This window comes from Microtus oregoni, unplaced genomic scaffold (genome assembly GCF_018167655.1).
Source record: "Microtus oregoni isolate MIOR12 unplaced genomic scaffold, Mior012 000006F_ref0000085, whole genome shotgun sequence".
Classification (NCBI taxonomy): domain Eukaryota; kingdom Metazoa; phylum Chordata; class Mammalia; order Rodentia; family Cricetidae; genus Microtus; species Microtus oregoni.
In genome coordinates this window covers 27,873,892-28,162,249 of record NW_024543065.1, presented here as the reverse complement: position 1 = coordinate 28,162,249, position 288,358 = coordinate 27,873,892, and the positions used below count along the sequence as shown (strand labels likewise).

Here is a 288,358-nt window from a genome sequence, read left to right as displayed (position 1 = left end):
GAGAAGTCCAAGGAAGGACAGCCACAGGAGGGGCAGGGAGGAGCTGGAGAGATGGTAACCCTTAGAAGGTGGCGACCAACTGAGCACACGTGCCCTGTGGAGGCCATGGGGATTGGCATTGCCAGGAAGAACTACAGAGATGGGGCAGGCAAAGGGATGTGGTGCTGCCCACGGGGCCATTTCTCCTTCCTCTCAGTGCAATGCTTGTTTGGTTTTTGTTTTCTTGGGATACCCTCATGTTTTATAAGGAGTATGACCTAAACTGACCTTCCTGTCTGCACTTCCCAAATGCTGGGATTACAGGTATGCACCAGTACACCCAGTTTGGGGAGAGTCCCGAGATCGTGGCCTGAGCTTCTGGGAAGGTCCTCCCACAGGGCACTGTCCCGTTCAGCGTCTTGCCCGTAGCTGACCATGACCTCGGTCAGGGTGGACCTGCAGCGGCTGCTGTCTGGACCTGTGAAGCAGACCAGCTGCTCTGAGATGTAATCCAGCGTCCAAGAGCCTAAGCCACTTAGCTCCAGGTCTGGCAACTGAGAGGGGGCATGTCATGGGATGGACAAAGGGTCCAGCAAGAACCTGGCCTTTCCACTTAGTTAGAGGTCAGAGAAAGGAGGCTCCAACAGTTGGGGGGAAGGTGAGCTGCAGCCCCTGACTGGAGAGGGGCAGGACCCCAAGGGAGTCACCATTCCTGCACTAACTATGCAAGGATACCAAGAGATCCTTTTCAAAGTTTGAGCTCTCAACATCAAAACAAAAGCAGAGACAACTTTCTGTTTCCTTTCCTGACCTAATAAAATGTGACAGAACCACTATCCATTTTAGCAACCTCCAAGTGTGTGGGGGGCGGGGGAGGTGCCTAGAAAGCATCGGCTCCCTGAATGACTCTGTGCTGAAATTCACTTTCCCTCTGCAGTTGGGGCCAGACAATTGGCTCTCGAGGCTCCGAGAGAAACTGTTTTCTTCACACCCCGTCGCGAATAGGCGTCCTGTTTCTTTCTGTGATGATTGCGCTGTGTCTGCATCACAACTTCGCTGACACGGGAAGTGAGACAGGCTTATTTTAAACTTTGTATTTTGAGATCGCGGTAGACTCCCGTTCAGTTGTAAGAAATAACAGACAGAGGTCCCTAGAGGCCCCATCCTCCATTTGTCTGGTTCCCCGATGGCGAAGGCTTACAGGGCTCCGATGCACTCACAGCCGGCAGCGTATCGATTCCTCGCCAGATCTGGGGTTTCTCTGTTTCGTGCGCCTTAAGTGTGTGTTTAGTTCTGTGGACACGAGCCGCTCTGCGCTCTGCTGAAGAGAAAGTCCTCTGCCAATCACTTCAGTGCTGATGGAGAGGGGCTGCTATTTGTGTCTTCTTGTAGATACGATGCCCTATTTAGCTATTATCTATTATTCAAATAATACAAAATATTACATGGTTCTTATGTCTTTGAAGATGTGTTTAGTAGCTTTACATCTCTGACCCGGGATCTACTAAGATCGCCTACACCTCCAGCTGGACTACAATGTCCAGTGCTAACAGTTAAATACAATCTTCCTTTTCTGGAGCTAATGCACCCTCTTGCCATGTTGTTGAGACATTCTTAGGTGTTCTGGTTTGCTTTTCTGCTCTGTGATAAACACTCTGAGCCACACAATTGGGTGGGGTGATCGTTTACCTGAGGCGTCTAGGCGATACTCTGTCACCGAGGGGAGTCAGGTTAGGAACTTCAGCAGCAACTGAAGCAGAAACCAGGGAGGAGCCCTGGTCCCTGCCTTGCTTCCTCCTGCTTAGGCTCAGTTGTCTCCTCCCACAACCCAGGGCCAACTGCTCAGGGTAGGCTGTGCTCTCCCCATATCCATCAGCTAACAAGAAAATGTCTCACAGACAGACCCACAAGCTGATCTGATCAAGGCCGTTCTCAGCGAGTTTCCTTCTTCCCTCTCACCTGTGTCATTTGACAGCTGGAACACACTAGGACACTGGGATGAATGTGATCATGCCAAGCAGAGGCAAAGTGTCCTTGGTAACCTCTAAACTATGGGCGCAGTCTTCTTTGGGAGTCTTTCTAGGGGCAGTATGACTGTCTTCACTCAAGAGTACCAGTGGACACGTCTTCTCTGCAGCTTCAAGCCCGGGGGCTGCTTCTTCTGTACTGCCAAGTACTAGAGGTAGTTCCCACAGGTCATTCTGCACACTGGCGCCATTTACACAGCACAGGGGCTTCCGTCTTCCAATGTAGCCCGATGGTCAAGCTTTCCCTCCTCCTGTTCCCTCTTGTTTGGTCCCTCTTCTGGCCTCATTAAGCCACTATGTTTTCCAGGGGAGGATCTGGCCAGTCTACACTTCTGAACTTACGATCTGGTTCCCACATCTGACCCATCTCCAAATCTAGTAGCCTTCAAGCCCCGCTCCAACTTACAACCCCCTCCAGTCAGATCCCAGCGCTCAGCCACACTGTGCTGGCCACTTAGTTCAACCTCCAGATCTCATCGTAGCTGCAGCTGCTATGAGCTCTCAAGCATAAGCCCATGGGCTGCACTGGACTCAAGGTCTCCTGCCTCCCAGCCCATGACGCTTTCCACTGACCACACCTGGTTCTTCCCTTGTCAACTCAGCTCTGTGCCCTTGTACAGCCTCCTCCAGCCTCCTTTAGCCCCCTCCAGCCTCCTTCAGCCCCTCCAGCCTTCCCCAGCCCCTCCAGCCTCCTCCGGGCCCCTCCATCCTCTAGCCTTCCCAGCCCCCTCCAGACCCCTCCAGCCCCCTCCAGAACCCCCCAGCCTCCTTCAGCCTCCTCCAGCCTCCTCCAGCCCCCCCCCAGCCTCCTCCAGCCTCCTCCAGCCCCCTCCAGTCTCCAGGCCACCCTGCTTCTCACGTTACTTCTCCTTCTAACCCAGCCCAGTGGCTTATATGTTCAGATTATCTTTGGCCGTTGCCAGACCCCCTCACCCTCTATGACTTCTGTTCTCTGGATCCAGGAAACCACAGAAAGCAGACGTGGGGTGGACCAACCAGGTGCAGTGGGAAATCGGAGGCAGCTCAGAACGTGGCTGACACTACACTTTCTCCTTCCTGCAGGCTAGCTGGGGTAAGTTCCTTCCTGACACCCTACCAAATGGCCAATGGCAAGCCAACGCCCTGAGTTCCCTGAGTACAGGATCACCCAAAACCCTGGCACGCAGTTGGGGGGATGCAGGGAGGGGTCAGAGAATGGCAGTGGCCTCCTTTGGGCAAACTTCATGCTCCTAGGATCATAGCATCACTAAGCCAGACATGAAGCCCGGGTCTGCTACTTTTCCCACGTGTGGGGCCAACAAATGAAGAAACTAAATCTGCTTCTAGGCACATGAAATGGCAATAGTGGTAGTTTAGGGTTGGAAAAATTACTGATTGAAAGTAAACAAAAGTCTTACCATGTGGCCTATTGCATACAAGTCCCCAAGAAACATTTGTTATTATAATAAGATGGAAATGTAGGCTGTCATGCCAACTTTGAGGACAAGGAGTCAGAGATTTGATTGGGTGCTCAAAGGTCAACACTGAGCACTCTTGGGAAAGGTGTGGAGAACTGGGCACAGGCTGGCTTTGGAGAGGGAGGGCAGAGGAAAGAGATGGCTGGGGTAGGCTGTTCACCAAGGATTGCACCACAACCCTAAAATGGGGCCTTCGTTCCCGAGTCTTGCAAAATTGAGTCCCTCTCTGTTCCCGCTGCTCTGGTTCTCTCAACAGCTCTGCTTTAAAAGGCTCGGGATCCCAGGGTTCTTCTTGTAGGCTGTTTCCTCAGCAGCTCTAGAAAAAAGCCACGCCCTCCATCTTGTTCCTTCCCCCCTCTCAGCAACTAAATCAGAACGTCAGGGTGGGTACTGCACACAGGTGGGTTTTGGAGTTCTGCAGATGTTTCCACAGCAGCCAGTGCTGGATGTCGGGAGACCAGTGACCATGGTGTCTCCTCTGGAGTCAGAGTTAGACCGGAGAGCCATGGCTTGCCACGGTGCCTTTTAAAGGTCTGTTCCCATTAGAACAAGCCCCCCCCCCCCCCCGTTGGAATCTCTAAGAGAACTGGAGGCTCTCTTCAGTTCACTCAGACCACGGTCACCGTCATTGCCGTCCATCTCACACCTGGCACCCCGTTGTCACACTGAAGAGATCTCCAGCCTGCCATAGGATACAGCAGCAGGATGCAATGGAATTGTGGCCTCTTCTCTCAAAACCCAGGACTGGGGGCTGGAGCAGTGGCTCAGTTGGCCGAATGCTTGCCTAGCACAGAGCAGCCCTGCGTCCTTTTCCCAACACATATGAACAACATGGGTGTTAGCCCAGCACTAGGCAGTTGGAGGCAGAAGGATCAGGAGTTCCAGGTCATCCTTAGCTATGTAGTTCAGAGTCAGCCTGGGATAACATGAGACTGTCTCAAAAACCAAATATACAAAAACTAAGGACCTTGACTGCCATAGTTTAAATCTTGAATGTCCCCCAAGGGTCTGTGCTGATGTTGGATGGAAGTGGGACCTAGAGGACAGAAGTTATGTTAAGTAGGGTCTGTACTCTTGAAAGGGATATCAGGACCCTCTCTTCATCCCGGTCCCCTTTGTTTCCTGGCCATCACGGGGTGAACAGGTCTCCTTTGCCACGAATTCCCATCTTCCCGTCTCTCTCTGTTGCCTCCTGGCCATCACAGGGTGAGCAGACCTCCTCTGCCACGAGTCCCCATCTTCCCATCTCTCTCCACCTCCTGGCCATCACAGGGTGAGCAGGCCTCCTCTGCCATGTGCTCCCGCCATGATGCACCATGCAAGCCCAAAGCCACAAGGCCAAGTGATCATGGAACCTGTCAGTCTTAAAAAAAAATACAAAACCTTTCCCTCCAAGTTGTCTCAGTTATCCGTCAGTGTCAGAAAGATAATGCAATCATCATAAGAAATCAGTCTTATAAACAGAAACCTCATTAATGTGTGCCAGAGGCTGGCATGGGGGCATGTGACTCTGGCCGATGAAAGACGAGAATAGTGCTGAGGGGAGCTTCCGGGAAGGTATGCGTGCGTGTGTGCGTGCGTGCATGTGTGTGTGTGTACACATGCGTGTATGTGTGTGCGTTCATGCATGTATGTGTGTGTGCGAATGTGCATGTATGTATGTGCATGTGCGTGTGTATTGCTGGGGACTGAATGAATTCAGGGTCTTATGCCCTGTAGGAAAGTGCTCCTTCAGCTCCATGGGATGTTTCCCTTCCTATTGTCCTGATGTAGATGAAGAGGGTCCATCTACTTCTCTTCCCCGATTCTGGATACTAAAGATTGAGAGTGTACAGCTCAGTGATGCCACAGCCACCTGTGACCGTGTAGAGAGTTGTGAGGGACACGTGCTGATCTCTGAGCTGCAGGACCCACACTGAACCCGTCCGCTTCCACATTCCTGCTAAGGGATTAGTACACCATGGGCTTGGTGGTTAAGCTCCTTTGAGTAGAACTGTGTTTTATTTGCAGGTGGACACTTTGAAAAGATCCAGACATCGGCAGTAATGTCTCGCAGGGGAGTTGAACAGACTGCTGTCTTCTGCTTGTCTTCAAAGGCTTCTTTTAACCTGGCTGAGGCTCTGCAGCCGGCGCATAGGATGAAGCTTTTCATGGAGTCCTCCCGACTCCCCAAACATTGGGACTCCCTCCAATGAAACACGGATTAGTTACATCCTTTGGACTCACGTGGCCACGGAATGGACCCTTCCTCATTAGTATTGTTGCCAACTGTTGGCGCTCTGTGTGCATGTGGTCAGGGCTGGCCGAGGCAACGTGCTACGGTGGAAAACTGAAGTGATTCTCGGATGCACCAGCAAACGCTGAGCCCCATTAAATAGAGATTTGTCCTGTAATTGTTGGAGCGGATGCTTTCGGTCAGCTCTAGCTTTCTGTCCATCAAGCTCCATGGACTCATGTTTCACCGCACTGTCCAGTTCTATCCAAGTTCATTTAAATGCGTTTGCGCTCTTGAGTTTGTATGCGAGGATTGTGCGGGCTATCAGTTTGATGAATTCTTTACGGGGACTGTGTGATAAATAAAATTAAAAGACTGAACATCTTGAAGCGAGTACTAGAATTCTAAGTTGGCAGTCTTTGTTTCTTGCCAGACATTTCGTTCCTGAGAGTCCCATCTCTTCTGAAGTCATAAAAGTATGGCAAGGAAGGAATTGGAATGTTAGTGAACTATTTATTCAATTTATGTCTTTTCAAGGATGTGCCTACTAGATAAGTCAGAATAAGAACTAGGTATTAAGTACCAGGTATGTGTGGTGTAAACTCTAAGCTGTAAAATCTCATTAGCATCTGTAGACAGACTTTCAGGTCTCCCCCAATCAATGATTGGTACTAACTTTGAAGAGAACCGTATCTCCTTGTTTCTTGTGGAAACAAAGGCATAACTTGTCCCCAACGCAATGTGTTTTCTGACTTCCATTTTGAAGTGGTTTAATTCAGCAGTTTCCCCCTGCTATCCAGTGTCTCTCTGCAGGCTATTGTTTTTTGTTCATTAGCATTTAAAAATTTCAAAGTCAACAAAGAGGATTCAGACGATCCAGACACTCCGTGTCTTTCCCACCTTTATGAGGGTTTTTTCTTTACATTATTCTACTCTCTCTTTAAAGACTTTATTATTTTTAAACTATTTTTCTTTGACTGTCTATACCTCTTTCTAGTTATTGGCCATTCAGCTTTTTATTGCACGAATCACAACAATACAGTTCCACACAGTGTACAAATTTTCCCATAACAAGTCTCTGCACATAAAAGCCACCCACAAGTTTATATTCTTTTGCAGTGTGTGTGTGTGTGTGCGTGCGCGAGTCCACATGCCTGTTCCCTGGAACTGGAGTTTGCAGGTGGTTGTGAGCCGTTCTATGTGGGTACTGGGGACCAAACGCTGACGCTCTGCAAGAGCATCAAGCACTCTTAACTGCTGAGCATCTCTCCAGCCCTCCTCTCATTTTCATATCAGAGACATCACAATAGTACATTAATTTACCACCTACATAATCCTTTTGGTAACTCAAATTCCAGACGCCAGGGGAGCATTTCCAGGTGAAGATTCTAAAGTTCCTTTTGATGCCCAGAGCCCACCACACCTACCTAGGGAGGATCTCCTATTTCTGTGGAGGAGAGGTGCTGGCCTCAAAGCTTACATTCATGTCTGTACCATGACAGCACAGCTGACTGGACTCTGACACCAAGAACACCAGATCGCATGCCCTTACCTCACCTTCTGAAGCTCCGATTTCGAATGCAAATGATGACCCTTGGATTAACCTTTCAGGATTATCGTAAACTCTGGATGAGATGACAGAATGAAATGTTCCAATGGAAATCAATTTAGAAACTATAAAGTATTCTATAAATGTCATATACTTATAATTAATCATTTCTCTTTAAGGGCTATAAAACATACTGGTAGCTGTGTAGACTCCCGTTAAACAGCCACCAGATACCTGGAGGAGCAGCTACATCCGCCACACAGGCCTCTGCTGCGGCAGCCTAAATATTTTCCCATACACTGTTTTACAGGAAAGAAAGCTATATGGAATTATTTCTCCAAGTAAATGTTCCTATAATTCTGCCTTTGTCATTTTTTTATATTTATTTATTTATTATGTATACAATATTCTGTCTGTGTGTATGTCTGCAGGCCAGAAGAGGGCACCAGACCTCATTACAGATGGTTGTGAGCCACCATGTGGTTTCCGGGAATTGAACTCAGGACCTTTGGAAGAGCAGGCAATGCTCTTAACCACTGAGCCATCTCTACAGCCCCATGCCTTTGTCATTCTTTCAGTTATTCTAACTCATTTGACTGACACCTGGCCTGCTGGGTTGACCAGCTTCATATTTCAATGGTATGCCTACACAGTCTAGTTTGGACCACCATCCTAGACACAAGACCAGAGCTAAGTGATATAACCAGCTTGCTGTTGTTGATTTATTTGTTTTGTCTTTTGAGGAAAGGTCTCTCCCTCTGTAGTCCAGGTTAGTCTTTCTTGAACTTGTGGTAATCCTCCTGCCTAAGCTTTCCAAGTGCCGGTCTGTGTCTAGTTTACAGATTTTTAAGATAATGTTACAATGGATACGATAATTTTGTTTGTTTTTGTTTTTCAAGACAAAATTTATCTGCATAGCTCTAGCTGTCCTGGAACTTGCTCTGTAGACCAGGCTAGCCTCAAACTCAGAGATCTGCTTGCTTTTGCCTCCTGAGTGCTGAGATCAAAGGTGTGTGCCACCACTGCCTGGCATAGAAATGGTAACTTTATAGTTAGTCAGCTTACTGCAACTTTTGGGAAGGCCATAGTAAACCCCAAATCTGAGGTCAGGGTTAGGGAGATGAAAAGCTGTAACACCGGATTTTGTGTTACACCCTCGGTACAGTTTGCGCGTCATTGTACTGTACGCGAGTCGGGCAAGGGCCTGGAGATTGAAAGAACACACAAGGAGACCAGGGTCATTCGAAAGAAGACCAGCCAAATGCCAGTTTATTTAGATTTGGGGAAGTCCTGAAGTACCTAACTGCTGCACAAGGATCTCCGCCCAGGCAGGTGGGAAATTACCATATTAACAATGGAGTCGATGCCCTACAGCTAATCACCAGGCAGGCCAGGGAGAACACAGGAACAAACAGAATGCTTAGTTAGCTGACCAGAAACTGTCCTCGCAAAAGCACCCCAGGAACAAGGGCAAACCCGGGCCCTACAAAAAGCAGTTTGATACATTTGAAGTTTTCACCTGACATCATCTAGAGAGACGTTGAGGTTGAGTTACTATCAGATTACCAGTCATTTAACAGCAGAAAAGTCAGAACCCCTACTTCTCTCCACCTAGGGTCAGCTAAACAGCACTGTATTTTAAAAGGCCACCAAGAGACCCAAATGGAGCTATATTTTACCACATCTCACAAACTGTGAAGTCGAAACACTAGTTGAGGCTTCCTATGCAGCAGGCGATGTCCCTTCCCGTGTCAGAGTCTGGTGACTAGTAAACAGGACTTCATAGGACAGGCCCTGTTGAATCGCTAATGGGGACTTCAATCCCAAAGAACATGAATGTTTCGTTTGGGGTCCTAAATTTTATCACCAACTGAGTTTTCATTGTCCGTGGCGTGGGAAATCTTATTCAGCTCTTGGCAAACATTTTTTCTTTAGTTCCAGGTGTCATTTCTCATCACGTGTGCTATGTTTGCAGAATAGATGCAATCTTGTCATTCTTTACAAGTCACTCGGCACCACGGAATAAGGCAGTTTCCCAGTGTGGACAACACTTGCTCTGATAATCCCTGTATTTAAAACCATTGTGTAAACCTAGAGTTTATGCCTCGTTTGTATTTCACAAGATCACCTAATGATAGGAGAAAACAGAATTTCAACTAAAAACATAAACATGGGACTCTTTTACCCCCCTTCCCCTTAGGGCCTGGGCCGTAGTGATTGGCCCCAGGAACCCTAGATTTTAATCGTTCTGGCGCTCACCTGATCTGACCTCGGATCCCTAATTGCTCTGTTGTGCGCTTGCTCTGTAAACTGTTGAGTGCTGCACAAATGCATGGAGTTAAAAATATCCAACAGGTTAGTACTCATTGCTACAGCGCTTTATATTTATTTTGTCACAGCCCAAGCTTCAGCCAAACACAGGATAGCACCCCTCCCCCCGACACACACACTTATGTATAATGGAGGGAAGGGTAAGGAACCGGGACCAGGAGGATATTGACATCCATAACCAGAAACCGACTCTTTCCGCCAAACATTAAATTGAAATTGTTCCTCTGCCTGTTGATAATAAAGGTTCGGGAATCACGCGTGTAGAAGGAAACTGGTTGAATACATTGTTAAAGTCAAAGAAGACTCCCCCTTTCCTACCCTCGCCTTTTCCCTGTGGGTACCGTCCCGCGGGTACGCCCGCACCCGCCTTCAGCTCGCCAGGCACTGCTACGCATGCGCAGCGGGATTGGCGCAGGCTCAGTGGTGGAGAGTGGGGCAGAGCCACCCCGCCCCTCCCTGCCTCTGTCGCCACTGCCCTGCAGATGCAGAAGGACCAGCTGATCTCCCTCGGCCGCTGTCTGTTTCCAGCTCTGGGCTTAGATGCTTTGAGTGAATCTTGGAGTTCCCTTCTCAGCACCAACTCCAGCGTGTTCCACATCTCTCCGCGCGCTGACTGCCCCGCCTGCAGCACAAGGTGGTTTGTGTACGGTTACCATGGAGACGCTAGCCTGCCTGGCAAAGGCAGTGCGCGGGAGGGCAGGAGGGTGAGGTGAGGATGCTGCGGCGCTCGGCCCTAACCTGGACCGATGGAGGAGCGGGCTTTGCCCGGAGTGAGAGAGCCGCTGTGCTAGCGGGAGGTGAGGAGTCCCCCGCAGGTTCACCAGGGACCCCTCCTGCTGTTGTTTTGTCTTCTCTCTCCCGATAGGGTCGAGTGGTGCTGCTGCATACTCTCAGGTTCGCACAAATGTCTCCTTCTGTAATACTTAGCAGTCGCCTGGGACCTAATAACAGGAGTTCAGTAACACCGGAACACCGGCTGAATGAGAAGAGAGTGGTAGACTAAGGGGTTTTGTGTAGGCAGGAGACGTAGCCAAGGTCACACAGAGCAAACGTGGACTTTTCTAGGTAACGGGTGTGTCCTCAAGAAAGTGGAACAATATTAATTACATCCTATGTGTACAGAATGCCTCTTGCGACCCATGCCACGAATACTACAGCATGTCCTTCCATCCCATCCCGACTTCAAATTCTTTTAACTTGGTATAAAAGCAAGTCACACCATTTGCATCCCATTTTGTGAATCTCTAAGGTTCTGACTCACAGTTGGTGTTGATTTGGTATATCTGACATTCAGTAAAGCCATTAGTAGAAGCTGTCTGTTTTTATCAAGGGCAGTACTCTCTACTTGAAAATTTAAATTTATGATATACATAAAAACACTGAGCAAATGCCATTCTATTTGGGGGTTTCTCTTACTAGTGAATATTTTCACTCACAAGGAAGTTTTCCTGGCTCCTCTCTATCACATAGCCCCTGGACAGTAGTTCTTAACTTTTCCAAGGGCTAAACACTGTGCTAAAGCATATGGGCCATCTCACGCGACGCTAAAAACCACATTAAGAGGCAGTCACTGTGGTTTTTACAGACAAAAACACAAGTGTAAAGATGCTCAATACCTTGCCCAAGGTCACAGCACTGTGGATCGTCAGAGGACTTAAACACTTGCCCTGACATCTAAGTGCTTTTCTCACACCTATTTGGATAAGCATGTTAACACCAAAGTAATTTCATCATGGAAAGGGTCCTGTGTGTTTGATTTGCTGGGGAAAGGGAGTGAACCCATCCACACTGATTTTGGCAATGTTGATAGGATATTGCCACGCTTAGCATGAAATATCTGGTTTAGGTGCTAGTAGTAGCAAAAATAAAGATAGGGTTTTAATTCTTGTTTTATATGCATGAGTGTTTGCCTGTATGTATGTATGTGCACTGTGTGCATGCAGTGCCCTCTGAAGTCAGGAGAGGGCATCAGATTCCCTGGAACTGGAATTGCTGCCATGTAAGTTTTTATAATTTAGGTATAAAATTATGTAAATAATGATTTTGAATTTCTTTCACATCAATAAGAAATATTTTGTTTTTAAAAAATAACACACGGGCTGGTTAAGAGCACTGGTTGCTCTTTCTGAGGACCAGGGTTTGCTCACCAGCATCTATATGGTGGCTCACATCCACTTGTAAATCGAGTTCCAAGGAATTCAGTGTTCTCTTCTGGCTTCTGTGGGCACTGTGTGCATGGGGTGTACTGACATAATCACAGGTAACCTACCCATACACATTGAAACAATAGCAACAACCAGTTCCTATTTCAGTTTTCCTTCTGTAGATGGGATCCTTTCGGGATCCCATTGGATACCACAGACTGAAGACAGCGTGATGTGAGACAGAACTTAGCTTCCCTCTTCTCCCCTGGCTTCTTCTGGAAGGGCTCCTGGGCTCTCTCTGACCCCTGTAGGTCTGCCTAATCCATGTTGCCTTTGGTCTCTTCCTGTTTTCTCACGTACCTACTCCTTCTGTTCTCAGTGCCCATTACTGTTCTCACCTTGAAGTCACTGCTACTCCTGAATCTCAGACTTCCATACAGGGCTCATTGACTGTAGCATTTGTCCAGTCCCGTTCTTTAGGGCAACTGGAAAGAGAGAAGAAGCTATATTTGAACTTACGTTGCCACAGAGCCTCACAAATCAGATGCCAGTGTGAACACTAATATACCTTTATCATCTACCACAGTGGATATCTCCGATTAAAGAAGCCCTGTAACCTTCACTCTGGGAGTTTTTCGTTGAGGTGTGCATAGTCTTCAGTTGTGCTACTCTGGAGGGTTGGAGTTCAGGGTCCCAGGGTAGGGAACAACCCCAGGTGATGAGCAGTTAGTTCCATCACTGGAAATACATAAGACAGAGACAGTTAGGGACCCTATGGAGTCTGTATAAAGGCCACTAAACTCAGCCTAAAAGTGTGGGAAAGGCATGCCCAGGAAGGGTTCTTGAGGAAGTGATTCTCAGGTAGCATGGGAGGAGTAAGAACTGCCCAGTTTTTCTCTTCTCCCTTTTCTCCTTCCTGCCCACCCTTGCCAAGTCACAAGTCACACCAACCTTCAAGATCTTCAGTCCAGGCATCAGCTTGTGCCTTGTTTCTCCCTGCCATGTTGCTCTCCCTCTGGTCCCCATCCAGGCTTCATCCTTGGAGCCCTGCTGGGCCGTACACAGCCACACATGCTCCGGATGCTCTTTCTTGGCTTACTCACAATTCTCTCCTCTGAGGCCACTGTCACCTGCTCAAAGTCAGCCCATTTTCCAGACCTTAGCTCAAGCGCTTCCTCCTTCATAAGCTGCTAGGTGCTCTCTCCTAATTGGAACATTTCATTTCCTGTTGAGTAATTGCATGGCCATTTGTGTCAGTTTTCATTGTCCCCTCAATTTCTTCTTTATAATGAAATCATTTGGATACAAAAAAAGGCTGATACTTGGTACATACTGAGAAGGCTTCCCTTGTAGGGAAAACATCTCGAGTGTTTTTATACCAATAGGCAAGTATTGCAACCCCCAGCCTCCAGACATGGCCTCCCAACCACCCATCGAAGTCTAGAATAGCTTGACCAACAGTCCTGGGCATGTAGCATAGCTTTGCCTTCACTATTGCTTTGAGTTTATCTATCTCACAGGAGAGTCTCAGGATCTGGGGAGGCGATGTACTCAAGAGGACTTGGCCCACTATTTAGTATTAAATTCTTCCCTGACATTAGCGGTCCAGCTGGCTTAGCAGAAAGGCAGAGTTTTATTGTTCTTTGTGGTCCCAGGGATCTAGGAGGAGGCCTTTACTTGTAGCAAACATACTGCCTTTGTTCAGTTGGTCACTCTAGTAGAACGAACCTGCTCCATTGCCAGAAAGGCTGTGCAAAATGAAGATTTCTGTAGTGTGATTATGTTATGGCCTGGCATGCTTTGTTGTAAAATAGATGTTCACACTCTTTGTAACTATTTTTCACATTGACTAAGCCCACTGATAATTTACAACTTAATAGATCACAACTTGTAACTCAACCACTGTAAGAAACCCAAAACAAAACATCATCTTTATCAAAAAGAAACATAACTGTCACCAGTTTTGTCATACTAGTAAACGTTTCTAAGTTTGATTTAGCTAATAATTTGTTAGCATTGATATAATAACCAGAGATAAATGGTACAGATCGTATTATAGTAGCACTTGGGAGGAGATGGAGAAAGCTGTGAACATTTATACACGGTTTTAAAATTATTATTTTCATGTGCATGGATGTTTTGCCTGCATGTGTATCTGTCCACGGTGTGCGTGCAGTACCCAAGCAGGCCAGAAGATGGCTTTGGATAACTTGGGACTAGCATCGCAGACATTTGTGATATATCCTGTGGGTGCTGGGACCCAAACACAGGTCTTCTGGAAGAGCCGCCAGTGCTCTTAACTGCTGAACAGCCCCCTCACACTTTTTTTTAAAAAAATCTTTTACCTACATTTATTTTCCCACAGATATTTGTTCAGTCTAATTACCTGTGGATCCAAATATTTTACAGAACTCTTAGAAAACCGCCTGAGTCGGGCGTTGGTGGTGCACGCCTTTAATCCCAGCACTCGGGAGGCAGAGGCAGGCAGATCTCTGTGAGTTTGGGTCTACAGAGCTAGTTCCAAGACAGGCTCCAAAGCCGCAGAGAAACCCTGTCTCGAAAAAACCAAAAAAAAGAGAAAAAAAAAAAGAAAACCGCCTGAGTTCTTGCTCCGTTGTGCTGTGTACTTTTGGATGCTAAAACTGAAAACTAGCCGAGAGGAGTGTGGGTCAGGAACAAGATGCCTTTTTACTTCCCAGAGCTCTCTGTTGAGTCTGTATTCGTTTTGCCCGACTCCCTTTGGACATTGCAGGACTCGCTAGTGCTATGCGAGGCCGAAAGCCTAGACAACTTGACTTAGTGTCTAGAAAGAAGCCTTTTTATTGTATAGAAACTTCTAAATCACACGATTTCAAGTCACCGTAGCCTTTTGCTTCCTTTTGTGGTGGTGAGGGTCAGAATCGGGGCCTTCCATGGTCTAAGTGCACAATCCACCACTGTACCACACTCCAGGCCTTTCAAGGAGTCTTTCTAAATCCAGCCAACTGCCATGACCATGTCTGTTGTGAGGCTGAATTTATAGATCAAAACTATACATTAATATATATGAAATAAAACAGTATGCAGGTGTATGTGCACCTAAGGCATTTTATATATTTTGAAACAAATCTCATTGGAAGTTATTGATAATCTAACCTCGTCAGAAGTGTTAGAAGTAAGATGTCTTAGGCCTGCCATAGTTTTTGGTAGTTTTGTTAATATATATACATACACATGCACACATGCATATACACACATAATTCTGGAGTCCTTGTTTAAACTCAAAATCCTGACTAGGAGAGCCTCTGGAGAACTGCTCAGACGGTGGCTGCCTCTTCAGTGAGGTGCCTGCTGCTGTGTATGTGCAGAATGACATTGTCTTTTCAGAAACTTGGGGGTGGAGCCGAGTAGAGCTAACCGAATGTTCCTGTCTGTTTCTGTGCTCAACGAGAAGGGTCACACGTAGCAAATTTCTCTGTCTAAGGAATCAGTTGCTTATGGAAACAGGATCTTTTCTGTCTCCTTGCACGGGTCTCAAAACATTCTCTTTTTAGAAGAAGCCGTTCTGAGGTTGGATGCTGAGGCCTGAATAATGGATAGGCCTGTGTCTCTGAAAGCACATTTGTGTAAGGTTGGTTTTTTTATTTTTTTAGGATTGGGGTTAGTTTTTACTTTTTTATTTTTTAGGATGAAAAGTTTTGCTAAAATAATGAATATGTTGATACCATATATTACTTAGAATATATTTTTAAAAACCTGGACCATTGTTAGGTTTGCCTGGACTCTGTAGGTAACATTGGACCTTTATTGAGGTAGGCTGGTCTCTATGGACCATATTGGACCATTGTTGAGTTACATTGGTCTCTGTGGGCACACTGGACCATTGTTGGGTTAGGGTGGTCTCTGTGGGTCACACTGTATCATTGTTGGGTTATATAGGTCTCTATGGGCCATGTTGTGCCATTGTTAGGTTGGGTTGGTCTCTGTGGGCCACATTGGAACATTGTTGTGCTAGGTTGGTCTCTGTGGGCCACAATGGGCCATTGTTGGGTTAGGCTGATCACTGTTAGTCACATTGCCCTTTGAGAAGGATCCACTGTCTCATGGCCCTGCTGCATGGCTGTAAGTATTTGATAGGCTGGGAAAAGAATACTAGATATTAATGTTTGGTATTTATCCACCATGGACAATATCATAATTGAAGATGATGTGAATTGATTCATTAGGAAAAAAATTAGACAGTATGGGAATGAGCCATTCTTGAGGGTTTGTTGGGAAAACAAATGCTGTTTGGAAGGATGCCCCCAGGCTCCAGTTTAACCTATATAAGCCCTTTGTGTAGGGGTGGTAGGGAAGGGGACAAAAACTTAATTAAAACTTAATAGAACTCTCAGTGCTTTCAGGTAGGTTTATGGATATGAGATGAAGTCTGGGGCTGGGGCTGGGGTTGGCCTGGGGTGGGGAAGGGACAAGGTTGGGGCAGGCCTGGGGCAGGGTCCAGTCTTAGTAGAGGAACATTTGCCTGGCAGCAGTAGGCCCTGGATTCTTTGGCTCTTTCGTGTGTGTGTGTGTGTGTGTGTGTGTGCGCACATGTGCACACGCTACATGTATAGATGCACATGCGTGTGCAGGTACACTTACATGTGGGGCATGTGTGAACCAGGGAGTTGACATGAAAATATCAATCATTTCTGCACCCTCTTTTTTGAGATCGGGTCTCTCACTGAGCCTAGAGGCTGCTGTTTGGGGGAGTCTGGCTGGCTGGAGAGTTGGGGTTGGCTGGCCTCTGCCTTCCAGCGCGCTGGAGCAACAGGCGCAGCTGCATTCCCAGCTTTTTAAGTCGGTCCTGGGGATCTGAACTTGGTTCCCCCTGCTTGCTCAGCCAGCACGTAATTCACCGACACCTCCCCAGGCCCTGTTCGTGTTTATTTTCAGGCGTGTATAGAGGAATAGCTTAGTATATGGATGGGTGCCTTTCTGTCTAAAGTACCAGGTTAAGAAAATAATGCGTGTTTCTTGTATCATATATCTGCAGGGCGTGTGTCTGAAGACCGTTTTCATTTGAAAGGAAAGATGTTGTCATCCAGTGATCAGAAGTTAGAGAAGCTGGATCCCTTTCATCGACCTTTGATGTCCAGGCAGAAGACCAGCGCGGAAATCATAAGTGAAGCGCGGAATGCCTTAAGAGCAGTTAGAACCCAAAGGCCCTTCACACCCCGGGAAGACCAGAGGAAGCTGTTTGGGCCTGCCTCATCCAGGACCCCGGAAAACAGACCTCCCTCCTCCTTCAGGTACTGATGCTTGGCTTTGGTGGGCACACAAATATTTAGGCCACCAGATTAGTTCTCTCTGTCCTTCTCCCCCTTAACGCCTGCCAGTCCTTGATCATCTTGCTGTCTCTAAAGTCCTATGTTCCCCAGGACGTCATATAGCAGGCATCATGCCCATGAGAGCCCTTTCTAATTGGCTGCTCTCACTGAGGAATTTGAATGTATTCTTCCTCAATGGTCTTTCATGGCCCAGAAGCTCATTTCTCTTTAGCACCCAATAAAGTTGCATCATCTGATTGCACCATAGTCGCGCCCTTGAGTTTCTTCCGATGGAAATTCTGTTCCCACATTCCATGTCCATCAACGCTCTAACTCCCCATGTGCATGCTTTTGGGGAGGTACAAGTTCGCAGATTCTTTGGGTAGTTGCCAAGGACCCCATGGCAGGGGCAGATGGTGAGAATATGTTTGGTCTTATAAGAAATCACCAACCCACCTTCCACAGCGGCTCTCTACTGTGCGTTTCCACGAGCATTAAGTGAGCATTGCCAGTCTGCTGCCTTCCCCACTACCTGGTCCCTGACTCCTCGGGAGGTGATTTGCATCTTTTCCCGGTGACGTGATGCAGAGCATCTTTTCATGCGCTTGCTCGCCATCTGTGTGTCTTCTTTGGTCAGGCATCTGTTCAAGCCTGTGGCCCAGTTTCTAAATTGGGTTGTTTGTGTTCTTGTTGAGATTTAAGCATTCTTTGAGTAGCCTGGATAGCAAACTCTTATGTTATCCATCTTTTGCAAGTCTTTTTTCCTACCAGACTTGGGCTTCTTATGCTCTTGAGTGCCTTCTGTGAGCAGATGTTTTTAATTTTAGCATAGTTTGGCCGATCAGCTTTCCGTCCTGGGGCTTGACGTCACTGCTGCATAGAAAAGTCGTCACCTGACCCAAGTTTAGCCTGACTCTCTTCTGTCATATCTTGTAGAGGTTTTATCGTTTTGAGCCTTATATTTGGCTCTCAAATTGAGTTTGAGCTCATTTCTGAGGTGGATGTGAAGTCGTGCGTGTGTGTGTGTGCGTGTGTGTGTGTGTGTGTGTGTTGGAACGATTATCTCTCTGCCCTGCACAAAGTCACTAACTTACAATGATTCAGTGTATAAAGTTCCATTTTATGACATGGAAGTGCTGGGTACTCAGGAGAAACTAGACTTTGACTTTTGATATTCTCCTGGGCTCGCCAGTGCAGCCAGATGCACTCTTATGGTGCTGGGCAACAGTAGCAAGCTGCAGCTTCAGATGGGTCAGCAGGTCCTGAGAGTAAACAACTCAGTCTGTAGTGTGCTGCGCTGCCTTGATGAGCTCTGATATCCGTAGGTTAGATGAGCTAAGTACATCTGACTAAACAAACTTTTCAACTTAGGAGGTTTATAGGTCTCTCCCTCCTCTCAAACCAGAGAGTACCTGCATCCTTTGCTCCGCTGATGGCCACCCATTTAGCCGTATGCTTGCAGGTCTGTTCCTGATGATGCTTCTAACAGCGCCCTGTTGCTGGCATTATGGTGTGCTTTGAAGCCCAACAGTGTCCCTTCTACCTTCGCTCTCTATTACTGTTACTACTGATTATTCTGGGTCTTTTACCTCTGCATAAACACTTCCGGTTCAATTTGTTGATACAAAATAACAACTGGGACTTTAAGATTGCATTGATTCTGTGTGTAAGTTGAAAGTTGGAAGCAACACTTTAAAAACTTCATTATAAATAATGTTGCAAAAAAGGTAACAATGCAACAATATTATGTGTTCTGTGGGCAAGAATGGTCTGTCTTTCCAGCTAGTTGGTGCTCCTTTAGTTACTTTCTTTGAGTTTCCGTTTTCCTCACAGACAATGTATGCTTCTCTAGGCTTAGAATCAAGCACCACTTGTATTGCATTTTCATCTCGGTTGCCACCTGTCTACCATGTAGGAAAACTGACTGTATTAATCTTGAATGCTGCAACCCTTTATTCCAGGGAGGCCGGATCTTGTCAGTTCTGTATTCCTTCTTGCAGAGAAGATAATGCTTTCAGCAAACAAAGTTGTTTTTTTTGTTTGTTTGTTTTTTGTTTTTTGGTTTCTTCATTCCCGGTCTATCTGCCATCTATTTCCTTTTCCTGCCTTTCTGAAGTAACTGTGACTTCTGGACATGGTTGAAAAGCAGCTGTGAGTGGGAATGTTTGTGGATACTCCTTATCAAGGTAGAAAATTCCCCTTCTTTTCTAGGTGTTGTTATGTGTGTGTGTTTAATGATAGAATCAGAGGATTTTTCTTCAACTTGTTAATATGATAGATTATATTTATCGATTTTTCAAGACAATTTTTTTGAGTTTGATTTTTGACCAAGATTCCTAAAGATAATTTTAGACACCGAGTAAAGAAACTTACTTTGAAATGAAATAGTTAATAGTGACTGTCATATAAAGTTTATAAAGTTACAACAAAAAGGCTTTAAAGTATATCTATTTCAATTATTATTATTATTATTTGGACAAAGCATGAGGTGACCCTGCTGACCTATAACTTGCAGTGTAATCAAGAGTGATTTTGAACTAATGATCCTCCTGCCTCAACTTTCTGAGTGCTGGGATTACAAGTGTCTCCATACATTCAGTTTTAGGCAGTGCTGGAACTGAACCCAAGGATTTGGCAGGCCAAACAAGCACTCTATATAACTGAGCACTGAGTACACTGAGCACTATACATGCTGAGTATTCTACACACTGAGCACTCTACACACTGAGCACTCTACATACTGAGCACTCTACACACTGAGCACTCTACACACTGAGCACTCTACATACTGAGCACTCTACACACTGAGCACTCTACACACTGAGCACTCTACACACTGAGCACTCTACACACTGAGCACTATACATGCTGAGCACTCTACACACTGAGCACGCTGAGCACTATACATGCTGAGCACTCTGCACACTGAGCACTCTACACGCTGAGCACTCTGCACACTGAGCATGCTGAGCACTATACATGCTGAGCACTCTGCACACTGAGCATGCTGAGCACTCTGCACACTGAGCACTCTACGTGTTGAGCATTCTGCACTGGAGCACTCTACACGCTGAGCACTCTACACACTGAGCACTCTACACACTGAGCACTCTATGCACTGAGCACTCTATACACTGAGCACTCTACACACTGAGCACTCTACACACTGAGCACTCTACGCACTGAGCACTCTACGCACTGAGCACTCTACGCACTGAGCACTCTACACACTGAGCACTCTACACGCTGAGCACTCTACACGCTGAGAACTCTACACACTGAGCACTCTACACGCTGAGCACTCTATACGCTGAGCACTCTACACACTGAGCACTCTACGCACTGAGCACTCTATGCACTGAGCACTCTACACACTGAGCACTCTACACGCTGAGCACTCTACACGCTGAGCACTCTACACGCTGAGCACTCTACACGCTGAGCACTCTACACGCTGAGCACTCTACACACTGAGCACTCTACACACTGAGCACTCTATGCACTGAGCACTCTACACACTGAGCACTCTACACGCTGAGCACTCTATACGCTGAGCACTCTACACACTGAGCACTCTATGCACTGAGCACTCTGCACACTGAGCACGCTGCACACTGAGCACTCTACACACTGAGCACTCTACAGAGTTGCATTCCTGTCGTTTGTAAGACCATGTCTTATCATATACCTCAGGCTAGACTTGTGCTCATTATCCTGCTTCCGTGTTCTGAGTACTGGGTTACACACATGTGCCACCATGTCTGACTCATTATTCAGTGGTTTAAGTCTTCCTAAAAGTAGTAGGAAAGTGGTTAACAGTTTTGAGTGTTAGAACCCACTTAAATTGCCTTTTCTCAACGTGCCTGCATTGTTTTCTACCTAGAGTGTACTAGCGTAGACTAGAAGCAGAAGTCCTTCACAGACTAACCCTCTCCACCATCTCTTCTGTAGCCTTCATGCCTCCAGCTTTGAGTCAGCGGATTCCAGGCCTATCTCCGGCACCCGTCTCAGTCCCCTCGAGCTGGTGAGTACCTTCTGTCACCACCGCCATTAGGACATAAACTTGGCCACAAATACTAGGAGTCAGCACTTGTGTCCCTAAGGATATTATCATGTAGACCCAAGTGTACTAACAATTTAATGTGTCTGCTGATGCCTTTACATTTTTAAATATAATGCTTAATATCTAATGAAATGCCCCTGTAGCGTACCTGTAATTTTGTAGTAAAGAAGAACTAAAGTCATTTGCTAGACAATATTTCATATTTTTGTTGTTTAAAAAGTTGTTATTTTATCTTAATAATTATCTATAACAAAATTGTATATTTATGTTTTAAATATATATGTACTTTATATAGCCATACACACATGTGTGGGTACTTTAAAAATGTAAATTATACATATAAATGTATATATATTTTAAGAAAGGGAGAGAGAGAGAGATGGAGACCAAAAAACCAAACAGAAGTCACTAAAAATAGTGTCTTTTCCTTCCCCTATTCTTCATTGTCCTTGGCCCCGTGGGTTTCTTATGGCGCTTCCTAGACGGCTTCGTCTGCTGCTCTTAGGGAGAACTTCCCAAGACGCCTCAAGCGGTTTGTGCTTCTGCCACCATTCATCAGACGCACCCCTCTTCCTGCCCTACTACTGTTCTCACACAGATGCACTGTGGGTTTGCTTAGTCCAGCTTTCAACCCATTCACAGCTGACCCTTGAGTCAATAAGGGCTCAGAAGCTGACCTTGAGCTAATAGTTAATAAGTTAACTGATGATACTCGCTTCATCTCGCCTGTATCAGTTTGTGCTCCCTTCTTGATATCAGCTACCTTGTGTCTTTAGTTTTGGATTCGTTCTATTTCAACCTCAAACTGCCCTCCACTCATCCAAATCATCTTTTTGTGTTTGGGGACATGGGCATCATATCAAGTCATCTCACTGGGAGAGCTCTCCAAATGTGCTGTCTCCTCCCTCACTCTGGGTACCTGGTCCTGCTCTCCAGGTGTGCTGTCTCCTCCCTCGCTCTGGGTGCCTGGTCCTGCTCTCCAGGTGTGCTGTCTCCTCCCTCGCTCTGGGTGCCTGGTCCTGCTCTCCAGGTGTGCTGTCTCCTCCCTCGCTCTGGGTGCCTGGTCCTGCTCTCCAGGTGTGCTGTCTCCTCCCTCGCTCTGGGTGCCTGGTCCTGCTCTCCAGGTGTGCTGTCTCCTCCCTCGCTCTGGGTGCCTGGTCCTGCTCTCCAGGTGTGCTGTCTCCTCCCTCGCTCTGGGTGCCTGGTCCTGCTCTCCAGGTGTGCTGTCTCCTCCCTCGCTCTGGGTGCCTGGTCCTGCTCTCCAGGTGTGCTGTCTCCTCCCTCGCTCTGGGTGCCTGGTCCTGCTCTCCAGGTGTGCTGTCTCCTCCCTCGCTCTGGGTGCCTGGTCCTGCTCTCCAGGTGTGCTGTCTCCTCCCTCGCTCTGGGTGCCTGGTCCTGCTCTCCAGATGTGCTGTCCTCTCCCCAGCTCTCGGTGCCTGGCCCTGCTCTCCTTCACCATCATCTTGGGAGGCACCTCCTCCCTCTGCGGGAGCTCTCCTGTCTCCTGCATCCCTTCTCTGTGGTGTGGGCCCTGCTCTGGGCCGAGCATTTTTCCCATAGAAAGGGTGTGTGGGGAGTAAATGACACGACACTTGATTCCTGGTTTTCTTTTTTGAAAATTGGTAGGATTTTCCTCCTTGTCCCCAGTTTTTCTGATTTGCTTTTTATTGCTATGATAAAGCCCTGCTTAGGGAAGAAAGGGTTAATTTAGCTTATAAGTTATGTCATTAGAGGAAGCCAAGGCAGGAACCTGGAAGCAGGAACTGAAGCAGAGAGCCTGAGGAATGACGCTCGCCGGCCTGCTTGCTCTCTATGGCCTCGTCCACTCTCTCTCTCTCTCTCTCTCTCTCTCTCTCTCTCTCTCTCTCAGCCTGTTGTGGGCAGGCTTGTGGTTATCTCTGTCCCCCCAAGGTGCTCTGGGGTGAATCCGTAGCTGTGCTCAGTGTGCCCGGGCCTCGTGCTGCTGCGTGCTGGTAGTTTATAACCCACTTACTGGGTTCTTTTCATTTCTGTTTTCCTATATTTAATTTCCAAAAGCTCACTTCCCACAACCTTTAATTTGTATTTTTAGGTAGTATTCTGTTGTTTCATGGGTGTAGAACTTTAGATATAATTTGGTGGTCTTCAACTCGGCTCTCCCTGTATAGCCCCTGCAGAAAGTCTAGTTTGTTTTGGTCTCTGGCTTTCATGTTAGAAACCCTTCTGGGACCTGGTACTGGGTTTTGGCATATGGCTAGAATTGGGTCTACAGGTGGTATTAGCCAACCCTGCCACTAAGGCAGTCTGGCTGGGTCATGTTGTTGATTAGGCCCAGCTCTTCACCAGGCTCTGTTTGAGATGGCAAAGTCTGGTTGTTGATGCTCAGAGGCCAGCGGAGAAAGAAGGTAGGGACTCTGAGCATTTAGTATGTTGATACTCAGTTAATAGTCGTGCCTGTGGGGCGTGGCAGTCCAGTCCTGGAATCCCAGGGTTTGGGAGGTAAAAGCAGGAGGCTTCTAAGTTCATCCCAGTACATACATAGCACACTGGAGATTAGCCTGTTCAACATAGACAGTGCTTCAAAAACACATAAATAAAAAAGGAAAACTCAGTTTATAGTAAGTTCCTGATACTTATCAATCAGGGCCTATTTTAGAGGACCCTTACTTACTGACCCAGTTGGAGAGGCCAAGTTTCACCCTCTCTAGTCAGTAAGCCTACCTCCTGAATGCTTGACAGCATTGGCAGGGCAGGGAGAGGGTGTTACAGAAAACCTCAACCAATTCCGTCTTTCAGGCACCTTTCCCACAGACCTCTGCCAGCGTCTTAGACTTTCATGGAGATGGGGCCTTGGTCAAATTGCTTCTCAGTTTCTATCACTCTGTGCATGTGTGCATGTGTGTCTGCTTGTGGGTGTATTTGTGTTGATGGACTGTTAGAAAGGAAGGTGCAGCCATCGTGATGCTTCATCCATAGAGATGCACGTGGGTGCGCATCTGGTGAAAATCCTAGGCAGTCTCCTTTCTGTGAACTGACACCACAGCTCAGAAAACACATCATTCCTCCACTGTATCACCAGCCTGTCTCCAAATGGCCCCAGTTGTCTCCAAATATTTTTTAAATACAAATTGGAATATCCGTGAGGAAGATCATAGTTTCCTTATGTTGCAGAGGATAAAACAGGATCTCAGAAATTATTTGCCAACTGCTGTTGACACATGACTCTGATGCCTGCGGTCTTGGAAGGCAGTTGGACATATTACTGCTGACTTGGAGAAGTCACTCAATTGGGGTACGCTTGCTCCTAAATGTCTCTTGAACATGGTACTTTTTACACGGGCACTATCGCAGGGCTCCAGGATGAAGAGACTAGATGAGATTGGTTCTCTCTCTGCTCTGGGTCTGTGAAACCCATTTCGTTTTTCAGAATGCTTGAGTATGATGTTCAAAGGAAAAATAGTCTAAGAAATTTTATATGAAGGTTGTTTTCAGCTTAAACCGTAACGAAAATTTGAAGTTGCCGGTCAGAACATCCTGAAATGACCTTGCGCTCCCTACCCTCTGCCTCCTTTCTCTGCGTCACTGCACCTTTTCAAAAGAACATTTGCCTGTAGTAACCACTCCAGTGACAAGGACAGGAGTACATTGAAAAATCAGAGTGGCAGGAGACAGCATGGGGAGGAAGAAACTCCTGGCGAGAGGGGGGAGGAGAAAGGAGAGCACCCCATAGCTAAGGAGCATCTTTGCTGAAAGTATCTGGAAAGAATGAAACAACCCCCTTCTGGGTTTGGAGACTTTCTCAAACGCTCTGCCGTTTAATGCTTCTTTAAAAAATACCTAGCAGACGGCGAGGAGAGACTGAGAAGCCAGCTGCTTGAGCTCCTGCACTGACCACATCACCAAAGCTCTTGAACCCCCTATTTCTTCTCTCCTGGCTGGCCTATGCCCCTACCATACCCTCCAGAAAGCCAGGGGATGCTCAGAATTGAAACAGCCCGGGCTCTGGGAATGACCTAAGCCGGCATTGTTGGGCCGGGGTGCCCAGGCTTTGGCACTGACCTGACTGGCTCGGGAGGGTTCCCGTCAGCACCTGTAATCTTCTAGGACAGGGAAAACACTATAATTTGTTGCAGCTTCCATTAATGGTCACACCTGCCTGCTGTGTCGAAACCCGGCTCCATCTTTCTCCTGGCTCAGCAGCTCCCTGCTTCTGCAGCAGCCCTGGGGAAACTGGGGGGTATTTCTTCCTCTTCTTATTCTTCTCCAGTCATTGGCTTTCCAGTTTGCACACACAGAAGTAAGTGCTCGCTCAGTGGATTGAACAAAGCCAGCGGAGGCATGATCGTATGAAAAACGGTGCCCCTAACATCATCACCATCGTAGCCAGTGTCCTTCTACCTCCTAAATGTACAAAACCCAGTCATTTCAGCTCCAAGTATTCCTAATCAGCTTTGTATTGACACAGAGAAAAGGCAGACATCGTGGAAGCGCAGCTAATACACTTTACACTAATTAGCTCTCAGCAGCCAGACATCTAAAGGATGGAGCAGACACTACTAACACCATCAAAGGCAGTGCATGGTCAGGAACCCCAGCCACTGCCCTCACCCCCGGGGCAGCACCATGCTGACTCCTACCAGCATAGATGACTTTGTCTTCAGTGTTTGACAAGAACCAAGGTCCATGTGTTAGGCGAGCGAAACAAAACTTCAATGTATTTAAAAAGACAGGACTCCAGTGTGCCCTGGGAAAGAGACAATCCAGGACCGGGAACGTGCAGTGGGTATGTCACACAGTCTTTCTCTTTCACCACTTCTGAAATGCACAGTAACGTTCTAGTCACGGTCACAGTGTGTCGAGTGACAGGAGAGTCCCAGGAACCTGTGGGGAAAGTTACAGGGGCGAACATGCACACAAGGCCATCACATCTCAAGGAAGGTGGGGACTTAGAGAAAGAATGGCTTTCTAGTTTTCAAAGGTCTTGTAGTGTGTATGCATACGTGTGTGTGTGAGTGTGTGTGTTCATGCCTTACAAGTTCCTTCATGAAAAACTTTCTGAAGTGGGATCTCACCGACCTCTTTCCTGTCTTCATGTAAGGGAGGGCAGACCCTGCCTTCTGTCTGGGGATCTGAGAAGTCAGGGCAGAAGTTGGTCTGGAAGATGAGGCTAGGGTGAGTGATGGCCAGCCAGAACCCTTAGATGCTCTGCTGACTGTGTCTCCTATAGCTCTTGGGTTGTTCAGGGGAATTAGTTTGTGAGCCCTCATTCAGAGGACTGAATCATCCAGAGCTGTTTTAGTTAGGGTTTCTGTTCCTGTGAAGAGACTCCATGACCACAGCAAGTCTTATAAAGGAAAACATTTAACTGGGGCTGGCTTACAGTTCAGACGTTTAGCCCATTATCATCATGGTGGACGGACATGGTGCCCTGAAGGCAGACGTGGTGCTGAGAAGGAGCTGAGAGTTCTCCATCTTGCACAGGCAACAGGAAGTAGAACTGAGATACTGGGTGTGGCTTGAGCATATATGAGACTTCAAAGCCCTCCTCCACAATGACACAACAAGGCCATGCCCGGTTTGAGCCTCAAGGGTTAGGCAGTTATCAGTTGCCATTGCAAAATCTCCAAGCAACACAGCTAAAGAGAGAGTTTCTTTCAGCTCACAGTTTCTGAGTTCTCAGTCCACAGTCACTTGGCTCTATTGCGTCTGGGCCAGGCTGAAGCCGAACATCCCGACGGGAGGTACACAGCAGAGGAACGTGCTCTCTTCATTGCCAACAAGAGACTGAGAAAGAGCCCACCTGTGCTAGCCTGGGCCCCTGGCCTGTGGGGTGGTGCCTCCCACATTCAGGACAGGTTTTCCAGTCTCACAGACACAGCCAGGGGGTCGCCCTGTTCAGTGCTTTTCAGTCCAGTGAAGTCAGCAGGCAGGTTGACCACGCCTCCAGCAGGTGTCAGGGTCTTTTGAGACAAAAAGACTGCATACTGACCTTCAGCACCGAATTATGCCTGCATCTTTTGTCTTTCCTGTTTATACGTGGAGCGTTCATTTCCTGAATTCATCTCTTTACTCATACCACCAGCTTCCTGCACAAGTCACATGCTTAGTATTATTTTGCAATGGACTGGCGATACTAAAACGTAAAGGGGCAGCGCTTTACACGGGTCGGCACTATCAGTGTGGATGAACGAGTGAGAGGCCGAGTCTTTGCTCAGGCTAGACCTTGATTAAGAGCAAATGGGAGCTAGTGCGGTATTAGGCAGGGGCAGCGCACAAGGAAGGGAGTAGCCTTACTGAGCCTTTAACTCCTGTTAGGGAGCTAAGGGTTTGTGTGTAGGGTAGGCTCCTGCTGAGTCACAGCTGAACAAACTCAGAGGTAATGGCCTCCCAGGTCACAAAGCCACGGAAGACACCCTGTTCCCTGACTGGCCTTGTCCACCATGCTGAATATCTTATTTACCCTTCTCCCTGCCTTTAAAATAGTTCCTTTTCTGAAATCATTTGACTCATTTTTACTTTGCTCTGGTTTGTAAACCAATTCTGGATGCAAAGGGACAAGAGGATAAATAGGAAACATTTTAACGAATATCATCATTTTGATTTTTTTTTATTTGTTTTGTTTCATTTGGTTCCTTTTCAGCACAGGGTTTCTCTGTGTAGCCCTGACTGTCCTGGAACTCTCTCTGTAGATCAGGCTGGTCTCAAACTCACAGAGATCTACCTGCCTCTGCCTCCTGAGTGCTGGGATTAAAGGCATGCGCCACCACTGCCCAGCTTCATGTTGAAATACATTCTTAGCAGAACTCATACTGTGAGAGTTCCTATGCTCTGTATGAGTATTTGCGATGATTGTGACCTCAACCATCATCACCCCCAAATTATCTGATAAGGATTTCCCACTGGGTTTTTAAAAGATTTGCTGATTAACTTCTTGGGTAGAAGTTTTTCTTTCATGTCTTGCAGAAGTGACTGAGTGCTCTCCCTCCAGTGTGTCTGGCTGTTGTTTAGAGGCCCTTGCTGCTGCATGGCTGTTCTTCCTAGGCAGATAACATTGGAAGCAGGGTCAACAGGGCAACCAGGCCACATTGACACTGGGAACTTCCTGCTTTAGATGGAAACCACAGACCTGTGGGAGTTTGCCTGCAGGGAGCTGTGACTGTCAGAGCTTGATAAAAACATATCTTAAAGATATTTAAAAAGAAGTAGAGCAGGAGGAGGGATGCATGCCTGTAAGCCCAGCACTTGGCCCATGGAGCAGAAGGAGAATTTGTGAAATGCTGTCTTGAAAAAAAAAAATAATAGGGCACAGAAGAGCTGGGAAGATGGGCAAATGGATAGAACGCTGCTGCACGAGTGTGAAGATGTGTGTCCTGATCTCTAGCCCCATGTAAAGCCAGGCTTGGTATCCCCTGCTGTAGCCCCAGCTCTGTGGGGCAGAGATAGGCAGATCTCCAGGGCTTGCTCAACAGCCAGCCTAGCTAAATTGAGCTCCAGCGTCAGTAAGATTCCCTGTCTCAAAAAAATAATGTGGAAAACTGAGTGTGTAGGCAGAAGTTTCTGTCCCACCCAGCCCCATTGCCATACAGCCCCAAAGAAACACACAGAGGCATATATATTAATGATAAATTGTTTGGCCTGTTAGCTCAGGCTTATTACTAACTAGTTCTTACTACTTAAATTCACCCATAATTCTTGTCTATGTCTAGACACATGGCTTGGTGCCTTGTCTCAGTAAGGCGTTCGCATCTTGCTTCCTCTGTATCTAGCTTGTGACTATATCTGGCTTGTGACTCTGTCTTGCCTCTACCCAGAATTCTCTTAGTCTTAATCCCTGTCTATACTTCCTGCCTGGCTACTGGCTAATCAGAGTTTTATTAAACTAATATGAGTGATAAATCTTTACAGTGTACGAGAGCATATCCCTCAGCAACTGAGGAAGACACCTTGAGCTTGACCTCTGACCTCCTTGTGTCCTCACATGGGTGAATGTCCTCAGGCACACATATGTGCTCACACACACACACACACACACACACACAAGCGCACACACATGCACACACACACACACACACACACACACACACACGGAGACAAGCAAAAACTCCTTAAAGGGGTTGGAATTTTGACAATACTGTTAATTTTCTGGAGGGTATCTGCATCAGAATTCTTGAGACATAAAAGGAAGCATTTTTATATAAGAAGTATAATATAAATTTTTTATGCTTTGTCATTCTTTAAAAATGAATCAAAAATTTAGGTATCCTTACAACATGCTTTTGTGGAGTCCATGGTGTGTTCAGTGCTTAGAGTACGCATCAGTGCCCAATAAATGCCAATAAATGTTTTTCTTTTTGTTTTCTTTTATAAAAAGGGTTTTTCTCTGTAGCTCGGGCTGTGTCCAAACTTGAATCCTCCTGCCTCAGTGTCCCAAGTGCTCATTAACAGAGCTGAGTTTCCACATGTAGTCCAACAAGCATTTTCTGAACTAAACTGCCCACAACCCTGTTGTGGGATCTCTACACATTGCACTAAGATACATTCACTGTGATTGGTGTAAGAAAAGCTGAACGGCTAATAGGTAGGCAGGAGGTATAGGTGGGATTTCCAGGAGAGAAAAGAAGAGGAGGAGAATCTAGGTTCACAGGAGACACCAGGGGATGTGGAGAGGAAACAGGAGGTGCAAGATGGAAGAGAGAACACTATGTGATAGAACATAGATTAATATAAACGGGTTAATTTAAGTTGTAAGAGCTAGTTAGGAACAAGCCTAAGCTATAGGCCAAACTTTCATAATTAATAATAATAAGTATCTGTGTTGTTATTTGGGAGATGGCTGGCAGGACAGAAAAAGATTCGTTGCACAACACATTGCAAAGCATGCTGAATGCATTGTATTTACCATTACAGTCTCTTGCACAGATAGCTGTTTGCTAGAACAGGTAACTTGGATTTTATAAATCAAATATGTTAAGCTGTGTAGCAGTACTGTCCATAGGATACACTGGTAAAACCAAAAAGTGTATGTGTGTGTGTATTTATGTGTGTATCTGTGTATGTGTGAGTGTATCTGTATGTATATGTCTGTTTATATGTGTGTACATGTGTGTGCATGTCTGCATGCATGTATGTGTGTACTCGTGTGTGTATGTGTGTGGATGTCTATTTATATACATATGTATATGTAAGTCCAAGTGTGTGTATGTGTGCGTGTATGTTTGTGTACATATGATGTTAAGTAAGATGGGCCAATGAGATGGTAGACCCAGAGGCTACAGTGCAGTCAAGCACTGGCTAGCAGAGGCAGGGTCAGCTCCAGGGTGGCGATGGTAAGTCTTATTTGAGACACAGAGACTCATGCCAGTGTTCAAAACTCTCTTTGCAGAAGCCCAGAGCTCCAGCATCTCCCGCCACAGAGGAGGATGCCCGCCTCTCCTTCCCTAAACCTCCACCGGACCCCGCCAAGATAAGAAGAATAAGCGGTGCACGCGCACGCTTCTACAGGGCTGCGTCCCAGGGAACGCTCCTGCCTGACAGAGCCCATGCTGTCGCCCACTGTAAGGCTGTGTGACATCCTGCAGACTCAGACAGGCATCCTGCTTGAATTTGCACAGAAAAGCTATTTTTTTATATAATTTTTCCTGACTTTGTTAATATTGGCCACATAGTAGCTAAGAAAATGATTTATGTATTTCTCTCCGGTGATGTGTAAAGAATATCTAAATTCACTACGTTGAAACACAAACATTACTCTCGTAAGAAGAGAATATTAGAGTAGGTGTTTTCAAATGAATGGCTGACATAGAAAAAAGAAATAATTTTTAGGGTAGAGTTTTTGTTTTATTTTGGTTTGGTTTTGGGTTTGGGTTTTCAAGACAGAATTTCTTTGTGTAGCTTTGGAGCCTGACCTAGAATTCGTTCTGTAAACCAGGCTGGCCTTACAGAGATCCTCCTCCCTCTGCCTCTGAAGGACTGGGATTAAAGATATGCACCACCTCCATCTGGCCTAGGGTAGAGTTTTTAAAACGTTGTTCATTTCATTAGAAATTAATGTGAATTGGGCACTGAAGTGGCTCAGTGGGTAAAAGTCCCTCCCACCTAGCCTGTCAACCTGGGTCTGATCCCCGGAACCCAAGTGGTGACAGGAGAGAACCGACTCCCGATGGTTGTCCTCTGACCTCCACACCTGTGCCCTGACCCCCTGAGTGTGTGCACGCACCGTAAATACATCAAAATATAAAAAAATAGTTCAAAGAAATGAGTGAGGATTGTGAGTCTCGTGCTGCTCGCCAGCGCCAGCTTTAATTGCTTTCTGGTCCTTGTGAAGATGTGGGCTTGAGTTGAATGGGACTTTTGTTCTTGCTATACCAGCGCTGGCTGTGTGTCGAGACCCGCAAGTGGAGGACAAAGATGCCACCATGTAAGGAGTGTAGCAGGTGGATCAGACTCTCCCCAGGCACACTGCAGGCTCCCAAGGGCAGGGATGGGAGGAAGGATTGGTGGGATGGCAAGAAATCTGGTAGATAACTCTAACATTGAAAGAAGGAAGTAGAACAGAAGAAGTAATGAGAGCCCTCAGGATCTGCAGGGTGCAGGCCAAGGACTGGGTCAAAAGATTCCAGCTGTTGAGTGAGTGCAGTCTGCTGTAAGCTGTTTCTTATGGCCCCTGCTCAGCAGGGTAGAGAGCTGTTTCATCCTAAGTGGATTGAACCGGGCCTTCCTCGTTAGGGACCCATAAAGAGGGGTTGGACCACCATGATCCAGGTGGTCAAAAGCATCCATCTGCGCTACACACTTCCATCTGAGCATCCGATTTGTTTGGATTGGAATCTTTTCTTTTCATTGCCAACATGTAGATGGTAGCAGGATGGAGGAGGAGGAGCCAGGTTTATGTCTTCCTGTAAAAAAAAAAAAAAAAAAAAAAAAAAAAACCAGATCTGGAGGAACTATGTCTTCCGTAGGAGAATGGTTGGAGCTCAGTGGTGTCGAGATAGCCTGGGATAAGATCAGCAGGTCCCATGTGACCCCGGCTCATGTCAGATATTTCCCCATTGGTGGTGGTTATAGAGGGAGAGGTAAAATCTGTGAGGAAGGGTGGGGGCGGGCATCATACCAGGGTGCCATAACCAAGTAGATCATGTATTTGGCAGCTTGATGTCCCCCTTTGTCTCTGTTCTGAGACAGTCACTCAGTCTGTTACTGCTTGAGCTTCTTACGGAGTGCAGTGTACCGTTCTAGGCCAGCAAGGCCTGTCCTCAGAGCATCCTCAGTTAGGGATGGTAGAGGAATGATGTTAGAACAAAGGAGTGAGACCGAGCAGTCCTCCCAGACTGCGAGGAGGATAAAAGCATAGCAGGGAAGGGAGTGACTGCACTTTCTTCAGCTCAGGGGCTGGGTGAAGGTGCCTTGAATGGCACTGAGGCAGCCATGAGCAAGCTGTGGTCAGAGTGTCCATGGTGAAAGGACAGGCAGACAGAGAGGCCCTATCCGGGGGTGAGCTCAGGAGCAGAAGATGGTCAGCCATGGGGAAGGTGGGGGAGCTGGGGATGGAGGGCCATGAAGATCCTGGGAATGATGACAGTGGCCCTGACTTGATTTTGCCTGCCTCAAATGGTCAGGACAACAATCAGGACAGCGACAACACGGCCTCTGGTTTTAGCTGAACAGCGCATCTCAGCTGTAGCTGCATGAAAGCATCAACTGGGTGGGGAACTTGAGGCTAAAGTATAGAAATGATCCCCAAAATATAGTCTTTCCGGGCACTCGTCCCGTCATCCTGCTTCTTGGGTCCAGGGTCAGGTCGTCAGACCAGAAGGGATGGGTAACAGCAAAAGGAAATGCCTTGCCAAGATGAGAAGGGTCTCGGGAGCTCGGGGTGTCTTCCAAATGAACATGTCTGCACCTGAGTTCACTGCTCACGTCTTCCTGCTGGTGTGAAGGGGACCAGGGAGAGAAGCCTTCCCACTGTCCTTGTCCTCAGTGCTTTCCCCTCCCTGCTTCCTGCCCCGCCCTGCTCTGCATCCCAGGCCCTGGCTTGAAGGCCTCAGTGGCCCAGTCCCTGGCTGGAAGCCAGCGCCTCCCAACACACTGCGGTGGGTCTTCCTTCCAGCTCTTTACCTGTTCTGTTTGGCCGCAGCCCATATCTTTGACTTCTGTATCTACACTCAGGAAATAATGACAATAAGAAGCCATTGTCATTTAAAAGCGCATATCAATTTTTAAAAATGAACTGGAACTGCCCCAGCCTGGAATCCCTGTCATTTATGCAGGAGCAATATTCTCTATTGTCTAGAAAAGGTGCTTTGTAGGGTCCCTGAGGCCCCAAAGCCATCTGAGCCTGGAGACCTCAGGTGTGCCTTTCCCTGGGTGTGAAGTCTTTCGTAACTGACACCCCATGGGTGGAGCTTGGGTGTGATGACTTAGAATTCTTGGGTTGAGCCTAGGGAAGGGACAGCGTCTTATGTGGTCACCCTCATAGGTACACTTAGTGTAGAAGGCAGGTTTGACTCTAGAAGTGGTGAACAATAGCTGACTCCTCCCATCCCCCACCCCCAGTTATCCAAACCAGAGGCCCCAGGGCAGACGCCACTGTATCCCAGTCCCTGTCACATTTTCCATCACCAAGCCCATGGACCGAGTCTGTATCCTTCTTTTCTGCCACTCCCAAAACCTTTTCCACCTCTTGCCTCACCCCTGCCCCTCTCCCTTTAGATTTGTCCTTAGCCCTTCAGGGGGTTGCAGGATTTCAACACAAGATCTTGGGAAGTGTCAGCAGGGCGGGGAGATGCCAAGATCCTCGTGACTGGTGCTGCCAGCAGACACCCTACCCCTTTAAGCCCGAGGACCATGAGACTTGTGCAGAGTCTGTGTCCCATTGAGCATTAAGAGGCTCCGAAGGGAACACATCAGATAGCATCACCCCTGGTTCAAATCCTTCAGAGGACCTCTGTGCCTCCAAGAACGATGATCACACTGAGTTCCAGAAAATTCCAGAGGATGCTGCTGGTGAAGCTTTAATAGCAGTTCCATGGAAAAGTTCCAGAGTTCAGGCAAGTCAGGGAGGCACTGCGCATCCTGCTGCTGTGTTTTCTAGAGTGGGGAGAGAGCTATTCTGGACAGGACAGAAAGCCAGACGTGGCCCATTCACTCTGTGTTCCTCCACTTGACCAGGCCGTGGAACCTCTCAAGAACTCAGCTGGGCAAATACTAGCTGTTCTAGAAGGCAGAAACCCTTTTTCATAAAGGCCTGGACAGTAAATATTTTAGGTCCTGATGGTCCATTTCATCTCTGTCCAATATATTCAACTCTGCCACTATAGTGTGGAAGTAGCCATTGCTGATTTATGACTACTGATTTTCATACCTTAATACATCATTGTTCCCTCGGTTTCCCCCCCACCCCACCCATCCAAAATTATAAAATACCATCTTTATTTAGCAAGGTATTATAATACACGAGACGGAGCATATTTCCTGGCTTCTGCTTAAGGGACTGGAGTCCCAATTCCTTTGCAAGCACAGCTGTTGTGATCTGGCTCTCGCCTAATACATCCCAGGCCCTTGCCTGTCTTCCTGCATCCTAGGAGCTACGAACCTCGAAGCCTGTCCACCAGAAACCCACATCTCTCTGCTAGGCCCGGCCCGCTCAGAGTTTCCACAGCTTCCTTAAGCAGTATCGCCAGCACCCCTTCCAGCCCCAACAGTGCACCCCAGGAGCCAAGCGTTCATTCAGGAACCCCTTCCAGCCCCAACAGTGCACCTCAGGAGGTGCCATTGTATTATTTGCTGGACTCAGTGCAAAAGACAAATTTGGAGAACTTTGTTTAAAAATCAACAGTTTCAAGGTGACAACAGCAGAACACAATACTGTTGTGGTCTCCTCTGGACGATCAGTGACCGTAGGTCACGTGGGCAGCACCTGCCACGTAGTGTTCCTTCATAGGTATATTAGTGAGTGAAGAAAATGCAGGAGCAAGAGTGAGGGACTGAAGTGGTTGATAATCTAAACCGTGTGCCTGGTAAATTGGAAGCACGGCTGGTTACGTTGGTGTAGTAGATAGGCACAGGCCAGAGGATGGGCTCTTGGCTTCCGGGAGTAGCACTGCCCTCAAGTTCTGAGTGAGCCAACACCATACGCGTCACAGTACAGAGCCCTACCAATTCATTCTTACCCTGTGCCTGATATGGAGGTGGCTGGAGAAGGTGGGGGAATTGAGAGAGATGAACACCACTCAGCAGATGCTCAGGTGGTTGCCCTTGAACCGAGTCCAATGGACTTGAAGTCAAAGCCCTGAGTCAGGGAGCTGTAGCTGGTGCCCTGGAGGCTCCATTCTGGCTCTGATGCCCATGGGTCACTTAACATCAGTTTTCAGGTCTTCATTTCCTCGTTTCAACCAACCTTTGCCGCTCCTATGACTTCCAATGGCGATGTTGGAAAGCAGGGGCAGGTGGAGAGGGGCTTCGGTCGTCATTCACTTGCCTTGTTTGCTGATTTCTAAGTAAGTACAGAAAAACTCGGAAGTGTTTTCCTACGTGAAGCTCGCTTCTTCCCAACCCTCACCCACTCAGGGAGATTTATCCTCGCCTCCCTTTTGACATGGACTCGGCTGGGGCAGGTGGATGACAAGCTACTCCTGACGTCTGGTTGCTGATAGGGAAGTTACGTTTTTGGTATAAGATTCTGTGTTCCTAGGCTCGGCATGTGTTCCGTCTTGGAGGTGGGCTGAGATTTTGCTAGCCTATCTGACCCTCTTCAGGAAGCCTTCTCAGTGGGTCATGTTTGCACCGCCCTGGGACCTGGGACCCTGGGACCTGGGACCTGGGACCTGGGACCCTGGGACCCTGAGGCTGGCCCTCCTCCTCCAGGCTTGTCTACAGTTCTTCTTCCACCACCCTGGGCACTCCCATGCCTCCGAGCCCCTGCACAAGCTGGTCACCCTGCTCCAAACTCTCATGGGTGTTCTCTCATGGGTGTGGGTGTTCACCTTCCTTCCCTAACACTCTCCATCCCCCATTAAAGCTGCTTTCGGTCTCCTTCTCTGTCCCCTTCGGCCATTTCCACTTCTCTTCTGCTTGTCGCTTGCCCTTATTAAACACACTGTGCACTCTGTGACTGTGTGCTCCTTATAAAAAGGCCCAAGTGAGTCCTGTGCATAAAGAAGCCTCCACCGCTGATGTACCGCTTGCCTTGGTACGCTATTAATTATATTAGTGATTTTGTTGTTTGGTTGTTTGCTTGGTTTTATTTGGTTTTTTGAGATAGAGTTTCTCTGTGTAACAGCTCTGGCTGTATTTTGGGTTTTTTGACACTAAATCTCTTGTAAGCTAGGCTGGCCTAGAACTTACTATGTTGTAAAGGCTTTGGACTTCTTAACTTCTTCCCTCTCCCTCCCGATTGGCTGAGATTACAGGTGTCTGGGAGTCATAAACTTAAGTGCCTATGTTTTCTTTCAAGTAGACATCAAGCCAGTAGAGTTAATATCCTGTTCATATCTTATCCACAGAAACGATGGTGCCAAGACTAAAATTGTAGTAGAGTATTTATTATGTTCAGAGAGCTCTTGACCATAAAATCTCCAGACTTGATTACAAGTCATGGGTAACTTTTATACAAATCCATAGACTACAAAAAAAAAAAAAAGCATTAGAAGGCAGCAATTCCTGAAGTAAGAAATGTGCTGAGAAAACATCTCCTTGCTATTTCAGCAGAGACCACGGAGGAATCCAAGGAGACTGTTACCGTGGGGACGTCTACATCAAAAATAAATGGGACCTATTTAACGGCGTCACATTCCACGGGCCATTTAGAGAGTCGTCCAGTCCAACTTACTTATGACCAAGGTTTCAGAGAAACCAAAGAGCAAGAAGCGTTCGAGAAACCATGTCCACCGTCTTACCTCCAAAGCCGAGGGTCAGTATTCTCTGCTGTGGATTTTAGGGGGAGGGTAGCTGTTGTCAGTCAACTGGCTCTGTCTGGTGCAGACTGATTTGTTTTAGCCCTCTTCTATAGGCGTGGTTTTTAGTTAATGCATGATAGGAGTGGGCTTTTTCACCTCATGGTTGAATAGGGTTGGCTTTCCCTTATTCCCAGTTCATCCTTGAAACCCTGCTATGTGTAGCAGCTGGGATGCTGCACCCTAGGGCTGTCAGATGAAGGTGAAGTTGGATGGTTTCAGCTAGTCCCCGAGTGACAGATGAGCAAGAAAGGTTTCTGTCTCTGTAGTATTTGGGGTTCTTGCTGGGCCTGGGGTCCCCCCTGACCACCTTTTGCTTTAGTCCACTGCTGTAAATTCCACAAGAGCAGGCACTTGTGTTACTCTCCAGTGGACACTGGTTTAAATATATTTATTGTACTAACTAGTGGCTAACACAGGAACACCCCGAGGGATGGGTTTTCCCCTCATACTTGAACGTTGTGAAGTGGATTTTATGTATCATTCTTAGATAGGGCTTCCCAGAAGCTCTTTTCTACCACACTGAGGGGTAGTGGAGGGAGAAGCCTTGTGTGGGCTTCATGCCCATTCCTTCCACGGTGATTTACTAAAACCTTAGGTCTAGAGGTCGGAGGAGCAGAGAGAACAGAGGACAGGCCGTGTCCCAGCCCTGGTCAGTACTGATACTAAGATAAGCAGGCTTACTCAGTTAAAGATCCCCCCCCCTTTTTTTTTTCTAGAACTTTCCATTGGATCATCATGGACAAATGCCCAGTTCAAATTTGTTTAACAAGATTAAATTCCACTGGCCGTTTTAGGCCCCGAGTCCTTGTTCCTCTCATTTTAGATTCTGGATCTGATGCTGGCTCTTCCACACAGACCACCCCACCCCCACCCCCGAAGTGGCCACTGGCAGCTTGTTAGTGTAGCTGAGCTGACCTTGTCAGGCTGACAGAGCCTAAAGAGTGTCGCACAGAGAATTTATAGTAGGCAACCTAGAGGTCCTTGTGATGTTGCTTGGCGTTCAGGACATCTTTCAAATTAGGGGAAAGATGACATATTGCCATAAGTGGAAGAGAACAACTTCAAATTAGGACTCTGGGAGCCGATCAGGAGGCATCAAACGAGCCCTCACAGGCAGGCAGTTCCTTTCCCAGTGGTGACATGCAGGCTGTGGAACTCTGTGTCACCCCGGCAGGAGAAGCAGCAGGGCTTGTGCCCCACAGGAAGAGAGCATCTCTCCCCTTCACCCATCCTTACAGTAATGCAAATTGACTAGAGACAGGCAGACAAGAGCGAAGCCATTTGTTTGTTTATTGCCATGAAACTTCAGATGTTGTGAAACAATCAGACATGCCAGGGTTCGCTATGCCTTGTCTTTCTGGAACAGCAGGGGCATTTTAGTGACATACTTTATCCCACAAACAGCAAAGGACAAAGCCATTAGGGACCTGTGCAGGCCCTTCCTCCTGTCTGTTCAAAATGCCCAGGCGCTGGCAGCATCGCTAATCATCCTCCCTTTGTCTCATGGGATGGTGGTGTGGAGTTTGGAGTTTGCCTGAATCAGCCTCTGCCTCCGTCTGGCACTGGGTGGAATTTTCTGAAGAAATGCCAACAGAAAAGTTTATATAGTGGGGTGAAAGCAAACAAGAAAATGGAAACTCTTAGCAATTCTCTCATTAATTACGCTTGTGAATCAGCCCGGGACATTCAATAATTGTTTCTTGTAAACATTTGAGTGACTGTAATTCCAAGAAACGGCCTCCACTGAGCAGTGGAGTATTCCCATGTTTGCCGGGTGCGTCCTCTCCTTAGTTAGCATGGTTTTTGTTTCGTTTTGATCCTAATCCTGAGACTGTAAAGTAGAAAAAGAGAAAAAGAGCCTCGTCGGTGAGATGCACTGGCAGGAGCTGGTAGATGGGGGTGGGGGGTGAAGAGTGGGCAGGGAGTGGGAGAGAAGGGGAGTGGGGGGAGTAGGGAGAGGGGGAGGGGGTAACTGGGGGCTGGCGCTGAGTGTGGGCTGAGGAGCAATGGGAGCTCATGGAAGGACCTAGCAAAGGAGGACTTGCTGGCTCCCCACTTGGGATCCTCCAAGCTTCTCTGGTTCAGGCGAGGAAAGAACCGTTTATTTCAGCAAACTCGCATTGATTTGTGTGCCTTGGAGTTTAACTTTATACTTATTATGGGGTAGGGGGGTAACCCATTTGCTCAGCAAGGTAGCATCAGAAAGGAAGTGACGAAACCCTGACAGAGAAGCCGCTCACACACACTCAGGAGGCTGTTGTTGTCATCTGTGTGTGCCGGTTGCTACAGTCTGCACGTGCCCCTTAGACATTCTGTGGAGGTTTAGAGGGCTGTTCTCACCCACACCCCATGATCTCCTACTCTGTCACCACAGGGATTGAGCTCAGGAGAGCTGGCATTTTGTCAAAGTGTGCTGCCTGTCTCCACCCATCCATCCTTCCACCCACCTATGGGTGCAGCCATGAGCCCCTTTATGTAACGCATAAGTACTTAAGTGTGTAAGTGTGTTCCAGTTGGCGTGGTTTGGGAACAAGGGCAGCTACATGGATGTCATACCCTGGGTGGTGGATGGCTGTGACCAGTGCTGGCTGTCACTGGGAGCCAAGTTCCAGGGTCTCTCCATGACTCGATTTAGCTGTACATCCTTGGCAAGTCACCAGACACTCCCAAGGGCTCTGTTTTGTATTTGATGGAAATGACTGCCCCCTTCTCCCTTCTCCTTCAGGCCTCCGCTGCAGGCTGTGGAATGGTGACTAAGGCTTGAAAGCCTTACTTGTAAGATGTCAAGGGCCTTTGGTGTGGTGGGAATGCAGCAAACACTGCTTTTAGGGAAATAGAAGCAGGAGGCCTGGGAGCATGGCTAATCTCCCTTGTCTGTCAAGCTGGAGGTCATCCCAGGCCATTTTAAACCCTGTCTCCAAAAGCAGTGAAAGGGAGAAAGAACAAAGGAAGGGAAAGAGAACGAAATAAAAGGAAGGAAGGAGAGGCGCCTGGTTAAAACAAACAAAGCATGCAAAAAAAAAAAAAAGTAACAGCAGCAAAGATTTAAAATGTCAGTGAAGCAATAATGGACCCAACCCCGAACTATTAAACATGAACTTCAGCTTCCCTACGGGGAACTAGCCTGCTTCCTTTGTAGATGGTACATGCTCTGGCTTTGTTTGAGTGAAGGCTGCCCATTCCTCTCTGACCTGCCTTTCCAGGGCCAGCTAGTAGGGTCCGCCAGTGCCCAGCTAGCGCAGTGATTCAGAACCGAGCACACAGTCTAAGTAATCCATGTTTTCCAGACTCCCTGGGCTACACCAAGGCTTTTGAGGAGAGTGGCCTCTCTCCAGGCCCTCAAGTTGGGAAGATCATGTGCCCCACAGCTTAAGATGACCCTTTCACAACCATGGAAAGGGAAGTCCTACAGGAGCAAACAGAGCCAAGGATGGAGACAGCCGTCAAGTTCAGTGACTGTGAAACTTCTAGACCCAGCTCTACCACAGAGCTGTTGTCACTGCCAAGATGTCCTTTTTCCTCTTTTTACCTTCCTTCTTTTCTTGGGTCTGTGGTGAGGGGCCGTTTACATATCCCAGACTAGGTTTTCACCTGGAACATAACAGTCTGAAATTTCCAGACTGTATGGAAGCTAGATGAAAGCAAAAAGATTGAGGGGCGCAACACACCTCCTCAGCCTCTGAGAACGTTTCCTTAGAAGTCAGTCTGTGTCTTCACCGAGGTGCTGGTGATGAGATGTAAGGATGAGATGTGGGCGGCCTCAAGATAAGTGAAAAATGCCCCCGTGGGAGACTCCACTCAAGATACAGATCATGAAATGACCGGAGGGTGGGGTAGATCTCAGGGTGACATACTCTTTTCATCGCAGAGTGGGAAGGGGAGAGGGAGTGGGCGGATGGGGATCAAGGATCAAGGCTGGTCTCTCTTGTATGCCAAGCTGCTTTAACAAATTAGAATGCAAAGACGCTGTCTATCATGTAAGAGGACTCGCATGCGCATCAGTGGTTGTTCTGAACACACCAGGGGAGTAGACCTTTCCAAGTCTGCAAAGGAATGGACCGGCTGTTTAGGGTTTCAGCTCTCGACCTCTCTGGATTCTATTCAGCCTCAACAAGTAAAGACATATCATAATATAAGGATACTTATAATAATATAAGATAAATAATATAAGGATAAGAAGTCTCCTAGGACTCGAGCGTCGTCAGGAACATAACAAAGAGAGAGGAAGAAAATGCATCCCGGAAGAAAGGCACCCGAGAGTCTCAAGTGTTCACGGGAAGTATGGATGGCTGGATTGTTCTCTCTTTAGGAAGGTGTTGGGCTCTGTGGGGTGCAGAAAATCAAATTGGAGCTTATAAACCCTCAAGATCAAAAAACAAACAAACAACAACAACAACAAAAGGCAGTGCTCAAAAAAGAAGTGAAAGAAATGTATGAACAGGGAGAGGAAAGACACTTAACAATTAGAGTAAAAGAAATTAAAGAGAAATGTATGAACAGGTAGAGGAAAGACACTTAATTAGAATAGAAGGAGCTAGAAGTGTGAGCTGTTCTGAGGCAGCCCAGAAGAAATCACAGAAAGAAATCGGAAAGGGTAAAGCTGAGAGAATGAGTGGGGAGACTGAGGAGTGAGGTAGAAGGAGGAAACTTGTGTTTTGGAAGAGAACCCCCATCTCCTCTCGGTCCCTTCCTAGCACGGACTCACTTGGAACTGGGGACCAGGCATTCTTCCAAGTTATCTACGTATTTCCTCAAAGTTTGCAACAACCCATGAAAAGTCAGAGCTGATAAACAAAAGAAACGAAAAATCAAGATATATTAAAACGTAACTTTCTACAGTAAAGACTTAAACACAAATAGACAATTGGCGTCCCAACAGAATCTGCTATGGAAAAATTGACAATGCGACATTTCGAGCTCACACTGGATACACTCTGTAGTTCTTGGTTGGGTGAAGAAAGCATCCGGTGACCACTCAGGCCCAACCAGCAAGCCACAGGAAAGGAGAGAAGGGCAAACTGCGCTCCGGCTTTAGCTGAGCATCTCTCGGTGCCAGGAGAGAGAGGAGAGTAAAGAGAGAGACTAGAATTGTATCGGCAGTCATCTGTCCTTTGTTCAAAGGACAGCAAGCTGGGAAGAGTATTCATGCACTTTCTAGAAAATTCTTAGACAATGGAATGATGAGTCAGAACTCAAGACTTCACATTGAAAAGGATTTGGTAAAAGCATCCGTGGTAAGTTTATTTTCGCATTATGAAGACGGAACAAACCTTGATGGTTTCAGAGCAGAAACCTTAGCAGTGTGGTCAAATACGAGTACCCAAACCCCCGTGTGGGAGGAAGTGTGACTGCGAATCTCGCCACTCGGGTGAGAAGCAGGTTTCTCAGACTGACATTGAAATAGTTTCACGGTGATGCTTTCAGCGTCCTAATGCTCTTCGTTATTTTTTTTTTCTTAACTTTAGAGAGATCTCTTAAAAACTAACATCTCTTGGGAAGATTCGTTTTCTCGGGAGCTCTGCAGTTCCTACAGTTTCACATGAATTTCTGTCTTCTCTGTTTAGACTTTCTCATTAGAATAATATATATGGTATTATTGTATCTACCCACCTACCCTCCCTTCTGGGTACACTTCTGTTCTCTCCTTCATGTGTGTGCACGTGCATGTAAAATGTACCTGGAACAATATTTACCATATAATAATGATTTATTTCTGGCTAGTGGGATCTGGGAGGATTTTTTTAAAGACTTCTTTGTACTTTGGATTATTATTGAACCTTTTCAAATAATAGATGTTATTTTATTTATATCACACACAAAAAAGAAATGAAGTCGTTATTCTTTGAAGAAAGAAGGGTAATGTGACTGAAATGGCTGAAGAAGTTTCCACGGAGGGAAGACAGGCATGGGGCATAATGGTTCTGCAGCTGCCCTGCATGTCACTTCCCACGTGCTATGTGAGGGTCCTGAGGTGACAAGCCTGACCTTGAGGCCCCTCCAGGTGTGTCTCCACACTGGCTGCTTAGGTGTGGCCCTGGGTGCACAAAGAAGCCCAGCCCCCCAGGCCCAGACCCACCCCCTCTCACTGAGTTTGAGTCAGAAGAGGAAGGGACTAGCACCCCCTGATGGCGACATTCCAGATTGCAGTCAAAGTGTCAAGACGGCAAGGTTTAGCAGTCGTAAGCCAAAGCCCAAGTCTTGCTTTTGAGGGTGAGGTTTGTTGGAACTCAGCTGGACTCTTGCATTTGCAGACTCTCTGTGGCTGGAGCAGCAGCAGGGCAGACTCTCTGTGGCTGACAAAATCTAGACATTTGCCACCTGATTTCATTCAGTATCCTCTTGGAGCCAGTATTAAAAATGAAATGTCCTTTTCTTAAGACAAAGAAAACTTCTGTTCATAGTTTGCACATTTGCCTTTTCTTCTAATCATTCTTTAAATTTCCCCTTTCACTTTCTATAGATGTAACTTTTCCTAAAATGGACTTTTTCTTAATTCTAAATCTAATTAGTAGCCTGGCAGTGGTGGCTCATGTCATTAGTCCCAGCACTCAGGAGGCAGAGGCAGGCAGATCTCTGAGTTGAGGCCAGCCTGGTCTACAGAGCAACAGCTTTGGCTACATGAAGAATCCCTGTCTTGACAAAGCAAAACAAAAATCAAAAACAAAAGCAACCAAATCTAACTAGTTATTATTACCCATATTATTTTATTACTGGTACAGCCAAGGAGTCAAACCTGTTTGTCTATATGCTTTAAATTATTTTTACAGTCCTTGAGTTAAAAATGGTTTAAATATTTAAAAAATTTTTAAATATTAAAGGATCATATGTACATATATATACACACACGTGTATAATTTATCCTTGACTTTATCACTTAGCCTCCAAATTATAAATGTATAAAATACTAGCTGTCCCTTTAAGAAAACATTTGCTGATCCTTAATTGAAGAACTGTCATCATAACTAGAAGAACGGTCATGAATTATAGCAAAATCTATACTTTTGAAATATTTTAAAGAGCTATTATTTTATTTCCTTGGGGTATTTATGGTCCCGCAGTGGATGTGGTCGGGATGATTGATTGTGCCATTCACCATGGGCTGCAGGAACGCCGTCAGTTTTGTATAGCATTGCCTGCGACAGTTGGTTCTAATAGTCCAAGTGAAACGTAAGACTTTTGTCAATGACAGGGGCCAGGAGACTTTACATCCTGAAACACCGGCGGCTGTAGAGGAGAAGCCCCTAGAAAACCACGTGGAAATTTCTCTTTTCTCCACAACTTTAACCTATAGCCAGGGCAGAAGCTGAGATTATTGCTGAGTCGGACAGCCCAAACCTTGATGACACCTTCCGTAAAGCCCCCACTGCGGAGTCACGTTAGGTGGTGTGCGCCAGTGAGGGCCACCGATTCACTTTCCACTTGTAGACGGATGTCCCAACTAATGAAATGTGGCTTTCTTTCTCTGAAAAGAATGTCATAGAAGAGCCCAGTGACTAATTTCCAGAATTGTTTTATTTGGGCACATCAAAAAAAAATCATTGTGAAAAATTTAATGATGCTGTTTAATAACACAGAGCAGGAAGCTGGGAAGAACGGTTACTCTGCATGACTGAGTGCGGACATAAAGACATCTGATAGGCAGGAAGTCACTGCCGATACGAGGGTGGAATTTACTAATGTGCAGAGGTCGGAACTGCATGGGGACGTCTGCCTTGGCCGCACATGTAGCCAGAGGAGTTGTCTGATCTACCGGTGGGATGCGACCAACAAGGCTGCTGTTGTGGTGTCAGGCACTGAAATAGCTGCTCAGAGCGAGGGTCCCTTTCCAAGGGATATAAACAGCAGACTGTAAACAAATGGTAGAGCAAAGGTGTGAAGATCGACCCGGGGGGGGGGGGGGGGGGGGGGGAGCAGCATTTGAAGGGCTTAGGACTGAAGAGTGAGCAGTTAACTAGCACAGATCATTCCGTCCTCCCGCAGCCTCCTGGTGGGGGCACCATGATTGCTCCCCCCCCCCCCCTTCTGTACAGATGAGGAATCCTACTTGTAGCAAAAACTCACTGACAGCCGCACAGCTTTGAGGGGGTGTAAGCCACAGGGACTAGGGTAACAGCTCCAGATTTTTCAAGTATTTAAAGGGTTTCTTGAGGGGAAAGATACAAGTTTGTTTCCGTCAGCAGTGCATGTTTTGTGGTACAGGCAGGGTCATCTGCTCCTCCTCAGTGAAGGAGGGGTGTTCCTTCCCCCACTCTCTCCCTCTCTGTGAGACAGGAAACACAGCTCACCTTGAACTCACCAACACCCTGATGCCAACTCCTAAGCCGTCCAGCCCATGCAGCTCTGACTTTCCCTTGGTATCTGTCTTTCTTGCTCACGCCTGTGCAGAACTTTAGCAGATGCGGACACAGAGCTGTTTGCCTTGGCCAGACAGCACCTCTTTCCTTGGTCCCCAGTGATTGTGACCCCATCCTCCGTTAGGTCCTCTTTCCAGGAATGGACCAACTGCACCAACGTCCATTTCTTCCCTCCTCCTGATGCCTGTGTCCTTGCAGGGAGCATCCTGGAGGCCTGGGTCTCCGGCTCACAGCTACTCTTCCAGGACTCTGGTCCTGTGTGCCACTTGGAACCCTTTCTGATGCCACGTCTTTGGCCCACCTGGCATCAGACACTGATTGTTCCTCTAGGTGCCTGTAGACTCAAAGAAAAACAAAAATAGTACAGACAACCTGCTAAGTTCCCTCAGTGTGACACCTGGCATCCTAAGCAGAAGTCTTGCCTTTGTATGAGGTCGGGGAGCCCTGAGCCAAGTAGGTTTCCAAGGTCATGAGACTGTGGCTGTTGACCCAGGATGTGAACTTAAGCTGGGGGAGGTGTCCGTCCTCTCAGTGTCCACCCACAGTGATGACCATATATGGTGGTGGTGAGTCCAATGCCTCTCTCTTTGTGGGAGCTGGGGACAGTACTGCCAAACATGTGCACATACGGGGTTTCCTCATGCCTAAGAGTGAGGCTGCACAGTTGAGGTGTCATGGAACCAACCTCACCCCAGGCCATGAGTCGGAGAGACTGGACAGGTACTCAGGGGCAGTGCTGTAAGCTGCAAACTGTCTTGATAATTTCAGTGTGTGTTCAGAACACACACACATACACAAATACATATGCAAACACTTGTATACACACATACATCATATATGTGAAACTCTTGATATTGAAACTTCAGGCTATAGCTAGAAATGAAAAATACAGTAAATCCCTTGGTTTTCCATCCCATTGAAGGTTTTTTTTTTAATTTTAAGGTTTTATGCATTATAATGGGTGTGAGCGTACATCGTAGCACACATGTGGAGACCAGAGGGTAAACTGTGGAGTTGGGTCTTTCCTTCCACCTCTACATAGACTCGGGGAATCAAGCCTAGGTCACCCGACTTGCGGGGCAAGCACCGTTTCCCTTTAAGCCATCTCACCAGCCCTGTTTTTATTTGCATATATTAATTATAGATAATAATGGGTTCCATGGCCCTGATAGCTGTATCTGATGTACTTTTGTCGTCTCACCTCCTTCGCCCTCTCTTGCCCCCCTCCCACACCTTATACAGATATAGAAAAAGATAATGCCCTCAAGTCAACTATAGCTGAGAAAAGTTGCAGCTGGGTAAGCACACACAAAGTCAGGCACCTCCATGACAAGCCAGGCCCACTCTTGCTTGGAACTCAAGATGCTTCTCATCTAGGGATTGCCTAAATATACTTTCTCATTTGTTTTAACCTTTAAAATATTTCTATGAATATTTTTAGAAAATATTAATTGAATTAAGTTTTAAAGTGGGACTGGGATATACCATGATGCAATGGGAGGAGCAGTGGGTTGAAAATTAGAAGCTCTGCATTCCAGAGCTGACCCTGTTGTGTGACCTTGGGCACATTAGGCTGGCTTCAGTTTTCTAACGCGGTTTCGTGTTGTAACAGCGCCCTCTTGTGGTCTATATCCTTAACCATTTTTCCCCAGTCAACTTTGGATTTATTATTAATATCATTATCATTATTATTATTATTATCGTCGTCATCATCATCATTATTATTATTTTGTTCCGTCTAGTGTTATATTTCATACTGTTAAGTCAATAGACTTGTGCTCTTGCAGATAAATGTTAGAAGGCAAGGTAGATTAAAGCAGACAATTAAACACCATCTCAAACTATTGCAGTTTATAAAAATAGAAATACCATTCTGTTTCATTCATTCCTCCTAGGGACCAGGGGAAGCGGCGTGCCAGGGCCTCCTCATGTCCTAGCAGCTCAGACCTGAGCAGGCGGGAAACCAGATCAGGTAAGATACTTGTATGCTTGGCCCTCAACATCCTTTACCCTCAGCATCCTTCATCTTCAGCATCCTTCACCCTCAACATCCTTCACCCTCAACATCCTTCACCCTCAACATCCTTCACCCTCAGCATCCTTCACTCTCAGCATCCTTCACTCTCAACATCCTTCATCCTCAGCATCCTTCACCCTCTGCATCCTTCACCCTCAACATCCTTCACCCTCAGCATCCTTCACCCTCAGCATCCTTCACTCTCAGCATCCTTCACTCTCAACATCCTTCACCCTCAACATCCTTCACTCTCAACATCCTTCACCCTCAACATCCTTCACCCTCAACATCCTTCACCCTCTGCATCCTTCACCCTCAACATCCTTCACTCTCAACATCCTTCACCCTCTGCATCCTTCACCCTCTGCATCCTTCACCCTCAATATCCTTCATCCTTAGCATCCTTCACCCTCGGCATCCTTCACCCTCAACATCTCCATGTTGTTAAGGCAATGGGACTTGTTTTTCAAAGACAAATGTCAGGTGGAAGTCATAGGCTGTTTAGGGGGGTCTAGAGTACCATACTATGTCCTGATTAACAATTCTCTGTTCATCAACTTCAAAACTAGAACCAACTTGTTCAGAAACCAACATTTATTTCCTAAGTTTTTATTATCTCTCTTTGGTCTTACCAGTACCCAAATCTGATGCCTTCAATGTGGATAGATGCTCACAGGAATTCCAGAGTGAAAATATCTGGAGGATGGCCAAACTTGACATTGGTGGAACTCAAGTTCAAAAACACTGCCCATTTATTTAAGTGAAACTATAACATTTTACTATGAAAGTCCTTTGGGAGCTTGAGGAAATAGACCAAGGGCTAGAAATGGAACAAACTGTGGTAGTGAGAAGTGAACCAGTGGGCATTTGTAACATTGACTGGAGTCAATACAGGCAGCGGATGAAATGTTAGTTATGGGAACAAGAATTAGGGATCTCTGTGCCACGTCTGGCAAGACGAAGTTTCGCCACACCCATTTTGATGGCTAGTGACCCCCAAGTGGAAGAATATGGACAAGGTAGGCATAAAGAAGGCTTCAATGCTACAAGGTTTTAAGTCCTTAAAATAAAGAAAAAGATTTATATGTGGCACAATGTCAATATTGGACCAAGCTGGTCAGGGCTGCACAGGTGCTTGCTACGTTCTTTATTTTTTTGTTCATTCATACAAAAGTTTATGTCTGGATGGATGATTATACATCTATAATCTGGACATTTTGGAATCAGAGGCAGGAGGATTATGAATTGCAGCTGGGTTGAGCAACACAGTAAGACTTTGTCTCAACAAAAATAAAAATGACAATAAAACTAGCACTGGGTGAAGTGTTCTCTTCAAATTAGCTTCTCCTCAGGAGGGAGGCTCTTCATGGTCACAGGGAGTGAGTGTATCCAGAGCTCAGAAGAATCTAAGCCCTTCCTATTCCCAAGACAGCTGTTGCCAGGGGCTTTGCATCTGCACGCTAAAAATAGCAGCCCATCCTAACATTGTGTCGAGCTGTGTCCAGAACTCAAAGCTGCGGTTAGCAACTGTAACCACTGAGACAGCAGAATCTTCAAAACAGGCAGTACTTCTGCCTGACTTACCCAATTTCCTGTTGAATCGTAATTTTTATATTTAGCAAACTGTGAGCCTAGATGAAAGTGTTTTTTTTTTTAATTTTCAAGTTGTTCCCTAAGACTGAGACAAAGTGTGTGAGAATGCATGTGCATGTGTGCATGCTTGTGTGTGCGTGTGTATGTGCGTGTGTGTGTGTGTGTGCGTGTGTGTGCGTGCGTGCACATGCTTCTGTTTCTAGAATTAACTGGGAATAATGTCTAGAATGGAGGTGGTGGGGCAATGAGGACAGCATGGGGATAAAGAAGTGACAAAACCATAGCCAGACGCGACCACATAATTGGGGATTCCTGAAAAAAGACCACATAGTGTGGCGACTTCTCAAATGAGTCTGGATGGTTCTGGAAGGGTCCTAAGGAGGTAGCTAGCCTTTTGTGATTTCTGACTCACCTTGAGAATCCCTCTCTTTCTGGGTAAATGTGTTGTCTGATCTCTCTCTTCCTAAGGAACTAGTTGCTAACTGTGCTTTCTTGTAACTGCACACGGAAGAGCACACCACACAGGTGTTTGTTTGTTGGGTTTTTGTGGTTGTTGTTTTGTTTTTGAAGACCATACAGATTTAAAGCCTGACTTTCTAGTCATTTTTGGGTTTTGGCGTGTGGGAGTAGGTTCATGCTCTCATAGATGTCACAAGTCCATGTCGCGTGTCTTTTTCTGTCACTCTGCACCTTATTTTTTGAGGCAGAGTCTCTCACTGTACCTGGAGCTCACATTTTGGTTACACTGAACTGATCAGGAAGCTCCCAGGAACTGCCTGTCTCTGGGTTATGGTGTACAACACCATGTCTGACTTCTTATCAGTGTTGGGGATCCAAACTCAGGTGCTAGGCTTGCAATCATAAGTACTTTACCCACCAAGCCAGCCCCAGCCCCCCTAGTAGATTTAAGTGTTTCATAAATATGTCAAGGACATTATTAATACTGACTTATCTATCAACTTCTGGGTTGTCATTTGCATTTGTAAATGCTGATTTTGTTTATATACTCTGACCTTTAAATACCTTAGTTTACCTAGGATTATGAGCAGCTATAGTTTTAGATTGCTTGAATATTCATATTCACTTCAGAATCATATACATGTGTTTTATTCAGTTCAGGCATATTCAAAAATCCAAAAGGCTAAGGTGGTGATCTACAGCCTTTTAGCTCCCGTTCTGAAAACTTCAATGTTCTGAAACTTGGAATATCTCTCAAACACAGGTAGCGGCAATGGCAGACCTGACCAGAGCTGCAGTGTGAGTCCTGTTAGTGGGAGTGTTCATGACGGTGCTGTAGGGACTGCTCCAGTGTTAGTGTTCATGGACAGTGCTGTAGGGGACTGCTCCAGTGTTAGTGTTAGTGTTAGTGTTCATGGACAGTGCTGTAGGGACTGCTCCAGTGTTAGTGTTCATGACGGTGCTGTAGGGGACTGCTCCAGTGTTAGTGTTCATGGACGGTGCTGTAGGGGACTGCTCCAGTGTTAGTGTTCATGGACGGCGCTGTAGGGGACTGCTCCAGTGTTAGTGTTCATGACGGTGCTGTAGGGGACTGCTCCAGTGTTAGTGTTCATGACGGCGCTGTAGGGGACTGCTCCAGTGTTAGTGTTAGTGTTCATGACGGTGCTGTAGGGGACTGCTCCAGTGTTAGTGTTAGTGTTCATGACGGTGCTGTAGGGGACTGCTCCAGTGTTAGTGTTCATGGACGGTGCTGTAGGGGACTGCTCCAGTGTTAGTGTTCATGGACGGCGCTGTAGGGGACTGCTCCAGTGTTAGTGTTCATGGACGGTGCTGTAGGGGACTGCTCCAGTGTTAGTGTTAGTGTTCATGGACGGTGCTGTAGGGGACTGCTCCAGTGTTAGTGTTAGTGTTCATGACGGTGCTGTAGGGGACTGCTCCAGTGTTAGTGTTAGTGTTAGTGTTCATGGACGGCGCTGTAGGGGACTGCTCCAGTGTTAGTGTTCATGACGGTGCTGTAGGGGACTGCTCCAGTGTTAGTGTTAGTGTTAGTGTTCATGGACGGTGCTGTAGGGGACTGCTCCAGTGATAGTGTTCATGGACGGTGCTGTAGGGGACTGCTCAAGGAAAGGCCTATTGTGAACACTGCTCCCTTTCTGAAATTCAGGCTTTTCTGAATCCTGCCCCACACCTGGCCCCTAACAACAATTCAGTTTTGCTTTATAAAGTCTTGCTTATGGGTTGGATAGCTTAGCCAAGTCTTCCTGTTTCGACTACATTGTATCTTTACCATTTAACCACCGTCTAGTTGTCAAGAATTCCCCGTTTGCTTTAGTGCTCCAGGGTTTTCCCATGCTCAGCTTGCCCAGCCTACCTGGACATGAGCAAGGTTTGATTTAAAAAAAAAAAAAGCCAGCACACTTGCTGCAGAGAGTAGACATTCCCAGAATGCACTGGAAGGGTTGGGGCATGGGCCCTGGAAGGCAGGAGTTAATTGTACAGCTTCCCTTCTTTCCTGGGAGATATCAGTGCTTGTGTGTGGGGGTTTCCTGTTTGGTGGCTTGAAGATTCATTTCAAACACTGCTTAATTCAAATTAAAATTTAAACGCAAGCCACTGTGGGTTTTATCCACAGAGTTTTCTATGCTCTATACAGGCGATTGAGAAGAGTTCAGTGGTTTTCTTTTATTTTAAGACTTACTTTTATTTCTGTGTTTAAGTATGTATCTGTGTATGGGGATGCCTATATGTAAGTGCTGAAGTCCAGAGGAAGATGCAGCTCTATGAAGTATTCTAATCCCACTTGTAAGTTCTGTTTTTATGAATTAAATCATTCAAGTTTTCTTTGGGGTACTTTGATGAGAAGACCCATGCTTCCCCTTAGAGTTGGGGCTTAGGGTGAAGTGAGATTTGATTCGGTTCTTAATTCATCTCAGCGACGCAGAAGAGCGGCCTCTGAGTGTGCCCTGTCACGAGTCCCTTTTCACAATGCTCTTTCCTTCTCCGGATTCCTTTGCAGCCTCAAGAGCCAGCTTACAGGAACAGGAGACAGAAATAGAAGTAGATGAAGTCTTTTGGAAAACACGGATCGAACCGATTCTGCGTGAATTAGAAGAGGGTAAAACAACAGTTCTTGTTTTAAATCAAAACTTTGCATTTACTTGCTACTCCCCATCGCCCTGATCTTTTCAGTGCACTTTGACGATTGTTTCTGTGGCTATGTTGAGAACATGCTGTGTGTTTGCGTGCCCTGTAAATCTGTATAGTAAATACTATGCAAACCATAGTATGTTAGTGAGTAAAACTATCCTCGGAATATGCTGGGAGAGCCAGCTTCCAAAACTCCCCAGTTGAGCAGGTCATGCATCTCCTCTCCCTGAAGAAGCGCTGTCTGTGTCTGCCTCTTCAGGGAGACTGTCGCATTCTAGAAGGTCAGGAAAAGCAGATCTCTTGAACTGAGTGGGCCACACAACCTGGACAGCAAGAGCTGTGTGCGTGGTTTTGTTGATTCTACTCCTGAGGCTAAGTCCCTCTGTCAGGGAGGCCACTCACACAGCTCAAGAAGTGGCCTGGGATGTGTCCTGTCCAACACTCCAGAGGGCCACAATGAGGCATTCCTGGGAGGTTATGGGGAGCTGCCGAGAGGATGCTGCCCGACTTTTTCAGAATTCCATTTAGAAAGGTGAACTAGAATCCTCTGGATTCTTGGTCAGAGCCACAGAGCAATCCCCATGCTTAGTACCGTGTGCACGGTGGTTCTGGCTAGGCTGTGCTCTCCATGGGTGAGTTCTCAGGGCAGGTTTCCTGGTCTCAGTGCTCTCAGCAGGTGCTTGGTGCTACATGTAAACTCTGGAATAAAAGATGAATGAAGCCATATCACCTCCAGAGCCCTATGCCATTCCAAACCTTGGCGGCGGGGGGGGGGGGGGGGGTGAACGTAACAGCATTTCCCCACTAGAGTTGCTATTTTCACCTTCCTGTTAGCCTGGCCTGTGAAGTCTGGGCCGTTGCTTCAGGAAAGGAGTGCAGATCAAGTGAGGAGGGTTGGAAACCCCATCAGAGGCCTTCAGGTTGCAGGCCTGCCTGGAGGGCAGATCTTCCCTCGGTGGGGTCATCAGTAGACACCCAGTGCTCTGCCCACCAGTTACAATCGAGCAAACTCAGGACCTTGCTGAGATTTAGGGTGTGAGATAGCAGGCCTCTGGGAAGCTGTGCTTCATAGCTGGATTTCAGCCTGGGCTCCACAGCAAGAGCCTATGTCAAAAACAGAACCCGCAAGCAAAGCAAAGAAATATCACATCTTTGTCCCTAGACAAATCTAAAACCAGCAAGCGTCATGAAGCCCAGTTTCCCTGACACTGTGCGGTTTCTTTAATTCACTAAGTGGTTAGTGGTTAATAGATTAGTTAAAATAGTTAATAGAAGAATTAAAACTCCCGTCTGCCCTCTCCCATTTTCCCCAGTACTGGCACTCCGCACTGCCTTATGGACTCTCCCTGTGTTTCTTTTTCTCTGCCCCTAGTCACCCTGGTTTTTTCTTTTTTCTTTCTAGAACTTTTTGAGAACACATTGCTAACATTTTCAGGGTCAGCCTCCACTACATAATGAGACTTTGTCTCAAACTGAAACAAAATAAAAACAAAGAACCCCAAATCTTAGCTACTTCGGCCTTCGATTTTCTGTCTGTTAGCGTTAGAAGCAGGGTGTTCTCTTCCACATCTGACCATACAACACCTTACAAATCCCGCCTAGGAGCAGGGTGTTCTTATCCACATCTGACCACACAACACCTTACAAATCCCGCCTAGGAGCAGGGTGTTCTCTTCCACATCTGACCATACAACACCTTACAAATCCCGCCTAGGAGCAGGGTGTTCTTATCCACATCTGACCACACAACACCTTACAAATCCCGCCTAGGAGCAGGGTGTTCTTATCCACATCTGGCATACACATCTTCCTGCATGCTGCTTATTGTCCCATGATTTCCTCTCTAGAAAAAGAAAGCCCTTGGATCATACGTTTCAGTCACCGGTCACAGCCCTTTCAGAATCCTGAGACAAGTGAGAAAACGCGGCCATTTATTATAGAGAACATCCCACCCATCCGTTTTCCTCCTCTTTTCTCATGCTGAGACCCAGCTCGGGCCTTTGGGGCAGCAATAGCCATACACTTACGCTGCATCTTCCTCGTGTACCATGGCAGGAGGCCCATGTGCTGACCTTTCCCTTAGTGGAAATGTGAATTTTGATCATTTGGGTCAGGTGGTGTCTGCTGGGCTCTGGCTCTGTGTAGCTGCTGGGCTTCCCTTTGTGGTTAAGCAGTGACTTGGGAGGCAAAGTTACTTGGTGACCCTGTTACTGTCTCACCTGGAAACTCTTAACCAGCTACAGAAACATCTTCTGAGGCCTCGTGCCTTTCTGTTTTGTTTTGCTTTGGCTTCTTGAAACATGCTCCGTAAGTGGCCCAGGCTGACCTTGAACTTGGCCATCCTCCTGCCTCAGCCTGTGGAGTGCAGTACTCCAGGTGTCTTTTAGAACTATTACAGCCAGTTGACTGAGCGACACAGCTTACTTGAGCAGTAGCTGGAACTCTGGCCCTTGAGCCTTTCTTCCCGATTCCTTTGTAAGCTACAACAGCCTTGAGTAGAGCCCAGGCAGCTGAGAGCAGCTCGAAGCCCTGGCTAGTGAGAAGGCAGCCAGCCAGAGGAGAGAACCGCAGCATCACAACAGAGGTGCTTCCCACAGTAGAGCCCGGGTCCCTCTGTGTCTCAGCTCGGGCTAGATCATTTCCCACCGGCTCTCTATTCAAGAGCATGCCCTAGAGGCTTTGCGGGGTACTCAGCTATTGAGGTATAAGCTTTTTTTTTTCTTAGACGTTATTGTTGAAAAGGGCTAAAAATGGCCTGAGTCACTTCCTCTTGCTGGTGCACACTTCCTCCATGTCAGCGTCTGAGCTCACATTATGGTATTTATTTAAGATCGGCTTCCCACTTTTAAGTTTTATGATGGGGTCTATCAGAGGCCATACTTAACAACAGAACAAGCTATACCTTGAGCTCTTTTCTTTCCCCTTGTGCTCCCTTCCAGCGCGGGGTTTCTTTCCCGGTTAAACTGCTCTCAAAAATCACTGCCTTCAGAATTGCAGCTCCAAAACCAAATGTTCTCCTCTCCCTCTTTTCTAACTAACATCTTTTTAAAAGTCCCATCTTTGATGCTAATGGTGGATGCCATTACATCTCTTCCCCGAGACGACAGTCATTTTGAAAGGAATATACCGTTGTTTATTATCAACAGATATATTAGGAGGCAAGCTCGTTTGAAGTGAAGTTGTACATGTTGTTCTTGCTCTGCCATGCAGGGGTGCCCATCAGGCACACTTACAGCCTTTCTTCCCTATCTGTGTATAGCACAAAACACCTACCTATTCACAGGTGAGAAATCATTAGCCCTGCAGGGCAGTATTTATTCCTTTGGAGTCAAGCAACTTGTTTGAAGAAGTGGAGGCAGGAATGCAAATGGCGTGCCTCAGTGAGACCGAAGAAAGTCCAGGTGGCGGGCACTTTGGAAGGAGGCCAAAGACAGGCTTTGGAAGGCGCTTGTTCTAGATAAGCCAATTGACTGTTGAGTAACTACGTTAACCTAGGGGATGGAGCGGAGAGATGAAAACGGTCAAGTAGGCGGGAGTGATAGGAGGAAGGAGACTGGCTTCTGGGAACCTGGAGATGTCTAGGGGATGTGTGTCCGGCATATCTGAGAATGCATTCTCTTTGCTCTGACAGAAGACGACGTTGAAGCAACGTGTGCTGCTTGCACGCAGCTCCATCACACCTTGGAGGAAGGGCGCTTGCTGGGAAAGAAGTTCAGGGGAAGAAGTGTCCTGCTGAAAACGCTGTATAAGCTAGTGGATGCTGGTTCAGACCCGCTCAGCCTTAAACTTGCAAAACTCATCCTAGCAGTAAGTTTGTCTTTCTCTTGTTCTAGCAGACTGCATCCCATCGGTGCTCTGCCAGATGTTGTGTTTGTAACATATTGAAAAATGATGAAAATGCATTGTGTCTGTTTAGACACAATTAAGACAGTAAACTCACACCCCAGAACTGGACGAAAAAGTGATTCCTTAGGAATAAAGCCAAGCACATAGGGACGATCCCAACAAGCTTGCGTCCGCACTGTGCCTAGAATTTACTTTTAAAGGAAGATAGAGAAAAGGAAAGTCCAGAGAGGGAAAAAAATTTACAACAGCAAACATTTCCAGTTCAATTGTTCAAACAACTAGATCGGGCAGTTCGGGACAGTGCAGGCTGTTGTTTTTGCCCTGTGGTCTCTGCTGGGAGCCCAGCATTGTCTCATGATTTAAAATAAAGGCAAAGGCCAGGTGCTTTGTGAACCAGTGTGAAAGAGGAAACCAGCTGCGTGTGGTCACAGGAAGGTCCCTCGGTGGCCATAGAAATTCTCTGCAAAGTGTTTGGAGGAAAGGCCAAATCCAAATAAAAGCCCGTGGCAGCTCTGTCCAGCGCACAGCCGGATAGGTAGCTGTGTTGTCATGGCCACAAGTGTCAGAACCAAAAGATAAGCCATAGCTGTCCTGGAATGTTCTAAGAAAGCGTCAACAACAAATGGATAACAACAGAAAATGCCCCTGTTCACCTGTCAGTGGTGCAGAGGAAGATGGGAAAACGGACTGAGTGGAGGGAAAGCCCAGTGTCCTAATAGTGTAGTGAGCATGTCCATTTCATCTTGATAATAGAGTCTTTCATATGCAGAATATTGAGCCACATTTTCTGTGTAATTTTGGGTAGGGACTACACCCTTACTGAGCTGTCATAGGCTATCCGTTCTCACCTCAGAGGTAGGAACGCGTGACTCAGCGCATGTGCCCTTGAAAGAGAATTTCCATTCTAGGGCCCTGAGAAGGGAGCTGTCCCAGGGAGGATCCAGGTTGCCAGCACTCAGGGACTGGCTTTACCTTTTCACCTGGATTTTAGATGTTTGTTTTGTAATTTACCAAAAAAAGGGGTAAAAAGGAAGAAAGAAAAGAGGAGACAGAATGAACCCCAGAACTATTCATGTTTGCAGCGAAAATGTTAGCACTGTTATGGTGATGTTGGGCAAATCAGGTGTGTGTGTGTGTGTGTGTGTGTGTGTGTGTGTATATGTGTGTATGTATGTGTGTATATGTGTATATGTGTGTGTATGTATGTGTGTATGTGTGTGTATGTGTGTATGTATGTGTGTATGTGTGTATATGTGTGTATGTATGTGTGTATGTGTGTGTATGTGTGTATGTATGTGTGTATGTGTGTATGTGTGTATGTGTGTATGTGTGTGTATGTGTATGTGTGTGTATGTGTGTGTATGTATGTGTGTGTATATGTGTGTGTATGTGTGTGTATGTGTGTATGTATGTGTGTATGTGTGTGTGTATCACAGTTTAACTGAATTAGGCCTTATGAACTGGATGTTAAGTGAATAAACTTCAGTAGGTTAAACAATACTGCATGCCCCAAAGAATCTAGGTGCAGTTAAGTTCTGATGCAGCGTTAAGTGGGTTGGTGCCGCTTTCTTCTTTTAATTATTTTATGTTTCTGAGTGTTGCCCCTGCATGTGTGCATGTATGTGCCTTGTCCCGTGGAGGCCAGAAGAGGGAATCAGATTCCCTGGAACTGCAGTTACTGGTGGTTGGGAGCCATCATGTAAGTGCTGGGAACTGAACCTCCACAAAAGCAGCCAGTATTCGTAACCACTGAACCATCCCCTCTAGTGCCAGGCTGGTGCCTTCTTATCCACGATAGAGCCACTAGGTCAGAAGGGAGCGTCAAAGCAATGCTATGCAATTTCCTATTGGCTGCTGGGATCTCCTGTAACATCCCAGGGGTGATCAGTTTGGACGAGGCTTTAGGATATAGTTCTGTATATTCTCAAGACACCGTATCCTAAGAACTGTGGAGGAAAATGAACAAAGGCTAAAGATATGCAGAGCCCCAAGTTCTACACTGGATTTCCTCTTGCAGTTACTTTTTTGCCCACCAGTTTGATGTTACAGTTCAAACATTTAACAGTATTTATTTAAAAACGCGCAATAATCATGTGAGTTGTTCCAGTTTCTTGAATTGTTTGGCTCAATAGAGATCTGCCAGGCAGCCATTTTAAGTTTAACCCCTGTTTATAAAATCTCTTATGAAAATATATCAGTTTGTAATAAGTGTTCAAAGAACACAAACATATTCAGTAGGAGTGCAACTATATTCTGGAAGTATAAAAAATCTAGCACCCTTTGTAGAGGGATAAGAATCAGAAAGAAATGCCCGATTTGTTATTTGGGATTAGATATAGTGGGAAGAACAGAAATGATTTCAAACTTCTTAAGTTAAAGGAAAACAAAACAAAAGCATCATTTTTAATTTAAGAAGAAAACTACCCTACCTAGAAACCCTGCACCCTAGGAATTCAGCATAGCCCTAGGAACAGCAGCCAGACCCTCAGGAGGAGACAGGGCCTCAGCCAGCACCTCTGACCTCCGCAGTGCTGGCCACAGTGCTCCTCACTGGCGATACTTGGTTTTTTGTTGGTTGATTTTGTTTTTGTTCCTTCCTCCTTTTTACTGCAAATGGAAGCTGGAAGACAGGGTGAGAGCTGCATTCGATTCATTTCTTGGGGCATTTTGCCGGGTGTAGAGCGCAGGCTACCTGACCACACTAGGAAGATGAGCTGGTGAGAGATTTCAGCCTCCCAGTGGAGTCTGCCAGCACATCTGCCCTGGCCCAGATGTGGGAAGAGGTTTCTGTTTGCCTCAGCTCATTTGCTGGGGTATAAAGCCGTGTTGTAATCACTGTCTTAGTTTTGAAGTTCCCGTCTCTGTTTTCTTTCTGAGCGGGGAAGGAATCTTCACTATGTCCTGTGAATGCTTTGACAACTGGTTAGCATGTGGGTTCTGACCGGAGTGCTGTTGGGGGTGGGACTTGGTGGTCCCCCAACCCTCGTTGGGTCTGCAGAGCAGGGGTGATACCTGATGGGCAGGTTCTCAGATCATTGTGCACAAGCCCAGAGCAGAAGCAGGAGGTGAGGATGCTCATCTGTGTGCCTCCCTCCACCTCCCTCCATCTCCCTCTGCCTCACCAGCCACAGACAGCAGGTCCAGCGCTGTCTCCCTTAGGGAGCAGCTCAAACCATGAACAGTGCTCAGCGCAATTGTGGGTCTAACACATAACTCGGGCATACTCTATTATCTTTTTTAAATGAACTGAAAACTCAATAAAAATATTAGAGATAACTTTTTAAATAGGAAAATAATGACCCTTGTGCCATCATTTGCATACTGAGTCTTTATTTGTTCAGAGGACCCCATTCCTACAGACAGTCTTTCACACCGCTGCCGAGGGCACCCCATACCTGACCCAGAAATTAAAGATGTTTTGTTTTTTTGGTTTTTTTTAAGCCTGATAGGTTGGGTTTGAGCCTCAGAATCCATGTGAGAGAAAGAGGAGCCAACTTCTACAAGTTGTCTTCTGGCTTCTACATACACACTCTCTCTCTTTCTTTCTCTGTCTGTCTCTCTCTCACACACATACACACAAACACACTGTCACACGCATACACTTCTATCACACACCTACATACACACAAATAAACAATATAATAATAATGATGATAATAATAATGAAAATAAAAGAGTATTGTGTGGGCCCGGTGGCACATGTCTTTAATGCCAGCACTCAGGAAGCAGTGCAAGTGAATCTTTGTAAATTCAAGGCCATCCTGGCCTATACAGTGAGACCCTGCCTCAGCAAAGCAAAAACAAAGAGAATACCAGTAGTAATCTTTTATGGAGTGCTTACTTAATTTAATAGTTTTGTCCCCTCGAAGTTTGTTAGACTGTCCCCATTGCTGGCCATTCTTTACACTTTAGGTAAAAGTGTGGCTAGGGTAGACCTTGGTTCTGCTAGCCACTCTGTTTTTATAAAAGAAAGCGCACTTGGAAGTGCCTTGTGTTTAATTGACTTAGTTTCGTTGTGCGGTTGAGAGAGTAATTTCAGCTTCAAACAATGATTACCTCAGAGCATTCAGAAATAGCCCTACGAATAAGCACAGCACAGTCTAATCCAAAGTATTGGTTTGAATTCTTTGATGCAAATGGCCGAGGGGAACGGGTTTCCTCTGTGTTTCCTTTCCCTTGCTCCTCAATGGATGTTATTCTAGATCAGTTTAATCTTGACTTTGGTACCCTTCATCCTTCACTGTTGTATTCTAAATCAATTTCTCTGTTTACTGACACACTCTTTAAAAAACATCTAATCGTTTACATATCAGTGCGAAATGTTCCACAGTGAGAAACAAACTCTTGTTATTAAAGAGTTCATGTTTCTGGAACCGCGTTAGATATTATAGCTGACACAGCATGGCCCCAACTCTTCTAGGTTCTTCCCTGGATCATTTTTTAGGTCCCAAAACCTCTCCCTGCTCTGAGTGTGGAGGTTTTGGCTGTGTTGAGCCTGCCTTTACCCCTGCCCTAGAAATGCAAGCGTGTTCTTTCCCTGCAGCTTAAAGTGAGCAGAAAGAACCTCCTGAATGTCTGCAAACTGGTATTTAAGATCAGCAGGAGCGAGGAGAACGACGCCCTGATGCAGACTGACAACATCCTGGGTGAGTCTCGTTCAGCACTCTGAGGCGAGGACGCTGCACCCGAGCGCAGATGCCAAGTCCATAGTGGGAAAGGAGAGAGAAGGGTAGCGAGACATTTGGGTTTCTAGGGAAATGCAGAGGTGTGGCGGCTGTCTTTCTCTGCTTCCCACGCTGGCTTTAAAGCAGCATTTAGAGTCTACTGTGACAGACTGGGTTTTGGTTTTCCTCCTTCGATGTGTGTAGGGATGTTGTATGACTTGAGGAAATACTGTGTAAAAAAAGTCATTTCCTAGGTCTGGAGTTTACTGTTACAGTGAACACACCTAGAAGTTTTTGACATAATCAAAAATTCTAGTCTCTTAGAAATAAGCGGGGGGCAGGGATTGGAAAGATGGTTGTGACTTTTACAGAATGCTGGTGTGGACGTGGTTCACTGTGGAGCAACAGACATTTTACCTACGTTCGCAGCCTAGCTAATGATGCCCAATTCCCGTGTCCCTAAATAATTAAGTAGACAGAGTTACCGTGATGAGAAGCCTGGAGGAGCTGTGCTGTTCCCGCAGAAGAGGCAGCTGTGGAAAGCAATGTGGTCCTTTCTTGGGTAACAGGGGACAAAGAGCTCAGCACACAGGGACAAAACCAAGGTTGAGAGAAAGAATGTCCAACATCAGATGGCTTAACTGGGAGTTACAGATCAGAACACAGAATCTAATGTTCTCTTTGGCATTCTTACACTTGAACACATTGTCTCCATCTGACCTTGCTCAAATCAGCTGGAATCTGGGCCAGGCAGCGGGGTTTTGTTGTTAAGGTTTCTTTGTTTGTTTATTTGGAACAGTAGTGGGAATTGAATTTAGGACAAAGCTTGTGAGCCCTCTACCTACCACGAGCTTCAGCCTGTTTGTTTACAGAGACAGAGCCTCACTCTAAGCATAGCACAGGTTAGACTCAAATTTGCTGCCATCCTCCTGCCTCGGATTCCCTAACGCTGAGAATATAGATGTTGTCACCACGCTTAGGGAGAGAGGCATTCTTAAACCTCTGGGAAGGGGTGAGCACTACACCCAAAAGATCCTTTCAGTAACAGACTGCTATTAAAGTTCCCATGAAATCTGTGTCCCATTAGGAGAAGCAACAAGTGCCTTCTCGCGATCTGTAGACATTTAATTCTTAGATTGCCTTTGTTACTGGTATTAGACAATAACTTGGCATTTTTGTCACTTAAAAATAAGCCCTGGGCCGGGCGGTGGTGGCGCACGCCTTTAATCCCAGCACTCGGGAGGCAGAGGCAGGCGGATCTCTGTGAGTTCGAGGCCAGCCTGGTCTACAAGAGCTAGTTCCAGGACAGGCTCCAAAACCACAGAGAAACACTGTCTCGAAAAACCAAAAAAAAAAAAAAAAAAATAAGCCCTGGTAAATATTACTAAGAACCAAGGAATGGCGTTTAGATAAAAGAAGGCTTTCTTGTTTGCATATGAACAGCCTCTCCTTCTGCTCTCCTGGCTAATGTGAAGTTTTGACATAGTTGAGACTTCACTGTTAGAGGAGGAGCAGGGAGCATCTGCATGTAGCTTCTGATAAATATATTTTACAAACTGTGTGCCAACATCTACTTTGCTGTTGTCCTTAGATGTTCATAGAAATTTGTCTCTTTGGCAGAGTCATTATTGGAGGTGCTGAGGGCCGAAGACCTGCAAAGTAACCCCGAAGCCTTCTTATACTGCATGGGGGCTCTGAAGTTCATTTCTGGGAGTCCAGGGTTCCTCGCTGAGATGGTCGGCAAAGGTGCGGTGGAAATACTGACAAGGCTGATAAAGCAAACCAATGAGGACATGAAGTACGGTGCATGCCTGCCCAACTGGGGCAACTTCTTAGTCCAGGTAAGGGTTTATCTGAAGAGGTTAGAGGTGCAAACGGTGATAGCTTAAAGGAGCAGGAGGGGATCCAGGGTCTCAGAGATCCAGCGTGGTGACCACTGGCCAGTCAGTGTGTGCCCTGCTGAGACGATGCCAGGGAGGTGAGTGGAGAAGACCGAGGAGGCAGTCAGTGGAAAAGGCTGAGGAGGTCAGTGGAGAAGACCAAGGAGGTCAGTGGAGAAGGCCCCTCATGCTCAAGACCCTAGTTTCCATCATCGGCACAGGAAATAAAATTAACGGAGACGTCGGTGTGGGGGATGGAACGCATATACTCTTTGCGTATCAGTTTGTGCGATGCTGAGAATTTCTAGAACAGATGCTAAGATTGTTTGTGACTGATAGCCGCAGCCACATTTCCAGCTTGCAGTGACAAGGGAGTTAATGATATCGGGTGGAGGTCTGTCATAGGCTCTGCAGATGCCACAGCTCTGGGGACCACAGGAAAGCAGGTAATAAAACCACGTATAATTCATCTAGCCAGGGCAGGAAGAAAAATTTTCCTCTGAGTTATAGAGTTTTATTATGGCTCTTGTGACAGATTAAATTTCACAGTTAAATTATTTCCACCAAAACTTGTCTAGCTCTCATTTTCTTTTGTAGATGAGATTTTTACCCTTAATAGCATTTATATATCAAATAATAGCATCTTTGATGTAATAACTCATGGGATCTGAAGTGTGCTTGTCAATTAACAAGGATGGATTGAACCTTTAGAGTACTCTAACCCATTTGGAGAGCATGTTAAAAATTAGATTTACACCCCGACTTCACGATTCTTGAAATATTTATGGTGATTATTAATTTTAGATTTTGGTCCTCCATTTTGAAAAAGACTGTAAAAAGAAACACTCCTTTGATCATAAACAAGGCAAAAACCCACTGGCATGCTGCACTTTGGTGAGGTGGGCTTATGAAACATACTTTTCTTTTTTAAGATTTATTTTATTTATTATCTAGACAGTGTTCTGCCTGCCTGATTGCCCGCAGGCCAGAAGAGGGCATCAGATCTCAGTGTAGATGGTTGTGAGCCACCATGTGGATGCTGGGAATTGAACTCAGGACCTCTGGAAGAGCAGTCAGTGCTCTTAACCACCGACCCGTCTCTCTAGCCCATAAGGCATTCTTTTCATGTTGACAGTATTTTGGAATATTTGTTTTTTTCTCTTTCGAACTTAGTTATTTCTGATTATACAGTCATGGTCATTTTTGTTAAAATGTGAGGAGAGGTATAATCATCTGCATACAAATATTAAATCACCTGAACTAGGTGTGGTGCACAACTGTAGTCCCCACACTTGGGAGGCCGAGGCAGGCCTAGTGCCCCTCTCTCTCCGCCTGCTGCCTGTGGATCAGGACGTGAAGCTCTCAGCTACTGCTGCAGCAGCATGCCTGTCTGTGTCCTGCCAACATGACCGTGGACTAACCCTCTAACCTGTAAGCGAGCCCCCAATAAGTGCTTTGGTCATGGTGTCTCTTCACAGCAATAGAACAGTGACCAAGACAACCTCAAATTCTCAACCATGCTTATCTTGAGAGTCTTACGACATTTTCACTTGGGTAGGAGGAGGTTTTGAGACAGAGTGTCTCTGTATAGTTTAGGCCTGCCTCAAGATCTTGGGTTTTTTCTTCAGCCTTCTGAGGGCTGGGGTTGTAGACATCTGAGTGCTGGGGTTGTAGACATCTGAGTGCTGGGGTTGTAGACATCTGAGTGCTGGGGTTGTAGACATCTGAGTGCTGGGGTTGTAGACATCTGAGTGCTGGGGTTGTAGACCTCAGTACCCTTCTAACTTTTCAGTGTCGCAGCAGCTTGGGCATTCTTGTCTCGTTGAGGAAACTTTTTCCAATCTGTTATATGTATGTGATATAATTTTATATCATAAGAATAAAATCCGTTGATATAAAGGAACAGTTAGTGCTGATGTCATAAAGGAAATGGTGGCACTAGGTAGGTGTGGTTGTCAGGACCTAACGTCAGCCCTCACGAGTTTAAAGCCAGAAGAGTTCAAGTTCAAGGCCAGCCTGAGCTATGTAACAGGGTGTTGTCTCAAAAAATAAATTCATAAACATACCCCTACCCCTCCCTCCAAACAGGAAGAAATCAGATCTCTGCTGTGCCATTTAGCTCAGAGCTTTGCTGCCTCTGTTCTTGTTTTTATTTCTCTTTTCTGGGATTAGCCATGGACTCACTGCGTCAGCCCTTCCATTCATCTTCCTCCAGGGGGCGCAGGAGAGCAGCATGCTGCCCACCACCTCCACATCATGGCTGCTTAGTCATGACTAAGTCATTGTCTCCAGCACCTTTCTGTGAACCTGCCTAAGATCTGGTACTGACAGAGATGCCTTGGGGACCGTGGTTTGCACCCCAGTCCCTTACAGCTGGAGAAAGTGAAGCCCACAGTGACCCGTGCTGGGCACACCAGTTGCCCCATGCCAGCTGTCACATGGTGGCATGTGTTCATAGATCTGAGCAGGAAGGGGATTGGCTTTACAGCTTGTCATTTGCAGGATGCCCCAAACTGCACAGTCCTTCATGTTTAATTAAAGGAAAGAGGTTGGGCTCCACCATTTGAGAGACCAAAGCAAGAGATTCATGAATTCAAGGCCAGCCTAGATATTTAATAAGACCCCTCCCCCAAAAATAATCTTTAGTCAAAAAATAAAACAGACAAGAAACGGCTTTCTGTCCTTCACCAACCCCGCAACTGACAAAGGTCCGATCTCCAAAATATATAAAGAACTCAAGAAACTAGACCGTAAAAGGCTAATCAACCCAATTATAAAATGGGGCACTGAGCTGAACAGAGAATTCTCAACAGAAGAAGTTCAAATGGCCAAAAGACACTTAAGATCATGCTCAACTTCCTTAGCGATCAGGGAAATGCAAATCAAGACAACTTTAAGATACCATCTTACACCTGTCAGAATGGCTAAAATAAAAAACTCCAATGATAGCCTTTGCTGGAAAGGTTGTGGAGGAAGGGGTACCCTCATTCATTGCTGGTAGGAATGCAAACTTGTGCAACCACTTTAGAAAGCAGTGTGGCGGTTTCTCAGGAAATTCAGGATCAACCTACCCCTGGACCTAGCAATACCACTCTTGGGAATATACCCAAGAGATACCCTATCATACAACAAAAGTATATGCTCAACTATGTTCATAGCAGCATTGTTTGTAATAGCCAGAACCTGGAAACAACCTAGATGCCTTTCAATGGAAGAATGGATGAAGAAAGTATGGAATATATACATATTAGAGTACTACTCAGCAGTAAAAAACAATGACTTCTTGAATTTTGCATGCAAATTGATGGAAATAGAAAACACTATCCTGAGTGAGGTAAGCCAGACCCAAAAAGAGGAACATGGGATGTACTCACTCATAATTGGTTTCTAGCCATAAATAAAGGACATTGAGCCTATAATTCGTGATCCTAGAGAAGCTAAATAAGAAGGTGAACCCAAAGAAAAACATATAGGCATCTTCCTGAATATTAATCTTCATCAGGAGATAAAAGGAGACAGAGACAGAGACCCATATTGGAGCACTGGACTGAAATCTCAAGGTCCAAATCAGGAGCAGAAGGAGAGAGAGCACGAGCAAGGAACTCAGGACCGCGAGGGGTGCACCCACACACTGAGACAATGGGGATGTTCTATAGGGAACTCATCAAGGCCAGCTGGCCTGGGTCTGAAAAAGCATGGGATAAAACTGGACTCGCTGAACATAGTGGACAATGAGGACTACTGAGAACTCAAGAACAATGGCAATGGGTATTTTTATCCTACTGCACGTACTGGCTTTGGGGGAGTTTAGGCAGTTTGGATGCTCACCTTACTAGACCTGGATAGAGGTGGGTGGTCCTTGGACTTCCCACAGGGCAGGGAACCCTGATTGCTCTTCAGGCTGAGGAGGGAGGGGAACTTGATCGGGGGAGGGGTAGGGAAATGGGAGGTGGTGGCAGGGAAGAGACAGAAATCTTTAATAAATAAATAAATAAAAGAAAAAAGAAAAGAAAAACAAAAAAACAGACAAGAAACGGCTTTCTGTCCTATGGATAATAAAATGTAAGCAACATGACGTCATCACAAGATGATGCACATGCAAACACATGTGCACAGATCTGTGCTCACACATAGGGAGCAGCTCAGAGACCTGTGCCCTGGATGGCCTCAAAGCACCCTCAGTCCATCTGCTGGGACAGAGGCTGCCTTCACACCAGCCTTCATCTCCACTACATCACCTGAGCATCTTACCTGTGTCTGTGTCTCTTAACTGAGGCTGCTGTGTCTGGACGTCACCACGCTAGCTGTGGGGGTACCACGGCCGCAGTCTTCCACCACTGCCCTGCTCTGTGGTATGGATGCTCAGTGTCCTGCAGGACATTCGCCGTCCTGCCTCTCTCATTCCCAGGCTGTGACCTCCTCTGTTCCTTCTGCCCCCGGGCCACTCTCCACAGTCCAACCCAGGAGACACTCTGCCCCACGACAGGAGACACACTCTGCCCCACGAATCTAACCTCCCAAGACTCACCCACAGAATCTTACTGCCCCCTCCCAGACAGAATTCCCCAAGTACCTTACTTATTTCCAATTTGAATAGTTAGCATCCTTTTCTCTTGACACCAGTTTCCCCAATCCTCCGGAACCTCAGGGTCCAGGAACAGATGGTCTCTTTCCATGTGCTGGGCTCCAACAAGGCATTTTTAGGGAAGCAGGACAGGTTAGGCCTGTCCAGAGCCTTCCGTGTATATATCTGATAAAGAGGCCCTGGAAGAGCATCAAGGCTCCTGAGGCTCCCAAGGTTGTGAGCGGCACAGACACTGTCCAGTGGTGCCCACTGGTGTCACACCCCTTTCCTCTCCTGTTGTTGTTATCAGAGCTCAAGTGATATATTTTCCAATATATACAACAAAACTGTTTTTCAAAATGCCTTGTTCTGGAGTCAGCTGGTTCTGAAGTCTGGTACGAGCAGCTGGTTCTGAAGTCTGATGTGAACTGTTTGCTCTTGACCAAAGCCAAGGGGCAATCATTTTCCAAGTGTTTGTGTGACTTCTCCACACCACGTTTGGATGGTGAGGTGACTGTGGTCAACAGGACAGCTGCCAGCGGGGACAACTCTTCAGTGATCCCTACAACCAGAAAACATCACCCAAGACCTATAAGCTTCCACACGGCCAGTGTTCCATTTGTTCTGTGTAGCAGACAGACACACATCATATAATTTTGGCATTTTGACAATGTGAGATGCTCTGAGGACTGGGTCCACCCGTGCTCTGGAGACGGCAGTCGTGTGAGATGCTCTGAGGACTGGGCTCCTGTGCTCTGGAGACGGCATTCGTGTGAGGTGCTCTGAGGACTGAATCACCCATGCTCTGACGGCAGTCGTGTGAGATGCTCTGAGAACTGGGCCCACCTGTGCTCTGGAGACGAAAGTCGGTGAAAGCACAGATGAAGCTGCAAACTGTTAAACTCCGAAGCACACGGAGGAAGAGAAACATAGGCTAGCTGTAAGGTCGGGTCCCTTAAAGCCCATAATAAATTACCTGCCCAAACGGAGCAGTGGAGACAGAAACAGATTAGGCAGTGTTGATCAGCAGTGGCTATCACGAGGTATTGGGCTTTATCCTTATCTGTAAAGGATAATCTTTGGGAGGCATAGCCTTAGAACTGAGAGAGTCCCTGGAGTGGCCTCTGTCAGAAAGACTGACCTGTAGCTGGGTGTGGAGAGGCTGATGTGTGCATTATCTCTTCCTGTGGGAGGTACGACAGGAGAAATGTGAGTTTGAAAGGTGAAAAATAAGTAAAACTCTCTTTTCCTTTCCTTTTCTTTTTTTTTTTTTGGATTTTGAGTTTTGGTTTTTTGAGGCAGGTTGCTCTGTAGATCAGGCTGTCCCTGAATTCACAGAGATCCACCTGCCTCTGCCTCCCCAGTGCTGGGATTAAAGGCACACACCACCACCAGGCAGCTAAAACTTGTAAAAATTGCATAGTGAGGTCCCACTGCCCAGGTTCTTTAGTGATGACATTTATCTAACAGGACCTTGTCAAAAGCTGAAGTGATGAGGGCACAGCACACCTGGCTACAGCTGTGTCTCTGCATGTTTTGCTTAGCACAATGTCCCTAAAGTAACTAAACTTTGGGGATCATAACCCAGGGGGTTGATTCCTAGACGTTCTAATTTTTTGATGATATGCAAATTGTAATGACTTAGTTGTTCGTTGAAATGGGACAGCTGTCTTTCATTTAGGAACTTCCCTATTCCTGGACAGGAATACCTTATCCCCCAGGTCACTCACTCCATTGACATGAGGGAACAGGCATGCAGAGTCCAGGCCCGCCCTTCTCTCTCCTCTGCCCTTTCTTGGGAAGCAGCTTCCCAGGGGTGACTCACACTTGCTTCTGATTCTCTGAGGAAAGCAGGTTGGAAGATGTGGGGAGACTTGGCTCTCTCGATCATGTGATACCTTGGGTTCTGAACTATGGAAGGGTCGGACCCATCAGCATGGTTAGAAAATGAATTTTATAGCTAAGTCCTCCAATGCCTTTTACCTGTCCAGCCACAGGCTCTGTCTATCCCTGGGCTTCAGAAGATATGATGTTGTAATGGCAGCTTACTTTACAAGAGGAAAGGAGAAGCAGGGCCAGGACAGGCCTGGACAGAGCCCCACCGGTCAGGAAGGAGGTTGGGCACAGACTGCCCAGGAAGATGAGGGCAGGGATACAGGGTCCATGCTCACAGTGTGCAGAGAGCCCTTTGCTTGCCATGACGTTATCATGTTTGTTCAGCCCGGCCTCTTCCCTGTAAATATATTCACTATGGCGATGAAGAAATGTCACCAGGCTTTAACACGAGACTGTGAAACCCAGTGTTACCACTTCCTCCCTTAGCAGTTTTTAGCTTCTGAGATAGGATCTCTGGAACTCCTGATGATGCTCCTGCCTCTGCCTCCCTGCTGCTAGAGTTACAGCTGCACACCATACCCGTTATTTTGTTTGTTTGTTTTTGAGACAGGATTTCTCTGTGTAGCCCTGGCTGTCCTGTAGACCAGGCTGGCCTCGAATTCACAGCCCTCCTGAGGACTGGGATTAAAGGCTTGCTCCACTACCACCCAGCATCATGACCATGTAGTGGCATTTCATTTGTATTTTAATAAATAAAGCTTGCCTGAAGATCAGAGAGTAAAGCAGCCTCTTTGGCCAGCCTTACAGACCAGGCAGTGATGACACACACCTTTAATCCCAGTAGCCACACTAGTTGTCATAGAAACCGGGCGGTGCATGCCTTTAATCCCAGGGGCACACACCTTTAATCCCAGCCCTAGAGATGATTATAAAACAGGAGGAGACAGCTCTAAATCCCAGACTCATTCCGAGATTCCTGAAGGCAGGATCATCATTTTCCTACTGAGGTAGAGGTAAGAGCCAGTGGCTTCTCTAACCTTCAGGGTGGACCCTAATTTCTGTCTCTGAGTTTTTTATTCATCATGCTTCACGCCCATTCCATCTCAGTAGCTATTAATGCATCTTCTCCAGACCCCCTTCCCTCATGCTGATGCACTGACATTCTGTGTAATTTATCCAACTTCCAGATTCCCTCTTAATGATGTTTGATTATTAAAACTAAAAGGATCGGCCAATATTCATTTTTCCCAAGGCAAAAAGACCTCCAGGTAGTAAAGAGATGCCCAATAATGGACACCGGCATGGGCTAGAGCCTCAAAATAGGGCATTGTGGGTGGGAAGGATGAGGTACTTCTTGCTGGCTGGGGAGGAAGGGGCCCTTGCTGCTGTAGTCAAAGACCCCTGGCAGGAGATGTGGGGGGCAGACCTCAGCAGCCTTAAGAATGAACAACTTTCCTCTCCATCTGTCTTTGTGGACTCCCGGGAGATTCTTGGAAAACTCTGACTCTGACAGTTGGGTGTGCACAGTGACACAGTGTGGTTGGTGTCTTGTATTTCCGCCAGACTGTCTTCACCCTATGTGAGACAATGTGAAACCCCGTGGGTTACCGCAGAGGCTTGGATTCGGGCACATATGTGGTCTCCGTTGGGCAGAAGTCCAAAGCCTGAGTGTGCTCTCATTAGTGGGGGGAGGGGGGTTCAGCTGAGGTTAGCAACAGCGCAGTCTTGGCGGTTCAGCCATGTGGCCTCGTTTGTGGTCTCCGGTGACTGTGTTTATCTTTTCATGGCATCAGTGGGAAGCGAATCATCCTCCAGTTGGCAGTTGAAATACAACTTGGTGGACTTGGGGTATGGATATTCTAGACAATTGAGGGATGAAATACATGTGTCTCAAGACAAATGCCAAATAGGATGGGGGAAGCAATGGACAAGGAGTCTGAAGCCCAGGACTCGGGGCTACCTGGACACTTGCATGTGTCCTGCACCGGTTTCACCATCTCAAGAAGGAGGACTGCGTTTTTCCTGCCTGCTCCACCGCTTGTTCCAGGCAGCACATGAGATGATGCAGGCCAGCAGCTTTGTCTCCCATGGAGTAGCTTGTCGGATCGTCTACATAACACCTTTCTCAACCCCAAAGGATAAAATGGAATCTTGATGCTGGCTGTGGTTGAGGAGGCATGGTAGTTTCCAAACGTTTCTCTGACAGATTCTTTTTAGGTTGGGAAAATGGGTCTCCCCTGGTAGTGTCCTGAACGAGGGCCAAGTTCCTGGGGTCCTCACCAGCGTGCTGAACCTCGAGCCCTAAGGGAGAGTTCTGAGACGGGATGTTAGGGCCATTCAGCTATGTGGCACCCGATATTCCCGAATGGTAGCTGCTGCTTTTACACTAGCAGGGAGGCAGGCGGTGGTGGTACACACCTCACATCCCAGCACTCAGGAGGCAAGGACAGGCGAATCTCAGTGAGTTTGGGGCCTGCCTGGTCTACAGAGTGAGTTCCAGGACAGCCAGAGGTATACAGAGAATCCTTGTCTCGAAAACCAAAAACCAAACCAAACCAAAACAAAACAAAAATTCCTGTTTACTGAGTTGCTCTCTGTTTCCTGGAACTTGACTACCAGGGAGACACTCTGGAAGGAGACAGTTGGGGTACTGGGCGAGAAGTGGGACTCATGCCCACCACATAGGTTTGTTTTTTTTTTGCACCCCACTGAAGCAGAGAATGACAACAAGGGGGACCCAGCTGCTGGGCCTATGCTGTGGCCGAAACCAGGGTTCTCAGAGTCTAAGACAAAGTTTTCTCTGGTTTGTTAAAGCCTTTCCGGTTCATTGCTCATCAAAAATACAATTTAAAATTGATAATTATATACCAATAGTCAATTTGAAAAAAAAAGTATATTAAGCTTTAGGGGTTCTGGATATATATACATATATATAGAGATATATATTGCATTTAAAAAGCTATCTGAGCCTTTATAAATTATCTAATCTCTTCTTAACGTAGTTTTCTCCATTAAAATGGGCTCCCTAGGGTTGAGGGTTTAGTTTCATAATTGAGTGCTTGCCTAGAAAGTACAAGGCCCACGGTTCAGTCCCCAGCACCAAACTGTAATGTAAAATAAGAATCGGTCTCCCCATGGTGACTGTACAGTGAGACTTCAAGACTCAGCAAGCTCACTGCAAGACAGGCAGCTTTGCATCTTGGGGTGCATCAGAGAAGCGAGCATAGAGATGCAGCTGATAAGTGGCCATGGCCAAGATGGAATGTTTCTCCCTTGGTAAACGACAAACATTTAGAGCCCCTTTGTTCTATCACCGACTAACAAAAGCAGACAGTGAACTCTTCTTCCTCTCCCTCTTCTACTTCTCATCCTCCTCTTTCCCCTCTCTTCTTCCCTATAGACAGCCAGCTGCCTCCTGGCTCTGCCTACCCCCCCCCCCCCCCCCCCCCCCGGCCCCTTGCTGCAGATGAAGTACGGCAGCTCCTGCTTTCTGCTTTGTTTCCTGGTGAAATGGCAATTGGGAGTTGTGAATGGGTGTCTCCCCAAGCCCTTTAGAAGCTAAATGGGCATCATTTGACCTCTGCTTTCCCTAGAGAAAGGATTTGAAATGGTTCAAGAGATTATGTACAAGAAATAACAATAACTAAGGAGAATGGGGAAGTGTCAGAGAGCGTAAGGGGAGAGCAAACACATCTCCGAGTGAAGTGTGGACTCCCTCAGCTCCAGTCTACAGGCAGGCTGGGTGGGCTGCCCTGGGCAGATAAACCACCCACAGAGCTCGGGTCTGGAGCCTTCCTGGCTCAGCTCCATGCCTTACTAGTCAACTGTGAGTTTTTCATGGATTTAAGTTTCCCTTCCATGGAAGGAGCTCAAGAGTTGGAGTGAAGTTCAGAGTTAGGAGTGGAACTCTCCCTTCTAAACACTGCAGCCCCTCCCCCAGCGGCCCACTTTAAACCTCTCCTTTATGAAGTCTCTTAACCGGGGTGGGGGATGGGGGGCACAGGACTTTGACTCCCTTACTCCTTCATTCCCTTTTCCCTCCGGGTCTCATCCTCCCAGCTGCCGACCACTAAACACCGAAAAGCTTTAAGAAATGGATTATGGGATTGGAGAGATGTCTCAGAAGTTAAAAAAACGCTTGCCGCACTTGTAGAAGACCCAGGTTTGCTTCCCAGCACCCATGTGAGGGTTTATAACAGCCTGTAACTCTAGTTCCAGGGACCCCCAATGCCCCTCTGGCCTCTGTGGGCACCAGGAACTTACATGGTGTACATGCATACATGCACACAAACACTCAAACACATAAAAGGTAAATAAACCCTAGGAAGAAAGGGAGGGAAGGAGGGAGGGAGGGATTGTATACCAGAGTGGGAAGATGTGCACAAAAGCAATGATTTTGTGTGTGTGTGTGTGTATGTATGATATATACATGTATATATATAATTTATATATGTTATATATTTATATATTATAATATATATACACACACACACACACACACACACACACACACACACACATATAAAAAGGTTGTGGAGGAACAGGCTTGCAAGGTGGTGTTGCCACAGAAAAGAGGCACTGAATAGTCACCGTGCCATCTGGGCAAAGAAGTGGAGCTAGCTGGACCCTACAGGTGAGCAGGGGTAGTTGAGGAAGACATGCTGAGGGAGGACAAATGTTGGAATGCAGGAGTCAGGAGGGGGTGAGCATGGTACATGGAGGGGAGGGAAAGAGGCAGGTACCCGAGGTGAATCTAGAGGCACAGAAGATGTGGATGTTGTCCCTTGGCTTTGGGAGGTCCCCTCACCACAGTGGCCTGAGGGAGAGCAAACAGAGCGGTGGCAGATGGCGTCTACTCAGGGGGCTTTAGAGATTGGCAGGAGATGAAGTTGTGGGAGAGATGGTGGAAGCCAGAGCAGGCGCTGAGCAGAGGAGCTTTCTTTTGTATGTGTTCACACCAGCCTTGAACCTGGGGGCTCAGTGGCAAAAAGACAAACACAACACCTGTCCCCCTGAAGCTCCTGGCTCAGAGTAGACAGGCAGCGAGAGTTTAGAGTTGAGTTCTTGTGGGGTCTGTGGCAGGAGGTGACGTTTGAGTGATTGGGAACAACCAGATCTCGAGGTCATGGTCGGGCCGCCAAGTCTTATCCTGAGACGAACGGACACAGTCACCAGGGCTTCAGGTGATAGAGAGCAGAAAGCAGGGGGACCTTTGTGGACCCGGGCACCCAGACTGATGGCATCACATGCTGAGGCGTTACTAGGTGGTTTTCACGCAGGTATATAAGCTTAACACAGTTTTTCCTGCCAGCACCACAGTTGACAAATGTGGAAATGCTTAAGATATCATACATTACCCCTCTAATGTGTGCACACCCTGCAATACAGCATGTGCAGACAGGGACTTAAGTCCTATGACATAGGATGTATTCAGGTGTGCCTCCACTCCTGTTGTGGGCCTTTTGGGGAGTAGGGGATAGGATCTCACTCCAGGCTGGCTCTAACTTATTATGTAGCCCAGTTTGGTATCAACTCACAATCCCCCTGACTCAGCCTTTAGAATGTTGGGATTACAGGTGTGAGCCATTATGTCCAGCCACTGGGTCTGGGAGGCTGCTTGTTTGTCCAGGCTGCCCAGAACCAAAATAACCACACAGAAACTAAATTAATTAAAACACTGCTTGGCCCATTAGCTCTAGCCTCTTATTGGCTAACTTTTACATCTTAATTTAACCCTTTTCTATTAGTCTGTGTATCACCACAAGGTCGTGGCCTACCAGCAAAGTTTCAGCATGTATATCTCTGGTGACAGCTCCATGGCATCTCTCCAACTCCGCCCTTCTTCCTCCCAGCATTCAGCTTAGTTTTTCCTGCCTGCCTAAGTTCTGCCTTTCCAATAGGTCCATAGCAGTTTCTTTATTAATGGTAATCACAGCACACAGAGGGGTCTTTTATGAAACAGGAACCCCGAAGGACCATCTCACCTTTCGGCAAATTTAGCAGTCATCTCTCTGTGGGTCCTACATGTTCATCAAGCAGTCCAGGCAAGAGCAGTTTCTTGCCCAAATGGCTAGCAAACTCCATAAGGAGCCTCTTTGATGCCCATCTTCCTCTTGAAGTAGCTGGTGCTGCCAGGAGCAGATGTGTCTCATTGTCATGAAAAGTCTAATTTCTTAAAACATTTAAATGTCATATTCTGAAAGTCTCTGAGAGATTTGAAGAATAACCTATTTGTCTGAAATACATCTCTGTACATCTAGAAAATCTAACATGACTAGAAGCTTGACTATTATAAATGATTCTCTATTAACGTAAATTTCTTCATTATACATTACATTTTTAAATTTTCTGTACAAACACAATATCTTAATCAAGAGCAGAAATATACATATAACAAAATTGACCTTAAATTTTAATCAATAAACCAAGTCCATACCAATGCAAATTATTCATATTTATATTACTGTGTCACTTACAAAGAGTGTGTGTTTGGCGCAGAAGAACTGTAACTTTTTCTAATGAGATGAGAAAAGGGAGTGGGGAGGGATAAATTAGAGTTTGAGTAAGAACTAATAGTTCCCATGGAAACTGTGATCCCTTTGGAGCCTAAAGTTTGGGAGGTTGATGAGGGGGCATAGTAACTGAGCATCATGTAATACCCCCCTCCCCGGTTCCTCAGCCTTGGCAGACAGAGAACAGAGAAAAGAAATTGTCCTCATAGCATGGTTGGCATGCTTGTTCCTGGTTCCCTTATGCTCTGCCTGCCCTGGGGAAAGACAGGAATCACTGGGGCACTGGTTCTCCAGTCTCGGGGTGGGGGGGGGGGGGGAGGTATCGGAGTGACTGAACTATTCTTTAGACCAGAGGTCCCCAACTGCTGGGTCATGACCCCTCAGACAACCCTTTCCCAGGAGTTGCCCCAGACCATCAGAAAACACCGGTATTTACACTCTGATTAGCAGCAGCAAAATTGCGGTTTTGAAGTCACAACAAAAATAATTTTATGGTTGGGGTCACCACGCCGTGAGGAGCTGTAGGAAGGCTGAGAACCACTTTTAGGCTATTGAAATAGCCCAGGTGTCTGTCTATTTATGTGTGTGGGGGGGTGTGGGAGGGGCTTCACTTCATTGATACAAGGAAAGCCAAGCAAGGGCACTTGTCATTACAGTTTTTGTTGTTTACTTGGTTTGGATTTTTTGTTGTTGTTGTTGTTGTGGTTTTGGTTTTGTTTTGAGACATGATCTCCTAGACCAGGCAAGACTTAAACCCTTTCTGTAGTCAAGGCTTTGAGCCACTGATCAGCCGCAAGCACTGAGATTCCAGGTGCACACCCGAGTGTGTGAGTTTGTTGGGTTTGTCGACTTTCTTTAGAAGTGTACTGTTCCAACAGCGATGTCTTCTTTCCACATAGAGCCTTACAGTATACACAAACCATTCCTACATCTCCTACAGTCCATCCCCACCACCACCCAGAAAGTGATCAGGAGAAGCCCATTCCGCTTCCCACAGACGAGGATGTAAGAGGTTGAGGAATGAGCCACGATCCTGATCACACCACAGTGAGGAGAGTCAGTTTCGGCTCTCAGGCCCACGCTCCCCCCCCACCTCTGGGAGAAGCTCTCCAGTAAGGGGACAGAGCCACCCTGTGCAGTGGGCACCAGCAACGACACGCACACATCCCATTCCTCATCTTATCTCGCACTGGCCAGACAGCCTGTTGGTGCCAGCCACCACGGTGCTGTGGGAGAGCAAGGAAGCAAGCCAGGCTGGACTTGGGGACTGAGCGACTCACTAGTGTATACTGGGCCATGGATCCCGTGGGGAAAGCTCACACTGAGATGAAAATTGCTAGACAACAAAATCACTGTCACAGATTTACCAGCTTGCTTTCTTCTTGACCCTCAGACCAAAGCCCAAAGCAAAAAGTTTTCTTGAAAAAAGCTTTTCACGAAATGTCCTAAATTTGTCAGAACTCAGTATTTGCCTCTTTGAATAAAATGAGCCTGAAAGTCTTCCATAACGATTGGCTTCATCATTCAGTGCTCCTCAGAAGACTTTAGAGTGGGAAACAGGGTGTAGGAACACATGCCTGGAATCTCAGCCTTGGGGAGGTAGAGGCAGGGGGATCAGACGCTAAGGTCAGTCACAGCTACATAGCAAGTATGAGGCCAGCCTGGGCTACACGGGATCCTATCTCAAAAACAACAGCAGCAATAACAGAGAATGTGGGGGCTGCTGAGATGGCTTAGTTTGTAAAGGCACTTGTGCCACCAATCCCCATGACCTAAACCTGACCCCCGGAACACACATGGTAGGAACAGAGAAGAGTTGTTCTTGACTTCTGCATGAGTGCCACAGCATGTGGGTACCCCTCCCCACAGGGTGCGCGCACACACACATGCAATAAATAAATAAATAAATAAATAAATGTAATAAAAATCGAAAAAACATATTTGGAATAGGAAGGTTCTAATATGCAGAATATGGAGTATTCTCATGTCTGTGACAGAGTCAGTCAAAGACAAGATGGTGATTGTTTAACACGAGGGTTTGGTAAACGGTTTACTTAAAAATATTAATATTCCATCTACATGATTTTGTATTTGTTTGTTTGAACTTGTAACCATCGTGTCTCAACTTCCTTGTGCGTGCTGAGACTATAGTCACATGCATCCACACCAGCGGTCTCCCATTCTTCACAACTGCACATGCTACCCGTGCCCAGCACCACCACTCCCCCACCCCACGCCCCCAGGGGCACTCCCAGGAGGCGTGGGTTTCCTTGTGGTTGCCCTGGTTTTAAGTTTTAATAAAATGACAACTCACGTTCTCCTAGACAACTGCCACGCTGAGAAACCTGGCCGACTCGCCTCTGACGAGAAGCAAGCTCCTGAGCCTCGGGGCTTTCCCCCAGCTCTGCACAGTGCTGGAACACTACATGGATGACAAAGATGTCTGTACCAACATCGCCAGAATATTCAGGTAGGTAGACCAAGACAGCGAAGACCCCTCATTAAAAATGCTGCACGGGTTAGTCTTTGTGACCCGGGTATGAAGTCAGGTCAGCAGGAAAGAAGAAACCTCAGCTGAGGAATGGCCGCCAGCAGATGGGCCAGTGGGTATGCCCGCTTGCATTGCTTGATTAATGTGGGGTGGCCCAGCGCTGTGGGAAGCACATCTGGACAGGTGGACCTGGGCTATCTAGAAGGTTGGCGGAGCAAGCTGTGGGAGGCAAGCCCTGGACTGCATTCTCCATGGCCCCAGATTCAGTTCCTGCTTCAATGTCCACCCTTACTTGCCTTCCTTCGGTAATGGCCTGTGACAGGGCCATCAAACAAGCCCTTTCCTACCCCGAGTTGGTCTGAGTCAGTCACTGTTTTATCACGGCAAAGAGAAGCCAGCTGGAGCAAGCGTGAACATGCATCTTGAGTTCCCTCTAGTGTGTGTGTGTGTAACTAGGAAGGAGCCCCCCCTCCCCGTTGTGCTCATCTACAGACAACATTGTGAAGGTAATTTAAAATGCCCAATTGAGGCTGACCTCTTGTGTGAGAGTAATGTCACTCTCTGCTTGCCGCCAGTCTCTCCCTTAGGAAGGCTCTGCTAGCCTCATGGGTGTGTTACTTTGCTTGGATGCCTTTGTCGCCCCTTGGAATAAAGAACGATGTACCACAAAACACATCACAATTTTTGGCATACTGGAAATAACACTCAAGGGCTTTATCTCAAAAAGGAGATTGCGGATTCAGATGTGATCTGGTTTAATTTGTAATAGTTGTTTTTGTAAGGTCTCTGGTGGGCCCAAGAAGGGCCCTGAGACAGACTGCTGGAGTGTGGAGTCTTTAGGATATTAATGCCTCGGGAAGGCAGACAGATAGGTAGATGTAGTTGGATTTTTTTTTAACTTTTGGGGACCTGCCACCCAGCTCCCAAATAAATACTTGGAGACTTATTATTACTTATGAATTCCCAGCCTTAACTTGGCTTGTTTCTAACCAGCTTTTCTAAATAAATTATCCGGTTTCTCTTTCACTATGTTTTGCCTCTGGGCTTTTTAACCTTTCTCTATTCTCTATATCTTTCTTTTCTCCTTGCTCTGTGACTGGCTGTTCTGGCCCCTGGCCTCCTTCTCCTCTCTTCTATAGGTTTCTCCTCCTATTTATTCTCCCTGCTGGCCAACCCCACCTATCCTTTCTCCTGCCTAGCCATTGGCCATTCAGCTCTTTATTAGACCAATCAGGTGTTTTAGGCAGGCAAAGTAACATAGCTTTTCAGAGTTAACCAAATGCAACATAAAAGAATACAACACATCTTTGCATCAATAAACAAATATTCTACAGTGTGAATGAATTGAACACATCTTAAACTAATAGTCCACAGCAGGTGGGGCCTCAGAAGAGAGAACTAAGAGCCGGCATGGCAGAAGTGGTGACTTTTGTTTTACCATTCTGAGGCTGAGGGCATTTTCACAGCACATACCTGTAGCCAGGTGCTCTGGTTCTCGGGCGGGAAGCAGGAAGGGTGCAGGGGGCAGGATAAATGTCCGGCACCCCTTTTGATATAAACTACTTCTCCAGGTGACACCTGCAAGTCTGTAAGGTAGAGACTTACAGGCAGGCAGTGCTCCGTGGGAGTTGTGGGTGTCTGCCAGAGGGCAGGGCTGCTGCATGGACTGTGGCCTGGGCAGCTCGATTCTCACATCATATCCTTAGAATTTCGTGTCAGTCGTTTGGACTCGGACTCACACATCACATCACATCCACATCACATCACATCCACATCATATCACACATCACATCACACATCACATCACATCACACATAACATAACATCACATCACACATCACACATCACATCATATCACACATCACACATCACACATCACACATCACACATCACATCATATCACACATCACATCACACATCACATCACATCACACATCACATCACACATCACACATCACACATCACATCACACATCACATCATATCATACATCACATCACACATCACACATCACATCACATCACATCACACATCACACATCACATCACACATCACACATCACATCACACATCACACATCACATCACATCACATCACACATCACATCACACATCACACATCACATCACACATCACACATCACATCACACATCACACATCACATCACACATCACACATCACATCACACATCACATCACACATCACATCACACATCACACATCACATCACACATCACACATCACATCACACATCACATCACACAGCACATCACACATCACATCACATCACATCACACATCACATCACACATCACACATCACACAGCACATCACACATCACAACACACATCACATCACATCACACATCACACCTTTGCACTTGCTCTGCCCCTCACTTGATAATCACTGAATCTAGGTCGTTCAGCAGTAACCAGGTGGTGATCAATTTCAGAAAAGCCTTAAGTTATGCATTTACGTTTTCCTTCTATGAGCATGGCCAACAGTCTTACAAGATGATACCCCCCCCCGTCTCTGCTCTCTCTCCCTCCCCCCTCCCCACAGTGGTAGTGGTTCAAAGTCCTGTCCTCTTACCTCAGCCTCCTAAGAGTTAAGATGTCCTTTAATACAAGTTAGTAAATATTCCTATAAAGACTTCTCATCCTTTCCAGATTTATTCCTAGGTCCTTATGGAAAAGTCACTACCTCAGAGGCTATGCTGATGATTGTAAATAGAATCAATATTTACTTATTAATTTTATATTCAGGTATCTGGTGAGCATTATGTCTAAGAGTTTGTCTATAGATTCTCTTGTAAATTGCCTGCAAATGAGAATGATTATTTTGCTTTTGTCAAAATATTGCAACTTTTCTCCACCTCTTTTTAAAATTTTAATTAATAAATTAATACAGTGAGATAGTCTCACCCCATAGTCCAGGCTGGCCATGAACTCCTGGCAATCCTGCCTCAGCCTCCTCTCCCCCATTGAGAGATGATTTCTCTGTCTAGTACTGACCGTAGTAGAACTCATTCAATAAACCAGACTGGCCTTGAACTCAGATATCTGCCAGCCTCTGCCTCCCGAGTGCTGGAATTAAAGGGGTGTACCACTACCGGCCCGGCTAGAATTCACATGTGGCCTCTTGGTTATTAAAATTGCTTTTCATGTTTAGCTTGATGTTTAGTTTGATGCTTTATGGTTTTTTTAAATTATTTCTTTGATCCATCTTGCGAATAGTTTGACTGTCATTAGTTTTTTATTTTTGTAAAGATTTATTTTATGTATACTGTGAATGCCTGCATGTATGTATGTACACCACGTGTGTGTCTGGTGACCTCAGAGGTTGGAAGAGGCTGCTTCCTCTACTGGAGCTGGAATTACAGGCTGAGCCACTTTGTGGGCACCGGAAACTGAGCCTGCATCTGTGTAAGAGCAGTCAGTGCCCTTAACAGTTGAGCCGCCTCTCCAGCCCCCAATCATTAACCCTCCACTCTCCAAGTCGCTCTTGGTCGTGGTGTTCATCACAGCAATAGAAAGTAAAGTCGGACACTATGCTGCCATCTCCAGGGCTCTGCCCCTCTTGGGAACAAAACCCAGAGGCTGATGCTTGCTAGACAAGTGTTTACCACAGAGCTAGGTCCTCAGCCCCCTAACGAAAGACTTTTAAAAGTTCCCTCTGTCCCCACAGTGTAGCACAGATAGCAAGTCTCTCTGTGTTTCCTCTGGACTTTGTAAACTAAACTTTATCTTTGTAATCTAACTGACATCTTTGGACAGTGAATCACTCCATTTCTCTGGACTGAGACATTTCTGTACTTGTTTTCATGAGCTGGCATGGTCTACATTTAGAGTTTTACTATGTGCACTTGAATGAAAGAAGATAGAATTTACTCTTTTCCCCTTTGTCCTTACCCGCAGCAAACTGACCTCTTACCGTGACTGTTGTGCAGCCCTGGCCAGCTATTCCAGATGCTACGCTTTGTTTCTGAGTCTGTTGAACAAATACCAGGAGAAACAGGTCAGTCGTGCGTTTCTTTCCTCGGTGTCCTCAATGCCTGTGCACTGGTGTACTTGTGGAAGCCCATGCTACGTGAGTTTATGCTTTTAACATGCTGGTTCCTGCCAGAAGCTTCCATGAGTGGTACAGTAGCCCCAGGAGGCAGTGGATACGTGTGAGGATAAAACACAGAGTGATCCAAGGCAGAAGCTGCCTCCCTGAGATGTGGTTGTTATGGGCAGCTCCCAATTTAGGGTGTGGACAGCAGGACACAGTGCCTGCATGAGCTGACCTGGTGTGGGCATGAAGTGCGCTGGCTATTTCAGTAGAAGGATGGGCAGAAGTCCTGCCCATCAGCATTTTTACAAGAACCACAAGGGATTTAACAAGCAGGCACAAGCTTGGGATCCTCTACATGGGAGGTACTTTGAATATTGTTTTAGCCTTTAAATTCACTAATTCTTTGATCCTATTGTATTTTACAATGTGGAATTTCAAGATAAAGCAATTGAAGATTTATGTATTTATGTGTACATATGTGGGCCTGAGTGTGTGTCTGCGTACCACATGCATACAGGGACCCTAGGAAGCCAGAAGAGGGTGTTGGGTCCCCCGGAAGTGGAGTTATAGGTAGTTGTAGACACCTGATGGGGGTCCTGGGGACTGAACCTGGGTCAGCGCAGCAAGTGCTTTAGTGAATCAGGAAAGGTGTGTAATATGTTTTTTACATTCCAAACTTACATTTGTCCATTTAATTATTTGTTACACACACACACACACACACACACACACACACACACACACACAATGTGTGGAGCTGAGAGGACAATTTGCACTAGTTGCTTCTCTCTCTCTACCAGATGGGACCAGGGATTGAGATCAGATCATGTTAGACAACAAGTTCCTTGCCCCAGTGAGTCTTTAGGTTCCATAACCCAATGAGGATTCTTGCTGACTGTATAGTTGTTTTCAGTGATGCATTTAGCCAGATGTGGTGGCACACATCTGTGATCCCGTACTTGAGAGGTGAGGGAGGAATATAAGTAGTTCAGAGGCAAACCTGGGTTACATGTGAGACCGCCTTAACATAACAAACCTCACAGATGACTTCTCTCGTATACTCGGTACAAATACTAACATTTCGACTATGTGTTAAGTAGAGCCTTCTTTTATTTACCTTTGTAAATGACTAAAGAGACGTTTTAAACATAAACTCAAATATATTTATTTTTATTTATAGCAAGTTCTTAAAGTTGCTTAAGGTGCAGCAGCTTCAGGCTGCTGAAGTCACATGTCGACCAGGGTGACATTCATCCAAAACTTTGTCTTTATGTCAGGCCCAAACACCTTAAAACATACACCCTATTGCCACCAAATGGAACTGAATTTGAATTTTCCAGCCAAGTACTTCTGCTGAAAAGGACTACGTTTGTCGGCTTACAATATTTTAGCCACTTACTGTGTTTTTAGTGATATAGAAATTTCTGTCATTGCTTCAATTTAAAGATAAGACCTTGCTGAGAGTCCTGGTAAGTTCTTAAGTCAAAAAACGATTTGCAAATATTTATTTGTGTATGTACACATATAAGAGACATGGGGCGGAAGTCAGCGGGACAGGAAATAGACAGCAGAGGGCAGACAGCAGAGGCAGGCAGAGCCTTGCTGAGTAGCCCAGGCTGGCCTGGCCTCACTTCGGAATCAAGGCTGACCTGTCCTTGAGATTCTCCTGCCTCAGCCCCCTAAGTGCTGGAATTACAGGCATGTGCCACAATACTCTGCACCGCACGTGAGTTTCCCTCTGAGTATTTGGGCTGCAAGCCCTTCACATGAGTGTGAAGTCCTACAAACTGTGTCCTTTTAAAGACTTCAAGATGAGAGAATTTCTCATGTCAGACAATAAGTGAACTTGCTTAGTCTACTTTAAAGTGTTCACAGCATGCTGTTCACTTGTCCACCAAGCACTTCTTTTTCCCTCCCTTACTTCCTCCCTCCCTCCCTCCCTTTCTTTTTCTTTTTTTGTTGTTTGTTTGGTTTTTTGGACACAGGTTTCTCTGTGTAGGCCTGGCTGTCCTGGAACTCACTTTGTAGATCAGGCTGGCCTCAAACTCACAGAGATCCACCTGCTTCTGCCTCCCAAGTTCTGGAATTAAATGTGTGCACCACCACTGCCCAGCATCAAGCATTTCTTAATTTAGATTTTGTAAATGAAACTATCTTTGTAATCTGACTGTAATCTTTTGACAATGAATTAATTCAAAAATAAACCTTGTTATTTTGGACTTTTTTCTTTTGCATTTGGGGGAGTCTGCGGGGGCTGTGTTTTGGGGAGTGAACAGTGCACTCCCGCATATGTCCCTCTGTAGGCCAAAGGTCAGGGTTGGGCATCCTCCTCTCCTGCTGTCCTCCTTACCTTTTGAGACAGGAGCATTCACAGAAGCTGGAGCTCACTGACTGTCCAGGCTGGTTGCCAGCATGGCACCACCCAGATCTCTGCAGTGCTGGGATTACAAGCGTGTGCCACCTCGTGCAGCTGTTCATGTGTGTGCTGGGAATCTGAATTTAGGGAACCTGAAATCATTCTTGCACAGTGAGCAGGTTAGCCACGGAACCATCTTCTAAGCCCCAGGATTTTCTTTTTTTAAGGAAAAAGAAAAGAGAAAATATGTTTTTTTTTTATAGTCTGGAAAGAAATTTTTTAGGTGTTATAGTTAGAAGAGACTTCTACACTTTGTCTTGTGATTGAATTTTGTGGTCTTTGTAATTTTATTCCTCCATCATTGTTGTCGTTACTGCGGAGGTTTTGTCTGGGTGGCCTAGATGACTTAGCTGGAGAAGTTCTCTTTTTGCCTTGCGTTAAGGTTTTCACGGGCTGGGGACATGATGGCTTATAAGAGAATGAGTTTGCTGCACAAGCGCCAGAACTGGGGCTCCTCCAGTACCTATGTAAAAGCCAGCCGGTGGCATGGTGGCCCCCGCAGTTCCAGTACAGAAGTCCCTGAGGTGAATCTGGTTACCTGGACTAGCCACATTGGTGACCTCTGAGTCCAAGTGAGAGACCCTGCCTCAGTATATAAGGTGGAGAGTCATTAAGGAATATGGTGGATGTCACCCTCTAGCCTTCACATGTCCTGTACATATGCACACACTTGTGCCTGTGCATACACACACACTCACCACCATACCACACACACAAATGCACACATTCTCTCACAGACATACATATATACATACACCATATACATATACTACAGACTCACACACGCACATTCATATACACAGACCACATACATTCACACACATTCCACACACACTCATACACACCCATATTCATACATATATACTACACACACATTCTCTCACAGACACACATACATACCACACACACTCACACCCACCACATAAACTCACACAAATACCACATACACACTCATACACACACCTACCACACACTCACAAACATACACCACACACACACACACACATATATATACCCACAACCCTGACCTATATCCATATTGTGGGTTGTGCCATGTTCAGCTGTCATATATCCGGAGCCACATTTTTGGGGTGACTCCTAGTCCTGGCCACGGGGGATTCATATGTTCCAAGGCAGGGGCCTGAGGATTAGAAACGTTAGATAGGAGGAGCAGAGATAAGAAAGAAACACAGAGACAGGATATACCGGGAGGGCAACTTAGTGGATATTAAATACTGAATTTGAGTTTTGAATTCTGAGTCCGTCAGTATTTAATTTTGCATGCACTTTTATAATCCAATACAAAAGGCGAGAAAAAAGTAAAAGCCTGCTTTAACATGATCCAAAGAACAACCAGAACAGTTACTTGCTCCAGTACTTGGGACATCAAGCTTTTAGCTCCTGAGAAGAACAGTTGATGTCTGGGGCACTGAACCCACCCTAGACCAAGTATCCTGAAGGCAGCCACTCCCTACGTCAAACCTCCTATTTCAAAAAAAAGGAGCAGAAGTAAGCTTGAATTCTCTGACCTTGTGGTCAGAGTGAAGAATCTACCTCTAAGGGCCATCCTAATGTCCAAAACACCAAGTAACCACACCCTAGGCCAGGATACCTTGTTTTGTGCCACACCACACCTTTGGTCAAGAACTTTGGAAGAGCGAAAATCAGCTCAAACTCTCTGACCTTCAGACAAGGTGGAACAGGAACTGAACAACAAAGGGAAGACCGAACAGTGACATAGTGATAATGGAAGCCCGGAAGCAGTACCCCCTGTGCTCCCACTGACAGAGACCTGTGAAGACAACAGCTGCAGGCCTGTTGCCCTGTGCCTCACCCCCGGGCATGGTTTTCCCTTCACTACCCACCTTAAGCCAAAGAAATGCCTTCCCAGAGTTCAGTGAAACTCCACCGTGTGCAATGCTTCGATGCTTGTGTATTGCTCCATGGGTGAACTCGTCTTACCTCAGGAAAAGTGAAAGTATTCAAAGCTCACCAATAAGGTGTGAGGGGAGAAAGCATGGCTTGACAATGGCCTCAGTCTTTAGCGGAGTGGTCTCACTTTAAATTGGCTGTTGACTGATTGAAGCCTAGCCATTGTGAAGTTGCACCTAACTTGTAGGTGTTAGATGGTAGATAGGGTCACTGCAACAGTTACGGGTCCATTACCCTATAAGCTGTTTTTCTGGTGTATTTCAGTTACTTTCTAAGGCAACATATAAAAGAAAGCATTTAATTTGGGCTTCCAGTTTCAGAGGGTTAGACTCTATTATGGCAGACCGAAGTATGGTGGCAGGACCAGCTAAAGACCTCACATTTTAATCTATAAGCAGGGAGGCAGAGAGAGGCACAAACCTCAAAGCCCAACCCTAGTAACATTCTTTTCTAACAAGGCCATGCCTCCTACTCCTTCTGTCTTAGTTAGGGTTTCTATTACTGCAGAAGCACCATGATCACAGCAACTCTTTTAAGGGAAAACATTTAATTGGGGCCGGCTCACAGTTTCAGAGGTTTAGTCCATTATCTTCATGGTGGGACTTGGTGACATGCAGGCAGACATGGTGCTGGAGAAGGAGCTGAGAGTTTCACATCTTCATCCAAAGGCAGTAGAAGTAACTCTGTGTCCCATTGAGCATAGCTTGACCATGGGACACATCAAAGCCCGTTGTTGGAGGCCACTTGTTTGTTTCCCAGCCACCTAGACTCCTGAAATAATCACTCAGAAACAGTATTATTTAAATCACTGCTTGACCAATCACTTAAGTGTATTCCTAGCTAGCTCTTATATCTTTGGTTAACCTATTTCTATTATTTTATATTTTACCATAAAGCTTGTGGCCTACCAGCAAGGTTCTAGCTAACAGCTTGTGTCTTTCTCCTCTGGAGGCTCTATGGCGTCTTCCTGACTCGACCTGTTCTCAGTATATATCTTTTCCAGCCTGGCTATATTCTGTTAAGCCATTGGGCAAAAGATTCTTTATTCATTAACCAATAAAAGCAACACATATACAGAAGGACTTCCCACACCAAAAGCTCACCCCCACAGTGACATACTTCCTCCAACAAGGCCATGACTACTCCAACAAAGCCATACTTCCTTATAGCCTGGTCTTTCTTTGAACCACCAGCTCCCAAATAATAACACAGAGACTTCTTATTAATTATGAAAGATTGGCCTTAGCTTAGGCTTGGTCCCAACTAGGTCTTTTAATTTTTTAAAGTAAACCATTTATATTAATCTACATTCTGCCACATGGCTTGTTACCTCCTCTATACTGTATGCCTGGCTCCCTCCATGTCTCATTCATTGGCGAATCCCATGCCTCAGATTCTTCCCAGAGTTCCTATCTCCACCCAGAAGTCCTGTTTATCCTCACCTGCCTAGCTATTGGCTGTTTGGCTCTTTATTAAACCAATCAAAAGATGCCTAGGCAGGCAAGGTGAAACAGCAACATATTTACACACAGTGTGATCAAATATTCCATAATACCTCTTAATAGTTACTTTCTATGAGGCTATTTTCTTTCAAACTACCACACCTTCCCCAAAATTCTTTCATGTGGGGACTAAGTGTTTAAAATATACATGTATCGTGGTTATTCTCATTCAAACCACCATAGTTTCTAGCCCCAAAATCTTATTGTAATATTCTTGCTTTGTTTTGTTTGTTTGTTTGTTTGTTGTTTGTAAACAGAGATTACTTGTTTGTTTCCCCGGCTCTCTAGACCCAAATAATCACACAGAAACTATATTAATTACAACACTGGCCAATGGTTCAGATGTATTTCTAGTTAGCTCTTACATATTTAATTAACTCATTTCTATTAATCTATGTATTACCATAAAGTTGTAAGGTTCTGGCATCGTCCTCCTTCAGCAAATACATGGCATCTGCCTGACTCTGCCTTCTCTTTCCCTGCATTCAGTTTAGTTTTTCTGCTTAACTCTATTCTGCCCTGCTATAGGCCAAAGCAGCTTCTTTATTAACCAGTGGTAATAAAACATATTCATAGCATACAGAGGGGAATCCCACATCATCTCCCCCTTTCTGTCTAAATAAAAAGGAAAGTTTTAACTTTAAGATAATAAAATTACATAAAGCAAAACAGATATATAATCTATTTGTATCTGAAAATTATAACTATAACTATTTGTTTTCAACTTTATCAAAGACTCCAGAATGATATAATTACCTAAGAAAACAGGAAGTACATTGTAAGCAACTTCTAAAAGTCTATAATTGACAGAGACATCTTGATGCCTGGACAATCACCCAAAGTTCTTCTGTAACATTGGGGCATCCATCTTCAGCCTACAGGCCCATAGTATCTGGCAGATTTTTCCATGAAGAAGGAAATTTGAAGGACTGTTTTGCCTATATTGGCAATTTGTCAGGCACTTTCTTCTGTGTCCTGAAAAATGTCTGGCAGACTCTTTCATAAAGCAGAAGGACTGTCCCACCTTCATTAGGCAAGTTCAGCAGTCATTTTTCTGTAGGTCCTGCATGTCCAGTTCATACAGCATACTGTCAAGCAGTCCAGGCAAAAACAGTTTCTTGCCCAAATGTGTAGCCTTGTCACATTAAAGGCAAATTTCATAGCAAGTTACTTTGATGCCCATCAACCTCTTTGGTGTAATTGGTACTGCCAGAAGTGGATATGTCTCACTGTTGAGAAAAGTCTAAGTTCTTAAAACATTTTAATGCTATATTCTATAGGCTTTTGAAGTATTGAAGATTATCTAACTGAAATATCTCTCTATATATCTAGAAAACCTAACTAACATGACTATAAGTTTGACTATTATAAATGACTATCTATTAATTTGTAATTTTTAATTATACATTTTAAATGAGCTGCACAAACACAATACCTTAAACAAGAGCAAAAAGACATGAACACAGTGTAACAAAATCAACCTAAATTTGCATCAATAGATCAGAATCCATACCAATTTAAAGTATTCATTTCTATATCATATCCTCCTTATTTCCATTAGCCATTTTTAACCAACCTTTTTAAAATGAAAATAAACATTTATAAACAATCATTTTGGGAATTTGGGCATTGTTTTCTCCAAACTGCTTTATGATGTTTGTTGGGTGAAGTATTTTTATGGTTCATAGAGACCTTTTGAGGGGGTCTTATTCTATCAAACCACAACAGCCAGGAAGGAATCCATAAGTTTTCATCTTCTATGGAAACAAAAGCAGAACCTCTTTTCCATAACATATTCCTAAACTCAAATTTTGAAGTCAAGATACCTTTAAAATATATATGTTGGTTTGGTTTAGCATTCCCCAGAATCAAATGCCTCTCTGGAATAAAAAATTCAAAGAAAACACAATAATATGCATAATCCAAACTCTCTGGGTATATTCTATCTTTACATGGCTTATTTTTTTCTATTAGTTTTTAATATTTATTTTATTATCTTTGCTCCTTTAATCTATGACTGTCTGTACTCTTTCATATTACTTTTCCATCTCTTTAAAGACTGTTTTATTTTTAAACGATTTTTTTTATAACTGTCTATACTTTTTTTCCCTCTCCTCCTAAGCCTACATACATTTTGAAAAACACACTGTGTCTCATTTAGAAGTCTTTTATGTCTAAATTTGTCCTATTATGTATGTGAAATCTTTTTCTGGCAATCATTTCTTTTAAAATGGTAAGCAGTGTGGTCATCGCAGCCCTGAATGCTGGCTCCTTCTCTCTTGGCCTTTTACCATGGTGGAGGTACATTCACCACCAGCTCTGGGACCATTGGGTGGGAGCTGTGCTCATCACCTCAACTCTGGGAAGCAGTTGGCCCATGCTGCCACCAAATAACTAGAAGCACGCTTTCCACAATCCCCATTCAAGTGGTCCAAAGACCCCCCCCAAAGGGCCAGAACCATTTGCATCAGCAGCATGAATCAGGAAGCCGTCTCTTAAAGGAGCTGCACAGTTTTTGCTCTTAACACTGAGTCAGGAATCCTTCTCTTAAAGGAATCATGCTCCTGCTTGCCTTTCTAGCAAACAAATCCTACCCGAGAAAATACTGCTACCAAAAAGCCATGCTTAACTCTGTTCTTTTGTGTCTAGAATTGTTTCCCAAGCTCTCTCAAGGTTTTATGTGGATGTAGTTGTCCCGTGTTAGCATCATTTGTAAATGGAGACTGCTCGTTTGTTTTCCAGCTGCCCAGATCCAAATAATCTCACAGAAACTGTATTAATTGCCATTTTTTTTTTGTAATTACACTGTTTGGTCAATGGCTCAGATGTATTTCTAGTTAACTCTTACATGTTAAATTAACCCATTTCTATTAATCTATGTATCACCATGAGACTGTGGCCTACTGGTAAGGTTCCGGCATCTTTCTCCTTCAGCAGCTACATGGCAACTGCCTGACTCTGCCTTCTTTCTCCCAGCATTCAGTTTAATTTTCCCACCTACTTCTATCCTGTCCTTCCATAAGCCAAAGCAACTTCTTTATTAACCAATGGTAATATTCACAGCCTACAGAGGAGAATTATACATCAGCTGTTGTTGTTTTGAGATAGGACCTCAGTAGCCCAGGCTGCCCTTGAACTTGCTGTACTCCTGAGTGCTGGAACTAGAAGTGTGCTACCATGATTAACACTCATATCTTTTTAAATGCTTATAAATGCTCAGTTCTTCATTATCATATTGGCTTCCTCATTAGTGAGATAAATAATGTGTGTGTGTGGGGGGGGGTAGGGCAGAGCTTAAGGTCTCATATAGCTCAGGCTGGCCTTCAGCTTGCTAGGCAGCCAGGATTACCTGAAGCTCCTGATCATTCTGTCTCCACATACGGGTGTACTCCATCACACTCAGCTGAGAAATAATTTTTAAACTGTTAATTTTTATGTTATGTTTTTAACTTTTGAAAATGTATCTGTGGGACTAGAGAGATGACTCAGTTGTTAAGAGTACCTGTTCTTACAGAAAACCCAGGTTTGATTTCCAGTCCTCACATGGTGGCTCACAACCATCTATAGCTCCAGTTCCAGGAGATCCCATGCTTCTTTCTGACCTCCTCAGGCACCAAACACATATATGGTGACATATGTGTGAGCTAAACACAGATACACATACAATGAAATAAATAAATATGAGAATGAAATTTATTTTTTCACAGGTATCCCTTATTATATCTTTTACTTGAGTATTGCAATGTTACAGTTTTGAGCTTTTTTTTCTGGTAAGAAAAATACCTAATTTATACTTTCCTCCAAGCCAAAATATTTTACAAGAGCAGGGAGAGTAGTCAGGCTACAAGGAAGTAATTATGTGTCTCAATTGCTTCCTCAAGTCATTAACCAAAGCGCCCATAATTCTCGTACCAAGAATGTTACTTATGCAGATGCCTTGCCAACTGCCAGGAGCTCCCCAGGGGACACAGGCCATGATGTGGTGAGTGTCTATGTGTGTGGTGTCTGTGTGTCTATGTGTCTGTGTCTATGTGTGTGGTATCTGTGTGTGTGTCTCTCTGTGTGTAGTGTGTGTCTGTGTGTATGTATCTCTGTGTGTGGCATATATGTGTGTGTGGTATGTCTGTGTGTATCTATGTGTGTGGTGTTTGTGGTATGTGTGTGTGTCTGTGTGTATGTGTATGGTGTATGTGTGTGATGTGTGTATGTATGTGTGTGTCTGTGTATTATGTGTCTCTTGTGTGGTATGTGTGTATCTGTGTATGTGTGTGTCTCTGTGTTTCTGTGTGTGTGTGTGTGTGTGAGAGAGAGAGAGAGAGAGAGAGAGAGAGAGAGAGAGAGAGAGAGAGAGAGAGGCTCACATCGGTGACTCTGGGTGTGGAAAGAATGAATTTGGAATCTGTGAGACGTGTTGGAACCTGTAAAGTATTACAGAATATGTTTTCCTAATACTCCAGTATCTCCCTAAATATTTATGTTCTCCTGGTTTGGAGGAGACGTACTAATAACTACCCCCTTCTTCTCATACTGGTGGATGCCATAAAAACAGCAAAACAGAAAGGGTCGATTTAAAGTTACTTCAGATCAGCACAGGCCCCAGGGAACAGCCCAGACCAAATTCCCACCCCACCCCTGATAAATAAAGCCAGTTTCTAGAGAGTCTAAACTTCAAAATGGAACTCAGCCCCATGGCAACTTAAGCAGAATTATTATTGATTGTGATTATAGTGTTGTATGAGCTGTTTCTGCAAGATTAACCTGGGTTGTAGAAATATATTTGAAAGTGTTGTGGTCTCTTAGTGTACAGAGATGGTAGCAAGGGCTTTGCCATCGGGAATGGTCTGCTACACCTTAAAGTTTTGTTTCTTTCTAAGTCAGGTGCCCCCACTAGACATTCCCAAGAAATTGACCTAATTAACCTTCAGAGGGTTCTAGAAACTCACACTTCATATTTCAACTATGCCTGATCTTGTCTCTCTCAGAAGCTAAGCACTATTAGTTCCTCTTAATTAGTGTTTGGATAGGAGACCCTCATTTCTTTACAGGGCCCTGGGTGATGCTTGGTTCTGATGGAGACTGTGGTTAGTGCAGAGTGAGTTCCAGGACTGCCAGGGTTACACAGAGAAACTCTGTCATGAAAAACCAAAAAACCAACCAACCAAACAAAAAACCCCTGTGGTTTGGAAAAGCAGTTTTGACCTTCATTGGGACAGAACACCTATATAATAGACTAAAATGAAAAGTCAGCTAACTGAATGAGAGATTGCTTTCTCAGTAGACACCCAAGTACAATGTGGTCCAGAAGATGAAATGGTGCATATGCCACTGTAGCCATTAAGTGTGCTGAGTCAAACGCTGACAGCAGTAAGTAGTAACGGGGCAAATAAATACAAATGAATTCAGTCCCTAAACCCTGGGTTCCAGTGACCATCACAAACCCCAGCCTGGGAGCGTTCTGATGACTCTGGCCTATACTGTAGGCTACTGTACTCAACTACAAGAGGCTGAGCAAGGAGAATTGCAAGTTCAAGGCCTGCCTGGGCCACAGCAGAGTGCTTTCAACTTTGTGAGACCCCCTCTCAAGAAAATATTTAGAAGAGGACTGGAAATGGGCAGGGCCATGTGGTAGAGCTCTCGCCTGCTGTGGGAAAGGCCCCAAGTGTCTGTCCCCAGCAACACAAATAAAATGTAATAAAACCTGTGGGAGACTCTTGTGTTGCACATCCAAGTTTTATTTTTATACGGTATTTCGGTCATGTGATATTCACATGCATTTGTAAACATTGCTTTTTAGGTTGAAACAGTTAAATCATAAAACTTTATAGTTTAAAACTTTAAAGTTTCCTGAACTCATTGCCAGTAAGTTGGAGCAAACCACGACCTCGCATGTTCTCATGTCTTCGCTAGGGTTTAAGTGAGGGTAACTTGCCGTTGCTGTGATGAAAGACCATGACCAAAAGCAACCTGGGGAGGAGAGGATTTATGTCACTCACAGTTCTATATAGCATTTCATCATCTAAAGCAGTGAGGGCAGGAACTCAAGCAGAGACCATGGAGGCAGGTTGCTGGGTTCAAGTCCAGCCCAGTCTTCAGAGAGAGAGCTCCAGATAGCCAGGGCTACACAGAGAAACCCTGTCTAAATAACTGTCTTGAAAAACAAAATAGAAAAAAATATTAATTTAACCTATGAAGAATTCTAATCCAAGTTTGTGAAGACATCAAGGGAAAAGGGATTTATGAGAAATTAGGCGCGGTCTTCATTTCCTTCAGGATGGATCTTCATGCTGTCCCAACAGCATGTATTTAGACAACTTAAAAGTTAGCATTGATTGGCCCAATATAACTAGGAATATCTTGCATATTGAAAACCTAATGTTGAGGGTCTGAAGAGATGGCTCCGTGGTTCCAAGCACTGACTGCTCTTGCAGAGGACCTGGGTTGGATCCCAGCACTCACCTAGTGACTCATAAGTGTCTGTAAGCTCCGGGTTCAGGGGATTTGATGCCTGCCCTCTCCTGGCCTTTACAGACACCTGGCTCACACCCATGCAGTCAGAACACCCATACGCACAAAATAAAAGTAATTTAAAAATTAACGTTGAATAAAATTAAGGAAGGGACCCCCAGTGGGCCTGGGGGGGGTAACACAGGGAAGAGGGGCTGTCCAGTGTGTGAACGGTGCTGGGTCAGTCCTGCCCTCAGAAGCAGCAGGGAGAACCAGAGACAGCCAAGCTCCACAGAGCCTTTTTGTCCGTGTCCATTTCTTATTTGCACCCCTCATCTGACTGGAACTGGACTGTATTCTCTGTGACACACACAGTTAGCTAATCTTTGGTAGCTGCTCTGAGAACGCCCTGCGTGCCTGTCCCCTGTGCTTCCGAAGCACTCTGCACTTCTGACTACGACATGGCTTGTTGCCAAGAGCCATGCTAAAATGGAATCAAGATAACTTCTATAGCTGTGTGTGTTTTTAAATCTTTTTTCTTTTTCTTTTCTTTCTTTTTTTGTTTATTTGTTTATTTACTTATTTATTTTTTGCTATTGTTTGAGACAGGGTTTCTCTGGCTGTTCTAGAACTGTTTCTACCGACCAAGTTGGCCTGCCTCTGCCTCCTGAGTGCTCAGGATCAAAAACATGGGCCACCACCACATGGCTTGAATCTTTTTTTTCCCTTTTCTGATATGTGATCTTTCTATGTAGCCTCGAGAGCATGGAACCCACCAGGCTGGCATTGAGTAGGCAATCTTCTGTCTCTCCCTCCAGAGTGTTGGAATTACAAGTGTGTGTTAGGATTTCAAAGACCTTACAATCTGAAATCCAAAACACACACCTCTAGTCCTAGCACTAGGGAAAGTAAGGTAGGAGGACCATGAGTTAGATACTAGCCTGAGCTACAGAGTGAGTCCCCTGGACAACCCCCCCCACCACCACCAAAAAAAAAAAACAAAAAAGCTTCATACTGACGAATGTCACCTGCACACACAGGGTTGGGGGGACGAGGGGGCAGGGAGTGGTGCTGGAAGCTGCGGCCAGCCGCTTCCACAGCACGCTGAGAGGGAAATCCTGCTTAGAACTGGGGCTCACTTCTGTTGGGAGATCTAAAATACTTCTTCCCCATCTCCTGCTGTTCTGGTTAAAGGGAAAAAAAGAGAAATTATATGAGAACGTCCCCAAAGCAAGCGTTTGCCCGATTGCTAAGTCTGATCTCATCCTTTAGAACAGGTTCTAAGTGTACTGCGAGTTAAAGAAGAGGTAGGATTTCATGTTTTGTTTTGTTTTGTTTACTCAGAGATCTGCCTGCCTCCGCCTCCGCCTCTGGAGTACTGGGATTGAAGGCCTGCGCCACCACGGCCCAGCTGATTTCACTTGTAATTCCTATACGTCTGTGCTGTGAGAATGACTTAATAGGCGTGTGAATGTGTGTGTTTTCATAAAGCCATGCTGTAGGGGTTAAAGCTGAGAAGTATTCAGTGGTTCCTCAGCTTAATCCCAGGCTCCAGGCTTGCTTTATCCTTGGCATGGCTCTCTTGGGGAGCTTTGGAAATGCAGGTTTCTGGGTCCCACCCTGGGTAGTTCTGATTGAGGTCTGAGGGGACACAAGTGCCCATTTCTAAGGAACTCCTGCAGGGGCTTGGAGGATGTACAACACGAATGGTTGGGGGGGGTCACCCCCTACCACACATCCTTCAGTGGGTGCACAGAGACTTTTAGGTAGACCTCCAGAGGTCTGCAAACGCTTCCTCAGATCATCCTGGCATAGCATGAGTGTGTCACAGCAGAAGCAAGTGGCGAGCCTGCCAAGTGAGCATCTCCGGAAAATGGTGAGATTGTCTCATTTGCCTTTGCATGGGCAGCCGACAGTTTCTGGTCTGTTGGCTCCCTGTGTGTATACTGGGGGAGGGGGCACGTTAAACAAGTGCCTCAGCACGGAGCTTCTCCCCAGCTAGAGACATTTTCTTCAGGAAAACAAGATGCTATGTTATATTGTGTTATGCTAGACTCTTCTAATTTCCTCTACCAGACTTTTGTCAAAACAAGTTGTCCTGGGACCAGCTGCCATCCTTGGCAGGCATGCAGTACCAATCAGAGTAGCCCACTCATGAGGGATGAGACGAGGGCTCTTGGGACCCTGAGAATGACCGGCCCAGGGGAGGGTACGTGGAGTCAGCCAGACAGCCTCCAGTTGTTGACTTGTGTTGTTGACTACTGTCATTAAAACAATCCAGTGTTCACGTCGATTTTCCCTTTTGGGAGAGCACAGTATAGGCCCATCTGAACTTTGTGAGTTTGCAGCAGACCTGTGTGAGGGTTGTGTTCTATCCCTGTTGATGGCACATCTTAAGCCCAGCCTTGGGGGAAGCGGGCGTGGTCTGCAGTTGATGGTTGTGGTCTACCCCTGGGGGCATCTGGTTCAACCATCTCTACAAAAGCTCTCCCCCCCAGCCTTCAGCATGGATGTCCACCTGGACAACAAGGGAAGTACTTCAACTTAGAGATGTGTAACTAACCTGTTCAAGCTCCTAGACACCATCAGGTCTCAGTGGCAAGACAGACAGAGTTGCCATCAGTCAGATTGAAAGCCACGCTTTCCAGTTAGGTAAGAATTCCTATCAAGGTCCAGTTAAAGGACAAATCTCCCTTAAGAAATAGGCACACATTGTCTGCTTTCTGGTGTAAATTGCATTTGGTACAAACCAAATGTGCAAACAGATGGGCTTAATAAAGGAAAAAGGAGCAAGCCGTGTTGCTGAAGCAGGCCTGGTTTCCCAGGCGCCTCTGATGTCAGTGCTACTACATTTAGAAGCTCAGTAAAATATGCGTGGGTTTGATTTTTGGAAGAACATGAAGGGATTTTCCCCATTTCTTCTGTAAATATCTGCTGGGCAGGAGATCTGGTAAAACGCCTGGAGTAAGACTTACATAAGGGTGACAGCCTTTGACAAAGGTCATCCGCAGTTCCGAGAGAATAGCCCTCATCTACATTAGTATTCAGTCACCTTAACCCACTATCCCTCTGGCTCTTTGTACTTTTAAATGGGGTGACTTTCTTTTTTCTTTTTTAAGCAGAACTAGCAGATGCAGGATCACCAATGGAGTTCTGCAAACTCTGTTGGGAATCACCAGACTGGTCGTTGTTTGAGCTGTGTTTAAAATCAGCCTCTTGTTCCATGTAGGTCCATTTAGACCCCTAAGAGGTCCCTCCAATCAGGCACGCAGGGTGAGCCCTGATTTGGACAGTGTGGGCATCGTGTTGTGGGAAGAGAGGCCTGAAATGGCAGGAGGTGGAGTCTGGAAGCCAAAGCCTTCCCACTTATCCAGCTCCATTGCTACCCAGGCTTTCAGCAGTAAAGAGATAGCCCCCCCACACCCACCCCCAGCCTCTTCGCAGCTCTGGAGGATTGGTTAGGAAGGTGCCTCCACCCCTTCCCCTGGTGTCTTTGTGTGGCAACTTGCTCCCCCTGGCTCTCTGCCTCCTCCCTGGCAGGAGTGTGCCCTTTGGCTGCCTTCCCAGCCTCTCTGCAGGCGCATTTCCAGCATTTCCAGTGGGGGCCGGGAGAGCATTTGGCTGAGCTTGCTCCTTGTTCAGCCTGGCCCTTGTTCTGCACCCTGACCCGGCAAGCACAGTGGGCCTGAGCTTGCTCAGTCCTTCCAACTCTTGCTGCCCATCCTTGTGGGACCAGCTCTTCCCCGACTCAGCACAGAACCCAAACGCCTTCAGGTCTGCGGCTCACCAAGGAGCCCAGCACAGCGAAATTCAGCTGTGGCCCTGGGAGTTTTGAGTGGCAGCCACATTCATAGGCATAGGGTATGGGGGCTGATAGGGTGGGCGGGTGGGTGGCCAGCTCTGCCTTAACAATGATCTCCCTAGGTCCTTGGTTTTGAGGCTGTGGTGTCTCGGATTGTGCTGCTGTACCCATTTGTTAACGGCCCGGGTCAGCTGGCATCCACCTCCGGTGCTGATGGGTTAGTGAGCATCTCCCCAGTAGAGTACAGCTTGTCTTCTGCCACCTGTAAACTCACAGAATGGGTAGGCTTTATTTCAAGGTGGAAAGCAAACGGGAGATCCTGACTGGACTCTAAGATGCAGGAAATTTTACCTGGAGTTTAAAAACATGGCCAAAACAGGGCATTTATACCCTCCTTTAAGTTTAACCCTGTTTTTTGTTTGTTTGGTTTTGGTTTATTGTTTTGTTTTTCTCTCTCTCTCTCTTTTTTTTCTTCGGTATGGTTTCTTTGTGTATGTAAGTAGCTTTGGCTGCCCTGGAATTCACTCTGTAGACCAAACTGACTTCTAATGGACAGAGATTCCCCCATCTCTGCCGGGATTAAAGGTGTGTACAACCCCCTCCTGGCTAAAGTTAACCCATTATTGAAGATCTTTCCAAACTGTTTTCCTAGGCTGAGTCGTCTTCTAGGTAGGCGGAGTCTATGGAACACAGCTTGCTAGCGGTCCTTCTCCTGTGGTCAGCAGCGTGCACAGGAGCTATTTTAGGGTGCCGAGGGGAGGGTGCGAGAATCATCTGCTCACTCCTGCTGCCAGTGGGAGCACTGTGAGGTGAAGCCCCGCTGGTCATGCCGGGCAGTTGGTACATGGATGCCCCACTTCACGGTGAGATAACAGGCAGTGGATGTTTTTGAGCAGAGAAGTGTTCTGCTCCCTCCTAAGAGGGAGAAGTGGTTCCAAGCCTTGCTGTGCACAGACAGGTCACCAGGGGCACCTTTCATAGGAGAAGAGAGATTGTGAGCTGCTGTGGTTGGTGAAGGATTCAAGATGCCTCAGGGGCCAAGTGTGGTGGCGCGTGCCTTTAAATCCCAGTACTCAGAAGGCAGAAGCAGGCAGATCTCTGTTTGAGTTTGAGCTTGTCTTTATGGTGAGTTCCAGGACAGCCAAGGCTACGCTGAGAGATCCTGTCTTGAATCCCCTCCCCTAAACACAATGCCTCAGGGCTGAGTGATTGGGATTTGAGGACAGTCCCGAATGAGGTATTGGAGTGCTCCGAGTTCTGGCTCTGTCTTGTCCCTCACCAGTGGGATCTCTGGAAGCCCCAGTTTCCGTGCCCCGAGTAAGGGTGAAAAGGGCCACAAGCACCTGTTGGCTTTAGGCCACGATCTCTCACATGGAAGGGAACTCCCACAGTAGCCGCTGCTCGGGCTGGAGCTGGTCACAGACCATTAGCAGTGCTCTCGTCTGTGTTCCGTCCCAGCTAAAGTCATTTATTTACAATTCACGGGGCCTGAGCGTTAGGGCATGCCATGCTGGCCTGAAGAAGACTGGCCCAGGAGGTTTGAAGAGGATCAGGGCCTCTCATGGTCGCTGCAACCACTTGTCTGTGCACTGGGTGGCTGTACCTGTTGATAATTCTATTTTCAGCAAACTTGGAAAGCCCGTGTGAACTGGCTATACTATCTGCCTTCTCCATGGGTGAAAGCCTCGCCTGATTCACCTTCATTTTGCCGTCTCAGAACCACGCAATCACGGTCTGGGCGTGCTGTCCTCAGAGACCCTGAAAGAGCGAAGTGGTGGAGAGCAGAGTGTTGATGGGGATCGTCTTCTGTTGTGAAATTGGTGGTCTCTGAGCTGACTTGGCATTCTTGGCATACTTTCTATAAGTGTTTATTGGTTTTTTGTTTGTTTGCTCATTTAGCTAAGAAGTACTTTATGTAACTTCAGGTGGGTTGGTCTGGGAAGTAGTGGGTAACCTCTGTGCAGGTCTGGTTTTGGGGGTGGGGATACTTTTCTAGGCTGGAATGAGGAGAGCCCTGGCTACTTACAGCAAGGCCACGACCTTGCAGAAACCTTTGCTCAGCTTCCAGTCTCAGGACTGAAGAGGAGCCACACAAGCTGTGTGTGTGTGTGTGTGTGTGTGTGTGTGTGTGTGTGTGTGTGTGTCAGGGGGAACAGCCTTCTAGGAGACTACTTCTGTTTTGGCCTCTTTTGTGCTCCTGGCTTCTTGGAAAACATATTTGAGAAAGGTGGGAAGAAAAGACGCCTCAGTCAAAGGACAGAAACAGCGAGGGAGTCGTTGGTGGAAGCTGGGTGCTGCAAACAGCACAATCTGTCTCCCGCATTTGCTGATCTTGCATACCATCCTTCAGTTGGCACCGCCATTGCCAGGAACCACCCCCTCCCTGTTCCATCTGAAGACAGGGAGACAGGCGCCGTGACGGTATTAACCCTTCCCGTCCTACGACCACTTTGAACTGCATCATCCACACCGTGCCACGACCCACACGGATGATAGAATAACAAATACTTAGACGTGGCAAGAGCCCAGGGGCAATTTTAGGAAAAGTCATCCTTGGTCTGTCCAGGTGAATTCACTGGCTCTGGAATCAATGCTTCTGGCATCTGAGCAGGGATGGGTGGCGGAAGTACCTGGGCCAGAGGAGCCCAGGGAGAGGGGGAAGGAAGAAGAGAAAGAAGCACACATAGAATTCTTCCCAATGCAGCAGCTGACATTTACAGAGTAAATGGATTAGTCCTGACAATGATTTAGCAAGATGAAAAGCTGTGTGCTAAAATCCCCAGACGACATTTTAAATCACTCATGAGACCTTTGCTGCCTCTTTGAACGGTCCCTTGTGGGGATGGACCAACACCACAGGGGAAAACTAAAGCCACTGTTGGGAAACGGGGGAGGAGCTTGCTATCTGGGCTAAGATGCTGGGAACAGCTTTGTTCAGATGGCAAAGATCATGGCCAGTGAGTAACGTGGTGCATGTGTGTCGATTAAGCCGTGTTTGAAGATGAGTTTTGTTGTTTTGTCAACTGGACACAAGCTACGGTCATCTGGCAAGAGAGAACCTCAGTTAGAAAAAAAAAAACAGGCTTCCATCAGATTGGGCTGTAGGCAAGCCTGTGGGGGCATTTTCTGAATTGGTAATTGATTCGGGAGGGTCCAGTCTACTGTGGGTGGTGCCACTCCCGGGCTGGTGGTCCTAGGAGGTGTAAGAAAAGCGGCTGGGTGTGGAGCTGAGAGCAAGCCAGAGAGCCGCAGCTTGGCCTGCCTCAGGGTCCTGCCCCAGGGTCCTGCCCTGACTTCCCTCCGCCAGAGACTGGACTTGGAAGCATAAGCCAAGTAAAGCCTTTCTTTCTCAAGTCCCTTTGGGTCATGGTGTTTATCAGAGCAGAGAGGGACCCGGCCAGCACATCTGGAGGCCAGTGTGTTGATGGCTTACACTCCTGCTATGGTCAGTATTCATCGTTACAGAAGGCAGAGCTTCTGTAAAGTCAGAAAGCAAATCGGAGCCTCCACAGCAGTTCTGCTCACAGTCATGGGCTTGGGAAATAGGAAGCAGAGTTTTCTCTCAAGGAACTTAGTGCTTGGCAATGCCCTCGGCCCTTGCTTCTCTAGGGCACCTGGCCTGGGTGCTGGGAATGCTGTCTCCAGAGCCCAGGGCCTTTGGCATGGGGAATTGCTGAAGGAATGTGTAGTGGGATTCAGGTCCTGGTGAAATCTTGTGCTCGTGGTAGATTTAAAGCCCGCAGGCATCAGCTCCTTTACGGAATAGGAATGGCCAAGCAAGGATGACTTCACCCCAGTCTCCATGAGATTGTCCCACAGAGACCTTTTAAAGATTACCTCCCCCAGCCCTGTGCACACAGCAGACGACACAGCCAGTGTCCGTGGCATTTCAATGTCCATCTCACGTTTCTTTGTGATATATATTTTTTTAATTTTTCGAGATAGGGTTTCTCTGTCTAACAGTCCTAGCTGTCCTGGAACTACATCTTGTAGACCATGTTGGCTTTGAACTCACAGAGCTTCGCCTGCCTCTGCCTCTGCCTCTGCCTCCCTAGTGCTGGGGTTAAAGACATGCGCCGCCACCACCCAGCCCTCTGTGATAATTCCACTGCTCAGGGGCTCCATTCTTTCCCCACCTTTCTTCCTCTTTTGTTTTCTCAAAAATTGTGTGTGTGTGTGTGTGTGTGTGTGTGTGTGTGTGTGTTCAAGCACGGGTGCAGGCACAGGCATGCCATGGCACACATGTGGAGGTCAGAAGCTAACTCTGGGGAGTAGCTTCTTTTCACCTACTCTGTGGGTTCCAGGGATTGAACTCGGGTCCTCAAGCTTGGCAGCCAGTGCCTTTATCCCCGAATCATCTCACCTACCTCTTTTTTCCTCTGTCTCTCCATTCATCTCCCCCATTCTTTCTTTTCTCTCTCCCTCCCTCCCTCCCCCTTCCTTTTTCTCCCCTCTCTCCATCTGTCCCCTATTTTCTTCCTCTCCCTTTCCCTCCCCCACTCCCTGCATTTTAGAGGCTGGCTTTGAACCCACAGTCCTTGCAGGTGCCAGGATTCCAGGTATACACTCCTACTCCCAGCTTTAAGCATCCTTTTTTTTTTTTGCACTCCTGAACGTTGCCATCATGTCTCCGTGTGCGCACCCCCAGCACCCCACTCCATCTTAGGAGCAGTTGAGAATGAATTTTTTCTTTCCAGGGGTAGAGCAGAAGCAGGGTCTCAGGTGACTGCTGCCTGCAGGGAGGTGAACAGTCTCTGAAAATGACTGCCCCCTCCTGGACAGGTTCCAGTCCTTGCCACAGCATTTGGCTCTACCCCTTCTTCACGATGGCAAGTAGCTGACAGCTGCACCAGCCAGCGGCAGCCCTGCTGCTACTCTGCCAACGTCAGGGACATTTCATCCAGAACAAGCAGGCAGATTTGTCAAAAAGTGTCCTTTGCCCTCGGTCTTCCCAGCTCTTCGCCACACCCAGCCCCTATGCTGGGCCTCAGGATGCCATCTCTTAACCTTTGTGCCTGGCCCTTGGCCCCGCCCCCTCCCTTAAGGCTGATGTAGCCACTAATCTGATCAGTGAAGCCAGAATTGTGGAAATCCCCCTGGCTGGTAGCCTAAGTCCTTAACTGTCTGCAAAGCCTGCAGGGCAGAGGAGGGAAACCTCCCTGCGTGGGAGGATCACAGAGTCCAGGATCTGAGCCACTTTGATAGCCGTGGCCCTATCCCACGTGCAGTACCCGGTGTGAAAGGGCTCGGTGGCCGGTACCCTAAGTACCACACCCAGCCCATTGATGGCCCTTAGCAAGGATTCCTTTATCATTTCCTTCCATGTGACCTTATCCACTCATTCTCCTCCTCCTCCTCCTCCTCCTCCTCCTCCTTCTTCTTCTCTTCCTCCTCCTCCTCCTCCTTCTTCTTCTTCTCCTCCTTCTTCTTCCTCCCTCCCTCTCTTCCTCTCTCTCTCTCTCTCTCTCTCTCTCTCTCTCTCTCTCTGATGTGGGATTCCCCTCTGTATGTTGTGAATATCATTGGTTAGTAAAGGAACTGTTTTGGGCCTGTAGCAGAGCTATAGGGGAATGGAGCTAAGGGGGGAAACTAAAATGAGTGCTGGGAGAAAGGAGGCAGAGTCAGGGAGAAGCCATGGAGCCGCAGCTGGAGACAGATGTGCTGAAACTGCTGACAGGCCACAGCCTCGTGGTGATTCTCAGATTAATGGAGATGGGTTAGCCAATAAGAGGCCAGAGCTAATGGGCCAAGCTGTAATTTAATTAATTTGGCTTCTGTGATAAATGCTTGCCTATTATATACAAAGCTCTGTGTCCAGTTCCCACTACCAGATAAACTGGGTTTGGTTCTACAGACCTGCAGTCCCAGCATCGAAAGGTGGGGGCAAAGGGCCAGGAGTTTAAGGCCATCCTTGGCTACATAGTAAGCTTAAGGCCAGTCTGGGATACATGAGACCATATCTCAAGAAAAGCCAATAAATAAAAGCATATGTATAGAAAACTACATTTATATCTATGTATAAACTAGCAAACAATTTTTTAAAAGTTGTAGTCATCATTGTTTGAATATGGGGTCCCTCTGTAGCACAGGCATGGGCTACATGGGGAGACCCATCTGAGACAGACAGACTATCAGACTCCCCTTGCTGCAAGTGTCAACAGTGTGGAAATCAAGAAGCCCTGCTGTGACCCATTCCTCTGTTAGGTGCTTGATTGTTGAGGACAGTGCTCCAGTGGGGAGAAGGGGTGTTGAGGAGGGGAGGGGATTTCGTGGTTTTGGGTTTTTTTTGTTTTTGGTTTTTGGTTTTTGGTTTTTTTTGTTTTGTTTTGTTTTTTTGTTTTTTGGGAAGGATTTGAATGCTCAAGAAATCTGAGCTTCATTGATTGACATGACATACAAAGCTCACTCAACTAATTGTTCTCAGGGAACTTCTTAAAAGACCACCCAGATTTTGAGATGAAGGCCCCCATCAGCCCCTTTTATTCCTCCAGGGCCACCAAGCACTTCTAATCTCTTCTGTCACTTTGCACCCGTCTTGGGACCCACATGCTGCAAGACTTTTGCCGAAGCCAGATGTGATCCATTTGACTATTAGTTAAGTTGTGAATAAATTAAATAAGACCGCATTCTTGCCAACAACTGTTCCAGCTCTTTTATGCTTGTAACACTCCGTCTTTTGTTTATTGCAGGATTTAGTAATTCGCATTGTTTTTATCCTTGGCAACCTGACAGCAAAAAATAACCAGGCCCGGGAACTTTTCTCCAGAGAGCGAGGGAGCATCGAGACTCTGCTCATGCTGTTCCAGAACTTCTACCAACTTGACCAGCAGTCCCCAGGGTCGGGGCTCTCAGGAGCCAGGCCGCCAGCAGAGACTGAGGATGTGCTGGTCAAGCTGACCCGCGTCCTGGCCAACATAGCCATTCACCCACGCATCGGCCCAGTGCTGGCCGCCAACCCTCGGGTGGTGGGTCTCTTGCTGACCACGCTGGGTGAGAACCACAGCCTTGGGTCAATTCCTGGGGAGGGCTGTGGTGAGGGTTTTGGCTCACTCGAAGGAACCTTCTTAGCTGTGGAAAGGAAAAACGCTTTGGGAGATTTGGCTCAGTTGGTAGTGCTTAACTGACAGACACACACCCTGGGGTTCAACCTCCAGCACTGTTTATATTGTGTGGGGTGGCACATGCCTGTGATCCCAACTCTCAGGAAGTGGAGGCAGGGAAGTTAAAGGCCAGCCTGGGCTACATGAGACAAAACCAAACCAGCCACCACAAAACCTTTCTCCTGGAGGTGCCTTAATGCACCCCAGATTTCAAAACAGGAAGACTGGTAATGACACAGATCTTTCCCAAAAAACACAGCCACCGACACAGCCTTTTAAACGGGTGGATTTGGGGCTGCTGTGGTGGCTCTCCAGGTCAAGGTGCTTGGAGCCAGCCATGACAACTGGGTTCTAGCCCAGGAAAGAAAGAATCAACTTTCACCTTATGACTTCTACACATGCACGCTGGGCTGTGGCACACAGTAAGGAGATATTTATAAATAAGTAAAACATTAAAGGTTAAGTTTTATGGCTGATGAATCATATCACAGTTTAAAACAATTATCAATCCAAAGAGCAAAAGCTGGCCAGAAGTTTAAAAGTCCACGCTTTTCCAGGAGCAGTCCCCACGAAGAAAGTTCATTTCCTTTTCCAGTTCTGTGTTACCTGTCATTGTGTCCCCCTTCTTCACGGCCCACCTTCCTAGTTTACTCTGCCACAACAAATCGCTGTTGGTCTGTGTGTGCATGTGCTGTGATTGTATATCTCATGTACAGCTGCTCACGGAGGCCAGGAGAGGGCGGCAGAGCCCCCAGATCTGGAGTTACACAAGGCGAGCTGCCAGATATGGGTGTTGGGATCTTAACTCTGGTCCTCTGGAAGAGCAGCAAACTCTCTCTGTTGCTCAGTCACCTCTCCAGGCTCCTACGGAGGAAATTTATTTCTCACACTTCTGGAGGCTGAGGTTCACGGTCAGTGGTGCAGCCGATCCTGCCCCCAGAGAGAGCAAGCCAGTACCTTCTCATTGCTTGGTCTTTCTTTAGTGGGAGCTATTGTTGAGATGGGCCTGTCTATCTCTCTTTTTCTATTTTTGGGGTCAAAAAAAGAGAAGAGGGGGGGTCCAAAAGTCTTGATACCCTTTCTAAGGGCATGTCCTAATGACATAAATTTCTCCCATTAGACTCTGCCTCTCACTGTTGGCCACCACAGTCTGGCAACAAAATGATGAACACAAGGGCCTTGAGAAGACACATCCAAGATACAACAGTCACTTGCCAACTCTGAAAGCCCCAAACTGAGGGTCACTCAGAGTTTTCCTTCTCCTTCATAATGACACGCAGTCTCCAAGTACATTGGTCTCCACCTCGTGCCCCTGGGGTGTCATTCTGTCAGGAGCCCCCAACCGCTCCATGCCTGCCTCTGTCCTCCTCTGCATGGTGACCATAGCATCAAGAGTTGAGTCTGGTGGTGGAGTGAGAGAGAGGGATGGGACAGAAACTCACAGACGGTCCCCTTATGCATTAAGCTGAAAATCTGTTCATTTGTTTTCATACTCACCAAGTGTTTGGTTTTTTTTTTCTCATTCTTTCTTTTCATATAGCCCAGGCTGGGCTATCTAAGGATGTGTCTAAAGATGACCTTGAACTCCTGACCTTCCTGCCTCTACCACATGAATAAGTGTACACCACTGTCCCCAGTTTATGCAGGGCTGGGAATGCCACCAGGGCTCTATGCATGCTGGGCAAGCCTTTGCCAATGGAGCTGCATCTCCAGCCTGTGAAAATTTACTCAGAGCCCCAGTAAATACTTAAAAGTTCAAGTACTAGGTTCAAAAAAATACTGGGCATGGTGGGTGTACCTGTAAGTCTGGCACCCAGGAGGGGGAGGCAGGAAGGGAGCCAGTTTGGGGGTGACAGAGGAAGCAGGAAGTCATCTGTTGTGTTTGGAAGACAGAGCCAATGGCAAGGGCTAGTTAATGACCTGAGGACCTCTCATTTGAGAGGCAGGATGTAGGAACTAGAGTAAGCTACCCAGGTTGGGTCCCTAAGACCACAGCATGGATCAGGGACATCTCAGGCCACTGCAGACCAAGGGCCCCACCTGACTTTTCTGGATCTGGCTGTGGGAAATGGGGTAGTATGGCCTACTTTGCTGCGTCTCCCGGCAGGCCACCACGTCACAGGAAGTAAAGCTTTCTCAAGCAGCACCTCTTTAGCTCCGACAGCCAGCTTGTTCCCCAGCCCCAACCGCTGTCGCTGTGCATATGGCATCCCTGGATCTGCAGGGCCAAGCGTATCTGACTCCCCCATCCCTTGGTTTCAGAATCCAAGTCACTGGGCGACTGCGAGGAGCTGGTGATCAACACCACAGCGGCCATCAACAACCTGTCCTTCTATCAAGTGAAGAGCTCTGTCCTGCAACACAGAAAGTTGTATGTTGCTGAACGTAAGGCTCGGTTGGGCATGGTTTCACCAACACTCAGCTAAGGTCTTGGTTTTAGTAGCTAGAACACACCTGGAGGTGTTACCGTGAGAGCTGAGAACATTGCCCATGTGAACGACGTGTTTCTTAGTGCTTATTGAAATGCCCCGCAGTTTGTATTGTAGCACCATGAACAAATGCTGAGTTCTCTGTGAGTGCTAGGAGATTAGTTTTCATTCACCTTTAAATACGGTCATAGATGTAGAGAATAATGTCACCAGTGTCAGTTTAAAGTTGTGCAAAACACCCAGCTCCAGAAACAGAGACAGGTGGATCTCGGTGAGGTTAGGGCCAGCCTGGTCTACATAGTGAGTTCTAGGACAGCCAGGGATGCGCCAAACAAAGCTCAACACAAGCCCACATAAGCAGAACTCATATACACAATATTGCTCTGTTATTGCTTAAGTATATACATTTATGTAGTAACGGAGGAGAGTATATATGGTCTTTGGATTTTTTTAAAATTTACTCATTTCCTCTCTCTGGTTGCCACATCCAGTGCTCTTAAAGCTCCTGGTGAGTGACAACATGGATGGCATCCTGGAGGCCGTGCGCGTCTTCGGAAACCTCTCCCAGGACCATGACGTCTGCAATTTCCTCATGCAGAAAAACGGTGGGTTCATGACAGTTGAGATCCTGAGCACATGGTTCTTGCCATTAGTCAGCTAAGTGACTTGGAGCTTAGACAGTTAAGCGTGGTGTTTGTTTCTGTTTTGAGATGAACTATACTTTACATTTGTCCTATATGGGGGACAGCTCAGAATACAGAACAGACCACGGCTGCGTTCTCGCTCTCCAAGCCTCTTAGGTGGTAGGGTAAGGCAGTATGTGCGTGGGTACGTGTGTACATGCGTGTGTATGTGTGTGTGTCTGTGTGTGTGTGTGTGTGTGTGTGTGTGTTTAATGGAATCTGCACTCATTTTGTCTACCCCTGGAGATAGACTGGAGATCTTTCTCATTCACATACTAGAATACGTTAAAATTTGATTGTGATAGCACAAACTGAGTGTCCAACAGTCAAAAGGACAGCTACAATAAATAGAATATATTATAGTTTGTGAATATTATTAGGTTTTTCTGTCACTCCCCCACCCCCATAACATTTCTCTGCTGATGCAGTAAGCCAGATCAAGCCGAATTGAAAAAGAATAACAACAGATTTATTGAGCAAAGCAACTCCTGGGCGAGTTCTCCAGTCCCAGAGATCAAGGCCAGAGAAGTCACACACCCAGGCCAGGGCAGGAAAGTTTTATAGGTTGTAGGTGAGGGGTGATGACGTGTCTGCTACAAGCTGGGCTTGTGCCCAAGTATGGTCAAAAGCTGAGCACTTAGGTGGGGACTTGGGTGACTGGCAACTTTAGGGAAGAAGCTGCAGTGGTCTCCAGGAATGCAGCACTGGGCATTTAGATGCCTTTCCTTTGTTCAGAGACTCTCTTGAGAGGGTGGGGTTTGGAAGAGGCAGGGGACAGGGCTTCCAGGACCATGCAGGGACAACCTGGAGGCTCCAACCAAACAAATATGCATGTTCATACGACAAAATGTTCTACAACAATTAAAATAAATTATAGACATTCATGGATAAGGTTACACAAAGAGACCCTGTCGAGAGAGAGAGAGAGAGAGAGAGAGAGAGAGAGAGAGAGAGAGAAAAGCAAAACCCCAAAGCAAAAACCTTTAAGGTCACCTCAGCTATATAGCAAGTTTGGAGCCAGCTCTGGTGTCTTAGGGTTACTAGTGCTGTGATTAAACACCAAGATCAAAAGCAACTTGGAGAGGAAAGGGTTGATTCGGTTTCCATATCCTGAATTACAATCTGTTGAGGGAAGCCAATGCTGAAGAAGCTGATGTAGAGGCCAGCTTGCTTGGCCTGCTTCTGTTTCCTTATAGTACCCAGGACCAAGGACCAGCTCAGGGGTGGACCCACCTACAAGATGCTGGGTCCTCCTTTATCACTAATTAAGAAAATGCCCTACAGGCTTATCTACAGCAAGATCTTATGGAAGTAGTTTCTCAGTTGATGTCCTCCCCCGCCCCTTCGGTTTGTGTTGAGCTGAGCTGTAAAACTATCCAGCACACTGGAATACTCGAGACCCTTTCTCAAACAAAGCAAGCCAGCCTCACAAACAACCAAAACGCCTAAGCATGTTGGTGATAGTAAACCTAGATATGCAAATACAGCTGCAGCATCAGCAAGATGCAACCCCTTATCCCCATGCCCCGAGAGAGCTAGCATTTGGGGGTGCATTGTCAAGCTCACTATACAACCCAGTCAACAGGCCCGCATGGACAACAGGGTGTTCACCACTCAGGTGCTTCGTAAACGGAGCCTGGTGGTGGTCACATCTCATCCACTCCCTGACCCCTCCAGTGGGTGTCTGCTCGGGGACGAGAAAGCAGGACTCTCGGTCTCTCGTTCCACCTCCTGGAGTAAGGGGGAACGATTGGCCCACCCAGCTTGCACAGTCCCTGCGCTAGCAGTCCTGGGCTGTGCAGGCCATTTCCCAACATCCTAAGCATCTCTCTGTTCTGGAAGCTTCAGAAAGAGCTCGTCAGGACCTGACACTGCTGCCCCAGGCTGTGCAGTAGAGTTACAACTGGAGGTCTTTGAGAGCAACCAGAAGTAGGGAGAAATGTCGCCAGTGGGGACTCCCCGGAGAGGGGTCTGCTCTTGGGTCAGTGATAGCAGTAATAGGGCCAGAGGCTGTGGGAGGCAGAAATGAGCTCTAAGAGCGGTGGGCATTACTGGGTCCACAGTGGGAGTGAGATAAAACTTAGGAATGAGTTCAGCACACCAGCCAAGGTTCCGCTGCTGCAAGCCACATCTTCCCACTTTTCCACCCCTGCTTTGTCCCCCATCCCCCCCAAACCCCACCCCATTTGCAAAACAATCTGCGGCTGGGATGCAGGCTTTGACCAGTCTGCTCATTTCTCTGCTCTCCCAGTACACAAGTTCCTGATTGCCCTGCTGGAAGCCAGGCACCAGGACATTTGCTTCTCGGCCTGTGGGGTTCTCCTAAACCTCACCGTGGATAAAGACAAGCGGGCAATTCTGAAGGAAGGTGGAGGCATTAAAAAGTAAGTAAGGCCTGGACTCCCAGCTCTCAGAATCCTGGGGACATGTTTGTCTTGGGAGGTCGGGCCCTTGGACCATTCCACTAGAGCAGTGGGGGTCCAGAGAGGGCTGAGAATCTACTGGGCACTTACCACAAATCAGAAGTGCACGGGTGGAAACTTTGTAGCCAGTGAAATTTGGAGATAAGAACTTAAAGGTAATTCTATGGAATCCAGAAGGTTAGCTGTCATACCAACCATGCAAAACTGCAAGCCAAATTCTGATCCACGGACGGCTCAGTGTGACCTCCCTCCCTCAGGCTAGTGGATTGCTTAAGAGAGTTTGGTCCTGGCGACTGGCAGCTGGCCTGCTTGGTGTGCAAGACCTTGTGGAACTTCAGTGAAAACATCACAAGTGCAGCATCGTGCTTTGGAGATGAAGACACCAACACTCTCCTTGTCCTCTTGTCATCGTTTTTAGGTAAGGGCCCTTGCTGCGGATCGGTGACCTTTACCACACAGGTGAGAAAATAGATAGCGTTCTCCGACCTGACCTGGCGGGGTAGCGATGGGTACGCAGCCGCAGAATGTGAACTCTTGCAGATAGTCTCTGGGAGAGACGGAGAGCTAGTTCCAGTTCGTGCAGACGGGTTCCTAACTGCCTGGAACTGGAGCTGTCAGTTTCTTCCATGGCTTCCCCTTCATCTCCTTAGATTGCACAAGTATGAGCAGCCTTGTGCCTCTGCTGTTTAAAGCGTATAGACTCTGTCATAACTAAGGAAACATGGTTAAAAGCTATTTTGAATTGGCATGTTCTCAGTTATGAAACCGTGTGACATTACGGTGGGCTCCTGTGCTTGGAAGGTAGAAAGCACAGACACTGAAGAGCGTTTACTACTTGGACTTTTTTTTCTATTTTTAGAATTTTTCCAATCTGGTTTTGGTCTAAAATAAACAGTAATTGAGATCAGTTAATGAGTGACTGATTTTTACAAATTCTATTCCCTACTTAGAGGTGAGGGCCCGTGATGATCCAGTTATGATGGGCAATGCGGAGAGAGAGGCCCAGAAGACTCAGAAGCCATAGACTGAATTCCTCCAGATTGGGTTTGGGGTGTTATTTAAATAGTGTATCTCTCTCTTTTATCGCCTGCCTTCCTAGCTCTAAAATGCGAGTGACGAACCCTGTGCAGTCCCAGACAGTTGATTGTGAGGCTCGGACAGGCATCACACAGAAACGTAGAAGAGCCACAGTCTTCCAGACAAAAGGCTCCAAATTTCTGCCCTCGCTTTATCCTTTATAAGTTTTTAAACTTAGCCTCTTGTCTCCGTCACCAGACAGTTGCTGTGAAGACATATGAAATTATTTAATTGGGGCTGGCTTACAGTTTCAGAGGCTTAGTCAGGGAGCATGGCAGCAGGCAGGTGTGGTCCTGGAGAAGAAGCTGAGGGTTCTATGTGCAGATCCTCAGGCAGCAGGAAGAGAGAGAGACTGGGTCTGGCAGAGACTTTTGAAACCTCAAAGCCCACCCCCATGACACACTTCCTCCTACAAGGCCACGCCTCCTAATCCCTGTCAAGTAGTTTCCACTCCCTGAGCATTCAACTATGTGAGCCTGTGGGGGCCTTTCCTGTTCAAACCACACTCCTCTTTCAGCTCTATTGTTATCCCCTCTAAGTCTAGGAGATTGATGCCTTCTCTTCAGGGTGTCTAGGAATAAGTGTGCACTTACACCGAGAGTTTAGTACTGTGCCTGATGCCAGGCAAGACCTCAAGGAAGGCTGATACGTTTTCTGAATGCTAAGGGTTGTGGCAGGATATTATTGGACAGGAAAAGAGGCTCGGGAATCACTTGAAAGAATCCGATCTGCTTGGCCATTACGGAGTTTGTCATGAGGACATATGCAGTTTTGTGCGTACACATGTTAAAATTCAGACTATGGAAAAGAACGGGCCTAGCTGTAAATGATTCAAGTTCTAAGTGTCCTTGTGTGTGGTTTCTCTGGTAGCAGGAAGCAGGGATGCCTGCACAGGTTGCCTGAGTTCAGTTCCCACGGGGCCTGAGCTCAGACATCAGCTGTGGAGTTAAGACAGCTGGCCTGGCGCAGCCTCGGCAGTTCTCAGTTCCAGGGCCCAGCCTGGGAATCCATGAGCCTGAGGTACGGAGCCAGAGCTGGGACCTCTGCTCCAGCTCATGAAGATGATTCAGGGAGGGATGTAGAGGAAGGAGGAAGCCAGGAAACCAGGTAGTGCAGTGTCCCGGGGGCTGGAGGAGTCCTGGCTGGCTTAGGGAGCCACTCACCAGGAGTCTGAAGTTTTGGTGTGTCTAAAAGACTGTCATTGTTGTCTAAGCTTGGGACAATCAGCTCTAAATAGCAAGGGGTCAGGGGCCACACAGCCTGTAAGGACATCCAGAAAAGCTGTGGGCAGGGTAGAATCCCCAGAAGGCATTTGGTTGTCGTTGGTCTATTGCCTACTACTCCTTTCCCAAGTTTCACAGGGCTCCTCCAGCCTTCGGCGCCCACACCTGCTGTATACCCCCTTGCAGGTTTCATGGCTTCTGAGTGCCCACAGTCATGGTCTCATCATAGGGACCCTCGGCTGCTAACATAGCAGTCAGTCATAGTGCATGACCAGTGATTTCGCCGTCCTGATGGCTTTGTACGCTTTACTTCTTCGCTACCAGAGTCCCTGGAAGGAAATGGCATAATTAGGTGCTTGGTGAAAGCTGTGGATTGGCGAGGTGCTGGCTACCTTAGGTTAAGAGTACTGCTACGCACTTTTCATTGAAGTTCGTTTCTTTCGGCTGGTGTAGCGACAGGCCATCTAGTTGTCCAGGCTAACCGCAAATCTGCCATCCTCCAACCACAGCCCGGCGTGTCAGCGTGTCTGTACTGTATTATTGTTTTTGTAACACCCTACACTCCCAGGGTGTTTTTGAGGTCATTAGCTGAGTGCTGTCACTTAGGAGAAAGTGAGTCTGGAAAGGTTATATGACTTCCCAAAGGTGATACTACAGCAAAAGATGGGACTGTGTTTTCCTCTGTTGTGTGCCCAGCACATGTGACTCTAGCAATCTCCAGAGGAACACTGTGGTGTGAGGAGCTAACTAGCTCGGTTTGACCAAGCAGCCAGCTCACAGAACAAACCACACAGGTTTCTACGTGAGTGTGAGCGCACATACACCTGTGTGTGTGTGTGTGTGTGTGTGTGTGTGTGTGTGTATGTGTGTGTATGTGTGTGTGCTCGAAGGCCCAAAGGTCAGGTCACCTCACCCGCCAGCATCCTCCGAGGATGCCCCGGTTGAGTCTCTCGGGGCTCGGATACTGGTGAGCTGGCATGGACCGTGTTCAGGTTCTGAGAATCTAAGGGACCACTGAGCCAACGCCCCAGCCCTCCTTGTGAATCCCAAGGCCTGGGGGCTGCAGGCTGTGTAGCCTGGACTGCAGCTTGATCTGTCTCACTACTGTGGCTCTCAGAACTCAGGCAGGGCCATGCCTGTGCTGTGCCAGACTGTACCACATGGGCATGTGGGACAGGGCACTTGAATTTCAGTTCTTTTAAAAGGACCTAAAGAGACCGACTGTGTTAAAAACAGAACACGCCGTTAAATCACAGAAGCCTGTTTCAAGACATAATGTTGGTTTTGAGAATATATGTAATAAAAGTAGAACACTGAAAGTTACCTAAGTAAAATAAAACCCAGAAAGTGATGATCTTCCGCATAACCATATAGTCTGAAATTCCCTGGTACCATGTCTTTTCCCCCAAAGATAAACACACACATACTTCATTCACACACACACACACACACATACACACACACACATGTGTATGTGTATAATATATATGCGACACACACGCATATATATTATACACATACACATGTGTGTGTGTGTATGTGTGTGTGTGTGTGTGTGTGTGTGAGAGAGAGAGAGAGAGAGAGAGAGAGAGAGAGAGAGAGAGAGAGAGAGAGAGACATGTGCAGATCACACAGAAACCAGAAGAGGATGCTGGATCCCGTGGAGCTGGAGTTAAGGTGCCTGGCAGCTGCCTGATTTGAGTGCTAGGAACTGACCTCAGGCCCTCTGCATTTTCAACCACTGGGCCATCTCTCCAGTGGTTGAAATCACTTCTTACAAACTTCTTATTGAAGTGCTTATCTTGGGGTCCACCAATTAGAGACAACTAGTTGTGTGTGTAGTTTATTGTTGTGAATTTTAAGAATACCACTAGGTTGGAGTTGTTGTCGGTGGTGGTGGTGATGGTGGTTGTGTGTGTGTGTACATAAGTGTGTGTGCACTTGAGCATGTCATGGTACCTGGGTGATGATTAGAAGACAACGGTGGGGAGGGCAGTTCTTTCCTTCCTTCACGTGAGTTCTGGGGATCACACTCAGGTTGCCAGGCTTGGCGGCAGGAGCCTTAAACCTGCCAGGCCATCCTGCTTGTCCTAATTTCAATTACTGTGCGCTCACCCTGAGGTACTTGTGTCCTGGCATCAGGTTTTGTGACAAGGGTACAGTGGGACCTGGCATTCCAGTGGGAGAATCACAACATGTGGACAATACCAAAGTGCCACCAGGCATGATGGCCCTGGAGCACCGCTTCGCTGCGCACAGTGGCACGGGAGCACCGCTTCGCTGCGCACAGTGGCACGGGAGCACCCCTTCACTGAACACGGTGGCCCTGGAGCACCGCTTCGCTGCGCACAGGGGCACGGGAGCACCGCTTCGCTGCGCACAGGGGCACGGGAGCACCCCTTCACTGAACACGGTGGCCCTGGAGCACCGCTTCACTGGGCACAGTGGCCCTGGAGCACTGATTGCTTTAAGTCATTCAATTCTTTGTAATACTTCACCCTACGTTTTAGCATTTGGAAGTGTGCAGTGCACAGAGAGAACAGAATGACTGGTTATCAAGATCAGTGCTGTTTACACTGTGGCTATTGCCATCAGTTGAGTGGATTAGAACCAACATGTTTAAAAACTGAAGTGGTAAAGAAGATGCCAGATAGATCACTGCGCACAGAAAAGGTAGCATTTGCTTGTTATTTATATAAATAAGCACGTAGAGAGTCATGGAACAAAAAATACTGCTTCCTGCAGGCCGCAGGACATTTGATGGAGCTGCCTTTAAGTGGATCAGCCTCTGCCGCTCCTTGCAGCACACGCTCAGAACTCTAACCCTAATGTAACGTACCACTTTTTAGTGCACTTTTTATTTCTGCATTTTACTTACTGGTAGCTTTTTAACTATCTTTATCTTGTCTCTCCTGACTTAGAGCTAATATGGTCTGGCTACTGATGAACTGATTTCCATATAGGCTGGGAGTCAAGGCCAACAGAGTGCTAACATTAGATTAAAAACCAAAAACATACCAGGCAGTGGTGGCACATGTCACTCCCAGCACTCGGGAGGCAGAGGCAGACGGATCTCTGTGAGTTTGAGGCCAGCCTGGTCTACAGAGTGAGTTCCAGGGCATCCAGGGATACACAGAGATACCCTGTCTTGAAAAACCAAATCAACCAAACAAACAACCCCTCCCCCAACAGAGAATATGCCGAAGCACCAAATTTATCCATGGCTCTAGCAGAGAAGGGAGTCATAAAGGGTCCCACCACTAGGAACTACACACCTTAGGAAAGCACAGAAAACAGACTTTGCCAGCAAATGTTTAGTGCTCAGAAAGATCTAGAAAAGAGCAAACAGGAAGATGGTCTAGAAATCTGGAGTCACTCAGTCTAACAGGCTCTTCTTGTCCAAACAGGAAGGCCTTTGAAGGCATGGGACACAAGCAGTGCCCTCCCGGCTCGAGGCCTGGGTTATCTCACCAGTGGAGAGGGCCAGCTTTGCTTACAAGGTCTCCATGGAGGCCTGGCTGGAGTGTTTGTGTCTGTATAGAACTTATCTCAGAGCCGCATAACTCTGCCTTGTCCCGAGGAGGAGAGGGGACAGTCCAAACGGGGATCCTACCCTCCTTATCTAGTGCTGGGCCACTGAGACCCTCGGTGCAAAGTACACCCTGCACAGACAGATGTCTGCTGCAGCAAGCCCTGTATAAGGGCTCAATTGCTCCTGTACTGTGTTTGCACATCGTGTAAGTAGCAGGATTTGTGGTCGTCTTGGGACTCAGTGATCACTATGTAAGTTCTCTACCCTAGGCCAGAGAGCTAGGAATGGCAGAGCCAGCGCACGCACATTCCTGAAGTCTGTTGCCTCGGGGGTGAGGTGAGGCCAATGGGAACAGCAAAGAGGCGGTGTCTAGTGAGGACTGTGGGGTGGGGGATACTTAATAAGTGTGTTCACAGAATAATTCAGTGTGCTCTATGTTAAACAAATGAAACTTTTATTTTTCATCTTATCTTGACAAGTGCTTTCTGCATTTTTTGTGTTCTCTTTGGAGACTCAGATAGTCCTTAAGATTCTCCACATCCCCAAGTTTTTTTATAGGAAGTGTGGAGTGGGGAGTGCCTTTTGTGTCGAATTGGCCCACTTTCCCAAGAGATTCCTATCTTTCCATCATTGGAGTAATTAACCTTTCTAAAGCACATATAATGAAATCATCTATTCCCCACTTATTCTGAGAAGTTGTCATTGTCTTTTGGATGCAAACAGATGTGTGAAATTTAGGAAATTATTGGAAGAAAAGCTCACTTCAATCTAAGAGGATTTTTTAAAAAACAATAACAACAACAAATTATTGTTCTTTAAAATTGAGACACTAAAATATACTTGTTTTGCAGGAGCATGCTAGTGCATGCTAGCTTGCAGGGGTGTGTTGGTGCATGCTGGCTTGCAGGGGTGGGCTAACGCATGCTTGATGGAGGAGGGTCTATGTGTTACTTTCATTGGTTAATAAAGAAACTACCTTGGCCCTTTTGATAGGACAGCAGCTTAGATAGGCAGAGTAGACAGAACAGAATGCTGGGAGAAAGAAAGCCGAGTCAGGCAGTCGCCATAGCTCTCCTCTCCAAGATGGATGCAGGTTAAGACCCTTCCTGGTAAGGCACCACCTCATGGTGCTATACAGATTATTAGAAATGGGTTAAGATGTGAGAGTTAGCCAGTAAGAGGCTGAAACTAATGGTCCAAGCAGTGTTTAAAAGAATACAATTTGTGTGTTGTTATATCGGGTATAAAGCTGGCCGTGCAGGAGCCGGGTGGTAGGAATGCAGCCGCTGCTATTTCAACACATGCTGGCTTACAAGAATGTGCTGGTGCATGCTTGCTTGCAGGGGCATACTGGCACATGCTAGCTTGCAGGGGTAGGCTGGTGCATACTGGCTTACAGAGACATGCTGGTGCATGCTGGCTTGCTGGGGTGGTCTGGTACATGCTGGTTTGCAGGGGTAGTCTGGTTCATGCTGGCTTGCAGGGATGGTCTGGTGCATGCTGGCTTGCAGGGACCTGTGGGTGCATGCTAGCAGTCCCAGCACTTAGCACTCCAGAGGCTGAATGCTGAGGTTCTGAAATTCTAAGACACTGTCCTGATTCCCAGCACCCAGAATCAGTTCCAGGGGATCCAGTCTCCTCTTCTGACCTCCACAGACACCACACATGTGCATGGTACACAGGCTTACAATCAGGGAACACCCAGAGATATTAATAATGATAATAATAAAATAATATAAAAATAACCAAAACAGACCCAAGTAAATTAAACACACACACACACAGAGTTCTCAACCATTTGTGAAGTTCAAAAGAATGCCCATTAAAATAGCTTTCTTTCTCAGAGTACAGTGGTATGAGCTTGTGGTCTCCTCTGCTGGGAAATTTAAAACAGGAGAATCATATGGGTTCAGGAGTTACAGATTAGTATAAGCCTAGGCAACATAGGAGCCCCTATCTCAAAAACACACAGAATAAATAAATAAATAAGTACACACGTCTTTTAGTCCCAGACCACATCATATGTCACCAAGTCATGTCAGTCATGGTGTATTTAAGATAACCCGGAGTGAAAAGCCTGCCACCCCCATCTCTCTACCCCACCCCCCCTCCACTCCCACTCTGGTGGGAAACGCTCTATTCAGTGTGATCACACTCCACGTAACTGCTCTCATTTTGATTTTCTTTTCTGATACAGATGAAGAATTAGCCCTGGCTGGCAGTTTTGACCAGGACCTAAAAAGCTATCATCGACTCCACTGGGAAACAGAGTTCAAACCTGTGGCACAGCAGCTTCTGAAGCGAATTCAGAGTCACCACACGGCCCTGGAGCCCCTGCCCATCCCTTCTTTCTAACATGACAGAGGCTAAAGGCAGAACTGGGAAGTCAGGCCTCCCTCATTCTTGGGAAGTGGTAAAAGCATGACTGTTCCTCAGTACTAACACATGTGGAGAATTTGAGAATACTGATTTTAGTGAATAGCCTACGTATTTTGAAAGAAATAAGCATTTCTTCTTTTACTAGGAAAAATGAATATATATATATTTTCTGCTATGAGAGATGTGAGATGGAAATATACACATTTTTAAGACTTCTCTTTCTATTTGCCTTTAAATCGCTTAGAAATATCCTTAAACATCCCAATATGACCACTTTGGAATGAACGCACTTGCCCGTTCACTAGTGAAGAACTGGGCAATGGAGACTTAGTTTGTGCACGGGAGGAATGGTCTACAGGAAGGCACGCGACTGTGTGAGCATCTTTCCCACCTCCTGCTACTTCTAAAAATAAGTTCCGTGCCTCAGATTAGTATTTCCTTGTTCTCAAAGTAAGAGAAGGACTAAGCAGGAGAGAGAACACTGCGGGGAAGGCTGGGGATGGAGCTCAGAGATAGAGTACTTGATTGCTAGGTTCCGGGCCCTGGGTTTGATCCCAGCATGGGAGTAGGAGGAAATATTGCTTTAGGTCACCTATTTTAGTTTAATTTTTTTTTAGTTTTTAGATTTTTAGTTTAATTTTTTTCTTCTGTTTGTATGGATGTTTGGCCTGCATGTTATCTGTGCACCCTGTGCATGCAATACCTCTGGGGACCAGAAGAGGGCGTCGGATCTGAGACTGGAGTTCTAAATGGTTGTGAGCTGTCTTGTGGGTGCTGGGAATCAAACTCAGGTCGTCTGCCAAGAGCAGCCAGTGCTCTTAACCACTGAACCATCTCTCCAGATCCTACTCTCTTTTTTATTAGATTTAAATTTTTTTATTTATGTGGATGTATGTTTCTGTGTGTGTGGATTCCTCTGAATTAAGAAGAGGGTGTCAAATCCCCTGGAACTGGACTTACACACGGTTTTGAGCTTCTGTATGGAGATGCTGGGAGCCAAACTCAGGTCCTCTGCAAGAGCAGCCAGTGCTCTTAACCACTGCGCCATCTCTCCAGCTCCATCTACCTATTTCTTGAATTAAGTAAAACAGATGAAAAAGAGTACTTTTCCTTGCTTTTCTTTCGCAATACACTGACCGGATTAGATGTTCTTTTCTCGTTAGACTGTGTCTAAGAGGGACGATGTGACAGATTAGAAAATGCATGCTTAGCTGTGCGGCATTCCTGGTTGACTCCTAGCTTGCTTCTAGCTGGGGGGGGGGCTTAGACAGTGAACCAAATTTTTGAGCTCATACAACAAAATTATTTTAGTGTATTCCCGAGTCAGGGTTCTTAGAGGAGCAGAATCAATAGGATGAATATAAATATATGATCAAAGGAGATTTCTTATGTTGGCTTACTGGTTGGGAACTCCAACAATGGTTGTCTGCATTTTGGACACTGTGGTCGGTACCCAGAAGACTGAAGGCTTGAGGATTCCTGGAGGGCGTCTGGTCTTCAATCCGTACTGGAGACCGAAGAAGCTGAAGTCCTATGGCAATGGAAGACAGCAGCAATGAAAGCAGAAGCCTGTGTTTCCCTCAGATCTCTTTGTGTCTGGGCAGCCTGGTGGAGAATGGCTGACCTCTGTGAGGGAAGGTTTACCTCCCTCAGTTGAGCTTTCCAGGAAATGCCCGGCAGGCAACTTGCACAGCATGTCTCTTAGTTGATTCCAGATTGACTACATTATTAACACACAGTGTAGTTTTGAATAAAGCATCCAGTCAGTGGGTTTTAAAGGCTCTCTGTAATTATTATGAGAGGGTCTGTTTGCTCCCCTGGGGGGGTGTCAAGTTTGACTTTGAATAAATTTTGACTTTAAAAAGACAAAGCAATGTGACTGTAATTGTCAGCCTAAAGTAGTCAAATGGAGAAGTGCAGTTCTGCTTGGAGAAAGAAGGTACAGAAAGTTTATTTTAACCCCAAATGTTACCTTGGGATTAAGGTAGGCACCCCAGACTGAAGGGGTTGCTGAAGGCTCCTTGGAATGTTTCCAGAGGCGGGGCCAGTCTTAATCCATCCAAACATGCAGTAGGTTCAGCCTAACAGAAGGAATCCATGTAAGCTCCAGGGTCTATCCTTGGCAAGCACTTCTTCAAGCACTAAGGATGGAAGTCTGTTTTATCCACAGATGATGTAGGATTCCCCTCTGTATGTTGTGATGTCATTGGCTAATAAAGGAACTAGGGGAACAGAGCTAGTCAGGGAAAACTAAACTGAATGCTGGGAGAAAGAAGGATGGAGTCAGAGAGACGCCCTGTAGCCCCGCCAGAGACAGAACTTTAGCTGGTGAGCCACAGCCACGTGGCAATACACAGATTAATAGAAATGGGTAAATCAATATGTAAGAGTTAGCCAATAAGAAGCTAGAGCTAATGGGCCAAGCAGTGATTTAAATAATATAGTTTCTGTGTGATTATTTCAGGGATGAGCAGCCAGGAACAAACAAGCAACCTCCTCACAACACACAGAAAGCTACATATTCTTCCAGTAAAAATAAGCAAGTCCTTCTGCACTCAAAACAGATCCTCCCTCAGTACTTGTAACTACCAGCTCCCTGTGGAGTCCCTTTTTCTCCTCCACACCAAACCCTTCCCCCAGACTCAGGGAGGCCAGGTCCTCTCCCATCACCTGTTCACAAGTGTGAGTTTTTTTCAGGGTAGGGGAACAAATAAAAACATAAAATCTTCCCTTCTTTCATTTTTTTGAAGTTAATATGTGTGGGTGTTTTGCCTGCAGGTATATATGGTTGTGAGCCACCATGTGGATTGGGTGCTGGGACTCAAACCCAGGTCCTCTGAAAGAGCAGCCAGTACTCAGAACTGGCTCATAAGAGATGGAGAGCCATCTCCCCTGACCCATCTTGTTTTCTTTTTTAAGTTTCCATATATGTGTACGTGTGTGTGTGTGTGTGTGTGTGTAATAGTATGTTGAACACATTTCCCCCAGCACCCACCCCTCCTTTCTCACCCCTCTTCTCTCCCATTAGGCTCCCTAGACCAACAGTTCTCAACCTGTGGGCTACCACCCCTTTGGGGTCAAACAACCCTTCACGGGTCACGTATCAGATATTTACATTATGGTTCATGACCGCGACACAAGGAAATGTGTTAACGGGTCACGGCACTGGGAAGGTTGAGACCACTGCTCTAGGCAGAGTCTTTCTGCCCTCATGACACCCACACGGCACCTTCCGGCTCATGGGCAGCATGGCAGCGCTTTGAAGCCGCACTTCAGTAATATGAGGCAAACCCACCTTGCACTGTAGCAGGTCTCCAGAAACTTATGCTGTACGCTGGAACTTTTCACCCATTAGTCAGTTTCCGTACCTCCTCCTGACACCCCTTTCTGATTCCATAGTTTGGTGACATTGGATAGTCTCATATAAATGGTGTCATATGGTATTTGTCTTTTGGGGCTGGCTTATTTCATTTTGTACAGTCCGCATGGTTCATCTGCCACAGCAAGCAACAGAATTAATTCCCTCTTAAGACTCAGTCATATTACATTGTACACACACACACACACACACACACACACCTACACCTCTGTACTTCCAAGTGTATAGATCACACTTTGCCCATCCACCCGCTGGGGGATATATATCCTCACTGCCTCTGAACCGTGGCTGTTTTGAATGATGGTTCTGTGAATTTGGGTGCACAAATGTTGCTTTGATGTCTTGTTTAATTATTTTTATACGTCCTAAGAAGTGGTGTCTTAATTCAGACTATAATATCAAAAACACCATAGTTTGTCAGGGTTGACAGCAGAAGTATGTCTCTCACGGAGGCGGGGGAAGTCTCTTGTGTTGGCCACTGCAGTTCCTCCTCTGGCTCCTCTTAGGGTCCTTTTTGTACTTATTGATTACATGTGATTTACAAACGTTTTCTACCATTTACCAGTTGCCTTTCACTCCAGTGTCCTTAACATTTCCAGATTTAAAGTCTGATGTAGTTTTGCCGGTTTTTTGTTTTTTTCTTCCATTGCTTGTGGTTTGAGTGTCGTAGTCCCAGAGAAACCCCGGCCAACTCCAGCATCAAGTTTCCCCAGTGTTTTCTGGAGTTTGGTAGGTTGAGGGAGCTCTTACATTTAAACTTTGGAGGATTGTTCTCTTTTTAACACTTATTTCTGTGTGTGGCCAGTGGGGTTGCCCACCACAGTGTACAGGGAGGTCAGAGGACAGCTTTGAGGAGTCGGTTCTCTCTTCCACCGCACAGGTCCTGGGGGCTGGGCACCATGCCCTCTTACCCCCTGAGCCATCTCCTGGCCTTGAGTTATTTTCTGTGTGTGGTGAAAGGGGAAGGCCCAACTTCATTTCTTCCAGGTAGCTCTACTTTCCCCAACATCATTTGCTGAAGGGACTGTCCTGCCCTCTCTGGGTGGTCCCATCCCACCTGTCAGGGTCATTTGCCTACAGGTACATTCACCTGTGTTTCTGCTTCTCCACAGAGCGTCTTCCTGCTCCACTGTTTGCAGACAGAGACTGCTTGATCATTCGTTTCCCGGCCACCCAGACCCGAATAATCACACAGAAACTATATTAATTACAGCTCTGTTTGGCTGATGACTCAGGCATATTCCTGGCTAACTCTATATCTTAAATTAACACATTTCTATTCATCTGTGAATTGCCACGAGGCTGTGGCCTACCAGGAAGGATCCAGTGAGCATCTTTCTCCTCTGGCAGCTCCTTTGAGTCCACCTACTCTCTATGTATATTTCTGTTCCAATTTCCCACCTGGTTTTACTATGCTAATAAATATAACACATATACAGAAGGACATCCCACATAAAATGTTCTCTCGTTTGTCCTGGTGTTACAAGAGGGGCATGTTACCCTACCTGATCTTATTTTATATAGACCCTCGACTTTGTGCCCCCCCCCACCTGAAGTTTGTTTGGTTTATTCAAGACCCTTTGAGATTCAAGGTGAATTTTTGATCCAGACATAGTGACACAGGCCTGCTCAGGAGGCCATCCTGGGCCACTAGCCTTGACTAGATGAGACCATCTCAAAATAAAGAGTAAGCAGAGGGCTGGGCATGCACATGAGCCCCAGATATTTGTCTCGCCTGTATGAGGCCCTAGAATTCATCTCTGTACTTAAGAAATTGAAAAAGATACAATTTTAGAATATAAATAACATAAATATTTTATAAATATAAATATAAATTTTAGAATACAGCTTTCTTCCCTGCGAAGAAATACCAGTGAGACTGGATAGTACCGGTACCATTGCCTTCTGTGGAGCACCCTGTAGTGTCCTCACCCAGGAACACACTTGGCATTTACTCATGGGTTTAATTTCTGACATTGTTTTATAATTTCCAGTATAAAACTTTTTCATGTTGTCTACATCTGTTCAGTCTGTGATAGCAAAATGCCTTGTCCTAGATAAAGCACAGACACCGTGCATTTATTTACTTCTCACAGTCCTGGAGGCTGCAGAGTATAAAGTCAGGGCTTTGGTCCTGATGCAGTGTCTTCTAGGGATGGAGCTCATGTCTCATGCAGGGCACCAGGTGCCTTTACCACTTCTGATTTTTTTTTAAGTTAACCTGGCTAAAGGTTTATCAATTGTGTTAAATCTTATCAAAAACAACTCTTTTTTTTGGACTTTTAAAATTGTTTTTATTAAGCTATACATTTTTCTCACTCCCCTCCCTTCCTCTCCCTTCCCCTTCTACCCTCTCCCATAATCCCCACACTCACAGTTTACTCAGGAGATCTTGTCTTTTTCGACTTCCCATGTAGATTAGATAGATCCATGTATGTCTCTCTTAGGGTCCTCATTGTTGTCTAGGTTCTCTGGGATTGTGAATTGTAGGCTTTTTTTCTTTGCTTTATGTCTAAAAGCCACTTATGAATGAGTACATATTATATTTGTCTTTCTGGGTCTGGGTTCCTCACTCAATATGTTTTCTAGATCCATCCATTTGCCTGCAAGTTTCAAGATATCATTTTTCCCGTTGTGTAGTGCTCCATTGTGTAAATGTACCACATTTTCCTTATCCATTCTTTGGTCGAGGAGCATTTAGGTTGTTTCCAGGTTCTGGCTATGACAAACAAAGCTGCTATGGACATAGTTGAGCACATGTTCTTGTGGCACAATTGAGCATCCTCTGGATATATACCCAAAAGTGGTGTTGCTGGGTCTTGAGGAAGGTTGTTTCCTAATTTTCTGAGAAATCACCACACTGACATCCAAAGGGGCTGTACCAGCTTGCACCCCCACCAGCAATGCAGGAGTGTTCCCTTTACCCCACAACCTCTCCAGCATAAGTTGTCAACAGTGTTTTTAATCTTGGTCATTCTTACAGGTGCAAGATGGAATCTCAGAGTTGCAAAAAACAACTCTTGGATTTTTTTTTCTTGTTTGGTTTCTTGAGATAGGGTCTCTCTGTGTAGCCCTGGCTGACTGGTACTTGCTCTGTAGACCACACCTGCCTCTGCCTCCCGAGCTGGGATTAAAGGCATGAGCCACCACTGCCCAGTTTACACAGATGATTTTTAATGCTCTTTCATTATCATTTTCCTGGTCTTTTCCCTTCTTGCTTTGAACATAGTTTGTTCTGTAGTTTCTTGAAATGAGATTGATTCCTCTCCTGTTCCCTCATTTTCTTCTCCCCTTTCGCCTCTCCATCCTGCCTTGCTCTCCTCCTTCAGCGTGGCTCCTTTCTGATGCCATTGAAGCTTCCACTCTTAGAACTGCTTTTACTACATCCAGCAGGTATTTTATTTTCTTTTGAAATGAGATGGTTGCAAATTTCCTTTGATTTCTTTTGGGCCCAGTGGTTCAACACTGTGTTTAATTTTTTACATATTTGTGGATTTTCCCATTTTCCTGCTTCTGTTGATTTCTAACTCCTTCCTGCTCTCATCCAAATACTCGTCATAGGATGTCTACTTTGTCAGTCTGTGGCTTAACCCGCTCAGTCCTGGGGAATGTTCCACGTGTATGTAGGAAGAGAGTGGGTTCTGCTGTAGCTGGATGGAGTGTTCTGTGTGTGCGGCAGGCGCTCCTGTGCTGTTCAAGCCCTTTTGCTGCTCCTTGGCCTTTGGCCCGTGTTCTTCTCCTTAATGACAATGGGACATTGGTGCCATGTATGTTACTGTTCTACTACTGTCTGTCTCTAAGCTTTTGTCAGTGTTTTCTATGTTTCAGAGCTCTGCTGGTTGTGTGTATGTTTGTAATTAGTGAATCTTCTGTTGGATTGACCTGCTGTGGTTCTATAGTGACATTTTCACTCTGGCGACAGGTTCCGACTTGACATCTATTTGCCCTATGTGAGTACAGAGGCTGTACTAATTTGCATGGAATATTAATATGTGTACTCGTTAGATATAAAGATAGTTCCCTATAGGCAGCATATTGATACTTTAAAAAATCTATCTGGCCAGTCTGTCTGTGGATCCATAGTTGACATAATTATGGATGGGAGGCACTTACTCTGGCTAACTGTCTTCTACAGATCTTGCAGCCCTTTGGCCCTCATTTTCTCTCTGCTTTCCTTAATGTTTCACTTTTTGTTTTTGTTTTAGTGAACATGCTTTTATTATCTGTTCATTTCCTTCTTTATATATTCTAGATGTTTTCTTTGTGGCTACCATGGGAAACATACACTTCATTGTAATAGTGTAGCAATCTATTTTTAACTGGTAACAACTTTAACCTACAAAAACTATTCCTTCTCAGCCCTACCTGTATCTCCCTTTACACACTATATATTGCATACCCATTTATATAAGTTTCCAGCTATTTCCAGTCATTTTTGAGCTCTGTATTAGAATTACTAGTGAGTTTAAGCAGAAGTACATGCTACAAGTTGCTGTATTTGTTCCTCTTTACCTTCCCTGATGCTCTTTGCTTTCATGTGGCCTGGAATTGAAGATACCACTGTTTTCCTGTGGCTTCTCTTCCAGCTGAAGGATTCCATTGTAGGTTTTTGCTCACTGCATCTGTTCTAGGCATCTGTTTTGAACTCCCAATAGTTTGACCGAACAGCGGTATTCAAGTCCTCTGCTTCCTTACTAGGTCTGTGGCTTCATCCTTCCGTGTAGTTCACGGAGCTTCTTGAATCATCCTATTTCATTCCTCAAATCTGGAGTGAGAAAAACTAAGGGAGGACTGTAGCTCAGTGGCAGAGCCGTTGTTCGGTGTGATCGAGGCCCTCCGCGCCATCAAAGGTAGCAAACCAGCATCTTTGTCTCCGAATAGCTGTCCCTCTGGTTCCTGTCTCAGACTTCTCCCACGTGTGCAGGCTGCATGCTGTTCAGGTATCCTTTAAGCCCTTCACTGTTGCTATGATTTTTTTCCCTCTGACCTGGTGTCACATGACCTGTTCTTCCTATTCATCAAACAGTTCTCACCGGTCTGCTGTTGAATCCCTCTTGGGAATTTTCCACTTCTTTTCAGGTATTCTTCTGCTCTGTCCCCCATGCTGGCCTCAAGCTTACTCAGGGTGCTCCTGCATCACCCCCAAGTGGTGGGATTACAGGCTATGCTCATAAGCTTTTCATGAACTTGGTATTTTTCAGCTCCAGAATTTATTGGGTTCTTTTGCGCAGTTTTTCCTCTGCTAATGTTTAAATAATTTTCCAGCCTATGTCTACTTTACGTCTTAGTTCCTGATGAGGGATTTACTTACCTGGCACAGACTCGATTTCTTTCTTTTTCAGACTGGGTCTCACGATGTAACTCTGGTTGGCCTGGAACTCACTCTACTGACCAGGCAGGCCTTGTAGAGATCTGCCTTCCTCTGCCTCGCTGTGCTGGGATAAAAGGCTTGCCCCAACATGCCCAGCCTGAAAACTCTTTCTTTAGGGTTTGGAAGATATTTCTTTGATTGGCATATGGTTCTCTATTCCTCTGTATGCCTTGTAGGTTTTTGTTGCGATTGAGGCCACTGTTAATCCACTGATGAAGAATAAGGCCAGTACCACAGTTTAGTATCAAATGAGAAGCAGACTTTAATTAAGTACCGGCCAGGTGGATGGGCTCTGGCCAGCTCCACCTCTGGGTTTCCAGAAAATGGCCCCGAATCAGGGCTTACAGTGGCTTAAGTATTTCCATCAGGTCTAGTGAGGGGCAAGAACACACCCTAACGTACCTCCAACCTACATCCAATCAGGGGCACGTGTTCATCCTGACCTATTTCCTGCCTGTGAACCTCCCGCCCACATGTGATCAAGCACATCCGGTGCAGATGGGTCAAAGGAACTTGTTTAAGGGAGTGAAAAACACATGGTTTATCTCCCATAAACAATAGCTCCAGCATTTCAGGAACTATCTGTCTCTGGGTGCTTCCAGATCACAGACATTTTTTTGTTTGATGGATCTCTTAGGCGTAGTAATTAAAACTTAAAATGTAACTTTGGCTCTCATTTTACCTCTCTCCCACTGTTTATAGACTGGCTTTGTACAGAAAAATCTCCATCAGTCAACTTGGCTGGAGGCTCTGGACTTCGTCAAGGCCCTAGCATGTGTGTGTGAGGCTTTTGTCCCGGTCTGTGTGGCTCTTAGAACTGCTCGCATTTCTCTCTGGCCCACGCAGTGTTTCTGCTCCTTCTCAGCACTCTCTGGCTGCCCCCGTACCCGCCCTCAGAACTGCATCTCTGAGCTATTCTAGTGAACTGGCTCACAACCTGTTTTCAGAAGCATCTAAACCAGTGGTTCGCATCCAGAGTGTCATGACCCCTTTGGGAGGGGGTGTCACATATCCTGCCTACCAGATAGTTATGATTCATAACAGCAAAATTACAGTTCTGAAGTAGCAATGATATAATTTCATGGTCGGGAGTCACCGCACCATGAGGAACTGGATTAAAGGGTCACAGCATTAGGAATGTTGAGAACCGCTGCTCTCAACAACTCCCCACTACTGCAGAGCCAAGTGAGACAAAAAGGCAGTCTCAGGGGTCAGACACGCCGGACCTGGGCAGAAGCTGGACTTTTTCTATCCCGAGCAGCAGGCTCTGGGAGGTTTTCCTTCCTTCTCGCTGTGCTGGGAAAGGGCTCCGCAGGGTCCCAAGCAGCCGTCTCACAAAGGCGTGGCTATTGTTAACTTCGTCTCCTGCCTGGGGTAGTACTGCTTGATCGCTGTCACAGTGCACAAGGTCATCATGAAGGCTTGGAGCTCCCCAAGAGGCCACTCTGCTGCCCCTGCTGCTCTCAGACCCCACCTGTGGCCTTGTTCCACACACAACACAATCATGCGGATAGATTTGATGAAATAGAATCTTGATGGAACTGTACCTCCCCAACATTTTATTTATTGACATATGGACTTTGTCAAAATCAATTCTGAATAGCCAAATTGTTAAATTTGTTCTTGGGTTTCTAAAGTATCATATGTTATATGTGAGGTTCAGCCTCAGCATGACAAGCACGGAGGCTAGGGCCCAACCATATTTATAGTTTGCTATGCCTGGTCTAATAAAGTTCCTCCTGGGTGCCTGCCTACCATGTCTGAGCCCTGGGTTCAATACTCAAGTACTGGGAAAACAAATCCTCTAATTTTACCAAAAAGTCAGATTTCAAAATTTGAACCCTAGAACCTCATCCAAGACTTGTTTTAAAAAAGAAAAAATCCTCTGGTGAAGACAGTTTTGACAGCCTGTAGAATGAGCTTCTTTACCTAGATATTTTGGAAACTTAAAAGAAAAATACACAGAAAAATTAGAAATTCTGCGTTTTCGAGAAGCCCTGAGTTCTCAGGAAGCACTGAATATCAGTTTTACTAACAACTCTTTCTTTTCATGACTTTGACTCACTAAATATTCCATTTCTGTATGATTTCCACATGATGAGAAGCTTCATGGGCTCAGTTCATGCTTTTGTGTTCTGTGAGCACGCTCCTCCTTACATCTGCTACTTTGAGCACTCTCGATTGTGAGCACTCTCCTGGTCAGATCTGCTACTATGAGCACTCGCTAATGTGAGCATTCTACTGAGCACTCTGCTGTGAGCATTCTACTGTGAGCACTCTCTTCACCAGATCTGCTACTATGAGCACTCTACTGTGAGCACTTTCTACTGTGAGCACTCTCTACTGTGAGCACTCACTACTGAGAGCTCTCTCTATTGTGAGCACTCTACTGAGAGCACTCTCTACTGAGAGCTTTCTCTATTGTGAGCACTCTACTGAGAGCACTCTCTACTGAGAGCACTCACTGTGAGCACTCTACTGAGAGCACTCTCTACTGTGAGCACTCTACTGAGAGCACTCTCTACTGTGAGCACTCTACTAAGAGCTCTCTCTATTATGAGCACTCTACTGAGAGCACTATCTATTGTGAGCACTCTACTGAGAGCTCTCTCTATTGTGAGCACTCTACTGAGAGCACTCTCTACTGTGAGCACTCTACTGTGAGCACTCTCTACTGAGAGCACTCTCTACTGAGAGCACTCTCTACTGAGAGAACTCTCTATTGTGAGCACTCTACTGTGAGCACTCTACTGTGAGCACTCTACAGTGAGCACTCTACTGTGAGCACTCTCTACTGTGAGCACTCTCTACTGAGAGCTCTCTCTATTGTGAGCACTCTACTGAGAGCACTCTCTACTGAGAGCACTCACTGTGAGCACTCTACTGTGAGCACTCTACTGTGAGCACTCTCTACTGAGAGCTCTCTATTGTGAGCACTCTACTGAGAGCACTCTCTACTGTGAGCACTCTACTAAGAGCTCTCTCTATTATGAGCACTCTACTGAGAGCACTCTCTATTGTGAGCACTCTACTGAGAGCTCTCTCTATTGTGAGCACTCTACTGAGAGCACTCTCTACTGTGAGCACTCTACTGTGAGCACTCTCTACTGTGAGCACTCTCTATTGTGAGCACTCTACTGAGAGCACTCTCTACTGTGAGCACTCTCTACTGAGAGCTCTCTCTACTGTGAGCACTCTCTACTGAGAGCACTCTCTACTGAGAGAACTCTCTATTGTGAGCACTCTACTGTGAGCACTCTTTACTGTGAGCACTCTACTGTGAGCACTTTCTACTGTGAGCACTCTCTACTGAGAGAACTCTCTATTGAGAGCACTCTACTGTGAGCACTCTCTACTGAGAGCACTATCTACTGAGAGCACTCTATTGTGAGAACTCTACTGAGAGCACTCTCTACTGTGAGCACTCTACTGTGAGCACTCTCTACTGAGAGCACTCTCTACTGTGAGCACTACTGTGAGCACTCTCTACTGTGAGCACTCTCTACTGAGAGAACTCTCTATTGTGAGCACTCTACTGAGAGCACTCTACGGAGAGCACTCTCTACTGTGAGCACTCTTTACTGAGAGGTCTCTTTATTGTGGGCACACTACTGAGAGCACTCTCTACTGTGAGCACTCTACTGTGAGCACTCTATTGTGAGCACTCTCTACTGTGAGCACTCTGCTGTGAGCACTCTACTGTGAGCACTCTCTACTGAGAGCATTCTCTACTGAGAGCACTCTACTGTGAGCACTCTCTAGTGAGAACACTCTCTACTGTGAGCACTCTCTACTGAGAGCACTCTCACTGTGAGCACTCTCTACTGTGAGCACTCTCACTGTGAGCACTCTCTACGGAGAGCACTCTCTACTGTGAGCACTCTCTACTGTGAGCTCTCTCTACTGAGAGCACTCTCTATTGTGAGTACTCTACTGTGAGCACTCTACTGTGAGCACTCTCTACTGAGAGCACTCTTTACTGTGAGTCCTCTCCTGCTCAGATCTGCTACTACAAACCTTTTGTTTTCCAGACAACTAGCAAATTAAGACAAGAGGCAGGAGCAGTAGGGGGAGCAGAACCATAACTGTCCAGCAGTCCATTACCAGGGTCACTTACACTGCAGGGGACAAACGGCAGCTGTCAGAGGGCAGAGGCACATGCAGATACATGAGGACCATGTGGATGATGCTAACTGGAAAGATTTGCATTGCCTTTTCTTGTTGGGGCAGCAGATAAGTTGTCGTCTTACATAGCTGAGGATGACTTTGAACTCTTGGTTTGCCTGGCTCCACTCTCAAGTGCTGGGATCATAGCCCTCCGTTGGCATGCTACCCCTGCAGGTAACGAAGCAGACCTATTTGGATGTCTAAGCTTCTCACAGGGTGTGTATCTACTATTGTTTGAGGGTGTCCTCCAGAGGTTCTAGAGTTGGGCTGTGGGACCCAGGAGAAGGGTTTGCTTTGGTTCCTGGGAATGGAACTCATTCAATCAATGCATGCTTTCTTTTCATATAGGAATGGGTTCACCATCTGGAGAGCTCGGCTCTCATTTCTCTTCTGCTTCTCTATCACGAGCTGAAGTAGTATGTGGCTTGAATCAGGTGGTCAGTCTTCCTGGCACTCAAAATCACAGGCCAAAATGAACCTTTTATGTGTTTAGATACAGTGCTGAGAGATGGACCACAATAACATCCTTCAAACATCCTTCAAGGCAAGGGCCAAGCTGTCTCACTGCCCTCCCCCCCCCCCCGCTTCGCTGTATAAATCTGTAGGCTTCAAAACGGTTTTCCATTTAGTATCCGTCACCCATCTGATTCCAGTTTAAGTGTGAGTCTCTTTCGCTCAGAACTGAAACTGATTCTGTTACTGTGAAGCTAAAGTCGGACTTTGTGAAATTAAGACAGCAAATTGCGGAAAAGTATTCTTTATTGAAAAATATCAATAATACTGACAGACTTCAAAAGCAATTCACGGTTCCAGAATACAAAGTACTTAATACATTTTTTTTCAATGTTTGTATCTCAAAGTTAGCATTTTGTAAATCAAGATACAAATTTGATAGCCTCACTAAAATATTTTCCAGCTTTATTCTGTAAGGAGCTGCACAACCTTCAAAGTCAGGGTCATGAGGTCAACTGGAGCACGCGGGGCAGGATGCTCCTGGGACTGTGCAGATGTTTGCAGATGTTTGCAACTGGAGCACGCGGGCAGGATGCTCCTGGGACTGTGCAGATGTTTGCAGCAATAGTTTCCACATTCCCTGCACAAGACAGCTGCCCTCCAGTGTCAGATGATCGTGGGAAACAGCAGAACCAAAGATAGCCCATTCTCCTTTCACGCTTTCATCAGAAGATTGCTCTTTGGAGGAAATCTTTTAAGAATGCCACTGTAATATTGCCCACTAACTGAATTTTAAAACCTATACTGAAGGAAACAGACTGTTGCCATCAACACGGTCTCTGCTGAGCCGTGAGTAATAATTCTATGCTTTTTAGATGCGAGAGAAAAAGAACGTGTACAAGTTTAGTTGAAAACCACACAAGGTATGCACGTAGGATCAGGGAGTTGCAGTGCTCGCCTTAATCACTAGTAGCTTAGCTGGAGCAGCCACGCATTTGTCCCCAGCCACAGCAGCACCGAGAGCTGCATGATTCCTTATGTATAAACTTAGTACCCAAGGCCCAGTCTTTACACACTCCAATTCTTGTTCTCCTAGTACGCGAGAGCGGCAGGATTTGGAGAATGACTAGTCGCTGTGCTGAAACAAGCGTCCAGCACCCTGCACTGTGAGAAAGCGAGCGCCGTGACCAGCAGCCTTCCCTCACAGCTCTAACACTGACGCTGCTGGCACCCACTGCCCATAAGCAGTGGCATCCCACAGTAAAATAGCAGACACTAAAGGAATCATGGCACAACGGATTTCTGAATTCTTTTTATCTACCATTGGTCCTGGGGCTTGGAGCCATCCCCTTGGAGAGTACACTTGCTCTTCATTCCAGAATCATCTTTAAGGAGGAGAGGCATCAGGTCATATAGCGGGTAATGGCTCTCAGAGCATACAGGAGTTCTGCTTGCATCCTCGCTTCTATAAGAAGCAGATTAACATGAACCTGCATATAAAAGACAACATCATGTAAGAACAGATTATAAAAAGACCACAGTTTCTCAACACATTCAATTTTAAAATGCCCCAAATGAGTACAGTTTTTCGTCCCTTGCTATGATGAGTAACTGATTTCAGGATTCTCCTTGGCTACCCAAACCCCTGGCTGTTCTAGTCCCTTGTACTAAATAGCATATTAGACACATGATCAATGCCTAGCCTCCCGTCACTACAATGTAAATGCCATATAAATGGTTAGTACACTGTCTGGGGAATTATGACTTTTGTGAACCTCAGTTGACTCAACGGATGGATGCAGAAACACGACTGAAGGGCCAAGTGTATATTCTATGTGCTACCAAGTAATTAAGTCTTTATCAGCACCACATCAGACTCCTTTGGGATAAATGTCGTACTATTCTATTTACATTTGACTGCATGTCTTCTGGATATTTGTTATAGTTGAGAAAATCTAGGCGCTGCTTTGTCAGACTTTTAGAATTTTCTGACAAACCATTAACTTCTAAAAACATGCTTCAAAGAGAACCTGTGTCTGCCTATGCCCACGTTTTAAAAGCTTTTGCCCAGTGGCCTTAGGTGGAGACAGCTATGCCAGTTTTCTGAGGACAGGCCAGCCTTCTTGTCTATTCTTGTACTTCTCATGATATGGACCTCTCTCAGTGGGTTCCTGAGACAGACGTTCTGGAATGATGTTCAGGCTCTAGAGATGATGCAGGGGTTGGAAAGCTTCGCAACTTTGTGAAGGAGTGTAATAAGCACTGAGAATTACAGGGGAAACCAGCCAGCACGAGCACGAACCTTCTCAGAGTGCTTGAACTGCCTCCAGAAGCTATCATACATCCTTTTGGTAACCTTTTCAGGAGTGCAGACAACAGTCTTGATATAGACTTTAAAGCTACGATCCAATAGCTGGTTAATCTCTCCATAGTCATAGTCATCGTATCTGTGGAAAGACGTAAGGATGGACTACTGTCAGTGTGCAATAGTCTCTTTTCTATATGCAACACACACCGATGTAAACACATAATTCTCTCCTCATTGTGTGCACAGTTAGTCCCAGAAATGCTATGGCTTTATGATGTTGAAATGGGTGGGATGGAAAAGCGAAAAGGAAGAAGTAGGGAAGAACAGAAGGTTTCTAGTGCCCAAGCAGAGTACTCCAATAGCTGATAGTACCAATGCAACTGCACTGGGCACCTCGCAACCACCTAGTCACAATGACCAACACACAACCACAGTGAAACCAACGCTGAAAGGAGCATAGAAGAAATAAAGAACATTGTGTGTGGGGGTGTGTGTGTGTGGGTGTTTCGAAACAGGGTTTCTCTGAAGTTTTGGAGACTATCCTGGAACTAGCTCTTGTAGACCAGGCTGGCCTCGAACTCATAGACATCTGCCTGTCTCTGCCTCCTGAGTGCTGGGATTAAAGGCATGTGCCACCACTACCCAGCTCAAGAATTTATATTTGTTACTGGTACTATCACACACCTAAGATGGTAATTTACTTGTGTAAGCTTCTGGGGACAGCAGGGGAAAAAGTCAGGGGTGAGTTGGGCAGGAGGGCTGATGGTCTCTCAGAATCTCATGGTGTCACTTTAGGAGAGGCTGAGATGCGTGCACGCAGCAATGTCTATTCCAACCACTGAATCCCGTGTTTCAGGACATACAGGCCTGCAAGGTACCAACTGTGTTTTCAGTGTAAAAGGGGAACGTTCTTGGGAAACCTGATCCTAAAACTGCCCAAGGAGGCCGAAGTCAATAGTCTGGGGACTGATCAGTAGGAATTGGTTTAAAACTGGTTGGATGTATTTTAAAAGCATGGATGTGAATTAAAGAGAGCTTGCAGGTCTCTGATAAAGCCATACTCGAGAAAGCAGATTTATCAGCTGAGATAACCAGAAAGCCATACGGTACAGAATATGAGTATGAGAAGGTAGAAGATGTTATATTTCCTACAGAACACAGCAGGCTGGAGAGCCAACAGGACCAAGAGAGTCCCAAGCAGTGCAGGAGTGGGTGCTCTTCAGAGGAGCTGAATTCCAGGAACTATGAAGGCCAGGGACAGAAGAGGATGCAGATGTTCGGTGACCAGCTCTGCCTCCTGTCTATGTGCTGGGACCAGTTTGCTCACTCTCCCTTCTTGAAGTCAGTTGTACTTGTCAAGACCTCACCTGTCTCACCTGTCACAGAACCCAAGCTGTGGCTCTGTAGTGCACAGGAACTATAGAATTAGTTATGTGTGCACGCCCATGTGTGTGCAGGCACCCCAATACGTCGTGTAAAGAAAATGTCTTTATAAGCATGAAGAAGCACACTGACCGTATTCCAAACATGCAGTGAATATAGTTCCAGATAGCCCGTCTGAGCATTGAGGTATCGACATCTTTGTGCATTGCCATTGTATTGTAAGTAAGATTGTAAGCGATGTGAAATTTCTCATCAATTAACTGCCCCACGTCTGGATAAAGGCGATTCACCAGAGAGTAGCCATGGTCTTCCCAGCAGTAGTCCTAAACATGGGGACGATAGAAATTAGGAATACTTAAAACATGGCAGAACAGCTTTGTGTCCACAGAGCGCAGCGCATGAAGTCACTAGCAGCTGGCTCTGCCCGCTGACCTTGAACTCAGTTTCCTCAGTGCTGCAGTTCACTCTCAATGTACTGCGATGTGAAAAGGCCTATGAATTCTAACTTGGCCAGGTTTCCACCTAGTCCCCAGGGCATCACAGGTTAAAGCCCCTTCCCCATGTTCCGGCACTGCAGCATTCAAATGTTCCTTGGATTTTGCGGATTTTCAAGCCCTATGGTAGCTAGTGCCTATTATCTGAATGCTTGGGGAGATGAAGCAGGAAGGACCAAAAGCTAGAGACCACCCTGGACTATATAATAAGACTACGCCACAAAACAAAATGAAAACAAAAGTCTAGCTCAGTCTGCCCACCACTCACCTGCCTCATCCTCTCTCCCACCTGATTTTCACCCCCGTAACCAAGTTTCCTAATTCCTTCCTATATGAAGCCTCTCTGATGCCTCTACTGCAGAGAACTCTTAAGCCCCAACTTGCTTGCCCCTAGAACATCTCTTTGACATTGGCCGTAACTGTCAGTCAGTGCCCATCAACCTACTGTAAGCTGAGTCAGCACTTAGGCACCCCCGCAGGGTGAAACCTCTTCCCACTCAGGCAGCTGGTAGCTTTGTCTACAGCAAAGTATTTGGTCTCCTTACACCCTTCACTGGGCTCCTCGGCTGAGACTATAGCATTTCCAGCTCTCTCTTGCCGATGATGCGAGTGCAGCCCCTCCACCTGTGCAGCCCCAGGGCTTGCCCGCCCTAGGAACACCCAGCACTGAGCTACAGTCTCTGCTGCCCTAGGAACATCCAGCACTGAGCTACAGTCTCTGCTGCCCTTCGGTTCTCAGCTTGCATCCAGCACTGAGCTACAGTCTCTGCTGCCCTAGGAACATCCAGCACTGAGCTACAGTCTCTGCTGCCCTAGGAACACCCAGCACTGAGCTACAGTCTCTGCTGCCCTAGGAACATCCAGCACTGAGCTACAGTCTCTGCTGCCCTTCGGTTCTCAGCTTGCATCCAGCACTGAGCTACAGTCTCTGCTGCCCTAGGAAAATCCAGCACTGAGCTACAGTCTCTGCTGCCCTTCGGTTCTCAGCTCACATCCAGCACTGAGCTACAGTCTCTGCTGCCCTTCGGTTCTCAGCTCACATCCAGCACTGAGCTACAGTCTCTGCTGCCCTAGGAACACCCAGCACTGAGCTACAGTCTCTGCTGCCCTTCGGTTCTCAGCTCACATCCAGCACTGAGCTACAGTCTCTGCTGCCCTTCGGTTCTCAGCTCACATCCAGCACTGAGCTACAGTCTCTGCTGCCCTAGGAACATCCAGCACTGAGCTACAGTCTCTGCTGCCCTTCGGTTCTCAACTTACATCCAGCACTGAGCTACAGTCTCTGCTGCCCTTCGGTTCTCAGCTCACATCCAGCACTGAGCTACAGTCTCTGCTGCCCTAGGAACATCCAGCACTGAGCTACAGTCTCTGCTGCCCTTCGGTTCTCAGCTCACACCTTTCGCATTCTCATCTCTCTCCAAAAACCTTAGTACACAATAGTCCTCTCAATTCTGGATTTACCATATTTCATTACAGTTCAACTCCTCCTTGTGCCTAAATTTTGTTCTTTTACACATTATTTGATAGTTTGGGTGGAGACAAAGGAAATCAAAGAAGTCTCAAAAGTTCAACTAGCTTCATAACTCTAATAAAAAGAGTTGTTACTTAACACCGGCCTGTAAGGGATAATTGGGCAAGCCGAGAGTAGTAATTCGCCTGTTTAATATTGACACATATAAACGTAAGACATAAACTACAGCATGATTCTGCTGATAAACTGGAAACTGTACAAGACTGAGTGCAGAAGAGATAACCTGAAGTGTTGCTAATCCCTAGTCCTCGGCTGCTGCTGATCTGTGTGTGGGACCTGCTGAGCACTGAGCGCACTTCTCAAGCGCAGGGCATCTTCACTTCACAGTGAGAGGTTTCTAGACAATTACGTTACACAAGTACAGGTTTACCTGGACACGAAACGTTGGAACGTGCATCCCGTGCCTAGAGAAGTCCTTATAGCCATAACTAGTGTCCTCAAAGTGCCGAGACACATCCCTCGCTGGTGTAGCTTCGTCATCATCTGAAATGAAAAGAAAATCTTTTCAAAGCTTTTTGAAAACAAGATGATAATTCATTTTAGCCATCATAAACAATTGTGAGATGGACTATTTTTGACAATAAATAACAAATAAGAACCAAAACACTCTCTCGTATCATCTCATGTAGCCCAGGCTGGCCGCAACCCTGCTGTTTAGCTCAGGATGGCCCTGAACAACTTCTTGCTTCCCTCTCCTGAGTGCTGAGATTAGAGGCGTGTGCCACATGCCTGGTTTACATGCTGCTGGAGGTGGAACCCAGGGCTTTGGGTATGCCGAACAGTCTACCAATTATACCGCCACCCCACGATAAAGTCTTAATACAAACTTAATACAAAAGTAGCTTGCTTACTACAAAACAGAATGTAGTAAAAATGAGATTTTCTGTGATAAAATAAGCAATCATAGAATTCTGCATGGCTTTTGCTTTCTGTTTGACTCCTCTGTGTTTCTCCTCTAATTTATACATTTTAAGTTCTCAAAAGTATGCACTCTTAAGTTAAGAATACCTCATTTGGACAATATGTAAGATAACTAAATCATCTTTGGGCTGGAGAGAGGGCTCAGTGGGTAAAGACACTTGCCACCAAGCCCAACAACCTGAGTTTTATCTATGGACCCACATGGTGGAAGGCAATAACTCCTGACAGTTGTCCCGGCTTCCGCATGCTTCCTGTGGCATGCATGCACGCCTCCAACCCCTTCCCAATACTACAATTAAAACCGAAGGCAAAAGGGGATGGTGTTAGTGTACGACAGGACTCGGGCTCAAAAGGGGACAGTGTTGGTGTATGACAGGACTCGGGCTCAAAAGGGGACAGTGTTAGTGTATGACAGGACTCGGGCTCAAAAGGGGACGGTGTTAGTGTACGACAGGACTCGGGCTCAAAAGGGGACAGTGTTGGTGTATGACAGGACTCGGGCTCAAAAGCGGACAGTGTTGGTGTATGACAGGACTCGGGCTCAAAAGGGGACAGTGTTAGTGTATGACAGGACTCGGGCTCAAAAGGGGACAGTGTTGGTGTATGACAGGACTCGGGCTCAAAAGGGGACGGTGTTAGTGTATGACAGGACTCGGGCTCAAAAGGGGACAGTGTTAGTGTATGACAGGACTCGGGCTCAAAAGGGGACGGTGTTAGTGTATGACAGGACTCGGGCTCAAAAGGGGACAGTGTTAGTGTATGACAGGACTCGGGCTCAAAAGGGGACAGTGTTGGTGTATGACAGGACTCGGGCTCAAAAGGGGACAGTGTTGGTGTATGACAGGACTCGGGCTCAAAAGGGGACGGTGTTGGTGTATGACAGGACTCGGGCTCAAAAGGGGACGGTGTTAGTGTATGACAGGACTCGGGCTCAAAAGGGGACGGTGTTGGTGTATGACAGGACTCGGGCTCAAAAGGGGACGGTGTTGGTGTATGACAGGACTCGGGCTCAAAAGGGGACGGTGTTGGTGTATGACAGGACTCGGGCTCAAAAGGAGATGGTGTTGGTGTATGACAGGACTCGGGCTCAAAAGGGGACGGTGTTGGTGTATGACAGGACTCGGGCTCAAAAGGGGACGGTGTTGGTGTATGACAGGACTCGGGCTCAAAAGGGGACGGTGTTGGTGTATGACAGGACTCGGGCTCAAAAGGGGACGGTGTTGGTGTATGACAGGACTCGGGCTCAAAAGGGGACGGTGTTAGTGTATGACAGGACTCGGGCTCAAAAGGGGACGGTGTTGGTGTATGACAGGACTCGGGCTCAAAAGGGGATGGTGTTAGTGTATGACAGGACTCGGGCTCAAAAGGGGACAGTGTTGGTGTATGACAGGACTCAGGCTCAAAAGGGGACAGTGTTGGTGTATGACAGGACTCGGGCTCAAAAGGGGACGGTGTTAGTGTATGACAGGACTCAGGCTCAAAAGCGGACGGTGTTGGTGTATGACAGGACTCGGGCTCAAAAGGGGACGGTGTTGGTGTATGACAGGACTCGGGCTCAAAAGGGGACGGTGTTAGTGTATGACAGGACTCGGGCTCAAAAGGGGACGGTGTTAGTGTATGACAGGACTCGGGCTCAAAAGGGGACGGTGTTGGTGTATGACAGGACTCGGGCTCAAAAGGGGACGGTGTTGGTGTATGACAGGACTCGGGCTCAAAAGGGGACAGTGTTAGTGTATGACAGGACTCGGGCTCAAAAGGGGACGGTGTTAGTGTATGACAGGACTCGGGCTCAAAAGGGGACGGTGTTAGTGTATGACAGGACTCGGGCTCAAAAGCGGACAGTGTTGGTGTATGACAGGACTCGGGCTCAAAAGGGGACGGTGTTAGTGTATGACAGGACTCGGGCTCAAAAGGGGACGGTGTTAGTGTATGACAGGACTCGGGCTCAAAAGGGGACAGTGTTAGTGTATGACAGGACTCGGGCTCAAAAGGGGACGGTGTTGGTGTATGACAGGACTCGGGCTCAAAAGGGGACGGTGTTGGTGTATGACAGGACTCGGGCTCAAAAGGGGACGGTGTTGGTGTATGACAGGACTCGGGGGCTCCACTCTTACCCTAGTGCCATCTGCACTTCCTACCCTTTCCTCAGTGGCCTTCCTTAAGAAAGTGTTTGTGAGTGGGAAAATCTATGCAGTAGCCTTCCTGAAAGGACACATTTGGGTCCGCTTTTAAATAAAAAAGTTGGGTTTGAGCCAGGTGGTGGTGGCGCATGCCTTTAATCCCAGCACTCCGAGGCAGAGGCAGGAGGATCTCTGTGAGTTCAAGGCCAGCCTGGTCTATAGAGTGAGTTCCAGGACAGCCAGGATCATTACACAAAGAAACCCTGTCTTGAAAAACCAAACCCAAACCAAACCAAACAAAAGCTGGGCTTGTAAAAGAAACTCTACTGACCACATTCACGTTGTTATTACCTGAAGAGAAGACGAACATGCTCTCTCTCTTCTCTATTTCAAACCGCGACGCCATCTCCTCCTGGCTGGCTTCCTCCTCGTCACGACATTCCTGTAACTGCCTCATCTTCTCCATGAGGGCTTCCACCTCAAAGAAGGAGTCGCTCACCTGAGAACAGCACTGCTTATGTTACAGACGCAGGCACAGAATGAAGTTTAGGAGTTTCATTAAGACTGCCTCATAAAAATCTTTATCTTGCCAGCATATAGTAAAAATAAATTTTCTTATAATTTAAATGTACATTAGTAAATCCAATTGTTTTAGCCCATGGGTTATAGAGATCTTTAAATGTTAAGATTTGAGAGAAAAATGTTTCAACAAATTATAATGTTTTTTAACCTTAAAAAGTAATAATGTAATCGTTACACTGTTTTAAAGATTAAAATTTAACACTTAATTCAAAGCAAAATTGTCAGTTAATATTTAAAAATTAGTTTCCACTTGCCCAGGTAAATAAGATACACAGAGAACACACTGTCAACATGTCTATCATTTTCAAAATAGTAATTGTTCTATTTATACAGTTTACCAATTAAAAATGAGACCTGTCCTCGCACGGCTGGAGCTGGCCAGCTGACCCTGTGGGTGGGGCTAGCAGCTGTCACTTGCTGGCTGACCACAGCAGCTTCTCATCTACAGAACTGGGTGCTGGCACAGGACAGCCAAGGAGAGAAGTGATTTACTCCTACAACCTGACTACATCTTTACCCTAAATCCTGGATCAAATCTATGAAAGACGCATCCCATGAAAGAAGTCTTAAAATCTCCTGTAAATGTGCAAATAAAAACTGTTTTCCCCTCCAGGAATTCCACTTATTTTGCTGAGAACATTCCTTCTGTTTGCTTGTGTGAGACACAGGGTCTCACGCAGACCAGGCTGGACTAACTAGGCAGTGGCGCTGAGGATGACTTTGAGCTCCGGATCACCTCCTGGAGGCTGAGATTACAGCTGGACATTTTTGCAAGCTGGGCAAGCAATCTACCAGCTGAGAATTTCCCCAACACCCACGAATGTGGAAAGACCTCAATATCTTCCACTGTTTCCTGACTTCCTCATCGATCCTTCCACTCTCTCACCCACACTTAGAACTCTGAGCTTTGGCAAATAACTGGGGGCCACATGCAGTCCATTGTTCAGCCATCGTGCTGTGGAAAGTGATGTTTCTTCATATGTTAATTCACTGTCTCTAATGCAGGTCTTAGTATCTGACACATGCTAGACATTGAAGCAGGCATTTTCGTTCTTCGGGGAGATTTAAGACCTCATCACCAAACTTCAATTTGACAGGAGCCGTGCAGGGAGGAGGCTCGGAGAGGCAGGACCACTTGCCGAGTCGTCAAACACACACACACCAGGAAGTCTGTCCACCTGCGCTATCTGTCGGCCCCTGTGCTAATGGTGTACAGGTGACCACAATGCTAGTTCTGTGACTTCAAGCACAAAAAGAAGCCTTTTCATTATGAATATGAAGAATATGAGGAACTCTAACCCCACAGTATACAGGAATTAACTTACTTATAAAAAAAATCAACTTGTAGGCCACTGAAATAGTTTCAGTGTTTGTTCTGAAAGCCTAGTGACCAGAATTTGATCCCTGAAACCCATTAAAGGGTAAGGAGAGAACCACCTCCACAAATCTCTCCTCTCTCTCTCTCTTTCTCTCTCTCTCTCTACACACACACACACACACACACACACACACACACACACACACACTTTTTAATGAAAAAAATGGGGCTGGAGAAATAGCTCAGCAGTTTAGAGCAGTTAAGGCTGCTATTCCAGGGGTACTGAGTTCAATTCCCAGCAACCACACACCACAGGTGGCCCACAACCATCTATAGTGGGCTCCGATACCTGATTCTGACATAAAGTTGTACATACATTCACATACAAACATTCACATACATAAAATAAACGAATCTTTAAAAAATCAAATTGTTCTGACTTGTTTTAAAGGAATAACAAAACAGAAGATAGAAAGGTAGAAGGAAAAATGTCTTAGTTACTGTTGTATTGCTGTGAGGAGACCCCAGGACCAAGAGAGTTTATAGAAGAAACTATTTAACTGGGAACTTGTATACAGCTTCTGACTTAGTACACTATAATCATGGCAAGGAGCATGGCAGCTGGCAGGCAGGCTTAGAACTCACATCCTGACTCATAAACAGTAGGCAGAGAGAGCTGCTGGGAATGTCATGGGCTTCTGAAACCTCAAAGACAACACCCAATGACATAGCTCCCAATCCTTCCCAAACAGTTCCACCAAATAGGGACCAACATTTAAATCTATGAGCCTATGGGGGCCATTCTCATTTAAAACACCACAGCATTTTAATAAATTTACATTCAGCTGGTATCATTAGATTCTATCTACAAAATTAAACACAAAAATAAAAAAAATTTAAGGGGAAAACTGGAGATCAAAGTTGACTTAATTTCCTAAAAGCCTAACAGTTAGGAAGCCAGTCTTTTCTTTTGCCAGAGAAGACAATGAAGAGGAGAAGGAGGAGGAAGAGGAGGAGAAAGAAAAGGAGGAACAGGAAATGGAAGAAGAGGAGGAGGAAGAGGAAGAAGAACAACACCATGGCTACCAGGAAATCTCTGATGACCAGGGTTTCTGTCCTGCCTGGTCCTGCAGCAATTCAGTCCCAAAGAAACACACACAGCTCTACATTAATTATAAACTGGTTGGCCTAGTAGCTCAGGCTTTTCTTATTAACTCTTATAACTTATATTAGCCCATAATTCTAGTCTGTGTTAGCCACATGGCTTGGTAACTTTTATTAGTGAGGCCTTCTCATCCTGCTTCCTCTGCATCTGGGTGACAACTGCAGACTGAATCTTTCCTCTTCCCAGAATTCTCCTGTTCTCATTGTCCCACCTCTACTTCCTGCCTGGCTACTGGCCAACCAGCATTTTATTAAACAAGTACAAGAAACAAATCTTTACAGGGTAAAAACCATTGTCCATAGCACTCCTCTATCAGGGTCACAGTATGTTAAGCCTTCCCTTCTTAGCTGGTCCTGGTTGACTAGTGGACCTGAAACCATGACTGTAACCTCCTAGAAGAGGAGTGGAATATTATTTTAAGATTGTTACATTTGTTTATGCTGTGGAACATTTGTTGAATGATGCAATGATGTGTTGCATTCTTTTCTGCTGCATTTGTTTAACTCTGTGAAGTTGTGTTACTTTGCCTATCTAAAACACCCGATGGTCTAATAAAGAGCTGAATGGCCAATAGTGAGGCAGGAGAAAGGATAGGCAGGGCTGGCTGTATCATGAAGGGCTGGCTTGTTAGGGTTTCTGTCCCGCCCAGTACCCCACAGCCAGCAAGTCCCAAAGAAAATCACACAGAGATCTTTAATAAGTTATAAGACTGTTTGGCCCATTAGCTCAGTCTTCTTATTAGCTCTTGTAGCTTATATTAACCCATTATTCTTATCTACGTTAGCCATGTGGTTACATTTTGCTTCTTGGTGGTCTGGGCTGGAATGGGAGGAATGGGCTTCCTCCTTTCCAGCATTCTCCTGTTCACCTCGCCCCGCCTCTACTTCCTGTCTGGTTGGCCCACCTATACTTCCTGCCTGGCCAATCAGCGTTTTATTAAAATATGATTGACAGAATACAGACAATTCTCCCGCACCAGCTGGCAAGCAGAGAGAATAAATAGAAGGAGAAATCTGGAAGAAAGAGAAGGAGGAGCAATATAGAACAAGGAGAGGAGGACATCAGAGGCCAGTCACCCAGCTATACAGCAAGCCGTGGAGAAATAAGTAAAGAAAGTATACAGAGATAGAGAAATAGAAAAGCTCAGAGGTAAAAGGTAGATAATTTTAGATTCGAAACGCTGGCTAGAAACAAGTCAAGCTAAGACCAGGCATTTATAAGCCTTCTTGTGTATATATTTATTTTGGAGCTGGGTGGCAACCCTCCAAAAGCCAAAAGAACAACAACATTTTGGCATTCCAATGTGGGGCTAGAGTAAAAGAAAATCCAAAAACACCTTAGTACAATGGTTCTCCACCTTCCTAATGCTGTGACCCTTAGTACAGTTCCTCATGTTGTGGTGACCCCCAACCATACAATTATTTTATTGCTACTTCATAACTGTAATTTTGCTACTGTTCTGAATTGCAATATAAATATCTGATATGCAGGATGGTCTTAGGCAAACCCTGTAAAAGGATCATTTGATCCGCCTCAAAAAGGGTCACAACCCACAGGCTGAGAACCACGGCCTTAGCATCTAGAGTAGTGATGGACACTGGCGGTAGAATAAATGCATCCTTAAAAGACAGACCTAGCTGGGCAGTGGTGGCGCACGCCTTTAGTCCCAGCACTTGGGAGGCAGAGGCAGGTGGATCTATGTGAGTTTGAGGCAAGCCTGGTCTACAAAGCAAATTCCAGCAGAATAGCCAGGGCTACACAGAGAAACCCTATCTTGAAACAAACAAACAAACAAATAAAAACTCTAACATCTCTGTGGACCTAACAGGACAGGTTTCTGAATAAGCCAGATAGGAAAAAATAACAACTAAAGTAACTAGTCTTATTATAGTCTCATAACAACAGACACTTACCGAAATATTTCCTGCTGAGTTGACTTGCATGTCATCCACGCTGTGATTGCCATTTGTAATGTCACAGATGCAGTAGTTACTAACAGAAGGAGGTCTGAAGGTATGGCCACCGTCGCAATGAATTTCTGGGCTAATTCCACAGCCGAACGTGAATGAGGCAAGAGAATGATAGTGTGTGAGCAGAACCACAGCATGGACCAGCTCTGCCAGAGACCAGCTGTGCTCCTCTGCTTTCAAAAGCCCCTGGCAGATGAGAATGGAGGTTTAATCTGAGATGTGTGGTAAACACAGTTCATTTTAGTATTTAACAACTGACTGAAACAGGACTAGACACCATTCAAAGCCCAGTTAAGATTATAATTTAACATATACATAACCTATAATTGGTTAAAATTTTATTAAATATCTATTTAGAAATATGAGCTTGACATTTATTGGCACACTGTCACTTTGACTCTCTGAAATAATTTATTTTAAAATGTAACAGGGTTTTATTTTGCTTTTACTTGGCTTCTGTATTTCAGATAGTGGACAAGAATGAATCACATGTTGTCAGTGAAAATGTATTGTTTGTGTTAAAGCTGACACCACTGTTGGAAACATCTGGTTTTCTTATTTAATCAGGTCTTTTAAAGGAACTTTAAAAGACAATGGCTTGAGCAATTTCATTCTAAAGATTCTTAAGCCCTTGATTCTGTTTGTTATGCATAAATCCTACAATTCTTCAAATTCAATTCTGTGTCCCAGGTGCTTGTATCCCCTATTTTAGAATCTTGTGTGCCTTTCCTTGCAATCTAACAGGTCCCATACTAATCATACTCAAACATTACACCTTCTGACAATTTCTCCTACTATGTAACAGTGTCTAAAATGTTCTGTAACACAGATGGACAAGGCTGAGAACATATTTTAGATGTTTCTATAATGTGGTACACATTTACAGAGAAAGCTCATTTAAAAAAAAACTCTAGAATCAGAAGAAACTAGCTTAAGATGTCATCTACAAATAAGGATGAATGAGATGCTACTTCACACCTGTAAGAACAGATGAACTTTAAAACAATGACATGTGTCTGGAGAAAATGCAGGACAGCAGGAACAAACCACTGGGGCAGCCTTTGAAAGACAGTGTCTGTGTTCTCCAAAGCACACTGGTTTACGGTGCAACCCAGGAGGCTTATACCCACTTATTCACCGAAGTAAGCTGAGAGCTTCTGTCTACCAAAATGTCTACATAGGAATATAGCAATTTTATTCATAACCACTCAAAACTGGTACTTATCAGGAGGCCCCTTAAGTAGATGAATGGGAGTGGCCTTTAGCAATAAAAATAAATGATCTATGAAGTCATTTGAAAAAGATAAGCTCCAGATAAGGTAGCTTACTTACATCTGTACTTCCAGCACTGCGGAAGGTGAGGCAGGAGGATCAAAAAATTCAAGGCCAGTTTGGGCTACATAGCAAGTTCCAGACCAGCCTTGACTACACAGCAAGATCATCTCTGAAAACAAACAAAAAATACTCAAGTAAAAAGAAAGAACCTCATGTGATATTGCTAAATGAGGTCAGTCTGCAAGGTTCTACTGTATGGTTCCGACTACATGAAATTCTGGAAATGGTCCACTGTGGACATAGAGGGGAGCAGTTGTGGGCTCAGGAGGAAGCTCAGCACAGTGACTACTTACTATCTCCCACTGTTCAGCAACAGCAACATGTCGTCATGCCCTTTCAAAGAGCAGATCCTAGTGAGAACTACGGACTTTAGATAGCAGCAGTCTACCAACACTGGCTCATCACTCACAAAGTCCAGAGGAAAACAGCACAAAAATACATGCCTTCAGATATTCTATCTGACTTTTTCCTTTTCTCTCTTCCTTCCTTTCCCTTCCCTTTCTTTTTTTGAGGCTCTATCTCAGGTATCCAAGGCCAGCCTCAACCTGGCTGTGTAGCTGACAGTGACCTTGAACCTTGATCCTCCTTCCTTCTTTTCCTATCTCTCCAGAGCTGGGTTACAGGCCTGCACCGCAAGCTCCGTCTGCGCAGTGCTAGGGAATAAAGCCAGGGCTTTGTGCATGCTAGACTAGCAATCCACCACCCGAGCTGCATCCCGACCAAGCAATCCACCACCGGAGCTGCATCCTGACCAAGCAATCCACCACCGGAGCTGCATCCTGACCAAGCAATCCACCACCTGAGCTGCATCCCGACCTTCTATCTGATTTTCGTATCAACCCAGAGCTGCTATGAAGAGCAGTGTCACTTTAACTAATGGTGACACTGCAGATAGCTTATTTCACGGCATACATACCTCAATGTGTTCTTTGGTAATAAGCCAAGGCCTGTGGGCTAATACTTTGTTAAGTTCTCCTAAATTCTGTAGCTTTTGAGGTGCATTCTCTAAGCCATTGAGCCACTTGGGGTCCCCGCCAACATGAAGGAAGTCACTGACATGTAGATTCACTAGGTAGGAGCACTGGTGCCTGGCCGCAGCCTTCACAGAAAAAAAAAAAAAAACATGATTATGTTAAAATTATCAACTACTACAAGTCTGTTTTCCTTATAACATACAAATAGGTTTTTCATGATTCCGTTTTAACTTTTCCAGACTACAGAAATAGAGGTTTTATTTAGAAATTTAAAAAATTCAAATATACTATAGAAAACATTGCTGTGGAATGATCTTTCTATACGTTGTGAACACGCATTCCTCTCACTGGTTAATAATAAAAAATTGCTTGACTAATAGCCAGGCAGATAAGGTTAGGCAGAATAATGAAACTGAGAACTCAGATGAGAAGGGGCAGAGTCAAAGGAGCGGCCAGCCAGCAGCTGGAGGAACGAGAAGTATTAGAGCACAGGCGAAGCCACAAGAGACGTGACAAAACATGGATAACGGAAATGGGTTGACTTAATAGTAAGAGCTAGTTAGTAATCAGTCTGAGCAATTCGGCCAAACAGTTTTAATTAATATAAGCATCTGAGTGGTTCCTTAAAAGCAGCTATGGGACAGGGCAGGGCAGAGAAACTTCCATTAACACATGGTGCTCCAACATGGCGTCCACACATCCATATAACACCTGAAAAAGCTTTTTAAAAAGGATTTTAGACACACAAAAACAGAGTCAGATGCAACTTCTCAGTAGCCGCATTTTTTCTGGTAGGCTCTGTTTGCTGGTGGCAAGCAGATGCATGGCTCCTTTTAGAGATGGCTTCCTGCCTCAATACTGCAGCATGGAAGGCTCTTGGGAAGTCCTGCTATGCAGCACTTGACTGGTATTTGTGGGCCAGCAGGCTGTACACCACTTGGAGGCAGCATAGACCCCACAGTTTCCCACAGTTGGGATGGTACCTCTACCATGTGGGAAGTCGAGCAGGGTGGAGCCAGCTGCCAAAGCCATCACTTTGGTCCTAGCTATGACCATGTAGCAGTTCAATGACTTTAGTGGTCAGGACTATAGATACCCAGTAAGACAAAAAGAAACCTCTAAATGGATCACAGTGGTTTTTTTGTATTTTTTTTTAAAGTCTATGTACACTTGGGAGAGAGAAGAAAAAGGATAGAGACAGTCATAGATTAAAAGAATAACTTAAAGAATAAAAAAGGAATAGAGTAATAAAAAAAGTATAATAAGCCATTTAAAGGTAGAAAATATACAGGGAGTCTGGATTATGTATATTATTGTATTTTCTTTGGATTTTTTGACTGTTAATGAGCTAACTGCTGAGAGATATTTTAAAGGTACCTTGACTTTGAAATTTGGGTCTAAGGATGTGTTGCTTTGGAGAAGAGGTTCTACTTTTGCTTCCACAGAAGATGAGAAGCTGTGGATTCCTTCTAGGTTAATATGGTATGATTGAGGAAAACCCCTGAAAGGTCTGTGACAGGAATGATGGCCCAGGTGATCCAACATCCACAACAGCTTCAAAGCTAATGGCTAAGATGGACAAACCACATAGAATAACCCCATCAGGACTTGACCATAATTCTAAATTTTCTCAGGGTCCCTCAAAGATCACCACACCCAACAATTAGCAGTAAGTTGTCTACAGAACTACTACACTCGAGTTCCCAAAATATTGTTTATAAATGTTTGTTTTCATTTAAGTGGGGTTGGTTGTAAATTGTTATTGGTCATAGTCAATCTCTTTCTAAAAGAAGAAAGGGGGATATGATACAGAAATAGAATAAAAGGATATATTATTGAATTTAATCCAAAATCAACTGTTAGCCTCAAAATATTTTACATTGGTATGGATTTTAGCTTCTTGATATAAATTTAAGGTTAATTTTGTTATAATGTATGTATATTTCCACTCTTGTTTAAGGTATTGTGCTTATATAGCTCAATTAAAAATGTAATTATAACTAAGAAATACAGATTTACAAACATACAGTTAGTCATCTATAAAAGTCAAACTTAAGGTCATGTTAGTAAGATTTTCTAGATATACAGAGATGTATTTCAGAGAAATATGTGATCTTTAAACACTTCAAAGACCTACAGAATATGACATTTAACATGTTTTAATAACTTAGAATTCTTTCAACTGAGACAGGTCTCTTCCTGGAAGCACTGATCTACTCCCAAGAGGAAGATGGGCACTTAAGACACTCCATATGGACTTTGGGGTTTTTTTTTTGGCAAAACTAGTCTATTGGGCAAGAAACTACCCTTGCCTTGGCTGCTGACAGTAAGTACACTGTTCAGTCTGGACAAGCAGGACACAAAGAAGAGTAGCTGCCAAACTTTGCCAAGACAGGGTAGGACAGTCCTTCAAATTATCCTGCTTCTGAAGAGGGCCTGTGAGATATTCTAGAACTATAAGCCAAAGTTGGATGCCTCAATGTTGCAGGGAAACTTTGGGTGACTGTCCAGGCAGTCATCTGTTTCTGTCATTTCTTATATTTTTGGAAGTCACCTGTTTGCACTTTCTGCTTACTCAGATAATATTACTTCTTTCTCAGATCTTTGATGGTGTTGAAGACTACATAGTTATAATTATAGTTTTTCTTAGCTATGATAAAAAGATAAAATAGATATAAAACTTTAGGCTCACCAAGGTAAGAAAGATAATAAACATTTCCTGTAAGTTTGTCAAATACAAATAGACTAGCTATTGTAACTGCAATTCTTACTCAATAATCATTTTATTGTCTGTAATTTTAAAGTCTGTATTGTTAAAGTTTATTGTCTGTATTGTTAAAGTCAATACCTTCCTTTTTGATTAGACAGAAAGAGGGAAATGCCGTGGGATGATCTTTCTGTATACTGTGAACATGTATTCCTCTCACTGGTTAAGAAAAGCTGTTTGACTAATAGCCAGGCAGGATAAGATTAGATGGAACAATCAAACTGAGAACTCAGATGAGGAGGTGCAGAGTCAAGGGAGATGCCAGCCAGCCACCAGAGGAAGATGATGTATTAGAGCACATGGCAAAACACAGCTGAATAGAAATGGGTTCATTTAAAAGTAAGAGCTAGTTAGTAATAAGCCTGAGCTATTGGGCCAATCAGTTTGCAATTAATATTAAGACAGTGAGTGATTATTCAAGAGCAGCTGTGGGATGGGGCAGGACAAAGAAGCCTCCACTTAGAAAACAGTGCAGTAATATTTCAGTAACAAAATACTGCTAGAAAAATGAACATTAAAAATGTTGCCTCTGTGCCAGCTTTCAGACTCTCAGACAAAGGAGTGTGTGAAGGGTTTCTTCACTTCAGTTAAACTGTCAATCATAAAATGACATTATTATATACAAACTCAACAGGCTTACCACCAGTTATGTCAACATCAACCATAACTACACTATGATCCTAGCATTTGGGAGGCTCAGGAACTCACAGTCATTCTCAACTATGTGGCAAGTGTGAGGCCAGTCTAGGACACACAAGACTTTTGCTAGGGAGAGTGGGGGAAGGGAGAGTGGGAGGGAGGGGAGGAGGCATCACTTACATCTTATGTTATGTTTTACTTTAACCTCTAAGAAAGAATGGTTCTGGACCAGTGAGATGGCTCTGTGGGTAAAGGCACCTGCCACTAAGCCTGACAACCTGAGTTTAATCACATGGTGGAAGAAGAGGACTGATTCCTTCAAGTTGTCTTATACACACACACACACACACACACACACACACACACAAAGAAATCTTAAAGGAATAGTTCTTAGTACTGTATAAAACTACATGTAGTATATTTTGTTATACTTGAAAGCATACTTATTTAAAACCAGAAAAAATAGAAGCTATCTGGTAAGAATATGATTACAAGTCAAAATATAAGTATTTATCCTTGTATCAAAAGCATTAACTCTCACAGAAATTAAGAAAAACAGGCAGAAATAATTTTTCATTATATGTTTACAAACCATTATTCCAATGTAGTGCCGATAATGGAGGGGTAATGGTCCATCCATTTGCAGTAGATAGTGTTGAGTTTTTAAGAAACTTTCTAAATATTGTGGGTGGAAAACCATCACTAACGTAATGTTATCCAAACGACCCAAAGCAGCAAAAGAATCTGCAAATAAAGCATGCATCTGTGCGTCTTCACTCCCTACTTGTAGAATCTGTGTAAACGAGAGAAAACTATGGTTACATAAGCTAGAAACCAGTGTTAAAGAAAATATGAATGGGCTGCATTGTTCCACTCAGAAGTAGATTAAATTTTACTTAAGAGGGGTAACAAATTTAAACTTGTAGCAAAACAGAAGAATAGCCCCATTATATGGTGTGGGATAAACAACAAAGCCAGAACTGAACTTCAGTTTAAGGGTATCCAGATAGACTGCTTGCAGACTTGACCAGAATCCAGACCCGGAAGCAGATTTACATTGCTAAATGCCCAGAGCTTGCAAGCAGACACTAAAACATTTTTTACAACCCTATTTTCATTTCATGAAAAGAGAACCACAATTTAGCAAATAGTTCTTATGACAATAAAGCACAGATGCTTCCACTTACACAGAATTAAAGGTTCAGTCTAGCATTAATTAGGACCAACCTGTTGAGATGGACAAGCCTGAGCACCTCTGTTTCCAAGCACTCTTAAGCAAGGTCTAAATATAAGCAGGTGGAGGACGAGTCAAAGACAAGTCGTGGTTTTACTTGATTAAATACGGGTGCTTAAATGCATCATGAAATACTAGAAATCAATATGACTACAACAGCTTTCTAATCCCTAAACTCAGTGCCAAAGCATGACTAACTCTGAATAACTGTGTAAAACATGTTGTTGACCAGTAAGCATTAGGATGCCAAGATGTGGGTCATGAAAATGTTTCCTTAAAAGCCGGCAGTTCACCGTGTACTTTCAAAACAGCATACCTCCTTCTCTGGGATGAACCTGCTTGGTCCATGTCCTACTGGCCGAGGAATTCTGATTCCAAGTTCCTAGAAAAGAAAATTACACCATCTCAGGCCTCCAGCAGAGAACAACACAAACTCAGGCTAAAGGAGCAAGAAGGAAAAACAGCCAATTCAAAACAGACAGGCCTGCTATAGACATTTTTCTCATAGCTATATACACACGCCAGCCATTTGCATCCCACAGTTAACACCTTCTAATATGACTCTGACTAAAAACAATAAAACCCGTTCCACTCAAACCAGAGTTTTGCATAAAGCACTTGGCAGAGAGTCTAGAACAGAAAGTTCAGCACACAGCAGCCAACCCTGTGGGCTGTCAGTGATACAAAACAAGCCCAGTGTGTTTGTACATCCAAAACTAAACAAAAGCATCTCTCCCTGTACACCTTATCAGGAAATAAAAGCAAAACAACCTTCATATAGACATCTTAAACAGGAAGAAACACAACTGTCACTAGATTGATACTACACCTGGAAGTAAGCAGAGAAGCTACGACAAGTAAGAACCAGGTAGCTAAATTCACAGAAGAGAAAGGTCAACCCTGGTGAGCTCTCCTTTCTCCAGGGTTGAGTGAATCTACTTCAAAAAAACTAACTTTGTTTACCTTGTTTATTTCTGACTTTTGACAAAATCTAGAATTCTTTCTCTTACACTGACAGAGTGGTATATTAACAGGGACAGACAGCCCATGGTTAGGACCTCCTCCCCTAGGACAATATTCTTAGATACAATATCAAAACAATCATAATAATAGAACTTGAGGGCAGTCAATCCAGTATTACTCTAAACAGATAGGGTAAATACAACAGATGATTAATTCTTACATGTAAAATTGTATGACACACAAAACTGTTTTTCATTTAGAAGAAAATGGAGACTGGTGCCAAGCATAAAACCTGAGTTCCATCTTTGAACCACATAGCAGATGGATAGGTTCATTGTCGCATTAACACACACATATGTGTATGCACCCACATAAAAAGAAACAAAAAACCCATTTCTACTATCTCTACTATTTCTATAATTTCATTCCATAAATCAGATACTAGCTATTCCTGTTGTGTGTGCGTGCACTCTGTATATGTGTGAATGCCTGCATGTGTGAACATGGGCAAGCGTGTATATGTAGCACATGTGGAGGGCAGAGGACAGCCTTGGGTGTTGGTCCTCGCTTTCCCCCTTGTTTGAGACAGGGTCTCTGGTGATTTTCCACTGTATGTGCCCGGCTAGCTGGCCCCTGGGCTTCTGGGGGAAGGGATTTCTGCTTCTCCCTCTGCCTTCCTGTATGTATGCTGGTATTACAGATGTTTGCACTCACTGTGCATCCAGATTTTACATGGGTTCCCAGAATTTGAACGTAGGTCCTCACACTTGTGGGATGAATGCTTTTACCCACTGAGCATCTCTCCAACCCAACTGTTTTGCTTTTAAGAAGAACTGGGAGGGAACAGAGAGAATTCAAGAAATTTGGGATAAACAAATGAAAAACTTTTGAATATAATGGATTTTAAAAGTTCAGGCAAAGCTAGGAATGTAGCTTAGTCGGTAGTGCTTGTCTCATGTAAACCTGTAATTCTAGCACTTGGGCAGTGAAGGCAGGAGGATCAGAAGTTCAAAGTCATCCTCAGTTACATAGCAAGTTCTGGTCCCTTCCCCTTCCTAAAACAGCACACAGGATGAGAGGATCTTTATCAGGAAAATCCAAAATAGACTACTTGCCAACTGAATCCATGATGTACCAATTATATTGTATTTCCTGGACATTGATAGCTTCTTACTGTGGCTAGTCCACGCTCACACTGAAGATACTATGTAACATTATACTCATTTGAAGTGACACTTCACTAGTCTGGTCATATATATGTCTCAGTTTTAACAATGTATAAGTGCCAGAAGAGAATTTGTTCTTCTTGAAACAAATGTAGCTGTTTATATAAAACAATGATCCCAGAAGCATAACTTCTAACCTGACCAAACTGGATGTATGTTAAACAAAACTCACCAGGGGGTGGGGGGTGGGGGTGGGGTACAAAGCTGAGGCCAACATTTATTCTTTCCCTTTTCCTTCATCTTACAAGTTATCTAGACAATATGTATTTAGAGTTTCAAGTTTTTATTACTTATTTTGTAACTCAGACACACACTATATAGTACATAGGACTTCAGGGTAGCAAAGGATGCCATTCCAAATAGATTATTTGACAAATGATCTTGGAACAACTGGTAGTCACTCAGAAAAAAGGAAGTTAGAGCCCTAATCATATTTTAATTCACAATAAATCAGAGTTAAATATGAAAAAAACAAACAAAATAGTTCTAGAAAATGCTTGTGTAGTGAAAAAGACCCCAAAATGCTATAAAACCCAGAAGTCAAAATTAAAGACTGATAAATCTGGTAACAAATCAGACTTCCATGAAGGGAGGACACAAAGTCTAAAATAAACAGAAAACTTAAAAGATATTCGCAAAGAGTCATAAACAATTCAAAGAAAAGGAAATAAGAATGACTGAAACCATACTCAAGTCTCTTCCCCCAAACCCTACCACATTAACTACTACAGAGATACTACTTTTAATTCTTAAAAAAAAAAAAAGAAAGAAAGAAAAAAACTTTAAGATGGAAAAGTCTGAGGCATGGTGGCATGTCTTCACTCCCAGCACTTGGGAGGCACGGGCAGGTGGATCTCTCTGAGTTCTAGGCCAGCCTCGGCTATTTAGTGATAGACAAGGACAGCCAGGTCTATAAGGAGACACTGATTTAAAAACAAACAAAAAAAGATGCAAGTTCTAAAGTACGGTGGTTGCAAGGTGGATGAAAACTAAAAAGTCACATGCTCTTTGTGTCAATAATTCTATCTTAAGTGGAACCTACTGACCTACTCACAATCGTGTATTCACACGGAAGGGGAAATCATTGCAATACTGCTTCTCATCAATAGCCTAAGTGCTCATCAAGAGGAAAACTGAACGGTGAACGGTTTAACAGAGCAACAGAGCTGCGGTCAATAGTCCTAAATAATTCCTGTCTTGACAAAATGAACTCCACTCTTAGTCACTTTTAGAGGTCATGTTGATACCACTTTTTTTCTTTTCCCCTAAATCCTTTTTTTTTTGTTTGTTTGTTTGTTTTTGGTTTTTCGAGACAGGGTTTCTCAGGTGCCTATCCTGGAACTAGCTCTTGTAGACCAGGCTGGCCTCGAACTCCCAGAGATCTGCCTGCCTCTGCCTCCCGAGTGCTGGGATTAAAGGCATGCGCCACCACCGCCCGGCTCCCCTAAATCTTCAACGACCAAGGAAATGTCCTTGATTCTGCTAAGATTGTTTTCTGCAAGGGTTAAAAGCAATTTAAAAATATATTAAGAAGAAGGAAGACAAAAGGAAATAATCACACAGAAAGGGGGAAGGCAAGCATTCCTTAGGATGGTTTAGATGCCCACTGCACAGTAATGTCAGTGTTAGGAGTACATCAACTCCTTAATAATATCTACAGAGCTGCAGAGAGAAGAATAAGCTAAGACAGAACTGTAAAGGGGTCTCTGACAGTCCCTTCCCTGTGGATACAGGTCTAGTTCCAGCTAAATAACTTCATTCAGCTCAGAGGTGAACTAGCAGATGATCCCGGAAAGCCTGAGAGCCTGCAGCTGGGCAGCTCATGAAGCAGAAAGAGAATTGACAGAGAAAAGATATGGAAGGTCAAAGGTGGGAGATCAGAGAGGGAGACACACTTCCCAGTCAACTCTTCCTTGACAGTGGCGGGGAGCAAGACTGACCCAATGAGAAACATAGTTACTTCTATTCTAGGATCAAATACACTTACTCTTCTCATAGGAGGGTAGGTTTAAAAGTTGGGAGACTCTCTTAGCTAACAGACTAGGTCTGTAACAGAGATACAAGGACGTGACATCAACGTTGCTACTTAATTTTATGCCCATCAGAAAACAAGAGGCTAATCAACCAGGGTGTTACTGATGAGCTCTGAGATTGTATCCCAATTAGTCTCAGACCAGGTAGAGACAAGAAGTGGACCGGCTCCATGCAGCCTTCCAGGGCACACAAATTAACCTCTGAGAAAAGTGAACTGGTGAGTTTCCCTTCACCGTCCTCCAGGACCTGTGCTCACTGAAACTCGTACAAAGACTCCTCTTGGAAAATCACTACAGCAGAGCACACACTGGGATGGTGGCTCCGTGAGAAAGGGCTTGATCCCAATGTGCAAGGCCCTACATTTGATCCCCGGCCTGACCAAGATTCTCGATGCATCGTCTCCTGAGAGAAAGGTACAGAACAATGACGAAGGTTTGGCCAAAACAAGGACTTCAGTTTAGTAAGGCTGTAATCCCATCGGGGCCTTTAAACCCTTGAGTGGACGGGTCTAGTGTGCAAAAGAGGGCTGAGGAGGAGGAGGAGGACACAGCAGCAACAGCGCCATCCCGCACAACTGCCTTGGGTTATGATAGTACAGTCTGAAAAGCTCTTGAGGGCATGTGCGCGCGCACTCGCACACACATCGGGGAAATCTCTGCCAATCAAACTGCTTTTGAGTTTTCTGCTCATTCCTTAACTGACATAAACAGAAAAAAAAACAATCTTGAGCTAATAATGTTAATAAAAAATCAAGAGCAGCAATTACAGTTCATAAAGTGTTACAAACCAAGTACTGTTTTAAGTACTATTATCACAAACAAGGAACAGGCACTTTATGATATTAAAATCTAGAAAATGTAAGTCCACGTCTTTAATGCTAAGCCAAACTGAATGCATTTTTATAACTTCCTAGGTTGATGACTCCAGTGATTTTTTCCTTTTATAGTGGTGAGAACTCAATTAGACTCGGCTCAAATCTTACAATCCAGATCCCAGGGGGCGGAGCTGCCAGGAACAGATGGTTGGGCTGAAGAGCAGCCGCAGATGTTGATCAGGTATAAACCTCACAGCTGTCTGTGAAGGTGCAGCTAGAAAAGCTAGCATGAGAACCAAGAATACCCACCCTCTTTGAAAGAGATGACCACAGCCCCCACCATCACAGTCTGACCTGTTTCCTCTATCGATGTACGACAGCTACAGTTGATTTCACAATATGAACTCTCAGTGGCCACCGGCAGTGCCACAGAAACGGTATGTGCTGTGCCACCGTATGAACAGTCCTTGTAGGGAAAGCGCCGTTCCAGTCACTTCGCGCTGGTGAACGCTTACGTCCGGGTACAGACCTACATCAGTCTCCTTAAGAATGAATGACTGGCTACAAATGCAACAGCCAAGCATTTGTTCAGTCTACCTCCTTGAAAAAGTAGGTAAAAGTAGGGGAATTATTTGAAGCATTTTTGTCTACTTGATACATGAAAAAAATTCCAGCTAGATATTTTAGCATATGACTTACCACAACACTTATGTCAAGCTTGTTTTCTTAAAAATTTACACAAGTAGAAATGGTATTTCAACAAGGCAGAGAAAGCAAAAGGTTTGATCAAAAGTTAAAGCCTTAATCCCACACTCTCTCTTCTGGGAAAATCCTCGTCTATAGAGCATAAAGTAGACTTTCTACCATTCAAAGGACTCCAGAAATGAGAAGAGCGGAAGAGTGTTCACACTTAGATTTCTTGAGCTGTGGCAAAATGTACTGTACTTCTTCAGATTGTCATTATCACTGCTATGCTATTAAAAGCACAGGAAGTTAGGTGCCTCTTTGTGTGTGTGTTCCATGAACCATGGTTTAGAAAATGAAAAACTTCCTGACTTCAAAGTCTTACATTTGGGCTGGGGATGTGGCTCAGTGGTACTGAATTTGCCTAGCATGTATAGGGTCCTGGGTTGGGACAGTGAGGAGGGAGGGGGGAAGGGGGAAGAGGAGCAAGAGGAGGAGGAAGCTTTCTACTGGAGAGAGCTGTGCCAGTGTTTTTTGGAGAAGGGACAAGTTCTCCCGTGCAGCACCGCTTCCTAGTTTCTCTCCCATGCTAAGCGCAGTCAAGTGAAATAGAGCTAGCTCTGCAAACCTTCCTAGTTTGTTGAGCGCAACCCCACAGGCACTGCTAGAATCAACACACAAGCTGCTTCATATCTTTGAACAGTCCGAGTCAGAGCTGAAGATCTAGCCCATAAACGCTGTCAGAAATAACAGAGCTATTCATGCATGACCACTGGGGCTCCTTCCTACTCAGAGAGAGAGCAGATCCTGGTGTGATGGTCTGCACACACAAACTGTAAATGCTAACTCAACACTTTCACGCTGTGGCCTGTTTTTAGGAAAGCTCCCAGAGCAATGTTTTACTGGTTACTTATTTGTTGATGCCTAGGGTAGAACCCGGAGTCTTCCGCATGCTAAGCAACAGTCCACTGCTGGGCTTTAGAAAAATTGGAAGGTTGTTCTGGTATTTGTAAACGAGCAGCAAGCAAAATATCCAGGAATGTAAACATCTAGGAAACAACACTTGGTGCTCTATACCTTTCAAGGGGCCATTTAAGTTTTCATGACTCTATGCAGTGTGCCGATGAACAGAATACTAAACATTTAGACCTGTACCATTTTAATGTGCAAAATAACAAGGAGATTATTCACGTTATTCACGTTTAGATTTCTTGAGCTACGACAACCCAACATTCTGATTTCAATTCCAATTTCAGTATTTCTCTCTCCTCCCTTTAGAGGCAAAGCCTTTGAATGTTCGAATTTTGGGGAAGGTTATATTAGCAATTTCCAAACATCATCCTATTTGCACCATTTACAAAAATACCCACAAAACACCTCCGATGGTCCTGCAGGCAAAGCAGGGATGTTTTAGCAGGGGCAAATGCTGCGAAGAGCGGCACAGGGCTTGAGTGGCGATTTTATTCCAGGCGGTATCATTTAACCGACTCAAAAGTGTTTCCAAATCCACGTCGGAGAGGGAAGGGTGACTGAACGATCTGTTTTGACCGGGCGCCAGAGAGGAAAATCCACAGGCTGCCTGACCCGAGACTTCAGCTCTGCTGCTCCCACCTGTGCGCGCCAGCCCAGCAGACGTTATTCGGTCCCGAGGCCACCGCTTAGGTGACCGGGTGGCCCGCCGAGCACGCCAGTCCCTTCGCCCAGGCCGCGCAGCCCCCGAGGGGGCGTTCGCGAAGCTGCGGGTGCGAGCGTCGGCGGTGCTCGGGCCCCCACCCCCACCCCCTCCAGCCCTCGCCCGCCGGGTACCTCGTCCTGGCCGCGGCCCCCGCCGCACTGGTGGCAGCCCAGCAGCTCCGAGACGGCCAGCGAGGCTGCGTACGCCTCGTTCGCTGCAGCGGCCAGACGCATGTCGCAGGGACAGCAGCAGCCGCGCTCGCTGCAGCGCTTCACTCAGCACACGGCGGGGGCGGGGCAGGCGGCTCTGACAAACAAGCCGCGAGGCCCCGCCCCGCGCCCGTCACTCCACCGCCGGGGCGGGCGCGCCAGCCAATGCCGGCCCGCGGGGACTTTCAGCCCCGCCCCTTGGCGCCCGGGGTGGGGAGCTTGTAGACCAGGCCAGCAAAAACAAGCTGGAAGGCCAAGCGCCTAGCGAGGAGCTAGGTCTCGGTGTGAGAACCAACTCGCTGGGTTGATCCCTGGCTGGAAGAAGCATCTTCTGTCCCAGGACTCAGGGAAAGGCGACCTGCCCTCCGCTTTCCCGGGCATGGGCCTGCCATTTACCTACAGGCAGTCAGCAGTGTTCCCTAGACCAGCTCTGGCAACACCAGTTTTCCTTAAATTGTACAAACTACTGAAATTATCATTTACTTCGGATGCCCGAACCACACAAAATGGCTGCAGAACGTAGAAGCAGGAGATCGTGGCCTATATACAATGTAAAAATTATTTTTGGCAAGCGATGTAGAAACTATAAATATCATTTTCCTTGGCAGCAGGTCTCCCAATTGTCTTGACTATAGTCCATGGCATTATAATTAACAATATTCCTTCACAAGTACCCTGTGTTACAAAGAAAAAAAAATCTTCTCTCTGAAATCTAATGAGGAACTTGGAAAAACACAGTTTTAGGACATAAAGCTGCCAATCCCATTTCCTTCCTTTGGTAGCTTTATTCATTTCTTAAGCACAAAAACCTGCTAAATTAGATCTCTTTTTCTATGCTTGTGTTTTCAAAAGCTTACATGTTCAGGTTAAGAAAAAGAAGAAAGAGGTTGGAACACATCCATAGAAGGACATAAATGGCGCTTACATCACTAACCACTGACAGACACCCCGCAGATGAAAGTAAGTTTCGGTGTTAGCAGTTGAGGTTACAGTTGCCAGAGAAGACTAAGTTGCCCTTTCAGTTCTTGATGGTTCTTGTTTAGAAAGTCAAAAGGTTAAAAATGTTACTCTTTATTTTTCTTCTCCAGGCAAGATCGATGTTACATTTTCTTATAAAGCACCCCAAAATCGTTTCTTTTTTAACTAAGAGAAGCAAGCCGCTTTGGGTTAGGGTTAATAAAAGAAAAGCGACAGAGAGGTCTAAGTGCTCTTCCACCGAAGAGCCACAAAAATAAATGATACAATCAAATCTCCACTCAGCCATAAACAAGCAATACAAATCCAGTAAGTCACTCAGTTCAAAGCAGCTGCTGCTCCCTCAAATAAACCGGCAGTAATGAGTGACTCGGAGAAATAAATGTACTTATTTGTGTGGTTCGGATTTGTCAAAGCTAGTTTATTTATTTATTTTGGATTTTTCGAGACAGGGTTTCTCCGTAGCTTTTGGTTCCTGTCCTGGAACTAGCTCTTGTAGACCAGGCTGGCCTCGAACTCACAGAGATCCGCCTGCCTCTGCCTCCCGAGTGCTGGGATTAAAGGTGTGCGCCACCACAGCCTGGCAAAAACTAGTTTAAAAGTGAGCAAAGTACATGAAAACTGATGCCTCTGGAACCGTGGAGCTGTGACTTTATTTTCTGAAGTTATAGGTTTAATTTAGCAGGGCATACCATGGCAATTATATTAAAATGGCTGTCCATTGCAAAAATAGTGAGTGTCCACCTTTCTATTCAAAGACACAAAAGAAAAGCATGAATTCAGCTGATTCCAAGGTGGTTTAAAATAATTAAATGTCAAAGTAAAGCTTTGGATTGCATATATACTGTCTAATATTTAGAGCTTGGTAAGTATTTATTGAAGAAACAGTTCAAATATACTGACCTAAATTAGAAGCTCCAAATAGAACTTTTCCCAGAAAGTTCCAATTATTTAATGCTGTCTTATAGGAAAAGAAAAATAAATTTAACTTACATTCTAATTCAGTAGTTTACTGAGAACCTTCAAGCTATTAAATGCCCAAGATTCCTTTATGGTCTCTATAAAGACTGACCTAAATAGTTCCAAAGAGTTCTGTTCGCTTGCATAGACAGTACTGTGGATTAGTCACTTTACTGTCTATTAAAAACTCTAAAAAGCACTGCCCTAAATAAATCTACAGTGACCGTGAGTTCCAACAAATGTATTAATTGTCCTGCAACACTAAGTGCCTTTCACTTCTGGGAATGTTTTTTGCTCTAAATAATTTAATAGAAAGCTCATGTTTACTTAAGAATTTCATTTCTTGAGTGGCCAGATGTCATACTGAGGATGTCCAGTGTTGGACACACTGAGCATGTCATAAACATTGAATGCAGAGACGAGCATCCTAGCAGGCCTGGAAAGGGCTGGAATTTCCATATTTGCTGAGCGTTCTCAGCACAGACCAGGAGCTATTCTAAAGAGTCTGCTATTTGAACATTTCACTTCAACATTTCGTTCCTTTTAGAAAGAATCCTGGCATCTGATCAAAGAAGTAATAGAAATTTCCTGTCCTCTAAAAATGTTTTGGGCCAAATCACGAGCTGTGTCGAAGTGAGATTCATTTTCTCTGCATGTGTCCTTAGCAGGATGCCCAAAACCTTCATCTCTTCCAATACACTGGTGCAAAGCACAGCCATACCAAAGGACTTGGTCCTGGCATCGAACTATGAATAGTCAGAGTCCTGGCATGGAGTGGTGGGTCAAAATAAGCTTTCTGAAGGGAAAAACACCTTAGACAAAGCTGGGAGGATCAGCAGAGAGGTCTTGGTAAGAAAATTCAGGGTTTCTCTGTGTGACCACCTTGGTGTCCTGGAACTAGCTCTGTAGACAGGCTGGCCTCAACCCAGAGATCCACCTGCCTCTGCCTCCCAAGTGCTAGAATTAAAGGCGTGTTCCAGGACTGCCCAGCTTGAAGCTGTTTCTTTTAAGGAATATAAAGTTAACATTTAGCTGTTGTAGTAGCTTAAGTTCTTGGTGCTAGGACAAGAAAAGAAAGCAGGATTAAAGAAAGACATTTGCTCTCCCTTGCTTTTTTTTGGGTTGAGATCAGGAAAGTGAGGGAGGCAGGCGTGATCTGGGTCTCCATCTTAGGGTCTCCCTCCCATCTCTATCCCTGTCATTCTTTTTTTTTTTTTTTTTTTGATTTTTGATTTTTTTCGAGACAGGATTTCTCCATAGCTTTTGGTTCCTGTCCTGGAACTAGCTCTTGTAGACCAGGCTGGCCTCGAACTCACAGAGATCCGCCTGCCTCTGCCTCCCGAGTGCTGGGATTAAGGCATGTGCCACCACGGCCCAGCCTCCCTGTCATTCTTACTGTTTCTCCCCAGACGTCTATGACCTCATGGTCTCCAAATCTGCACCATTGACCACTGTGCCCACCAGACCTTCTAAACGCTCCGCACAGTGCCTGCATCCTCTTCTAACAAGAGAAAGGTCTTAGAAACTAATCAAGCTTCTTAAAGTGGTTCACAATATTCACTGAGTGACGGACACATTATCTGAGCTATCTCAAAAGAATGCCCAGCCGTGAAGATCAGAATGCATCTCCGGTGCCTTGGTGCCCAGCCAACAGGATGTGAGTTCTAAAGAGGTGTTTCCATTAAATTATAGCCCACTTGAGACCTAACAGTGAGTTCGACACTGTTCTGTTAACGATGTGGAGATATAGGGGCTGCCACGTGTCCTCAGAGGCAAGGAAGCTCAGCTTGTTCCAGGTTTAGCTCTGTTTTTCAGCCTCTTCCCTTCTCCTTGGGAAGCCACAGGTACTCCCAGGCTGTTTGGACTTCTGGGCCCGCTTCCTTCCTTGCACTAGCAAGAGAAGGTTCTGGCAGCGGCATGCGTGGTCACCTGTTAAGTCGGCAGGAAAGTGCGAGTCAGACCCTGCCTGCACACATACCATTGTCTGACGAGATGCGTGGAACATTTTGTAACCAAGCCTGGCTTTAAATATCCTCGGGGCCATCTAGGGTGCAGCGCTAGGGAAGACGCTCTGTTGAGATAGGAAGTTAAACAGCATACGCTCAGAACACACAGCTTTCAGCATATCGCTGCTTCTCAGCATCGCTGAGCTGAAAAGGAATGGATCTGATTTGAAATACTATGAGGGTCAGGAAAAGGGTGAGTGTACGAGGTGATTGACAGCTGGTCTTTAATGACTCCATGTAGGAGGAGCTGCTTGTTGATTCCCAGCCACTCAGCCCCGAAATAACCACACAGAAACTGTGTTCATTAAATCACTGCTTGGCCCCTTAGCTCTAGCTTTTTATTGGCTAACTCTTACATCTTAATTTAACCCATGTCTAATAATCTGTGTATTGCCACAAGGCTGGGGCTTACAGGATAAAGTTCCTGCGTCTGTCTCTGGCAGGGCTACATGGCTTCTCTCTGATTCCACCTTCTTTCTACCAGCCTTCCCTTTAGTTTTCCCTGCCTAGCTCTGCTCCCCTATAGCTGAGCTATAGGCCCAAAGTAGTTCCTCTATTAACCAATGATATTCACAGCACACAGAGGGGAATCCCACATCAACTCCAGGAGCTACCAAAGGCTTTAAAGGACGTGCTGTGCCGATAGCCGAAACAAGTCAAAGGTAGCTAAAGACACTAAACACGTGGCATTGCAAGTAGAGAATATTCTTCAGACTATAAATACTTACATATTGTGTCACTTTAATTTTAATAGTTTTTAGGGACTAGACTTCATTTATACCTAAATTTAAAAACTTTTCAAAAGAGATTAAAACCAAATCTATTGATGTTGTCACAGATGATTTACTTGGTTTTGGACATAGGAGGCAAGCCTTCTACCATTGAGCCACATTCCAGCCCTCACACCTCAATCTTGAACTCATTCTAAGCCCACGGACCTGATGGAACTTGACGGTCAAGTTCCATTTCTTTTATAGAGTAAATTCTTGGCTAAAGTATAGTGCTTGGGCTAAATGCATATTAATGATCACTAGTTCAATCATGAAGTATACATCTTTATTCATGCTATTCAGATAATTTTGATTTAAAAAACAATAAGAATAAAAATGTAAAAATCAAGCTATCTTTTGTTTGTACTCACTATTCAGTGCCTCTCCCACTCCACCCCATGCCTGGTGATAAGTGGGGAACAGCGCCCTCTACCTGTGCTCTGTGTGTATAATTCAAAGGATTCCCACTCTACCTTAGCCCATTAATCTTTGAGACTTCCCTTTATTTACCTCCTTCTAAGGTCTATGGCATTCCAAGAAAGTACTGAGTTGTAGATTCTTGGCATGGGCTCAAGACACAGGGTGACATGTGGTGACCACTTGCATGTCCTTAAGTCTTAAAAACAAGTTGCCGCTCACTGAACTTTGCTGTGTATTCTGCTCTCCAAAAACTCCCTCACCCGCCTTGGACTATTTCCTCTTTACCCAAACAATGGGGACAAATTCAGGACATATGAGTTCTACAAATGGATGTATTTACTTCTGCTTGTTACAACCCACCTTCTTTTTCTTTTCTTTTCCCCCCATTTATTTATTTACTGGTTTTTTTGAGGCAGGGTATCTCTGTGTAGCTTTGGTGCCTGTCCTGGAACTAGCTCTTGTAGACTAGGTCAGCCTCAAACTCACAGAGATCCGCCTGCCTCTCCCTCCCGAGTGCCGAGATTAAAGGCGTGCACCATCACCACCTGACCACAACCCACTTTCTTAAAATATCCTCCTAGAAGAAAGAAATAATGGTGTTTTTTAAAATTATGTTTTTCACCTGAACTCGAATTTGAACAGAATTCAAGAGCACTTCATTTGTAGTAATAGATCATATTTTTTCTCATTTTTTTTTGTGAATTGAAAGTACTAAAATAAAACTGTATTTAGATGATTGCTTTCTTCTTTAATTTTAAAAACGTATTTTGATATAGTGATGTAGGTGGGTCTTCTGTCTATGTGTTACTGTCAGTGGTTAAATAAAGAGACTGCCTTGGCCTTTGATAGGACAGCAGCTTAGAAAGGCAAAGTAGACAGAACAGAATGCTGGGAAGAAGGGAAGTGAGTCAGACACCATGCTTCCTTGGCCCAAGACGGACGCAGGTTAGGATCTTTCCTGGTAAGCCACCACCTCGTGGTGCTACACAGATTACTAAATATGGGTTAAAGCAAGATGTGAGAATTAGCCAATAAGAGGCTGGAACTAATGGGCCAGGCAGTGTTTAAATGAATACAATTTGTGTGTTGTTATTTCGGGTGTTAAGCTAGCCATGCGGGAGCCGTGCGGGACAAAAAGGAGGCCTGCCCACAGCTCTCACTACAATATAAGATAATGTACATAATGTTGTTTATTTTAACAATTTATAGAAATCTTGACATTACATAATCAGTCAGTTATGCATTAACTGAAAATATTTACTGGATGCGAACTGTATGGATTTAGTCTCTTAAACATGCAGGGTCAGAAGGCAGAACTCTCACACAGAGAGCAGGTCCTTGGGCTCTGCAGGGTACTGAGTGGATAGTCATCTTGTCTGTTAATCTGTTCTGGGAAAAAAGAGGAAGAGAAGAAACCTAGTAGCCTGTAAGTCCCTCTAGTAGCTAGCTGTAGTCCTCCCCAGCTCACAATGAAGAGCAAATGAACTTCATAATCTATACATTTTTATCTTAGCTTTGAGAGTCTGCTCTTTCCACTCAATTCCTGATTTTATCAAGGGTTCTATGTTTTTGATGGAACATGATGATTAAACACAACTAATTATCTGTGTAAATCAGTTTTCTCAGTATCATGAATTTAAGAAAATTCAGAATACTGCAACTACTATCTGTAACTTATTTTCAAACTGCTTAAAATATAAATTATTATCACTGACTTGATAGTTAATTTATCTTTATTCCAACATAAAGAAATCATTTGTTCATAAAATGTTACAATTTTAGACATTATTTATGAAATAATTTTGGTAACGTTGCTTGATAAAAGAGTATAAATTTAAAATGCACTTGAATTCTGCCATTTTCTGACTGTGACACATCTCACCGTCTGTTCCCTAGAACTCAGGGCGGGTTTGGAGGACCCAAGCCAGTCTGTAGCTCTTCAGGTTACACACACAAGGCTTGGGCTGGGTCTTCAGGCTCAGGGACTGCTCCATGAACTTCTGCTGCTTTTGACACATTGCTGCAGGGATCTAGTTCACATCAATGCCAACAGAGGCTGAAAGAGACAAGGCTCTGACCTCGGCTGTGCTGAACGGCTTGTTATGCTAGAAACAATCTCACCTGCCAATAGAGCTTGCATATGGCCTGACCTGAAGATGTCAATCTTCCTAGTCCTCCTCAAGAAGACACGAATAAAGTCAACCCCACCCTTCAGTAACAAAGTACCAGAATGCTTATTTATACCCTTTATCCTAAATCACAAAAAATTTGACCTAATAATTTATTTATTTATTTAGGTTTTTCTGAGACAGGGTTTCCTCTAACTATTACTTTATATTTCATGGTATATTTCAACTGGAAAACAAAACAAAATGAAACAAAAACCTTCTGAATTCTTTCTTACTAATGAAGATATTACTGACATATGGATAGCCTTTAGTTTTTATAATAGGTAGTTTTTTTAAAAAAAAATGTATTTCCTCTCTGTCTTAGACCTTGTTTTACGTCAGCAAATCCAAACACATTTAAGCAATTTAAATAATAGTATTTTAATCAGTGCATCACAAACACACAATTAGAACTTAAAAATGTTAAAGATACTGTCTGCTAACTTTATGAACTAAATAGGTTGAAAAACAATTCTAAACTTCAGAAGATGGGGGAGGTCAGGGAAAAGAGCGAGGCAGGCAAAGCCACAGGATGCAGTTCAAATAGGTCACCTTCAACTTTGTAACTTTCTCTAAGAACAAAAACACAAGCCTAGCAACACTGTGCAGCCAATCACAAAGCAGACAAACAAGAAGGGCTCCACGGCTCCGGAGACCAAGGAGAGCCAACCTTCAATTCTTTTCTTTTGAATTATACAGTGTCAGATATCAGAGCAGAGTGCAACTTAGAAAACAGGATACACTGTCTCAGGTTAGAAGTGATTGATAAAAACCTCTTCTATTCTTGATAAAACACATTACTGTTATACTAATAATTTACTTTATTATAGCATATATTATATACATTAAAATTGCCATTAAATTAGTGCATTTTAAATAAAAATATAGGATCTGTGGGAAATTTTCTTTCTTGGTATAGATTGAAAATTAGAGTAAGAAGCTCTAGAATCTATAAGAAATTATTCTTTTTTTAAAAATTCCCCAATAACTTCCAAAATCCATAGGGGAACTTAACTAATTAAAGACAATAGTCTACATCCAAAAATATAAGACATGAGTAAAAACAACCAGATACAAACACAACCTTCAAAATAAACTGAACCACAGCACGGTTCTGCCGTTCCTCCTCTTTGTTCTATTGGTATATAGCCTCTGGAGAGGTTTCCTGAGGGGTCTGAATCGGCTTCAAAGCGTTGTGATGTCATTGTTGTGTATAGTTCAAACCTCAGCATTTTCTCACACTGACAGGCTAATGTGCAATACTGACAGAAACACAAACAACAGTTAACAGTTTCTTCCACTTTGCTTTGTCTTGCCAAATTTAAAAACATGCCACATCTGGGGCTAACATTTAATCTCCTCTTTAAAGTTTTATGTTTTTGTATACGTGTATGTGCATGTGTGTGAATGACGTGTGTTGTGGGCACATAGGTCATGGTGTAGGTTTTGTGGGTTCAGTTCTCTTCATCTGTTACAGGTACCTGGGTGGGAGGGAGCGTGGGAATCAAACTCAGGTCACCAGGCTTGCAGTGCAAATGACTTCACCGCTGAGCCACTTCACGGGCCCTCGATGTCTCCTGTGCTTGAGACACGGCTGGTTGTAGACCAGTTGCCTGGCATATAGGAAACCATGAGCACCACTGCCAACCCCTGCCAATTGCTAGTTTTAGTTTCCTAAATTGTAATATTTAGGAATTGTTGTGATCTTCCATTATTTCCCAGATTTGTCAGACATGTTAAAACACAGTGCAGGAAGAGAAGAAAGAAAGATAAGAAAAGAAAAGAAAGAAGAAAAAGTCTGTCATTTCCTTTGAAAGCATATTCTCCATGCCCCCAAAGGGTGGGGAGCATGAACATTTGGAAGCACTGGCTTCAGCTTCTTTACAAGTTGACATATCTTTATGTCATTCTTCTCTCCTAGCTGTCACAGAACACTAGGCCACCTTAAGTTAAGACAGACGGTAACAACACATGGGGGAAAGAGACGACTATGTGGAACTCTGGTTTTCTTTGGCTTCCTACCCCTTAATAATTCATTTCATTGAAACATTACTAAAAGCTTCAGCAATGTAGCTCCAATCTTCACATATTCAATGACTATTAAGTAAGTATCTTTTATGGGGCATGTCATTTGTTCCATTTTCTATTCTTTGAGAATAAGATAAATAGCTTTTGCCTTTCTTTCTTTTCTTCTTTGTCTCTTTAGGTCCAGTGGTTCATGGGGATGGAGCCCCAGGCCTGTGGAGATGTCAGGCAAGCGGTCCTCCTGAGCTCCATTCCCAGTCTTTGGGTTCTGCAGATAGGTTCCCACTGGGTCATTTGGCCCAATACTGGCCTCCCTCCCACCTTAGGCTCAGCTCCTCAAGGGTTAGGATTGCAGGCGTGAGGCACTAGGCATGCGGCACCAGGCAGACCAGGAGTGCCGTCAGCCTCTCTTCCTTCCTCCTAACTTCCTGTAGTGATCCACCTACATGAAATACATTTGCTTCTTACGGGGGTACCTGGGCTGAGGACCGCTTTACAGTATAAAAGCAAAGAGGTACAAAGGATTGAGAGAACACAATTTCATGTTCATGTTGGGAGGCTGACTGCCCTTCTAGCGGTTAGATCTGTTAGGACCAGCTTACACTGCACTACAACTCGGATATATGGTAACATTTGACTTCAGAGGTAAACAGCTATCTCACGATTTCAGATTTGATAATATTAAGAGAACAGCTAAAATACGTAGTCAGTAGGTACCAGGCACTCTTCGACCCCTTCCATCTGCTTTAACTCAGTTAACGATGGTAGAAGCTTTGGCAGATGCTGCCAGAGGCTGGGAAGGTTACTAAGTACTTTGGCCAAATCGACACAGCCTGCATGGAGCCTGCATGAAGGGAAGAAAACATGGCCTCCCAGGCATGCTTTTACTTTTCTTCTTTTTTCTTTTCTTATTCACTACTCCAGTGAGCATGTGTCCTCCACGAGAGATGTGGAGGGACAATACACTGGTCGTCACCATCCTTTCCAAGTTCCCTTCCTGCAGTGGTACTTTTCCTGCAGTCTCTGACAGACGGCATCTAGATTGTTCAATTACATTTTTATTCACTCATTTGCGCACATGTGTGTGCACACAGGCACATGCAGAGATTAGACTTGCAGGAAGTCAGTTCTCTCCTTCTGCACACATCGGTCCTGAGGCTGGAACTCAGGTGGTGAGGTTTGGTGACAGTGCCGTCACCCACTGAGCCATCTCACCAGCCCTATGTACAGTTTTAAGGCATAGGTACAGAGAATCAATAAATCTCCTCTGGTCTGTACTGAGAGTACATTCTGTTTCAGATAGAAGGGCTTGGGGATCACGTCTGCAGTCATATGTTTATCTTACTTTGAACTAGTTGCCATATGTATGTAGGAATCTAAGACATATTCCCACTGTGTTACAGGTGCTGCACATAAAACCCCGGGGAGGGACCAACGCAGCTCATTCTTACAAGAAAAATTAAATGAGTACAACTATTTTTAGAGTAAATAAAATGTAGCATTACATATCAAAGAAAAATAGAGATAAAGATTTAAATAAATGTTTTCTAAAATTAAGCCATACCTTTTCCCCACTCCCCTTCCTTCTTCCTTTCTCCCCTCTACCTTTCCCTTGCCTCCATGCTCCCAATTTACTTGGGATATCATGTCCTTTTCTCCTTCCAAAGTGAACCCATGCATATCTCCTAGGGTCCTCTTTGTTGCCTAGGCTAAATAAATAATTATTGAAGTTATTTTTTACAGATTTAAAACATGAAAAAAATTCTCCAGTTTTCCTAGGGTCTAAGTATGGCATTGCATACTCAAAACAGTGAGATAATTCCAAGTGAGCTAGAGAATTCAATCTAGGGAGCACAAATGTGCATATGTAGACACACACTCACATATACACACCACTTGATATGGTTCCCTACACTTCTGAAGATGGGACTGGGAGAAAATTATATGTTCACTGTAGATATTGACTATTATTGTACCCTAATTTATTTTTTAAAAAATCTCAGATAGAATCTAGTAAATAAGTTTACAATGACACAAAATAAATGCCAGAGAATTTATATACTGAAATATATATATATATATACTGAAATATATATATATATATATATATATATAATACTATTACACTGAAACAAAAAAAACAACAAAAAACAAAACAAAACAAAAAAACCCTTTGGTCTGGCTGGGTGGTGGCAGGCTAGCCTGGGATACATAGAGAAACCCTGTCAAAAGACCAAACAAACAAACAAACAAAACCCCCACAACTTTGGTCTGCTTCCCCGGGAGACAACTCACTTTTTTTTTTGATAGGAAACTTGAACAAGGGGCTAGGGAGGTGGCTCGTGGGTAACACACTTCCCATGAAAACGTAAGGGCCAGACCTTGGACCCCAGCACCACATAAATGCCAGGTGGGTGTGGTGGCCTGTCTGTAATTCCCGCACTTAAGAGACAGATCCCTGGAATGAGCTGGCTCGCTAGACCAGTCCGACTGGCAAGCACTGGGTTCATCAGAGAGCCTGCCGAAATATATACGATGGAGAGCAATGGGGGAAACACCAGTCAGCCTCCGGCCTCTATGCACACCTATATGCTTGTGTGCCCACCCGCATGTGGATAGGTGCACACACACAAGCATGCACACACACACACACACACACACACACACATACGTATCAAAGAAAAAAAGAAAAAGAACACTACAGCAAGCTTGCTTATCCAGTTTCTAAGCACATGGTAATTTAGAAGGGAATACACCATCTCCTCTGATGGCAGAACAGAAAAGGGCAAGGGACTAGTGACAACAGAAGAGTCAGAAAACATTACTCCTTAGTGTACCTGAAAGTACTATCTCACAGGTGAGGTTAAAAAACAGGTCTATATAACAATAGTGACTGGCTCATGCCATGACGAGGCATCTAAAAATATTATGTAAGAAATATGATATTAGAAGACTGAACTGGAAAATAACAAAATCCAGACTGGAGAGACAGCACAGGGGCTAAGAGCACGCACAGCTCTTCCAGAGGACCCCACAGTGGCTTACAACTACAGTTCCAGTTCCAGGGGAATCTAATGCCCTCTTCTGGCTTCCATGAGTACTGCATGCACATGGTGCACAGACATACATGCGGGGGAAACCATCCAGGCACATAAAAAATATATGGGGCAGACTGGGGGTGGAGCTTTGGGCCTCATGGCACAGAGCGAGCACTACACAATAGGCTCGGTCCTTATATTTTAAGCCCTCTCTATTGTATTTGGTTATCAGTGGGGAAATGTTATTACTTGACTTTTCATCACTGTGATGAAATACTTGACAGGCTACACATGAAGAAAAGGTTTATCTAGCTTAGAGTTTCGGAAATTCCAAGTCCAAAATGGCACAGCACATGCTGGGCCGAGATAGCCTCTTGGCTTCATAGCATCTTCACAGCATGGCCAAAGCACAGACAGGATGCCAGCCGATCACTGGGTGGAGCCAGGCTTGCTCTTTTGATAACTATTCTCCCGGGAGAGTAACCTTATCTCGTTCCCATGCACACCCCGGATCATCTGAGATCCGTCACAGGACCTCACCTCTGAAGGGTTTTGCACTTCTTCCCAATACTGTCATCATTCTTAGGACTAAGCATTCACTCAAACTCCTGACACAAAGCCAATACACAGCACGGAAGAATAAAGAACCCTTAACATTTTATTGATTTATTTATCTACTTATCTATTTTGGGATGTGTATGCATGTGTTCATGGGTATGGAGGACTGGAGTTGACACCAGTCTTTCTCTGTAATGCTCCACTGTGTTTGCTGAGGCAGCTTCCCTTTCCAATTTGGCTAGTCCAGCTACACAGGTACCCTGGATTCTATCACTGTCACTGGGATTACAAAATACAGCCAGCTAGGCAGTGGTGGTGCATGCCTTTAATCCCAGCACTCGGGAGGCAGAGGCAGGCAGATCTCCGTGAGTTCGAGGCCAGTCTGGTCTACAGGAGCTAGTTCCAGGACAGGAACCAAAGCCACAGAGAAACCTTGTCTCGAAAAAAACCAAACCAAACCAAACCAAACCAAACCAAACCAAAACAACAACAACAAAGAAACCCCAAAGTACAGCCAAGCCTGCCAGATTTTCACAACGAATCTTTTAAAAGGCTTCAAAACAGGTGGTTATTTCTATATATAAATAAAATAGCTCATAAACTGAAAAATGAAAATCAAAACTAAAAAAAAAAGACAAAACAAACAATACTGGAATCACACAATGGTTTCTAGAGTAACCCAAGAAGAGACACCCTTTGGTTGAGTTCAAACATTGTATACAGTTGTCTCGGTGAGTTTGAGGCCAGCTTGATTTACATAGCGAATTCTAGGGCAATCAGAGCTGCAAACTGAGACCTGTCTCAAAAACAGAACCAAACAAAATAAAAGTGTAAATTTGGAGTCCATGTAAAGTGAAGTAAATGCACTAACTCTCAATGCAGATGTGGAGTCTAAATCACCGGTAACTGTCTAAAATTCCTAGCCACTCAGACGCCTGCCCTGCAGCAGAGCCTTGGCGCATGAGGATGAGAGCAGCCTCGTGCACAGTGAGTTATCTGGCACGTCAATCTGCACGGTGGAAGCCGTGACTCTGGGGGCAGAAGAAGAAGAATGCTCTCAAAGTTGGAAAGAATTCCAGAGACCTGTGACAGCTACCCATTATGTCCCATCTTAGAAAGGCTTCTAGCCAAGGGTGACCAAGGACACAATTGGTAGCAGGGGAAACCAGATTAGCACAGCAACTGGTCTTCAGACGTAATACATTTAACTCACGCCAATTATGCCACTCATAATCCGTGGGCTTTTGCTACGTTAAATCTTTTGCTTGAGTGCGAGATATTGCTTAAGATGCTGTTAATTTTCAAAATGTGACCCCCTTCCCCCATGCACTACCTTTCCAATCCAGCAGGGCCTTTCTATTGCTTTCCTTACTGAAGAAGAAGAATGTACAAGTTATATGCTATATAAACTTGCACCTGTGCTAGTTTGTTTTCTATTGCTGTGATGGAAGTAACTTGGGTAGGAAAGAGTTAATTTGACATACATTTCCATGTCACAATCATCATCAAGGAAGATCAGGGCAGAAGCTCAAGAGAGAACCTTGGAGGCAGAAACTGAAGTGGAAACCAAAAAGGAATAATTTGTACTGGCTTTGCTCTCCAGAGTCGCGGTCAGATACTTTCTTACATTTCCCATTACTGCTGGCCCAGGGGTGGCACCACCCACAGTGAACTAGGTCCTCCCACATCAGTCATTAACCAATAAAATCCTCCACAGACTTGTCTGCGGGCCAATTGGATGAAGGCATTTTCTCAGTTGGGCATCTCTCTTAACTGAGGATCTGAGTTTGTGTCAAGTAGACGAAAAACTAAGCAGCAGGACATCCAGCTAAGTTGTGCTCTGGTGAGCCTCCCTGCCCTTTCAGTGTGGTTTCTGGATGTACTCAGTCTGACAGACAATGCACCTATGGTCTTCCTATTAGGGTAATCAGGCTGGAGATGCAGCTCACCAGTGCAAGGCTTGTCTAAGGTGCCCACCCTCACCTGCAACAAGCGATAAGTGAAAATACAACAGGCTTTTAACATGGCCACACCCTTTCCTAATACTCAGTCTCAGATCTATGTGCTCATTACCTCAAATTTTCTAGTCTCCAGTCTCACAATAATGTGAGTAAGATAAACCTCTAGCTCTGAACCCTCGGCCTGACAAGAAAGTCATTGTTAAGACCTTGTCTCCCAAGAATCTGGCGTAAGGAGAGATATGACAAGAATAAGAAGAATGGGTTCTGGGAAAAAATATCAGATGAATTTTGTAGGATTGTCAATGCCCACAAAGGCATGGCCAATGCTTCATGCCCAGAGTACTTGTACTATAGTGCACACCACTAACAGTACACTCTTGTCTGTGCATGCAGAGTATACTGGGAAGGGTGAGAAGTTCTCCAGGATACCAGTAGCCCAGGCCTCTGAAATGTTTCATGTCTCAAAGGGTTCTACTCCAACTGGTCAGAATGTTTTCACCTGAAAACTGGGAATAGGTAAGACAGAGGAAGAATAAAACTATTCAAGACCTGACTTTCTGAGAAACAGACCACAAAGGAAATGGAATGGCTGAGTCCTCAGGATGTTAGGATTTGGAGGAAACATAACAATTCACATTAATGAACAGGGTTCTACATAGGAACTATGAAACAAAAAGCAAATGTATGTAGTTTGATGAGGCACAAATTAATTTCACAGGGTACCTCACAATAGCCTTGTGAGACAGAGCTCGTTATTCTCATATTACCCATGAAGACACACGTCACACGCGAGATCACAGCAGATGTACAAATCATATGCAGCTTTGTTCTGATTTCAGGTCTGGTGTTTTACTCTTTCAATACCAAGTTTAGAATGGAGCTCCAGGGCTTGTTCCTAGAAAGTGCTCAATCCGGGTGATGACTGTAAGCACAGGAGGAGTTAGAGGAAGATACTTGGAAGTGTGTGTGAGAAAGATAAAAGACAGGGCTCAGAGAGGAAAGGCACAGAGCACAGGAGACACTGGGTGAACTGAAGATGCAGGAAGGAGCCTTGCGTCATATGAAATCAAGGTCAATTGTAGGGGCTTAGAAAACCAACCAAAGACATTAGATCCGGCAGGCAGCAATGACGAAGCCGTGATTGTCCGCGGTGAGCTCACAGCAAAGGGGATTTGTGCACATTTAAGGAAAAGTAATGAATCTTACTGTTCTTCCTCCTCACCCGCTTCTTCTACATCCCACCAAACTTCAGCCCACCCACAGACTGAAACTTTCCTAGATTGTGTACAGCCTCTTCCCGCTTGACATCAAGGCTTTTTGCTCAAATCCTGTTCACCGCTCAACTTCAGTCTTAGTTAGAAGACAGTCTTGGGGACCTTGGTCCTCCTTTTGTGAGTTAGTTAGACCCTTCTCAAGTTCTCCCACTGCAGGACTTAACTCTGAACACTGCAATTGTAGACTGAGTTCCTTGAAACAGGCTGGGAAATAGGCTATTCCCCTAACATTGAATCTCTTAGCACACGGTGAGTTTATAATCAGAACACAGATGTAGTGGCTAACTATTCCTATGGTTATATGGGCTGGTGAGAAGACATAACATATGCAATAAGTTAAAATAAAAGAGTAAGTAGACTGAAGGATTGCCTCAGTCTCCATGAAGGGCCTACACAAATAACCCATTAATAAAAAATGAACAATTCTTTAAAAATTGTTTGCCAGTCAGAAGAAAATTTATTTCACCAAAACGTTTTGCTTCTTTTTATTTTAAAACTAAAACAAGTACAGACAAACATGGCTTTCTTCAGGGCAGTTTTTCAGAGATGTTTATAAATAAGTTGATTTTCATTGTAGTTATTCACTTGCAGATAAAATACTTATGCCATGCTCTTTCTGCCACGGCATCACTGTTCAGGCATCTTCCAAGTGTAAGGCAGCACAATGAGGCAGAGAGTATCAGAACTTGAAGTAAAATCTGGGTTCCATCCTCAGTACATTGTTTTACCTCATTGTGATTTTCATGTATAAAACTGAGGTGGTGGACTTCATAGGGAGGTTCTATGCCAAGAGGTGCTGATTGCAAGAGGCTGTGACAAGTATTTAACAAGTTGAGCCACCAGTATAATACCTTTTGGGGAGCCCCATTTCGCAAAGTCATAGGGTTATTGGCTGTAAATAACTGTAAAACCAGTTGTTGACTGGTTGTTCCTGTCCGTAACCTTCTCAAATACCGTCTTTACTTCCCTAATAAGAATAGCTGTGGGGGTCTTCCTACAGCCATTTGGTGGTGTGTTTTGCACTTACTGGGCACACATAGAGCTATGGGTGGTGAGGAAGATGATTTCTCATTAATGTGTATAATTTTGATATATAGGAAATATACTAGGATATGCTTCCAAGCTAGAGTTTTTGACCCACGAGGACTGTGAGACACTCAAGAGCCTGCTTTGTTCCTTTTACTCAGACTAACACAAGAAAATAACAATTACTCCTCAGTCTAAGACAAAGCACACCCATAGCTCATTTTTACCTCAGATCAAGTTCAAACTAGACCAAAGGTTTTTGTAAATGAATCATAAGTTTAAAACTTACAGTTACACACAAGGTCAGAGCCACAGGTGGCTAATCAAGGTTATTAACACAAAGAAGGCCTAAAAAATCATGCCAATTCTTCGTTTGCCAAGTCTAGCTGATAAAAGAACTATGTCTCATAGCTTATCTCGCCAGGCACTGTGCCCCAACCTTCTGGTCACGGTCTTACTCCAGAAACCTTGAAACTTTGCGTGGTCATGGTAAAGGGCTCTGACCATTATTGCTCACCCAAAGGAATGTGCTTTTTTTGATCAATGAGATGTAACTCTTATAATTTTTTATTATTGCTTCAAGCCTCCTATAAAAAATGTATTTAAGCCAGGTGAAGAGAGAAGTTGTAAGAATTGAAACAGAGAATTAGAATAGATGTGTGTGAGTTCATTCCATACCCCTCAGATAAGAGACCTTGTGCTATGCTGTGGCTTCTAACTTGAACCCTGGGAGGTAGTTTTGGAGCTGAACTCACAAGCTACTAAAAATTCTAAGAACACGGTGTGATGATCTGCTAAAGACAAGCAAGTTTCTGTATCACAGAGCCAGAATGTTGGTATCTTCATACTATCATGGTGCCACGTGCATGGGGGAAAGAATAATTTACAATAAGTTAAAAATGTGCATTTATTTAATATGGCCTCTCATATTCCATCTATGCTTCCATACAGCAATAAAATGACATGCAGATGGACTTTACTGTTAATCGTTTATGAAGAAGCAGAAGCAAAGTAGAATGACTCAGAGTATTAGCATTAGAACTCAACAACCCAATCTCTCCTTGCCTTAACTCTCTCCACCTACACAATGGGGGATGACAATACAGTGAGAGCCACAGGGTTACATTAGTGGTCAGTAAATACTACTGCTGTGGGAGTACAAGTCTGTAACCCCAGTGTGGGAGAGTGAGACAGGATCCTGAGGACTCAGCTAGTCTAGCAAACTGCAAACTCCATGCTCAGTTGAGAGACCCTGTCTCAAAACAGAGGGTAAACAGCAGAGGAGTGCTATCTGATGTCTAACTCTGGCTTTCAGAAGGACACCAAGAGTAAGTGCACTTGCATGCACATGTATGTGCATACACATAGCTAAGACATACACAGTGAAAGGGAGAGAGAGAGAGACAGAGACAGAGAGGGGAGTCGGGGAAAGTCTTGTATTGTGTTTTGTGTCACTGGCAGTCTAATAACCCAATATCCTAAATATTATAGACAAAGCTTTAAGTTCACTGTTTTGGGCAGAGCTGGCAGTGCTGGGGATTAAAGTGCAAACCTTATACATTCTAGGAAGCCATTTTACCATTGAGCTGCACACCCTAGCTCCACTGACTTCCTTAACAAGTTTCCCCCTTTCCCCCACCCAATCTGAACATTCTCAGTTGTGGTGCACTACCCAGGCCTTACTTTAAGTGCAGACTGGGTTTTGTTCTGTTAACTTGTTCCCTATACATCTGTAGCCCAGAATTTTCCTACAGGATAAAAATGAGGGGCTGTACATAAAAGAATGGAGGAAAGCTGACATATGGAATGGTAGGAAGAGTCTTGGGGCTCAGTATGGAGGGACCCCTAGAGACAAAGGCAGAGGTGTGACTCCAGAGCAAAGGGACACACACCGACTCTATGGGGACTTCCCTGGGCTTCTTCCCCTTCACGCCATGTGCTTTAGGCTTTCTATTGCTGTGAAGAGACACCGTGACCGCAGCAACTCTTATAAAGGAAACATTTAATTGTAGTGACTCGCTTACAGTGTCAGAGGGTCAGTCCATTATCATCATGGCGTGCTGGCACACGTGGTGCTGAAACTGTCAGTCCTTACATTTTGACTCAGAGGCAACAGGAAGTTGACCGACTGTCACACTAGGGGAAGCTTGAGCAAAAGAGACCTCAAAGCCCGCCCCCACAGGGACACATGCTTCCTCTAACAAGGCCACACCTCCTAACATTGCCATTCCCTTTGGGAGCCATTTTCTTTCAAACCACCAGACCACATCACATTAGCATTAGCAGGGCTAGCTTACTCCAAAGCAGCAAGTCCTCCAGCCCAACAATGGCCATTGTCTCTGTCAGACCTTCCTGGCATTGCTAAAGTCAAGGCCTTGAGAAGCTCCCCAATTGCCCATGATTCCTTCCCAATTCCAGGCCCCACACGAGATTTCTACCCACCCCTACTGGAGATTCTGCAGAATGGGAAGAAAAAGGAACCTTGGAATTACAGGGGTGAGGGGAGAGCTGTGGGGAAGCAGATATGATCAAAATGCACTGTACAATGTATATGAGTCTCAAAGAAGACGCAAAAGCCATTTCAGAAGCTTAGCTGGCTTTCTTTCTGTAGAAGCACTGTCAGACTGCTAACCGTGATTGCTGTGCAAGCCTGAGGTCCTGAGTTCAAATCCTCGACACCCACAGAGAACACCTAGGTGCAGATTCTACCCAGTGTGGGGGTTTGAGGAGACAGCAAGACTCTCTGGGCTTGCTGGCTACTAGCTTCACTCCAGGACAGCAAGCGAGCCCATCTTGAGGGAGTGGGGTAAAAGGGACAGGGCAGGATACCTGAGGTCCTCCTCAGGCCTCTCTGCGTGTGCACCCGAGCATATGCCACACCCTCACACCTGCACCTACACAGACAGAAAGGAAAGAAACTGCTAAAACAGAAGCTAAATGTCAGGTTTTTGCTACCAGCTCAGCAGTTTGGCAACTTCAGATGAAATCTCTTTCTGTTGCCGTAGGTTGGCTTTACATTTTGCCAAAGTGAGAAGATCGGTTCAGAGGGAGAAGGGACATATTTACTCTCACTTCAGACTGTAATCTGTGTGAGATGTGAAAGGTCTAAGCATTTTCATCATCTATGGTGAAGAATGCTCCGCATCAGACATGTGGCTCCACAGGACGTGGGTCAACCCCTGCGATGCAGGGGTTTGGCTTTGTGTTACCTGAGGTTTGGGGAAAAGTGAATGTATTAAATTCCACAGAACTGGTGTGGCTGTGACAGGCGTTGTTAGCACTATGACGTCATGCATTCCCCCTTAAGTTGTGGTTCTAAGTCTTCACAAGACACCCCTGGGAACTTTCGAGTGACTCCCTGAGGTTGACTACAGGGTTGGGGGTTGGTGGTGGGATGGGGTGGGGGTGAGGGTGGGGGGGTGCTAGCACAGGCTGAGTGGTGCTTGCCGTTGTTCCCAGTTGGACTATTATTACTCTCGGGTTTTTTCTCTGTCATTGTCTGTTCACGTACAGTTCTCTAACTTAATAAAAATGCTCAAGATAATTATTATGAAATAAGCCAACCACAAATCCAGAAAAGAGGCACAGCGCCCATCCCTGTTAACAAAGGACTTGGAGATGCTGGGCTTTTCTTGAGGTTTTCTTCAGCCTTGGTTCAGCACCTGAGTCAATAAACTTACTGGTTTTCTTTGCCTTTTCCCCCACAAACCCCTACCTAGAACATTGCCCACAATGTAATTCTGCTTGTATTCCTCATACAATACAAGAACTGCAGGAGACATTCTGTCTTAGCCAGGGTTCTACTGCTGTGACACCACAACCAAGACGACTCATACAAGAAAGCATTTAATTGGAGGCCTGCTTAGACTTTCAGAGGTTTAGTCCACTATCATCATGGCAGGAGCATGGCAGCATGCAGGCAGACATGGCGCTGGAGAAGGAGCTGAGAGTTCTCCATCCTGATCCACAGGCAGAGTGACAGACTCTGGCCTTGGCATGGGCTTTTGAAATCTCCAAGTGCACACCCAGCGACACACTTCCTCCACCAAGACCACACCTCCTAATCCTTCAAGTAGCGCCACTCCCTGGCGGGCGAGCATTGGCTCTATGAGCCTATGGGGGCCATTCTCACATTCTAAGCTATAACCACAAATCACAATCGTTCTCTCCCTGATGAGCTGTAAGCCCAGAAAAACCGTTCCTTTCCTTTATGAGCCACGCAATTGAAGACTGGCACACAATATTACTTTACTGTTTCTTATTTAAAAAGTACCTTTCCAACCAGAATTTTAGATCAAATATTGTTCAGCCAGGTTCTAAGTCCCCTCACCCCCTCAGCACCTGCTCCCACCGCTTTCATTCCTCCCCCACTCCCACCCAATGCCTTTCAAATTGGAAAATTGGCACACACAGCAAGGCATGCATAGAAATGTCGTCAGGCCCTAAAACCACAAACCCCCACAATTAGCATCTCTGCAGTCACAGTCCAGGCAACCTTAACTCACAGGTGTCTTTGAAGTATTTCATGACATTAAAAATCCCTTTTGCATTAAACAATTCAATTACATTCTACATCCAGTTAATAGCTGATGTAATTGTAGAATTTTGAAGCTTAAGTAATCACTAAATAAACTGACGGAAACGAGGAGTTTAGAGTAAGCACAGATATTCTCATTCTATAGATGACAATATTGAGAAACAGGTTAAATGCATAAATGTAGCATCGATTGTCGGGGAATTATTTTAAGGTTTGTTACTTTTGTTTATGCTATGGACCATTTGCGAAGTGATGTAAAGGTGTGTTGCTTTTGTTTATGCTGCATTTGTCTAAGTCTGGGAAGCTGTGATTCTTTGCCTGTCTAAAGCACCTGATGGTCTAGTAAAGAGCTGAACGTCCAATAGCGAGTCAGGAGAAAGAATAAGGGGGTCCGGCGGGCAGAGAGGACAAATAGAAGGAGAAATCTGGAAGAGGAGACACAGCAAGACAGGACAAGGGGAGGAGGATGTCAGGGGTCAGCCAGCCACAAAGCAAGAGTGAAAGCGACATATACAGGAGTAAGAGAAGGAAGGACAAAGCCAGAGGCAAAGGATAAATGGGATAATTTAAGTTAAGAAAAGCTGGCTAGAAATAAGCCAAGCTAAGGCCGGGCTTTTATAAGAAAGAATAAGCCTCTGTGTGTGATTTGTTTGGGAGCTGGGTGGTGGGGCCCTCAAAAAGCCAAAAGAGTAAAATATCTCACAACAATCGATATATTTACTATATAGTTGGGGTTTTTGTTTTTTGTCTTTAACAGATTTGGATAACCATGTACAAAATCAGAGCTAAAATCAGAATTGGCTAGAGTTAAATAACCACTTTTTAAAAATATGGTTTCTGAATTGCTATTATTTAAAAACAATTGAAACACACACACACACACACACACACACACACACACACACACTCATCAACCAAATCCCCACACAGGAATCAAGGGTAAAATTAGGTATGTAATTATTTTTCCTTTACATATTCAGTTGAGGCTCAAGAAAGACTATAGCTATCTCCTATTAACAAAAACAGATGTTGCCAGGTGGTGGTGGCACAGACCTTTAATCCCAGCACTAGAGAGGCAAAGGCAGGAGGACCTCTGTGAGTTCGAGGCCAGCCTGGTCTACAAGAGCTAGTTCCAGGACAGGCACCAAAGCTATACAGAGAAACCCTGTGTTGAAAAAACAAACAAAAAAATCTTGTAAAGAGAAATTCAGTGTTTGGTCTGGGCGTGTGGCTTAGCTTCCAAAGGGTGAGCTGGGAGCCTGGTCCCCAGTGTGGCAGCTGGAACCTCTAAGAGGCGGGACCTAATAGAAGTGGTTAGGTCATGGGGCTCCACCTCCATGAGTGGACTAAACCTTATGTGGGAGTGAACTGGGTCTCCTGTAACTGTTCGTTAACAAGGGAAGGAATTGTTAAGATGGGGCTTGTTTCTCCTGTTCTTTCCATCCACACCTTGGCAGTATCTGCATCTGCTGTCTCCACCCACTTCTCAGCCAGGACACTGCCTCCATCCAGCTTAGATTGTCCAGTCACCAGAATGGCGAGCTAAAAATATTTGTTTAGTGATGTTGGAAAGTGTTAGAGATATACACCTGACCTCAAATAAACCTCTCCATTTTTGTGATCCAATCTCGGGCATGTTGTTTCAGCAATGCAAAATAGATTAAAACAGTCAATGAATGAGCTACGCATAAGGTGAATGTGGAAAAGACCGACATGTGTACATAGCTAATCTTGAGAACTGGGTCACAAACCAGGGTTTAGAAAGTTCAAGGCCAGTGCTTTGTGGACAGACAACCTGGCTTTAAGTTAGAGTTGTTGGCTTTGCTCAGAAACAAAGAGCTAGGTGTGGCCAGACCTTCAATCCCAGCACCAGGGAGGCAGAGGCAGGCCAGCCTGGTTCACGCAGTGAGTTCCAGAACGGCCCAGGCTGTTCAAAACAACCAAAACCAAAACCAAACCAAAGCCACGACAAGAAAGCACATGAGATGTTTACTCCATGGGAAACGGAGGAACTCAGTCCAAGAGGAATAAAGCAGAATTGATTCTCAGTTCATATTCACCAAGGGCAGACACTTCCTTGACTGGGACACGGGATAGAATTATAGCAAAAGTATCTTAAGCACCACATTAGAAAATTTTGATCAGCAAGAGCAAATGTTTGCCTATGTCGGACGCCTGAGGAATGTGTCTATTGGAGAAGTCAGCTCCCAAGAGCAAGTTCAGAGCGGAAAGCCAGCAGGCTCAATACTGCAGAACAACGAGGGATTTCTACAGAGGGCGGAGAGAGCGTAACCCAGATAAAAGCTGCTGTTATTTGTAGTGTGTAGGGACGGCACAGGCCGCAGAATGTCATGAAGTCACCATAGTGCATGTCCGAACATGGCAAGAGCTGATGACTCTTTCAGTTTTGCAGAAAGTCATATTGATGTCCAAGTGCCACCACTCTATTTACTATTTACCATTTGGAATCTAGCTTAATTTAAAAGCAACTGAAGAGAAGAAACTGGAGGCTCACAGAGCTGCCTTGTGATTCTTCTTGGTGAGCCAGGCCAGGAAGTATTGAGCTTTGCTCTAACAAGCACAGTGACTGCAGGTCAAGGGGTCACAGTCCTATAACTAGCGTTAAAAAATTCTAACTCAGCCGGGTGGTGGTGGCGCATGCCTTTAATCCCAGCACTCAGGAGGCAGAGGCAGGCGAATCTCTGTGAGTTCGAGGCCAGCCCGGTCTAGAAGAGCTAGTTCCAGGACAGGAACCAAAAAGCTACGGAGAAACACTGTCTTGAAAAATCAAAAAAAAAAAAAAATCCTAACTCACCCAATGATATAGAGATGACTTACATTTGCAGATTTGAACCTTGTAGACCCCAAACCAAATATTTTCATGAATGAACAAAGTTTCAATTAGGAGTTTTTGTTATTGATGATGATGTTGCTTTTTGGGGGGGGGGGGGACACCCATTCACTTTTTACCAAAACCTTATTGATTTTTCTTTCACCTTAACTAGAGTTTTGTACGTGCAGAAAAGAGCTAGTTCAGGGAATGACTGTGTCCTCCAATCTGAAAAGGCGGCAGGTAGGAAAGCACAGTTGAGGGTTACATCAGAGCCACACACTCAGGGCTGTGGCTGGGATCTCATGTGGGTGTGAAAGGGAGGACATGCCGGGGCCTGGACTGAGTTCACCTCAGGGGAAAGCAGCTAAGTAGAAACACATGGCCTATTGATACAAGCATTATCTCGACAGCAAGAAAACTCCAGTTCAGGGATTAGAGATACTGGGACTGCTGGCCTTCGAGTGTAAGCACTAATGAAAACTACTCCCTATTTTTCACTGAAGAATTTAGCTGCTATGTTTCAACAATTTTTTTAAGTTAATGAACAGAACTATGAGAGCAAGGGTGGGAGGAAGAACAGGGTAGAGACGGGAGGAGAAGCTGATTGTAACATTTGGGCTTTTGATTTATTAAGTATGGGGAAATTGTTATGAATTTATCATTGTAGCTTTCCACTGTTAGTTTTTAGGCAAACACCCAAGGACTCTTCAGCGACCCCAGAGAATCGCATTTAGGTGTCTGCTGCAGTGGCCACAGTAAAGCAGGGGTCACTGGAGTCACCTCCTCAACTGGAAGGCCTTGAAAGCAGATGCGCCGTTAGCCATCTTGGTGGCAAATACATTTTTAAACAGCGCGTTCTCAATCTGCAGAGCAGGTATAGTTCTTTACTATCTCTCTTCTCCAAGAGCTCAGCTAGCCTGCCAAATCCACTTAAACAGAGACTCGTGCTGTGAACTAGTAAGCCAAGGAAGGGTTCTGAAGCAACGAAGGGCAGAAGTTTCCAGAACAATGATAAATTCCAAAGGGTGTGGGAATGACAGGGTTCATCTTCAACGTGTGAATGATTCCAAATGTTTTACTAAGAGTACAGAATCTAAGAATATAGAGATTAGTGCAGAATTGATTGCTGAAATCAGAATCCTGGAATTAAACCATATCATAATTCCTTAAATATCAAACTTCTTTAAAATGATCCTGATAGCATTGAGAAATGACCTTTCAAATAGCAGTAAGGAAAACTTCAGATATAATTAATGAATATAGTTGATAATTTTTCAAGCATATAATGTCCTTATACTCAAAGACCCATGCAAGCCTTTTGGAATACAGTTAACTGTATGAATTTAGAATATAGATGAGTATTTAAGTGCCAGTGAAAATGGGAGGATTTGATACCTAAGATGTGTTTTATTAAACATACATCATAGCAAATGAGGAGCCAGAAAGATAATACAGTTGCAAGCATTTGACTTGTCTGTGTTTTCCTCACAAGAAGCTGAAATAATACAGAAATTGAAATTAATATCCATTGGAGGCTGGATGTGGTGGTGCATACCTTTAATCCCAGTACTTGGGAGGCAGAGGCAGGTAGATTTCTGTGAGTTTGAGGCCAGCCTGGTCTACAGAGAGAGTTCCAGGACAGCCAGAGCTGTACAGTGAGACCACGTCTCAAAAAGCAAAGCAAAACAAAAACCCAAAAAGATCCATTTGCAAAGGTTTTTTTTAAATAACAATGTTGTAGAGAAGTTATTCTAGAAAAGAAATACAAACGCTTGCTTTCTCTATCCAAAGGACCAGAAGGGAATAGTCTGGCAAGACAGAGCATTTTTAGACACTAGTCACTCTCCTGAGGTCAAATGCCATCCCTTCCATCACAATAACAAAACAACTGTGGCCCTACCCACACCCACACCAGCAAAGGCCAAGTGGGGAATGTAAACCTCCATCACTGCTAAGAAGTAACAAGAGCTCCCGACCTCAGCTGGGTGCTAGCACTTTCGTTCTCTAGGGCTATGGCAGTCCTCACTCCCCACCATCCCAGTGGAGAAAACTGCACCTGAAGCCTGGCCTTCCACGAGCACCCAGAAGACATCCCTCCCACTCCCTGCCTGGGTGGTGGCGATGAAAAGGCCTAGGCAGTGTCAGGACTTCTGCCAGTGCCAGAGGTGATGAGGCCGCCTCTACCCTGTGACAGTGTTGGGACAGTACAAAGGCACTCAGGAGTCTTCTAGACAAGGAGGCATCACTGGGGGCCCAGCGGAGAGTTGAAACTTTCACGCTTGTCCAGAGTAACCAAGAGTTCCCCCAACACACAAAGGCCAAACCAGAAACCAGAACTTCTGCCTTTTCTGGCCAAAACAAGGTTAATAGCTTCTTCTCCTGCTGGAGAGAAGTCAGAAAAAAAGCCAACTATAACAGAATACTTAGATCCAGAGTTTTCCATGTTAACAACCCACAAGTACAGCGTCAGTGGAAAATTACTATATGAATTTCGAATACGGATTATTTGGATATTAGAATACTGCATAAGATATATTCTATATGCCAGTGGACACACGGTGTAGATGCTGTCTGCTGCATGAGAAATATTCTATATGCCAGTGGACACGCAGTGTAGATGCTGGAAGTATTTTAAAGCAGCCATCGGGCAGATACACCAGGAAGTATGCTCACAGGCTGGGAAGAAAATGGGAACTAAAGCCTCAGTGGGGATCCCGAAGCTGAATGCCTGTGCAGACGGAGGGGTCAGTGCACTGGGAGATAAAGCAGCAGAACTTTCTGAGCAACAGGAAGAAAGCAACAACAAAACAACAAGCAGTGAGCAGCACCTCACTGTTGTGGTGAGTTCCCACAACACTACCACAAAATCTAACATTCTTGTCATCAGAATCCCAGAAGGAGAAAGATGTCAGGGCCAAGAGCACCTGGAATGATGGCTGAGCATCCCAGATACAGTAAAGGCAGTCACAAACTTAAATCTAGGGTGAACTCGAAACTGTCAGAATGAATCCAACGCTCAGATATATCAGTCACTTTTGAAAAAACAGAAAAAAGAAATCATGAAAACAGTGAAGGAAATGACACCTGATCACCCACTCACTTGTGAGGCACGAGCTCATAAGCCCAGAGGTCGGAAGGAAGTTGTTTAGCTTTTTAAGTGTTGAAGAAAACAATCTTGTTAACCCATGATTCCATATCCCGTGAAAACATCCTTCAAGGATGATAAAAAAAAAAAAAACACTCTCAGGTTAAGGGGGAACAAAAAATGAAACAAATTCTTGCCAGCAGATCAACTTGGAAAGAAGGGCTAAATGACATCCTTAAACAAAAGGAAGACTGGAAGAGTGAGCCCTGAACGTCGGGAACGAGAAAAGAACATGCCAAGCAAAGTCGCTTTTCAACCAACAAGACTTCCTCCCCTTCTCATTGGAGAACTTGACAAGAATGAGTTAGTACCACTGCCTGTAAGGCACTGAAAGAACACAGAGGAAATATTTCAAATGACCCTGAGGGAGGGCAGGGGACATGATGGAGGTCAGGTGCCCCAGCCTTGAACAACCTTAAAGGCACCAAAATCGTAGAATTATGCCCCATCAGTACAAAACCAAACTCAACACAAGTAACAGGCAACAGGAAAATGGAACTTGAGTTCATCTGGCAACATGTATTGCACTGGCAGATATTGTGGTGGGTAAAATAGGAAGTACTGAGAGAAATTGTAAAAATACAACAAACTGGACAAAAATGAAGACGCAGCGACATCTGGGTGGCACAGTGAGAGCAGAAGGAAATTTACAGCTACATGCACATGCCAGAGAAAAGAAAGTTAAAAAACAAAACAACTTCTACTCTGCCAGTCTCAAGAAAAAGCGATGTGAACCAAGAAGCAAGATGAAGGGGAAAAAATAATAATAATGAGCAATCAGAATCAGAAATAGAAACAAGAGAAAACCAATAAAATCAAGTGTTAGATCTTCAAAAGAAAACAGTGTGTGTGTGTGTGTGTGAGAGAGAGAGAGAGAGACAGAGAGAGAGAGAGAGAGAGAGAGAGAGAGAATATGAGGGAAAGTCTACAAATAAGACAAGCTGGGTCAATTCCCACCCAAACCCAGGTAACAGCGCCCCTTGCAGACCATGCCTTTAACACAAGGGCCTTTTAAAATGTCTAAAATGCAGTGTCGGTTTGTGGTTCCATTTCAGGTCAAGAGAAGCCATCTGCCATGAGCAGGCAGCAGGCACAGCCAGCTCCTCCCATCAGGGGTCATCCCAAACAGGCAGGGAATCAGGCAGGGAAACTGTGGGGAAGGCTGTCCTCAAATCCAATAGGTCTCTTGGGAGGATCTTAGAGGGCCTTGAGGCCAGGTCAGAAATGGGATATATACAGTTCCCAGCTGGGTCCCAGGGTCCTTGCTGCTGGTACCTGATAGCTGACGGGGAGCGTGTGTGTGTGTGTGTGTGTGTGTGTGTGAAGGACCTGATCCTTGCACCCACTGCGCTCCTCCTGAGGCCGCTGTGACATCTGCAGCAGGCAGTGGCTCTGACATGGGGTGGTCACCTTCCTTTCCAGTGCTTCCACATCGCCTCTATAGAAGCAGGTAACTGTAGCAGTTGGTCTGCATCTCGGCGCTGTGATAAAGCAACTCGGACTAAATCCAGCATGGGGAGGAAAGGGTTTACTTGGCTAACATTTCCCCCATCACACCCCATCACTGGGGAAGTGGAGGAACCTGGAGGCAGGCACTCAGCAGAGGCCACAGAGGAGCTGGCTTACTGGCTAGTTCTCAGGCTCAAGCTCAGTTACGTTTAGTAAACTTCCCAGGACCACCAGGCTAGGGGTGCACTGCCCACAGTGGGCTGGGTCTTTCCATATCAACCCTTAACCAAGAAAATGCCCAGAGACATGCTCACAGTCCAATCTGATGGAGATAGCTCCGAAATTGAGGTTCCCTGTTCTCAGATGACTCTAGTTAGTGTCAAGGTCACAAAAAACAACCAGCTCAAGGTCAAAGACTATTAAGAAAATTGAATTTGGGATTAAAAAAAAATCTTTCATAAAAACTCTTCAAGTCCAGATGGGTTCACTGTAATTTTATTAAAAGGAATGAATATCAATCTTATGTAATCTTTAAAAAAAAAAAACAAGAGGATAATATTTCCCAATTCATTTTCTAAAGTTAAGCCATCAAAGGTGGGGAAGGGCAGGAAAACATCCTTTATAAATATGGTAGGTGTGGACAGAATTCAGGACTGACTGACCTAGAGCCAGCTGCCCTGGCCTGGGAAGTTAAACTGATCAGCAACCCAGTTCAACATCTTACAGGAAAAGCCCGTGTATTAAAAGGACGTGAGTCTAACAGGAAGGTGTCAGCGAGTCTGAATTAGATCTGAACCTGAACAGGATTTCGGGAAGCTGAGTCAATGTTATCAGATGAGTGAGAATCCAGAGCAGAGCTCTTGGTTCCGTTTGTTCAGCCCGGGACAAGGGCTAGTAGGATCAGAAACTAAACATCGCTTGTTTATCCCTCCTTCCGGCGACGGAGGCCTCAGAATGCAGAAGGTTACTAATTCCTCCAAGGAGATCCCTTCTTCTGCTGGTCCTGAGGTGCTTTTCAGATGAGGGTGATCCCAGACGGAGAAGAGACAAGGCTCAGAGTATACAGAAGTCCCCAAAGGTTTTGTCCACTCCAGAGCTGTCTACCTCGCTGCAAGATCCACGGTCACGTGACAGCACCTTCTTTCGCTAGTCACCTAACAAGAGTCTGACTCATTCGGTTTGCGCACTCAGTGTTCGCGCAGGATGAGGCAGAGATTCAGAAACAACTTCCTCCTTGGTGAGAGCAGAGAGTGGTAGCCCACGGTTCCTCTGGGCTCAAGAATTGGCCCCGTGGAAGTTTGACGGCTGCTACACCAGCATGTCTGCCAAAACAACGCAAAACCCAGCAGCAGTGGAGAAAATGTCCACGTTGGGTCCGGTGAGCGGCAACCCAAAGATTCTGGACCCCTTCCCCAAGTGGAAGAGAAGCTCGAGGGCACAGTTGAAGGCTGTGACCACACGTTTGTATGGCCAGATCACTTCAGGTAGCACCTTGAAGTGAGCGCTCCTTCATCTGCCCTGCAGAAGTTGTGCTGCAGAGGCTGCCGGTGCACACGAGGACACATGAGGACACACGGCGGGGAGAAACCCCTTATGCGCCAGAGTTTGTGTGTGGTAAGCAGTTCACCACAGCTGGGAACCTGAAAAACCACTGTCACATCCCCACGGGCGCGAAGCCTTTCCTCTGTGAGGCCCGGATGTGGCCGTGCCTTTGCTAAGCGGTCAAGCCCCAAAACATCTGGTAGTTCACTCAGGAGAGAAACCTCGCCCGTGCCAAGTCTGTAGGAAGGCCTTCTCTCGGAATGGGGCCAGGACTGTGTACTCGAAAGGATCACTTGTAGCTGGGGACAACTGGGAGTCAAGAACAGAACGAGCTTCTGAGTGAGGAAGGAGAGTAGTTTGCCTGAAGACGCTTCAGTACTCAGTAAGTCTGGTGGCTGTGACTCCCCACCCAACCCCTTAGGCTTGGTGGAGAGTCCTTGAGTCTAGCAAACACCACTTCCATCCTGGCAGTTGATGATGAGGTGCTGCCTGAAAGAGCCCCTGGCTCCTGCCTAAGAGCCCCACGGTCGGGGAGGCAGACCTACAAAGTCTCTGTCTTAACTGGGATAAACCCACAGAAGTTACTAAACCAGGGAGGTTTAACTGAAAGACAGACGTGAGTGTGCTGGCTCCAGGAAGATCAGTTACGCCCGACCCCAGAGTGCATGACGGGAACAGATCCAAAAGGCTCACATGGTGCCCTAACTAACATGACTCTCTCAACTTGCCTGTGTTCATCTTCCCTAGCAGAGAAGAGGTAAGTCTGAGGGCTTCTCTTCAGCCTCCTTGTGACCTGACAGTGAGGCGGTGACTGTGGGCTGGACAGCATAGTGGCCTCTCTTTTCACTGCAGAGATGTGGGGCGGACTTCTCCAAATGCAAGCGTAAGCACAGGTTGGTGAAGGTTTTCACTGTGGCTGTTCGTCAATCCTCCCCTTCTCCCTTCTCGCTCCCCATTTCTCCTTTCCCCCCACCCCAACCTCACCCCCGTGCTCCCAACTTTTGCCCGACGATCTTGTCTACTTCCAATATCCAGGAGGATAAATATATGTTTTTCTTTGGGTTCACCTTCTTATTTAACTTCTTTAGGATCATGAATTATAGGCTCAATGTCCTTTGTTTATGGCTAGAATCCACTTATAAGTGAGTACATACCATATTCATCTTTTTGGGTCTGGGTTATCTCACTCAGGATAGTGTTTTCTATTTCCATCCATTTGCATGCAAAATTCAAGATGTCATTGTTTTTTACCGTTGAGTAGAACTCTAAAGTGTATATGTGCCACACCTTCTTTATCCATTCTTCTATTGAGGGCACCTAGGTTGTTTCCAGGTTCTGGCTATTACAAATAGTGCTGCTATGAATATAGTTGGGCAATGCTTTTGTAGTATGGTTGGGCATCTCTTGGGTATATGCCCAAGAGTGGAATTGCTGGATCCTGAGGTAGGTTGACTCCCAGTTTCCAGAGAAACCACCACACTGATTTCCAAAGTGGTTGCACAAGTTTGTATTCCCACCAACAATGGATGAGTGTTCCCATTACTCTACAACCTCTCCAGCATAGGCTATCATTGGTGTTTTTGATTTTAGCCATTCTGACAGGTGTAAGATGGTATCTCAAAGTTGTTTTGATTTGCATTTCTCTGATCGCTAAGGAGGTTGAGCATGACCCAAGGTCAGCTGGACTGGGTATGAATGAGCATGTGATCAAACTGGACTCTCTGAATGTGGCTGACAATGAGGGCTGACTGAGAAGCCAATGATAATGGCACTGGGTTTTGTTTCTACTGCATGTACTGGCTTTTTGGGAGCCTAGTCTGTTTGGATGCACACCTTCCTAGACCTGGATGGAGTGGGGAGGGCCTTGGACTTCCCACAGCACAGGGTACCCTGACTTCTCTTAGGTCTGGAGAGGGAGGGGGAGTGGGAGTGGAGGGAGGGGGAGGGAAATGGGAGGAGGGGAGGAGGTGGAAATTTTTAATAAATAAATAAATTAAACAAAAAAGAGTATTCGTCCTTGACCCAGCTCTTTCCATATGGTTGAACAATGTCCTGCTTCTGACTTCAACCACAGAACCTCACAAGAAAGTTAAGTTTTCAAGATGCCTTGTTGCCACACCGCCTCTTAAAGATTCCACCTCGGTACTACCTTCTGGATTATGGAAGGGCTGCATTCAAACCACTGAAGATATCGATGGTATCTAAGAAAGAGTTGAAAGAGATAGTTTAAACTAAGCCGGACAGGCAAGTGCAATACACAAGAACGGAATCTACAAACAGGGCGACCTTCCTAGTCTATTCCAGCCTCACAGGTGCCGGACACTCCTCGTGCTTACAGCTCCCCCAATGAGAGAGTAAAGAAATGTCCACCTGCAAATCCCAAAAGTATCCAAGGAATTTTAAGGGATTTTTTTGTTAATATAAAAACAACTTTTGCGTCGAGTGTATAAACTATATCGATATAAACACAAAGTAGCCACAATTGTCTCTCCATCTATCAGAGAAGCCACTGCTGACATAGGGCCATACTCCCCTTCTGACCTTTTTCCTTGTACGTGAACACTTGAAGGCTAGAGGTCCGTATCAAGTGTCTTCCGGAATGACTCCCCTGATCCTGTGGCTAGCTCACCAACTCACTGACTGGCAAGCAGGTGAGATTCGGTGTCCTCTAGCCTCCCCTCCTCTGGGGGTTACAGGCTTCTATGCACCTGGCTTTTATTTATTTTTGCTGTGTATGTGTATATGTGTGTGCATACAGGAATGTGTGCACTTGTGCGTGCCTGTGTACGGAGGCTGAAGGCTGATGATACCCGGTGTCCTAGACAGTGGCTTTGGGCACCACACCTTATCTTTTGAAACAGGTCTCTCTCTGGACCCAGAGACAACACCTGGTGAGAATGGAGATCAGTGACCTACAGGGATCTGTCTGTCTCCACCCCTCCTGCCCTGGGGTTACTGATCTGAATTCAGATCTTCACGCTTGTGTGATAGGCACATTACCACCTGAGCCATCTCTCCAGGCCCCTGAGCCTTGCTTTGTACATGGGTGTTGGAGAATCCAAACTTGGGTCCTCATATTTGTGTGGCAGACACTTTATGGTCTAAGCTATTCCTTAGCCCCTCAGGGTTTTTAAATGCATAGTTTTGCAAAGTTGATAGTAAACATCACTTCAAGTTATCTAGCAAGCCTTCAGTTTCCAATATATATTATTGTTTATCTACTTTCAACGTTACTAAAAATGAAGGTATTCTTTAATACTATTCCTAGTGCAGGTTTTTGGGACAGGGTTCCCTGAAGCCCTGGCTGACCCTAAACTCACTGTAGCGCCATGGATGACCTTGACATTCCGATGCCCCTGTGTGCACCTCTGGAGTAGGGGATGAGATGACAGATGTGCGCTAGCAGGCCTGGTTTGATGAGGTAATGAGGACGGAACCGGTTCTGTCCATGTCAGGTGAGCACTCTGCCACCTGAGCCAGATCCCTAGTCCGGGCCTTCACACTCTGACCACGTTCTCTCCAGGTACTCAAAAAGCCCTGGGGATACTTCAGTGACATCAGCCTTATATAAAGTTTTCACATTATTCTCTGGTCATCAGTGTTGAACTCTGAATTTAAAGGCAAACTATCTTACTGGAAGCATAACAGCCATAGTACAGTTTTGAGAGAGAGGGCACAACTCTGCTTCATTGACTTGCTGATCCACGCAACAAATATTTATTGAGACCACGCCCCAATGGGCTGGTATCTCAGCGGCTATTGGCTGAAGGAGCAGGAGGAGCTCCCGCAACAGTTGACCTAATACGGTAAGCCTCGTTGTCGACTTAAGACTTAACTACTTGGGTAGTTAAGAGCGCTTGCTGCTCTAGTTGGGAACCTGGGTCAGCTCACAACAGCCTGTAACTACAGTTTCAGGGAATCCAATGCCCTCTTCTGCTCTCCACAGGCACCAGGCATCCATGCGGCACAAATATATACATCTAGGGAAAAGCTCATCTGCATATAAAAGTAAGAAAAAGAACTGAGATCTGTTGAGCAGAACTAGACATTTGCTCCCCGAGAGAGCTTATAACCCCATCAAAGAAGGCATCAACCAGTCAACAAATTAATTTAAAATCGCGTATGGATAGACAGTCGCAGGTCACTAAAGAAGGTGCACACCTAGACTGAGAACAGCAGCACAGGAGCTGCATGGGTGTACGCCGTGGGGTATTTAACTATGAGAAGCTGGGTTACATCTGTACAAAGATGTGTCCATTTGTTTACGCTGCATTTGTTTAGTTATGTAAGGATGTGTTGCTGTTTCACCTTGCCTGCCTAAGGCACCTGACTGGTCTAATAAAAAGCTGAAGGGCAATAGCTAGGCAGGAGAAGAGGTGGGGCTGGTGGGCAGGGAGAATAAGTAGGAGGAGAAATCTAGACTGGAGGGAGAAGAAGAAGAGAATGACAGAATGATGGAGAAAGAAAGGAACACTCCTGGGGCCGGAAGTCAGGCAGCCACAAGATAGACAGACAATGAGAAGTAGTGTAAGTAGGAAAGGAAGGAAGGAAAGAAGGAAGGAAGGAAGGAAGGAAGGAAGCCCTGAGGCAAAACGTAGATGAAGAGAAACAGGATAATTTAAGTTATAAGAATGGCCAAGAAATAAAAGCTACGATAAGGTCAAGCATTCTCCATTTTATGATTTGAGAGCAGAGGATCTGATTCCTTCTGATCTCCTCAGGTACTGGACATGTGGTGTATAGGCATATATGCAGGAAAAACATCACTGATACATATAATTGTTTCCTGGCTTTTCAAGACAGGGTTTCTCTGTGTATCCCTGGCTGGCCTCAAGCTCACAGAGATCTGCCTGCCTCTGCCTCCTGAGTGCTGGGATTAAAGACACAAGCCACCAGTGCCCAGCTAGGAGCTCTAGTTTTAATAACATTATTGGCAAACTATCTGTGTTTTTCTTTTCTTTGTTTTTGGGGGATGGGGATACAACAAGGTTGAGCACAGATAGTCAGTTCTCAGTGACCGTTTCCTGAATTTTCTGCTGGTTATTTAGACCAATGATAAACAAAACTTTCCTTAAACACAGAAGGGCACTTCCTACCGAAAGGTTACTTAGTGGAAGAAGTGCCATGGAGCATGCGTGCAGATCAGTCCAGTAACCCACCCTGGAGTGAGCTCTCTCCTCCTGCCTTCTGGTGGTTCGGAACCCAGGTCGCCAGGCTGAAATAGCAAGCTCCTTTCTTTACATGCCAAGCCATTTTGCTGGCTAGAGCTTTTAACTTACTAAGGACGTTAACTTGCTTCATATATACTCCATCTGTATATATACTCCATCTGTATACGTACTCCATCTGTATACATACTCCATCTGTATACGTACTCCATCTGTATACGTACTCCATCTGTATACGTACTCCACCTGTATATATACTCCATCTGTATACATACTCCATCTGTATACATACTCCATCTGTATACGTACTCCATCTGTATACGTACTCCATCTGTATATGTACTCCATCTGTATATATACTCCATCTGTATATGTACTCCATCTATATATGTACTCCATCAGTATATGTACTCCATCTGTATATGTACTCCATCTGTATATATACTCCATCTGTATATATACCTGTGTACACCTGTAGTTTGTTGCATTTTTGCGACTTTTACTTCAATCCAATTCAGCTTTCTGGTAAAGGTTTCCTCTCTGGCATCATCCTGACTCTCAGGCCACACTGACCACTAAATCTGCAGATGTGTGCTACGTTCAACCTGCACTAGCTTCTCCAAGAACAGACTGCTGTTCTAGTACATATGAAACAAGGCCTGGGTTCCGACTAGACCCAGTTCTGAGGCAGGACTCCAGTTCATGCTGGGTTCCGAACCTCAGTTCTACCCGCTGAGAGTTCTGAAGGACTCTCTCCTCAGCTTCCGTGCTGGAGGAAACGTCCTCCTACCTTGTCTTTAGACACAGACCAGTGAGGGGAACTTGGGTCTTTAACTCCGACATTTCATTGTTTGCAGCCTTTGATCTCCCTCGTTTGTGCTAGTATTCCTGGAGGGGGACCTCAAGTTTAAGGCCACCTCAAACTATAGCAAAATCTTGTCTAAAAAAAGAAAAGGAAAGAATTTTCAGGGTTCCTTTACCTCCTTTAATTTATAGGTTAAATCTCCTCGTAGCAAACTACTTGTTGCTACTGAGAATCCAGGAAGATTAAAAGTAATCTCATCATAGGTCTGGAATGTAGTTCAGTGACAATGTTTGCCCGGTGCATGCCATGCCCCAAGTTCTGTCCTCGGCACTGCCGGAAAACAACAGTACTCACCACCGGCAATGTCTGGGAGTGGCAGACGACGGGCAGCATGCTAACCCATCACCACCATCACCATCCAGGAGTGGCAGATGATGGGCAGCATGCTAACCCAAACTCCATTTCTCTCTCTCTTCTCATCTGCTACAGATGTCATAAAAGTTAAAAACTTGACTCCTGACACCTTCTGAGAGACCACGTGACCCAGCGCTGACTGAAGAGATACAAATGGAAGATTGGTAGCGCAGCTTTTTCCCTTGCCTTCATCCCACCCGGAATGTAGGCTGCCTCTGAGATGCTTTCCGGTGATTCTCACCTCCTAACATCACATCCTTGTAGTTCCCCTCCAAATTGTCTTAGGGTCGTGTGAACAACCAAATATGACAAAGATGATATGTCGCTTCTAAAACCACACTTATAGAAGTCACCACACTTCTGTCTTGTTCTTGTCTCCTCTCTCCCTGACATCTTATATGTTTCTTTTAGGCAAGTGTTTTGGGGTAGGGCGCTTGAGCACTGTGAAGAGATTCCACCAGTAAAGGACTGACCCCTCTTCCGATGCTCACGTGACTTATTTTTGGAAGAGATTCCACCAGTAAAGGACTGACCCCTCTTCCAATGCTCACGTGACTTATTTTTGGAAGCAAATTTCCAGCGTGGCTATCTTTCAAAGACTTCATCCCCAGGTGAGATCTTGACTTCAAGTCCAAGAAAGACCCTGAGCTAAAAATCTCCAAGCTAAGTCCCTTGAAAGCACTCAACACTCAGAAACAACATAAGTGGGTGGATGAATGCCTGCTTTTTCAAGCTAATACTTTCGGTGTCGTTTGATACTCATAAATAGATAATAAATACAGTGAATTTTGAAAAATAATAACCATTTTTTTTTACTTAAGGATAGCAAGATCGTTATAGCACCTAAATTAAGACTTCTTGAGAAGGAAGACCCCTGTTCCTTTACCACACAGGCTGTGGCTCCTCCCATTGACATTTGCAGTGGGACACATTCCTCTCAGAAATAACCAACCATTCACAAGGCCCAATTATAGTTTCCAAAGAAAGTGGCCTTTATTCAAGACTCTTGCTTCTCCTCAGAAGTTCACATTTCTCTTATCTTCGGGAGCATAGATATTTATTGTTTGATCCAGACTGTCTTGCAGGCACCCCTTGTATTTAAACAGTGGCTAGGATTAGCTACTCACCCAGCAACTGATTATAAATTCCTTGAACAGAATGCTTTCTTTTTAACATATGACTCCCTTTGACTCCCATTTTTAAAAACTCATTCACTTCCATGTCCTCTGTGCCCCTCTCCAGCCCTGACCAACGCATACAATCCAGCGACAGATTCTAGGCTCTGGGCCCATATGGATTTCTTTGGAGGATAATCTGCTTTATCACACGGATCCTAGGGAAATGCTTCAGCCAAGAGTAGGCAGGGCAGAGCTGTGAGGAGAACAGCCACGAGTTTAGCTCAGAAAAAGCTCTCCTAAGAGCCCAGCATCCCCGCTTCTTGCTGCAGCTCTCCAGACCCCAAGGACTGCTCACACGTCACAGAAGGAACATTTGGTCTGGCACAGAAGTAGAGGTGACTGAAACTCAGTGGCCTGGCTTTGTGCCTTCTCAAGTGTACAACTGTTCAGTGACAGAGGCTACACAGCGCCAGAAGAGGAAGAAAAATGACAGGAAATCCTGATCCACGTTTGTCCAAAATCATCAAACAAGCCCAGCAACTGGTGGTCACTCTGTGGTAGCTTTTAGGCTGTCAGCAATTCTTGGCAAGTACAAGAACCGAAAATACCGTCAGCCAAACTGTTAGGCTGCGCGCGCATGGTCCAGTCTCTAGCCCCTAGGAAGCGTTGGGGGCGGTACCTGAGAAAGGAAACTTAGCTGGAGTATAGCCTCCTGCTCTGTGAGATAACACACACCAAGATGTCAAGGACACTGAAGAAAAATCAAACTTCAGTTTCCCAATATTCTTTTTTCTCCAGATGGACCACTCTATACACACAAAATTTATAGACAATAACAACATTTTAGCCAACCTGAGGAACCATTTCCTACACATTAACTTTTAAAAAAAATTAAACTTTGAGGCTTAAGAAACAATGTAGAATTTTGAAGCCAGCTGAATAACTCCTGGATCCCAATCAGACTTCATAACACGGTCGAGCAGGCAGTGTTGTTTCATAGAAATAGTGATATCTGCCAGTCCAATAATAATCACTAGTTTTGCTTTTAATGTTTATCCAACGACATCTGTTGGGAATGAATGCAATATGGGCTGCTAAGTCTGGAACAGTTCTTTGATTCTAAAAAGACATCCCTTCTACGATGGCCACACTCAACGAAAAAAGAAACGGGAAAAAGCGGCTACAGTCTTAATTCTAGTCTCTGCCACACAGAAATCCATAGGCTGTTTCTTTGACCTTAAAATGTTGTCATAGTCACGCATTGTGTGTGTATGCGGAATGAAGATAAATTCAGTTCTGATATTATACGTGTGTGTGTGGGGGGGGGGTTGTGGGGGTGTGCACGCACACTAGCCAGAGAACAACCACAGGTATTATCCTCAGGATCTCCTTCCAGCTTGTGACCAAGCCTTCGCGTGAGCCTTGTGAAGGGACACCAGACTACATCTGATCTGGCATTAACTAAAACTCAAGCAGCTGGGCACACCTGCCAGGGACTTTTCTTAAGTCATTTGAAATGGGAAGACCCACTTTTAATCTGGATGATTTTTTTTTCTGATGTGGGAAAGAGCCACATTTAATCCAGCTCTTTTGGGGTAGGAAGGTCCACCTTTAATCTGGGCAGCTTTATGAAGAACATGGGAGAAGGAGGTTTTTGCCCTTTGCCTGCTTGCTCTCGCCTTTGCTTGGAAGTTCCATCCCTTCATTGGCATCGGAGCCCACTTCTTCAGGATCCCAGTGTACACTGAAGACCAGCTGAGACCTCCAGCCTTGTGGACTGAACAACCTCGGATTCCTGGACTTCCCATTGGTCGACAGTCATTGTTGGACTAGCTGGAGTACGGCTGTGAGCTAGTCCTCTTTATATATATTCTATATATTATATACTCTCAGTTATTATCAGATTTATATATATCCTATCAGTTCTGTTCCTCTAGAGCCCTAATACAGCCTGGAGCTTACCAATTTGGCAAGTGGTTGGACAGTGAGCTAGGGATCCTCCTGTCTCTGTGTGTGCCACCAAAGCCCAGCTTTTTAATGGGGATCTAACTCTGATTCTTGTGCTTGCGGACCGACTGACTGATCTCCCCAGTCCTGGTTCTGGTCTCCCCTCTGCTGCCCCTACAGGCCATTCCAATGACATATTAGTATAAAAGTCACAATCTTCGTGAGACTTTCCTGCCATTTGAGTATTTCTCCCATTCACAGGAAGGCAGGCCCAGACCCTAACAATGAAGCTGAGCTCCGCCCTCAGAGGAAGGGCCCTGCGAATAAACTCAGGGACTGCCCCTTTGGGACTGCATCGTGTTCTGACCCACTTTGGTCTCCCAGTCGCTCGCTTAGTTCTCGGTCAGAAAGAGCAGGTCGTCACTGACTACATAGAATACACAGAATAATCTCATTTAAAGTACGCTTCGGTGACATCAGCACTGCTGTCTCAGGCAGCCACAAGGGAGCCTCAGATTCGTTACTAGAAGGCATGGGCTGGAGAAACTTGGATTAGTCATTGAAAGGAGGGCAATTAACAGAAAGCGGAGGGGACAGGAGTCCATCCTCACTGAAGACTCGCCGCTGTGTCCCTGAGGTGGGCCAGGCTTACTCTTCAATGCTCACAGTCTCACTCGAGACTGAGGCTGGGGCTAAGGCTGCTGTCGCTGTGCCTTTTACTGTGCACGGATGTGGGTCCTCCGTGCTTTGAAACCTTCAGGGATGACTTCTAGCGCATGTCTCACGTGGCCGTCTTCTGTCTTCACACTTGATCTGGAAACTCCTGCCAGGAAATGCTGCCATTTGCATACAAAGATATTTAAAGTTGAAGCATGGGGCGGGGGAGTTTAAAGTATCATGCGTCTGCGCGTGTGCATGTTAACACATGTGGAGAGCACAGGGAACTTTCGGGAGGCAGTTCCAGCCTGGCATCATGGGTTTCAGGGACTGAACACAGGATATCAGGATTGCACAGCAATTGCTTCCTGTTGACCCATCCCTGGCATCCAGAAAGTGCCTGCTACAAATTTGCTTGGACTTGAGAATTCTCGAAAACTAGTCACACTTTTCTTATTCGTGTGTATTCATGGTACAATAACAGTTTCAATAGATTTCCATGCATGTACATAATATATTCTGGGTACACTCACTCCACAGTTAGACTTTTGCAGAGGGGGAACCTGATAAAAACCCACAATCAATTTCATTCTTCCATCTGGTTATGCATGCCAGGTCTGAATAAGCAGGAGAAATAAAATCGTGTCATTTATAATTCCGCATCCAAAGAATGAACTCACATTTATAGCTTATACTGTAGCCTAGGTACAGTGTCGCCCCAACAAGGCTCGTGTGAAGGCTTGGCCACCAGCTGGTGGTGCTTTCCACTGTGCCTGGTTGCAAGGGTTCCAATCTCATCAATGACCTCATCAAACGATCTCCACTAAAGGACAGGTGTGGGAACTGTGAAAAGTAGTGATCTAGATGGAGGAAGTCAGTTCCTGAGCACACCTATCGTTCCTATCCGTGCCCCCCCCCCCCCGCAGTTACCCACAAGGCTTCAGACCAAAAGAACACAGATCTGGAAATGAAGCTGAATCACACAAGTTTTTCAGGCGTTTGTGAATGGTGACTGTAATATTCTTAATGCCTTAAAATACTGACCATTTATTATTAAGGCAGAAATCCATAAAAATACAATTTACTTTATAAACTATCACTTCTGATTATAACCTGAAGTATTTATTACAGAGACCCCTCTTTGGTGTGTCTGCACAGAAGCCTTGATTATCTAACGACAGACAAGAGCCTCCGCACTGAGAGAGGTTCCCCCTGAATCTTGGGACAGGCAGGCTGGGTTCATTAAAGAATCGCTACTGTGAGCAGTTAGCGGGAAGACAACAGTCTGCTATGTCCCCTTTAGGACATCTGTATCAGTTTGAGAAATGTAAGACATGAGCATGTGGCATCTGACAGCATTTAAAGCTTAATAAAGATGAAGTGAAGGAACCAATCAGATCATCTTCCACTTTCAAAAGCAAGATGTGTGACCTGAACTGGAGAAAAGTTCCTGGTGACGCCACCACGGTGGGAAGTCTTGAGCCGCTCGGGTAGCCGGCAGAGACAAACATACACAAATCTAATCTTCAAAAAAAAAATTTTTTTTTCAAGACAGGATTTCTCTGTATAACAGTCCTAGCTGTCCTGGAACTAGCTCTTGTAGACCAGGATGGCATTGAACTCACGGAGATCCCCCTGCCTCTGCCACTCAGTGCTAGGATTAAGGGCATATGCCACTACTGCCCAGCTCAAAAGTTTTATTTTATTTATTTATTTAGTTAGTTAGTTACTTTTTCAAGACAGGGTTTCTCTTGAGCTTTGGAGCCTGTCCTGGAACTAGCTCTTGTAGACCAGGCTGGTCTCGAACTCACAGAGATCCGCCTGCCTCTGCCTTCCTAGTGCTGGGATTAAAGGCGTGTGCCACCACCGCCCGGCTCAAAAGTTTTATTTTTTATTTTATATGTATGAGCATTTTACCTAAATGCATGTAAGTGCACCACACACACAGAGTGCCTGTGGTGATCAGAAGAGGGCACCGGACCCCTGGGAACTGGAGTTATGGATGAATGTGAGCCACTGTATGGGTGCTAGGAACTGAGCCCGAATCCTCTGCAGGAGCAGCCAGCGCAGCTGAGCCATCTCTCCACACCCATGAGTACTAATTTTTAAAGATGTGAAGAAGGAAGATGTTGCCGTAGTGAATGGAAGTACTAAACTTAAAAGTCTAAGAAGATCTACCCAGAGGAGAACTGATTGACTTGGGTCAAAAGCCAATGAAGACTTTTAGTCCAGCAAACAGAAACCACATTTGAAATAGAGACACTAGATAGAATACAAAAGACACTTTTGGATGTGGAAAAAACCTTCAAAGCCATCGTCTTCTTGGGTCTGATCATTCTGGCACAATAGTAGAAAAAAAGCAACTATATCCCTTTGACATGCTTACTTTTTAAAATTATTTTTATCTTTTATTAGTATGAATATTTTGTCTACATATAATATACACAGAGGCCATAAGAGGGCACTTGATCCCCTGGGACTGCAGCTACAAAGGGCTATGTGCCACCATGTGGGTGCTGGGAACCAAACCTTAGTCCCTTGCAAGAACAGGAAGTGCTCTCTCAAAACTGCTGAGCCATGGCACCAGTCCCAGACTTATTTTTGAATCTACGTATTTGACAACCTTTATTCTAATGCCATTTTAATCTGGTTGTTTTTCTGGTGGATGCCAGATTATATAAATCCCAGACTTGCAGTTCAGTTTCTTATATAACACGACAGTTTGAGCCTCAATCTGTCCTCACCCATTTACTCCCAGGATGGGGAGTCTGCCTGCTCCCAGGACTCATACATGGTCTGTCCTCCCCATGGTTCATCCCAGGGACCACGAACACACATCTAGACCATGGTGGAGGATACAGGGTAGATGCAGGAGGTACACAGAGCTCTGATAAAAAGGCAGGGCATGCGGGTTTCATGGTGTAAGACCGAGGGTGGGAACACAGCATAGACAGACCATCATATTACAGGAGTCTGCACAGGTCATGAAGCTGCAATCTTGTTCCTGTTCCCATCCAGAAGCTTCTTTTGTTAAAGACGACACAGGGTCATTGCTTCAAGTCACAAATCTGAAAACATCACTCTGACCTAAAATGTTGCATTAGCTCTCTATTACTGGTGTATGGCTTTGTTTTCTTGCTTTGTTTTTGTTTTTTTCCGTTAGCATTTTCTTTTTGCGACAGTCTTAGTATGTATAGCCCATGCTGGCCTTGAACTACCGCTCCTCCTGTGTTACTCTCCTGAGTGCTGTGATTAGAGGCATGCACCACCCCTAATGATGCCAGAATTTCTAAATGGTCAACACGGTGCTTCTCAAAGTGTAAACATGAATTAAAGTCACCTGGTGGTTAACTTTGGTTTAGAGAGGACATTGCATAAGCTGAGACTCAGTATTTTCAATGCCTTCCCAGCCAATACAATACCGCCGCTCCACAGGCTTGGATGGAGACAAGAGGGCTTATAAAAGACAGTCTTCCTTCAGAAGCTGACATCATCCACCTGCTTAGGAAAGGAGCCTTCCCTCCAGTCTACTCACCTAAAGAGCAGCAGCGTCCACTGTCCTGGAAGATAGGTGGGAGGGTGGGTAAAACTGCCAGGGAGTAATAATTGCTAACATGTATCAATTCATTCAGTAAATATTTACAGGACATCTGTTTGTATATACCAGTGTTGACCAAGATGGTCCAGCAGTGAATAAAAAGGTCTTGATCTTCATGGAGCAATTTAATGATCAATTTAGTAATTCCAAGGAACTTAAAAATAATGATTTACAAAGACCCCCAACATAAAGCCGGCCACACTGAACCTCATAGAAGAGAAAGTGGGAAGTACACTTGAACACATTGGCACAGGGAATCACTTCCTAAATATAACCCCACCAGCACAGACACTGAGAGAAACAATTAATAAATAGGACCTCCTGAAACTGAAAAATTTCTATAAAGCAAATGACATGGTCAGCAAGACAAAACGACAGCCTACAGAATGGGAAAAGATCTTCACTAACCCCACATCAGACAGAGGTCTGATCTCCAAAATACACAAAGAACTCAAGAAATTGGACACCAAAAGAACACATAATCCAATTTAAAAAAATGGAGTACAGACCTAAACAGAGAACTCTCAACAGAGGAATCTAAAATGGCTAAAAGACAGTTAAGGAAATGTTCAACATCCTTAGTCATCAGAGAAATGCAAATCAAAACAACTCTGAGATTTCATCTTACACCTGTAGGAATGGCCAAGATCAAAAATATTGATGACAACTTATGCTGGAGAGGTTGTGGGGAAAAGGGAACACTTCTGCGTTGCTGGTGGGAATTCAAGCTGGTACAGCCCCTTTGGATGTCAGTGTGGCGATTTCTCAGAAAATTAGGAAACAACCTTTTTCAAGACCCAGTAATACCACTTTTGGGTATATATTCAAAGGATGCTCAATTGTGCCACAAGAACATGTGCTCAACTATGTTCATAGCAGCTTTGTTTGTCATAGCCAGAACCTGGAAACAACCTAAATGCCCCTTGACCGAAGAATGGATAAGAAAAATGTGGTACATTTACACAATGGAGTACTACACAGCAGAAAAAAATAACGACAGCTTGAATTTTGCAGGCAAATGGATGGAGCTAGAAAACATTATTTTGAGTTAACCCAGACACAGAAAGACAATTATCACGTGTACTCATTCATAGGTGGTTTTTAAACATAAAGCAAAGAAAGCCAGCCTACAAACCACAATCCCTGAGACTTAAGACAACAATGTGGACACTAAGAGAGACTTACATAGATCTAATCTACAAGGGAAGCAGAAAGTAGGAAGTAGAAAAAGACAAGATCTCCTGAGTAAATTGGGAGCGTGGGGACCTTGCGGGAGGGTGGAAGGGGGGAGGGGAGAGGCAGGGAGGGGAGCAGAAAAATGTAGAGCTCAATAAATATCAGTAAAAAAGAAAAAAAATAATGATTTAAACCTGGCGGTGGTAGCACATGCCTTTAATCCCAGCACTTGGGAGGCAGAGGTAGGTGTTATTCTGGTTGAATCTGAGGCTAGTCTGGTCTACAAAGCAAGTTCCAGGGCAGTCAAGACTGTTAAACAGAGAAACCCTATCTCGAAAAGCAAAAATAAACAAATAAAATAATAACAACAGCAACAACAATTTAAAGGAGTGCGTAGCTAGGAAGAGAAGCACAGCAAGGAACTGAAAGGAAAAAAGTGGCTGTGTGTCCAGAGGACGAGGGTTCGATTCCCAGCACCCACATGGCAGCTCGCAACTGTCTGTAACTCCAGTTAAAGGGAATCCAACAGCCTCACAATGACGTCCATGCAGGCAAGCACTAAGGTACATAAAATAAATTAAAAAAAAAAAGAGAGGTGCAGCTAAAGCAAAGGCAACAGTAGATGAGGTCCTCGGTTTGTTAGCGTTGCAGTGGTGCCGGGAGGCACTCGGCATCACCTTGAACTTGCTGCCATTCTCCCACTTCTGCCCTTGGAGAAATCAGTACCATTCCGGGCTTTAGATTTGAAGTCTGCTTGCTTCCTTTCCTTTTTAAAAAACCATATAAAAAGCAAAAGGAGGCACAGTGCTAAATGTCTTACGGAGGTCAAGATGCTAGAGCCTTTATTTGCCTGATGATAAAACTGAAGCTGGGGTTGGTAGAAGGGGAAAGGTTGACGGAGGACCTAAAATCACAGATCTGCCACAAGGAAATAAAGTATGAGGAGATGAAAATTTAAGTTGATTTAAAGATAATACGTGCATATAAGAAGCACCATGTAATGTTTATATACATATATATCTATGCATATATAATGTTTTGTGTATGCTAAAAGACAATTTTTTAATTAAAAATATCCCAAAATAAAACATCGACAAACTGAAACTCAGAATGCTAAGCAGTTTGCCTCAGCAGAGAGCAGGGGAGAAGAGGATGCATGCACAGCCATCCGACAGGAGCAACTCTGGAACAGGACGAGTTTGTCTGTCTCAGCTTTGCTGTGCTCAGCTGGGCTGTGCCTCCGTATTCTGGAGTTGAGTCTGGAACTTTCCACCTGGAGCCCACATGAACAGGAGCCCCTGCTGCTCAGCGTAGGCGCCCTAAGCGCAGTTCCAGCCACGCGGAAAGAGGGCCATGACTAAGAGGAGTGAGCTAATGTTCGATCGCAAAAGCTTACTTTTCCTGGTTTCAAACTCTCAACTTTCAGGTTTTAAAGGTTTTCTCTAAAACTGTAAGGAAAAATAAGTGTCACAAGCATGTGGTTGCTCGAGTTGTAGCAGTGGTTTCCTGTCGTTCTGAGGCAAGATCTCAGGTAGCCCAGGTTGGCCCTGAATTCCCCTTACAGTCAAGGATGACCTTGAACTCCTGCCAGGTGCTGGAATGCTGGGTACACAGCAGCCAACTTAACTGTGGTTCTCAATTATTTTTGTGGTGGATAATCTTTAAAAATTTGATAAACTCGGGCTTTCCCCCAAAAGTATGTGTAAGCACACACAGTTTTCTATGTAGCTGACAGACACACAAACCCTGGGAAAGCTCAATCTTCCATTCCTGGGCCTAATCTCTGCCCTCAGACCCACTCCCTGCTGAGCAGGAGGGGCTCTCCTTTACTGACCAATCCTAATTATTAGTGCATCGAAACCATAATTCTGGGAGCTGGAGAGATGGCCCAGAGGTTAGGATGACACACAGACTGCTCTGGCAGAGAATGTGAGTTTGATCCCCCGTGCTCATGTCAGGACACCTCCAGTGCAGGGGTTCTAACATCGCTGGCTTCCACAAACACAGCACTCATGTGCGCATGGACAGACAGACAGAAACACACACACAAATTATAAAACAAACAAAACACATAGTTACACAAACTGAAGAGACAGCTCAGCACAGCAATTCAAAGCTCTTGTTCCTTTTCCAGAAGACACAGGTTTGGTTCCCAGACCCTATAATGGCCGTAACTCCAGTTATGTGGGGGCCCAACAGCCTCTCCAGGCCTCGCTGGGCATCTGTACTCGTATGGCATGCACACACGTGTGTGTGCACACACACACATACAAAAACTGTAAAAAGGGATATTCAATTCCTTGTTTTAAAAATATAGTGTTGGAAGTGACAGAAAAATCTCTGAATACCAAATTCGTAGCTTTTCCGTCTAACTCTGTCACCCACAGAAGCTGGATGACAGGGGCAAGCCAGACCACCTACCTCTCCCACTCAGCTTCCTGGTATTAAGTGACTGGATAAAAGCACCGAGTGCATGGACACACGTGCGTGCGCACAGACACACACACACACACACACACACACGCACGCACGCACTTCATCTAGTGCATGGACACAGGTCTGAGAACAGCACCTGGGAGACTTATGAACCAGAATGAGATCAGTGAGATCGACTAGATCAGTGGTCCTCATTCCTCTTGCTCACAGACACCCTGAAGCCTGGAACTGTCTCCGAGATGGGAGGGGTTCAATCTGTGGAGGAAGACACTGACTCCCACCAGTGCGTGGTTATTTTCTGAATCGATGAGGAAATGAAGCCAGTTAAGCTTGGATATTTAATCTTGGACTTGTTCCCTTTCTCCCTTCAGACTCCCTCTACAATAAAAGAAAACATAAATGTTCTTCTCTTGAGGCCTACAGCATTAAAAAGAAAAAGAAAGATTTCAGCTGTTTCAGTTGAGTAAGAGCGCCATCTAGTGCTCATGAAAGCCAACCAGCTGAGAAGTCAGTAAATATCCTGGTGAAGGGGAGGGGGCATAACCAAATGCAAAATTTATTGGTAAAAACCTGTCTTCATTAACAGCCAGAGTCTCCAAAAGAAAGGTATCTATAAAGAAAGTCAAACATTTTCGGCTGTTTTAGACATTAGTGAACACACACACACACACACACACACACACACTAGCAGAAACCTACGTCCTGCAAGTCATTCTGTGACTATAAACTGGGGCACAGCAGTCCCCCTGTATCCATGGCTTCTATTCCCGTGGTTTTATAATAGTTAGCCGTGGCCAGCCATAGTCAGAAAATAAACAATGCTTAAGTTTTAAATTATATGCTATTTTGAGGTGCACTGTAGAATCTCACACCATCCTGCCAGGGGTGTGACTCATCTCCACTTCCAGAGTATCTATGCCATATACACAGCCCACAGGGTGTCCACGCAGTCGCCACCTCAGTGGTGTAGGGCCCGTGTTTAAGGAGCACACACAGCAGTCCCACCGTGACATCACACCCGAGGCACTGAGCTCGCTCAGCTCATCGGGGGCGCATTGGTAGCATCTGAAATCGCAAAAAGGGAGAGTTCAAGAAGACATCAGGAGCGAGCAGAACCACATGCACAGCACTCTGTTACCGCAAATGGCTGTTCTGCTTGGTTTCTGCAAACTTCACTGTGCAGGAAAACAGTTTGTGTATGGCTGGAGGAAAACGTTTCAGGCAACCCACGGGGACCTTGGAGTATATTCAGAGGATAAGGGAAGATTGCTGTAGTGAGGTCATTGTCTTATTTTAATCTTAGAAGAAATAGATGCACCCATCACACGACTTTTGGAAAATGTGGAAATGCATAAACTCCTCCAAGAAAACCAGCCCCAGTCAGCACTTCTATGAGTGTGGGTATCCACTGACCTGCTTACCTAAAGACTTTTCGCAGATTTTTGTTTTGTTTTGTATTTTGAGATAAGGTTTCTCTGTGTAGCTATGGAGCCTGTCTTAGAACTCGCTCTGGAGACTGGGCTGGCCTCGAACTCAGAGATCCACTTACCTCTGCCTACCGAGTGCTGGGATTAAAGGTGTGCACCACCATCGCCCGGCCTCTTCTCACATTTTAAATAAATGAGCTAGACATAGTAAGGCACAGCTAGATAATCCTAGTTTCTAACCCTTCTCAGGATCTTGAAGCAGGAAGATCACAAGTTCAAGACCAACCTGGGCAACTTTGCAAGATTTGTCTCAGATTAAAATTTAAAAATTGGGAGCTGGGCACAATGGTACATGCTTGTAATCCCAGCACCTGGGAAGTAGAAGCAGGAGAATCGGAGTTCAAGGTCATTCTCCCCTACGTAGGGAGTTTAAGGCAAGCCTGGGGTACATGAGACCGTGCCTCAAAAAAATCAACAACAACAAAAACAACCCATTAGGAATATAGCTTGGCAGTACAGTACTTGCTCAGTATCTGTAAGAGTCTGGGGTTCAGTCTCTAGGATGGTTCATACTTATAATTCCAGCAGGATTGTCACAAGTTCAAGTTTAAGATCTGCCTGGGCTACCTAATGAATTCTAGGCCAGCCCATGTTCTAAGCTTGTCTCAAAAATACCAATTAAAAACAACAAATAAATCTGGAAATAGTTTAATTTTTGAAACATTGGGCTGATAAAACTAAAAGCAACAGGAGAAAATGATAGTTCTTAGTAAAATTAGGAGCATGTCCTATGACTGAAGGAAGGCCCTTACTTCAACAAATAAGCAGGTCAGTGAGCACTCACTCACATAGAACTGCTAACCGGGTGTTTTTCTTGGCAGTAGTTTATGCTTTTCTATATTTTAGTGGGATAAAATTCTCCCAAATTTCTATCAATTATTTTGAGTGGTTCTGAAACAGCTAAAATCCACGAGGATTAGGCTTAAAGAATAAAGAAATTACCTTACCCTCAGCCTTTCAGATACTACTAAGTTGGTAGTAATATACACCAGCTTCAATTTAAGAAGCAGAAATAGAAATTTGTGTTGGCAAAATATTTAATCCCATGCAATTTTCATTTGAGGACTTGTTTTTGGTGTTTTTGTTTCTTTTCAAGACAAGGTTTCTCTGCAGCTTTGGATCCTGTCCTGGACAGAGATCTGCCTGCCTCTGCCTCCTGAGTGCTGGGATTAAAGGCGTGTGCCACCACTGCCCGGCTGAGGGCTTGTCTTTAATCCATTTCCACTATACATGAGCTTTGGTGTATAGCTCATTAGATAACCGCCCAAGGGAGAGAGAAAGCTGTCTGCCACTTTCCACCCTTTGGACAAAGGCATAGACAGGGACGTCTCCTGGGGCCGCACAGGCATGAAGGAAGGGGAATGTGTGGGGGGGAGGCAAGGAGGAAGACGAAGATAGACGCCTGAGGCAGGCAGGCCTCTCTTCCTGAGGCTTGACGGGCCTCAACCAAGGAGGGGACAACGTCTGGAGAGGGGCATCCCTTGGTAAAGATCGGGAGAGGGCTTGGAGAGGGGCATCTCCTGGTGAAGACGGCAGGAAGCTTCTTCATCTGGAATCTATGCAAGCGTGGGAGGAGTCAGACCAAGTTCTTACCATCCCTTTGTTATCGTGTATGCTTTTCATTGACTGGATTCCTTGCATGAGCTCTCAATTGCAGCTTTCTTCACGGCACGCAGGGAGGTCCCTTCTTTCCAGGCCCGAGGTCCAGTAGAGGTTGATACACGAGGCTGCCTACAAATGACTCCCACTGACCCCATCTCCTGGAATTCACTCCCTGGGTAGTTTTCCCTTCAATATTCTCCTGATCTTGAGTATGGGCTGGACCTCAGCAATTGTTTGGAGTGAAAAGATTGCAGCCAAGTGCTGCTTTGTCTCCTTCCAGACTGTGCTGTGAAAAACTGTAACTTGTGTTCTGCTGACCGGCTCTGCCTCTTCTCATGCATTTCCTGATAACACAGACGGAGAGGCCTACATGGCAGTCTCTGCCCAGAACGAAACGAGGACCCCCACTCTATCAGCTCTCGGGGACCAGAATCCTACCAGCAATCGCACCAGCATGGAGGCAGATCCTTCCTGATCACGGCAGCCCCCAGCCTTCATAGATTTTGCTAGGCTAATGTCTTAGCTGCAGCACCGTGAAAGACCCTCAAGGGGAAGTCCAGCTACGCCATGCCACAGAAACTTCAAGATAATAAGTGTGTGTAGTTTCAAGCCACCAAAAGCATTCTGCAGCAATGGGTTGAATTCAGTTGGTAAAGCTTCAAACTCACCAGAGGGACTGCAGCTGGAGGGGAGAGGAAGGCTTCCCCAGCTGCGGCCACCTCCACGGTTATTACATAAGCATGGGATCCACTTCTGCACTTGAACAGAACACTTGTTTTTCGAGTTCACAGACTGGGTCCTTTCCACATCACCAGCATGGTCTGTCTCCTACTTAGGGGCTGTTGCATCTTCTTCAGCATCTGCAGTAACCGGGCACCTGAGCAAGCCTCCGTCTCCATCTCTAGGGACCAGACCAGCGTAGAGTTCAAGGATACGTGTGGCTTTCAGCACAGCCCCCCTGACCGCGTGTTATTAATTTTATTGTTTTTGCGCTGTTTCTATTCAGTACCTGCCAGCTGGCATGTAAGCACAGCAGCAGCTTAAGAAGTATTCCTGTGCCAGTGCACCCTGGACCGACATCAGCCCTAGCTGAGGCTGTAAGAGCAATTCTTATTTAGGCAGGATTCAAGGTCTCACTTAGTTCAGTTACTTTTCAAGGAGCTTCAACGACATAAATATAGGAATTTAAATGGTAAAAATGTCAATTTTAGGAACTGTCGATGGCTATAAGTTTTACAAGTGCATTTAGCTCCCTTGATCTTTAATTCTCGATCGGAAAGCAAGGCAGTGAGAAGCATGGGGCAGACTGAACTCTAAGCATTTGGGAAACAGGCATGGAACGTCACGCCTACCCAGCGAGAGCCTGTCTCAGGACAATCCAAACAACAAAAGCAGCCAGGTTGGGCAGTGCAGGGCTGGGACACTGTCCTCTGGAGGCAGGCAGACTCATGAAGGCCAGGAGTTGAAGACTGCCCTCAGCACACAGCAAGTCCAAGGCCAGACTGAGCTACCTCAGGCCCTGCCTTAAAAATCAAAACAAACGAACAAAAAACCATCCTTTGACGGAAGCGCCAGCTACCAGTTCACACAGGCCTGACAGATGGAGCAAAGTTGATAGAAGGGGGGGAGGGGGGCACAAAAAGGAAGCAAAGATGAGGACAAAACTCACTCTGCAGGCAAAATCAACAGAGCCTGAGCTGCAGCCAGCCAGTATCACACGCCTGGTTTGGGCACGCTGGGGTTAGAAGCAGCACATGCTTGTGTAAACAGATAAGCTGAGCAGGAAAGTTAATTATTACATTAAGATTTATTTGCTCTATTAAGCTGTCTTTATTCTCTCAACCAACTCTCATCATCTCTTGCTCTGAATTACCATAATACTCTATATGTCATGTAATTTTTCCACATTGATTTTAAATTGCTATTTTAAATACTAAAGTAATATATGCTTGTTACAAGAGTAGGAGCTAAAAATGCTGCCTCAGCATTTCCGCGATGACGGAAGCCAGTGTGCACAGGAGAGGGGAAGCCCTCCTTCCCCCTGGCTCCCTCTAGCAGATCATGTCCAAACACAGAGAAAGGGCTCTAACAGACCATACACGGGGTGGCTCACTCAGCTCGCCAGCCACTTCTGTTCTTGGGAGCGCTCTTTCTTGCTTAATACGGTGTCTGTATACACACGTAAAGGCATGACCTGGTCTCCATCTCCTGGCACCTGCTGGGATGTTCACCTAACCTGTGCTGGGTTTTCTCCTAAACTCTAATAAAAGTGTCCTTGAGTTTCCTTTGGAGTCAACTTCTGAATTCTTTTATTAACAGGAGTAGGGAGCCCAACGGGAGCCTCGGTTTCCTCTGTAACATGCTCATGCTAAAAGGTGGGCGAACGGAAGGAAAAGCAGGTATGATAGGAGAGCCCATCGGTGGTCAAAAGAGCAGGGAGCATGTCCCCCTCCTCGGCCCTAGTGTTCACCGTCTGGGATCTCCTTGCTGAGCCCGTTTTGTTTATTTATAAAAATGTCAAACTTACCACACAGAATTGTAATTATAAAATTAAAGCGATTACAGGGACATAGTCTCCAACGAATGTGCATAGATAGTTGTGTAATTATTCCAGAACACAGATGCAACCTCCAAACATTAAAAGGTATAACAAGAACTGAGTTTGGGGCTGGCTATGGTGGTGTTTCTATAAGCTCAGCACTAAAGAGCAGGAGAGAGGACCATGATAAATTTAAGGCCAGCCTGTTCTAGAAAATGAATTCCAGGCCCACTTGACACACAAACACACAGACACAGACACACACACACACACACACACACACACACACACCAAAAAAAATAGAAAAGAAAAAAGAAAAGAAAAGAAAAAGCAAAAAGGGGTTTTACAGATCTGTGTGCCCTCCGTGCCTGGACAGTGTCACCTGCTGTGGACCCTCCTCTAGGGACACTGGAGTCCAAGGAAGGCAGCTGCACGCACCTCTCCACAATGAAGATCTTCTCAGACTAGATTCCTGACAAAATCAGAAACTGAATCCAGTCTGACAGTGAAATATGCAGGCCCCTATGCATATCTGTACTGGGAGATGTTTTTATCAAACTATGTAGCTCACCAAAATGCTACATATTCTATACATAAAATGACATGAAGCAGGCTGGAGAGATGGCTCAGAGGTTAAGCTCACTGGCTGCTCTGCCAAAGGACCTGAGCAATTCCCAGCACCCACATGGTGGCTCACAAGCACCTGTAATGAGATCTGGTGCCCTCTTCTGGCCTGCAGGCAATCATGCAGTCAGAACACTGTACACATAATAAATAAATCTTTTTAAAAATGTCACGAAGCTAGTACATCCTAAGCATTCAGTAAAAGTAATGACTATAATTACAAATTATTTAAATCACCAGTAGCTGCCCTCCCACCCCAGCCAAAAAAAGTCCAACAACTATGCTTATATTTTTGGCTCCTGCAGATTTCCTAATTATCCTCCTGTGAGTATGTGTGTGTGTGTGTACATTGAGTGTGTGTGCATATACACGTATGTATGTATGTGTGTGTATACATTGAGTGTGTGTGCATATACACGTATGTATGTATGTGTGTGTATAACCACATATGTATGTATGTATGTATGTATGTGGATAGGGATGTAATTCAGTGGTAGAACCCTAGCATTTATGAGGCCATGATCCCTAGCAACACACACAGACATACACAGCTCAAGTTCACAACCTTCTGGAAATCTAGTTCCTGGTGATTAGGTGTCCTCTTCTGATTTTCTGAGGTACTAGGCATGCATGTGGTGTACACACATTCATGCTGGCAAACACTCACACACACAAACACACATGAATCAACTTTTAAAAACAACAACCTATGTTTGTACTCATGTGTACTATAGATGAAACACTTTATCAGCAGTGACACTGCTTATTAAATACTATCATACGATTTTAACTCTTAGTCACAATCTTGATTTATTCTTAAGCTGTTTTCCTTGAAATCACCAAAAACTCTTAAGAGTGTCTGGCTATCTTCTACTAAAACAAAACAACAACAAAAGCCTCTTTTATGACAGACCAGTGTCAAGCACAAAGGATGACTTATTTTAAAAGGCATACTCATTTCACGACTAGATGGAGGGGGGATGTCGTAGGGTTCAGAAAAATCCAACGACCCTACTAATAATTACTCTATTAAAAGAAAAGGAAATAACCATAGCTCAGTTCCATTCCAACCAGTAAATATAAATATTCAGCTTGAAGTTGAAGAGCAACGGCAGCAATATGGTTCAGGAGGCAAGGGTATTTGTGCCAAGTCTGCCAACCTGAATTTGACCTCTAGGACCCACATGATGTAGAAAACTGGTTCATACAAGTTGTCTTCTGACTTCTACACATGTGCCATGGCATTTAAGTACATATATACACACGTACAGTAAACAAATGTAATTTTAAAAATTTAAAAAAGGAAATGGAAGAGTATTACTTAGACATTTGAATATTTGGATAGTACTACTCCTTAATTTCCAGACTCAAAGGAGCCTTCAAAGACATCACAGGCTAGAATTAGCTACTGTTAGTCTTCTTTGTTTTTATTTTTATTTTAGACAGTCTTCCTATGCAGTCCTGGCTGGTCTGAACTCATTATGTAAATCAGGCTAGCCTTCAATTTATAGTCATCCTCCTGTCTTAGCTTCTCAAACTTTGGGACTATAGGCATAAGCCACCACACCCAGTTTAGGCACCTCTTTATTAGTAAATGGTCACATAAATTCTAGTTTGGGTCAAACTTTGTCTAGAATATGATTTATTTATTTTTAATAAGTATGGATGTTTTGCCTACATGTTTGCCTGGTACCCATGTAAATCAGAATGGGGAATCTGATTCCCCTGGAATTGGAGCTACAGGAGGTTGTGAGCCACCATATGAGTGCTGGGAACTGAACCTGGATCCTCTGGAAGAGCAGTCAATGCTCTTAACTACTGAGCCATCTTCTAACCCCTGAAAATTATTTTTTTATGTTAAACTGATAAATGAAACCAAGTGGCTAGCCTGACACTGACAGCACAGGACTTGATACAGCTGTGTAAGATGCGTGTAAGTCTTCAGTACGGGGTGATGAACCATCGTGCTCTCTCTGTCCCTACGCGAGTCCTTACGTACGCTTTCTATCATCTTTAGGTTGCATATAACGCTTATACAATGTGAATGGTAGCTGTACTGTATTGTTTAGGAAATGACAAGAGTGTACATGTTCAGTACAGATACGATCCCCCCTCGCCAAAAGTTTGTTTTTTGTTTTTAAAACAGGATCTAATGAGCTGGCTTCAACTCACCATTGGCTGAGTTGACTCTGAACTTCTGGTTCTCCTTCCTCTGCCTTCCAAGGCTGGGAGTACAGGCATGTCCCACCATGCTGCGCTGGGATCAAACCCAAGGCTTTGTGCATGTGCAAACACTCTACCAACTAAGCCACATACTTCTGACCCTTTAGGCAGTTAAACAAGCCGATATGGAACCAATGGGCATGGGGGGAAAAGTATATTTAGAAACAAAATAAATAAGATTATTTGTTGATAGTTGCCATTAATGAAATATAGTATAGTACTTAGAGATTTCAGTTATTTTTGACATGGTCATTTGCCAATACCATTATTCCGTCATGGTTTTATGAATTATTAGCACATACGCTATAAATATCAAAATGCTGGCCTAATAAGTGGTATGTGAAAGTTAATAAATTAGCAATTATGAATTTGAAACTATTTTGTGCTTGTTGATACAATTATAGTAGGATTCATAACTTTAAAATATCAGTAAAATATTTAAAATATTTTAACTCTGTTTTGTAATATATATGCAATTTTTTTAAAGCCTCAATAATTACATTAGGTTGGGTATAGTGGTGCTGGTGTATAATATCAACACTCAGAGGCAGAAGCAGGAGGATCAAGAATTTAGGGTCATCCTCAGTAACAGGGAATTTGGGATGGGGATTACATGAGAATGTTTGTGAAAAAAAAAAAGAATTCTCAAATGTTAGTTCAGATACCCAATCAGGTAAGTTCTTACAGTCACTGTATAATTTAGTGATCTTAGTCCAGTGAAATGGAACAGTTTGAGCAGGTACATACTGAAGACAGACATCATAAAAAGATACTTTTCCTATACTGCTCAAACACAATCCTTAGTGGTTTTAATGACAACTTTTCCTTAATGACTAGAACAAAGAATCCAAAAGAGTATGCTTGGGAGACAAGCAACGGGGAAATCATTTCTATATGGGCTGAGTGGAGTTACACAATCTGGGCTTGACTTCTCAGAAGACAATTGCGGCCCCTTTTCTTGTGTGGTAAACAACTTGCTGTCTGTAATGCAATCCCATATTTTGGTAGATTTCAAACACTCCCAATCCACACAAGAACGACTCAACACTCCTACACTATTTGTTTAAGCCCACAATAGCTCAGCCTTTCGGCTATGAAGCTTGAAGTCAGCTCCCAACCAGTACTTTTCCACTGGAGGTGCTTGTGGGGCTGGAAGGGGACTTTCAGCACTTTGGAACATTAGGGTCTAAAATAAGATCACTGCAAGGAGTTACTACAACACGCGCACTGCCAGTACTACCATAGCAACAATGAACTACCTAGGAGAATGCTCTTTTAAAATTCAAAGCTAATCTTCAGTCGATTACTCATGGAAATATACCACACTTCCTTTAGGCAGTGCATTAAAGGAAATCACCTGACTGAGACTCTTTCCATGCGAACTAAGCCTTCTATCTGTCATACTTCCAGCATCACAGACTCCAGGCAATCAGCAGAAATTTACAACGACAAGGTAATGAAAGTTATATACCACAGTAAAACACGAAGACTCGCCAGGATTTAAATGCAATTTCAGGATGGGTCAGGGATTAAGTAAAAATTTGATTATACTTTTAAGGCAAAATAATTTAGTAATATATACTGACTGCTACTATTTTATTAACTCTTTATCCAGATCATGTTGTGTAATGGTGAAGAGGCTCATGGCTTACTCTGAAACTTAGCTCCTCCCCAACTAGCTATGATGTCTTGGCCAAGTTATTTAATCTGTCTGGACATTTTGAATGCATAAAATGATGAAAATACTCAAAACCGTATGATGTTGTGAAGATTGACTCAAGACTCGTTAATTAAGTGAAAAAGAACTAAAAGCCAGGCCTGGCATTCAGAAAACCCCCTTTTTTCCTTCTCTACTAAAAAAATCCCATACTGTAGAAAATTATTCAAAGTATTTTGGTTTCAACTCCACGCACATTTGAGGTGACCGGGAGGGAATCAACTGTCACCTCTGCCTGCATTCCCATTCTGCTGATCTGTAAGAATAACAGGGAGGCCACACCCTAAGAGAAGGTGGGTACAAACCTCTCTAACCCCCTTTTACCTCTTTTGGAAGATTGTTTTGGTAATGGCACTTTCGCTTAGATGCTTTGTTCTAAACTAAGTCAGTCTTTCTGGGCCAGGGCAATTGTATGGCGGGAGGCATAGAGTTGTCTGGGGGATTCCCACTGGAGTGTGTGGAGTGGAGCACCACGGGGAGGACTGAGGAGATGCCCAGCATCCAGCATCTGGAGCAGATACCCGGCTCTCAGTCCTAGGCAGGAGGTTTCCCCTGCTTACTCATTAGCCCGTATGCAAACTGTCAGCTGCTTTCCTATACTGTGTGTCCCTGAAGACATGGCTCAAAGCAAAATGTTTATAGCTGAAATAACAGATAACATGATCTGAGAGGAATCCCATTTCCGGGGAATTAAAACAGTATTTGTAAAATCCTTAATTTCAGTTTCTAGAAATGCTACTTCCCCTAGGCAGAGAACCTGCAAAGTGGGTCAAAACAAAACAAAACAAAAACCAAGAACAAAAAATCCTTCGTTTCCTAGGGACTTAGGGGCACTAAGGGCATACAGTGTCGGAGGGATAACTCCCCAAGGCTTTCCCAAAAAGGGGGGTCAAAACAGACTCCTAAGAGCTAACTCTCATTTCAGCAATGCACAGGCCTCAGCACTGTGAGCAGAGAGTTAAGAAACTTAGACCCAGGACTTTGATCAAGGTGTGGCTAATTCTAGGGCCTATGGCCTTGACAGCGATCCTCTACTGCTGTCCCCAGACCTTGAAGCACAGGCTTTGGCTACACATTTCTCAATGAGCACTTGATCACCTGCATGATTACTGCTACTGCCACGGTGACCTCCCAGAATGACGCTGGAAAACAGGGAGGCACGGATGCTGCTCCAGGGATCTGCTATCAATTCTGGGCAAAGTCTAACACTTATCCTGGACCAGATGCAATTCATGACAGCAGAACATAAGCCTTAGGCAGGTAATGCATGACCGTGGAACTTAATGTTCAAAAGGCCAAAGAGTGCTGACACATGGATACCCTTGGGGATTCATGGAAACCAATTACATAGAAACAGAGTCTGCCCATTTCGAAAGCCCTGCTGCAGACTTTGACCAAGTTAACCATCCTCACCCCTAATCCGAGCTTCCATTCTCATTCAGTTCTCAGCACCATCAAGGAAGTCATGGGCATCGGCATCCTCATCCTGGTTCTCAAGACAAGCAGAAGCTCCAAGAGTTTATTCCTAACTCCTCTCTTCTAGAATCCACCTGTAGCCAACAGTTCAGCAGGCAGGGGAATGGTCCCACTGTTTCTCCCATAGCTGTGACTGCTTATTGACAGGCAAGCTCAGTTTCCGTAACCCCAGATTTGTTGATGATTTCAATGGCTATATCATACCCAGAAGATGGCACCTCCCAACCACCAGGACGCCTGACTGACCTAGACATTCTGCATACATATTGTTTAGCTATGTATTGTATAGTTTGGTCTTCTTTTGGGACGCCTAACAATGGGGTCAGGGGCTGTTTCTGACTCTGCGGCCAGCTATTTCTCGTACTGGCTTTGCAACCTGATATGGCCATGCTTTGTTGATATCCATAGCAGGGCTGCCCTTTCCTGAACAGAAACGAGGAGAGAGAGGTAGGAGGACTGGCAACAGGAGTGAAAAGGAAGGACTGGGAGGAGAGGAGAGAGGAGAAACTGAGGCGAGGATGTAAAATAAATAAATAAATCTAAACAAAGAGAAAAGAAGACGGTGCCTCACAAGGGCTCTCATCTTCCAGCTTATATCTTGCTCCGCCTTTCCCACAATGCTCTGGAGCTTTCCAGGGTTTATAAATGATTAGAGCCAAGCACTCAACATCACCTCACTTACTCTCAGTATTTTGAGTCTCCCGAGCTCCTGCACTCACCCCAGCTAACTCTGCCCCCACCCTGCTTCTGCAGCAACCACAGTGTGACGCAGAATTCCATATATCTTGGTGCCTTTGCCTTTAATTTTTCTAATCATGTCATCAGGTAAATAACAAAATCTCAATTCTTAGATGAAGAAGCTGAGGCTACAGTGGCTAACTTATAAGTACATGGGTGTTATTAAAAAAAGTGTGACCTTTAAACCATTCTGAAATAACAGTTTAACCTTCAAGACTCAAAGTCAAACCATGGATATTTAGGATGATACCTAGAAATTAAAATAACCCAGGAATAAGAAAAAAACCAAGGTTGTATTTTTATTTTGTTTGTCTGAAGTAGAGGCCAGATTTTTAAATGGCAAAACCTATGTCTTTTCTTTCCTACATCAGAAATGCTTCAGCAGGCACAGTGGCATATACATCTAGTCCTAGCATCCTCTCTCTGAAGGCAAAGGCATGAGGATCTACGGGAGTTTGGGGCAAGGCTGGTCTATACAGCAAGTTCCAAGCCAGTTAAGTCTAAAATCTACACTGTGAAACCTTGTCTCAAACAAGCAAATCAAAACTCAAAACCTTTAAACATAGTGTTTGGTATATGTTAGGTATACAAAAAATTTTGAATGAATAAGATAAAGTATTTCAACATGGTAAAATCTACACTGTCTCAATAAAATTTCAATTATTTTTTTCATACTTAGATTCTCTGTCTTTAACCAAACAAAATATATATGTTAAATTTTACAGTGTATCTGTTGATCTTATTAGATAAAAAAGCAAGTACTTTTAACTTGATGAGTAATCACTATCAAAACCCTGAGAACCGATGGCTCTGAGAAATTTTATTCTGTGACAACTTGTCTCCCTATCTTTTAAATCACCTCTGAGTTCTGACAGCTTCTCTTAAATATGCCCTTCAGTACTACTGAAAACATCTCTACTACTATTTTGGAAGGCTTGGTCTTTATCACATGATCGGAAGAATTTTTCACTGTGTTTAGGCTATGAATAGCATTTGAAAAATTACTCAGTTATAATTATAGACAGTGAACACCTGCCAATGTGCTGGAAAATGAAATCATGCAAAATTAAAAGACAAGTGTGCAATGCCTGTCAAATGCCAAACTATCAGCTTAGTAAATGTGCGCTTTTTGCAAACTAAGACCCTAATAAGACTTTTGAATTTACACATAGAATTAAAAATTATCCTAGCCACATGGCTAATTATATTAAAAGGATAAATATTTATCAGCTTGTCAGTTTAAACAGTTAAGTGAAAATACTAAATGAATTTAAATTTATTATTGAGTATATATTTAAAGTTGAGTTGGGTACTATAAGTCATAAAATTTACATCATAAACTTTTGTTTCTCAACCTAATGACACTCAGTAAGTCACACAGACACCAACACACCCACACACACAGACACGACAGTAATGGGCTGGATGGAACAGGAAGCAGGTTAGCAGGAGTGGGAGAACAAGAGATGGTAAGGGGTGAACATGACTGAAATATATTTTGTCCATGCACGGAAATATCATAAAACCCACTATTATGTATAATTAACATACGATAATTAAAAAACAAAGTCAGGCAGCTGGATGGCTCAGTAGGTCAAGGCATCTTTCCCCTCAATATGACAGTTGTATGCTCTCCAGAACCCACAAGGAGGAATCAATTCATGCAAGTTGTCCTGTGACCTCCACATGCAAGCATGGCACCTCCCGCACAACAGAGAAATAAATGTGAAATAAAAGTTTAAAACATTACAAAATGAATAACTTTGTTTCCCTTTCGTATGGTTCCAAAGCTTACGAAGGGAATGAGAGGGAGTGGGAGCTGCATGTCTAGAACCTTCAAGGCCCGGGGCTGGACTCCTGGAGAAAGCTGGCTAAGAGCTTGTCATAAAGAAATGTTAATAATTTACAATTCTAGAAAGACCTTCTGTAGCTTAACTTAAAACTAAGTTAAAGTTTATGGGGCTGGAGAGAAGGCTCAGTGGTTAAGAGCTCTTGCAGAGGACCCGTGTTCTGTTTCCAGCACCCACACGGTGGTTGACCCACAACTCCAGTTCCAAAGAATCTGGCATCCTCTCTGACCTCCCTATGCACCTGCCCCATATATAGTACATACATGTACATGCAGGCAAAACATTTATACACATAAAATAAGATAAAACAAATAAATCTAACAAATGAAACATGGTTTAAAAGAAGGTAAAATTTAAATAGAAGGTAAAACTAAAGTATCTAAAGTAATCTTTCATATTTCTTGGTAATGTATCAAGTTTTTAAAGTAAATATCCATGAAAAAAATTATAAAATAATTAGAGCATGGAAAAAAATTCTTCATTTCACCAAATTTGTCGCTTCTATGAACTCAAATGTAAGTGATACAGACAAATTTAACAACAAAAAACGTCAACTGGAAAAGTCCAGGAAATGATCCCATAGTCATTCTACAGAAATTCCTAAATATTTCCAGTGAAAAGATATTTTTTAAAAACAAAGCATGTAAGACAGAACCCATGCAGGCAAGTGTATGTTCTGGCGGTGGCGAGGCTGGGTACAGTGACCAACAGGAGGTAAGAAAGACAAGCATGAAATACATATTTATATTTCAAGTCTCCTTCTGCCCTTAGAATATAGTCCCCAAATAATCTGAAAAGTCCTTCCAATCTGATGCCCGAGTAAAGATTCCACTTAACTGCGGTACTCAGTAATTTCTTCAAGCTCACTTAAAGTCCTTCTCACTTTCATGTAATAAATAAGAGCTAGAAAGTCTGGGTCAAAATAAATCTCATTTTCCATTGACCCTTATAAAACAATCCATTCACCACAGTGTGTGAGTGTGTGTGTGTGTTTTGCAGGGGTGGGGGTTGAGGACACCCTGATAAAGAACAGATAAAATGGGTGGTAAAGGTGGATGGCTGAGGGTGTTCTCCCCACAACACTGTCACCTTGTATGCATCTGAAATGTTTTTCCCCCCAGTGTACTCAGACCTTTCACAGGTTCTAAGACCCCCCTCCCCCATGGCTATGGTTCCTTCCAATCCTGCTCATTTCTACAACATAAATACTGCCTGTTTTTAAATATAAAAATTCTTTTTAATTATACATAACACTAAATAGTGCCTATTTTGTCAAAATTTTAGGCAAGTGACAATTCTTTATTACGTTCAAGATTCCACCAGGGAAAAGGTCTTGAGAAATCTTTAGTCATGTCAATTATTAATTTATAATCTATTTAAGTAGTGAAAGTGTTTTGCAAACTTCTTATGGCTTTATCAAAAGGAAAATAAATGTACGCTAAAATACAGAGTACGGCAGGCTTGTTTCATAATTCTTTGCATCGTAAACCATCTGTACATACCAGTATACTAGATCAGAAGTGTTGGTGACGAGAAAAAAATTCCAATTAGGCTACACTACTGCTTCAAGGGACATTCCATGATGTCATGAATAACCTATGGCCTTAAAGTGAAATTTAACACTCGACTGTTTAACACCCCATCTGCGTACAAAACAGCACATTCCAATTAGAAACAAAATAAATATGTTATAATAATATTTTAAACATTTTTTTCATGGTAGAGGCCATCTGAAGCACTGTGACAGGAATAAAATAAGAATTTCAAAAAAATGTATGCCTTTCATTTCAACCTTTCTGAAGACACACAACAAAAGAAGAGGACAGGTATGTTTCCATTTTGCAAAGAGGACGTGAGGGCAGATACCAAGGGTAGAGAAACAGATGGGATTCATCCTGTAAGCTGGAGAAAAAGAGAAGATTGGAGCTGGGTGGTGGTGGTACAAACCTTTAATCCCAGCACTAGGGAGGCAGAGGCAGGCAGATCTTTGTGAGTTTGAGGCCAGCCTGGTCTACAAGAGCTAATTCCAATACAGGCTCCAGAGCTACAGAGAAACCCTGTCTTGAAAAACCAGAGAGAGAGAGAGAAGATTGAGGGCTGATGGCAGTTCACTGGTACAATATGGGCAAGGCCCTGGCAACAGAATCAACAGAACCTAAAGAGGGAAGGAGAGAGGAAGGGAGGAAGGGGCAGTTTGTAAGTTCCCTCTAGTTGGGCATGTTGGCACACACCTTTCATTCTAGCATTCTGTGATCAGGATCCTGATCTCCAAAAGTTCAAGCCCATCCTGGGAGTCAGAAGAAGACCAAGTTTGTTGTTTTAATTCTCTATTTGGCCTCAAACCATTGAGGGGGAGGGACCCAAGAGGTTCTATCCAAAAGAAGCAGTCAGAAGCTTAAGAGTGCATAACATTTTCCTCCTAAGGAGAGAAAGTGGTCAAGGACAGGAGTAAAAGAAAGTGACGAACAAAGAAGTCAACCAGGGCCTTCTGGGGGAAAGAGACAGGGTTCTTAGTGAGAAAGGCCACAATTAAACTGTGGGTGTGCAAGAGAAGCTCCTCACTGTGGGTGTGCAAGAGAAAGCTCCTTGCTGTGGGTGTGCAAGAGAAGCTCCTCACTGTGGGTGTGCAAGAGAAAGCTCCTCACTGTAGGTGTGCAAGAGAAAGCTCCTCACTGTGGGTGAGCAAGAGAAAGCTCCTCACTGTGGGTGAGCAAGAGAAAGCTCCTCACTGTGGGTGTGCAAGAGAAAGATCCTCACTGTAGGTGTGCAAGAGAAAGCTCCTCACTGTGGGTGTGCAAGAGAAGCTCCTCACTGTGGGTGTGCAAGAGAGAAGCTCCTTGAAAATGCTGAAAGAGGACCAAGGGTCAGGGTTTATGTTTGACATGTACTAACTTTTGATTTTGACAATCAGGCAGTAAAAAAGAAATCAAAGCAAAATTTATTTAAAAAGATCAAATCTGCTCAGCGTGGTGGCATATGCTTTTAATCCCAGTACTCAGGAGGCAGAGAAAGACCTATCTCTGAGTTCAAGGTCAACCTGGTCTACAGAGCAAGTTCCAGGGCAGCTAGGGCTCCACAAAGAAGCCCTGTTTCATAAACAACAACAAATATGCTTCTAGAATGTTCCTATTCTACTAAAAGTTATTATATTTTATAGCCCCCACTAACTGGACATGACAGCCTTCCATCTCCCTTTCTGACCAGCACACCTTTCTGTAAAGTGATGACCTCCTGGCCCTTAGGGCCTAAGTGTTTATTAATACAAACTAAAAGTAAAACCACCCAACTTCCTTGCCAATGACTGGCCCGCTCTAGCTTAGAGAAACAGAGGGCAAGACTGTGACCGCAGATGGAAAGCAAGGATGGCAATGTGGCTACAATTAGTCAAAATTAACTGTAAAGCAATGAATTGTCATGGAGTTGTGTGTGCTACCCAGTTAGATACGGTGAGAAATGCTCTGGCAACCATTAGCATTCATCAGATGCAATGGTTCAAAGTTCATTTCTCCCACAGAGATGATACTCACATCACTAAATGAAACCCTTCCTATCTCAAGCAGCAAAGTATTTAATTATTTAGTATAAATCTACTCCCTTAAGTCAAATTGTTTTCAGTTCTAATTACTAGCAAGTTCATGCAGTTCCTCTTTCTATCATCATTGATCATATATGCGCTTACATCTTTCCCCTTAACTTTATTCACAGGCGCCAAGACGACTTCAGTCGTGACTTGGACTAATAAGTGGGCCTGAGTTCATTCCTCTGGCCCTCTGTTTAGACAGAGTCGAGCATTAAGAAGTGTGATGGGATTTCTTTACAATTCAGCAAAAATGAGAAAGGGGACCTGATGAGAAGCAAGGGAACATTTCCCTGCTCCAGTTCCAAGCACAATGCTTGCTTGGTACACAATAACTCTTGAAACTATGCTGAAGAGATTTTAACATATTGCTGGTATGAAATCAACGCATTGAGAACAGGTGTATAAATGATGTTGTCTACCAATATGCTGATTTACAGGTCTAGTGGCCATTAGGGATTGAATTCATCGCTCTCTCTTGCGGCTAGTCCTCTGAGCTGATCAAAGCAGCTCAAGGCCTTTAGGAGCATCATCAGCAACCTTAGATGTGACTCCGCTTTTTCTGTGTTACCAATGAATAACAGAAAGCACCATGGAGCACTAATTCAAATTAGTATTCAATCCCCCAGGAGACTGATACCAGAGTGTGAACAATGAGGTGGGCAGAGGGAAGTGGAGGTTAGACAATTCCAGCTTCTATGAGACATGTAAGACAATGGGCTATCATAATGGATTTTAGGCAGGAAAGCAATGCAGCCGGATTTGCAGGGCAGATCTATGTATGTCTCTGTGGCTATGTAGGTGGATAGAAAGGTGACAGATGGGTTCAGTCTGGAGAAGTGAAAGGCTTACAGTGGGGGAGCAGACACTCAAACCAGGGATGAGCAACTTCTTTGAGGATGCCTCAGAAACAGCTTAACTTCACTCAGACTGAAAAAAAAAAAAAAAAAAAAACACAAAAACTAAGTTTCTCCTAAATGGACCCTGCCAGTCTTCTGTCTCAGGAATGATCACATGATTCATTCACTAAGTAATGCAAATCACAAATTTTGCCTTTATTTTCATTTCTTAAATTTAAATACCATATCCTGTGGATTCTAACTCATCGTTATATTCAAATTCATTTGCTTTGCCCTCTTCTCCCATTTCCCAGTTCACTATTGCTTCTGCCAGAGATCAGCCCTGTAACTGATATTACACACCCACTCCTGAGCCTGGAAATGCATTCTCCATCTTGCTTCTGGAATGATCCTTGTAGCATCATCAACCATGTTACCCTTCTTCAAAGCCTCAGTGGCTCCCTATCGTTCTGGGATAATGTCTACACTCCTTAAAATTGCCTACAGTTCCTCTGCGGGCTAGATCCTGCCGGGGAACAATAAACGTCTCTACCATTACGGTGTCCTGAGCTAGGCTCTGGGCCATGCTTTGCAGCCATTATTTCATCTTCTTCTAAGAACTCCTAGCATCTCCCCACTTTGCAGATAAGGAACCAGAGTGGACGGCAGTGTGGACCAGATTCACAGTTGCACAGACAATCAAGAACTGAAGCTAGGTCTGCACAACTTCAGGGCATGCGCTCTCCTCATGTGAACTCAGCCGTCCTGAATCACACTCACTTGCTCCTGCCATGAGGCCTTCATACAAACTATCTTCTAGGTCTAGATCCCTGCAGTAATCCCACTGTATGGATAATTATTCATAAGAGAAGTGCACTGGAGTATGTCCATAATACTAGCACCTGGCAGACTGAGGCAGGAAACCCTGTCTCAAAATGAATGAATGAAGGAAGGAAGGAATGAATGAATGAATACTAAATCTCTCCTTGAGGGGTTTGCCTCAAGGAACTCTTCCCTTACTATATAAAATTAAATGTTAATTTACTTTATGGCCTGTCTCCCTTCAGCAGAATATGCAAACTGTCACCACCAGTCTCTCGTTCTTACTGTGGTGTTCACTATTCGTTGCTCAAATGCATGCATGAATGAATGCTCCATAAAATGGAAATCTCATCTATGCAAACTGATGTGAGACAGAAAGAAGGCAAATACATTTGTTTATCCATTGGATGTTTATTTAGTAGCTTCCAGGTCCCAGCCATTGCTCTTGAGAACTTAGAACCCTTCCAGGGAAGACTTGCATATCAATATGAGATTACAGAACAATATAAATCAAGTACCTCTTATAATAATGGCAGCAATAAAGATAATAGATGCAGAACAGAGAAAGGAATGTAAGTCTATAGGAAGCCACTACAGTACAGAACACGGAATCCTTTTGCAGATTAAATTAGGCTCAAAACTATTTTACATGGTCTATATACTGCACTTGTGAAAGGGGAGAGGTGCGTTCACTGGCTAGGACAGCACTTTCGATGCCATGTCACTCCCACAAGGGCTGTGTTCTTACCTGATTTTATAGTCAGGGCACTTGTCCAAGCTTATGGCAGGACATTAGTAAGGAAGCATCTGGACCCAGCTCTGACTCTAGTTCTGCAGCAGATCTTTGACACAGTACTCCCCACAGCCCGAGTACTTTGTTAGCTAGTTTCCCACGCAAATATAACCAGCAAGATGAAAGGCCAAAAGACACACCAAAGTGAGGTAGAGTAACAAGAGGAAGGGCAAAAACCCCTAAAGACTGGGGGGGGGGGGGGGACCTTAAAAACTTATGTGCCATGTAGTTCCATACAGTCCACGACAGGATTTGATGTGTACAGTTATGACTCCATTATTAAAACATAGCTATAAGATCGATATGGACATCTAAGAGAAGCAACTTCTTATGCCTTAGGGATGAAATGTACATACATGGAAAATTAATTCCTTGCTGGTAAAATGAATTATAATAATTGATTCCAAAGTGCTTGTAAGGAATAGTTCAAGATCTTCGCTTTTGAAGATCAGCATTTTATCGATGATTGATTTTCTTTTGTATTATTTGAATTGAAGCCACGACAGAAAACTGCCGTATCGTAATCCACAATCACTCTACAAACATTTCTCCCACTCCTTCAAATTCTAACACACCTCCTAATAAAACAGGATAAAGTGAGAGTAGAAAAACATGGCAGGAGATTATAATACTTTAAACCTTGCTGCACTTACAACTTGAGTGTGAGAAGACAAAAGAAACAATTTGGGGAAACAGAAAATAACTGAACAGCACTGTATTTCTAGCAAATGCCTTACCTGGGTTCAACTTTTCCTTTTTCTTTTTCAGGCAGGGTCATGCCATGTAGCCATGTACTGAACTGGTACTGATATACCATGTGGCCAGGCTGGTCTTGAACTTCTGGCAGCATTATTTTTGTCTCAACCTGAGCGTGCTGAGCATAAGCTACTACACACCTGACATCGGGTCCAACTTTGCAACCTAAGCATGTTGACTTCCTTATGACTTAGGCTGGCTTTTATTATTATTTTCTAGGTCTGCTTTAGGATGCATTTAGGAAATGAAATTTTCTAAACAACCCGTCTTTGTTGTGAAGAGCCAGAGAAAATTAGTCTGCCATCTGCCAGTTACCTTGAATAAATATAACACATTTAATATCAATTTCTCACTTTAGAGGCTTTCAATGAGAAACTTTCCACACAGGACACTGAAACAATGTTAAAAGTACACTGGTTACACTTCGCAACAAACAAAAAGAAATACAAAGACTTGACTTATAATTAACTATACCTTTCATATATATTATTTCCGTTTCTGCCCAAAACACCACAGAAACAACTCTCGTTTATCTCTTTTTGAAAACTGTTTTCAGTTTACACTGCTCAATATGGGCCCAACATTCATGTTTTACAGAACCCTCCGATGCCTAGCGAAGAGCTCACACAATAACCCGTTGCCTGTTGGAAGCAAGAGCGACGGGAATAGCTGCGAGTTCAATGTCACCGTCTAGTTATTCTAATAACGCTCTTACCTCGACGCTCCTCAGAATGAACCCACTTCTCTCTCTCACGTCTTTAAAGGGACACCTCTTAGAAAGCATAAGCAGATGAGCAAGGAGCTTATTCATCCCATCCAGAGAAACAGCATTTGAAAGCCCGTCCGGAGGTCGATAAAGCGTCTCTTTCATTGAACGAAGGTATTCGGTTTTTCTCAAAACGACCTGCCTAATGTTTTCCAGCGCTGTCTCCCTAGTAGTCGGATCTCTGCTACACAGTCCATCCCACCTCACTTCATTCTCGCCTTCAGCCATGACAATCGGGAGCTTTCCTTTCGCAGCCTTCAGATGTCTCTCAGCATTCCCCCAAAGCAGTTTGTCTTGTTTTAAACCGAGAAACGTAGAGAAGAAAGTCAGAGAAATCCAGTCGTCACGAAAACAAGCGTCTGGGTGGCATTGGGAACCACACGTGCCTCTTAAGTTGATGCTTTCAAATAGATCCGCAAGGCAGATCGCCCTTGCACCCTTTCCTATACGAAGGGGCAGTCTTCTGGACAGAGATTGAAAAAAAAAACAAAGTTGGAAAGTTGCACTCTTACAGAGCCGGTTAGCTGGACAGGGAGTCACGGGGAAGTGTTCCCTGTGTCGCAGGGTCAGCGGATATCCTCACGTTGTTGAGCTGTCAAATCCGTGCTTGGCCCCACAAGGCTGGTAACAGTAGAAGGCTCTCCAGCCATTCGGGGTTTTTGTCTGTGCAGCGGCCGCTTCTCCAGCACGTTCCCACCCCGCCCCTCCTCCGACACCAGTCTCCGCCCCCCTCGGCTCCTCCTAGCGCCTCGGCAGGGCAGCGGGCGGGCGCCGGCGGGGTTGGCGATGGACCCTCACCCCTAACTGCTGGGGCCCGAGGCTCCGCCGCTCCGGGGACCGCAGCAGCGTCCACCGGTCACCGTGTCAGCGGCGAAGGAGGGCAGCGTCCCCGACCCTGCCGGCTCCCGTGCCCCGGGATACACCGCTGCTTCTCCTATCCCTCTGTCCTCGCCCACCGCCGCCACGCCGGACGGCACCCCACGACCCAGCCGTCCTCGGGCACCGGGCCGCGCTGCAGAAGCACAGGGCCCGAGGCACAGAGCCCGCCCCTTCGCCCAGCCCCGTCGGTGGGGCTCGGCCCAGAGGGCGGGAGCAGAGAGGGGGGACAGGGTCCTCACCCCCAGCCCCTCCCCTGTCCCCGCCCGGGACCGCCGGGAGCCTCTCCTGCCCCCTGCCTGCCTCTCCGCCCAGGCACACGCGACCCGCGCAAGCAGCCATAGGGAAGAGCCCCGCCCTCGGGCAGAGCACCTCCGGACCCCGAGTCCACCGCGCGCCGCCAACCCATGCCGGCTGCTGCGCGTGCGCGAGCCCCTGCGGGGCGCATGCGCCTTCCGCGGTGATTTCCGTTCCCGACGTTTGGTGGCGCTGGCCTTGAAGAAAGGGAAGGAAAAGTAAGGAGTGTACAAATATCCGGAGATGTTTCTCGCACAAGAAAACCACAACAAATAAAGGGCTTGATAGTGTCCCTAATATGATGGGATATAGTTGAAGATTAATCTAAAAAATTGTGACCGTCAGACCCCAGAGTCAGTGGGCAGGGCGTCTTTGCGTTGGCTTTTGGGAAATGTAGTTGTAATGCTACCGACGCCGGCTGTTTGCGACAGAAACTACAACCCCCAGATGCCACCGCAACACTTCAGGTCGCTGTCGGCGAACCAACGGTTCAGGAGGCCAGGGTTAACTGGGAACGTCCATCTGGTAAGCTTGGTAGGCTTGGCTGTGACCTGTTCATTGAAAATGTTTTTCCTTCCTCCATTTCCTCTGAAATTCTGGAGCCGCAGCCATCTGGGATTGCTGCCTTTCAGTCCAGGCCCTTTCCTCAGTGGCTTGCGGGGGGAGAGAGGTGCAGGTGCCCCACCATCCCCATTTTGGTGGATGACTTGAGGCAAGGATTTGGCGATCACTGTCTGAAAGGTCGAGGAGCACAGTAAAGCCAGACGAACTGGGATGGCTCCACGCTGCTTTTCCGCTGGCCTCTTTCGTGTGAAACAGTGCTGGATGGATTAGGGATCCCTATGCAGGGCAATTGCACCTTTGCTCTTACAGGGGTTCGTTTTGGGCTGTATTTCCTCTGTCAAATAAAATCCGAAGAAGAGCTTTGAAAGCAAGTCCGTTTTATGTGCGACTGAAAGAACTCGTAGTGTTTTTAGGTTTGAAGTCTAATGAGCTTTGAAAAGGTTCTGTATAAAAACCTCCCAAATTCTTTTACTTCTCTAAAGGTGTTTTGAAGTCATTATACCTGAGAAAACTCAGGATTGGAAGGTTTTTAATAACACGGTAATCGGATTAGATTTTAATTGTTTGCAGAGTAAATTTAGTCATAAAATATTAACCAGGGACTAGGGAGATGGCTCAGCAGTTTAGAACACTTGTTCTTACAGAGGACCTGGGTTCAATTCTCAGCTCCCACGTGGCAGCTCACAACCATCCATAACTCTAGGTCCCGAGGATCTTCTCACCTCAGTAGACACCAGTCATACACATGGTGCACAGGCCTGCATACACCAACAGTACAGTCATACATAAACTAAATCAACAAACATAACAAAAAGAAAAAAAAACTCATTGGGCCTTGAGTATGTCCAACAGTGACAAAGATAGCCCTCATCTTATTAGAAATCTAATGTGTAAATATACAGTTATGACACTGTTGTGGTGGCGAGAGGAACATTTAGCCAGGCCTTGGAAGTCGTCACCCCAAGGGAGACAAAGACCAAAAGGACAGCACTGAGGCTTCAGCCCGCTAGAATGTGCTGAGTGCCTTCCGTGCAATAGGACATCAGTGAGCACAGTATACCCCTCCTGTCATAGAGCCTGAGTTCTAAGAAGAGCCGGGAAATAAGTGATGTAGAACACATAGCGTGTGAAATGATAGCAACCAATTGGCAAGGAATGAAGAGTGCTTGGTTGGGGGCGGTGGGGCGAGGTTACTTTTTCTATCTGAGGAGGATTTGTTCTGGAGCATACAGGCTGGTTGCCTGCCACCTCTGAACAGTTGTTAGATGAGCTTGCAGGGTGGGATCCCCCATATTCAAAGGCCTGCGGTATTGAGACGGCAGAGGGACCTTTTAGGCTCAAGATTTGAGGGGATCCTAAAGGGCTTTGTTATGGGGTTAGGGGGGATATAGAAGTGGGCAGGAAGAGTCTGCATTGGGACAGGGTGGGGTGTGTATGTGAGTTTTCTGTGCCTTTTTCTGGTTGGACTTAATTTTCTAAACCATTTTCATATTAGCTCATTTAATAACCTTTTGTTCTCTAGAACATCACAATTGGCCTTCTGGGGCCATGTTTTTCTTTTGGGGTGGTATTTGTTTGTTTGTTTTTTGTTTTTCAAGATGGGGATTCTCTGTGTATCAGCCCCAACTGTCTTGGAACTAGCTCTTGTAGACCAGCCTGGCCTCAAACTCCTAGAGATCTGCCTACCTCTGCCTCCCGAGTGCTGGGATTAAAGGTGTGTGCGCCACCACTGCCCCAGCTCCATTTGTGTTTTGCTTTGTTTTGTTTGTAGGTTTTTCCAGTTACTTTTCTGCAAGTTAATTTATGTGCTTTGGAATAGTTGATGAAGCAACAGATCCTATTTGTAGTAGAAATAAAGGAGGGAATCCTGAAGTCACTGACTGTTGTAGGCTCTAAAGATCACCCAGTAGTTAACGTTGTTTAGGAGGGACCTACTTCCATCTAAGCTTTAAGGGTAGACAGAAGGGTGAGCAGAGGGGATGTTGAAGGAGTGGTTCAGAGGAACATGTGTTACAGAACAAATTGAAAATAAGACCATTGAGACTGTACCATGTGGTGTACATCTGCCATCTTTTACTGGGGAGGTGAAGGCAGGAGTTTAAAGGCAGCCGGGGTGGCATGCTGAGATCTTGTTTCAGAGGACACAAAACAGTGGAACAAAAGGAAGGAATTGCCACTTGCTGTCATGGAAAAGTGTGCACATTTGTATTTGGGGGAGGGCAGAGGTCAGTAGATTGGCCACTTGCCTTGGGATATGGAAGAGAAATAAGGAAGACCCAGCTGTAGATACAGTTTGAGGTTTCTTGTAGTGTTTGATAATGGTTTGAAGAAGGACGTGTAAAAGAAATCCCGCACTAGTTCAGAATGGAATATAATAGAGGGTTATTTATTTAGGGGTAGACTCACAGATCACAATGCTCAGCTCGAACAGGGAACAGCAACCAAATGCAGCAGCCAGAAGAGAGCAAGCAGACCTACACTTGACGTCAGCATATACAGCATAGGAGGCCCCGCCCAAGTGGGAGGGTAACTTAAAGGCTACTGGCTGCAGGAATTCCTGCAGCAATGGTTGTTGCTTTCCACAAAGGAGGCACACTCCTTGAAGTTTACCCTTGAAGTCACCAACAGGTGTGATCAGAAGGAGCAGTCAGCCTAGAGGGGAAGCCCTCGATGTGTTGTCCTAGAAACAAAATGAAGAGAGAGTTGAAGTGATTTTGTTAAATGTTCTAGGTCCAGTGACATGAGGACTAATTGACCACTACGTTTATCATTTGGAGATTATTAAATACAGCTTATAGGAAGCCATTGCTTTGGACTCGAGCTGTTGTGCTGCCTCACCCCCTACCCCCAGATCAGACAAAAAGAAAAAATAAAACCAAAATGGCCACCAGTGCCGCCACAATGTGCCACAATGTTCCACATATCCAAACGGAAACTAAGTAGTTACCTGGCCTGAGAAGTCAGGAAGATGAGAGAGAATGGAATTTCCCAAATTAGCTGCTCCCTCGCTTCCAGTCCTACATGCTTAGTGTTTCCAAATGAATAATCTGGTTACTTCCTTTTGCTCTGTCTCTCTGCCCCCACCTTTGGCAGAAGGTAACTTTGAAATGACCAGTCTGCTTTCACTGTTTCTGCTCAGTGGTCAGCCTCTCCAGCTCTAAGGCTACCTTCTCTGCAGCCCACTGAAACACTCGGCTTAGTTTATGGAATGAAGTGTTGCTCCATTCCCGGGTTGAAAATAAAGATAACTTAAGGTTTTTCCATTGTAGCTTCGTTGTTTGAGGAGGTCATTGGCCGTGTTGAAAAGAGACACAAAATTTCCATCATGCTTTTCTTTGTTCAGACAGCCTCATCATGTCTTTGACTCATCTTCCTTTGAAGATCTTAGCTCAACTATTTCTTGCTTGAAGACATGTCCCTAAAACAAACAAATAAATTTACTTTTATTGCAGCACGTATCTTATTGGCTCATGTGTTGCAAATGCAGTATGCAGTTATGTTTTCCATAATTTGATTGGCACTTGGCACCTGGCCCTGGTAAAGGCCGAGCACCTGAGAGCTGTGACAGGGTCTGGTTCACCAAGCCTACCTAAAGCTCAGGAGGTTGCTGGGTTCCCAACACAGACTCAACAAATGCTTGCTGTTTGTTGTGTGCACTGACCCTTGTTTGCTATCCCAGCACTCTGGAAGCTGATAGAGGAGAATCAGGAGTTCGAGACCAGATTGAGTACTTAGCAAGACCTTGTTTGGGGAGAAGGGCAAGTTGTGAGTAAGCATCGCACCAGTGGACAAAACACTTTATCCTGGTACTTCCCAAAGTACTACATATTGTTCATGAAAAAAGCAAGGTGGATGAAAGTCAGTATAATGAAAGCATTTTAGATAACTGTATATTCTATGAGCTATTTATTAAGACATTTGAAGAGCAAATAATTCTTAAACCGTGATTCAGTGGAACCAACTTCATAAAACTACCAAGACCAAGTGCATCCACAGATGGCAGCTACAGATCACTTCCTTGTCCGTTCTTCTCTCTTTCCTAGCGACCTCTTTCGGGTGTAGTTCACAGTAGAGTTCATCCTCCTTGTGTATTTCATCCTCTTACAGCTTCTTGCACATTTTCATCCTTTCCTATTGTGTCATCATCGCTCATTACCGTAGTTTGCTGAGTCCTGCAGCATTGTTACCATCCAGCCGCTGGCCTGATGCCGCAACAGCTGGCCTACCCAGTGTTTTAACCCTGGGAAACAGTTTAGGGTGATTGTAATCAGAATAACAAGCTCCAAAGTCTCTGGGAGATGCTCTAAAACACAGTAAAAACTAGCACAAGTGTCAGTGGTGAGCAGTGGTCCCAAAGGCTCTGTGTTGTTAACTTGACCGCATCTGGAATTAACTGAAATCCAGCAACTGGACACACCTCTGAGGAATTTTTAGTTAATTGGATTATTTCCGGTCGGAAGACACCCCAAATCTGGACCACACTTCTCATAGCAGCCTGTATAAAAGACAGGGAAGAAAGAGGCTTCCGCATTTCACCTGCTTGCCCTCATTCTCACTGGCAAGTTCATCTATCCTGCTGCTGAGGCCTTCCTTCTCTGCCATCACAGCCTGCTTCTTTGGGATTCCAGCGATGCACACTGAAGAGCAGCTGAGACAGCTGTCTCGTGGACTGAACGACTGTGGGATTCCTGGACTTTCCGTTGAGAGACGGCCGTCGTTGGACTAGCTGGACCATGGCCTGTGAGCCACTCTAATAAATCATATATGTGAGTGTATACACACACACACACACACACATCTGGAAGTTTCCATGAGATTCTATACCACCCAGCCCCTTTTTAAAAGAAGCCCTTACTAAAAGGAAGACGCTAGGGCACAAAGGTAAAGGGACTGACGTGAGGTTAGACTGTAGGGAGACACATGGGAGCTGGGTTCAGAAATTCATCATTCCTCCGAGAAAACAGTTCTGAAAAGGGCAAAGCTAGCCTGGTATTGTGTACACATCTGTAATCTCAGCACTTGGGAACTGGAGTAGGGGTTTCAGGTCATTTTGCACCTCCATGCAAAATTTGATAATTTAGTAACATACTTGGAAATACCTGCGGAGTAAATGGCATATTGGTTTTCCTGCTAGGTTTTTTCCTTCCTGTAGGAAATTTACACGAGAAACTATCATGTTGCCTTGGAACTTAGAATCAATAAGAGAAATGAGGTTTATAATGTGGTCACTTAATACTGTTAAGTATTAAGTTCAAGGCCAGTTTGGGTTACAGGAGACCCTGTCCCAAAGGAGAGTAAAACTGACTGCTAAGAAATGTGGTGCTCACCCTGATGAAATAGAGTTTTGTTAATTTTTAAAAATATGGCCCTGCATGCCTTTTCCAACTGTAAAGTAGGATAGAGGTTTAGCTCAGCAGTAGCTTAGCATGTGCGCATGCCCTGGGTTCAGCCTCCAACACTACAAGAAGAAAAACAAAGCAGGAAGGATGGTTAGGAGCAGCTCATATTGCACTCACTTATGGTCCCTCCTAAGTGGGAGGCTTAGGCTAAAGGACTGCTTGAAGCTTGAATTTCCAGCGCAACCTCCCAGAGCAGGCACAGGACACTATGTGTGAAAAGATGTGGCCACTTGAACAGAATTGTGCACTAGTCAGGAAATACTCAGGTTCAAGATGCCTCAAACGGGAATGTTCGTTATGAAATTCATTGATGAAATTGAATCAAATCAGTGAAATTCATTGCTAAAAACAGCAATAACAAAAAACAGGGCTCCTAACTCTTATGGGCTTAGAAACACAGTCTTTGCTAATATACAGGAATTGTAAGGTGCACATACACACACACACACACACTCACACTGGTTCACTATGTAGTTGGCTCTTGAATGACAAGTTCTTAGTGTGTGTTTGCTTGAGTCAGGGCTTGATGCACAGCTTAGGTTGGCCTTGTCTGAGATCCTGCAGCCTCATCCCGAACGCACCATAAGGTCTGGCAGAACAACATACTTTGGACCGTTGCTGGCATTTCTGTATGTTTCTGTGTATGTGTTTGACGTGTGTATTTGTGTTTATGTACATATGTGTGTTTGTGTAAGTGTATCTGGGTGTGGATGGATGTACCAGGCTTTGAACCCATGGCCTTGTGCATGCTGCTGTTCGGCTCTAGCCCAGAGCATGGTTTGGTTTTGATTTTTCTTTTGTTTTGTGGTACTGGGGATTAAACCCAGGGCCTCAATGTTCTATGTAAGCCCTCTACTACGGAGTACTAGATCCCTAGCCCTCACGCTTTCCTCATTGTGAGACGTGTGTTTAGTTGTTCGGGTTGGCCGTGACCTGGCTCTGTGGAGGTCAGCATGAGCTCTATCAGGCTAACTGTGGTGAGACTATGGCACTGTCGACTCCATAGCCAGCTCCGGTTGCTGTTGTGAGCTGGGCTGGGAATAGCCACTGGCACTGTTTGGGGACGCCAAGCCCATCCAGCACACGTGCGATCCCAGCTGCTTGAGCGGCAGGAGGGTCTCTTGAACCCAGGAGTGGGAGACCCTGCTGTCAGTATGACATGAATGATTTGCATAGGAACAGTCATCTCTCTAGTAAATCTATTTCACGGTGAAAAGTGACTTCTTGATAGAACAGAAGACACAAAAGTAGGAGAGGGAGGGAGAAAATATGTTTACAATACATTGCATACATATATGAAATTGTCCAAAATTTAAAATTGAAGAAGTGGTCCCTTGTGTTTGTAGCCAGCTTTCTACATTGTGTACTACAGTCTACTACATAGCTGACAAAATAAATGTTACATGAGAAATTGCCTGCTTATGCCATTGAGCTTCGCGCCAACAGCTCGCAGTGGGTTTGGGGGAGACAGAAGTTACATGTCATGGGGTTTGGTGCCCTTCACCCCTGTGTTGCTTAAAAATTAACTGGATAGTGATAAATTTTCAACAAGTTTAGAGAAATTAGCTAGCTTTTATTTGTGATTCACGAGGCAGGTAAAACTGCAGTACTGAGCATGGCAGGGCTGATCTTTTATAAAGTGGCTGGAGTGTCAGCAAGGAAACAAAAGCAGGCTTGCTTGGTGTCACCTTACCTCGGGTGTCACCGCATAGCGTGTCATAGCATGTCATAGCAGATGGGACCTCCTTATGCTGGGCAAACTGGCCGTCGTGGAAACTCAATGATTCTTCTCTTGGATCAAGAGCTCATTTCTCTTAAAATGCATGGTGTTTGAAAGTAAAAGTGCTGTCTATCGGTCAATCAGACAGAAGTTCTCAGCTCATGGCCGGCCCATACAGTGACCCTGGCTTTGTCCTTGCACGACACTCGCAGCTGCTACGCAGCGGCTGTATTTTTATACTCCTGCCCGCAGGAAAAGGGAGTCTGTTGCTCCACATCCCTGGCAGGACAGGTATCTTAAGTTAGCCAATCCCCGCTGGCTCTGGGGTGTCCGTTCGCTGTGCTGGTCTCCATCTGCATGTCTTCTCTAGCGGGTGTCTGAAGACCCTTGCTTACGTTTCCTTGGGCTGTGTGTTTAGAGTTCTTGTGAAGTGGGAGCCTGTCCTTGCAAACATTTTTCTCTGTCTGGCTATCTTTTATGTTCTTAAGGCTGTCCTTTATAAATTGGTTTTAAATCTTAATCAAATCCAGCTTGAAAATGTTATGTTTCAGACAGTGGGCTTTTAGTGTTCTATCTAAAACATAACGCCATACCTAAGGTCAAATAGATTTTCTGTTACCTTCAACAGGTTTTAAAGTTTTGTGGTTTACATAAGTGTCTATGATTCACCTTGAGCTGAATTTTTGATAAAATAAAATTTTTGTGCTTAGATATATTTATTAAAGTTTCTACTGGGTCTGAAATTATTATTTAGGTCACCAAACAATAAAATTAAAAATAAAAGGCAAAGTAAAGACCCAGTTTACCAACCCCTCGCAGCTGTATTGTGTGCCATTCTTAGCAAAGAGGCTTGAGATCAGCAGCGAGTTTATCTGGAACACTGGGGACAGGACTCATAGTTCCTGTCAGGGCACCCGTCTGTCATCTGCTGCTAACTGGCAGGTGGCTGTGTGCTGTCAGTCAGGGTTAGCGAGGCTCTTCGTTCAGTGAGAACTACAATTTTCTGGCCATCTTACTCCAGGCTGCTGTGTTTTCTGTTTCCCTGCTTTGTCCTGGAAGTTTGAAACAATCTACCCGTAGCCTCCCCATATTGCCCAAAAAACAATGTTTTGCCTCAAAGAGTTTCCTTGGTCTTTTCTCTTTTGACTTACTGAAAACTGTCTTGTCAATGTCAGCCAAGCTGTGTGTTCATGTGTGTGTACACGTGTTATAGAAATGAATCATAAAGCTTTACTCTTAAGAGTTTGAAATTTTAGATTTTAAGGTTTTATCAAAGCTTCTTTTAGCAGTATTGATTTAAAAGATTTCAGAATCATTCAAAATGTTCCTTTCAGAGTAGCATCACAGGCACTAGCCTCAACCCTGTCCTCACTCTTCATGTGATTTCCATCCATAGGGATAAACTAATAAATCACATTCACAACCATGTTTCTCATTGTGTGTGTGTGTGTGTGTGTGTGTGTGTTTGGCGTTTCCAAATTAGTGTCTTTGAACGTATATCTAAATTTCCTGTTCCTGGCATATGTTAATAGATAGAATTTTTGAAAACAAAAATTGTTAAATCTGTCTTCACTTTGCCTTTCTGGAAAGATGTATTTACCAACTACAGCATATACACAGAATTTATGACAGATTTTTTTACAAATCTGTCTTACTACTGGCTCTATTCTTATATTTTTATTGCTTTTATTACCTACATGTTTACCCTTAGATAGAGATATAAGATTGAATTTTATATGAATAAAAAAATATGAATACTGGGCATGGTGTTACTTGCCTGTGATCTCAGCCCTCAAGAAGTTGAAGCAAGAAGATCTGGATTTGAACCAAGCTTTTATTATGTAGGCAAAATTAGTCTCATACATGACTACACACATAAATATCCAAACAAAACTTTAAAAATACCAGTAATAGTATGAACTGTTTCCCGTCCGCAGTGAACAGTGTCGGTATGTTGGCTCCCTTGGTTTGTGTCATTTTTCCCAATGAAAAGGGAGCATCGCATGCATTGTCCACGTGTCCTTGGCATTGCGAATGTTGTCTAACGGTTTCACACAGGATAGCTTAGGGTAACTGAAGTTACAGATGTCTGTGGACCACTATGTGGCCACTGGGAATCGAAGTTTGGTCTTTGTGGAGGGTTCTCATTCCCTCTGGGGCTCTTGGCCACCAGGGGAGAGAGGCAGATGGGGCAACAGAAAGCTTTGGACACCCATGAGCGCAAATGGAGACAGATTTCAGTGAATTGGCTGAATTGTGTTTCAGAGTACAAGGAAGATATAGGATTGGGGAGTCTGGGAGCAAACCTAATTTGCACTAAGTGGCACACTCCTATCACAAGACTTAGTATATGGCAGTAGAGTCCTATAGCAGAGCCCCTAGCACAGGCCTTCTCAGCAGGGATCCGTGCCGAGGGTCAAGCTAAAGATGAGCCAGGCGGCTGGTGGGTGGTAACTTTTAGATAAGGTCAGCAGTCCAGGGCCATTCTCCAGACAAGGGCAGGTAGACAGCAGGAAGCTTTGCTGGAGGGAGGCAGCTCCTGGCTGAGCTATTGAGATAAACTGCTAGGTCCTGGGAGGCTGCCACCTCTGAGCAGCCAGCAATGTCTTCCACATTCTTCAAGAGCAGCCAGTGCTCTTAACTGCTCAGCGCTGCCCCAGCCCCTCATTTCTACTTCAATGTTTTTATAGATTCTATTTTTACTCAGTTGTAGTTTCCAAAAGCATTTGAGAAGATATAACTTAGAGAAATTTTTCTAAAATAGAGTATTTTTCATGAGAGAACTAGTCAAAGGACACAGCAACAGTTAAGACCTTTGGTTAAGTCCTAAAGGCTCAAATAATGCTTTACTTTGAAACAGTTTTAGGCATTGACAGTAATAAAAGCATTAAAATTGTCACATACCTAAAATTATAATTGGTTAAATATATCTTAATGAGAAAATAACTTGCATAAATATTTATATGCTCTTTAAAAATTATACTTTAATCAAATAATATATATGTAACCATTTATTGTGTTATATTAAATAAAAAGAGCAACTTACGAGAACATGTATTTCAGTCTCTACTTTTGTTTAAATGATAAGATTGAGCTGATATAAAAATGTTAGTTTTTACTTGTTTATTTTTGTGTTTTTTTATTTATTTATTTATTCATTATGTGTACAACATTCTGCTTCCATGTATGCCCACACACCAGAAGAGGGCACCAGGTCTCATTACAGATGGTTGTGAGCCATCATGTGGTTGCTGGGAATTGAACTCAGGACCTCTGGAAGAGCATTCAGTGCTCTTAACCTCTGAGCCATCTCTCCAGCCCCCTATTTTTGTTTCTTAAGACAGGGTCTCTCTACATAGTCCTGGCTGTCCTGGAACTCACTTTGTAGACCAGGATAATACCAAATTGGTAAATTTTACGCTGATTTTTATTTTCTAGTGTAATCTCCAAGTTCTGTAGAATGAGCATTTATTATTTTTTAAAAGAAGAATATGCAGACAGAGACAGAGACCCAAACTGGAGCACCGGACTGAAATCCCAAGGTCCAAATCAGGAGCAGAAGGAGAGAGAGCACGAGCAAGGAACTCAGGATCGTGAGGCGTGCACCCACACACTGAGACAATGGGGATGTTCTATCGGGAACTCACCAAGGCCAGCTGGCCTGGGTCTGAAAAAGCATGGGATAAAACTGGACTCGCTGAACATAGCAGACAATGAGGACTGCTGAGAAGTCAAGATCAATGACACTGGGTTTTGATCCTACTGCACGTACTGGCTTTGTAGGAGCCTAGGCAGTTTGGATGCTCACCTTACTAGACCTGGAAGGAGGTGGGAGGTCCTTGGACTTCCCACAAGGCAGGGAACCCGGACTGCTCTTCGGGCTGATGAGGGAGGGGGAGGGATATGGGAGGCGGTGGAGGGGAGGAGGCAGAAATCTTTAATAAATAAATAAATTTAAAAAAAAAGAAAGCCTGGCAGTGGTGGCGCACGCCTTTAATCCCAGAACTCGGGAGGCAGAGGCAGGCGGATCTCTGGGAGTTCGAGGCCAGCCTGGTCTACAAGAGCTAAGTTCTGGAACAGGCACCAAAGCTACAGAGAAACCCTGTCTCGAAAAACCAAAAAAAAAAGAAAAACATCTGAGTACTCAATAAATGTTACTTGAATATAAAAAAAAGAAGAATATGTAAATAATCTATTGTCTGTCAAATCCCTTTCTGGGTATACTCTAGTGTCTGAGCTAGCACAGTGAAGTCTCACAGGCTAATGTATAATTTAATTATGAGAAACGGTAGCAGTATTCATATACAAAAATATTGTCTATAATTGAACGTACCATGGTGCATGCCTCTTCTTAGCTTTGCTGTTTTACAACCTTTCTTTGTATTTTATTAATTGTGATTTGTAACTGGATAGCAGGTTCTCATCTGGGGTGGCAGGGCGGAGTGTTGCTTTGCTTTGCTCTGTTTTGAGATGGGCCAAGTAGCTTCAGGCTGATTTTGAACTCACTGTGTCTCCCCACTTGGTCTTATTTTCTCGCCTCAGCTCTTCAAGTACCGAAACGGAAATCTGTAGTACTATGCTCAGGAGAAACTTTACTGAAGGCTAAAAGTCGGTCATAGTAAATAAAAGAGGCCTTGATCTATTGGCCTTGGCTAGTCTGGACTGGATCAGCATATTTGGCTAACTCCTGTGATAAAGCAGCTTTGCAGACCCCACCTTCCTTTTTGTGGAATACTGAATTACCTGGTAATAGTTTATACCAAGTTCAGGGGACCAGGGTGATGAGCATTGCATTGGTTTCTGCCATCAACACTGTGACCTCTTTCTCTTCCTTTTCTAGCTTCTAGCAGCTTGGCATGTGTTAGGCATTTTAGGGAGTGAAAACGGAAAATGACATACTGATTTTTTGGGGTGTGGGGTGGAGGAAGCCCTGCTGTCCTGGACACTCTGTAGCCCAGGCTGGACTTGAGCCCAAAGATCCTTTTGCCTCTGCCTCCCGAGTGCTGGGATTAAAGGCATGTGACACCACCACCCAGCAAAAGACATTTTTATATGAAGTGAATTATGTTGACATGAAATAGTCCCTGTGTAGAATGAGAGACTCCTTGAGCAGTGATGGCCTGCAATGTGTAGCTTCCTCTGAACAGGGCTTCATGGGGTGGCTTTTTCTTCCTTTCTGGCTTGTCTGGCCTAAAACTCATTCTGTAGACCAGGCTGGTCTTGAACCCATGGGGAGCTGCCTGTCTCTGCCTCCTAAGTGCTGGGATGATGCCCAATTCATAAGGCTTTTTTTTTTTTTTGTTTGTTTGCTTGTTTTTGAGATACTGTCTTCACTCTGTTGTTAAGGCTGAGCTTGAATCCTGAACTCAAGTGATAGACTTCACCTCAGTCTCTCAAGAAGTAGGGATTACGGACATCTGGTAGTTTTTGTTGTTTGTTTCTTTGTTTTAGAGATGGGGTCTCCTGTTATCTCGTGCTGGCTAGAACTCACCTGTGTAGCAATGCTGGCCTCAGTCTTGCGATTCTTCTGCTTCTGTCTCCCGGGCACTGGGATTATAGATGTGCATGCACCACCTCACCCAGCTCATAGGGTCTTTTCTAGTAGGCTGTGAGATTTTGCTGTTAGGTAGACAATAGCAGGCTCTCAGCATTTCAGCATTTGGCCTGGCTAGGTAAGTAAAGGAGGTATACTGGAAATGAATGCAGAATTGGAATAATATCTTTTGTGAGTATATTTTAAATAAATTTTACTGTGATCAAGTTAAGCTTCCATCTCAACTGGACAAAAAAAGAAATTGGGCTTTGTCCTTTGCCCTCTGTGCTAAGCAACAGCATACTCCACTCCTCAGACCTCAGCAGCTGTGCCAACAACTCTGCTTGAAAAATACTGCAGGCTCAATGGTGTCTGCCCAGATGACCCTGTCGGTACCTCTCTCCACCAAGAGACGACTTCAACCCTCCAGAACACTTGTTTATCTCAGATAGACGAATCAAATGCCGGGGCAGCTCAAGCTCTGAGGGCTAGCTCTAAGAACTGAAGTGAAAAACACGCCCCTGTGAGTACCAAGGGGAGCGGTATCACGACAACCATGCTGAGTCATTCAGACACCACTGTCTAGCTGCAATGGGAATGACTTGAACAACTTCCGCTTACCTTAAATTGAAGTGCACTTCTGTATGCCTGTCAGTCACTCTGCCCCTGAGCTACATCCCCAGCTGCTGAGGTGATTTTCATAGGATTATCTTGGAATACCTCATTGCTTTTCTTCTACTCCAGTTGTGAACATTTCATTGCGACCCCTCCCCTCCAGGCTTACAGTGTGATGAAGAGGACTTATGAACGGGCTTCCTCCTTGTTTGTTTTGTTTTTGACAGGGTTTTGTCTAACTTGGGCCGGCCTTGAAATGGCCGAGTAGCCGAGGATAATGACCTTGAGCTTCTGACCATCCCCTCTTCTCTCTACCTTGAGAGTGCTGGATTACAGGCCTGTGTTCTGAGGCCCAGTGTTTCAGGAAGAGGGAGCAGTGTGGGCAGGAGGGACATGAGAGGACCAGCAGTCACCAAGGCCCGCGAGCCCCTGACAAGCTGCTTCACCTTTGTCCTGAAGGCACTGAGCAGTTCCTGAAGAGTTTGAAAGACACCTCCGGGTTTCCATCTTCTTATGCTCTAGAGAGACAGACAATGGGATATTTATACTAAGACAGGGTTAGTAGCGAGAGAATCCCTCCAGGGGCTCTGAGATAGTACACCTAGTTAGTGATGAAGGCTGGTTGATTTGAGGAACATGGCAGGTGCTGAAATCCTTGGTACTTGAGGGTTGAAGTCCAGGGAGGTAATGCTGTTTTATGAGATTAAGAATATAGGAAGGGGCAGGGCAGAGTCTTGGCTCACAGGTTAAGAGTACTTGCTGCCCTTCCAGAGGATGCGAGTTCAATTCCCAGCTGTAATAGAAGGAGCAGGCCACATTCCACTGCCCGGCTAGTTTAACCTCCAAAATAACCACACAGAAATTGTATTAATTAAATTGCTACCTGGCCCATTAGCTCTAGCCTCTTATTGACCAACTCTCACATCCTGATCTAACCATTTCTATTAAATCTGTGCATCACCATGTGACTGTGGCTTACCGGCAAGAGTCTAGCCTACGTCCGTCTCAGGCCGGAGATTCGTGGCATCTGCCTGTCTGTCCTTTTTCCCAGCATCCAGTTCTGTCTACTCCACCTACTTAAATCTGCCCTGTCAAAAGGCCAAGGCAGTCTCTTTATTCTACCAATAAAAGTAAAACATAGATAGAAGGACCTCCTACACCACCAGCACCTACACGAAACTCATAAACATCATAACTCCAGTCCAAGGAGACCTGAAGCCCTCTTCTGACTTCAGTGGGTAGCAGATATGCATGTGGTGCACAAACATACATGCAGGCAAAACACTCATACACATACAAAAATTTTTAAGTGAAAAAAATATAGGAGGAAAAGCAGTTTCTAGAAGGAAGGTTACATGTTACACTCTGGACATAAGTTTTAGGTACCTGTAGGATGTTTAGGTAGATGTTAATGCATTGTTAAAATTGAAAAAATTAAAGTAGTTTTTAATTTTTTTAATTTTTAAAAAGTGATGTCTATGCAGAAACAACGAACAAACAAAAAAACCCAAATAAATCAGAACATACCCAAAAGTGATACTGTCACTTAAGAACAGATGGCCTAGGGACTGGAGACTTAACTCGGTGCTGTGGCATGTGCCAACAAGCCTGGGTTTGCTGAAAGGAGAAGGGAATGGGGGAGCTGGGGAAGGCATTAGGTGTAAGCTTGGGATTGGTAGCCATAAAAATGATCACAGGTAAGTGTGGGAATTGAGCATTCTGTTTCATGAAAAGTTGTCTCCTGTACCACTTAAAAATTGCCCACTGGAGACATCGTATAGGTTTGATATAATATTAAAAATAATGGTCCTAGCTGGGTGTGGTGATTCACACCAATAATCCCAGCACTCGGGAGGCCAACCTGGTTTACATAGCAAATTCCAAGGAGCCAGGCTACAGAGTGAGACCTGTCTCAAAACAAAAAGGGGTGAAGGGGGAGTGGATAGCTTAAGTTTTGAGAGGTCAGTGGGATTTTCCTATTTTGTAGTCTCCAGTATCAATAGGTACATCTGTGATTTTTATTTATACAGTATTGGGCATAAGCAATTTTGGGTAATGTAGGTTGAGCAAGAATTCTGTGTGTGTGTGTGTGTGTGTGTGTGTGTGTGTGTGCATTATGCATGTGTGAGTGTGAGTGTGTGGAGGCCAACAGTTGATGTCAGGCATTTTCCTCCATCTTCTCCACCTCGCTAGCTCAGTGACTGTCTAGATGGACTGGCCAATGAGCTCTGAGGATCTGAGTCTCTGCTCCCCACCGTGCAGGCATTGTTTGTACATATACAATCGTACTCTAGGACTATGCCTGCCACCACATTCAACTTTTTCTATGGGTGCTAGTGATCTAAACTCAAGTCCTTTTGCTTATACCTCAGGCACTTACCAAACGAGCCACCTCCCCAGCCTAGGCTGAGTCTTCTTTATCTGAAGTACTTGGGAACACACATTTGATGCTTTAGATTTTGGAGTGTGTGTACTGACTTTACCAGTTGAATATCCCTGATAAACAACTATTTTGAGCATGAATATGATACTCAAAGCTTTCAGATTTGGGAAATTCAGATCACAGATGCTTACTGCCTGTTTTAATAACTAAAATGTTGTGAAACATTTGTTTTAAAAGTACCAAGCTCGTCTGGTAGTGGTGGTGCACACTAACTTTAATCCCAGCACTCAGGAGGCAGAGACAGGAGGATCTCTGTGAGTTCGAGGCCAGTCTGGTCTACAGAGTGAGTTCTAGGACAGACTTCAAAGCTACAGAGAAACCCTGTCTCGAAAAACAAAACAAAACAACAACAACAACAACAAAAGGTGCCAAGCTCTACTCAGCTACATCGTGTATAATTCACTACATATAGTACTTTGAAATAAGTGGGTAATCTTATGATTCCTATTTTATAGATAGAGGGGGGGCATCTGAGAAACTTTGTTTGGATACCACATGATTCATCTTCAAGAAGGCCTGCTCCTAAAACCATTATGCTACCTGTCTACAAAATAATACAGGTTATCTGTTATTCTGTAAGAATAGAACCATGAAAATGTAGTATAAGTCGTTATAAAGTCAACATTTTTGAAACTATAAAGAATATAATTTTTATATTTTTTTGCATTCTTTTTTTGAGGCAGGATCTGGCCCGTTGCCCAGCCTGCCATTAAATTTGAACTCTTCTGCCTCTGCCATCTGCAATTACAGGCATGGGCCTCCAGAAGCGATTGCCTTGCTTTTCAGAGGGTGTGAAAACTTGGCAGCTGTTGAGAAGAGTTGGGAAGATTGGACAAACATGGGGGTGGAAGGGGAATCATTGCAGGGAGGGAGGGAAGACTTGATGCTAGAGACTATATTTGTAAGAACTCAGTTCTGAGGAAACACCCAGGAAAGGATGGTAAAGACCTCTATCATGGCTGCTCCTTCCACTGTATAATTACATAATAGGATTAAGAGAAAGGGAGTGATGTGGCTAAGATTATATAGCAAGTAACTATCAGAAACAGGAAAGAACCCTGGTTCTATTCAGCATGTTTCTTAATGAAACCATGGAGATTCATTCAGCTCTGTTCAGAGATGCCTAAGAAAAGAATTAGTGGATAAGCGGATCCCACAGTAGTGATCACTCTGAGACACTGTGGGCTTTGAGATGGCTCAGTGGACATGAATGCTTGCTGTACAAGCACCCACTTGCTTCACGAGCACCATGTAAATTGGGTGAGCTGTGTGTATACTTTAACCCTAGCAATATTACAGTCAGAAATAGGAGGGTCACGGGGGCTTGCTGGCCACTAGCCTAAGTCCAGATTCCATGAGTGTCCCCATTTCAAAGGAATAAGATGGAATAATAGAGCAGGACACCTGACATCTTTATCTGGCCTCTGGTCTCCACATATGTGTATGTACACCTATATGCATTCATACCTGCACATACCACATTCTACACACACACACACCCTATAATGGTAAGGTCTGAATCAGTGACCTCAAAAGATCTACATGCTTCTAGAATCTGAAGAACCTTTCTCTGCATTACTTGCTGATTGACAGGAAAGTCACCAAAAGAAAAGTGCTTTGATCTATAAATAATTGTCTTTTTCTGCTTTAAGAACTGTTGATTGCTGTTATCTTTAGGAATGAGAAGGCTGTGGGCGTAGTTCACAGTTAGCAGTCCAGAAATGCCTTTTAATTTGTGCCCTTTGTGTAAGATTTTTATCACCTAGAGACATTTTCTTTTTAACAAATTTCTAGGAGTTCTCTATGTTATGAACCATTTTTATACATTAAAATATTTTATTAGTTCTTTGAGAATTGCAAACAATGTATTTCGATCATATCCCCCCAACCCTCCCAGGTCTATTACCCTCCCCCAGAACCCACAACTTTTATATTTTTATTTTTTTTAATAATCCATCAACTCCACTTTGCTCATATACTCCTGGGTGTGAGTTCATCCCCTGGAGTGAGGCTGACACACCAGGAGCCATACCTTCACAGAAACTGCTCTCCCTTTCATGAAGCTGTCACCCATCCATAGCTTCTCAGCTAGGGGTGGGGGCTCAGGAACCTCCATGTTGTTGTTATGCACACATCTGCAGCTTCTGTGGGTTCCTGTGTAGCTAGCTGTCCCATTGTGTCCAGAAGACATGGTTTTGTTTAGGTTCTCTGCAATTTCTCTTCCCTCCGTCTGCATTGGTTCCGAAGCCTTAGAGTAGGGGTGTAATATAGATGTTCCTTTAGAAAGAGTGGTGAGCACTCCACAGTGGCGTATTCTTTGCACGTGGATGTTGTTTCTTCATTAACCATCATCCACTGGACTCTAATGGAGTCTGAGAGCTGCACTAACCTGTAGGTGTACTTAGAATTTAAAGGCAGTTTGATACTATGTCCAAATAGCAAATAATAGGAGTGGGTTCACTTCCAAGTCCTGTGAACCCCACAACCAGTACCGCATGCATTCCCTCCGGTGGAGTGGGCCTTAAATCCAGTCAGAAAGTAGTGGGTAACCAAGAGCAGTGACAAGAGCCTGAATTATTTTGGAGATCTCTGGGACCCCTCTGACCAATGTTATGGGAGGTGTCCCACACCTGGCACCAGCCTTCTGGGATGACATAATCCCTGTGTGGACTGCCTCAACAAACTATTTTGTGTCTGTATGTGTGTGTGTTGTGTGTGTGTGTGTGTGTTTAGGAAGTTTATAAAATTGTAGGTTTCCACATGGTTCTTTCAAAGATCCTTAATATTAATTATCCCTCCAAACCCCTCCTTTGATTATGGGCATTTAAAAAAGATACTTTCAATTAAGTATTATATATAAATTATACTAAAAGATGTTTTTTTCCTAACAGTTACACAGTAGATTGACATTAAAAATGGGCTCTGACACTGGAGAGATGGCTCAGCAGTTAAGAGCACTGCTCTTTTTCCAGAAGACCTAGGTTTGATTCTCAGCACCCACACAGTGGCCCATATGTAACTCCAGTTCTGTTGTGGGACATTTGAGCAAACTGTAAAGATGTGTCACTGTCTTGCGGTGCTGCCTTAGGCACCTGATTGGTTTAATAAAGAGCTAAATGGCCAATAGCCAGGCAGGAGAAAATGGGTGGGACTTCCAGGAAGAGAAAGGAACTTAAGGTTAGAATCTAGGCTTGCAGGATTCTCTCCCCCAAGCCACTGAGGAAGTCAGTGGCGGAGAGGTGAAAAGCCACATGGCAGAACATAGATAGAAACAGGTTAATTTAAGAGCTAGTTGGGAACAAACCTAAACTTAAGGCCACACTTTCATAATAATAAGTCTTTGTATCATTATTTGGTGGCTGGTGGTCTAAAGAAAGTCTGACAAAAAAGACCTGCTACACAGTTCTAGAGATATGATTCCCTCTTCTGGCCCCCGTGGACACCAGGCATACTTGTGATACACAGACATACATGTAGGCAAAACACCCGTATACATAAAATAAAGATAATAATAAAACTTAGCCATAAAAAGTAGAATTTCCTCAGATCCACATAGAAGCAGTACTGTAACCTGACTAGGAGAAGCAGTGGCAGTGAAGAGCCCGTGTTCCTGTGTGTCTATGGGAAAGAAAACTTTAGCTGAAGATAAGGCTGTGGGAAATGTTACTTAACTTTCTATGTCTTAGAAAATTCCCTGTATTAGCCGCACATGACTTTAATCCCAGCACCGTGGAGGCAGAGACAGGCAGATCTCTGAATTCGAGGCCAGCCTGGTCCGCACAGAGAAACCCTGTCTCAAAACAACAGCAACATCAAATTCCTATACTTACATGTCTATGTACAGGATGTGTTCCCGTTTTCTCCTGGGTAGGCTACAGCTTTCCTGAGTGAGGCGATGCTCTGGGCAGGAGAAGTCAGTCCCAGAGATAGGAACTGCTGCACATGGGGTGGCGATGTCTGAGGGCCTCTGTCTGCCGCAGCCAGGGGACAGCCTGGTTGTGTCTACTGGGTTTATTTGGAAGGTCACAATCTGACCTCAGAAGTTCCCTACAGCCATCAGTTCTCAGCTGTGCTTGTTTTCACTGATGGACTCTTAGTCCTCTGGTAATAACTATCGGGTGATGTGCTTGTTATACACTGGAATTTGTGGTTTTACAAGCTTCCAGAACAAATGTGGTATGTAATTTGTTCAGTGTTTTCTACACTCACTGGAAAAAGTGGCGAATCTGTTTGAACTGGACTGTACTTAAAAAAAAAAATGTGTCATTGAGAAGGAAGGGGTTAGTTTTGTTTTGTTTTTTATTTAAGAGCCAGGATACTCTGAATATAATGAGACTATTAAGTTGGTGGGTTTGAGTTCAAGGAAGAATACAGTTTGTCATAGTAGGGCTGTAAATCATGGCCCTCGGCAAGAACAAAGCTGACTCTTCATCCTGTTGTGTCTGGACCATTACCAGGGCCTGTGCAGGGTTTGCCATCTGTCCTGAAATCCCAGAGAGTGCTAGTGTGAGCCGCTTAACCTTGCTCTGGTTTTGTTGTTTGGTTTGTTATTTTTAATAGAAGGGACTTTTATAAGAATGGCTAGTGTGGGGCTGCGGTGATGGCTCAGCAGCCAAGATGCTCTTCCAGGGGTCCGGGTTCAGTTCCCAGCACTGGCTGCCTGCAGCCTCCTTTAACTCCGGTAACTCCAGCTCCAAGGGACCCGACACCTTTTCTGGCCTCTTCAGCGCGCGCGCGCACACACAAACACACACACACACGGGGGGGGGGGGATATAGCTATAGATATAGATATATACACACACAGCTGGAAAGTAAAATACTTTTTAAAAATGGCTAAATGTGATGAGAAGGAAAAAGAATTTTTGTGCTTTAAAAAGTCTATTTTGTACCTAATAAACAAATCAAAATTTTTGTAAAAAATGAGAACCCCAAAATATGCCCCACACTTGAGAAAAATGATTCTGAGCATAAAGACTTGTACTTTGGTGTTTTGGCAGTTCTAAGAATGTCTAAGTGGGGAGACAGTTTATAATTGGCTCAGATTAAAGACAAATCACTTCAGAAAGGGCCTGTAATTGCCTCTCCCATTTACTCATGGCACCTACTTGATACCTTCTTTGGGGGAGATACTAGAGGTCAAACCAAGGACCCCCACATGCTAAGAATGTACTCTACGACTGAGCTACACCCTTACCCTTTGGGACTGTTTTAAATTAAATTCCTGTCTAAAAGATTTTGAAATTTATTTTGTGGTTTTGTTTTTGGCCTTGCTGACAGAATGAACTCAAGTTGCAGAGCTGTGTTAGAATCTTAACTCTTTCCCTTTTTCCCTTTTAATGTCATATGTGTGCTTATGTGTGCATGTGTATGTGCATTCGTATATGCATGTGTGTGTGTGTGTGTGTGGCCACACGCCACACTTGTTTGTGGAGATCAGAGGACTTCTGGCTGTCACACCCTGCCTTTTACCTTGAGACAGGGTCTCTTTGTGGGCTAGCTACCCGGACTAGCTGGCCTGCCACTTGCAGGGACTCCGCTGTCTATGCCCCTGTCCTGCTGGAGTGTTGGGATCACAGGCACTAAGCAGCCAGCTTTTTGTGGGTCCTGCCTAGTCAGACTCGGGTTCTCCTGCTTGCGTATCAAGCAGTTACCACTCATCTCCCCGGCCCTGGGGCATCAGTGTTATATAAAAATCTACCATCTGCTTTTCAGGCTTCCTTTGTATTATTTATTTTTTAGTTTTGAAAAGTGTTTGTTTATTACTTTTGTGTGTGTGATGGGGGTTACTTATGCCACACGATGCCTGTGCAGGTCAGAGGGCAGCTTTGTAGTGTTGGCTCTCTCTTTCCACCCTTGTGGATTCTGGGGAGCGAACTCAGGTCCTTTGGTGGGAGCTTTCACCCAGTGTGCCATCTCACCCACCCTCTGCCAACTTCTGGTGGCTTTCTTTTTCCTTTATTCTTTTTTGCATCTTTAGTCTTTATGCTCTTCCAGCTATTTTTTTTTGTATTTGGAATATTTGTTTCTTGTGGTACACAAAAGAACAGCATATTTTATAATAGAACAGAGGCTATATTTTTGTCCATCAGACTCTTGCTTAGACCCTTATAATCTCTTTTAGCAATTGTTCCTGCTCAATTCACTTCCAATAAACCCCAGGTCATGTGAGGCATTTCTTTGTTGATTCCTCCTTGGTGATCTTCAACTTTATTTTGCATAAGATTCAATTGAGGAGATAATTAAAAGTATATACTTCTGTTTCTATGGACCTGGTCAGGCCTAAAAGGCATCCTTTATCAAGTAACAGAAGGACACGCTTAGAGATGTATGGGCTCTGAATGAAAACTCATTCATACATCAATGACTTTCAAATGTTTATTCTACTTCAAACCATTCTTAAGTGTTGAACCCTCTAAACAGCCAACATACATCCATAAAGATGTTGACATAGTGTTTGTCAACATAGACCAACACTTTTTAAAAAAGATTTATATTTTTATTGTATGTGTATAGGTATTTTGCTGGCATGTATGTCAGTGTGCCATGTGTGCCCAGTGCCTTTGGAGGTCAGAAGAGGGTGTCAGCTCCTAGAGCTGTGGGTGGTTACCGGCCACGTCAGGTGGATGCTGAAGTGAATCCGGATCTCCTGCAAAAGCAGCCAGCCCTCTGCCGCAGAGCAGATCCTCTGCTCTAGGCTGCCCACACTCACAGCCCCGCTCTGCTCTGCTCTCTAGTAGCTGCCTGACCTTGGGCATGACCTTTTCAGTTGCTGCACACCTGTTCTAAATGAGCCCAGGATCATAGAGAAAGAGACCATTCCCGCTGAGTGTCTGGACAGGCAGACTTGACTTCTGATCGAGAGGGTGTGCTCTGGAAGAGCCGGCACAGACGGAGGCAGGAAGTGCATTTGGATTTTAGTGAGGTGTTAGCTATACTTTTCCCATTGATTGGGGTTCAACCTCACAGTCTTGTTCTGCTGTCTAGTCTGAAAAGAACTGGAGCACAGAAAATGAAGGAAGGGAAAAGGGGTCCCTGCCCCAAGGAGAAAGGGGTCACTGTTCCCAGCCATCACATTCCTATAAAGGAGAAATAGGGGGTGGAGATTAAAATATCTGCATAAAGGGGAGATAAAAGATTTTATTCCCTTTCTTGAATGTAAGTTTCATAGTATTTGATAGAAAAAGATTCATATTTGATATTGCTTTTTTATTTAGTAATTTATTTATTTAGTAATTTTCATTTCTTGATGCTCTTTATACATTTTTTTCTTTTAATGATTTTATAGATTTTATCCAGGCAGTGGTGGTATGCTTCCAATCCCAGTGCTCAGGAGGCAGAGACAGGCAGATCTAGTATTAGTTCTGACTTAAGCAGGCCAATTTGACTCATCTCCGTGCTCCCCACTCTTTTATTTTGACTGTTAGTTTAGCTCATCAGTGAGACTACAGCCCTCATGCTGTGTGAACAGAGATTATTCTTCTCAGATGTTAAAGGATCGCTTGTTCTCAGTTTGATCCCTTCGAGTACCATTTTCCTGCTCTACCCCCACATTGGATGAATGCTTTTTGATCTTCCTTAAATGGTTTTCTTCCTTCATTCGCCTCTTTGCATTTTCGTTTTTTTTTTAATATTTATTTATTATTATGTATACAATATTCTGTCTGTGTGTCTGCCTGCAGGCCAGAAGAGGGCACCAGACCTCATTACAGATGGTTGTGAGCCACCATGTGGTTGCTGGGAATCGAACTCAGGACCTTTGGAAGAGCAGGCAATGCTCTTGTTTAGTGTTCTGAGCGCAATGCTTTTTGTCTGCAAAATCTACAACTCTTACTTTAAAAAGTTTGCTATATTGAATGTGAGTGCAGCCAGTACTGGTTCTTCAGTGGCCAGTGGGGACCTCAGTCCTGGGGTGGATGGCTGTAGAGATGCTGAAAATTTGCTCTTTACCCTCTTCTTGGGGATCTGATTGCTCACTGAATGAAAACCTCTAGGTGCAGTCACTGGATCCACATTTGGGTCAGTTTCTGTACAGCTGCTCCGCCTGATACCCTAGTGTCTCTTGTCTTAGAGATACTCTGATTTCCTTTCTTTCTTTCTTTCTTTCTTTTTAAAGAAAAGAGGTAGGAGGAGAAAAAAAAACCAAAAGAAAAGAAACTTGCTATCTTCCTGGTTGAGGGGGTGGCTCCTGGATGAAGGCTGCTGAGGAGATGGGGTTGGGGAGTGAGTGGAGGCTGGCGGATAATTTCTTCTGAGTCTCACTGCTTCCCTAGCCTCCAGTCTTCTGCTGCCTAAAGAGGTGTGGCTGCTTCCCATGCCTTTGGGCTTCTGAGGGCCAAAGTTAAGTCATTCTGCTTATCTGGGCCAGGAGTCTGTCTTTTCATTGCCATTAATTCGCCTGTTTGCTCTTTTCCAGAGAATGGTAGTTACTCTCCTGATTTCTTGGCATGGTTTTATTTTTCTTTGAAAATTGTTTTAATCTTGTTTTAGTGGGTTACAAGAGACAAAAGTCAGTGGCTGTGTTGAGTCTGCTGAAGATTTTTCTCTACCTGTGAGGCATGTGCAAGGCCCCTTGCTCTAATGCAGAAAATGAAAAAATAAGATAGAAATTCCCCAATGCATTATGATGCATACCTGCAATCCCTGCTCTCTGGAGGGCAAGGGGGAGGCTCATCAGCTCATGACCAGAGCAGTCTATGAACAACTGTCTGTTGACAACAGCAACTCTAGATAAAGGAAAACGTTTAATTGGGGTGGCTTATAGTTCAGAGGTTCAGTCCATTGTTATCATGAGAGGACATGGCAGTGCACAGGCAGACATGCTGGAGAAGGAGCTGAGAGTCCTTCCTACATTTTGATCTATAGGCAGTAGGAAGTGAATTGAACTAGGCATAGCTTGATCATAGGAGACCTCAAAGCCTGCCCCCACAGTGACACACTTCCTCCAACATGACCATGCCTATTCCAGCAAGACCATACCTCCTAATAGTGCCACTCCCTATAAGCTTATGGGGGCCAATTACATTCAAACTACTACAATAGCCATTTTTCATTCTGTTATTGCTGAGTTTGATCTAGTTGAAATTATGATAATTAAGTTTGTACAGATAAGCTTGTAGTGTAGAACTGTGTTGCATCATTTGTATGTAATGAATCTGTCCCTCAGATGGAAATAGTGACACTATATTGTGTCTCTTTTGTTTTCCACAGACAATGGATTCTGAATTATCACACAGTGTAATTGGGAGCTATCATAACCCTCCAGAAAGAATGTGTCCCCCATTGTTCATCAAGAATGAAACACCTCAGATTGGCCACCCTGTGAATTCAGAAGTCACCCCTCCTAAAATGATTAATAGTCCAAACAACCAAGGTAATATTAATATGAAACTTTACAGAAAATTTGTAGCAGGCCATGGCATGGAACAGAGCCTACTGCTGTTACAGAGAAGAGAGTATGATTATGCATTGACTATTCACAGACCCATTGAAGGTGTAAGTCACAAACAATGCCACACCAGTTTGGAATTATGATTAATAGGGTGGTATTTATTTAAAGGGGAAAAAACTTACAGATAACCGTCCCAGACAACAGCCCTCTGCGCTATCAGGAAGGAGTCTAGTCGCCAGAAACGGAGCAGGAAGGGAAGAGAGCGAGAAGGGAAGTAGCCGCTTTTTTAAAGGGAGAGAGACCACGCCCCAATGGGCTGGTATCTCAGCGGCTATAGGCTGGAGGAGCAGAAGGACCTCCCGCAACAACCCATCAACCACGGGTCTGCTGCTGTTCTGTGGGCTTAAATAAGTCACTTGTCATTTCTTAAAATATTGCTTCTTCCATCATAAGCTAAAGATTAATGTAACAAGCTAATAAATATTACACATTTATCATAAAAATATCTTAAAAACCAGAAAACTACTCTTAACAATAAACTGTCAGAGCCTGGGTGTGGTACACACCTTTAATCTCAGCATTCAAGATGTAGAGGCCAGCCTGTTCTTCACAGCAAGTTTAAAACCAGCCAGGGCTAAACAGAGAAATCCTGCCTCAAACAAACAAACAAGAGTAAAAATGTATTAGCTGTTACAGGTAGCTAGATAAGGGAAAATTTTTATTTAGGTGATCGTTTTTGTCTTCAGGGTCTTACACCATAGCCCAGCATGGCCTCAGACACACTGCTTCCTCCCTGCCGCAGCCTTGGGAGTGCTGGCCTCACCAGCATGTGCCTCCGTACAGGTACAGTCACTTCTTCATGTGGCATGAAAGAGCCTACCCTTTGGGCTTCCGTACTTCAGGGTTACATGTATTTCACACTCCCGTGTCATCACTGTGTCCCATGACGTTACACTCTTTGGATCTAGCAGAACTGTGGAGGTTTTTTTTTGTTTTGTTTTGTTTTGTTTTTGTTTTGTTTGGCTTTTTGAGACAGGGTTTCTCTGTGTAGCCCTCACTGCCCTGGAACTTACCAGGCTGCCCTTGAACTCTGAGCTGCTTCTGCCTCTGCCTCCTGAGTGCTGGGATTAAAGGCTTGCACCACTAACACCCAGCTGGAGGTTTTCTAAGACAGAATACATACCAGACTTTAAATGATTTTCAGTTTTTTATCTTGCTCGATTTTGATGTTTAGTCTTCATAGTTTCAGAAAAATGAAGTTTTTGCGTATTTATTTATAAATCAGTCCTTTTTCTATGAAATTTCTTGTCAATTTGTAAATAAAATAAACATCAAAAGGGCTAGCAATAGAGAGAGGCTCAGTAAGGCTACATTCTTAAGGAGAGGAAGCCTCAGCAGTGTGGTGGTAGTCACCTGCCAGCTGCCAGGAGAGGAAACCTCAGCAGCATGGTGGCCATCAGGGGGAACGATTATAGAAGGCTCTGCCCTGCTTATACCTGAAGAAGCATTTAACAGAGCCACATCCCCCAAGTACACCAGTTGAGGAAAAGGGACACCCCTGAAACATGTCAACCTGTTCCGACTGGAGGAAGAAATGGGTAAACTACAAGGTAAGAATACACTCAGCAACATAAAGAGCGATACAGCAGCACCAGAAACTAGTGCTTCTACAACAGCAAGACCTGAGTATCCTAACGCAGATGAAGCAGAAGAAAACAACCTTAAAAATAACTTTATTAAACTGCTTAAGGTCTTTAAAGAGGAAATGAAAAATTCCCTTAAAGAAGTAGAGGAAAACACAAACAAAAATGGAAAAAAATCAACAAATACCTTAAAGAAAACTAAGAAAAAGTAATCAGACAGATGAAAGAAACAGTTCAAAACTTGAAAACTTAAAAGAGGCAAAAAAAGAAAACACAAACGAGAGAAATCTGGAAATGGAAAATCTGGGTAAATGATCAGGAACTACAGAAGCAAGCATAAACAACAGAATGCAAGAGATGGAAGAGAGAATCTCAGGCATTGAAGATATGATAGAGCAAATAGATACATTGGTCAAAGAAGTTGTTAAATCCAACAAATTCTTAACACAGAATATCCAGGAAATCTGCAACACCAAGAAAAGACCTAAGCTAAGAATATAAGGAATTGAAGGAGAAGTCCAGCTCAAAGGCAGAAAATATATTCAACAAAATCGTAGAAGAAAACTTTCCCAACCTAAAGAAGGACATGCCTATGAAAATACAAAAAGCTTACACTAAATAGACTGGACCAAAAAAAAAAAATTTCCCTTGCCATATAATAATCAAAATACTAAACACACAGAATAAAGAAAGACTATTAAGAACTGCAAAGGAAAAAAGCCAAGTAGCATATTGAGGCAGACCTATCAGAATTACACTCAACTTCTCAAGTGAAAGCCAGAAGGTCCTGGTCAGGCACTAAGAGACCACAGATGCAAACCCAGCAAAGCTCTCAATCACTATAGACGGACAAAACAAGATGTTTAATAACAGAACCAGATTTAACCAATACCTAGCCACAAACCCAGCCCTACACAAAGTACTCGAAGGAAAACTCCAACCCAAGGAAGTTAGCTACATCTACAAAAATACAGATAATCACACAGCAGCAAATCCCAAAGAAGGAAAACACACACACACACAATACCAACAACAACAACAAAAGAAAAAATAATAGGAACTAGCCCTCACTGGTCCTTAATATCCCTTAATATCAATGGATTCATTTAATCTATAAAAAGACACAGGCTAACAGATTGGGTACAAAAACATAATCCATCCTTCTGCTGCATACAAGAAACACCTCAACTACAAAGACAGATATTACCTCAGAGTAAAGTCTTGGGAAAAGATTTTCCAATCAAATGAGCCTAAGAAACAAGCTTGTGTAGCTATCCTATTATTCAACAAAATGGACTTCTAACTAAAATTAGTCAAAAAGATGAAGGTCATTTCATATTTGTCACAGGAAAAATTCATCAAGATGAAGTCTCAATTCTGAACGTCTATGACCCAAATACAAGGGCACCCTCATTTATAAAGGAAACATTACTAAAGCTTAAACCACACATCAAGCCCCACATTCTAATAGTGAGAGACATCAACACCTGTCTCTCATCACTGGACAGGTCTACCAGACAGAAGCTTAGCAGAGTTAAGTTATTAAGATGTTAGACTCAATGGACTTAACAGACATCTATAGAACATTCCACCTAAATACAAAAGAATATACCTTCTTCTCAGAACCTCATAGAACCTTCTCTAAAATTGACCACATACTCGGTAACAAAGCAAACATTCACAGATTAAAAAAAAAATTGAAATAACCCCATGTCTTATCGGATCATCATGGCCTTAAGTTAGAATTCAACTACAACCCTAATTGCAGAACGCTCACAAATCCATAAAAACTGAACAATGCTCAAATGAATCACCACTGGATGATGGAAGAAATAAAAAAAGAAATTAAAGACTTCCTAAAATTCAATGGAAATGACCACACAACATACACAAACTTATGGGACATAATGAAGCAAGTGCATAACACTAAATACCTACATAAAGAAGCTGAAAATTCTCCTAGTAGTGAATAAAAGAACAAGTAAACCAATGGAATCTAGTCAGAGACCCGGATATCAATCCACACATCTATAAATACCTAATTTTTGACAAAGAAGCTAAAGTTATAAAATGGAAAAAAAATAAAGCATCTCAACAAATGGCACTGGCATAATAACTGGATGTTGACATGTAGAAGAGTGAAAATTTGTCCATATCTATCAACATTCAAGTCAAAAAACTCAGGTCCAAATGGATCAAAGACCTCTACATAAAACCAACCACACTGAACCTCTTAGAAGAGAAAGTGGGAAGTACCCTTGGATGCACTGGCACAAGAGATCACTTCCTAAATATAACCCCAGTAGTACTGATACTGAGAGCAACAGTTAATAAAAGGGACCTCCTGAAACTGAGAAGTTTCTGTAAGGCAAAGGACACAGTCAACAAAACAGAAGGACAGCCGACAGAATGGAAAAAGATCTTCACCAACTCCACATCTGACAGAGCACTGATCTCTAAAATATACATAGAATTTAAGAAACTAGACACTAGAATACTTAAAAAGTCCAATTAAAAACTGGGGTACAGATCTAAACAGAGAACTCTCAACAGAGGAATCTCAAATGGCTGAAAGGCACTTAAAGAAATGCTCAACTTTCTTAGCTATTCAAGAAAGGCAAATCAAAACAACTCTGAGATACTATCATACCTATCAGAATGGCCAAGGTCAAAAAACACTGATGACAGCTTATGCAGGAGAGGATGTGGAGGAAAGGGAGCACTCTTCCACTGCTGGTGGGAGTGCAAACTGGTACAGCCACTTTGGAAATCAGTATGGCAAATACTCAGAAAAGTAGGAATCAACCTACATCAAGACACAGCAATACTACTTTTGGGCATATGCCCAAAGGATGCTCAATCATACCACAAGGACATGTGCTCAACTATGTTTATAGCAGCATTGTTTGTCATGGCCAGAACTTGGAAACAACCCAGATGCCCCTCAACTGAAGAATGGATAAGGAAAATGTGGTACATTTATATAATTGAGTACTATTCAGCAGTAAAAAAAAAAAAAAATGACATCTTCAAATTTGCAAGCAAATAGATATAATTGGAAAAAAAACCATACTGAGTGAGGTGACCCAGACTCAGAAAGACAAATATAGTATGTACTCACTTATAAGCAGATATTAAACATAAAGCAAAGGATATCCAGCCTACAGTCAACCTAGACAACGAAGAGGACCTAAGAGGGACATACTTAGGAAGGAGAAAAAGACAAGATCTCCTGAGTAAATTGAGAGCATGAGGGGCAGGGGAAGAGTGGAAGGGGAGTAGGAGAAAATTTATAGCTCAATTGTAGTAGGAGGAGCTGGCAGCATTCTGCCACCCAGCTAGCTTACTCCCAAAAAAACCACACAGAAATTGTATTAATTAAATTACTGCCTGGCCCATTATTTCTATCCTCTTATTGGCTAACTCTCACATCTTAATCAACCCATTTCTATTAAATCTGTGTATCACCTCATGACTGTGGCTTACCGGCAAGACTCTAACCTAAGTCCATCTCAGGCCGGAGATTCATGGCGTCTGCCACACTGCCTTCTTCCTCCCAGAATTCTTTTCTGTCTTCCCTGCCTACCTGAGATCCACCCTATCAACTAGACGTAGGCAGTTTCTTTAATAACCAATGAAAGCAACACAAATACAGAAGGACCTCCTACACCACTCAATAAAAACAATTTTTAAAAAGAATATATTCCCAGCAATCACATGGTAGAGGATTGACTGTGTGTGTGCCATGGCACATGTGTACCCACACACATCTATGCACACATACAATTAAAAAGGGGTAATGGCCATGCACGCCTTTAATCCCAACATTCCAGATGCAGAGGCAGGCAGATCTCAGAGTTCAAGGGCAACCTGGTCTATAGAGTGAGTTTCAGGACAGCCAGGCTACACAGAAAAAGATAAATAAATAAATTATAAAAGATGAGTAGATTTGGAATTAGAAATTCAGATTTGGAATTTTTATAACTTAGATAATGCTAGTGAGTAAAGTGGAGTTTTATCACATTCAAGCATCAGTCAGAATTCACATATCCAAGGTTATCCTTGTAAATTTTTTTGGAAGCCATTATATCTAATTAACTATCAAATATGACAATTATAACTTTTTAAACATAAACTTAAATGAACCTTAAAATAGAATTAGAAAGTATTTGTGACTCCAGAAATATTTTATGCTTTATAAATTACAAGATCTGTTTATTAATCTTCAAAAAAAATCTGTTTTAATAGTCGTTGTCTTCGGTAGGGTTTCTATTGGTGTGATAAAGCATCGTGACGAAGCAGCCTGGTGAGGAAAGTGTTCCTTGCACTCACAACTCTCAGGTCACACTCCATCCGTCCCTGAGGGAAGCTTCGCTGACCTGGGGGCATGCTGCTTACCTGCCTGCTTCTCAGGCCAGCCCAGGGGTAGCACTGCCCATGATGATTAATCAAGACAGTGCACCACAGGCTTTCCCACGGGCTAGTCTGGTGCAGGCATCTTCTCAATTGAGGGTCTTCTTCCCACATGATGCTTGTGTCAAGTTGACATCTAAATCAGTGCACCAGCTGCTGTTGCCAGACAAAGAGCAAACAAGTCTCAGCAAGCATTTTACTGTGCTATTAATGTTCACTTATTTATATTCCACTCAGCTCTAGCTTCATCATTTGAAACCAGAAAGGGATAAAAAATGTAAAATAACGTTTGAGAAATGCTGACCTCTCCATTTATCTGCATCATGAAGACACCAATCCGCTAAGGCAAAATCCCAGGAACAAACATGTGCTCCCTGTGTGTCTTTTAGTCCAGCCCGCTTGTTTGCTTGTTTCACGGAAAAACTGTCCCGCCTCATGCGTCCCGATCTTTAATATTGCTTCTCGGACAAAGAACAAAAATGGCTGTGATTTCACTAAAACTGGCCACGTCAAGAACTGAGCACAGCTTTAAACTTCAATTACCATGTTAATTAGTGGAAGGCCTCTCATTTGAATAATAAATTATTTGTGGTTCTGTCCTAGAAATTACTAATTCAGTATATTATTGTTTTTACAATATATGTCATAGGAAATGTATACCTTTTTCGAGTCATTTTAATTCTATCAGTTTAATACATCAACTTCTGGCTACTAACAAACATACACTGTTTATTTTTTATTGTTACTGAAGTTGCTGTGATTATCAAGTTTTCAAAAAATTTTACTGAAAACCTTAAGCAGATTTCTTTTCAACAGCACTTGTTTCAGCATTAAAAACTCTCCAGGAAAAGATCCATCGAATAGAGCTGGAGCGGACTCAGGCTGAGGACAACCTGAACTCTCTGTCCAGAGAGGCGGCGCAGTATAAAAAGGCCTTGGAGAACGAGTCAAATGAGCGGAACCTGGCCCACCAGGAACTGATTAAACAGAAAAAAGGTACGTCAAGGCGGTTCTCAGCGTGCGGGTCCCAGAGCGTGCAGTTCCACAGCAGCAAGCCCAGGGCACGCTGGCTCCTCAAACGTCTGCTTTTACAGCCACGGAGAGCTCGCGGCCGTGGTCTTAGGCATTTTGATATTTATGGGAAACTAAGGTAACTTTGAGCTTAGCTGCATTAATAGCTATTATCCTAGCTCACAAATGCGTTTTTTGAGGCAAGGGTTTCCCACATCCTTCACGCTGGTCTTGAACTTCCTGTAGCCAAGGGTGATCCTTGTGCTTCCACCCCAAGTGTAGGATTGCACGTTCACACCTGCAGGCTTGCTCTGTGCAGTGCAGGGGGCTGCGGTCCTCTAGCAGCTGAACTGCATCCCAGCCCCCAGTGCATACATATTTGAGTTAAAAGACTTAGGTGAGTTGTGTTTAGAAATTAGAATATTTTAGAGTAATTAATAAATCCCAGCTAAACCCATAATAATACCTTATATTTTTGGTTAATGTTAATTTAAAGTTTTTGAAATATAAAGCAATGGTAGTAATTAAACAACATAGAAATAATAAAAATGAATGGGAAATAAGTTTATTAAACTTGAGGAATTTAGGATTAATTAGAGGAGATAGATAGGTAGAGACTTCTGTGGGAACTAGGAAAAGGGTATTAGATAAGAATTTTAAGAAATTTTGAGTGGGAGTTCTTTGTCTAATTTTTTTCTTCAAAACCTTTTTTGTTTTCCTTCAAAAACATTCACTCATATAATCACACCCCTGTTTTTGTTTTACCTTACAAATAGCGTGAAGAATGAGAAGAAAACGTGAGACTGAATAAAATAAACTGATAGAAGTGTACAGATTCAAAACTGGCTACTTGGCGCTGGAGGGATGGCTCAGCCATTAAAGCCCAGGCTCACAGCTAAAACACTGGCTACTCGCCCTTTTAGGATGAACTCAGTGGTCAGTAGTTTGGAGGAGAGGAGAGAGGCAGGCATGGTGGCACACACCTTTACTCTCAATACTTAGGGGGCAGAGGTGGATCTCTGTGTATTCATAGCTAGCCTGGTCTGCATAACAACTTCCAGGCTGGCCAGGGCTACCAAGTGAGAGATTGTTTCACACACACACACAATTTTTTTTGATAAAAAGATAAAGAGGAGTAGAGGAGAGAGCCAGAGCAATGGCTCCATGCTGCCAAACTGATGACCTGAGTTCTATGCCCAGGAGATCTAAATGGCAGAAACTGAAAATTGAAACCCACAGGTTGCCCTCAGACCTGTGAATTTGGTATATGAGTGTTCACCAAAAGTAAGTTTAAAGTCAGTGAGCAAGAGCATTTGCTTACAAGAGTGAGGCCAGGATTAGAATCTCAGGCACCCATCTAAAAGGGCTGAGCACGGCTGTGAGTACCTAGAACTCTAGCTTTGGGGGTAGGCAGGAAAGAGAAGCACATCTTAGTGACTTGCTGGCCAGCCAGGCAAGCTGAACCAATGGCTCCCAGTCATGGGAGAGGCCTGACTCAAGGAAATAAGGCAGAGGGAATAGAGGAGACAGTTGGCATCCTCCTCCTGTGGCTTGTGAGTGTGCAGCACACACAACACACATCACACACACACACACACACACGAAGTCACTTTTAGCTTTGGATTGAGTTTGCAGTATAACTAAATCCCTGATCTATGTAATGATTAGCTCATTATTTTGTCTTTCATAGATATAAGCATCCAGTTAAGCTCAGCCCAGTCTCGTTGTATTCTTCTCGAGAAGCAACTCGAATACACAAAGAGAATGGTTCTCAATGTAGAGCGAGAAAAGGCTATGATCCTAGAACAACAGGTAAGCATCCCCTCCTTTGAGGAATGGTAATTTAATATGATTGTTTGAAGAATAGAATATGGGAAAATTTTCATATTATACTCCGTGTAGATTTTCAGCTGAAGTGATGGATGGTGGACTGTGCTCTTTAGGCCGACATCTTTGCAGAGAAAATAAGAAAGAGTTAACAGATAATCTGAAGAAGTCACAAGAAAGAAAGGAAGAGGGAGGGGCAGGGTTGGAAGAAGAGAGGCGCTAAGGGGGGCAGCGCATTATCAGGGATTCAGGCTGAGTACAGATTTAAATCCCCACAGTTCGGCCTGCTGTTTTGCTTCGTTCCTTGTGAACGCATTAGTGACTTCAGAGGGGGCAGTTGAGACAGCACCTCTGACAGCCCGTCTCTAGCTCAGGAAATAAGCCTGAAGCCTACAAAGAGCAGAAGGCCTAGGACCTCAGGCTTCGTGCTTCGTGAAGGTGAGTAAGAAAACAGAAAACCTCAGTGACAACCAGGAGCAGGGACTCAGAACAGGACACGGTGACACTCCCACAGTTAGCTCTGAGTATGCCATGGCTCCGACAGATACCAGCACTAGTCAGGAAGGGGTGCAACTGAGGCAGGAGCCGCTGGAGTTGGGAAGTTTGAGCCCACTCTGGCAACATAATTAGACTCTATCTCAAAAAGGAAGAGGTGGGGTGTTGCAATGTGGAGCGGCGGGCCGCTTCCCACAGCCTGGCTCCTAGCCGCCTGGCTAGCTAGCTTATACCCCGAAATAATTACATGAAACTGTATTCATTTAAACACTGCCTGGCCCATTAGTTCCAGCCTCTTATTGGCTAATTCTCACATCTTGATTAACCCATTTCTAATAATCTGTGTAGCACCACGAAGTGGTGACTTACTAGAAAGATTCTAACCTGCATCCATCTCGGGCCGGAGCTTCATGGCGCCTGCCTGTCTCTGCTTCCTTCTCCCACAATTCTGCTCTGTCTTCCCCACCTACCTATGTTCTGACCTATCAGGCCAAGCAGTTTTCTTTATTAATTAACCAATGAAAGCAACAGATAGATAGAAGACCCTCCTACATTAGTGGGGGAGGAAGACAACATTCTCTGCTGAGTGTTAGAAACCATAATTTGGCCAAGAGAATTAAATATTAAAAATGAAATTTAGAACTAGTAGATCTACTAGATGATTATCAGACAGAATTCAAGAAATGGACACATGCCACCCACCAACAAAAAGCAAAATTATAGTAAATTCAGAAAATAAGGATACATATCAGTGTAATAAGGAAGATCTAACGGGATATATAACCAGAGGTTTTAAAGTGGAGAGAAAAATGATGTAGAATTAATCTGGTTTTGCTTTGTTTGTTTGTTTGTTTGTTTGAGGCAGGGTTTCTCACTGTAACAGTCCTAGCTGTCCTGGAGCTAGCTCTTGTAGACCAGGCTGGCCTCAAACTCATAGAGATCCTCCTGCCTCTGCCTCCCTAGTGCTGAGATTAAAGACATGTACCACCACCGCCCGGCTAAGAAGTAATTCTTGAGAATAGGGTAACTGAGCATTTTTCAAAATGGATTAAAAATTGAAATTATACCATTCAGTCAAGAGGCACCTGAGACAATTACCTCTTAAAATGAAAAGGTTGTCAGGTGTGATGACTCAGGCCTTAAACCCTGCACAATGGAGGCATATCCACTTGGATCTTTCTGAGTTCAAGTCTAGCCTAGTCTACATAGTGAATTCCAAAACTACACAGAGAGACCCTGTCTCAAAAAATAAAAATACATAATAAAATAAATAAGGTAAAAAAAAAAGTGCTCCGTGTTTATTTCAGTTTAAGCATTCCCATCCATGGTTGCTTCGGGCCTGTGGCTTCATAGCAGGGGCTTCAGGAAAATGAAACCTTGCTGTCAGAAAGCAGGAGTGATGAAGTGGAGGCCAGGGCCACACTCCAGTGACAAAGTCCCCCACTGTGCCCCACATCTCCATCCTGTGGAAAGAATTGTTCTCTTTTTTTCTTTCTCATCATATTCACAATTAACGTAATAAAAGCTGATTTGGGGGTTGATTTTATGGCTTTTGTTTTGGGTTTCTTTGTCTTTCCTAGTGCTGGCTTAGTGGTCATAAATGACTTGGGTTTGTCAAATATATTTCTTCATTAATTTTAAAAGATAACTTTTCTGGATGTTGTCATCCCAGTTGGTAATCATTTGCTGTTGGGGCTGGAACTACATCATTCCATGCTCCCATCATTCCGTGCTTCCTGTCCTTAGGGATTTTGCTGAGAAGTTTCATGTCATTCTGATGGGTGTGCTTTCGTTGCTGGTTTTCTCTTGCTGCTTGTAATGTTTCTTCTGGAGTTCTGGTCTTTTACCTGTGCTGTGTGGTGGAGTGGTCCTCTTGGGGCATGTCAATTTGGAGTTCTAAGTACCCCTTGTATTTGTGGGGGTTGGGGGAGATTTTCAGTGTTGTACAAAGGAACACATGAACATATGGGCATGAAAGGAATTGGGCAAGATGATTTCTTTTTGGAAAAGGATGCTCTAGAACCCCAGCTAAACTAGGTAGCACGGGCGGCAAGCCTGCCTTTCATCCCTGGCAGAGGCAGTGGTTACATCTCTTCCCACACAGTCTGGTGTGATTGGCTAATTGGCAAGAAGGGGAAGTTTCAGGAGCTATGGTCCTTGTTAAGCTAAATACCTTTTTTGGTGGGGGGCATGTTTCTCACTTTAGATGTCCATTTCTTTTCCCAAGTTGGGGAAAGTTTTGTCATAACTTACCGATTGTATTGCTTTCCCCGTTTCTGTGACAGGATACCTGACCAAAGCGGCTAAAGCAAAGGAAGGGCTTATTTGGGCTTGTAGTTTTGCAGTGTAGTAGCCCATTTCAGTAGAGAAGGCAGAGCAGAAGAACACGAGGCAGCTGGTTACACTGCACCTTCTTCAGTCGGGAAACAGAGATGGGTACTGGCATTCTGCTTCTTTCTCCTTTTTCACTTCAGGGCCCCAGCCAATGGGATGATGCCACCTACATCCATATAGGTCTTTCCTCCTGATTTAAACCTTTCTGGAAAGAGTCTCATATACATACCTAGAGATGTGTTTTTGTGGCGATTCTAAGTGCAATCAAGTTGACAGTGAATATGAGCCATCACAGTCCTGTGCCTTATCAACCTGATGGCCAAGCAGATGTACTTTAGAGCATAGCACTCCACCCTGTGCATCCCAAAGTTTCATCTTCATCTCACAGTGGAAAATACTTTTACATGTCTAAAGGTTCCTATAATCTTTCAACAGTTCAAACTCTTCTGAGACTCAAGACAAACTCTTGCCTTTGAGCTCCCATAAAATCACGAAGAATTCCAGTCCAGTGATACAGAGTAGACTTTCCTACTACAAAAGAGGGGTAGGGCTATACAAAGATCAAACCAGAACCAGACTGAAAGTCAGCAGAGCTAGGATCAGCCTTGTGCTGTGTGTGTGTGTGTGGTGACTGGGGCTGTGATGGAGTAGTCTATGCTCCAACAGCCTTGAGGGGTCTGGCACTCCTGCCTGTAGCACACACGGCCTCTCTCTTGAGGGGTCCTGTCCTTCCCACTCTCCTGCCTGTAGCACACACGGCCTCTCTCTTGAGTGGTCCTGTTCTTCCGGCTCTCCTGCCTGTAGCACACACGGCCTCTCTCTTGAGGGGTCCTGTCCTTCCGGCTCTCCTGCCTGTAGCACACACGGCCTCTCTCTTGAGGGGTCCTGTCCTTCCGGCTCTCCTGCCTGTAGCACACACAGCCTCTCCCTTGGGCCAGGTCTACTATATGCTTGTAACTTTCCTGAGATGTCCCATGATGTTGCTGTCTCCAACATGCTGGAGTCTCGCTGCAGTTTAGACTTCACCTTGTCTGCTTCGTGCAGTAGCCTCTTTGCAGGAACTTGGAACCTGTCACACATTGCCTAGTGTCAGTGGCCTTCAGACATCTTGGTGCAAATCCTGATGACTTCTCACTCTTCTGTCTCTCATTTATGCAAAACCAAGACCATGTGGGTGACACTGCCAAGTTCTTCTGCCAGCCCAAGATGTGGTCTGACCTCTTGGGTCACGGTTACCCTGACCTCTGTTTGCCTACAGCTGTTTTCAATCTGTGAACCCTTATAATGGTATTCCCAGTTCAGACTCTTGGCTTTCAAATGAATTTGCATTCTCACAAATTGGAACCTTCCATGGCTCTGGTCTTACCCTCATAGCAACTTTCCTATTGTTCCAAGGACAGGACCAAGTTCTCTTTACTGGCAATACTACCTTTAACACTTAGAATGGCTGCCCATCCTCCTTGGCTGCAAGGACAGGACCAGGTTCTCTTTACTGGCAATACTACCTTTAACACTTAGAATGGCTGCCCATCCTCCTTGGCTGCAAGGACAGGACCAGGTTCTCTTTACTGGCAATACTACCTTTAACACTTAGAATGGCTGCCCATCCTCCTTGGGTGCAAGGACAGGACCAGGTTTCTCTTTAACGGCGATACTACCTTTAACACTTAGAATGGCTGCCCATCCTCCTTGGGTGCAAGGACAGGACCAGGTTTCTCTTTAACGGCGATACTACCTTTAACACTTAGAATTGCTGCCCATCCTCCTTGGGTGCAAGGACAGGACCAGGTTTCTCTTTAACGGCGATACTACCTTTAACACTTAGAATTGCTGCCCATCCTCCTTGGGTGCAAGGACAGGACCAGGTTTCTCTTTAACGGCGATACTACCTTTAACACTTAGAATTGCTGCCCATCCTCCTTGGCTGCAACATTGAATTTCCTCGGTGCTCTCTTCTTGACTACACTGCACATTTTCATACTTTCCTGGTCCACTGTTTGCTCTCTCTCTCAAAGCAGTGGGAAATAACAGTGCCAGAGCCTGAATCTAATCTTCCCTTGAAATTTCCTCTACTTAACAAATTAATACATTGCTTTTTAAGAGGCTTAGTGTGTGTGTGTGTGTGTGTGTGTGTGTCTGTGAGAACACATATGTATACATATATGGACACCGAGGTAGGCCAGAAGAGGGGCCTGGATCTTCTGGAACTCAAGTTACTGAGAGTTGTGAGCCACCAGATATGGGTATTGGGTGTCAGACCCAAGTCCTCTGGAAGAATAACAATTGCAGGACAGTCTCCAAAGCTACAGAGAAACACTGTCTGGAAAAACAAAAATCAAACAGCAACAACAAACAAAACAAAACAAAAAACAATTGTTCTTAACTCTTAATTGATGAGCCATCTTCATCCCCTGTCCTTTGCTTTTGAATTCAGCCTCTCTCAAGTGCTCAGGACAAGGGCAGCATGAGTCCAGTTTTGTCACCAGAGCACAGTGTGAATGGCCTCTAGCTCAGTTCCTGTTATCAGATCCCGTTTGTCTTCAGAATTTCATGAGCTGGGACACCACTGTGTATCTACTGGTTTTCTTGTCTAGCCTTCCCAGAATGGCCCCTGAGCTCTGCTTAAAGGGTTCTAGGACTTTGCTAACATACAGCTCTGAGTTCTTTCACCTTCTCCCCATAAACTGGGTCCAAACACCTAAGAACCCATGCGGTCAGCTTTATCAGCCCCACACCTCAGTACCAGTTTCCTGTGGCTGTGGCAAACTCCCGACAAAAGCAACTTTGACCCCAGTCTGAGTGCACAGACCATCATAGTAAGGTAAGAAACATTAAATACGAGTCTTTCCACCAAATACCATGATGCTTGTGTTGAAGAGTCAAATATGACCTTTTCCACTTTGTAAAACTTTTATACGAATGTTTTAATTACCACCCACGTACGCACACACAGACACACACACAGTAGAACCTCTGTTTAGGCAAGGCCCTTCATTTCCTGTGCACTGATTCTTTCCCGGCTAGCCATTTGCAAAAGGTTGTGAGGTTGGATCCCAGCCAATGGAGAAGCCACAATCACCTGAATTAGAATAAAAACCGAGTGCACTTCCTGTCCCAGTACTTGTTCTTCTGCTCTGATGGGCAGCACGCCTCTTTCCAAGACTGAAGTTTGCCTCGTCTGGACACTTCAGTTCCGATGGTGTCTCTTTCTTGACCCCACACTTATTCCTGACAGTGGCAGGGGTGGGAGACTGCTCTTCACCTTGCATCCCCAGTCAGGAAAGTCTGATTGCGTTCTCCTCCTGTTTATTCAGTTTGGGATCCCCCACATTCAGACTGTGCTGCCTCTCCTCTCCAACCCTTACTGTAAGCACCTGCACGGGCACACCCAAAGATAGATTTCCATGGCGGTCCTAAATCCAGTCAGGTTGACAACGAAGCTTAGCTGTTAGCTTTTATCTTGTCTCCTCTGCCTGAGGGAGTCTTAGATGTGGTATATGCTCCTGTCCCAGAGTGGGTATGGGTGTGTTCATGCTTGCTTCTTTTCTTTATTGAAGTCTGAGTGTGGTGATCCCTCTACTTTGTCTTCACTCCCGATATTCTCTGTTCTGCTTGATCTAGTGATTCAATGCAATGTCTGATGCTCTCTGCTGGGTTTTTAATTTGGCAAATTGGGTTTTTCATTTCTGACATTTTGGGTTTTTTTTCCTCCCCCAAAATGGCAGCTTCTTTTCTGAGTTTCTCATCTTGCTTTATCTCCCACATCCTGCATTGATTTCCTTCCTTTGCTTATCTGCTTTTTCTGTGTTCTTCAAAATCACTGCCTGTTTCTCTTGTTAGCAGGTGGACTTTGAACCCTCCGTTCAGCCTTCATTGAGGGGTCTAACCTTGGAGGGTGCTCTGCTCTCCTTCCTGTGCTACTCGTGGTTTACACATTGTTGGTGGGAGTTCTGCTTTTATTCGGGGATCTTTGTGAACAGCCTTCTCTTAGGGATTTAATTCTCAGTCACACTGAGAGGAGAAAACAGCAACAACACCAGAGCAAACAAGAAATAAAAACATACCTAAGCCCCATTACGGCCATCTCCTGTGGCACTAGTGACACAGAAGAGGAAATAGGAAGAACACGATGCGGAGTGTGCTATGATGTTAACATTTGTCTAGACTAACAGTTCAGATAGTAGATGACTAGGGCAGGCAAGCAAGCCCTGACATCTCCGTGTCTAGGCTGTGCTCTCTAACCCTGCTCCTCACCGACTGCCCCGTGGGAGATGCACAGCTGTGCCAGGTACTACTGCTGGGAACTCTGGGCTCACTCCTGCTGGCCCTGAGCTACAGAGATCTGGTACCTACTCACCAATTGTCCACAGTCGTCTTCAGGTAATGGAGTCTGCTCCCATCCTCAGGAGGAGGAGGTGGAGCTCCGTCGACCAACCGTCCCCTGCCAAAGCCCAGCTTTCTAAGCCTGAACCTCTTAGCATCTACCTCAAGCCCCTTCCCGCACCTCAGCTGCATCCTCCCAGGGCTGCAGCATGTAGTCCCAGGCTACCACCTGCCTTGTGGTTATTCCTTGATTTTCAGGTCTCCGGAATAGCTCAGTCTGAGAACAATAGGCTGGCTCCCTTGCACACAGTCCTCAGAAATGGGGAGTGTTGGCCTGTCACACAGGAGGAGTCACCATCTGATAGATTTCCCCAGATGGACGGGTAGCTTTTGAGAGCTTCTTCACTGTGCGGCCTGACTGCCTTACCTTTTGGACTCCGCCTAAGTCTTGCTCCCCCTGCCCGAGAGCCACGGCTGAAGCCATGTGCTACCCATCTTGTTAGCTCCCTTGCCCTTCTTCACACTTCTCTGTGTCCTGTCACCTCCTTTGTGATTTGTGGTGCTTCTCATCTTTCTCTCTTTGGAATAGTCTGTGCTCTGTTGTCTGACTCCTAGCATCACCCAGAGGCAGCTTCCAATGGACCCCACCCCGAGTCTTCCTTTCATTCTCTCAACTGTTCTGTTTTTATAAAGTTACCTAGTCCCTATCAAACACTTTTTGCCTTCACCCAACAGAGTTTGGTCATTTTTATTTTTATTTCATTCATTTAAAAGTATTTTCGAACCTTACTAGGGGTTTCTTTGTATGCATATGTGTTTGTGTGTGATGCAAGGAATTGAGCCCTAGGCATCGTACATACAAGGCATGTGTTTCACTGTTGAGCTGCTCCTTCAACTCGTTACTCTTTCATTCATGTTAAGGCAAGGTCTCAGTCTGGTGCCAGGGTGGGTTTGAACTTGCAATAGTCTGCCCTTAGCCTTGCAAGGGGCTGGTGTTTCTGGCATGAACCAGCACCCCCAGCTCTGGTGACAGCTTCTTCCTTCAGACACCTGTATTCTAACTTGCCACAGTCTGCCTTAATTAGTGCTAAACACTTCACGAGAAAGACCCTTCTGCATGTGCTTCCAGTTTCCATACAGATTTCCTTTGCTTTTACGTCATGAAATCGGCCTGTAGTTCCTTGTTAGTGCTCTTAAATTCTGATTGTCCTTTAAAGAAAATTACAAAGAAAATATATATTTATTTACATTTTAATCATTTCCAGTGCATTTTATTTTTCTGCATGGATTGAGTTTCTTCAGTCTGAAGAAAAAAATTAATGCCCAATATCTCCTAGCATTCATATACCTGGAGAAGCCTTTATTTCAGACGTATTTGTGAGAGATGTTTTTGCTAGACATAGAACTCTAGTTTGTGACTTTCATGTCTAGTTTGTCTGTTTTTGTATGTGTGTGTGTTTAGGTGTGTTGTAGTGGGAGCAGCGGGCTGCGTTCCGCCTGGCTCCCAGCCGCCTGGCTAGCTTATGCCCCGAAATAATTACATGGAAACTGTATTCTTTTAAACGCTGCTTGGCCCATTAGCTCTAGCCTCTTACTGGCTAGCCCTCACATCTAGATTAACCCATTTCTAATAATATGTGTACCACCACAAGGTGGTAGCTTACAGGTAAGATCCTAACCTGTGTCTGCCTTGGAGAGGAGAATCATGGCTACTGCCTGACTCAGCTTCTTTCTCCCAGCATTCTGTTCTGTCTACTCTGCCTACCTAATTTTCTGTCCTATCAAAGGGCCGAGGCAGTCTCTTTATTTAACCAATGAAATTAACACAAAACAGAAGACTCTCCCCCATCAGTGTGTATGTGTGTTTAGGTGTGTATGTGTGTGTGTTAGGTGTATATGTGTGTGCTGTCGGAGCACACATGTGACGGCCCACTCTTCAGAAGTCCATTTTCTCCTCCTGCTGTTTGGAGGTGGGGTCTGCCTCTGTTTCTGCAGCTGAGCTGCAGACTCCACACTGACTGGCCTCTGAGCTTGCACACAACTCCCCTGCGTCTGCTGATAGATGCATGCCACCCTGCTCGGGTTCTTCTGTGGGTTCCAGGGACTGAACTCAGATCATCGGGCAGTAACAGTGAGTACTTTTACCCTCTGAGCCGTCTCTCTTGCCCTGTATGCTTATTTATTGGGAGTTGTTTTTGTTTGCTGGCTTGTTTTGAGCTAGTCTCTAAAGTGCAGACTGGCCTTTGACCTTGCTGTATTGCTTAGGCTGATTTCTGGCTCAGCATGATCCTCCTGCCTCGACTCTTGAGTACTATGGTTACAAAAGTATACCACAATGCCCAACTTTAGATTTTTAGCACATTAAAGATTTTTGTCCCAGTTGTCTTAAGCGTTCATGGTATCTAATGGCTGTTCTTATCTTCTTTCCCCTGTGTGTGCTATGTTTCTGCTTCTCAGGATGCTGGTAAGACTTTCTCTTTATTGTTAATTTTCAGCAACTTGATAATTGATGCACTGTTTACCATTCTAGAGGCTGTGGGACATGGGGGAACGGAGGCGAGAAATGAAGCTGACCAAAGTCTCATGCAATAGCCAGCTCTGTCTATGCCCTGAGGGTTAAGAAAAGTCACCTGAGTAAAGTTCTCATGAGTTCAAGCTGGGTATAATCCCAAGGAGGAGCCATATGTGGCAAAACCATGTTTTTCCATGGAGACAGATAAAGGCTAGTTTAAGCACTTAACTGACAGCAACAATCAATGGTGAGGAGTCTGGAGTAAACTCACTACCATCTGCTGCACCTGGGAGGAACACGAAACCGCCCAGGAACGTCTCTGTTTGGAAGAAACCGAGGGCACGGACTCCTGTCTTCTTGGAGTGTTCTCACGAGCACTCAGAATTCGCCTCGCACGCCTCCATTCCTGGGCCGTGTTCTGACAATGCCCCTCTGTCCAGTTTCCTACTTGTTGATTCGACTTTTTTATTTCTGGTGTTTGGGGTTTTTATTTTTTAATCTTTCAATATTTTAAATTATGCTTGGACTATTTTTAGCCTGCATTCTTCCAGGGGGCATTCTGTCCTACTCCTCTCTCTTCTCGGAGACGGCACTATTGGGCCATCGTCTCCGAGACCGCGTTTAGTGCCCACTTTCCATTTTGTTCTAATTAGCGGGCTTTCCTTTTAGAGCCATGTTTACGTTCACAGAAACCCGAGTAAGGTTCTTCTTTGCCCCTCAACGTTGGTCCTTATTACTAATGTGGTAATAAACGGTCCTGTGAAACAGGACCTCAGCGTTGGTCCTATTACTAATGTGGTAATAAACGGTCCTGTAAAACAGGACCTCAGCGTTGGTCCCTATTACTAATGTGGTAATAAACGGTCCTGTGAAACAGCCTGCGCATGTGTGGGGGTGACTTTCCTGTCATGTTTTGTCCCCAGCTGCTCTTCTCTGTTAGAGTCGGGGAGGCTGGTCTGTGAGCAGGCTTGGTCACCCGTGGCCACACCTCATGTCTTTGGTGTAAGTTTTGTGGGATCCCCTCCCCAGCACACTGTTGTATAAGGATGCAAAGAGGTTTATTCTTTCTGTGCGAATTCAGCGACATGTTTGTCACATATCACATTTGCTCCTTAAAAGGATTTGATTTTCTTGTTCTCTGCTTGGAAGTGCCTGACATATGTACCTGTGTGTACATGTTTCTAGCAGCTGATTATGTTATATTTTGATTTCTCAGAAATTATGTGACTCTTGATCCACTGGCATCACTTGCCAAACTAAGATTTCTTTCTTTCTTTTTTTTTTTTTTTTAAATCTTTTCCAGGCCCAGCTTCAAAGGGAAAAAGAACAAGATCAGATGAAGCTGTACGCTAAACTTGAAAAGCTCACTGTCTTAGAGAAAGAGTGTTTTAGATTGACAGCCACGCAGCAGGCTGCTGAGGTAAGCTTCTGCTTGTCTCAGAGCTGATGGCGCCAGGAGGGATGCCAAGCTGGCACTGTATGGGAGTGAGCAGCCAAAGGGTTAGAGCCCTTCATGTACAGCATTCAGTAATCCGGGTAATTCCTGCCTGGGGAGAAAGCGTGTTCTGTCCTGGCATGAGGGAGCTTGCCTGCTGATAGCACAGAGGTGCCTGACTGAGACAGCAGGACGTTTTCAGTTCAGGTGTCTGACCTGAAGGGTGTTAGGTGGCCTTTAGTGCCTGTCCTACACCCCTGCTCCTCCTCCCGCCAAGTCCTTGTCATTTCACAGAACTGCTCTAGAACCTCTTTGTAGCCCCTCTTAAGAGCTGCAATACTCAGAAGTCTCTCCCCTTGACAGTTCTGTCATGGTTCTTGTTCCGAACCACGCACATGTAAAAGGTGTAATGTATGTGAGGTATGGAGTGTGCGGAGAGCCTTTCAAATTGTCCTCGTTGCTTTACCATTTCATGTGTGATACTCTTTTAACATTAGTTATGCTATGTGTATGTGAATGATGGGGTGGGGTGCATGCATGCCATGACATATGTGTGGAGGGCAGAGGACAGCTTTGTGCAGTTGCTCCTCTCCTTCTACTTCTCTGTGGTTCCAGGGATCAAACTCAAGTGATCAGACTGGCATGGCAGGAGTCCTTGTTTGACAGAGCACAGCACTAAGCTCTTAAATAACCAGGGCCAGGACTCACATTTCTCAGGTGTCTTCCCGCCCTGCTCCCAGCATTAGCCCCCATCACATGCACATGGCTGACATTGCTATTGGTGGTTTGGTTTGGTTTGGTTTGGGGGGGGGTTTTGTTTTTGGTTTTTTGGGTTTTTTTGTTTTGGTTTAGGTTTTTTTGCTTTGGTTTTTTTTTTTTTTTGTGTTGAGATCCAAGACCATAATAGCTTTAAAAGCTATAGCATTCTCGGAAACTTCGTCATGGATCTGGAGGTAGCCGAGAATAAAACTTGTGGGTTTATTCTCTGTGGGTCTGGTGGTGGCCACAAATAAAGCTGTGGGTTTTTTCTCTTTCATTTTGCCCTGATGTGCAATAGTAAGGAAGGAAGCATAGGTAGACAGCCAAGAGAAATCTTGGCATCTTTTGCCATTTCTTTTTCTTACTTTCTATTCTAACTTGCTAGCTTTTAAAAATCTAGACCCCCTAGGACCATCTTGGAAAGGACGTTTGGCTCTGATTTTCATATATGTTCATTATTGCAGGAAAAGATAAACTATCTAGAGGAAAAACTAAAGGAAGAGGAGCATCAGCGCAAGCTGTTTCAAGATAGAGCGAGTGAGGTGGGTAGCATTCTGTAGCCTATCACAGTGACTGATGTCTTTGAGTACTTCATCCTCGTGAGCTGCACCCTAGTCTACACTCAGTTTGGGTGTTGTACATTGTTACGGCACTCTGTTTTGCTGTAGTAGCAAAATTCTCACTTAGCCTGTACATCCATATTCTCAGATATATTGCTAAAGACCTTGCACATGCTATATATATTCTTAGTTGAGGTAACTGACTCCTGGCATATATTAGTTTCATCTTGAGATATACACATGAGCATACACCACACACACACACACAAGTGCCCTAATTTATTCTGTTATAAACAGAAAAAAAGTCATAATTGCAAAACTGATGTATTACTGGAGTATTCTTTTTCAAAGGTTTTTGGGTTTGGGACTTTATTTTTATTGTTTTGTTTTTTTTAACATTGAGTCTCACTGCACTGCCCAGGCTGGCCCTGAACTCCTAAGCTCATGCAACCCTGCTTCAGCTCCATCCAAGTTACTGCAACTAAGCCCTGCTTTACTTTAAAACATATTTTATACTTGAAAGCTGAGATCTCAACTTTCGTTATGTATAAAGAAGCCTGTTACAGATCAGTCTTATAAATTATTTCTTTAATTTTATAGCTTCAAACTGGACTGGAAATCAGCAGACTTTTAATGCCAGTTTCACAATCACAGCACTGTAAGGGAAAGAAGAAGCCACCAAAGGTATGTATATTCAGCTTTCCCCAGACATTACTTCTTAACTTTATGATAGACATTTATTCATCCTTTAGTCTTTTCTGCTTCTTTATGGCCGGACAGTGGTGGTGCACAGCTTTAATCCCAGCACTCAGGAGGCAGAGGCAGGCAGATCTCTGTGAGTTCAGAGTCAGCCTGGTCTATAAGAGCTAGTTCTGGGACAGGTTTTAAAACTACAATGAAACCCTGTCTCGAAAAACCAAAAAAAAAAAAAAAAAAAAGATATTTATGATAGAATACATTTTCTTACTGTTCTATTGCGGTAAAGAGACACCATGACCAAGGCAGCTCTTATGAAAGAAAACATTTAGTTGGGGTTGCTTACAGTTTCAGGGGTTTAGTCCATTATCATCATGGTGAGAAGCAGACAGTCAGGCACTAGAGCAACAGCTGAGCGCTTTTACATCCTGATCCAGAGGTACCAGACAGAGAGAGAGAAACTGGGTCTGATGTGCTTCTGTGTTCCAAAAAAAAAAAAAAAAAAAAAAAAAAAAAAAAAAAAAAAAAATCCTAAATGCAGCTTTATATAAATACATATACAGTAAAAAGAAAGATTTTTCAATTTTATTTACTAGTATTTGAGACAGGGTTACACCCAATAACCCATTTTGGTTTCAGACTTGCCACCTAGCCTGGGCTGACCTTGACTTCAGTCCTCCTGCCCCTGAGTAGGTGGGATTACAGCCTTGTACTGCCACACCTGGCTATCTGGCTGTGTTTTGTTATACATTTATTTAGTATGTGTATATGTGATGTGTATACATGCATACACACACACACACACACGCACACACGCACGCACGCACGCAACCATGGCATGCATGTGGAGGTCAGAGGACAACTTGCAGGGCATGTTCTACCTTTTGGGTTCCAGGGATTAGACTCAGGTTGCCAAGGCTTTTACAAGGGTCTTTACGAATTCAGCCATTTCATTGGACCCTTAATAGTTTTAAAAAGAACTTTATAACTATATTCGAAATTGGGGAAATGGCTCAGTGACAGTTAAATGTTTGCTGAACAAGCATGAGGGATGCCTGTGGGGCATGACAGCCTCCCTGGTAATTAGATCCTGGAAAGGTAGAAACAAGGAAATCCTTGATCAAGTTGGCTAGAGAAATTAACCATATCAATGAGCTCTGGGTTTGGTTGAAGGACCTTGCCTTCAACAAATGTGGTGGAAAGACAATCTAGGGTGATTCTATCATCAACCTTGGGCTTCCACATGTATGCACATACATGTGCACATGCACTCCACACATTTGCACAAAGATACAAACAAAAAAATGGAAAAATAATTTTATAGCTATAATAATAAAAACCACTTTTTGCTTATTTCCTTAATCTCTTTTTATGTCTTATTTGAGTAATGAGATTTGAACTGGAAACCCAAATAGAAAAGCACTATAAATAATTTGCAAATGGAACAATGACTGTTATTAAATATTTGTTTAATGCTATCTTTTATCTGATAAGATAGAAGTTTAACTTTACATATTTATTGCAGAAACTATGAGACGATAAAAGGAATATAAGAAAGAAAATATAACTTCTGAAAGAGTAGAGGGTAATTAGGAGCAAACTCAGTTAGTAAAAGTGCTGTTTCCCAGGGTGAAAAGGCGCTCTGACATCACCGGAGATAGGCTCAGAGTGCAGTGCTCCCATTTATCTCTAATACCGTGTCTCCATGTCTCCGGTTGAGTATCAGCTCATAGGTTTTGTTGTTTAGACCACTGTCTCTAAGAGACAGAGACAGATAAACCCAGCATGACAGTACATGCTTAGAGTGTCAGCTGGGGCTGAGGCAGGGAGTCTGGGAGTTCAAGGACAAGCAGGGATATATTGAGACAGGGGAGTGATGCAAAGCCGCCACACTACACTCACCCCGGGATCCTAAAGAATGACACCCTGCAGAGAGGAGAAGTGTGTTAAAATATAATCCTACTGGGGACAGAGATGTATAATCTCAAGGCCATCCTGGCCTAACAAGACACTGTCTCCAAAAAGGGGAAAATAGCAACAACAACAGCAACAACTAACTTTTAAAGTTGGGTGTAGTGATGAACATTTATAATTCCTATACTCAGAAGGCCAAGACAGGAGGGCCCTGTGTTTAAAACCACCCTGAAGTACATAGTAGGTTCCTGGCTAGCCTGGCAAACAGTGAGACTCCTGTCTGAAAACGGGTGGTAGTGTTGAATTTGAACTCTTACTATAAGTAGTTGGCACCCATTGAAGGCTTTTTAGGAACAGTAGAGACAGAGGTATAATGGTGACTGAGAGGCCTGAGAGACATACGTAGATTTGTTACCTGTGTGGCTTCATGTAGCCATCACAACAATCAAGATACTGTACACCCACTCTAAGGTTCTTCCAGAAAGTTCTTTTAGACCCACACCATCCCCCAGCCCCAACAAGTGTTATTCTGTTCGCCTCCTCTGTAGTTTTCTTATTTCAAGAATCCTGTATGGTCAGGCACTGCGGAACATGCCGGCAATCTAAGTTGTGAGGCGGCTGAGGCAGTGGGATTGCCATGATTTGAGACCATCCTCCATTGCATAGTGAGGCTGTATCCCAATGAGAAAAAGGTCAAGTAGAGTTATATGGTGTGAGCATTTGGGGCTGCCTTTTCCCTGGACTTCCATCTGAGTGGTTATCTATTCTCTTTGCCTTTTTACACTGATCCACATTAAGGATCTACTACACCTTATCAGTCCCTGTTTAAGGACATTTGCGTTGTTGCTACTTTCCAGCTATTGCAGTAAAGATATTTTATGCATGTGTTGATTGATGGTTTTGTGCGTGTGTGTGCGTGTGTGTGTGTGTGAACATCAATTTTAATCTTTCTAGAATAATTGCTCAAGAGTGCAATTGTTAGGACATATGATAAATACATGTTTGACTCTATAAAAAACTGCCGACTTGTCACCCACAGTGGCCTTACCAATGTGCAAGTGATGCAGTTTCTCTGAATTCTTGACAATATTTGATGTCATCACTTTTTTTTATTTTGCCCATGTTAATAGGCATGTGGTAATGTTTTCTTTTTTATTATTAACTTTTTTATTTTGGCTATTTTTTTTCTTGGATTTTCGAGACAGGGTTTCTCCGTAGCTTTTTGGTTCCTGTCCTGGAACTAGCTCTTATAGACCAGGCTGGCCTCGAACTCACAGAGATCCGCCTGCCTCTACCTCCTGAGTGCTGGGATTAAAGGCGTGCGCCACCACCGCCCAGCTATTTTGGCTATTTTATATTAATCTGAATAGGTTGTTAACCACCTCTTTATGTGTCTGCCTTTTGTCTTCTAGTCAAATGTCTATTCATGTCTGCTCCTACATCCAAATTGCACTACTTGCTGTTGAGTTTTGAGAATTTTTCATATCATATATATATATATATATATATATATATATATTAAAATAGTACTTTGCTTCCTCTTTCCCTTGCTAACCTTCAGAAAACGAAGTGTTTAAAGAGGGAATCCCCTCAGCAAATGGACCCGAAGTGTAGAGCTCAGTCTTTGGAGAGGGAGAAGGTAAGAGGACAGAAATGAGGACTGTGGCCTTGGTTTGCTGATGCTCTTCATACACGGTTCTAGTTAGCTCGCTCTCGCTGTGACAGATGCCATGACCAGAGGCATCGTGGGGAGGAAAGGGTTTGTTTCGGTTCACCATCCTCTATGAAGGGAGGTTGGGACAAGAGCCTGGAGGCAAGAACTGAAGCAGAGATTGTGGAGGAACAATTCCTACGAGCATGCTCTCCAGGCCTTGCTCATTTTATCACCTGCCCGGGGTGGCTCTGCCCTGGAGAACTGGGCCCACATACATCAATCTCTAATCAGGAAAACACTCCACAGACTTGCCTGTAGGCCAGAGGATGGCAGCATTTTCTCAGCTGGGTTCCCTCTTTCCAGACAGCTAAGCTTGTGTCAGGCTGACGAGATCTAACCGGCACACACACCGTTGAGCACTAGTCTGTTCACAGCTGTGTCTTCCCCTTCATGTTGTCCAGCGCAGGCTGTTCCTTTAATGCAAGCTTGTAAACTTCTGCAGATGATAGGTGCCTATGGGCTCCGTAGCCTTCAGAGACCTGCTCCCGTCACTGAGCTGCAGTGTCGCTACAAGCCTCTCAGAACAACTTCCCAGGCCAAAGCTGTGCCCCCTAATCCAGGAGAGCCTGTTCCTGTCTGTGACAGTTTGTCTGATCTTCTGATGGCCATGCAAGAGGAGCTGGAGCAAATGACTGTGTAAGTGTTTGTTCTTTATTAAATAACCGTACTGTTTGGATACATTTTTTATCGACTCTTTTAAGAACAGTATCAACTATCCATTCATTAAGATTTATTTTTATTCACGTGAATGGGTGTGTGCACATGGTGCAGGTGCTCTCAGATCGCAGAGAAGGAGCTGGCTTCTCGGTAGCCAGAGTGACAGAGGGCTGCACCCGACTCGGGTCCTCTGCAAGGCCAGCACACATTCTCAACTCTTTAGTGGTCTCTGTCGCTCCCACCTGTAAATTCTCGGTGGCTATTTGGACTTACATTGTTTTGATCCACGAATTTATTGATAATATTTTCATTGTTCCTACTGTGGCATTTAACCTTTTAACTATGTCTAATTACTACTTTCCTGTATTCCATAGATTTACACTGATATACAGATATTATGAATGACATATATTGAGTCTGAAGACTTTAGATTAGAGCTCAGAAGAGCTTTTAGAAGGAATATGCTTTTCTTTTGAAATCTTTTAGTAATGTGGGTGATTTCACTAGGCAGGTAAGAATACCATTCCTTTTAGATTCTGCCTGGTCCGTATCACAGATTGGGAAGCTTTCTCAGTAAGGAGGATCTGCACAGGGTTATTGTATTATAGCCCATGCTTAAATCCCTTTCAGCATATACATCAGGACTGCGTGACTAGCTAGCGGACTCGCTGAACTCAGGAACTGCCACTGCACACATAACTCTTCTCTTGACAGTATCTCCAATCCCAGACATGGAACTGAAGAGAACCGTGTGTTGCCCCTGGCCAAACCCTGTAGAACCGTTCATTCTTTTTAGCTGAGAACACCAGGAATTTAGATTGGTTTTTAGATTATTTAACAGCTAGATACTGAGGTAGTTCTAAATCCAAATTTTTTATCGTGATTTAGTTATATATCCTAATGCTAGTGACTATTTTTGAAGATTAATATTTTACTCTTAACTGTAACTCCAGTTGAAGAAAAAAATTAGTTGTGACAAACTATAACTGTATGTAATGTCTGCTCTGTTTTTAATCATGCAAAAATGATTCATGTGTCATGTCAGACAATACTACTTTTGTGGATTTATTTATTTATTTATATTGCTAAGTATTGAACACCGGATCTGACTTGCAGAGAAACACTCTCTGGCTGAATTGCTCCCCAGCCTGATGTTTGCTTTTCTCTACAGGGAGCACAGAGAACTAATGAGACAAACTAGAAGCCATTCAGTCTCTGATGACATCGAGCACGAGCTGGAGCAATTAGTCAAGAAGATGGAGAGCAAAGAAGACCAGATTTCCAAACTCAAGAAGCATCAAGACAGTGTAAGAACACTACTTTCACACACACACACACACACACACACACACACACACACACACACCTCTTCTGAGAACTGCTGGTCTTCAGAACACAAAAACAATTGCCATACAATGTTTGAAAAGGAAAAAAGAAAACAAAGAAGTACTAGAAATATATGTATAGTTGGGATTTTCTGAGCTACCAACCAGCTCCCCAACAAAGATAGGGAGACTTACTATTAATTGTGAATGCTTGGCTTTAGCTGAGCTTTGACCCACTAGCTCTTTTAAGGCGATTTAACCTGATTCTCTTTACCTCTGCTTTGCCTTGGCCTTCTTACCTTTTCTTCATTCTCTATGTCCTACTCTTCTGCTTCCTCTGTGCATGTCTGTTTGGCCCCTGGCATCTCTTTATCTTTATTCTCTGAGCCTAAATGTCTCCTCCTACTTACTCTCCCTCCTCCCTCACTATTGGGCATTCATCTTTTTATTAGACCAATCAGGCGCCTTGGGCAGGCAAGGTTAAATAGCAACACATCTTTACATAGTTAAACAGATATTCTGCAACATAAACAAATGCAACATATCTTTGCATAGTTAAACAAATATTCTGGCACATAGATGTGGATTCAGTGTCACATGGCTTTCCAGTTGGAAGTTTGTGGTATGGTGTGCTAAAAGATACACAGAAGACACTTGGTCTTCTTACAGAGAGCCACCACTGCAGGTAACACCATGTGTCTCCTATACAGTTCTTTAAGGTAAGAACGAGAGCAGAAGAGTTCCTGTGGAGTCAGGCCCTGGGAAATGTGTAGTAGGCTATTGCCTTGGTAGCCTCCAGATACCCTTCCAGCATTCTTGCCTCCTCTCTTCCCTCCACTGCTTCAGTGATGTCCTCTGTGCCACAGTCCTGAAACCATTCCCGCCCTCTGTGTTTAGCTGGGCTGTATTGTATTCCCTGGAAACCTATGCTTAGCCACCTGTGGTTTGTAGAATTCAGGTATGGAGGATTCTGTACCTGTGTTTTAGTGACCTTCAATATTTGAGCAGAAGAATCATGAGTATAATATTTAACTCTAAGACAATGACTGCACCCATAGATGAACTTAGAACACTGTGACATTGCTGAAGCAAAAGAGAGTTTCTCTCTCTCTCTCTCTCTCTCTCTCTCTCTCTCTCTCTCAAACACACACACACACACACTCACATTCCTATAAGAGGGAAGGGTCAGCATTCAGACAAGCTGCTGGTATATCAAGCCTCCACATGCACACACTTTTATAAGACTGATTTGTACAGCTCCGAATACTACTGTATTTGTTATGCTTATGGCCAAGAAAGAAAAATGTATTTTCATTTTACTGGCTTTAAAGACTATAGCAAGTAAAAAAAAATTATGATTGTGTTGGGGCAGAGATTGTACAACCTGTGCCCTTTCTGGGAATTGCACAGAAGAAACTTTAGACCGAAGAATAATCACAATTTCAAAGTTACCCAATCTATATATTTTATAATTTGAATAAGCAGTCAAGCCTTCTATTGTGATAAATTTAACCTTGAACTCAAAATTGCCTCCTAGGCAAATAAACACTTGTTCTTATCACCAGTTCTTTACTTTGCTGTTAGCGTCACCTAAAACATCCCACTCTCATGGAGCTCTGTTCCGACCAGTACCTCTGGCTCAACTTCCTGTCCACACCGTCTTCCCTGCTCTGCCCTTCTCAGACGCATGCTCTTCTCTTCAGAGTCATCCCAGCTCGAGTACTCTCTGTCAGGTCCGTGTGCTTCTGCTCACTAACTGGAGAGCGAGCGCCTGAAGTCACGGTTGCTCCATGTGTCAGCCATGGACCAGGTGGTCAGTGAGTGACTTGCTGAATTGAACCTTTGGACATAATCTTTAAGGCACCAACCTAGTCCTCTATTTCGGGGCATATTTATAAATTAATTTTTATCTTAAACATTAGATTTTCTTTTCTCTACAGGTCCGTAAACTGCAGCAAAAAGTTCAGAACTCAAGGATAAATGAACCCTCGGGTATCCATCGGGAAGACGGCAACCCTAAAGGACTAAAGAACGTGAAAAATAGCCCTAGGAAATGTTGGGATGAAACCAACCCTTTCCAGAAACACAGCACCTGCCATCCAGCCCACGTCCACAATGTGCAGGTGAAGCTGCGGAAGGACGACATCAGGTGGGAGCAGTGAGCACAGTGAGCAGAGAGCTTGCCTGTCTACGTGGTTTTCATTTAATATACTTTGGGGAACTTTTCAATTATGTTTCTGGCTTCTATAAAATGTGAAGTTGTATATTTTCAGAATAATGGCTAGTGACCTACCAAGAATCCCAGAATAATAAATGGCTAATTTTTGTTGTTGCTATTAACCAGAGGCCCCGCCCTTCTCACCCTGCAGAGGCTGTCATCTCGCAGCTCCCTTGAGGTAAACCTAACAAGGGACCGAATGGAGTCTCACTTAAGTCGAGCAGCACCTGAGCTCCGAGGGCAAGTCCACAATTCCCCTTAGTAGGCTGTCACCTGCAGAGCAACACGGGGTGGACAGACTCCTTTAACTTCCCTGCCATTGCCACCTTACCTTGTTTTAGATCTCAGCAGTGTTCCTGTTTGTTTGGTTTGGAAAGGGGAAAGCACAATAATTCTGCAGTTTTTGAAAATACCTTTAGCTCAGCTTTCCTGTGACAGCTGCGGAAAGGGTTGCGTAATTAATTAATTTTCAACGACGTTAATTCAGCTTTCTTCCTCTGCTGTCCCATGCTCTTTTCACCCTGCTGCTTCTGCACACCAGTAACTGATCTCCTTTCACCCTTTCATAACTGTTTCTGGTTTCTCGTTTGCTTTGTATGTGCTTCTCATCAGTACATGCCAGTGTGGGTGTCTGGGACCCAAGAGGATAATGGGATTTTCCAAGAACTTAGGCATTTCATTTTCTTTATGCACAAGAGAAAGTGAATTGGGTGAATGTGGTGTCCCTTTTTATACTTTAGAATCAGTGCTGTCACAATGGATTTCTTTGTTGTATACATGTTTTATAATAAATTTACACTTTGTCTTCCTAGAAGCCTGTGGAAATTAGTACATATCTTTGGAACACTTACCTTTTTATTTTCTGGGACAACTAGAACACTGATGTCATCAACTGCAATGGAAATAGAAACTATACAAAAAGCTGTACGAAAGGGAAAAGCTTGAACTTAGGGAGGAAGGGTAAGGAAAGGGCCCATTCCAAAGGGTCTGTTGGAACGCGTATTTTCCTGAATTCTGGTGGATGGGGAGTGCGCAGTCTGAGGGTGCGAACCCTGTTGAACAGGAGCCCAATGAGCTGCTTCAAAATAAAAGTAAAGAAGCAATTGTTTTCTTTCTTTGTTTTTTTTTTAATTTTGTTTGTTTGTTTTTCTAGCACAGAGTCCCTCTGCACAGCCCTGGCTGTCCTGGAACTCACTTTGTAGACCAGCCTAGACTCGAACTCACAGAGATCTGCCTGCCTCTACCTCCCAAATGCTGGGCTGGGATTAAAGGCCTGTACCACCACCACCTGGCTTTCATTTTTTGAGACAATAG

General features: G+C 44.8%; 3 protein-coding genes and 1 pseudogene across 9 annotated transcripts; 3 read left to right on the top strand and 1 right to left on the bottom strand.

Moving 5' to 3' along the window:
- The first annotated feature begins 10,055 nt into the window (after positions 1 to 10,055).
- Positions 10,056 to 119,670, top strand: Armc2 (armadillo repeat containing 2). 3 transcript variants are annotated; one of them, XM_041654012.1, is made up of 18 exons: positions 10,056 to 10,267; positions 16,717 to 16,972; positions 20,942 to 21,014; positions 30,415 to 30,586; positions 36,735 to 36,939; positions 47,235 to 47,311; positions 51,924 to 52,022; positions 55,686 to 55,861; positions 60,444 to 60,546; positions 62,185 to 62,405; positions 77,681 to 77,826; positions 81,760 to 81,859; positions 104,684 to 104,984; positions 107,357 to 107,479; positions 108,015 to 108,128; positions 110,458 to 110,590; positions 110,887 to 111,047; positions 118,659 to 119,670. In XM_041654012.1, exons 2-18 carry the CDS (start codon positions 16,755 to 16,757, stop codon positions 118,814 to 118,816), a joined length of 2,580 nt encoding a protein of 859 aa, XP_041509946.1. In that variant the 5' UTR covers positions 10,056 to 10,267; positions 16,717 to 16,754; the 3' UTR covers positions 118,817 to 119,670. The 3 variants fall into 3 exon arrangements, with proteins under 3 accessions (XP_041509946.1, XP_041509945.1, XP_041509948.1); XM_041654011.1 differs by having other exon boundaries at positions 10,056 to 10,355; XM_041654014.1 differs by having other exon boundaries at positions 10,057 to 10,192.
- A 12,828-nt stretch (positions 119,671 to 132,498) lies between these two features.
- Positions 132,499 to 231,651, bottom strand: Sesn1 (sestrin 1). 3 transcript variants are annotated; one of them, XM_041653492.1, is made up of 10 exons: positions 230,321 to 231,651; positions 153,268 to 153,333; positions 152,310 to 152,510; positions 148,254 to 148,436; positions 145,946 to 146,188; positions 141,319 to 141,466; positions 138,297 to 138,409; positions 136,034 to 136,224; positions 134,513 to 134,657; positions 132,499 to 133,700 (listed from the first exon to the last, which is right to left on the bottom strand). In XM_041653492.1, the coding sequence occupies exons 1-10, from the start codon at positions 230,597 to 230,599 to the stop codon at positions 133,614 to 133,616; spliced, it is 1,656 nt and encodes a 551-aa protein (XP_041509426.1). In that variant the 5' UTR covers positions 230,600 to 231,651; the 3' UTR covers positions 132,499 to 133,613. The 3 variants fall into 3 exon arrangements, with proteins under 3 accessions (XP_041509426.1, XP_041509427.1, XP_041509428.1); XM_041653493.1 differs by lacking the exon at positions 230,321 to 231,651 and adding an exon at positions 160,479 to 160,635; XM_041653494.1 differs by lacking the exons at positions 152,310 to 152,510; positions 153,268 to 153,333 and having other exon boundaries at positions 230,321 to 231,650.
- On the top strand, positions 190,526 to 192,155 carry LOC121449208 (annotated as a pseudogene).
- Positions 231,652 to 231,817: 166 nt separating the features above from the next.
- Positions 231,818 to 288,134, top strand: Cep57l1 (centrosomal protein 57 like 1). Of its 3 annotated transcripts, XM_041654634.1 has the most exons (13): positions 232,012 to 232,069; positions 236,716 to 236,874; positions 257,028 to 257,190; positions 264,081 to 264,260; positions 265,966 to 266,087; positions 277,070 to 277,186; positions 278,425 to 278,502; positions 279,121 to 279,204; positions 282,692 to 282,769; positions 283,287 to 283,480; positions 284,673 to 284,808; positions 286,767 to 286,975; positions 287,857 to 288,134. In XM_041654634.1, the coding sequence occupies exons 3-13, from the start codon at positions 257,031 to 257,033 to the stop codon at positions 287,987 to 287,989; spliced, it is 1,491 nt and encodes a 496-aa protein (XP_041510568.1). In that variant the 5' UTR covers positions 232,012 to 232,069; positions 236,716 to 236,874; positions 257,028 to 257,030; the 3' UTR covers positions 287,990 to 288,134. The 3 variants fall into 3 exon arrangements, with proteins under 3 accessions (XP_041510566.1, XP_041510567.1, XP_041510568.1); XM_041654632.1 differs by lacking the exon at positions 236,716 to 236,874 and having other exon boundaries at positions 231,818 to 232,069; XM_041654633.1 differs by lacking the exons at positions 236,716 to 236,874; positions 282,692 to 282,769 and having other exon boundaries at positions 231,818 to 232,069.
- Positions 288,135 to 288,358: the final 224 nt, after the last annotated feature.

Excerpts from the sequence above, each read along its gene's own strand:
- Armc2 (XM_041654011.1), top strand. The coding sequence starts at position 10,274 with ATGCTGCGGCGCTCGGCCCTAACCTGGACCGATGGAGGAGCGGGCTTT. Across the intron at positions 21,015-30,414 it reads GTCTCAGTCCCCTCGAGCTG|AAGCCCAGAGCTCCAGCATC; the intron begins GTGAGTACCTTC and ends CTCTCTTTGCAG. Across the intron at positions 30,587-36,734 it reads AGCCCATGCTGTCGCCCACT|CAGAGACCACGGAGGAATCC; the intron begins GTAAGGCTGTGT and ends TTGCTATTTCAG.
- Sesn1 (XM_041653492.1), bottom strand. The coding sequence starts at position 230,599 with ATGGCTGAAGGCGAGAATGAAGTGAGGTGGGATGGACTGTGTAGCAGA. Across the intron at positions 141,467-145,945 it reads ACTCAGCAGGAAATATTTCG|GTGAGCGACTCCTTCTTTGA; the intron begins GTAAGTGTCTGT and ends TGCTGTTCTCAG. Across the intron at positions 138,410-141,318 it reads CATGTTCGTCTTCTCTTCAG|ATGATGACGAAGCTACACCA; the intron begins GTAATAACAACG and ends TTTTCATTTCAG.
- Cep57l1 (XM_041654632.1), top strand. The coding sequence starts at position 231,947 with ATGCTACCGACGCCGGCTGTTTGCGACAGAAACTACAACCCCCAGATG. Across the intron at positions 277,187-278,424 it reads CCACGCAGCAGGCTGCTGAG|GAAAAGATAAACTATCTAGA; the intron begins GTAAGCTTCTGC and ends TCATTATTGCAG. Across the intron at positions 283,481-284,672 it reads GAGCTGGAGCAAATGACTGT|GGAGCACAGAGAACTAATGA; the intron begins GTAAGTGTTTGT and ends TTTTCTCTACAG.